At 46.8% G+C, this 256174-nt stretch overlaps 1 protein-coding gene across 1 annotated transcript; it reads right to left on the bottom strand.

Moving 5' to 3' along the window:
* Window positions 1-19673: 19673 nt before the first annotated feature.
* Window positions 19674-176717, bottom strand: mrps9 (mitochondrial ribosomal protein S9). Its single transcript, XM_072476650.1, has 11 exons — window positions 176593-176717; window positions 161541-161720; window positions 128390-128452; window positions 128262-128292; window positions 85638-85717; window positions 58837-58922; window positions 42554-42629; window positions 35799-35967; window positions 29541-29649; window positions 21269-21438; window positions 19674-20394 (listed from the first exon to the last, which is right to left on the bottom strand). Exons 1-11 carry the CDS (start codon window positions 176686-176688, stop codon window positions 20303-20305), a joined length of 1152 nt encoding a protein of 383 aa, XP_072332751.1. The 5' UTR covers window positions 176689-176717; the 3' UTR covers window positions 19674-20302.
* Between the last annotated feature and the right edge of the window lie 79457 nt (window positions 176718-256174).

Here is a 256174-nt window from a genome sequence, read left to right as displayed (position 1 = left end):
GAATTGAACCTGGGTCCCTGGCACTGTGAGGCAGCAGTGCTAACCTCTGTGCCAACATGCTGCCCTGTTTTCAACATGGAGCAGCACTTAATCATCATCAGATTTCCTTGCTTTTGTTTCCTTCCTGATGCTATGAGTCCTCATGGGGTCCTAATGTCATAGAGGACTACCAGGGCAACTCTCTCCCAACAATATAGCACTGTACTACCAGTTCTGGTGATTTGTCCTGCCTGGTCACCCATAGCTAAGGGTGGTGATGGTGATTGGGACAACTGAGTGGCTTGCTAGGCCACGTTACTTTGGTTCCAGGGAAGGATGGCAGATTTCTTTCCCTAAAAGGCATTGTTTAACGATAATTTCAGTCACTATTACTGAGACTAGCTTTTAATTCGAGATTTATTGATTTATTAATAATTCATGTACCACATAGAATTTGAACTGCTGTCCCCAGAGCACTAACCTCGGCCTCTGGATGACCAGTCCAGTGACATTACTGCCTTCTGTGTGGATAGATTGATAAGCTGTGGTTGTTCTCCTTAGAGCAGGTGAGGTTGAGAGGAGATTTGATAGAAGCACTCAAAATCATGAGAAGCCCAGAGTGAATAGGGAGAAATTGTTCTGATTGGTGGAAGGATCAAGAATCAGGGGACACCAATTTAAGGTGACTGGCAAAAAACCAATATCGGCATGAGGAAAATACTTTATTTGTGAGTGATCTGGAACACACTGCTTGAGATTGTGGTGAAAGCAGATTCAATTGTGACTTTCAAAATGAAATTGGATAGTTATCTAGAGAATTTATTTTTTACAGGGCCTATATTGAAAGGCCAGGGAGTGGGACTTGTGTGGCTCTTTCTTTGTTGTAACCATTGCACAATTCTATGACTCTATGATTCAGTATCCCAAACTTAATTTTTGGTCTGTGCTTTGTTAACTGATTACAGCCAGGTCAGCATTATATTGCCTTTATGGTGTCCTAAGCCTCAGGGTGAGAAGTGGGTGAAATTGCTTGTACTGTACCACATCTGTGTTAGTAGTAAATTAGCGGCTTCAGGTCAGCCGCTGGTTATATGCCTGTTATATTAGAGTCAAATGAAAAGAAAATTGGGTGAGGCGTATTACAGTAGATGATCTCAAACGGCAGTTTATTGCCCATGCCAAAGGTGAAAGTGACCATCAATAAGTACTTCTTGACTATACAATACATCTTAAACTGAGACTCAGCTCCACATTTCTGCAAATATGGGGAAAAAAAATTCTCGGAACTGTTTCCACTCCGCCTGCATTAATTCAGTGGAAGTTCGGGTAAAATACCCGTTACTCACATTTAATGGGGTTGCCACTAGACCGCTGACAAAGCAACACTGGTGCAGTGGGAGAACCCCAAAAGAATTTCCCGGCAATTGCTGTGAAGTGCACTAGCTGTAGAAACTCAGCAAAAATGCATTAATTTTAATGATATAAATGCTAATATCACTTAATGTATGGTTAAAAAAGAATTCCAGTGAAAATTTTTACTGTGCAGTGAAAGGTGCAGTGTTACCTGATTTAAGTTGATTTTGCATTCTAATATTGATAAATTTGTCAGATTGGCTCTTGGCCAGTTTTGTTGTCTGCCTTTACAAAAAGAGAAAAGATAATGAGTGACACTGGCGATAGATTGTTGCACCAAGTTAACCATAGAGCTAAGTCAGTTTGTTAACTAGGTTTTCAGCTGTCCTGCCAGAGAAAATGAGCAACTGAGCATTTGCATCCGATCGGAAGCGAAGGAGAAGCAAATAATAGAAATCCCGAGTAATTGAGAGGCAGGATTTTTCAACAGCAGCATATTGCATTCAACAAATAATTGGTATGCAGTGTGCAAAAATATGTTAAACAGGACTTTAAAAAAATGAAAATGCTGATTATAGAAACTGGTTTCATGTCAAGGACACAGCAAAGAAAACTGTTTCTTGAGTAACAATAAACATGGGTCAGAAAGAAATGATGAGCTTCTTTTCCACCTTTAGGCTTGAAGGTGAAATACAGATGTCACCTAATTTAGAAAATAATCTAGTCTCAACCCAAGCCTGGATGATTTCCAACTCCCCTTTTCGAGAGTGGTGGGAATGGAGCTAAATACAATCATTAAACAACCACATTACTCACTTGCTGAAGTTGTGTGGGGCAGGGGTGTTGGCGGGGGGTGGGGGTGGGGGGTTGCGGGAATGGCTGACTGATGTAGCAACTGAAGATAATTGGGCCAAGTACATATCCCTGGGGGATTCCTGTAACGACATCCTGGAGCTACAGTGGTTGATTAGTAATAACTATGATCATCTTCTTCATCCAGCCAAACCTTTGATCCTCAGCCACACACAATCACTGCTGCCTACCAAAACAAATTATACTGTTGGACAGCATCGGGTTGCAGCATTGACACTTGATTGATGACCATTCAAGCCAGGTAGTGGAGGATGCCTGAACATCACAAAAGTCAGACCCCATAAGTCTGTACTTTCAGGAAAAGAAAACTGTTGCGAAAATTGTCAAAGAGGGGAAAAAGATTTGTGAGCGAGCATTATATTGGCCAAGTATGTTTTGTATCTCGGGGGGGAGAGTTGGATATTCTCAAATAGAAAGATAATTGGGGAGGAGTGTAGGACCAGAGAACTATTTCAGGCCTTGAGCTTGTCATTCAGTGAGATCATGGATGATCTGTGACCTAACTCCTGTCTTCGCCCCTTAGCCCTTAAAACCTTTGATTGATTTTTGTTAGCCTATCTCATTTTTAAAATTAACAATTGATCTAGCGTCAATTGCCATTTGAGGAAGAGAGTTCCAAATCTCTCCCATCTTTAGAGGTGTTTCCTAATTTTACTCCTGAAAGGCCTGGCTCTAATGATTAGACTAGCCACCTAGACTTAGGACACTAAGGGAAATTGTTTCTCCCATTACACCTTCACTGTTCGCCTTCATAGAATCCCTACAATGCAAAAGGGGGTCATTCGGCCCATTAAGTCGACACCAACCCTTTGAAAGAGCACCCTACCTAGGCCCAGTTCTCCACCATATCCCCGTAATCCCACCTAGTCGTCACATCCCTGGACACTAAGCGGCCATTTAGCATGGTCAATCCACCTAACCTGCATATCTTTGGACTGTGTGAGAAAACCGGAGCACCCGGAGGAAACCCACGCAGACACAGCAAACCCACGCAGACACGGGGAGAAAGTGCAAATTCCACACAGATAGTCACACAAGGCCGAAATTGAACCCTGGTCTGTGAGGCAGCCGTGCTAACCATTGTGCCATTTTATTTGGGTCTTGAATAATTCGGGCAAACCTTCTAAATTCGGGAACACACAATACTAGCTTGTTTAATCTCTGCTTGCGGCCTAACCCTTAGAATTCATTTATCATCCTGATAAATCTACGCAGTCTCCAAGGCCAATAAAATCTTTCTAAGACGTAATGCCCAGAACTGCTTGGAGTACTCCATATGTTGTCTAATCAAAGCTTTATAAATGTGAAGCATGACTTCTACCCTTACCTCCTTCTCAGTATAAAGGCCAGCAATCCAGGAACTCAACAAGGTTCCTTCGGCAGCACCCTCCAAACATACGACCACTAGCATCTAGAAGGACAAGGGCAGCAGATGCATGGGAACACCACCACGTGGAAGTTGAACCTGATCAATATACACGGGCCCCCATGTCTATTTGGAATTACACTTTTTTTAGCTTTTCATGATTTATAAATATTCAATCTTAACATTTTTATATCAGCACTTTGCGATATATTTTTTATTCTCCATAAAAGTTCAGCTATCTTCCAAAGTAAATTAAAATTCAAAATGGGCCCGTGTGCAATGAAGTCTCAGTAGACAGTCAATTAAACAAGGAAATATACAGTTGGAATACTAGCAAGAGAAGTTTACATTTAAAGTATTAAACATAGATGTAGTGAACCCAAATTATTATTTCGGGGTAACTCAGGCCAGAGCACATGTACTTAAAATGAGTAAAAATTATTGTTCTGATTGAAAAGATTATGGCCTGGTTCTTCTGAGGAAACTTTCCCCTAATTCAATGCTGCTCTGCATTCACGTTGGATCTTCCAAAACCCAGCTTTACCAGAAATGTGGAGCGCAGCGTTCCCTAGAGAGCGGCGTCCCTTGGAGAGATCCGTTGCAGTATGGTTGAGTTGTGGGGGCCGGGCTGCCAAATGGTAAGTTTAAAGGTCCTGTTGAATGTTACTAAATGGGCAGGGTGGTAAGGTGGGTGAGGTTGGAGATGGGGAGGGCGGCAGTTGGATAAGAAGGTATGTCGGTAGATGGGTGAGCTGGCAGTCAGATGTTTGGGGGGGGGGGGGTGCAGATGGATCATTGTGGGAGGTCAAATCAGGAGTTACAATTTCTGCTCAACATTTCCTTGGTAATTGTTAAGGTAACTAAATCGAACTGTCCCAAGTCTCTGAGTTGGAGATATTCGTGGATGGTCCTGGGGAGAAGGGGATTTGCCCATTGGGACTTCCACAGGGTCACAACGTGCATCTTCAGTCATAGGTCTGGTCTCCGACGATATGGAAACTGGAAGATTTGGGCTGATATGTTTTATTTTATCTGGTCAAATTGAATCGTTGGGTGGCAGGGAAGTGGTGGTGCTGGGGTGTGGGGTGTGTGTGTGTGTGTGGCCGGGGTGGGGGGGGGGGGGGAGCTTCAATGATTAGATACTGTTCCTTCCCTGGATTATCATTAATTAGGATACTTTAAAAAATGTTCTGTTATGCTTTTGTTGCTGAAAGGTTATCAGTCATCCAATGCACTTTGTTGAAAGGATATTTGGTTGTATGGGGTGACACCTAGTGGGAAACCTTTAATGTGATAAAAATCCAGAGTTCATTTAAAATACTAAGTTATACTTTTTGATGTTCAGGGGATATGGATACTAGAGAAAGTAAAATATTTCTACTTTTAGGAAAATGTCAAGGAATCCTGGTGACCATAATGCAGAGAATAACTAACTACATAGACAGTAAAGCTCTCAACTAGAGTTTGGTGAGAGATAGATCTTGAAGGATTTTATAGGGAAGTGAAGTTTAATGAATGAACTCCAATGAGCAGGGCCAATTTGCAAAAGTTAAAGATGACTAATTTGCCAACAATGGTGGGGTGAAGTTAGGTGTGGAATAGAGATGACCAGAGGCAGAGGCTCAGAAGACGTGTTCTAGAGAAGTTATAGCTCTGTAGTTCGTTGATTGCACTCCCTCCATAGCAATAACATCCTTCCTCAGATAAGGACAGCAAAACTGCACACAATACTCCCAGGTGTGGCCTCACCAATGCCCTATACAATTGCAGTAAAATATCCCTGTTCCTAAACTCTATTCCTCTTGCTATGAAGGCCAACATACCATTTGCCTTCTTTATTGCCTGCAGTACCTATGCCCTTACTTTCAGCGACTGCTGCACAAGGACACCAAGGTCTCACTGAGTGTTCACCTCTCGCAATTTACACCTATTCAAATAATAATAATCTGTTTTTCTATTTTTGATACCGAAGTGGCTAACCTCACATTCATCCACAATATACTGCATCTGCCATGCTTCTGCCCACACTCAGCCTGTCCAAATCCCGCTGAAGCATATCTGCATCCTCCTCACAGTTCACCCACCCACCTAACTTTGTACCATCTACAGATTTAGAGATAATACATTTAGTTCCTTTGTCCAAATCATTCTTTTTGATTTGATTTGATTTATTATTGTCACATGTATTAGTATACAGTGAAAAGTACTGTTTCTTGCATGCTATGCAGACAACACACACCGGACATAGGGAAGGAACGAGAGACTACAGAATGTAATGTTACAGTCATAGCTAGGGTGTAGAGAAAAGATCAACTGAATACGAGGTAGGTCCATTCAAAAGTCTGATAGCAGCAGGGAAGTAGCTGTTCTTAGTGGGTTCGGACGTGACCTCAAACGTTTGTATCTTTTTTCTGACAGAAGAAGGTGGAAGAGAGTATGCCAGGGTGCGTGGGGTCCTTAATTATGCTGGTTGTCTTTCCGAGGCAGTGGGAATTGTAGACAGAGTCAATGGATGGGAGGCTGGTTTGCATGATGGATTGGGCTACATTCGCGACCTTTTGCAGTTTCCTGCGGTCTTGGGCAGTGCAGGAACCAAACCAAGCTGTGATACAACCAGAAAGAATGCTTTCTATGGTGCATCTGTAAAAGTTGATGAGAGTCTCGTAGCTGTCATGCCAAATTTCCTTAGTCATTAATATATAATTTGAACAGTTGGGGTCCTAGCACAGATCCCTGCAGTGACCCCACTAGTCACTGCCTGCCAATTGGGAAAGAATGAGGCCACAGAGGGAATTAAAGGCAATTTTGAATTTATTGGAGAACCAGAACACAGTTCAGTCTACAAGGATGGCAGTGATGGATCACTGATTTATTGCAAGACAGGCAAGGTTTTGGACAATTTGTTTTTATGGAGGAAAGCAAGGAAAGCATTACATACTTCAGTCTGGAGATAACAAAAACAGGTATAAGGGTTTCCAAGGCAGAAGAACTAAGGCAGGCAATGTTATGATGGAAGAAATTGGCTTTGGTAATAGCAATATAAGCTCAAGGTCAAACAGAATCTAACCATTGCCCCTTAACATTCAATGGCATTACCATCACTGAAATCCTCACAATCAACATCTTGGGAGTGGGAGTTACCATTAATCATAAACTGAACTGGACATGCCATATAAATACTGTGGCTAGAAGAGCATGTCAGAGACTAGGAATCCTGTGCAGAGTAACCCATCTGATTCCCCAAAGCCTGTCCATCTACAAGGCACAAATCAGCAGTGTGATAGAATACTCTCCACTTGCCTGGATCAGTGCAGCTCGAACAACACTCCAAGAACTCCACGCCAACCAGGACAAAGCACCCACTTGATTGGCACCCCATACACAAACATTCACACCCTCTACCACTAACAAACAGTAGCAAGAGTGTGTACTATCTACAAGAAGGAGGAACTCACCAAGGCTTCTTAGGCAGCAACTTTTTTTGGGGGGGAAATCTTTTTATTGGCTTTTCTCATATTTATAAACAGTTGTTGTGTATATACATGACATTTTTCTTGCCCGCACTAATTTGCTTTAATTTAAAGAGAGGTTTGTTTTGTCCTTCATTTAACTAACTGTACGTACATCTTGTTGCCCTCTGGATCGGTCCATGATATCCCCCCTTCCCCCCCTTGTCCCTCATTAGTTTCAGCTACCCTTCCTCTTCTCTGTGGTTTCCCCATTCCCGCATTCCACCACCCCCCTCCCCTCGGGTTGTGCAGTCCTTTGGTTCCTCATCTTTTTTTTTTTCCTGGCTTACTCCTCGTTGCTGGCCTCGAAAAGGTTTTGAAACAGGTCGCCGAACTGCCACCAAGTATCCAGGAAGCCTTCCCCTGACCCTCGGATGGTGTACTTAATCTTTTCCAGGTGGAGAAATTCCGAGAGGTCAGCGAGCCAGTCTGCAGCTGTGGGTGCTGCTGCCGATCACCAGCCGAGCAGGATTCTCCGGCGTGTGATTAGGGAAGCGAAAGCAAGGGCGTTGGCCCCCTTCCCCATGTGTAGCTCTGGCTGCTCCGATACCCCGAAGATTGACACTATTGGGCTTGGCTTCACCCTCACCCCCACAACCTTGGACATTGCCTCGGAGAAGGCTGTCCAGAACCCAGCAAGCTTGGGGCAAGCCCAAAACATGTGGGTGTGGTTGGCCGGGCCCCTCTGGCACCGCTCACATTTGTCCTCCAGCTCCGGGAAGAACCTGCTCATTCGGGTTCTGGTCAGGTGCGCTCTGTGCACCACTTTGAGCTGCATTAGGCTTTGCCTTGCACAGGAGGAGGTGGAGCTCACCCTGCTCAGTGCTTCGCTCCAGAGTCCCCATCCTACTCCTGTCCCCAGTTCGTCCTCCCATTTTGGTCTGGTCCCATCCAGTGGTGTTCAGGCTCTGTCCAGTAGCTGTCCGTATAATTTCCCACATAGCCCCCATTTTTCGCTGCTTGTGCCTATCAGGTCCTCTAGTAGTGTGGTTTCTGGGGCCCCGGGGTACCCCACTGTCTCTTTGCGGAGGAAGTGCTTTATTTGGAGGTGTCTCAATTCCTGTCCTTTTGCTAGTTTCCACTTCCTCGTCAGTTCATCCCGTGTTGCCAGTCTGTGCCCTATGTAGAAGTCCCCGACCGTCAATGTGCCCCCGTCCCACCTCCATCTTTTGAAGGTGGTATCTAGCATGGCTGGGGGGAATCTGTGATTGCCGCAGATGGGGGCCATAAGGGACATTTTGGTTGTCCCGAAGTACTGTCTCAACTGGGTCCACGTTCTCAGCGTGGCCACTACCACTGGGCTCGTTGTGTACCTTGTTGAGGAGGATGGGAGTGCTGCTGTGGCCAGGGCCCAGAGGGTCGTTTCTTTACAGGGTGCCTCCTCCATTTGGACCCAATCTGTGTCGGGTTCTTGTACCCATCCCCTCACTCTTTCTGCCTTGCTGCCCAGTGGTAGTATTGTAGGTTCAGTAGAGCCAGGCTTCCTCTGACTTTCCCTCTTTGCAGTGTCAGTTTGGGAATTCTCGGGTTCTTACCCCCCCCTCACACAAACGGCATGATTAGACTGTCTACGTTTTGGAAAAAGGCCTTGGGGATGAAGATCGGGATGGATCTAAACAGGACGAGGAACCTTGGCAGTACGTTCATCTTGATCGTCTGCACTCTTCCCGCCAGGGAGATGGGAGTGAGCCCCACTGTCTTTTCTTACTGGTCAGATTCCCCTTGTGGATCTGTGTCCAGTCTCTGGCTATCCCCAGGTAACGGATTCTGTTCTGGGCTGTTTTAAACGGGAGCCCCTTCAGCTCTGTCCCTCCCACTTTTGGGTTCACTGGGAATGCCTCGCTTTTGCCCAGGTTAGGTTTGTAGCCCGAGAAGGTTCCAAACTCTTTTAGTATTTGCAGTATTGCCTTCAGTCCCTCCTGTGAAAATGAAAATGAAAATTGCTTATTATCACAAGTAGGCTTCAAATGAAGTTACTGTGAAAAGCCCCTAGTCGCCACATTCCGGCGCCTGTTCGGGGAGACTGTTACGGAAATTGAACCGTGCTGCGAGCCTGCATTGGTCTGCTTTCAAAGCCAGCGATTTAGCCCTGTGCTAAACTGGCGGGACGGGGGCACACTGACGGTCGGGGACTTCTACGTAGGGTGAGACTGACGACACTGGACGAACTGACGAGGAAGTGGAAACTAGCAAAAGGACAGGAATTGAGACACCTCCAAATAAAGCACTTCCTCCGCAAAGAGACAGGAGAGTACCCCGGGGCCCCACTACTACAGGACCTGATGGGCACAAGCAGCAGAGACATAGAGGAGCAGGTCAACTGCATAGAGTGAGACTCTGTGCTCTGTGACTCCTCTCCGGATTCCCTTCCAGCTTTTTGCGTCCCTCAGGGCTATTGCCAGGGGTTCGATGGCTAGCGCGAACAAGAGTGGGGACAGGGGGCAGCCCTGTCTTGTTCCTCTCTGTAGCTGGAAGTATTCAGAGCTGGTGGTGTTAGTTCGGACGCTCGCTTTGGGAGCGTTGTACAGGAGACTCACCCGGGCGGTGAATCCCGCTCCTAGCCCAAACCATTCCAGTACCTCGAGGAGGTATTTCCATTCGACTCTGTCAAAGGCCTTTTCTGCGTCCAGGGAGACGATCACCTCTGGTGTTCTCTCCCCTGGGGGGGTGGGGGTGGGGGGGTCATTATCACATTCAGCAGTCGCCTGATGTTCGCTGTGAGCTGCCTACCCTTGACAAAGCCGGTTTGGTCCTCTGCGACCACCTCTGGTACACAGCCCTCCAGCCTTTTGGCCAGGACTTTTGCGAGTATTTTCGCATCCATGTTCAGCAGTGAAATGGGTCTGTATGATCCGCATTCCATCAGGTCTTTATCTTTTTTGGGTATCAGTGAGATTGTGGCCTGCGCTAGCGTGGGGGGCAGGGTGCCCCCTACTAGTGAGTCCACAAACATGTCTCATAAGTGCGGGGCCAGGACTGGTGCAAATCTTTTTAGAAGTCCGCCGGGAACCCGTCGGGTCCCGTGCCTTCCCCACCTGCATGGAGCTGATGCTCTCCATGATTTCTCCCAGGTCTGTTGGTGCTTCCAGCTCCCCCCCCCCCCCCCCCCCCCCGTCTGTCTTCCCCCACCACTGGTAGTTCCAGTCTGTCTAGGAACTGTTTCATTCTCGCAACCCCGTCGGGGGGCTCGGAGGTGTACAGTCCTCGGTTGAAGGTCTCAAACGCCCAATTGACCTCCTTTGGCTCTGTTACCAGTCTGCCTCTGCTATCGTTACCCTGCACTATTTCCCTTGTGGCTGCCTGCTTTCTCAGCTGGTGAGCCAATAGGTGGCCAGCCTTGTCTCCGTGCCCGTAGAAGGTCCCCCGTGTCTGGCAGAGTTGGTATACTGCTTTCCTAGTGGATAGCAGGTTAAAGTCCATTTGCAGCTTTTTCCTCTCCGCCAGCAGCCCTACGGTCGGGGCCTCGGAGTATTTTCTATCGACTTCCAGAATGGAGTCCACTAGCTGTTGCCTGGCCACCCTCTCTTCCCTATCTCTACTTGCCTTGTAGGCTATGATTTATCCACTGATCATTGTCTTCAGCGCCTCCCAAAACGTGGATGGTGAGACCTCCCCGTTTTGGTTGTTACTGACGTAATCGCCTATGGCCTGCGATATTTTTTGGCAGAAAGCCTTGTCGGCCAGGAGGTCCGTGTCCAGCTTCCACTGGGGTGCTGGGCCCAGCCTGTCTCCAACCTCACATCCATATAATGTGGAGCGTGGTTGGAGATAACGATCGCGGAGTAGTCCGTTTCCGTGATCCCTGGAAGCACCGATTTCCCCACTGCAAAGAAGTCGATACGGGTGTATACCTTGTGCACCTGCGAAAAGAACGAGAACTCCTTTTCTCCCGGGTGCAGGAACCGCCATGTGTTCACCACCCCCATCTGTTCCATGAAGGCCCCTAGCTCCCTAGCCATGCCAGACTGTTTCCCCGTTCTGGGGTTTGATCGGTTGGTCAGTGGGTCCAGGACGCAGTTAAAGTCGCCCCCCATAATCAGTCGGTGTGTGTCAAGGTCAGGAATTTCTGCCATGGTCTTCTTTATGATTTCTGAGTTGTCCCAGTTGGGAGAGTACACATTTACCAGTACGACCGGTGCCCCTTACAGGACACCACTGACCATGACGTACCATACCCCTGGGTCCGTAACTGTCTTGGTTTCCATAAACCTCGTCGTCTTACTAATTAATATTACTACTCCCCTAGCCCTCGTCCCGTAGCATGAGTGGTATGTCTGTCCCACCCAGCACTTCCTTACCAGCAGTCGGTCCTTCTCTCTCAGGTGCGTCTCTTGTAGGTAGATTATGTCTGCTTTTAGGCTTCTTAGGTGGGCGAAGACTCTGGATCTTTTCACTGGGCCGTTGAGTCCCCTTACATTCCAGGTAACAATCCTGGTGGGGGTTTCTGACCCCCGGTCCTGTGGGATCATCCATGCTTACCTGGTGGATGCGCCCCTGCACTCCGGGGATTCCCTTTGCTAGAGGGCTGTCCAAAATGGCCAGGGTCGCCACTCTCACCATGGGGTCGGGCCCCAGCGCTCCGGGGTTTCCCTTTGCCCAGGGGGCACCCAATGTGGCCACCAGCTGTGTGTACGCCAAGTGGGTGTGCCCCTGCACTCTGGGGTCTCCCTCCACCCTGATGCCCTCTCGAGTAGCTGTTTACGGCACCCTCTTGGTTCTTCGCCCTGCTCCATGCCCGCCGAGTCCGATATCTGTACTGCTTCACTATCTCACCCTTCTCTTTTGTCCTGCGCTCTCCCCCAGACTCTTCCTCTGTCCCTTTGTCCCCCCCCCCCCTGCGAACCTCCCCTTCTTCCCCCTCCCCTCCTTGTGCCAGGAGCTCCCTCTCCCGAGAGGCGTGCCGCGGCCCTCCTTCCTTCCTGCCCTCCAGCGTGTCATGTTAAGCACACTGAGATAACACAGGCTGCAACTGACTTCAGCTATAACTGAAATATACTCCAGATGTTGAAGTTAGTTCAATTTGATTTGTCACACAGTTAGCAGAGTTCTCTGTGAGTTCGACTCTCTGCTAACCTAAGTGTGATTACTCTGTCTGACTGAACCACGTGCTGTAGGAGTTATATGATATATACACCAGACTCACACTGTAGATGTCCCCAGTGGAAAGAGGCGGAGTGTGACTGCCTCGTGCCTTTTATAGTGGGAAACCACCCCCAAGAGTTCTGCCTGCTGATTGGTTATGTCCTGTTCTCAGTGTTCATTAGCTGCCTGTCTGTATCTCATTATGTGCTTGTCTGCATATCATGACATCTCCCCTTTTGAAATGTTTTTCTGTAGCATATGTGAAAGTATTTACATGTGTAGGCCAAAAAACTAACTTATTTACATAAAATGGCAGATGGGAACATATGTACATGCGAAAACAGGTGTCTAATGTGCGAAAACAGAACATAGCAAACAAAACAAATGTTTGTAAGTCCAGTCTCTGGGGCTTGCGTCTGATCCTGGTCGACCGGCGGAGAGGTGGTGGCAGGGACAACGGCGCCTTGATGAGCGGTGTTGCAGCCAGACTGGTGGCCTCGTGGTTCGAGATGTCAGGAGGTGGCACAATACCAGATGGAAACAACGAAGAATGTGGTTGCGGGCGGGCAACTGTGCGCAGTGCCCGTCTGTTTCGCCGCACAACAGAGACATCAGCCATACGCATAACATACGATCGAGGAGCAGCCTGTCGAACAACAGCAGCTCGAGCTGATCAGCCTCCATCAGGTAGATTGATCCGAACAGCATCTGCTGGGGATAGCACAGGCAAATCGGTGGCATAAGCGTCATAGCCCTGCTTTTGCAGGTCCCTGTGGTTCTGCACCTTCTGCAGCACCGGGAGGTGATCCAGGTCAGGCAAGTGTATGGTTGGAAGAGTCGTCCGCAGGTCCCTGTTCATCAGGAGTTGAGCAAGTGACATGCCGGTAGACAGAGGGGTTGCCCTGTACGCAAACAGCGCAAGGTTGACGTCAGAAGCAGAATCCATGGCCTTGCAGATGAGCTGCTTCACTATGTGCACCCCTTTCTCAACCTTCCCGTCGGCCTGCGGGTAATGTGGGCTGGAAGAGACGTGATGAAACTGATATAGCTGGGCAAATCCTGACCACTCTTGGCTGCTGAAGCAAGGACTGTTGTCACTCATGACAATGAGTGGATAACCATGCCTGGAGAATGATCCTTACAGGCCTTGATGACCGTCTTGGATGTGAGGTCCGAGAGCTTCACGACTTCTGGGTAGTTGGAAAAATAATCAATGATTAGCACATAATCACGACCATTGGCGTGAAAGAGGTCGATACCCACCTTGGACCACGGGGAGGTCACGATTCTGTGCGCTGAAGCGTCTCCTTGCTCTGTGCGGCTGGAAGCGTTGACAGGTCGGACAGTTGAGGACCATATTTGAGATGTCCTGACTAATCCTAGGCCAGTAGACAGCTTGCCTGGCTCTGCGCCTGCACTTCTCGACACCCAGATGTCCCTTGTGGATTTGCCGGAGCACCAAGCTCTGGAGACTGAATGGAATGACAATACGGTCCAGCTTGAGGAGGCTGGATCTTCTCCATGGTGCCAGGATACATTTGCTGGTCATCACAGAACAGATTGAGGTAAACCACCTCGGGATAGCAGTCTTCTGGTACCATGTCATGTTAAGCACACTGAATAACATGGGCTGCAACTGGATGCAGCTGTAATTGAAATATACTCCAGATGTTGAAGTTAGTTCAATTTGATTTATTGAACCTGTCACACAGTTAGCACAGTTCTCTGTGAGTTCGACTCTTTGCTAACCTAAGTGTGATTACTCTGTCTGACTGAACCAGACTAGCTCTTCGCCACGTGCTGTAGGTGTTATGTGATATATACACCTGACTCACTCTGTAGATGTCCCCAGTGGAAAGAGCCACAGTGTGAGTGTCTCGTGCCTTTTATAGTGGGAAACCACCCCCAAGTGTTCTGCCTGCTGATTGGTTATGTCCTGTTCTCTGTGTTCATTAGCTGCCTGTCTGTATCTCATTATGTGCATGTCTGCATATCATGACACTGTGCTGGCCCTCCTCGCTAGTACGGTGGCCCTCCTTCCAGTATTCGCCCAGTTCTGGCCCTGTTTAACCTTCCTCCTACTGGCCCTTGTCTCGCCCTCCTGTTTGCTTTCCTCACCCTCATTTCCCTCGCTCCACTCCCCCCCCCCCCCCCATTGCATTGAGAGAGGAGACAAGCTCTGAAATGAGGCAGCACAGTCCCACGCAAGACATAAAACACATGTGCACAGTTCATGAACCCATTGTCCTTGTTTGCGGTCTGTCTTCCACTCTTTGTTCTGGTTTTCCCTTCCTTTTCCATCCCCATGTCTTTCATTGCAGTTACGTCTGCTCCTCCCCCAATTGGTTCGTTCTAACAAACTCATCAGCCACTGCTGGGGTGTTAAAATACAGCTCTTTCCCCTGAAATGTTACCCAGAGTTTGGCCGGGAATAACATCCCAAATTTCACCTTGCTTTTGTACAGTGCTGATTTTGCCTTGTTGAATTCAGCCCCAATGTCCTGATACACCCTTATGTTCTTCCCTTCCCACCTGCTCTGTCTCGTTTGTCAGGCCCACTTTAGGGTTTTCTCCCGGTCTTTGAACCGGTGTAGCCTTGCAATAATCGCTCTGGGCTGGTCCCCGGCTTTGGGCTTGGGTCGGAGCGACCTGTGCGCCCTGTCTATTTCTGATGGGTTTGGGAATACCTCTTTTCCCACTAGCTTGCCCATCATTTGTAGCCTGTTGGATCTCTGCCCTCTATCCCCTCTGGCAGTCCCACTATTTTAATGTTCTGCCGTCTGGACCCATTTTCCTGGTTCTCCACTTTCCCTCTTAGACTCCCCTGGGCCATTACTAACTTTTTAACGTCGGCTTCTAGGGTTATCACCCTGTTGCTCTGGTCCGAGGCTACCCTCTCCAACTCCAGAATCGTATTCTTCTGTGCCTTCATTTCCCTTTCCAGGCCTTCGATGGTCTGCTGCATTTTGTGCGTCGTCTCCGCCAGCACCTCCTTCATCATTGCGTGGAGCTCCGACCAGAGCGCCTCCTTGCTGCTGGTCGCTGCGTCCTGCTCCACTGTTTGGTCCGCTATCGTTTTCCCTTTCAGGCTCGCCTGAACCTCCGGCTCGTCTTGTGGGGCCTGCGCATCTGCCGCTCATGCACCTTTCCCTCGCTGCTGCTGCTGCTTGCGTCTCACTGTCCCTTCGCTTTGGTGTTTTTCTTTCCTCCAGCCATCTGTCTGTCTGTCTCTCTTTCCCCGCTGCTGTTCCTTACCCTGAGGTTGCCCCTTAGGCAGCAACTTCCAAACCCATGACTGCTGCCATCTAGGACAAGGGAGGCAGATCCATATTCTTTCTTTCTTTTAATAAATTTAGAGTACCCAATTCTTTTTTTTAATTAAGGGGCAATTTAGCATGGCCAATCTACCTACCCAGTGCATCTTTTGGGTTTGTGGGGGGTGAGACCCACGCAGATACAGGAAGAATAGGGAGGCAGATACAACATGGTAACACTATAACCTGCAAGTCCCTCTCCGAGCTGCTCCTCATCCGGACTTGGAAATATATCACCTTTCCTTCACTGTTGCGGTGTCAAAATCCTGGCACTCCCTCCCTAATAGCACTGTATCTACACCACAGGGTCTGCAGCAGTTCAAGGCAGCAGCTCATAATCACCTTCTCAAGGATAATACTTTCTGGCATAATCAGCAGAGTCCATATCCATAAATGAATTTCTAAAATACCAATATTATAAACAAATTGGTTCAGCCTGCAAATGTGACCACGGAGAGGAATAGTCAGTGGCACATGGAGCAGGGTTTGTGGCAAAAGCTAAAGATGATTCATTTGTTTTTCCCAGTGATAAACTGGGGAAGGTTTTGACTTATTTAAGTCTTAATGTCTGACAGCACAGAAGCAATCGAGGAGTTGAAAGAAATTGTGGAAAGATAGAGCTGAGTATCACCACTATGAGATATATTTGGCCCGACGTGATACCTTTCAGTGTCAGGCTCAGCAGTAGCACTGTTGCCTCAAGTGGATAGATTTTCGTTCACTCCGGAGACTCAAGCACAAAAGTCCTTCACCACCAGGTCATTATGGCGGCAATATGCATCATTAGCATGATGCGTTCCATGCCAAACTTATTTTGATAGCACTGTCTCACTCTACAATCTGTACTATCCAGATCAGCAAGATCATGAGATCACCATTCCTAGATCGCACCCCACCTTGTAAAATACTTTTCTCCATAATCTTGGAATCAAAATTGAGGAATTCCCTGCTGTTATCAACAAGTGACTGAAGTGACAAAAGGTCCACCATCCCCACCAAATGCGAGGCTACCAGAGATGGACAATCAATACGGCCTGCAGCATTACCCACATCGCAATGACATTTAGCTCATCAAACTTTGTTCTCCTTTGACCATGTGCAATTTATTCTATTGTGTAGTCCCTTCACTTCATTTACATCTTGAATAAACAATTCACAGTTACATTCTACTTGAAAAATAAATGAAGCAAAGCTCCTTTAGATCTATTAAACTCTTCACCTTGTATTGTTGCATTATTCTTCAGTTACTGATGGGTTCAAAGTCTGTGATATCCTCTACAAAACTGAAGGCACTTGATCATCTCACCTATAGGTTGACTAGGATGTTGGGAAAGTTATCCTTTGTTTGAAAGAAGGCAAGGTTGGTAAATGCTATAAATTCTAAGTTTTATAGTTCATATAACCTGGGAGTAAAATAATTCCAATGGCTTCCTGTTCTGTTGAGTTCTGACACTTCAAAAAAATTATAATCTTTTGATTAGCGGACTGGGGCTAAAATTATTGGACTTCCAATAGGTGTGACAGGTCACGTGCAATGCAGTAAAAACAAGGAGCCATAAACTCAGGTGAACCAAATAAATTTCCATAGAAGTAAGAATAGTGGTACCGTGATGATTGGGAATTTGGCAACTACCCATCAAGGAACTATGACCAATTGTCCCCAATCATGTTGAGGGACAAAGACACTCCCTTACTTGATGCAGAAGAAAATATTTGTACAAACAGGATGTCACAAGATTGAGCTACAAGTATAGAATAAAGACAGAACAAAGCAATTTGTACTTAGTGCTTTTCAGCATATCCCAAAATGCTTCACAGAAAATTAAGTACTTTTAAAATGTAGTCTCTGTTCTACTATGGGTTAACACAGCAACCACACAAACAATGTAAATGACCAAATAATATGTTAGCGATATAACAAAAAATGCTGCAATTTCACAGCCAGTCTGAAAGTTGCATTCTGAAGATCATAGGCGGGATTTTCCGGTCTCAGATGCCAAAATTGTGTTCGGCAATCGGCTGGAGAATCTACATTGGCGCCAAAATCAAATGTGGCGCCGCTTTTGCGATGCTCCTCCCCCTCCAAAACAGCGTACTCTAGGAATACGCCGCACAATGTTGAGGCGGCTTCAGGATGTTACCTGAGGCCCCCTCCGATGGGCCGAGTTCCCGACGGCATCGGTCACGTGTGGCATTGTTTTTTCGGGAACTCGGCGTGGCGACTGTGAACTAAGTCCAGTGCGGCCACAGCCGGGTTTGGGGGGGGGGGGGGGGGGGGGGGGAGCCAATCCACGGGCAGGGGGGGCTTTTGCAGGGGTTGGGGGCACCGGTGGGGGGGGTGGCCAGCCTGGCCAAAGGGAGTCACTATTTGCCAGACCGGGTCTGTACGCAGTCAGCGCAATTTTGCATGCCGCGGCCACGGACCCGGCAAATTGCCGGGGGCTTTACGCTACGTGCCTGCTAACCCCTCACCAGACGGGAGATTGGTGACCGTTTTTTCGGTCGTAAAACGCCACCGTTCCCACATCGGCGTCAACCCTTAGTCTCAAAATCGGAGAATCCAGCCCCATATATCTGAAACATCAACTCTCTCTCTCTCCACAGGTGTTGCCAGACCTGCTGCACTTCTCCAGCATTTCTGGTTTTATTTCAGATTTCCATTTGATATTTTACTTTTGTAAAATGCTAGTGGCGATAGTGGAGGGATGAATGTTAGACAGAATGTTCGGAAAACTCTTCAGCTCAGCATTATCAAGGGATCTTTAATTCTCTTAAGAGCTGGACTGAAGTGTACATATGGATTAATGCTCAAGACTCTGAAATGGTCTGGAACCATGAACTTCTCATTCAGAAGGGAGTACCTCCATTGAGCCACAGGTGACACCTTGGACTATGACGATTTTTTTCTGTACAAGTTGTTCCTGATAGTTCCTAAATTGTTTCTAGTATGAATATTTCTTCTTCCACCGTATGGTTCTAGACCCAAGATGATCTGGACAAGCTGAAAATCACTATCCCCTTATATGTTGGAAAAAAGGTGGGCTAGCTCACTTGGTAGAGCATGGGACTTTTAATCCCAGGGTTGTGGGTTCGAGCCCCTCGTTGGGTGCTTCAGTTTCTTTAATCTGAGATCTTTAAACTGAACTGTCATGAGTGGCATGGTAGCACAGTGGGTAGCACTGTTGCTTCAGAGCGCCAGCGTCCCAGGTTCGATTCCTGGATTGGGTGACTGTGTGTGTGGAGTCTGCATGTTCTCCCCATGCCTGCGTGGGTTTCCTCTGGGTGCTCCAGTTTCCTCCCACAAGTCCCGAAAGACATGCTGTAGGTGAATTGGACATTCTGAATTCTCCGTGTGTGTACCTGAACAGGCGGTGGAATGTGGCGAGTAGGGGCTTTTCACAGTAACTTCATTACAGTGTTAATGTAAGCCTTCTTGTGACAATAAAGATTATTATAAAAAAGGTGAAGATTGTATTTGTAAGTTTCAGCACTGGCTGAACTGGGAAACTTTTGGGCTGAATTCTCCAATTCTGGGGCTATGTCCCCACGCCAACATGGGAACGGTGGCGTTTTATGACCGGAAAACTGGCACGAAACAGCACCGATTCCCCGTTTTGCTGGGGCTAGCAGGGAGACAGCGTAGAGCAGCCGCTCTAGCTGCCGATACAGCCCAGAGAATTACCGGGTCCGTGGCCGTGCATGCGCACAGCGGCGGCCTGCAGCGGGAACTCGGCCGGTCGGAGGTGGAGCATCGGGGGCTGCCTCAGGCAATGTCCTGAGGCCGTCGAAACGTGACCTTCGAAATGTGGAATGGCGTACTCCTAGAGTATGCTGCTTTAGAGGGCGGAGCATTGCGAAAGCGTCGCCGCCCCCGATTTCAACGGGATTTTGGATTCTCCGGTCGTTCGCCGAACGCGATTTCGGCGTACGGAGGATCCAGCCCCTTATCTTTGCTCTTTTCTTGGGATCATTACCAAAGTTTGCAAAAAGCAGAGCCAACATTTAACAAGACACTGGAAAATGTGTCATTTGTTGGCAGAGGTTAATGTGGAATGATACATCGTTTCATAGTTCTTAACTTTTGTTGCCTAAAACAAATTGTCTTTTAAACACCAGGAAACCATTCATGCCTACTTTAGTCACTTGATACAAATTGCCTTCTTGCAGTGATTATAAATTTAAACAGCAAAGTCTAAATTTGTACAAGTTAAAACTTTTAATACAATGTTGTAGTAGAACAAACAAAAGCAGAAATCACACATGACACCAAATTAAATTCTCTTCTCACACAAATAAAAAAGTGAAAGAAATTATGCAAATAACAGAATTGAAAAAAAACACAATTCCACTTGGCTATTGGATCCACAAAAAAATGATACAATGGGGAACAGTTTGAGAAGTGTTCAACAAGGATCAAATAGTTACAAAGAAGTAGATTTTCGACTGGTCATCTGGTGTAATAATGGCATTGCGGATTGGCTGCTCATTATAGAAACTGGGCAAGTGTGTAGACCAGTAAACAAATATATAATAAAATATACAAGTGGAAATAAGTGTTCTCAGTGCGAACAAATACAGTATTTTTTATAACCCAATAAAGGAATTTTTTAAATAAATGATTAAAAGGCTCATTCCTAGAATTGTTGTGGATAAATAAAACCACAGGTAGACTTTGTTCTCATGTGCAGGAAATTGAGGTCGGAGACAATAATGATCCTGCAAGCCCTCAAAACTGTTTGAGCAGGTGTCCATACTACAGGTCTTGTTGGGAGTTCTGCTTCTGATTTCAAACCACCTCAGGGTTGCTTCACAGGAAAAACCACTGATTAACGTTTCTTCCATGTGAACTTCCTGCGGGCTCCCTCCTGACCAGGCTTCTTCCGCTCTCTCACACGAGGATCAGGAGTCAGCAAGCCAGCTGCAAACAGTTGAAAATAAAGTGAATGCAAAAGGTTAACATTGTAGCTATAAAAAAAAAAAATCCCAAACATATTGATTCTCCATTTTTTTTTACTTCTCTGAATGAAATGATGTAGATGGGGAAAAAAATCTCATGCACATTGGTTTAATCACTACTGTATAGATAGTTGCAAGTTAAAAATCAGTTCTAAATTTGAAATTGTTCAGTGTTGCAGTGGTTTTCTTGATGAACTTCACACAATTATAAACTGATTAATACCCATGCCTGGATAGAAATCACAAAGCATAAAATAAATGTTCTTTCTTTTGTTTAAAGGTGGACATGACACATTGGTCTATAAAGAATCCACTACCTCCAGAGGAGAGGGGGTGGTGGCATCTTTGCCAGAGATCGGTTTCAATACAATTTTTTTGTTTTAAATGCATCTTCCAAGGGCATAGTTTCTTAAGGATCAATGAAAAAAATGTGCCTAAAATGGCAGTTCTACAGTAACTTGTGCTCAAAACCGTTCACCATTATTTTTAATGTTATTTCAACCAGTAATTAAACTGGATGCTACAAATTTTACTTCAACAAAACTAATGGATGACGAAGTTGTGACAATTAATTTTTTGTTACTTATATTTATCTGTCTTTTCCTCACAAACGTTCATTTTACTGAACCAAATACATGTGATTATAACCATTTTAAAATTAGCATCGGAACAGGACAAAAAATACTGTGATAGATTGGGTCTTTTTTTTTTTGAGCTGGATATTTTAAACTTTGTCACGATATAATTGGAAAGGAAAGGTTGCCATGTAGTAATATTTGCAACCAGCAGGTACCAGATGTAAATTATTTTGGAATTTCAACTGAGATTTTAGTTACCTTGTCTCATGGATTCCATCTCTTTTTCAGTGATAAAGCTAAGCAGAGCCCTTGAAGAAGCCAAGCGAATAGCTCCTGTCTGTGCAGACGGCCCACCTGAATAAACAGTACATTCCATGTCATGCATCCCTAGTCGGTCCAGGAATTGGAAAGGGATCATCAATTGTTCTCTGGAAATCACAGGGAAAAAATAAATGTTAAAACAAAAGTATTGTACTTAGACCATAAGACATAGGTGCAGAACTAGGCAATTTGGCCCATCGAGTCTGCTCCGCCATTCAATCATGGCTGATATGTTTCTCATCCGCATTCTCCTGCCTTCTCCCCATGACCCCCAATACCGATATTAATCAAGAACCTATCTTTCTCTGTCTTAAAGTGACTTGGCCTACACAGCGTTCTACAGCAGTGAGTTCCGCAGATTCACCACTCTCTGGCTGAAGAAATTTCACCATCTCGGTGTTAAAAGATGGTCCCTTCAGTTTGAGGCTATGCCCTCAGGTTCTCGTCTCTCCTACTAGTGGAAACATCCTCTCAATGTTCACTTTATCTAGATCTCTCAGTATACTGTAAGTTTCAATGAGACACCCCCCATCCTTCTAAACTCCATCAAATATAGACCCAGGGTCCTCTACCGCTCGTCATATGACAAGTCCTTCATTCTGGCGGTCATTCTTGTGAACCACCTTTGGACCCTCTCCAAGGCCAGCACATACTTCCTTAGATACTGGGCCCAAAACTGCTCACAATACTCCAAATGGGTTCTGACCAAAGCCTGATAAGCCTCAACAGTACACCCTGCTCTTGTACTCTATCCCCCTCGACAAGAATGCCAACATTACATTTGCCTTCCTAACTGCCAACTGAAACTCCATGTTAATCGTAAGAGAATCCTGAACTAGGACTCAAGTCTCTTTGTACTTCTGATTTCTGAAGCCTTTTTAGATTTAGAAAATAGTCCATGCCTCCATTCTTCCTACCAAAGTGCATTGGGGCAGCACAGTAGCACAGTGGGTAGCACTGTTGCTTCACAACTCCAGGGTCCCAGGTTCGATTCCCAGCTTGGATCAGTGTGTGGAGTCTGCACGTTCCCTGTGTCTGCGTAGGTTTCCTCCAGGTGCTCCGGTTTCCTCCCACAAGTCCCGAAAGACGTGCTGTTAGGTAATTTGGACATTCGGAATTTTTCCTCTTATACCCGAACAGGCGCTCGAATGTGGCGACTAGGGGCTTTTCACAGTAACTTCATTGCAGTGTTAATGTAGGCCTATTTGTGACAATAAAGATTATTATTATAACGTCACACTTTTCCACATTGTATTCCATCTGACACTTCTTTGCCCATGCTCCGAGCCTGTCCCAGTCCTTCGGTAGTCTCCCTGCTTCTTCAACACAACCTGTCTCTCTACATATCGTTGGATCATATGCAAACTTAGCAACAATATCCTCAGTTCCTTATTCCAGATGATCAATGTATAACGTGACTAGCTGTGGTCCCAACACTGACACCTGTGGAACACCACTAGTCACTGGCTGCCATTCTGAAAAGGACCCCTTTATACCATCCCCACTCCCCTCCCCTGCCTTCTGCCAGTCAGCCAATCCTCTATCCATGCCAGTACATTGCCACCAACACCACGGGCTCTTATCATATCATAGAATTTACAGTGCAGGAGGCCATTCGGCCCATCGAGTCTGCACTGGCTCTTGGAAAGAGCACCTTACCCAAGGTCAACATCTCCACCCCATCCCCATAACCCAGTAACCCCACCCAACACTAAGGGCAATTTTGGACGCTAAGGGCAATTTAGCATGGCCAATCCACCTAACCTGCACATCTTTGGACTGTGGGAGGAAACCGGAGCACCCGGAGGAAACCCACGCACACACGGGGAGGATGTGCAGACTCCGCACAGACAGTGACCCAAGCCGGAATCGAACCTGGGACCCTGGAGCTGTGAAGCAATATTTAGCAGCCTCCTGTACGGCACCTTGTCAAATAGATCACGTTCACTGTTTCCTCTTTGTCTAACTTCCTCGCTACCCCCTCAAGGATTCTACCAGAGTTGTCAGGCATGACCGCCCCTTGATGAATCAGTACTGACTCAGTTCTATTTTACCATGCACTTCTTTAAAGAAAAATTTTTTTTAAAGTACCCAATTCTTTTTTTTTCCAAATTAAGGGGCAATTTAGCGTGGCCAATTTACCTACCCTGTACATCTTTGGGTTGTGGGGGTAAGACTCACGCCAACACTGGCAGAATGTGCAAACTCCACACACAGTGACCTGGGGCCGGGATCGAAACTGGTCCTCGGCGCTGTGAGGCATCAGTGCTAACCACCGTGCCACCATTGTACTTCTAAGTACTCTGCAATCTCAACCTGAAGAATAACTCTAAAATCTTACTAACAACTGAAGTCAGGCTAACCAGCCGATAATTTCCTGTCTTCTGCCTCCCTCCCTTCTTAAACAGGAGTGTATCATTAGCCATTTTCCAATCCTCTAACATCTTCCCTGCCTCCAGCGATTCCTGAAAGATCACCATCAATGCTTCCACAATCTCCTCAACCATCTCCTTCAGAACACCGAGATGTAGACCATCCAGTCTGGGTGATTTGTCCACCTTCAGACCTTTCAGTTTCCCCAGCACCTTCTCCTTAGTGATGGCCACTGCACTCACCTCTGCCTCCTGACTCTCTTGAAGTTCTGGTATGCCACTGGTGTCTGCCACTGTGAAGATTGATGCAAAGTACCTATTCAGTTCCTCTGCCATTTCTTTGTTCCCCATTACTACTTCTCCAGCCTCATTTTCCAGTTGGTCCAATGTACATTCTTGCCTCTCTTTTACCTTTAATATATCGGAAAAAAACTCTTGCAATCTTCTTTTATATTACTAGTTAGCTTACACTCATATTTCACCTTCTCCCCCCTTATTGCTTTTTTAGATGTCCTCTGCTTGCTTTTAAAAGCTTCCCAATCCTCTGGCATCCCATTAATCCTCGCCACATTGCATGCTTTTTCCTTTGCTTTCATGCTGTCCTTTACTTCCCTTGTCAGCCATGATTGCCTTATTTTGTTATATAATCAATAATCTTTATTATTGTCACAAGTAGGCTTAGATTAACACTGCAATGAAGTTACTGTGAAAATCCCCTCGTCGCCACACTCCGGCACCTGTTTGGGTATACCGAGGGAGAATTCAGAATTCCAATTCACCTAACAGCAAGTCTTTCAGGACTTGTGGGCAGAAACACGGAGCATCTGGATGAAACCCAGGGAGAATGTGCAGACTCCGCACAGACAGTGACCCAAACCAGAAATCGAACCCAGGTCCCTGGCACTGTGAAGCAATAGTGCTAACCACTGTGCTATCTTGTCCTCCCCTCAACAGGTTTTCTCCTCCTTGGGGTGAATTTCTGTTGTGTCTCCCGAATTACCCCCAAAACACCTGCCATTGCTGTTCCACTGTCTTCCCTGCTAGGTTCCCCTTCCAATCAACTCTGGCCAGCTCCTGCCTCATGTCTTTGTAGTTACCTTTATTCAATTGTAATACCTTTACATCTGATTCCACCTTCTCCCTCTCAAACTGCAGGGTGAATTCTATCATATTATGGTCACTATCCCCTAAGGATTCCTTCATCTTAAGTTCCCTAATCAAGTCTGCCTCATTACACATCACCAAATCCAGAATTGCCTGTTCCCTAGTGGGCTCTACCACAAGCTGCTTAAAAAAAAAAATCACGCACGCACGCGCGCGCACACACACAAATTTCACCTTCTCCAGGGCTAAGAACCCCAGCAGATCACCCGCCACACCGAGGCACAGGATGGGGAAGCTGACCACCCCAACAAGAGCTGCCCACGAACAATCAGTGAGGCGAAGGCTAAGTCATCTGCCCCCACACCCACCTGCAACTCTGGTCGGCCCGACACCCTGAAAATGGTTTCCAGGGGGCCGAGCTCCAAATCTACGTGCAAAACCTACGTGCTGAAAACTGCCCTCCAAAACCTTTCCCGCCTCGGGCAGGACCAGAACATATGGACATGATTCACAGGACTCCTCCCACTTCGCTCACAGATATCCTCCACCCCCTCAAACAGCTGACTCATCCTGGACTCTGTCAGGTGTGCCCTGTACACACCTTCAGTTGTATCAGCCCAAGCCTCGCACACAAAGTCGAGGCATCTACCCTCACACCACAATTCCTCATCCATGCCGCTCCCAACTCCTCCTCCCACTTAGCCATAACCCCCTCCATGGACAACTTATCCTCGTCCAAAATCCTCCCATAAATCACCGAGACAACCCCACTCTCCAACACCCTGCTGACAGCAACCCCCCCACCCCACCCAACAGCGAAAAGGCAGGCCACTATCGGGAAGTTCGGGTAGACCTTCCTCGCAGAGCCCCACACCAGTATGTATCAGAAAGTCCGCCCCGCACCAGAAACAAATCCTTCATGTCCCTGATTCTCCTCTTCTCTCATCCCGGAACCTCGCATCCATCCTCCCCGGCTCAAGTCTGTGATTTCCCCTGATCGGCATCCCCCCCTACCCCGCTCCCAATCTAAAATGCTGCCGAAACTGCCTCCAAATATTCAGCATGGCCACCATCACCAGACTCACCGAATATTTCCCTGGGGCCAACAGGAGCGGTGCCGTTGCCAGCGCAATCCCAATCACCTACATGAACCCGCCTCCATTCTTACCCACAAAACACATACCTCCCTTTCCATCCCTGAACTTTCTCTGCATTCACCGCCCAATAATGGTACATCAGATTTGGGAAGCCTAACCCCCCGACTGCTGTCCGCTCTGCAGCACCATCTTCCTTATCCTGGCCACCTTCCCCACCCATACAAACAAAGAGATCAGCCTGTCCACCCCTTTGAAAAACGCCTTAGGCAAAAAGACCGGCAGGCACTGAAACAAAAACAAAAATCGCGGTAGAATGATCATCTACGTTGCCTGTACCCGGCCTGCCAACAAGAGACGAAGATTATCCCTTGCCACCCCACACACAATCTCCTTCTCATCCTCTGGTGGCTGCTACTTATACAAGTGCCGATAAAACTCCTCAAACACTTTGTTAATCCGCTCCGGGGCTACCACCAACTCCCCGGTCCTATCTCCCTCACCGCAGCCTGTCTACAAAGCTGACCTGCCAACATACGACCTGCCTTCTCCCTGTACTCCGACAGCCCCCCTCTCCCTTCTCAGCTGACGCACTGCTTTTCCCGTGGACAGCAGGTCGAACCTTGCCTGCAGCTCCTTCCTCTTTGCTAGGAGGCCCAGATCCGGGTGCCCCACATACGTCCCATCCACGTCCAAAATCTCTTCTATCAAACGTTGGTGTTCCTCCCTCTCCTCTCTATCCACCTTAACCTTAAACAAGATCACCTCTCCCTCACCACTGCCTTCAGGATCTCCAAAACCACCGATGGCAAGACCTCCCCCATACAACTGAACCCCCCCATACTCCTCAATCACCTTCCCTATCTTATCACAGAAACTCAGGTCCAGCTACAGCCCCACATCCATCTTCCACACTGGTTTCTGGGCCACCCCCTTCTCTAGTACTACGTCCATCCAATGTGGAGCGTGATCCAAGATCACAATTACCTAATACTCTCTTAACTCCAGCCAACGGTGCCTTCCCCACGACAGAAAAGTAAATTCTTGAGAACACCTTTGTGCACCGGCGAAAAAAACGAATACTCCCGATCCCTCGGGTGTAAAAATCTCCACGGATCATGCACCCCCCAATCTCCCTCATAAGTCCGGCCAACACCTTTGCCCCCTCGATGGGGTCAGCAAGCGCTGTTGGGACATGTCCACCCACCGCTCCAGCAACCCCCCTCCAAAAATTAACTCATGGGTATCCAAATCGGGGATTGCAGCCAGCAATTTGACGAACCCCACATCATCCCAATTGGGGGCATATACGTTTACCAATGCCATCAACCTCCCCTCCAACCCACCCGTTATGATCATGTACCTGCCGTTCCCCGATCCACCACCACCTTCTCCATCTGGAGCCTCACCCGCTTGCCCACCAAAATAGTCACCCTATTAAACCCCGAATGAAACACCTGGCTCACCCAGCCCTTCCTTAAGCCTCACCTGGTCCTTCACCCTCAAGATGGGTCTCTCGCAGCATCACCACATCGCTTTTTAATTCTTCAAGTGCGCAAAAGCTCGTTGCTCTCTTCACCAGTCCCCCTAACCTCCTCACATTCCACGTCACCATTCTGACCGAGTCTCTCACCACTCCCCCCACCTCTCCTATCCACCATCACCATTTCCTGAGGCCCCACCCCTCTGGCCGGAACCGCCCCATCCTTTTGTTACTGTCTATCCTCAATCCCCTTTGCAAATTCCCTCCATCCACTTCCACTTACTTGCATACAATATCAAACCACTGCCCCCACCATTCACACCTCCCAGGTCCATTGAAACCTGCTCGACCAGGCTCCAACGATCACGGCCCCTCCCCCATCACCCTCCCATTCACTAGCCAACCTTTGTTTGCTAGCACGGTGACCCCTGCCCAGAGCCCCTTCCTCCTCCCCACCACACCCTCAGCAACCTGGCCCCTCATGCCAAGAAACCCTTCAACCCCCACCAAAATCCAACTCCAACTTCCCACCCATATCACCAGAGTGGGGAGACATTCATGGATAATTATATTTTAACAAATTATATACATTAGTATTTTGCTCACTCACTCGAGGTAGATGGATAATTAAACTTGTTTCCATCACATTATAGCTACAAAAATAAATCCAAGCTCATATGTTGAATTAAGTTCAATTAAAATCACTTAAATATAGTTTGAAACATCCTGTTAATATAGTTAGATATATCCTGTTACCTCAGATAAGTTTTTAAAATAAGTTCACATTGATTTCCGAATATTAATAATGGCTTCCATTACCGGATAGAGGAAGGATCAACAGCTTTCAAGAACTGGTAATCTGAATGGCCAGTCTCGCTAAAAATGAATTCTCCCTTGGGTTTACCAAAGAACAATACAGCACAGGAATAGGCCCTTCGACCCTCCAAGCCTGTACCGATATACCACCCTTGGCCAAAACCCTCAGCAGTTCTTTGTGCCGTATCCCTCTATACCCATCCTATTCACGTATTTGTTGAGATGCCTTTTGAACGCCGTTAATGTATCTGCTTCCACAACCTCCCCTGGCACCGCGTTCCAGGCCCTCACCACCCTCTGTGTAAAAAAAGCCTGCCTCACACTTGGATATTACCCACTGCTGCTAAATCACAGGACCCAAGTGCAACCAAAACCCATCCAAGTCTAATCAAAGGAAAATTAAACTCTCAATGACATGATGCTCTTTATACTTTAAAACCTTAAAGGAACACTACTCAAGCTTACTGCAAAATGAGCATTACACAGTACACTATATGCTGCTTGTGACAGGTTGAATGAATCACTGGACACCAAGGTATACTATACCGCAGTATTATCAAGGGGATGGGCATGACCATGCTCAATCACTGGCCAACTAGGTGTCGACACTCCTCAGAAGCGCAGCCCCACTGCAGAGCTTACTCCAACTAAAGGATACCTATAGCGTGGCCTTTGGAACCCTCCCTGGCACACTGCCCCTCTCAGAGCAGAGGCCACACTAGTGACACCCGCTCCTCAGGATCACTAGCCATCTCCTCCAGATGAGGCTGGTGGTGCTGACTGCTTCTGCAAACTCTTCCCAGGCATTGCTCAGGGAGGGTGGGCTTGAGTCTGCGGCCCACTCTGGGGAAGAGGGTGTTTCTCCTCTCCTCATTGGCATCAAGCAGTGGGTCAACTTTAGACTCCCAAAATCAAACTCGGGGGGGGGGAGGGGGGGAAAGAGGAGAGAAAGAGTTGTCAGGCTCTGTAGCGTGAATTCCGGCCCCAGTGGATCTGCCGCCAGCAGGGGTGGGATTTGCTTGAGTTCACACCAGTAGATTGCTGGCCCATTTGCATCTCCTGAACCTTGGCACAAACAGCAGCCCAATGGGAATGTGAATTGCACACTTTACAGTTCCGGTGTGAACACTTAATCTCCCAACGGAGAATTCAGTCTGTAGTAGCCAAAATAAAAAAAATCACATTTGAAAACAAAACACAAAGATATGTTTTGTAATTTTTAACTCCCCGTTCACAAATCTGCCCATTATATACTTGCTCTGAAGCAAGTTCTCATAGATGTTAAAGTAGTGCAGAAGAAAATATTTGTACCATCAAACTAGAAACCATTAGATGATTACCTTTCCTGTAGTGAAGAAAAGTACATCAAATAGTCCACCCCATTCACTGTTATCTTTCCACTTCCATGATCTCGTACAATGACTGTTGCTTTTGCTGTTTTTCGTTGACCTAGATCAGGATCAATTATGATTGTCACAATTCTGCTTCAATTTTTGCTCATTTAAGTACATCTAACAGAAAAAACCCTTTGGCCAAGAGATACTTCTTTCAGAAGCTGCTAAATTAGCTGCTCACTCACTCGTGTCAAGTTCAAACTTTTTACACTTTATTTATCTATTTATTAAAATAGGAATCAATCCATTGTTTTTTCTAGGACAAAGAAACAATTTACCACCAAAGACAGATGAGCTTTCTCATCTCCCGAGGCTAGTATTTCATAACTGAAGTACTTTCAAACTATTTCAAAAAGGTTATTTTTCTGTAATGTTGAAAATTTCTATAAAAGATACTCCCTCATCAAGGCCAAATGCCTTGCCCTGATTCTTTGAGGAGGAGCATGTCCAATCCCAATTATTGCTGCATTGAAATACTTCTGAGATATCAAATAATAGATTCCTGAGGTAAGAAATGCAGATTTGAAGGAGCTTGTAAAGCAGAGAAGCAAAGGAGACTATAGAGCGAGTGTGGGGGAGCAGGCCTTAATCAGACAGCCAGAGATAAGCCAGAACAGCAGAATGACCAGAGCGAGATCAGGATGTAAGGTTTAGACAAAATCTAAAGTGATGTCAGCACAAGGGAAGCTGATTGGAAAGTAATTGGTGAGATTTATTTAAATTGTTTAGATTGTGTTAAGTTTAATTAAGAATTACATAATTAGAGGCATGACAGGGTATCTTATTCCCATTGAACATTCTTCCTGTGCCATGTGAGAACTCCAGGATACTTCCCGTTTCTTGAACAACCACAAGTGCAGGGAATGTAGTCAGCTGGAAGAGCTGGATATCCAAGTTTCAGAGTTTGTACAACAGCTCATGTCACTGCCTTGCATCACAAGGCTCAAATCTTTGTGGATAAAATGTTTCAGGAGGTGACCACCATGCACCACCGGTAGCTCAGCTATATGGGAGTGGGGAGGCAGAAACACAGAGGATGCAGCAGTGATAGGAAATGCAATAATTAGGGGAAACAGTAGGACAATTTTGTGGTTGCAGACATAATTCCAGGATGGTATGTTGCCTTACTGGTGTCCGAGTCCAGAATGTCACTGAGCAGCTGCAGAAACATTCAGAGGGGTGAGTCCCAATACCGACCTCTGGGAAACATCACTTCAAACCTTCCTCCAGCCCAAAACATATTCATTGACTGTTACTCTCTGCTTCCTATCATTTAGCCAACTTTGTATCCACATTGCTACTGTTCCTTTACCAAGAATATGCTGCTGCCTTAGTCATTGTAGAAGAGGAGGCAATTGAGATTCTGGATGGGCCAAAAATTGAAAAAGAGGTGGTACTGGAAAAGCTGACTACCTAAAAACGATAGGTTGCCAGAGTCCAAATCGGATGCACCCAAGGATGCCGAGGGAAGTAAATGTGGAGATTGCCATACTCTTCCTTAGATACATATGGGCCAGAGGACTGGAGAAGAAGATGTTACACCTGGGTTCCAAAAGGATGCAATGATAAACTCAGAAACTACAGGCCAGTCAATTTAACCTGGGTGGTAGGAAAGATTTTGGAAACAATAACCTGAGGCAAAATGAACAGTCCCTTCAGCATGTGTGGATTAAGGAAAGCCAACCTTAAAGGCAAATTATGTTCAACCAATTTGATTGAGTTTCTTAGAGGGGATTGATTTGGGTCATGCAGCTGATGTGGTCCCTTAAGGCCTTCCAGCAGTGATTTGACAAAGTTAAAGCCCAAAAGGGGATAAAAGGGGCAGTGATAGCATAAATATGAAAATGGCTAGGTGACAGGAAACAGTGTAGTGGTGGACGATTGTTTTTCTAAACTGTAGAAGTAGTAATATGGGTCAGTACTATCTACACTACTGCTTGTGATGCATATTTCTGCCGGCAGCACTGTGGATAGCACAATTGCTTCACAGCTCCAGGGTCCCAGGTTCGATTCCGGCCTGGGTCACTGTCTGTGCGGAGTCTGCACATCCTCCCCGTGTGTGCGTGGGTTTCCTCCGGGTGCTCCGGTTTCCTCCCACAGTCCAAAGATGTGGTTAGATGGATTGGCCACGATAAATTGCCCTTAGTGTCCAAAATTGCCCATAGTGTTGGGTGGGGTTACTGGGTTATGGGGATGGGGTGGAGGTGTTGACCTTGAGTAGGGTGCTCTTTCCAAGAGCCGGTGCAGACTCGATGGGCCGAATGGCCTACTTCTGCACTGTAAATTCTATGGTCTATGATATTAATAACTTGGGACTCAAGTGTACAGGATGCCATTTCAATATTTGCTATTGACACACAACGTGAAAGTATTGTGAACTGTGTTGAGGATAGTGATGAACTGAGTAGTGTGAACAATTCTGGGTGAACAATTCTGAGCTTGAGCATGAAGATGTTAGAAAGTGTGCAGAAGAAATTTGTTAGAATGGTTCCAGGGATGAGGGACTTCAGCTACATTAATGGATTGGATTAATGCAGTTGTCATTCTTACAGCAGAGAAGATTGAGAGATTTGATAAATATGTTAAAAATAACAAGGGGTCTAGACAGGCAGTGAGAAACTGTTCCCATTGGCAGAAGGGTCAGGACGCTGGGGACACAGATTAAAGGTGACTGGCAAAGAAGCAACGATGATGAGGATATAATTTGATATGCAGCAAATGACTATGACTTCTTTGAACTGTGTGTGCCAATGTCAATCATGGCTTGTAAAAGGGAATTAAATAAGTATGTGAAAGGAAACATATTGCAGGACTACATGAAAAAGACAAGGGGAAATAGGACTGGCTGGATTGCTCATACATAAGAACTAGGAGCAGGAGTAGGCCATCTGGCCCCTCGAGCCTGCTCCGCCATTCAATGAGATCATGGCTGATCTTTTGTGGACTCAGCTCCGCTTTCCTGCCCGAACACCATAACCCTTTATTCCTTTATTCTTAAAAAAAAACTATCTATCTTAACCTTGAAAACATTTAACGAAGGAGCCTCAACTGCTTCACTGGGCAGGGAATTCCATAGATTCACAACCCTTTGGGTGAAGAAGTTCCTCCTAAGCTCCGTCCTAGAGAGTATGGCCTCTTGACATGCTGTGAAGCATTCTTTGATTATTCTATTCTGAGAACATGATATGACACTCTAAAAATGCAGGTTCTTAGTATAGATACAGTGGCTCCATGATCAAATTATTCTACAAAGAGAGAAAGAATATTTCTCACACTTAGATTTCCTTAAAGTTCTGTAGAGATTATTTTCCAATACCAAGTCTTCTCGTCCCAAATGTTTACAGATTAGATATAATCTAATTGAATGATGAAAACAAGTTTGAGAAGTTGAACAACCAAAGTTACTCTCGAAAATCCTATGAACTTCAGTCTCGAAATATTTGTCCATGAATTACTTTTTGAATGTAGCCACTGTTATGAAGGCAAACATGGCAGTTAATTTGAGGACCCAAAGGTCTGACAAACAGCAAGAAAGATAAATAACTGGCTAATGTTTTTAACAACGTCAAGCCAACTTCAATGGGATGAGAACGGAACTGGGGTGGATCAATTGGAATCAAAGGTTGGCAGGCAAAATGGTATCAGAACAATTGGATACCTTTAGAAAATAATTAATTTGGGCTCACACGAGGCATATTCCCACAAAATGCAACGGTAACACAAACAAATCCAGATATTCCTGGATGACAGAATAGATAGTGATTGGTGATTCAGAAGGAAAGAAAAGTGCACTTATGACAAATGCCAGATGGACAATACAATATAGAAGGTCCAGAGGGGAACTGTAAAACCAAATAAGAGAAGTAAAGCATGAATATGAAAAGAGACTAGCAGCTAATATAAAAGGGAATTCAAGTCTTCTCTAGACATATAAATAGCAAAAAGTTAAAAAAGGGGCCAATTGGGGACCAAAAAGGCAATTTACATATGGAGGCAGGGGACAAGTCAGAGATATAAAATGAATATTTTGCATATGCCTTTACCAAGGAACAAGATATTGCACAGTCGTAATGAATGAGAAGGTAATTCAGACACTTGGAAGGTTTAAAATGGAAACAGAGGTGTTATTGGATGTCTGATAAGGCACCAGGACCAGATGAGATGCATCCAAGAAAACTGAGAGGTCTAAGGGTGAAAATTGTAGAGGCACTGGTCACAATTTTCCAGTAGACTCATAGGTGGTACCAGATGACTGGAGAATTGCAAATGCTACATCATTGTTCAAAAAAAGGGTGTAAAGATAAAAGCGATGAGTTTAAACTCTATGGTGGAGAAGCTTCTAGAAACTAATTCCAGACAAAATGAACACATATTTGTGCAAATGTCGGTTAATTAGTTAAAGCCAGCACAAATTTGATACGGGCAAATCATGTTTATCCAAACAGCTGGAGTTTCTTGATGAAATAACCAGAGGATTGATCAAGGTAATGCTGTTGATGTGGTGTACATGGACTTCCAGAGCACATTTGATAAAAGTATTGCACAACAGACTTTTGGGGAAAAGTTATAGCACAGAATAAAAGGGACAGTAGCAATATGGATACAAAATTGGCTGATACAAATTTGGCTGAGTGACAGGAAACAGTAATAATTAATGGATGTTGTTTGGGAGGTTTGTAATGGTGGAGTTGGGAAGTTTGCTCTTCATGATATATATTAATTATGACTGGCAAAAGATGCAATGGCGACATGAGTAAAAGCTTATTCACAGTGAGTCATTAGGATCTGGAATATATGGCCCGAGAGCATGGTGGAGGCAGTTTGATCGAGGCATTGTTTTCTGAATGTACAAGTAGCAATAGCAAATTGCTCCTAGGAGAACCAGCACGAGACAATGGGCCAAATAGTCTCCTTCTGTGCTTTAACAATTCTGTAGTTCTGTCAGTTAAAGGAAAACAATTTGCCTGATAATAAGGAGAACTCCCCTCCCCAAATAGTTCTATATGATATCTTGTGTTGGACTGGGTTTCAGTTTAATATCACATCCAAGAGGAGTCTTGAAACACTAAAGTAACACACACTTAATACTGTCTGTGACACTGACTGTGCAGATACTGAACATAATGCAGATGCAACAGAGGTGCCCTGGGCCGAGTTTTACAGAGTTATTGGAATTAGAAGCAGCAGCCATACATTTTTGAATACTCTTCAAATTACCATGTTACGCAAAACACAGAATTGTACAAATCTGTGATCTAAATTTTGTATGGGGAAGATTTAATAATCTTTAGTGTTTGAAGTTCACTTCTATGACTCTCCTCAGGTGCTTTGAATTCATTTGGCAAAATAAAAGGCACTTCCTTGAGGATTGGGAGTTTGGGTGTGTCTGCTTCTGACTATCACTGCTGCTATAGCTCATACCAAGTTCAATACTCTATGTGCTGCAAGGATAAAATCTGTTGTGAAGTTCATATTGTACACATCAGCAGTCAGTCACACTCATGCTGACAGCATGCCTTCTAGTAATGCAGCTGTGACCCGCAACCAATAAATGAAGTTATCATTTATTCAGTTTTCATCGCATTGCGAAGTTGAGAAATTTCAAGCAGTCTGGTTTAATTTACATTACTGAGGAGTCCAGAATCTGTGAACCATATGTATAACTGGAATATATAACATGGCAAACTCTATGTCATATAATAAGCTGGAAGTCAGCCAAACTCCTTTCTTGCACAATCCTTCTTCCATTAGTTGCCGTCTGTTAGCTTTAGTTGAATTCCATCCCCAAAGTAATATTAGAAGTCTCACACACACATTTCGAAGTTGGGTTCTGCTTAGCTAAAGAACATGCATAATTCTACTGAGAGTTTCCCAGTGAGATGCCAGTAACTGAATGCCAGAATGGTATTTACAGGCATAGTTCTATATTTTTGTTAGAATAGTTATGTAGAAAACTCCTAAATTTGAAGAATAAAGAGCTTGCAATATATTTCCTCCAAAGCTAGCTTTCTCTTAATGGATAATAGAACAGAGTACATGTGAACTGTGCACAAAAATGAAACAAAGCCAAGGTTGGTCTAAATATATAATAGTCATGGCATATTAATGAGGCTTCAGGTCACAGCACTAAACTAGTTAGAAAAAGAACCTGAACCTCAACTTATACTTTGCTGAATGCTGGATTCTATGTAGATTTTTTCTTACCTTCCCCTTTACTGAAAGCTATTCCATTTTCATCAAACTGTAAAGGTTCAATGATCTGCTTCTTGGACTGATCTTCCATCTTTCTGCGAAATTTCAACACATATTCTTCCTTAATACTGCAGTATGATAAGGATAGCATACGCTCCAGTAACTGAAGAAAGTGCATGTACTGTTTAAAGCATAAAAGAGAAGACTAATGTTACTTAATAGAGGTCAGCTATTTATTAAACAGGACAATTGACAATTAAACACATTATCTTCTGCACAGTCCTACACTTAATATAGCATACTATTAGCTTTGACAGTTCCAAAATTGGGATTGGGTTGTGAATAGACAAGGGTTGGTTTGGGAGAATAGTTTGAACAATTTGCATTAATATACAGTAGAACCAATTTTCTAGCAAGACAATAATGAAATACTCACTAAGCAGGCTTTGATTATTCGCCATGGCTGGCGCAGAAGCTGTATACTAGGTGAAAACTATCTCCTTCCACAGAGAATTGAGACTCTCAAATCAGAGTTGATGGATAGAAATTGTGTGGGATGTGGACAGAGATTGGTAACTTGGCACTGGCTATTATATATCTACAATTCATCTGGGAGGCATGTCAGTACATCTTTGGACTTTAACAATTATAAGGATATTAAGTTAAAATTCTCACTGGATTGTGCACAATATTTATAAAATCTACAAACTACAGAGCTAAAATGATTGTGATTTCTTGTGATTGTAATATTGTCACAATATTTTTTAAAAGGTTACAAACTTAGAAATAAGCAGAAGTCAAAACGGTAAGACACATACTTCAGACAGGCATCGCTTTATAACAAATAAAATTAAATCTCTAGTGTCATTATTAATCTGTAATTAAAAAATGTTGGTTATTTTACATGGTAATAGATTCTGTGACAAAGTTATGCAATAGAAACAAGGAGCATGTACACATGGAAGCATATAATCAACTGCACAGCAGTAAACATTTAATTATTAAAAAGAAACAGCCAGTCCCTCTAGACCAACAATCTACAAGTAATGCCTTGAATGGCTGGAGAAGTGACAGCAAAGGAAGAGAAAAAGACTGTGCTTAATTCTTCATTAGCGTCCTTGTTAAGCTAGTGTAAAAGTGGAATTAACCTAATTACAGGCCAAAGGGCTGTTTAAGTAGCATTGTTCAGCTGTTTGATTAACCAGTTTGCGCACACACCAAGATCTATCTGTAAACATTTCATTCAAGTATTGACACAGGTTAAACACTTTCAAACTATATATTTTTTAAAAATATTTTTATTCTCCTTTTTCACATTTTCTCCCAAATTTACACCCACCAACAATAAACAATAATCAGCAATGAATGCAATGTCAATCCCCATATCAATAACAATCCCATCCTCTCACTAAACCCCACATTCCGCATGTTAACATAAACAAATAACAAAAAGGAATCAAGAATCACCCATAGTCACCATTAAGACATACAGTCCCCCTCCAGCAGGATTTAGATCGTTTGGAGACTTGGGCGGAGAGATGGCAGATGGAGTTTAATCTGGACAAATGTGAGGTAATTCATTTTGGAAGGTCTGATGAAGGTAGGGAATATACACTGAATGGTAGAACCCTCAAGAGTATTGACAGTCAGAGAGATCGAGGTGTACAGGTCCACAGGTCACTGAAAGGGGCAACACAGGTGGAGAAGGTAGTCAAGAAGGCATACGGCATGCTTGCCTTCATTGGCCGGGGCATTGAGTATAAGAATTGGCAAGTCATGTTGCAGCTGTATAGAACCTTAGTTAGGCCACACTTGGAGTATGGTGTTCAATTCTGGTCGCCACACTACCAGAAGGATGTGGAGGCTTTAGAGAGGGTGCAGAAGAGATTTACCAGGATGTTGCCTGGTATGGAGGGCATTAGTTATGAGGAGTGGTTGAATAAACTTGGTTTGTTCTCACTGGAACAACGGAGGTTGAGGGGCGACCTGATAAGAGGTCTACAAAATTATGAGGGGCATAGACAGAGTGGATAGTCAGAGGCTTTTTCCCAGGGTAGAGGGGTCAATTACTAGGGGGCATAGGTTTAAGGTGCGAGGGGCAAAGTTTAGAGGAGATGTATGAGGCAAGTTTTTTTTTTTTTTTTTACTACACAGAGGGTAGTGGGTGCCTGGAACTCGCTGCCGGAGGTGGTGGAAGCAGGGACGATAGTGATATTTAAGGGCATCTTGACAAATACATGAATAGGATGGGAATAGAGGGATACGGATCCAAGAAGTGTAGAAGATTTTAGTTTAGACGGGCAGCATGGTCGGCACAGGCTTGGAGGGCCGAAGGGCCTGTTCCTGTGTTGTACTTTTCTTTGTTCTTTGTTTTGTCCCCCCAAACCGCCCAGCCTCCCCCCCCACCCCCCTAATGTTCGATGTAATCCAATTCTCGAAAGTGCATAATGAATAACGCCCATGAATTGTAGAACCCCTCGGTCCTTCCCCTCAGTTCAAATTTGACCTTCTGAAGAGTCAAGAATTCCAGCAGGTCCCCAAGCCACGGCAGGGCACAGGGTGGAGATGTTGATCACCATCCCAACAGGATCTGCCTTCGGGCGATCAAAGAGGCGAAGGCTACAGCGTCTGCCTCCGTACCCATTTCCAGCCCTGGCTGGTCCGACTGCCGAATATGGCCTCCTGAGGACCAGGGTCCAGTTTCACGTGCACCACCCTAAAAACCCCCTTCCAGTAATCCTCCAGCTTTGGACAGGACCAAAACATATGTACGTAGTTTGCGCACCCCCCCCCCCCACCTCAACGCTCACACACATCTTCTATCCCCTCAAAGAGCCGGCTCATCCTCGCCCTTATGGGGTGCACTCTATATACCACCTTCAGCTGTATCAGCCCCAACCTCGCACACGAGGTGGAGGCGTTCACCCTCCAGAGCACCTCACACCAGAACTCATCCTCCATACCTTCTCCCAACTCTTCCTCCCACTTTGCCTTGATCCCATCCTGCGGTGCCTTCTCCTCTTCCACATTGGCCCCGTAAACCGCCGACACTACCCCCTGTCGTCAGCACCTCCTCCAGCAAAGTGGAGGCCGGCTCTCCCGGCAAGCTCTGTATCTCCTTCCTTGCAAAGTCTTGAACCTGCAAGTATCTAAATATTTTCCCCTGCTCCAGCCCATACTTCGCTCCCAGCTCCTTCAATCCTGCAAACCGACCCCCAAGAAACAAATCTTTTAGTGTCCTAATTCCTTTCTCCTCCTATCTCCGAAAATTTCCATCCCACTGGCTCAAATCTATGGTTCCCTCGAATCGGCATTTCCCGTGACCCTGACCCCAACCCGAAATGCTGGCAAAACTGCCTCAAATTCTCAACAAAGCTATTACTACTGGACTCCCTGAGTATTTCCCCGGGGCAGAGGGCAGTGGCACTGTTGCTAGTGCCTTCAATCCTGACCCCCTACACAGACTCTCCTCCACTGGGAGTCAACCCCTCTGACCCAGCTCTGTATCTTCTCCACATTTGCCATCCAGTAATGATACACCAGGTTCGGAAGACCCAAACCCCCCCTGCCTGCCTTCCTCTAGTAGCACCGTTCTAATTCTGGCCACCTTCCCTCCACATATTAATGAGGTAATCATCCCTTCAATCTCTCTAAAAAAATGCCTTTGGCAGGAAAACTGGCAGGCATTGGAAAATAAACAGAAACCGCGACAACACGTTCATTTTTACCGCCTGTACCCAACCCGCCAGTGACAGAGGGAGACCATTCCACCTTGCCAGATCAGCTTTCACCCTTCCCACCAAACTAGAAATGTTGTACCTACGGAGCCCCCCGCCCCACCCCAATCCCGAGCAACCTGCACCCAAAGTATCTAAAGTGAGTCCATGCCCTAAGGAATGGCAGTCCCCCCCCCCCCCCCCCACCCCCGCCTGAGCCACCACAAAATACTCACTCTTATCTAGATTTAATTTGTACCCCGAGAAAGACCCAAACTCCCGAAGCAGCTCCAGTATTCCCCCTATTGACACACTCGGTTCCGACACATATAACAAGTCACTTTCAAACTATATTAAAGACATATTAATGTAAGTTAATGTTATTTTATAATAGATTATCTTCACGTTTTACATTTGGTTTGTCCCAGATGAAAAGCTGAAAGGTGTCAAAGCCAACAAGAATTTTCTCACAATTACGATTTAGTTGGGATTTCTAAAACATAATGAGGTACAGTTTTGATAGGCAGAAATTAAATGCAGCATTTTTTGAATAACTTCTAACTAAAATGAGAATGTCAGAGTTCATTTGAATTCGATAAATCGAATTGCACATTATTCAATTAAAATAGATGAATTCAACCAAGTGAATATTTTTTTCATGTATTCTCTATGAGTTCTAATTTTATTTTAAATGGTAGTGTATACAGTATTCTCTAGAATGAGTATTCAGTGACCATATCTCTACTCAAAAGGCAATATGAGTTAATAATTTATTTACTATAACTTGAGTGTTATGCACGTGTTTGTGTACTTAAGAGTAACAGTTAAAAGTTTTCCTCCCTGCAACTTGCCCACCTATGATAAGAAATTGTGAATATTCTAAGCAAAGAAACTACAAAATGCCTGCAGTTTTGGCATTAATTGTGCGCTCTTGAATGCTCCCCCAGGTTGAACCATATCACATGCAGGTCTATTCGACCTGGGCCAGAGTTTCAACCTCACTGATTTATTATCTATACTGACTTCTCCAATGTCCTCCAAGCTGACCACCCGATTTCCATTTGCCTACAAATTCTAACAAGCTAGATTCTGCGACCCACATCCCGTCCTGTTCAATCCTCAACCCCATACATTTGGTCATTTGCATTTTTGCTATACATTCAATGGATCCACTGATGATCTGGTTCAGTCTAAGTTGAGCAGCAATAAATTTCATTTTCAGTTCTCATTCTTAGCTGGAGCCAAGTAGCATTAATGAGAAAAAAATACAGGATAAGGCTGAATCTTCTTCCTGCCCTCCATATCACCCTCCCCATTAAGCTGCTTTTAATTTTCCCTTTCTCCCCCCCCCCCCAAAACCATAAAGACACTGGGTGTTGTAGGGTTCCCATTCCTTGGGCAACAGCAACGTTCAGTATCTTGCCAGAATTCTTTTTTTTTTTTAATGCATTAATCTGAACAGCAGTGTCATTAGGTTACTCAGTGACGCATGTCATCACAAATAAATTCACCAAACAGCTACTCGCAAGTATCTTCCACCAAGGACACCAACAGTTAACAAGAGCAAACCATCTGGTATCCACTGGTTCTGAGGGCAATTTTGGCACCCTGACCAAGAACAACTAACTCCAGTAAGGATTAGGTGTTTCTGGTCTGTATAGCTCAATACCACATTCTGTGGCATATTCATCCACTAAGGCATCAAAGCAGCAGTTAAGACTCCCATCAACATCATGATTAGCATGAAGGACCTGAAAGGAATGCTGACCCTTGATCAACAGAACAAGAGGTGCCCACAGGCACTTTAACAGCAAGTTAGCAGACATATGGATTTTCCATCAAGAATGCCAAATATGGTAGGTGGGAAATGGAGAACAGAAATTTACCTTCACAAATAAGAAAATGAAAAATTGTCTTAGCAAAATCAAATGTTTGTGTGGCATGAGAAGGAAGAGTAATTTCAATTCTACATATATGGCTGTCCTTCAAACAAAATAGGAAAAGGACACCACTGTTGAGACTTCTGTTCATAGACGTTTCCTTACTAAATCTAGGTAATCTTTCGATAGTGTCAGTGTAACACTAGACACCTATAAAACTGAATGGAAATTTAAATAATCTCCGTGAGCATCAAATATTTATACATTCAACCAACGGTGTGTTGTAAATTGTTCACTGTAGCACTTTAGGCATCAAATAGTGTCAGAAAATTAATTGTAGGATCACCAACACCTGTCGTTTCCATACAGAGCACCCAAAAATATGGATATTCTGTGTCAACACATTATATAAAAATAACTATGTTACACTAGTTTTCTTTAAAGTTAAGCAAGTGTGCTTCGTGTTCTTTTGTGAAAGATAAGACAATAATGAATGGGCTGAATAAGGACAAATAAAAATATTGTCCAAAATCAATTCAAAGATTTAAATTCAAGACAGGAATATTTTTAGCCGTTAGCCAATGGCAGATTGCTGTTTCAGGCCTGATTCCAATAAGAGTTCAAGTTAATCCTCCAGTAAAGCTCATTGGAAACTACCAGCAAGGTGGCTTTATTCAGCATTACAGAAATCCACTTTGTCATGTAGTTAAATTGTTTTGAAATTAGTCTAAATTAATTAAAGACCCTCATTAAATGTTTATGAATTAGATTATGGTAGGCACACAAGTTTAAAGTACTTCAAGTAAATATTTGAGATACTCTGGATCATTTGATCAGCTGTGGTAATCAAGAGAGAACTCAACATGTATATAAATTCTGTAACCTTAACTTCAGCCTGAATGAAAAGATGGGACAGGATGTTTCCAAAGTTGCCAAAAGTTACATTCCATTAATTTTCTGGAAATTATTTCCCTCTCCAAACTTGCACTAGTTCCTAAAGTTAGCATCCAGTTGGATTTTCACAAGATTAAAATCACTAAAATCACAAATTCTCAACTTTAGAAAGAAACAACCTACAAGAAAATCCAGTGACATTTTTTGCAATTCTGCTTCATACTGCAAAGGCCAAACCTTTTAAGTAACATATAACCCATAAAACACTATTACTCACATCATGGTGAGAAATTTGTTCGACCAGCATTTCTTCCAGTTCTTCCTTTATCAACCATCTACTTCCAACTAAATTTCTATTGGGGAAAAGATGAAAATTCAGTGATTCTACCTAATCCAGTGATAGCCAAAAACCATCTTATTAAAGCTTGTAATTACATTTCTCTATGTGTGAACACATATTATTGGAGTTGTAGCTTGGGCATGGGATCACGATTCAAAATTTTAAAGGGAAGGGATTTTTCCAATTCCTTTGCTAGATAAAAAAATGTTAACCTACTCATTACTAACTACTTAGATACACTGTGGCAAGAAAACTGCGATAATATTTAAAAACCACAAATCAACTGTCATAGAAAATAGTTGTGTGTCTCAGAGACAGGTAGGGAGGATGTTAATTAAAAAAATTCAGTAACTTGATGAGATCATTAGCAATTTTAATTGAAAGAATTTATCAGCGTGAATGAAACACATCAGTAAGATTTTTGATACTAAATGTACAAACTGAACAAAGTGTAATTTAAAATGATACACCAAGGTTGAGTGGGATCTACTGTGACAGAGGAAGTGTTAAGTTTGAGAATGACATACCCCAATCAGAAACCAGAATCCACCTTAAACAAAGCCAACTACATTGGTACGGGGGAGTGCTGGCCAAAGTTAATTTAGTAAATAGACTAAAAGGTCTGGCTGTAAATAAACCATGGAAAATATTTAAAGAAACAAATCAAAATATTCAACAAAATACATTCCGTTGAAAAACAAAAACTAAGCAACAAAGATCCATCCATAGCTGTAGATATTAAGTCACATGTAGGCCAGGCCAGGTAAGGACAGCAGATTTCCTTCCCTAAAGGACATTAGTGAACCAGATGGTTTTTTACGACAATCGACAGTGGTTTCATGGTTATCATTAGACTTTTAATTCCAGATTTTTATTAAATTCAAATTCCACCATCTGCTGTAGTGGGCTTTGAACCTGGGCCTGGGTCTCTAGATTACCAGTCAAAGTGACAATACCACTACGCCATTGCCTTATTTGAGGCTGAGATAGACAGATTTTCGTGTGTCAAGGAATCAAAGGATATGGGAAGGGGGATGGGTGTGAAAGTGGAATTGAAGTCCAAGATCAGCCATTATCAAACATACTGAACGATGGAGCAGGCTCAACAGTCCGTATGGTTCTCCTGTTCCTACTTATCTTCTTAAGTGGTGATGGTGCTGCTGCGATCATTGACTTACAGCCGTCAGCATTTCTTTGGAAGATCTATTGCTATTTGGAACTTGTTGCCAGGCTCCATCTCACTCAGTTTTCCCCTTCATTCAATTCCTCCAATGTTCCTCCAACCTTTCAGCAGCCCTCCCAGGATACCAGCGTCAGATAATTCTGCTCTTTCCTACAACTGTTCTTAATGTCAAAGACTTGGAAATCTTCACAACTTCCAATTTCCTCTGAAACCAATCTACTCACGCAAGCAAAAACTCTGATTTGAAGTGGAATCCAGGTTACCCTCAGATGGCAACAGTGCTCTTGGTAAGTTCTTTTTTTGTATTGCTTTGTTTATTATAATCAATCTCCTTAATATATTTTATTTACAAGTTTAGTTTTCCGACAGTATAGTAATAGCAAATTAGTAAATTAGAGGCATTATTCACTTTTAAAATTGTGTTAGTCTTCATTCCCAGCAAAGCCTCAGAATTCATAGTGTCACGGAGTCAATACAATACAGAAGAAACCCTTCGTAGAACATAGAACATAACAACTCAGTACAGGCCCTTCGGCCCTCGATGTTGCGCCGACCTGTGAAACAACTCGAAAACCCATCTACACTATTTCCTTATCATCCATATGTCTATCCAATGACCATTTGACACCCTGCCAATGACACCCTGTACACACCCCTGTCAGCATCAACGGGGCCGAGGTCGAGATGGTTAGCAGTTTCAAATTCCTAGGGGTGCACATCTCCAAAAATCTGTCCTGGTCCACCCACGTTGACGCTACCACCAAGAAAGCACAACAGCGCCTATACTTCCTCAGGAAACTAAGGAAATACGGCATGCCCACATTAAGCCGTACCAACTTTTTCAGGTGCACCATAGAAACCATCCTATCGGGCTGCATCACAGCCTGGTATGGCAACTGCTCGGCCCAGGACCGCAAGAAACTTCAGAGAGTCGTGAACACCGCCCAGTCCATCACACAAACCTGCCTCCTATCCATCTACACCTCCCGCTGCCTGGGGAAAGCGGGCAGCAGAATCAAAGATCCCTCCCACCTGGCTTACTCACTCTTCCAACTTCTTCCATCGGGCAGGAGATACGAAAGTCTGAGAACACGCACGAACAGACTCAAAAACAGCTTCTTCCGTACTGTCACCAGACTCCTAAATGACCCTCTTATGGACTGACCTCATTAACACTACACCCTGTATGCTTCATCCGATGCCAGTGCTTATGTAGTTACATTGTATATGTTGTGTTGCCCTATTATGTATTTTTTTAAATTCCCTTTTCTTCTCATGTACTTAATGATCTGTTGAGCTGCTTGCAGAAAAATACTTTTCACTGTACCTCTGTACATGTGACAATAAACAAATCCAATCCAATCCAATCCATTTGAATGCCCCCAGTGTTGGCGAGTCCACTACTGTTGCAGGTAGGGCATTCCACACACTTACTACTCTCTGAATAAAGTACCTACCTCTGACATCTGTCCTATATCTATCACCCCTCAATTTAAAGCTATGTCCCTTCGTGCTAGACATCACCATCCGAGGAAAAAGGCTCTCACTGTCCACCCTATCCAATCCTCTGATCATCTTGTATGCCTCAATTAAGTCACCTCTTAACCTTCTTCTCTCCAACGAAAACAGCCTCAAGTCCCTCAGCCTTTCCTCATAAGATCTTCCCTCCATACCAGGCAACATTCTGGTAAATCTCCTCTGCACCCTTTCCAATGCTTCCACATCCTTCCTATAATGCGGCGACCAGAATTGCACGCAATACTCCAAATGCGGCCGCACCAGTTTTGTACAGCTGCGACATGACCTCATGGCTCTGAAACGCAATCCCTCTGCCAATAAAAGCTAACACACCATACGCCTTAACAACCCTCTCAACCTGGGTGGCAACTTTCAGGGATCTATGTACATGGACACCGAGATCTCTCTGCTCATCCACACTGCCAAGAATCTTACCATTAGCCCAGTACTCTGTCTTCCTGTTATTCCTTCCAAAATGAATCACCTCACACTTTTCTGCATTAAACTTCATTTGCCACCCCTCAGCCCAGCGCTGCAGCTTATCTCTGTCCCTCTGTAACTTGTAACATCCTTCCGCACTGTCCCCAACTCCACCGACTTTAGTGTCATCTGCAAATTTACTCACCCATCCTTCTACGCCCTCCTCCAGGTCATTTATAAAAATGACAAACAGCAGTGGCCCCAAAACAGATCCTTGTGGTACACCACTAGTAACTGGACTCCAGTCTGAACATTTCCCATCAACCACCACCCTTTGTCTTCTTCCAGCTAGCCAATTTCTGATCCAAACTGCTAAATCACCCCGAATCCCATGCCTCCGTATTTTCTGCAGTAGCCTACTGTGGGAAACCTTATCAAACACTTTACTGAAATCTATAGACACCACATCAACGGCTTTACCCTCATCCACCTGTTTGGTCACCTTCTCAAAGAGCTCTACAAGGTTCGTGAGGCACGACCTACCCTTCACAAAACCGTGTTGACTGTCTCTAATCAAATTATTCCTTTCCAGATGATTATACATCCTATCTCTTATAAACCTTTCCAAGATTTTGCCCACAACAGAAGTAAGGCTCACTGGTCTATAGTTACCAGGGTTGTCTCTACTTCCCTTCTTGAACAAGGGGACAACATTTGCTATCCTCCAGTCTTCTGGCACTATTCCTGTAGACAAAGATGACTTAAAGATCAAAGCCAAAGGCTCAGCAATCTCCTCTCTAGCTTCCCAGAGAATCCTAGGATAAATCCAATCCGGCCCAGGGTACTTATCCATTTTCACACTTTCCAGAATTGCTAACACCTCCTCCTTATGAACCTCAAGCCCTTCTAGTCTAGTAGCCTGAATCTCAGTATTCTCCTCGACAACATAATTTTTTTCCTGTGTGAATACTGACGAAAAATATTCATTTAGCACCTCTCCTATCTCCTCGGACTCCACGCACAACTTCCCTACTGTCCTTGACTGGCCCTACTCTTACCCTAGTCATTCTTTTATCGAGTTTGCAACGACAAGACTGCACTAAATCTACGAAAATCCCACTTTTCAGAACTTGGCCCATAACCATTCTTTTCGATTGACCTGCTTTAGGTATAATACAAAATGTGACAGAAAGTCCCCATGGCAGAAAAACGTCAGTATTGCTCGGTCTCGTGCTGTAACCTCTGTCTGGCTGTGCCTGGGAAGTGTACAGGGAGATCATTAAAAAAAATTTTTTTTTTTTTTTTTAAATTCTCCTTTTTCTCCCACAGTTATATCCATCAACAATAAACAATAATCAGCAAGATATGTCAGTCCCCATAATAACAACGATCCCATCTACCCACCAACCCCCAAACCGCATGTTTACATAAACAAATGACAAAAAGGAATTAGGGATTACCCGTAGTCACCCTTAATCTTACACAGCTCCCCCCCCCCCCCCCCCCCCAGGTCTCCAGCTCCTCCCGTCCACTGCCTCTTGTAAAACTCCTCCTCCCAACCTCGGTTCCTGCCCCCCAGCTTTCCACCCCGGCTAGACCACTCGGACCCTGTTCTGCCAGACTCCGATGGCCGCAGCCCCTCCCCCCACCTCACTCCCGTTCACTGGCCGGCTTAAACCAGCCAGCGTGGAGGCCCCCGCCCGGATCCCTTTCCCACTTGCCCGGCCCTAGGAAAGCCCTTTTAGCACACAAACCCCGCATATCCACCTACACCCCAAAGAACCCTCATTTCGAGTGAAAGTCCCGTCCCTTCCCTTGTTCAAATATATACCACATTGGCTCCTTTAGTCTCTACACCCACGCGCAGTGATACAAAAAAGATGAAAATACAGTCATGAGGTTACATCGGCACATGGCCATTCCTCAATTTGTCAGTTCTGCCACAGTCCTTCTGCTTTCGCAAACTCCTCCGCTGCTTCCGCCGTTCCAAAATTAAAGTCCCTGAGCTTGTAAGTCACCCTCAGCTTCGCTGGATATACAATGCCGCACCGCACCTTGCTAATGTACAGTGCCCTCTTCACCCGGTTGAAGGCAGCCCGCCTCCTTGCCAGCTCCACCGTAAAGTCCTGGCATACACGTATACCAGCTCCAGCCCACTGCACCACCCGCTTCTGCTTGGCCCAGCTCAGGACCTTCTCCTTCACACTGTACCTACGGAAGCACAGAGTTACTGCCCTTGGCGGCTGTACAGGGAGATCATGACTTACAAACACGGAACCCAGACGTTTACAGAAATGTTCAGTGAAATCCGGTCTTCATCTTAGCAGTTGTGAGTGAATCAGGGAAAGTCCCATTGGCGTACCCCAGTGGTTCAAACAAGGGCATGGGCACCTTAACTGCCCTGCAAGCTCTAGGACTTGGGGTTGAATCCAACATATTTTTTTTAAAAAAAGATTTAAATTCTCCTTTTTCACATTTTCATCCAAATTTATACCCACCAACAATCAATGGTAACAATGTCAAACTCCTGGCCAACAATTGCTCCCTCCCACCAACATTTTAAATACAAACATCAAAGAAAAGGATTCAGAAATCCACCATCCACCCACACATAGTGAATCTCCTCCGCACACCCTCCAGCGCCAGTACATCCTTTCTCAGGCAAGGAGACCAAAACTGAACACAATACTCCAGGTGTAGCCTCACCAACACCTTATACAGTTGCAGCATAACCTCCCTAGTCTTAAACTCCATTCCTCTAGCAATGAAGGACAAAACTCCGTTCAGTCAGCAACCACATACACAGTCCAACCCGCACCCCGCCCCCCCCAACCCATGTTCGATGTCATCCAATTCTTGAAAAGTGCATAACAAACAAAGCACATGAATTGTAGAACCCTTCCATCCTTCCCCTCAACTTAAACTTCACCTTCTAGAGTACGAAAAACTCCAACAGATCCCCCCGCCATGCCAGGGCACAGGGTAGAGAAACTGATCTCCACCCCAACAGGATCCACCTTCGGGTGATTAGCGAGGCGAAGGCTAAAATATCTGTCTCCGCACCCGCTTCCAACCCTGGCCGATCCGATACCCCGAATATGGCCTCCAGAGGACCCGGCTCAAGCCTCACCCAAGAACATAAGAACTAGGAGCAGGAGTAGGCCATCTGGCCCCTCAAGCCTGCTCTGCCATTCAATGACAGCATGGCTGATCTTTTGTGGACTCAGCTCCACTTTCGCTCCCGAATACCATAACCCTTTATTCTTCAAAAAACTATCTTTATCTTGAAAACATTTAATGAAGGAGCCTCAACTGCTTCACTGGGCAGGGAATTCCATAGATTCACAACCCTTTGGGTGAAGAAGTTCCTCCTAAACTCAGTCCTAAATCTACTTCCCCTCATTTTGAGGCTATGGCCCCTAGTTCTGCTTTCACCCGCCAGTGTAAACAACCTGCCCGCATCTATCCTATCTATTCCCTTCATAATTTTATATATTTCGATACGATCCCCCCGCATCCTTCTGAATTCCAATGTGTACAGTCCCAGTCTACTCAACCTCTCCTCGTAATCTAACCCCCTCAACTCTGGGATTAACCTCTGCACACCCTCCAGCGCCAGTATGTCCTTTCTCGGGTAAGGAGACCAAAACTGAACACAATACTCCAGGTGTGGCCTCACTAACACCTTATACAGTTGCAGCATAACCTCCCTAGACTTAAACTCCATTCCTCTAGCAATGAACGACAAAACTCGGTTCGCCTTCTTAATCACCTGTAAACCAACTTTTTGCGACTCATGCACTAGGACACCCAGGTCCCTCTGCACAGCAGCTGTTTTAATATTTGATCAAATATTACCACATGTACCACCCTCAAAATTACCCTGAACACCTCCCTCCAATACCCCTCCAGCTTTGGACAGGACCAAAACATATGAACATGGTTTGCGAGGGGGCCCCCCTTGCATCGATCACAAACATCCTCTACCCCCTCAAAGAGTCGGCTCATCCTCGCCTTTGTGAGGTGTGCCCTATATACCACTTTCAGCTGTATCAGCCCCAACCTCATGCACAAAGTTGAGGTATTTACCCTCTGGGGCACCTCACACCACAAACCCGCCTCCATGCTCTCTCCCAACTCTTCCTCTCACTTTGCCTTAATTCCCTCCAGCGGTGCCTTCTTTTCTCCCAGAATCGGCTCATAAATTGCCGACACCACCCCCTTCTCCATTCCTCCTGCTGTCAGCACCTCCTCCAACAGTGTGGAGGCCTACTCCACTGTAAAGTTGTTCTTGGTAAATCTCGCTGGATTAACAAAGGATTGATTCCTAAAACAGGGGCATATCAAACTCCAAAACAAAAACTGCACCCTGGACAAACAGCAGCAAAAAATAATTTACTCTTGAAATTCTTCTGCAGCAAGCTTTGAGGGGGTGGGGAGAGAGAAGGCAGGAGTGAATTACATCACAAATGCTGGACAGTTTGGAAATTGACCATGTTAGCCGATTGCTATCTACTCCATTCAAAAATTAGGGTCCATAAGGCAAAATATTGCAGTTAAAACTCTTCAAAATATTCTGCTTCAATGCTAAATAATACATATCAATCTTGCATTTAGACTAAGTTAATGAGGAAGAAAGAAAAAAGCAAAACTAAAATATGTCACCCATTTGTCAACTGGATGATTTCTTAAGAGTTATCAGGGAAAATGGTTGGAAAAAAAATGCAACTTTCACTCAGTGTGCCCATCGGCGTAATGTTGACTAAAATAAACCCCATAAAGTAAGGTTACGTATAACCACCATGTGGATTTCAGAATAAAACATTTTTCAGCAACGATTTTCACTTGTTAGTGGAATTAATGCGCTTTAGGGTCTATTTCTACCGATTACTGCAATTAGTCAGATAATCTGCAAATGTGCAATGTTGAGCAGCACTTGGGCCCAATAGATCTCCTTTAAGTCACTTCTGAATTTGGCATCATTCTGACTGCAGTCCCCATCCTAAGAAAACACCAGATGGCATTGTTGTGCAGAACAGGATCAACGCTGCAGCAAATTAAATTACAACGTCAGTGTCAATGATTCATTGCTGGGCACAGCAGGCAACGCATTTGCCTGGGTGAGATGAGCAACGACATAACCTAATGTTCAAGGGAGGAAGAATACTTTGATGCATGGACAGTTTCCAACAAGCATCATGTCACAAAGCACCATTATGGGTGTAGGAACGGGAATATGGATATTTTCAAGCTACCTTGTTTTCGCAAGAAACCCCAGAAACTGCTGAGATGAAGTAACTTAAATGTTTCTGTGGAAAATTAATAGATTTTAAATTGTTGAAATTACAAATTAGTACTCCAAGACAGAAATTACTAACACATGGCATGGCAATTCCTCACAGGGCAAATAAAAGTGTGTCTGAATCAGTATCATTTATCAACATTGTTTAAGTTCCAAGGAGGTATTTGAAAGCTGCCCTGGTGACAAATCACCATTTAAAGAACAAAAACATATGTATAGGCAAGTTCCAACATACCCAAGAAGAAGCCAATTGAAAAGCAATTTCTCTCATCGGGAGCAAACAAATCTATTGGGGTGATAATCTGGTGCTCACAAGTAATTTAAAGACATTTTTTTTATTTTTTTTTATTTTTTTTAAAAAGAGTACCCAATTCATTTTTTCCAATTAAAGGGCAATTTAGCGTGGCCAATCCACCTAGCCTGCACATCTTTGGGTTGTGGGGGTGAAACCCACGCAAACACTGGGAGAATGTGCAAACTCCACATGAGAGTGACCCAGAGCCGGGATCGAACCTGGGACCTCAGCGCCGTGAGGCAGCAGGGCTAACCCACTGTGCTGCCCTCTCTGGTGCTCACAAGGATGCTTTAAAACAAATCACCTCTTCACATGAAGCCACCAAAACACATGTGATGATGGAAGTGGAAAGGCAAAGCTATTGAGGGCTAGAATTTCACAAGATTGCACAATCCAGTTCTTGAGTAAATGATCGGACCTCAAAGCGAGAACTGGCACCTAACAGTAACAGCTAAGAAAACTAGTGGATAATGGGAGGAGATTTTCACTGCCACGGATCATATAACCAACCAAATGGTGCAAACGTGTGGTGGCAATGGGTAAAATTCGAAACATGACGAGCTCCTGCTGTTCCTCATAAAAAAGGGTGGAAAGGATTTATGCATGTATTATAATAATGGATCCATGTAAGGGACCTTTATTGCTTGCAACAGAAAATGAAGCCGCTAAAGCAAACTTTCTCAAATATAAAACTACACCAGAATGGGTTTCCTCTTACTCTTCCTCCAAAATAAAACTAGTTCTTTTAATACAGGCGAATAAAATTCCAAGAAAAATTTGCCAAATTAAAGGGATAATTTGATCTGATAATTAATGGCTGCAACCTAGAATGTCAAAAAACGTTAAATTTTAATAATGTATTTCTAATAATGTCCTGCCAACTTTGCGGGCAGCACGGTAGCACAATGGTCAGCACAGTTGCTTTATAGCTCCATGGTCCCAGGTTCGATTCTCGGCTGGGTCACTGTCTGTGCGGAGTCTGCACGTTCTCCCCGTGTCTGCATGGGTTGCCTCCGAGTGCTCTGCTTTCCACCCACGGTCCAAAGGTGTGTAGGTTAGGTGGACTGGCAATGCTAAATTGCCCTTGGAGTCCAAAGAGGTTAGGTGGCGTTACTGGGTTACAGGAATAGGGTGGAGGTGTGGGCTTAAGTAGAGTGCTATTTCCAAGGGCCGGTGCAGACTCAATGGGCTGAATGGCCTCCTTCTGCACTATAAATTCTATTTTGCACCATAAAAGCACGCAGACACGCAGTAGATGATTAGGCTCTCAAGGAATTGAGTCATTCTTGTAATGGGTCAGTCATTGCTCATTCGGTAGCACTCTTGCTTCTGAGTCAAAAGATTATGGGGTTCAAATCCCACTACAAGAATTAAGTGCAATGCTTGCATGTCAAGCAAAGGAAGCAACATGTGATGGACAGAGACGATCCTACAACCAATGGATCAGATGAAAGCTCTGTAGTTCTGCCACATCCAGTAGTGAATGGTGGTGGACAACTAAACAACAAACCCAAAGAGATGACTCCACAAATATTCCCACCCCCAATGATGGGGAAATCACTGCAAGACAATATACTAGGCCCAACCATCTTCAGCTGCTTCATCAATGATTTTACCTCCATCATTAACTGTCAGAAGTGGGGATGTTCGCTGATGACTGCATGATGTCCATACCATTCACAACTCTCCAGACACTGAAGCAGCCTGTGCTCATATACATCAAGGCCTGGACAACATTAAAGCTTGGACTGATAAGTGATAAATGACATTCAGGCCATACAAGGTAATGACCATCTTCAACAAGATAGAATCTAACCATCTCCCCCCTTGACAATCAATAACATTACCATCACTGAATCCCCCACTATGGGTGGCACGATTGTACAGTGGTTAGCACTGTTGCTTCACAGCGCCAGGGTCACAGGTTCTATTCCCAGCTTGGGTCACTGTCTGTCGGAGTCTGCATGTTCTCCCCATGCCTGCATGGGTTTCCGCCGGGTGCTCCTGTTTCCTCCCATAAGTCTCGAAAGACACACTTGTTAGGTGAATTGGACATTCTCAATTCTCCTTCGGTTTACCCCAACAGGCGCCGTTTCACAGTAACTTCATTGTAGTGTTAATGTAAGCCTACTTGTGACACTAATAAAGATTGCTATAATAACATAGTAACATGGGTGCAGGAGTAGGCCATTCAGCTATTGAGCCTGCTCTGCCATTCAATTAGATCATGGCTGGTCATCCTCCTCAATACCACATTCCTGCACCATAAGAACATAGGAGTAGGAGTAGGCTATTTGGTCCATCGAGTCATTCAACAAGATATGAGAGACTGGGAATTCTGAGGCGAGTAACCCATATCCTGACCATCCAAACTTGTCCACCATCTAGAAGACACCAGTCAGAAACACAATAGAATATTCTCCACTTGCCTGGATGGGTGCAGCTCCAACAACACTCAAGAAGCTCCACCCAATCCAGGACAAAGCAGCCCCCACTTGATTGTCACCCAACTCATTCATTCCCCCACCACCATAGTAAAGTGGCAGTAGTATTTATGTACCGCATACAAGATGCACTGCAGCAATTCACCAAGACTGTTTTGACAGCACCATCTAAACCCATGATCCCTACTTACTAGAAATACAAGGGCAGCTGATACATGGGAACACCATTACCTGCAACTAACAGTCCAAGCCATACACTATGGAAGTATATGACCATTCCTTCACCGTCACTGGGTCAATATCATGGAACTCCCTTCCTAACATTACTTTGGGTGTATATACACCACATGTAATCAGCAGTTCAAGAATTCGGCTAGCACAATTTTCTCTAGGGCAATTATGAATAGGCAACAAATGTTGACATTGCCAGTGATGTCCACAGCGCATGAAATAAAACGTCTGCTGCCCAATGACAACCTATTAATGCAGACACCCACCGCAAGGAAAGTTTACTTTTTATTTTCCAATAATATTAACTAAATAGTACAATTTAGCCAGCACTTGGGTTTATTTCTAGTGGGATAGTAGAGACGTTGTGCTAAACTTTTTCTGAACCCTTATTAAACTACAATTGGAGTATTGTGCACAACTCTGGTTGATAAAAGCATATAGACACACTGGTGAGGGTGTAAAAAGATTTCCAAGACAACACCTGAACTCTGAGGTTATAACTTTCAGGAAAGGATGAACAGGCTGGATCTTTCTTTTGAAAAAAAGACTGAAGAACAAAGTTACACAGCACTTTCAAAGTCTGTAAAGTTTTGTTCGAGTCAACAGAGTGTTTCCTCTTGTGGGTAAGAACAAAAATAGACAGTCAATATAAGACAGCTACCAGAAATTCTAACTGTAAATTTAAATGATACGTCTTTAGCCAGAAAGTGGTGAGAACCTGCTAGTTCTTTTGAACTTGAGTAATTGAGGTGAATATTGTAAATTGCATTTAGGAGGAAGGTAGGCAAGCATGGGGGGAAAAGCACAGTACATTGTACTGATAAGAGTTAGATGGGGAAGGTTGCGAAAAGGCCCACGTAAAGCTTAAACACCAACATGGACTAATGTAATTTATGTAAACCTAGGTAATTTAAAAGGGGGTGCAGGAACAGTTGGATCAAGGGGTGTATGCAGCCAAATCTTTGAAGATAGCAAAGGGAGAAGTTAAAGGGAGATTTGAACACTTTGGATAGTGTAAATAATAAAGGAGAAACTGTTTTCAATGGTAGATGGGTCAGTAATCCGGGCCTCAGATTTAAGATGATAGGCGAAAGAACCAGATGTGATGTGAGGAAAAGAAGTTCTGCAGCAAGTTATGATGATCTGGAATGCACTGGCTGAAAGTGTGGTGGAAGAAGATTTAATAACTTTCAAAAAGAAATTGAATAAATACTTGAAGGATCCAAATTACAGGGATATGGGGAAAACAGTAGGGAAGTGCAACTGAGAGCTCTTCCAAAGAACAGACAAAGGCTTGGTGGGTTGAACGGTCTCCTTTTGCCTAACGTTTCATGATTCTATAATTCAACCATGCTATATACATTACAAAGAAAATGGGCGGGATTTACCGACCATCCTGCAGTGTGTTTTTTGGCGGGGGAAGCAGCCAGCAGGACCTACTGTCTCCTGCTGTTATCAACGGGATTTCCCGCTGACAGCACCTCTCGTCGCCGGGAAACCCGTGTGCCGGCTTGGAACAGGAATTTCCCGCCGGCGTGAACAGGCCGGTAAATCCCGCTCAATGTTTCTGTGAACTACTTAATGATTAATATGCAATGGATAAAATAAGCTTGCAGAATCAACAATTCTGATTTTTTAAACTTAATTCTCAAATCTGATTTTGTTTTGGTTGAACAAGAGATTACAAACTATATTATCACATTTATTGAAAGTACCCAAACTAATGTGCAAAACAAATCTATCAAGTAAAGACCCGTTCATTTCAATTGGTGCTGTACCACCCAAGAGGAAAGGACCAAGATGTGCACTGAAAGAAAAGGAAACAGTAAAACAAGCTTAACAATGACCAGGAATATGGTAATGTTATTGTCCATTAAATTGAGAAACTGTCCTTTTTTTTTGTTGTGGTGAAGAGAATGAAAAGCTACATTGAACTGCATAATATGCCTAATAGTTCAAGGATGGTGTGCAATGGTTCGAATACTGCTCTTTTAATTCTGAGTCAAGATTGCAGAAACTTGACTAAGCTGATATGATGCAAGTATCTGCTTTCTGGTGGCTACGCTGGTCCTCAGCTAAATTAGCCTGCTGAATTACAATCCAGAGCAGAAAAACCTGGTGTAATTTAGCAAGCCATGTATGGTTTCTCTTGGCCATTTTTCCACAGAAAATATTTGACTTGGGAGGAGGGGTTGAAAATTCGGCTGAGCCAACTTTAATCTCAGTTCCTCATAGACTGCAAATAAAAAGCACCTTTTTTAAAACCAGGGAGTCACTGGTCCTGGGGACTTGACAGGAGATCTAGACAGCTGACCTTTCTTTTCAGCCTGTGAAAGATGAAACAAACACACAAGATGCTGCAGAGCAGTAAGGACACAAAGGACAGAATATTTTTCCTTTACTCGCCATGCATTTGCTCTGCTTTTGTGCCTCAACCGGGCTACGTGGCTGTACAATGGTTGGGAGATGGTAGGTGTTGTTACAATGGTCTGGCCATCAAGATGCGGGGAAAAAAAGCAAATTATTGTGGATGCTGGAATCTGAAACAAAAGAGAAAATGCTGGAAAATCTCAGCAGGTCTGGCAGTATCTGTAGGGGGAGAAAAGAGAAAAAGCGAGAGAGGAAGATGTGGGGAAAATCCGATGTACCAACTTATTTTTTCCCTGTTAATACGCATGAAGGTTCTAACAGCATTCATTTGCATAATCGCAAATGTAAAATCTTCAATGAAGGAGAGCAATCAGGCAGCTGGACAATTGTTTCCTTTCTTTCCAATAAAAGCATTCAAGAGTAGTAACCTGATGCAGTTTTATTGATACAACTAAAAAGGGGTTTAATCAACAAAAATCAACATTTTCAATAAGTGCACATTCTCCATCTGTGAGTAACTCAATTTAAAATGACTGCAAAAGAACTTTAACAACCATACTCATTTATGTCCACATTAGTGACTATGCATCTTAGGCACAAAGAAGTTAGATACACAAAAGATATTTTTATTTATCTTGCAAATCCTATCACAAATTGTGCTACTACTCTACTGTAGTCCTGAATAGTTATACCTTGTCCTTCAAGATTATGCCTTACCACACTGTAACTCTGACAGTTTTCAATTCAAAAAGTCATATTTTCATACGAATTAGCATTAGGAATAGGCCACTTGGCCCCGCAAACCTGCTCCGTCATTCAACAAGGTCATGGCTGAACCTTAGCTCCACATTACTGCCCACCCCTGAACACCTCTCACCCCTTACTTATCAAGAATCTAACTCTGCTTTAAAAATATTCAAAGACTCTGCTACCACCACCATTTGAACAAGAGAGTTCCAAAGACATTACTACCCTTACAAAAAAAATCTTATCAGCCTTAAATGGGTGACACCTTATTTTTAAAAGTGATCTCTAGTTCTAGATTCTGCCGTAAGAGGAAACATCCTTTCCACATCTACTCTGTCAAGATCCTTTTATGTTTCAATCAAGTTACCTCCTACTCTTGTAAACTCCAGCGGATACAAGCCTAACCTGTCCAACTTTTCCTTAAAAGACAACCCGCCCATTCCAGGAATTAGTCTCATAAACCTTCTCTGAACTGTTTCCAATGCATTTACATCCTTCCTTAAATAAGGAGATCAATACTGTACACCGCACACAGAAAAGTTCCACTTTTTTCAAACTAAAAATAGCTAACATTTTAACTTGCATATTCAAAAGTCATTTTTACAAACAATAGTCACAGAGGCAGGCATAAATATCAGATAATTAGGTTTAAATGATTCTGATAGACTGAATATTGCAGTTACATTTTTCATGGCAAATTTATTCAAATGACTTAAGTAATTATTGTATATCAACATTAGTTATTGTGATTCACATGACTGTAAATAATTATTTCCACATTTAAAGATACGAAGAATAGAACTAGTAACTGAAACAACCGTTGCTTTAAACAAAGTGGACCCTTTTTCAATTCTTGTTTTTTAATAGATCTATTAAAAATGCTGTCCATGCCCTCCAGTTAGGGAATGCAAATATGCTTGATATATTATCAAGCAAATGGGGCGGCACAGTGGCTAGTACTGCTGCCTCACAGCACCAGGGACCCGGGTTCAATTCTGGCAATGGATGTCTGTGTCGCGTTTGCACTTTCTCCCAGTGTCTGTGCGGGTGCTCCGGTTTCCCCCACAGTCCAAAGATGTGCAGGTTAGGAAGTCCAAAGATGTGCAGGTTAGGTAGATTGGCTAAATTGCCCGAGTGCCCAAGGATGAGACGGCTAGGTGGGGTTATAGGGATAGGGTCGGGGAGTGGGCCTGGGTAGGGTAATCTTTCAGAGGGTCGGTGCAGACTCAATGAGCCATATGGAACAGTAGAATTCTAAGGTTCTATTAATATAGTTAGTTTTAGGATGCCATCAATTGAAATACTCTACCACAGTTGTTGACAACCTGTCAAGAAGAGGTTCCAGGTAAGCACTTTGGCTCATTTTAAAACATTGTTTGAAGGAAAAGAAAGGCTTGCATTTGTACAACGCCTTTCACAATTGTAGGATACCCGAGAGCTGTAAAGCCAATGAAGCACTTTTGAAGAGACATCACTGTTGTAATGGAAGAAAAACAGTAGCAATTTGAGGACAAGGTTCAATAACTACCAATGTGATAACGACCAGGTAATTTCTCCAAGCGTTAGTTGAGGTGTAGTGGCCAGAATAGTTTACCCCTACTTGATTTTACATTTTATCCAAAATACAGCACTCCCTCAGTACAAAGCTGGAGACTAGCATTTTCCCCTCTGTTATCCTGTAGACATTCACTCTTGCAACTAGCAACTTACACTGGCTTGGTGTCCAGAGAAAATAGTCCTTTGGTTCTCAGCTGATCTTCATATATCTGGACGTTTAGAAATTGTTCATAGGTATCCTACAAAAAAAATGAACAGACTTTTGTGATTTTTAATATAAAAAAAGGTAAAATTCTGTTTCATGCTTTATAACAATCAATTATAAACCAACATGTTTATACTGTAGGACAATGTACATTATCTGGGAGAAGCCAGGAATAGAAATGCAAAAGTATTTTAAGAAATTTAAAAGAGCATCTTAGTAATGCCGAATGTAAGCATCGAAAGATGTGAATACTATTTATTCTAGAGTGTGCACATGTGTACAACCAGTCACGTACATACAAGTATGCTCGAGACCCATTCAGTCTAAGATTGAAATACAAACACAAGGGGATTATTGACATTCACTACTTAGCACATCAGACAAAGTTTGCCCCAAACTGCAAGCTGCAGTAATAATGCAACGCTCAGGATCTAAAACTCTAAAGAGGAAAGAGTCCTGAAGGTGGGACTTTGTGAAGTATAAATAGTTCCCAATAATTTCTGTCCGCAACAAGCGTCAAATTAAATGATGACATTTTTAAGGTAGTGCAATGTGAATTTATACTTTATGTTCCACAAAGCTATTCAACGTTTGTTCAAATGAGACATCACATCACAGAGAGCTGGCTAGTTGAGGAATTGCGCAGTGCTACCAACATACCTCCTAGTTATCAAAGAACGTGCCTGGTAACATCAGATTTGTCAAGAATTTTATACAGGTTCACTGTAGTGACCCCCGCCGCAGAAAAGTATACATAGACAGAGGCCAAGACCAGATTCAACTGTGATATTCTGTGAACCAGCCTGCAGACAATCAAGCTACTGAAATACGAATATCGACCATGGTACTATATGCAATAATGGAAAAGAGAAAACTAAAGAAAGGAGTGGCATGGTGGCACAGTGGTTAGCACTGCTGCCTCAGAGCTCCAGGGTCCTGGGTTCAATTCTGGGTGACTGTCTGTGTGGTGTTTGCACTTTCTCCCCATGTCTGCGTGCGCTTCCTCCGGCTGCTCCAGTTTCCTCCCACAGTCCAAAGATGTGCAGACTAGGTGGATTGGCCATGCTAAATTGCCCCTTAGTATCCGAAAGGTTAGCTGGGTTATGGAGATAGGGTGCAGGCAAGGGCTTAGGTGGGGTGCTCTTTCCAAGGGCCGGTGCAGATTTTATGGGCCGAATGGCCTCCTTCGGCACTGTAAATTCTATGAATCTATGATTGAAGGCTGTTTAAAAGAAAAGTTTGTAACTGCAATAAGCGGTATTATGTTTAGGTGTTAATATACAGTAATTTCCCACTAATGCTGTAATTATTTTTCCGCTACTATTTCTCAAACTTTCCAATTAAGTTTATATGTATTAGAAAAAACTCTAATTCATTTTTTCCCCAAAATAAGCTGTTACATAAAAGTCAAAACAAACTAAGGATTGTAAAAACTACATTCCAACTAATACATTAATTATATTCACTTAATTAGGAATTCCTTTTATTTTCAGTCTGATAAAGGATGTACAGTGGGACACTGTGGAATAAATGCCTTATTCCACTATACTCTATTCGGTTTACCCAACTAATGAGCTGAGAAAGTAGCTTTAGAAATCAATTTAATAACTTTGTTTAACTGCTTTGAAAAGATGAGGCTCTTAATACTATCACAGTTAAATCTTTACATCCCTTCTCCTTTCCAGAGTGACTATGAAGGATTCAATGTTTACATCGCTGTCTTTAATGAGTTCAGGCCTGAAATATTGCAATGGCTCTAAAGTTTGATTATCCCACTTCCCCACCCCCCCCCCCAAAAAAAGTCTGGTATGAAATTCTTGTCTTAGGGAAAAAATGTTACACATGGAGGGATTTCCAGTTAATCCTGATTGGCATTAGTGCACGGTGAACAGCACAGACATAAACTACAATTGCTCGTAACTTCCGGCTAGCGGCACGAAGCCACGGGCCACCGATCTGAAAAGAGAAATGTGCGCGCTTACTTGCGCTCCGATGTTGCGACAAAGCTTCCTTTCTCTTCGCCAGCCTGGGGCCTCTAGCGTCCCGGTCTGCGCGGCAGCCCTCCCTTTATGACACAGCCAGCTTGGGCACATCCATGGAGGGCAGGCATTTAAACAGATAGAAGCCAATAGGCAACTATTTTAACAAGTGTTTTAAAGGTTTGTAGACATATATTAACAGGTTTCTTTTGCTCTTTCTTTTAAACAGGCATTACAATTGTTGTTGACTCTTTAAAGTAATTTTGAATTTTATTTTTATGATTAAAGGTAATTATTTATAAGTGAACATAGGTTTAGTTACTTGTTTTAAATCTGTGAAGCTATTGAAGTCTGCATTGTATTATTATATAACTTTACGTATGGCATGCTTAAAAAGCCCCAGGGAGTTTTGCCGTCACTGTCACATTTGATTTTTTAAAATTAGTGTTTATAGAATCACTGCAGTGCAGAAGAAAGCCATTCGGCCCACCAACTCTGCAATGACACTCCAAAAGAGCACCCTATCCAGGTGCACGTCCATGGGGGAAACAGCAGCGGCATGGTGGCACAATGGTGCTGCTGCCTCAGTGTCCACGATCTGGGTTCAATTCTGACCTTGGGTGACTGTGGACTTTGTACATTGTCCCAGCGTATGAGTGGTTTTCTACCACGGTCCAAAGATGTGCAGGTTAAGCGGATTGGCCATGTTAAGTTGCCTCTTAGTGTCCAGTCATGTACAGGTTAGGTTCCAGGGATATAGCGGGGGATGGACCCAGGTAGGGTACTCTTTCAGAGGATTGGTGCAGACCTGATGGGCTGAATGGCCTCCTTCTGCACTGTAGGAGCTATGGTCCAATTCATAGTTCTAGGACACCCATTCCGACAGGAGGAGAATGTATAAACATCATACAGTCACCAAGGTCCGAATTGAACACTGGTCCCTGGAAGCAGCAGTGCTAACTTGTGTTAAATATGCTTCTGCCTTGTTTACTTCAATTAAATGTTGTATTCTGATATTTCAGTAAGACATTTGTACAAGCTTGTAAAGTTTAATGTAAAACATTAACAAAAAGAATTTTATAAATACAAAATTTTGAAACCAGTTAACATTTAATTTTACGTTTAACTTTATCAGCTGAACATTGACATAAAACTTGTACAAATTTCTTGCAATATAATATATTTTTTCACTTAAACACAACGGTTCCATTAAGGGGAGGGAGGGAAGGGGAGGGTTATGACAATTGTTGACTGACAAGCTCAACATCTGAAAGCAGCAGCCACTGACGCACAGTGCGCTGGCACACATCTCCTCTGACATCATTTTGGGATGTCCTTTGGCAGTACACTCTTGGGGGTGGGTGATTGATTCGTTGCAATTCATGTCAGGCATATAGTTCAAATTAGCTTGGAGGACTTACATATATCAACTAAGGTATTAAACTTTGTTAAACCATTTGAAGTAATCACTGAGGCATCTAAGGATGAACATTACATCAGGGAGACTCGTAAACAACTCAGCTTAAAATACATTGCAAAACCCAAATGTACTTTAGCTCTGAATCAACTGGTACGATAGGCATGCTAACATTAGTGTCCTTGAAGGAGTCATTAGCACCAGTATCAAGACCATGATCATCCAAAACCAACTCCGCTGGGCCGCCCAAATGCTTAAGATGTCAAGAGTCCGACTGCCAAAGCAAATCTTCTTCATCCAGCTCAAGGAAGGGTCCCGAACAAGAGGAGGACAAAGGAACCTCTTCAAAGACACCTTGTAGCTTACCTCAAGAAATGGAACATAGACGTTAATGCCTGAGAGACCTTTGGTCAGAAGAGACCTAACTTGGAGGAACCTCCTGATTGAAGGGTCACTATTCTTCGAGAACACTTAATGGCAAGAGGCTCGGAAAAGGAGCCTGAGAAAGGAATACCCGCGTCTTAGCTTCCAAAGACCGATGCCACCTTTTGGAAACTCCTGCCAAGTGAGTGATTGAAGATGCGACTCTAGGATCAGGCTCAATGGCCACACAAGGACCCACAGAACCGGTGAACAGTACCTTAGGTGGACAATCATACTCATTAGCGATTGATTACCACATTCTATCCATTATCGTTCCTTTAATGGAATTAACATCCTCCTGCCAAAGCAAAAGTTTAAAAAAAACATTCTTTCACATTGTGACTCCAAACTCATTTTATGCAGTAAAGTACACTTTTAATGGAATTAATAGCCTCATGGCATCTTTCTTTCACTTTTTTTGCATTTTAAAAGATATTTATAAATGCTAAACACTAAAAATATAAAAGCATTAACCTACCAAAAAAATGTTTCCCGATGTTTCCTGCCTCTGCTAGACGGAGACATTTGTATGCAAATAAAAATGTGTAAAAACTCATCAAAAATCTGGATAAGTGGCTTATCATAGGCGGCTGACGTGGTAGCTGGATTTTTCGTTCAGCCGCGCAGGGCTTCAAGCAGGGGGGAAAAAACGGCCAGGAGTTTAAATGTCACGTGCTTCCAACACACATGTCTGAACGCTCGCACATCCGGGTCATCACGCTAAACATGTGTGGCGCACCAGCAACTAAGTCGCGAATTATGCAGGAAGTTACTGGCTTATGTATCTGTCCCTAAAATTGGCTGGGTTTATTATAAATGCTGCCAGAAATTTGTTAAAAAGGAAAATCTGATCAGGAGTGAAGGGTCTATGAGGGAATAACTATGACAGTGATCCAGCAATTACCTGGAAGAACTGCAATAGGGTGATATCATGTTTTTGCTCAGATCATAGGTAGTTTGAAATTGAACAAATTGAGTCATTCAGAACAAAATGAAACACTAACAATTCCATAGGAAATTCAAACATTGGAATTTAATTCAAGATTTAAATATTTTAATGCATTTATTTAATTGCACGAGTAGCATGCATATCAAATAAAGCAGTTTACAGCATCTGGACCAGTTACCAACATAAATACATTATTTATTTACCCATTATTTTATCTGAAGTATTTAAGAGAAAATTGGTAATGTAAAAAATTCTAAGACAAAATCATATACTCTAGTTAAAAGTAAAAACAAACATTTGGATAATTACTTTTGATATGAGGTGGCCATCTCCAATCAGTTTAAACAAAATTTAATCTCCCTTTTATAGATTTCCCGATTCACCACAGAGTACCTTAAGTTAACTGACATGAGTTATAAAACTGGAAACAATACAGATTAGCAGAAATTTCCCAAATGATGCACGGATTCAACCCAGGACCGGAAAAGGTGCTCACGTGTTGCTCCCTATGCACTAATTCCCAACAGGTTATGCAGCAAACCTTAACAAGGATACTCCCCTGGTAGGTCTGGAGACCACAAGTCATCACTGTGGTACAGAAAATTGCAAAAGTCCTTACCACTTAACAGTATAGAAGCAATTTCAGTTCTAAACGAATTGAAGCTACCATATTTAACAACAATTTGCCTTTGTATAGCTTCTTCAAAGTAGAAAAATAACCCTGGTCACTTCACAGAATAATTAAATGTAAATTGATATTGAGCCAAAGAAGTCAACAGTAGGACAGGTGATGAACAGTTTGGTAAAAGAGGTAGGTTTTAAGGAACATCCTTAAAAAAGCGGGCTACAGAAACGGAGAGGTTTAGGGATGGACTAATGACAACTGAAAGAACAGCTGCAATTGTGCTTGAGGAATACATAAGAGATCAGAGATGGGGGAATAATTGAGGAACAAATAATTGCTAATTTCCTAAGGCTAAAGTTATTTAATCTGCTCGATTAAAGCAGTGTTTTTCAAACTTCTGTTCCCCGGGATCCACTTTTGCCAACCGGCCGACCTTCGGGACCCACGTCGGCCGACCTTGGTGACACATGCCACGTTTAATTACGTTTAATGCAAAAAGGGAGCCTGCTTGGTCCTCATGACCTCACTTCACCAGGTTCAAAGGAGACAGCAATGTGCATGTCGTCAGCCAGATCCTTTGTGCCGTCTTCATCTTTATGAAAATGGAAAATCCAAACTCGCACATGTTGGTCGTTGTGCAGAGCAACAGCAACAAAATCCTTGTTTTACTGAGCACTGGATACTCCTGGGAGATATTAGTCCAAAATTCTGACAGTGTCATGTGTCTGGTGTGTTTGTAACATCAGGTATAGCAGTGTCTGTCGTCTTTTCATTTGGAGTCAGCTACAAGTTAATAACTGACATTGGGGCCTCATAGAATCCCTACTGTGCAGGCCATTCGGCCCACCGAATCAACACCAGCCCTCTGAAAGAGCACCCTCGGCCCAATCCCCCGCCCTCTCCCCGACTCCGCTCAAGTATTACCTTCCTTACTCGCGGGGTATTGCCCGCCCACACGAAGCCAGTGATCACTCTGTTGACCCGCTTTTTAAAAACCGCAGAATAAAGATGGGGAGTCATTGAAAGACAAATAGGAATCTCGGGAGGACCGTCATCTTGACCTTTGGACCCTCCCAGCCAGAGACAACGGAAGCACGTCCCATCTCCGAAAATAGTCCTTTCATTTGGTCCACCAGCTGGGCCAGATTCAATTTATGCAGCCGGTCCCATTCCCGCACCACTTGGATACCTAGGTACCTAAAGCTTCCCTTAACTAACCTAAATGGCAGCTTTCTCAGTCGCGTCTCCTGTCCCCTCGCCTGGACCACAAACATCTCACTCTTTCCCATATTAAGCTTATAGCCCGAAAACCGGCCAAATTCCCCTAGAGTCCTCGTGATTTCTTCCATCCCCTCTGTTGGGTCCGAAACGTACAGAAGCAGGAGGTCATCTGCATAGAGTGAAACGCTGTGCTCCACTCCCCCCTCCTCCCCCCCCCCTTACCCCCCACCCCTACCCCTCCCCACAACAGTCCCACATCCAACCTCCAGTGCGGGCATTGTTACTGTCTTTACTAACCTGCAGGTCAATCCAGTGCGGAGCATGGTCTGAGATTGTAATCGCAGAGTACCCAGTGTCCACAACCCCAGCCAGCAAGACCCTGCTCAAAATAAAGAAATCAATCCGGGAACACACTTCATGCACGTGTGAGTAGAAGGAGAACTCCTTCACCCTCGGCTGCCAAAATCTCCATGGATCCCCATCCCCCGCCATCTGCTCCATGAACCCTCTTAGTTCCTTTGCCATTGCTGCACCCTGTGCCCGTTTAGAGCTTGGCCGGTCCAAGCCAGGGTCCATAACTGTGTTGAAGTCCCCTCCCATGACCAACCTGTGAGAGTCCAGGTCCGGTATCTTCCCCAGCATCCTCTTTATAAACTCCACATCATCCCAATTTGGCGCATACACATTTATTAATACCACCTGCACCCCCTCTAGCTTCCCACTGACCATAATGTACCGACCTCCCACGTCTGAGACTATTCTACCCGCCTCAAACACCACCCGCTTATTGATCAGGATCGCGACCCCTCTAGTCTTTGAATCTAGTCCCGAGTGAAAGAACAAAGAAAATTACAGCACAGGAACAGGCCCTTTGGCCCCTCCCAGCCTGCGCCGATCCAGATCCTTTATCTAAACCTGTCTTCTATTTCCCAAGGATCTACTTCCCTCTGTTCCCTGCCCGTTCATATATCTGTCTAGATGCATCTTAAATTATGCTATCGTGACCGCCTCTACCACCTCCGCTGGCAAAGCGTTCCAGGCACCCACCACCCTCTGTGTAAAAATCTTTCCACGCACATCTCCCTTAAACTTTCCCCCTCTCACCTTGAAATCGTGACCCCTTGTAATTGACACCCCCACTCTTGGAAAAAGCTTGTTGGTATCCACCCTGTCCATAACTCTCAATTTTGTAGACCTCAATCAGGTCCCCCCTCAACCTCCGTCTTTCCAACGAAAACAATCCTAATCTACTCAACCTTTCTTCATAGCTAGCACACTCCATACCAGGCAACATCCTGGTGAATCTCCTCTGCACCCTCTTTAAAGCATCCACATCCTTCTGGTAATGTGGCGACCAGAACTGCACGCAGTATTCCAAATGTGGCCTAACCAAAGTCCTATAAACTGTAACATGACCTGCCGACTCTTGTACTCAAAACCCCGTCCGATGAAGCCAAGCATGCTGTATGCCTTCTTGACCACTCTATCGACCTGCGTTGCCACCTTCAGGGTACAATGGACCTGAACTCCCAGATGGTCGGGGAAAGCAGAACTAAGGAGCAGAGCCTCAAAATAAGGGGAAGTAGATTTAGGACAGAGTGTAGGAGGAACTTCTTCACCCAAAGGGTTGTGAATCTCTGGAATTCCTTGCCCAGTGAAGCAGTTGAGGCTCCTTCTTTAATAGTTTTTAAGAAAAAGATAGATACCTTTCTAAAGAATAAAGGGATTCGGGGATATGGTGTACGGGCTGGAGAGTGGAGCTGAGTCCACAAAGATCAGCCATGATCTCATTAAGTGGCAGAGCAGGCTCGAGGGGCCAGATGGCCTACTCCTGTTCCTAGTTCTTATGTTCTTATCTCTCTGTACATCAATTTTCCCCAGGACTCTTCCATTGACCCTATAGTCCGCTCTTGAATTAGATCTTCCAAAATGCATCACCTCGCATTTGCTTGGATTGAACTCCATCTGCCATTTCTCTGCCCAACTCTCCAATCTATCTATATTTTGCTGTATTTTCGGACAGTCCTCCTCGCTATCTGCTACTCCGCCAATCTTAGTATCATCTGCAAACTTGCTAATCAGACCACCTATACCTTCGTCCAGATAATTTATGTATGTCACAAACAACAGTGGTCCGAGCACGGATCCCTGTGGAACACCACTAGTCACCTTTCTCCATTTTGAGACACTCCCTTCCACCACTTCTCTCTGTCTCCTGTTGCCCAGCCAGTTCTTTATCCATCTAGCTAGTACACCCTGAACCCCATACGACTTCACTTTTTCCATCAACCTGCCATGGGAAACTTTATCAAACGCCTTACTGAAGTCCATGTATATGACACCTACAGCCCTTCCCTCATCAATTAACTTTGTCACATCCTCAAAGAATTCTATTAGGTTTGTAAGACATGACCTTCCCTGCACAAAACCATGCTGCCCATCACTGATAAGTCTATTTTCTTCCAAATGTGAACAGATCCTATCCCTCAGTCTCTTCTCCAACAGTTTGCCTACCACTGACGTCAAGCTCACAGGTCTATAATTCCCTGGATTATCCCTGCTACCCTTCTTAAACAAAGGGACAACATTAGCAATTCTCCAGTCCTCCAGGACCTCACCCGTGCTCAAGGATGCTGCAAAGATATCTGTTAAGGCCCCAGCTATTTCGTCCCTCGCTTCCCTCAGTAACCTGGGATAGATCCCATCCGGACTGGGGACTTGTCCACCTTAATGCCTTTTAGAATACCCAAAACTTCCCCCTTCCTTATGCCGACTTGACCTAGAGTATTTAAACATCCATCCCTAGCCTCAACATCCGTCATGTCTCTCTCCTTGGTGAATACCGATGCAAAGTACTCATTAAGAATCTCACCCATTTCCTCGGACTCCACGCATAAATTCCCTCTTTTGTCTTTGAGTGGGCCAATCCTTTCTCTAGTTACCCTCTTGCTCCTTATATACGAATAAAAGGCTTTGGGATTTTCCTTAACCCCGTTAGCCAAAGATATTTCATGACCCCTTTAAGCCCTCTTTATTGCGCGTTTGAGATTTGTCCTACTTTCCCGAAATTCCTCCAAAGCTTCATCAGTTTTAAGTCGCCTAGATTTTATGTATGCTTTCTTTTTCATCTTAGCTAGTCTCACAATTCCACCAGTCATCCATGGTTCCCTAATCTTGCCATTTCTATCCCTCATTTTCACAGGGACATGTCTGTCCTGCACTCTAATCAACCTGACTGACCCAGCCTTTCCTCAGTCTAACCTGGTCCGTAACTCTAAGGTGCATCTCCTGCAACATTACCACGTCCGCCTTCAATTCCCCAAGATGCATGAACACACGTGCCCTTTTGACTGGCCCATTTAACCCTCGAACATTCCAGGTGATCAGCCTAGTTGGGGGGCTCATTTGCCCCCCCCCACCCCTCCGCCAATCAGACATCCCCTTTTTTAGGCCCGCCTCCAGCCCGTGCTCCGCGCCTCCACCGGTCCATCCCCAGGCAGCCCCCAACCTCCTCTCTGTCCCTCAACCCGAGTCCCTTCCTCGTCAGCAGAACATTCACCTCCCCTCCCCCCAGTAACAACATCCTATAACCCAACCCCTTTACTAAACCAAACATATGCACCCCCCCCACTGCGCTTCCGAGAGCTAGCTCACCCAGCTCGCTTGGTGGCCCCCATCCCCGGCACCAGATAGTCTCCCACCTATTGTTCCCTCCACGCCCGCTCATACAAAAACTCCAACATCAAACAATCCCCACACAATTGCCCAACAGAAAAACACCAAGATCAAAACAAGCACACCTCCATCCCCCAACAGTGCAAATGAAAACCTTAACTAACTCAGCTCTACCGCTGGTTCCAAATCAATGCAAACAGCATCACAAACATTTTCCATGAAACGCAAAATGAGAAACATTTTACAAAAACAGAGAAAGAAAAAGAAAAAACAAAAACATGAATGTTGCAGCCAAGTTCAAAAGTTGTCAATCCATCACCAGCCCTTTCTTTTACGCAAAGTCCAACGCGTTCTCAGGCGACTCAAAGTAGAAGTGCAGTTCCTCATGCGTGACCCAGAGATGGGCTGGGTATAGCAGTCCAAATTTCACCGTTTTCTTAAAAAGGATCGACCTGATCTGGTTGAAGCCTACTCTCCTCCTGGCCACCTCTACACTCAGGTCCCAGTAAACCCACAGGATGCTATTGTCCCATTTACAGCTCAGTGTCTGCTTGGCCCACTGTAGAATCCTTTCCGAGAACCTCTGGAATCTCACCACCATTGCCCTCGGGGGAGGGTCTCCCATTCGCGGCTTCCTCGCGCGTGCTCTGTAAGCCCCATCCACCTCCAAGCGCCGGGAGAATGCCCCATCCTACAGCAGCTTCACAACATGTCTGCGATGTGTGCCCCAGCGTCCGTTCCTTCGGACCCCTACGGGAGCCCTACGATTCTCAAGTTCTGCCGGCGGGACCTATTTTCTAGGTCCTCCACCTTCTCCAGGAGCTTCTTCTGCTGGTCCCTCAGCATCCCCACCTCCAACTCCACCGCAGTCTGATGTTCCTCTTGCTCGGCCAGCGCTTTCTCCACCTTCTGGATCGCCCGATCCTGGGCGTCGAATCAATGCTCTTTTCTGCACAATCGACTCTTTTATCGGGTCCAAGCAGTCCCCTTTCTGCATAGCAAAGCCTTCCTGAATGACTTGCATCAGCTGCTCCATAGACTGCTGGGTCGACAAGCCAGAAGTCCGAACGTCTGCCATGCTGTCTTCTGTTGCAACTATAGCCCAAGCCTTCTCTGTCTTTTTGTTTCTGGCCTTACGAACACGTCTACTCCTTCTCCCCATGCACCGAAGTGGGCATTCAGTAAACAATTGCCACTAACATCCGTTTTACAATTCAAGTTCGGTAGAAAAATGGGGGAAAGGTCCAAAAGTCCGACCAGAGCGGGAGCCACCAAATGTGCGACTTACTCCTTCATAGCCGCCACTGGAAGTCCCCAAAAGGAATCTTTCAACCACCACTTCTCTTTCAGAATCGGAAACTTCTCTTCTCATATGCCAGTACTTTCAGCACGGTAGCATAGTGGTTAGCACAGTTGCTTCACAGCTCCAGGGTCCCAGATTTGATTCCTGGCTTAGGTCACTATCTGTGCAGAGTCTGCACGTTCTCCCCGTGCCTGCGTGGGTTTCCTTTGGGTGCTCCGGTTTCCTCCCACAGTCCAAAGGTGTGCGGGTTAGGTGGATTGGCCATGCTAAATTGCCCTTAGTGTCCAAAAAGTTAAGTAGGGCTTACTAGGTTACAGGGATAGGGTAGAGACATGGGGCTCGAATAGGGTGCTCTTTGTAAGGGCCGGTGCAGACTCGATGGGCCGAATGGCCTTCTTTGGCACTGTAAATTCTATGATTCCCTACATATAACATACAGGGGTTTTGTTCCTTCTTTGCATTGGCACAATTGACAAAACCATACCTCAAGGAATTATCTTTATCCTACTTTGTTCCCAAGTTACATTTCTTCTTTGTAACCTGTTAACCAGAGGCCATGCAGTACAGAGATGACACTAGCATTGTTCTGTCCTCCCCTGACTCTCCAGTGCAGCTCTCTCCAATGGATTCATTTGAGATATCCTAGCCAGTAGGTTCACTGCCTATTTGTGATTATGGCAGTCTCTTACTTGTAAGAAAATTATTCATCATCACAGTTCTCTTGCCTTGCTTACCAGCAGCTAGAAAATAGAAGACGCTCACCTCCGTGATGTGGCACCAAAAGCAGGTACAATGAGATGCTTTTGTTTTCCCGTTTTAAAAAAGAATTTAGTATACCCAATTCTTTTTTCCAATTAAGGGGCAATTTAACGTGGCCAATACAACTACCCTGGACATCTTTCGGTTGTGGGGCTGAGACCCATGCAGACACAGGAAGAATGTGCAAATTCCAAACGGACAGTGATCTGAAGCCAGGATCGAACCCTGGTCCTCGGCCCCGCGAAGCAGCAGTGTTAACCACTGCGCCACCCAGGTAGAATGAGGGTGCTTGACATCAAGTATACGTGCAGGACGCGTGACCTGCTCACTGCTGCCGCTTCCGTCCAGAAGGCTGCACACAACTGCATTTCCTTCTTATTTAAAAAGGCGTCAACAGCTGCCATTCTCAATAGAATTTCGATAGCGGCCTTTGGGGACTTTTCCTGCGATCATGACCACTGCAGGAATGTCGCAATCGATCAATCCACGACCCGCCTGCTACACACCCGCGGATTGTGACCCACACTTTGAAAACTCTTGGATTAAAGGGTGCTCTCATGCAAGGGTGGGGTATGTCAGAAGTGAAGCCTTTCCCCAGCAAAAAAAAAAAAGAGTAAAGTAAAATATGCAATACATCGTGTAATGGCCATTTACATTATGACAATGACTTTGATGCAGGTTTCCAATTCAACTTGACAAGGAAAAATTATAAATACACAAAAGGATTCTATTTTTGGAGTACAAGACAGCACAAAGTTCCGTTCATCCTGGCACGTATCTGGTGGCTTGAAATCCTGCTAGGTATTTGTCACGAGATTAATCTGTTTTTATTACTGTCTTCTTGTAGTGGTCTTAACTCAAAGCCGAATGAATATAACTTGGTAGGATTTACTTGTAGAATGGCATTGTTTCATCTGAAGTAGCAATTTCAAGCCCCAATTTTAACTGACATTTTCCTTCAGCTACCCACCACAACTATGTTTCACTAGTTTTCAGCTGGGTATTAAGGTGGAATGGCTCGAGGCAGCCACAGAGGGAGGAAGGATTTGTCAGGGATGCAAAGCTTTGCTTTTGCTGTCTGCATCAAAATGGTAGTAAATATCCATGGGAAGTCAGTATTTGAGATTATAACATCATCCTGGTTAAATTGAACAGAGAATTGATGTGGAACTAAAATTAAGAGGCTGAATGAAAATAAAGTACTGTGCACCACATACTCTCCATGCATTATCATGGACACTGGCCTATAGTCAGGCAAATATAGTGTTATTACCATTGAAGTCAACTTCAAAGATGCCATAGCAATATGTTAAGTCTATATATATATTAGCTATTTCCTGCCACTGCAGACCTAATGATGGCTATCACGGATGTGATCTGGGACCATGTGGCCAGAAGATAGAGGAGATGGAACCTTTGTCTTTTAATATTTACAAGCTGCCCTGGACTCCACAAAATGTGGCTGAAACCCACCTTCAAGAGGCCGTCCTCTCTCTTGATGAGTCTATTTTTTAAGCCTGCACGTCAGACTCCTGCTCATGTGGACAATGGATACAGGACCAGGTTGCTCATGCACTGAGAAGCTTAGATAAAGGCCACATCCAATGCCTCAATGCAGCTAAGTGCCAGTGCTGCCAATAGTCTTATCACCAGGATATGTTTAAGAACAGCATTGAGAAGCACTAGAAGTTGGCATGTGACTTCACTCTCCACCAACTCCCAAACTGAATTAATGTCTGCTGTAGCACTGAAAATTGTGTCCAGTAGTATATTTATACATTATATGGATTTTAAAAATGTTTGCAAGTACAAAGAATTTGCAAATTGGAAGGATAATTATGTGAAATTCTCAGGCAAGTCAGTATGTGAAGAAGGAGAATCTTAACCCAAGGTTGAGAGTCAAAAGGTTAGGTGAGATTACTGGGTTCGGGGGATAGTGTGAGGACATGGGTCTAGGAAGGGTGCTCTTTTGGAAGGTTGGTGCAGACTCAATGGGCGGAAGGGCCTCCTTCTGCACTGTAATGATTCTATGGTCAAAGACGGAGAAGGATGAGCGATAGCAGTCAGGTTGCGAGTGAAATGTCTAATTGTATGACTTTAATTTTTATTTCAGAAAATTACTTATGTTACAGGATTATCATAGAATTTACAGTGCAGAAGGAGGCCATTCGGCCCATCGAGTCTGCACCGGCTCTTGGAAAGAGCACCCTACCCAAGGTCAACACCTCCACCCTATCCCCACAACCCAGCAACCCCACCCAACACTAAGGGCAATTTTGGACACTAAGGGCAATTTATCACAGCCAATCCACCTAACCTGCACATTTTTGGACTGTGGGAGGAAACCGGAGCACCCGGAGGAAACCCACGCACACACGGGGAGGATGTGCAGACTCCGCACAGACAGTGACCCAAGCCGGAATCGAACCTGGGACCCTGGAGCTGTGAAGCAATTGTGCTATCCACAATGCTACCGTGCTGCCCCCTGATATGTATCAGATTTTCATAACTGCTTGAGAAGTGGGCCGGGGGCGGGGGGCTCTGAAGGTAAAAGATGTAGAACTTCTGCATGGCATCTTATTGAATCATTGCCCCCTTAAGCAGAAAAGTCACCTGAAATATCATTCAGGGAATGCCTAATCATTTTCATCAAAACTAATTTCAGACAAAGTTTATGGACATTCCAAGTTTGAGCTCATCCTCTTGCTGACTAGACAAGCTATGCTGATAAGTTATACCTCTGAAAACAAAAGTAGGCTAGAGCAATCAAAAGTAGATTGTTAGGTGCAATTCTATTGAAAATGGGAGACTTTTTGGGACAGAAATGTTTGTTTTTTATTATATTGTCAATTGCATGCAATATTCTGGGGGTGGGTGCATTTCAGGCAGCAGTCAAATTTATTTGAACTTATTAGAGTGGTGTTAAATCAAATGTACCTGATTTAGCCACCAAATTCCAATTCCCCACACAAATTTCATGGGGGAAAAAAAAACTGGAATTTTTTAGAAACTAAAGATCAAGCTAGCTAATGTTGAAACATATGGGATGGGATTCTCCATTCCACCAGACCCGTTTTCTGGCACGGCGTGTCCCCGCCGGCAGGTGGATCCTACATCATGGCAGCCAGCCAATGAGGTTGCCCATTGTGGCCACCCCCACACTGTCGGGAAATCTGCGGGCGTGAGTCTGCTGCCGGCGATGCGGAGAATCCTGCCCGTTGAGGATGTAATATTTTACTTCATTAAAAAATGAATAGCAAAGTACTTCCTAGATGATTTTTAGTGAGGAGAAAAGTTAGGATTAAGCAAAGATTACCCCCAAGTTTACTACAAATTATTCCATTTTTAATAATTTTTAAAGGAAACAGCATTACCATAAATTGAAGAAATTAATTCACAGTAGTGTCATTCAAAGTAATAAATCAAAATCAAGCATTGGAAACATGATATGGCATAAAATAACTCAAAAGTTGCCATTTCTTTCACAATGCAAAATTATAATCTTCTCGAATCAGTTTTTAAAAAAAATATAGCCTTCTGTAATCTGATGCTATAATGTTTAAGTACATTTTCCAGTTAAAAAGTTAGTGATAGATTAGCAATAGCTTTGTTGTTCCACTCCTAATCAACTCCAATGGAGAAGGAAGGGAATGCAGAGGAATTGATGTCCAGAACTGCCCTGTTAAAATTCACTCAAGTAAATTAACTTTGCAGTTATTTTACAGAGTACTTCAATATAATTTTTTAATAAAAAATAATTAAAAATACATGGAATGCAGATAAAATAGCTAATCTAGCATACCGTTTGAAAGTTTAAGTGATGACTGAATGGAAGGTTATGCATAATTTGAGATTTGCGCTATGTTCTGCCCAACCATGTGAGAAGCTGACAGTGCCACATTTCAGCTACATCACCCTCTCCGACAACTAAAATGTGGTGTTGCATCCTCTTGAAAATTTGTGTCTGCACTATGAAGCGTTGCACATTATTTCTTGCCACTGCAGGGGTTCAAGTCCATATGGGACCTTCACAAATATTACCACAGATCAAACAGGCAGCATTTCAAGGCAGATTTGACATACCTATTTAAATGAACAGCAGGGGGCCTTGAGCTGCCTCAGGCTGTAGAGGAATAAAACTCTGGAGAAGCCTTCGCTACAGTTCCATTACTCAGCAAAGGCACTTTCTTCATTTATCATTCATTTCATTTCAGCTCGGGCAATAAGCTCATTTGCCCAAGGTCAATGAAGAGTGAAAGGGTTTCAAGAAATTAATGCGCCTGACAAGCCGAGATTTTGTCTTGTAGCTCTCCGCAGAAACAACAGAAGACCCAAAGTGAATTCCTACTGTGCCTAAAGGTGCAAAACCTGTGTTTTAATACATTTTACAGACAGTATTCTGTAAGAATTTGAATATTAATGTGTTAAATGGGATTTGACAGTCATCATCCAATGTAACACTGCAGATCATAACCATCAACAAATTTAAACTAATCTCATTAATGTGATCAAGAAGGACCTAAATTATTACTCTTAACCCTCAGAAAAACATTTTGAAATTAAATCTGAGGATGGGTCATAATCATTGATTGCTAACGTAACAAACAAAAATTGACTCTAGTGTGAGAAGCTCAGCATAAAACAGTCCTGATTTAGCAGACGAGTAGCCCATGTTGTAAGAAATAGCACCACACTCAATGGGTCTTGTGCTGGATTTCACCTTTCCAATTCTGGACTGCTTTTACATAGTCTATGTAAGGATATTCATTTGCAAAGAAAATAACTGTACAGTATAGAGCTGGTTAGCAGTTGTTCAGTGTTTTTGTCACTTAATTTTGTGCAAGAATGCTTTGCACCAGAGTTATTCTATACCTTTTTCCTCTACCACACACTGGTCAAGAGCAGTTTAAAAAATCCAAATACGGAGCATTAATGCAGCCCTTGGCCAACTAGTTAACATCTGAAAATGAGAAGCGGTTTGGCAAGAGTAGGTACAATAAAGCTAAATCAATACAATCTGAACACCAACACCCAAATAGCTTAGCTTCATTTTCTAAATAAACCTGTATGCCAAGCAAAATGTTTAGATTGCCAACTTCTTGCCATGCTTTAGAGCTCCCTTATCTTTTTCTAAATTTAATGATTACTTTTGTATCCTATTAGGATGCCTGCATTAACTCAATATAATAAAATACTTATGAGACAGGATATTAGTCTCCAAGGAAGAAAGTATCTCCCGTGGCTTTGAGTTTGTTAAAATATGTAGCATACCAAGTCACCTAGCAGACTTAACATGTTAACATTTCAGCAAGCGTTTAAGCTTTCCAAAATAACTGACTGGAATTGAACTTAGGCACAAGCTCACCAACAGCTTCATATTGAAGAATGCAATTTATGAAGATTTTTGAAAAGTAGTTCTAGCCAATTTTCATTAACCATTGGAAAACATAGAAACATAGAGGCCGCCATTCGGCCCTTTGAACCTTCTCTGCTATTCATGTCCAACTCAATAGCCTAATCCCGCTCCCCACCCCCACCCTCCCCACCCCATATCCTTTGATCTCCTTCACCCCAAGTGCTGTATCTAACTGCTTCTTGAAAACATACAATGCGTTGCTTCAGCTGCTTCCTGTAATAACGAATTTCACAGGCCGACCACTCTGGGTGCAGAAATCTCTCATCACTGTCCTAAATGGTCTACCCAGTATCCTCAGACTGTGACCCCTAGTTCTCTACACCCACCATTAGGAACATCCTTCCTGCATCTACCCTGTCTAATCCTGTTAGAATTTTATAAGTTCTATGAGGTCTCCCTTCATTTTTCTGAACTCCAGCGAATACAATCCTAACCGATTCAATTTCCCCTCATACATCAGTCCTGCCACCCCAGGAATCAGTTTGCAAACCTTTGTTGCACTCTTTCTAGAGCAAAAATGGCTACCTTAGAGGCCAAGTCACATTTTGTGCCACAGCCTTCATACCACCACATTGTTCTTGTAAAATCCGATTTATTTTTGAAATCAAATACGTTAAAAATTTGCATTGCAATCTGGAAGTATTATACAAATCTAGTATTTGAATTAATAAAACATGTAAGGCAATTGCAACCAGTGGGATTAAAACAGTGCAATGGTTGTAAACTATTTATCACATGCATGAGAACAAGTGCAAATATGTGCTGGAATAAATTCAAGGGCTACACAGAATAATATTTTATAACACTATTTTGTACAATATATACCAGCTTCTGTTAGGAGCGTGACAATAAGAAATTATGGATTTGATATTTCAAATGCATAACAAAACTATACGGTAGTAGTGGAATAATTTACAGAAAGGATTGCCATGTTCTGATACCAATATTTGTAAGTGGCATTCGGAAGATGATCTCAAAGTGGAATATAAAAGCATGGTTCAAGTATTCTTTAACATCATTTTTACTCTGGGTTAGCGTCAAATCCTTAACACAACCTTGGATAAACAGATATTTCTTTACTCATTTGCGGTTTATAAATTAAGAAACTAAGTGAAAGAAAATATGCAAGTGAAAGATATTGTAAGGGAGCAGGGGAAAATAAAGAAAAAAGTAAGGAGAGAGAGCAAAAGTGAGGGTGAAGCGAAAGCAATGCAGATGAGAGAGAGAAAATAGAAGAGATCACACATACTCAAACCAAAGTACATCTTACCAAATATTATTGTTGACAATTTAGGTAAAGGAAGTCAGAGAGAATATTGCAGATGTCCTAACTTTAATCATCCAAAGTCCTTTAGGAATCAATGGTTTACACTGCAAAATTCCACATATCTTCCTTAACTAACAGTGATACGAGGAGAAAACCAGAGAATTATAGACCTTAATTATAGAGCTTAACACCTCTTGCTGGGAAAATACTAGGGAAGGATCGAGTGGAAGATTTGCAGTTGATCAACAAATTAGCAAGGATTTGCAATGGGTAGGTCCATCTTAACAAGAGCTGACTAGAGCCAAGAGAGCAAGTCTATTGACTGCCAGAAGATTTTTTTTTAAATTTGTGACATGTGGGAGTTACTGGTTAGGCCAGCATTTATTGCCCATCCCTAGTTGCCCTCGAAAAGATGGTAGTGAGCTGCCTTCTTGAACTACTGCAATCCCTGTAGTGTAGGAACACACAGTGCTGTTATGGAGGGAGCTCCAGTATTTTGACCCAGTGACAGTGAAGAAACACTGATATATTTCCAAGTCAAAATGGTGAGTGACTTGGAGAGGAGCTTCCAGGTGTTGGGGTTTCCAGGTATCTCTTATCCTTGACCTTTTAGATGGCAACAGTCATGGGTTTTGAAGGTGCTGTCAAAGGAGCCTTGGTGAGTTCCTGCATCTTTTTTTAAAAATTAGTTTAGTGTACCCAATTCATTTTTTTTTCCAATTAAGGGGCAATTTAGTGTGGCTAATCAACCTAGCCTGCACATCTTTGGGTTGTGGGGGTGAAACCCACGCAAACACGGGAAGAATGTGCTAACTCCACACGGACAGTGACCCAGAGCCGGGATCGAATCTGGGACTTCGGCGCCGTGAGGCAGCAGGGCTAACCCACGAGTTCCTGCATCTTGTTGATGGTACATATTGCTGCCACTGTGTGGCCATGGTGGAAGAAGTGAATGCTTGGATGGGATGCCAATCAAATAAACTGCCTTGATCTGGTTGATGTCAGCTTCTTGTGTTGTTAAGAGCTGCACTCATCCAGGCAAGTGGAGAGTATTCCATTACACTACTGACTTGTGCCTTGTAGATAGCGGACAGGTTTTGGAGAGTCAGGAGGTGAGCTACTCACTGCAGGATTCCAAGCTTCTGATATGCTCACCCAGCCACAATATTTATATGGCTACTCCAGTTCAGTTTCTTATCAATGGTAACCTCCATGACATTGATAGTGGGTGGATTCAGTGATGGTAATGCCACTGAATATCCAGGGGTGATGGTTAGATTCTCTCTTGTTGGGAGATGGTTATTGCCTGTGTGACGCGAATGTCACATTTCATTTCATTTTCATGCTACAGGCTGCTTGTCAGCCCAAGCCTGGATATTGTCTGGGACGTGCTGCATTTAGAGATGGACTGTACCAGTGTCGGAGGAGCGTATAATGCTGAACATTCTGTAATTGTTAGCTAACATCCCCACTTCTGGCCTTAAGATTGAAGGAATGTCTTGATGAAGTAGCTGAAGCTGGTTGGGCCTAGGACTACCCTGACAAACTCCTGTAGTGATGTCCTGGAATTGAGATGATTGGCCTCCAACTATTACGACCATCTTCCTTTGTGCTGGATATGACTCCAACCAGCAAAGAGATTTCCCCGATTCCCATCGACTCAAGACTCCATGTCCATGTTTGAACCAAGGCTGTCACGAGGTCAGGAGTTGAATGACCTTGACGGATCCCAAACAGAGCCCAGAAAGCAGGTTATTGCTAAACAAGTGCCACTTCATAGCACTGTTGATGACCCTTTTCATCACTTTACTGATGCAGGATAGATTGATGGGGCGATAATTAGCCTGGTTGGATCGGTCCTGGTCTTTGTGTACAGGACACACCTGGGCAATTTTCTACATTGCTGGGTAAATGCCAGTGTTGTAGCTTTATTGAAGGATTTTGGCTTGGGGTGTGGGAGGTTCTGGAGCACAAGTCTTCAGGACAAGTGTCGGAATTGACGGCATGGTGGCACAGTAGCTAGCACTGCTGCCTCTCAGCACCATGGACCCAGGTTCAATACCGGCCTTGGATGACTGTGTGGAGTTTGCACGTTCTCCCCGTATCTGTGTGGGTTTCCTCCGGGTGCTCCAGTTTCCTTCCACAGCCCAAAGATGTGCAGGTTAGATGGATTGGCCATGTTAAATTGTCTCTTAGTGTCCAAAGATGTGTGTTAGGTGGAGTTACAGGGTTAGGGTGGGGGATTGGGACTAGGTAGGGTGCTGTTTCAGAGGGTTGGTGCAGACTTAATGGCCTCATTCTGCACTGTAGGGATCCCATGGATTCAATGACAACATTGTCAGGGCCCATAGCCGTTGCATTATCCAGTCCTTTAAGCTGTTTCTCAATGTCATGTGGATTGAATCAAACAGACTGAACATTAGCATCTGTGATGCTGGGGACCTCTGGAGGAGGTAGAGATGGATCAGCCACTTAGCACCTCTGTCTGAAGATCATTGCAAATGTTTCAACCTCATCTTTTTGCACTAATGTGAAGGACTCCCCCATCATTGAGGGCGGGGATATCTGTGGAGCATCCTCCAGTGAGTTTTTTAATTGTTCATCACCATTAATGGTTGGATGCGGCAGGACTGCAGAGCCAAGATCTGGTCCGTTGGTTGTGGAATCGCTTAGCCCTGTCTATAACTTGCTCCTTATGTTGTTTGGCATGCAAGCCGTCCTGTGTTGTAGCTTCACCAGATTGACACCTCATTTTTAGGTATGCTTGGTGCTGCTCCTGGGATGCTCTCCTGCACTCTTCCTTGAAGCAGGGGGAGCCCCCTGGCTTGAGTGGGGGATATGCTGGACCATGAGGTTACAGATTGTGGTAGAGTACAATTCTGCTGCTGCTTCATGGATGTCCAGTCTTGACCTAAACAGGGGCTGTTTAGCACAGGGCTAAACCACTGGCTTTGAAAGCAGACCAAGGCAGGCCAGCAGCACAGTTCAATTCCCGTAACAGCCTCCCCGAACAGGTGCCGGAATGTGGCGACTAGGGGCTTTTCACAGTAACTTCATTTGAAGCCTACTTGTGACAATAAGCGATTTTCATTTCATTTCATACCTGTTCAAAATCCATCGCATTTAGCACAGTGGTATCATGAAGATGGAGGGTATCTTCAAATGTGAAGATGGGACTTTGTCTCCACAAGAACTGTGCGGTGGCCACTACCGATACTGCCATGGACAGATGCTTCTGCGACAGACAGGTTGGTGAGGAGGAGGTAAAGTATGTTTTCCCCCCTTGTTTATTCCCTCTCCACCTGCCGTAAACCCAGTTTAGCAGCTATGTCCTTTAAGAATCAGCCAGCTCGATCAATGGTGCTACTGAGCCACCCTTGGTGATGGACATTGAAGCATTGAACTCTCCACCCAGAGTACATTCTGTGCCCTTGCCAGCCTAAGTGTTTCCAAATGGTGTTCAACACGGAGGATTACAGATTCATTTACTGAGGGTGGATGGTACTTGGTAATCAGCAGGAGGTTTCCTTGCCCATGTTTGACCTTATGCCATGAGAGTTCATGGGGTCTGCAGTCGATTTTGAGGGCTCCCAGGACAACTCCCTCCCAATTTGGTGCGACAGGCCATAATCAGGGATAGTGATGGTAGTGTCTGGGACATTACTCTATCAGGTATGATTCTGTGAGTATGACTACGTCAGGCTGTTTCCTCTCAATTCTGGCACAAGTCCGCCAGATATTAGTAAGGAGGACTTTGCAGGGGCAACAATGCTGGGTTTGCTTTTGAGATTTCCGGTGCCTCGGTTGATGTCTGTTTCCAATCCTTTTAAGTGAATTTTTAGTGGTTTGATAAAACGGAGTGGCTTGCTAGATCATTAAGAGGGCAAGTAAGAGTCAACCATTGTGGGACTGGCAGCATATCGAAGCCAGACCAGGTAACAATAGTGCACAACTATTATTAGACTTTTAATTCCAGATTTCCATTGAATTCAAATTCTACCATCTATCATGGTGGAATTTAAATTCGGGTCCCCAGAGCTTTATCTTAGGTCTCTGGATTTCTAGTCCAGTGATACTACCACCTCCCCTGTATTTAACAAACTTCCTCAAAAGAGAATGTTAGCGAAAGGTAAAGTTCATCATGGTAAATTATCGATCTGGATACGTAATTGGTTGAGTAAGAATAATGGACAGGTGTTATAATTGGTGGGATAGTGCACAGCAAGCAGCTGTGTTGGGACCTCAATCATCCTCATATTGATTGGATTTCGATGATAGGAATAGAAAGTCACAACCCAAATTTGCTGAAGTCACAAAGACGGGAAGCTTTGTAAGTCATGTAAATGGAAGCTTAAAATTAGAAAAAGCTATCAATAGATTAAGTGAATTGACAAAACTGTAGCAAATGGATATTAATGCAGGCAAATGTGAGGTCATCCACTCTGGACCCAAATAGAACAAAGCAAAGTACTTTCTAAATGATGAAAAGCTAGGAGTAGCAGAGGTCCAAAGAGACTTGGCAGCGAGCCATGTACATATTTCATTAAAATTTCATTAACAGGTACAAAAAATAATCAAAAAGGCTAATGTAATACTGGCCTTGATTTCTAGAGAGCTAGAATGCAAGGAGATAGAAGTCTTATCTCAACTATACAAAGTTCTGGTTAGACCACACCTGAAGTTCTGTGAGCAAACCATAGGAAGGATACACTAGCCCCAGAGGAATGCAGCACTGTTTGACCAAAATGATACCTGGATTCCAAGAGTTAAATTATGAGAGATTGTATAAACCGGGGGAGGCGGTGGCACAGTGGTTTTGTCCCTAGACTAGTAATCCAGAGACCCAAAGTAATGTTCTGGGTTAGAATTCTACCACAGCAGATGGTGGAATTTGAATTCAATAAGAAAGTGTTAAAATATATTACGTTCCTTCATGGTCAAAATCCTGGAGCTACCTCCCTGACAACATTGTGGGTGTACCTACACCAAAGGGACTGCAGCGGTTCATGAAGGCACCACCTCAAGGGCAACTAGGCAATAAATGCCATATTTAATAAATGCCCACATCCCATGAATGTAAAAAAAAAAAAAAAAAAATTGTTTTGAAGTCTTCAAGAGCTGATGAAGAGAATCTTTTCTGCTGGTAGAGGAATCTAGGACATGGGGGCATTGTCTAAAGCAGGTCTTCTGGAGTAGTTTAGAATCACTTTTAAATGCAATAGGTTGAATCTCTCTTCCGCTCGGTGAATTGTTTTATTTTATATTTGAGATTGATAGATCTGATATCAAAGGACATGGGTCGAAACCTTGAAATCCCTCCCTAACAGTGGGTGGTTCAAGTAGGCAGCCGACCATTAACTTCACAAGGGCACTTAGGGATGGGGAATAAATGCCGGCTTAGCCAGCGCGTTCACACCCCATGAATGTAAAGGTGGATTTATGGAGTTAGGTCACAAATCCATGATCTCACTGATGACAGAACAGACTTGATTTGTTAAATGGCCTCCTCCTGTTCCTATGTTCCTAGTTTGGCAGTTAACTGATCACAATTTGTGAAAGTGTATTGGTTGTCAACATATTGTGCCTGAACATAGACATGCCCTTCTTATTAAAGAATTAAGTAATTCATACTAGTGTATTACATTTACCAGATAATTCTCAGTGAATTCTAAAGTGATGGTTTGCTCTCATTTTATAACGCCAGAAATTCCAAAAGCAAACAAACTTCATTTAATGTCTTTAAATTTACTCATGATATTTTCATACTTCTAAAAATCAACATTGATTTTCGTTGCATTTCTGTTTAAAGATAAAAGTAATATCATGTGATATAGGACAAAGTATTATTGATTTTTCGACCGAGGAGCAGAAGATATATTGAATTTGTGACAGGAGACCCATAATATTTCTAGTGTCCTTTTAAAAACAAACTACAAGGTGTAGATTTCCTGCAGACTTGCAGCAGTAAACTCCATTGAACCAGGATACAATATAATTCTGGGTTGGAATTCAAATGCACAAGAGATCAAAAGAGCAATAAGGCATCATATAAATCTGTATTTACTTCATCAATTCTTCAAGGTTTATCATCTATTTACAGGTTACTATAACATGTTTGTTTCATACATATTACATGTGTGAACTATATCTGTGTTCATGTACAAAGTATACACATCAAAATTGGTTGTCTCCATTGCCTCCTTCATATATAAAAAATGGTACAAAATGTGTGTAAGAGAATATTAAAATTTTACTGGGAGAAGGGAGAGACAGAGACAGACAGGGGGTTGTGAAAGGGAGAAATGTACCAGGGCATTGACGAGACTGATTCTCTATCAGTCATTTCAGGTTGAAAATAATGTACAACCCGTTACAAAGTAAAAGCCCCAACTAAAAACACAGAAGCTCAAACACTAATCCTTGTCAACCTGTAAAAGGGAAAGCAGTGGTAAGAAAAACAGCTGGCAACTTGGGTAAAATACTTTCTTACCCCAGCACATCAGCAGGAAATGTACTAAGAAACAAACATACTCAATAGTAAAATACTGCAATCACAAGCAATTTGCAAAACTATTTTTCTCATATCCACCCCATATTTTAAGAAAATCCAGGCTAAAATTTCTATCAAGTTCCCTTTTACCTCATTTATTTAAACCAAAAATCTAAGTTTGCATCAGCAGAATTTGAGCACACACAAATAGTCTACCTTTTAGAGCAGTACTATTTTCACACGGTTTGGAAAGGCACAGGTATTTTACATTCAACTTGTGCAATTCAACTGAACCCAGTGACTCAGAAAGATGGTATGCCAGATATGTCAGCTTGTTGATTGGTTACCATGTGACAGCTTAGTTAATTGGATAACCGTATAACTCAGAAGTCCCTCAATTGAAATTTGGACATAAATAATTTCAGAAACTGCTTCTGTGCCAATATTGGAAGTAGCAACTAAAAAACCACCACAATTTATTTTCAATGTTCAAAGAATGAACTTATCAAGCCGTTCAATCCTGCAGTACACAATGACACTTCCCTCTTCAATAGAATTCACTTTTCAGGGATAGGCAATATTTCAAACTTTTAATGTCCAAAACTATTTGAAATGTGATATATATATTTTAAATACAGTTATACCCCTTTTTGATTTTTTGAAATAAGACTGAAGCTGTGGAAAAACAAATGAAAACTGCAGTTAAAACAATCCAGGCCGTTAATGATTACCTTATTCCAGGACTTTGAATATTCATTTATTCTAACACCACCAAAGAAGAAAGTTGATATGAATAGAAGAGTTAAACTAGCCAAAACGTGACAAAAGAATTACAAAGTTGAGTAGGGCATCACATAAAGCAACATTATAGTGACATAGTAAATTATAATCAGAACACTTTTGTGGACCACACTACACTTGTGTCAGATTTCACTCCAACATTTTATTTGACTGGCATAAATTTCAAATCACAATGAATGGAACTTGGTGAAATAGAGGACACAAGCAAGCAGAATTTGGGTTGAGCTGCAGTTTATGGCAGGAGAGTATTTGAGTAGTCATGTCTGGACTACCTTCGATAATAGGGATGGTTGGTTGTACATACACTGCTCTCAAATTTAATTTAATTTTGAGAAGTCAATTTTAATTTAAAAGATGTGAACACAGCCAGTTAAAGATGTAGTAAGTTATTGCCATTGAACCGGATTTCTTTTTCTACACTCACATGCATAAGTGAATAATAGGACTGCTTTCCGGTGTAAAAAAGGTAACTGAAAGGACGACCATCTTCTCCCCATTGGACAGCTGTAAACATAGAGAAAAAAATTATGTTACAGTTCATCATATTTTAACTTTCGAATGACAATAGTGAAGTAAATTTGTATCTAGCATTGTCGGTGCACCAAAGTATATATTGGGAATAAAGGTGTGTACTCCTGATATGATTTTTAAAAAAAATATTAGAGCTCCAGATTTCCCAATAGCTGAATTCTTAGTGTTATCATTTAAAGACAAGCTTATCAATACCAAATGCAACCATGCCAAATTTGCTGTCAATGCTGAATTAATTGCCCAATTGGCTGTTTGCCAAATAGCTTTACCCCCCCCCCGCCCATTTTTATTAATTTTATAACTTGTAAAAAGAAATATTGAAAGAAAAAAATTTTTCTTTAATATCTTGGTGTTTGTTTTCCCGGATTGCACATTGCAGAGCCCGAGAGATTATTCTTCAATTCCTGGAGACTCCAGGCAATCTGGAGGATTGGCAACCCTAACTACTGCTCTCCCTGACAACCACCAGAGGCCAAACAGGACTCCATGCAACCTTGGTTTCATATCTAACCACGCACGAGATAACTTTCTAACCACATATCCACACAAATTGCCAAAACCACCTATTTCCACCTCCATAACATCACCCAATTCCACTACCACTTCAGCTCATCTGTTGTTACAACTCTGTCTCATGCCTTTGTTACCTTTAGTCTTGACTATTCCAATGCATTCCTAGCTAGCCAACCAGGTACTTTCCTCCATAAACTGGAGGACAGCCAAAACTCAGCTACTCATATTCCATTTTGCACGACTCCCATTCAACCATCACCCTCTGCTTGCTGATCTGCAATTAAGTGTTATTTGAACACGAACCAATGTTAATAAACTCATCCTTGTTTTCAATTCTCTCCATGGTCTCACTCTTTCCCATCTCTCTCTAATCTCCTCCAGACCTGCATCTACAATCCGGTATTTGCCCACCTCCAATTCTGGCTGCGAGTGTTCCCCGATTGGAAGCCAATCTGCCAGTTCCCTAGTGTTACAATTAGGAGGTTTATGTTTTGGAACTGTATTTTGAAGTTTAGGGTCATGTGATAGGTAGCCTGACAGTAAGCCTGGGTAGTTTGACAAAACAATAGAAGGCTTGGATTGTTTTACTGGGAAGAAGGTGCAAGGCATTTATACTTGGAGACGCTGGCATCAGGGTAGACACTGAGTCATAAAAGGTCCCAGAAAGGTGCGGCAGGTGTCAGGTTGTGAACAGTTATGCTGTAAACTGACAATTTACGACTTGGATGAAACTGTGTTTGTGTTTGGGTCAAGAATAGCTAATCAGCATTTCTATCTAGATGCAAGGTAAATGTGTTTTATGTTGTCATGGGACAGAGGAAGCCATTTTTACACACTTCCCTGCAAATCAATGAACAGCTCAGACAGACAGCATGTTTATGTGGCCAGCAGAGAGTTGGGGCTGTTTTGGCTTTGTGAGCTATCATGGCCAGTCATGGGAGGGGGAGGGATGCTCTCTAGTCAGAGAGACACATCCTGCAATCATCTAAAAGGATTCTGGGAGATTTGTCCTGGCATGGTCAGAAGAAAGATCATCAGAATAAGCGTTACTGCTGATGGTACATTTATGAAACCATCTGAAAGCAGTCAATGAAAGTTACTACTTGGCAAAACACGGATGCAGGAACTCACTGGAAGCTCGGTGTAATTGTGGATTGTCTGAAACCGGAGGAAAATGTCTGGAGGCAGTCAATGAAAGTTACTACTTGGGGAAACACGGATGCAGAGACTCACTGAAAGCTCGGTGTAACTGTGGATTGTTTGCTATAAGCAAGATGTGTGATAAGCATAAAGAGAATAGTCCTTTTTGTAGCTTAAAAGTAAAAATTCTCTACAAAAGAAAAATCAATATGTTTTTAGTCATTTGTTCTGGATAAAAATCTTAAAATGAGAATTCTTGTCAGGTCATCCTTTTCATCTATTAACTGGAAGTTCGAATTAAACGTCATCAGTCTCGATGGAGATCATAACACAAAGTACTGAACCTTTAAAACTTACTTCTTTGATCAAGCATTTGCTCACCTGCTGTCATACTGCTTTGTGTGGCTCAGTGCCAAAATGAATTTGATAATGCTCCAGTGAAGCACCTTGGAGCATATTACATGGTGGAAGTGCCAATAATTCAAGTTGTTGTTGTGGTTGCTGACCTCTGCACTCTTCTAATCCTGGCCTTTTGCATATCCACAATTTTTGTTGCACATCCTTGCCGTTACCTGGCAAGTGCTTATGAGCCAGAATTCACTCCGAAATCACTCTATCTTTCCCTTTAATAGTCCCTTAAACCTAACTCTTTGACTAAGCATTTGGTCACTACCCTCTCCCTATACAGCTGGGCTGAGAAAAAACCCCAGAGAAAAATCAGAAAGTGATAATTAATAGAAGTGAAGAGGGGTAGCTGATCCAAAGAAGATGGAGCTAAGCATTTCAATTATTATATAATTATTGCAAATATATTATTTATTTTTAAATAAGTCGTCAAGAAAATATGATAAATTAATACAGTCATTAATAACTACTGCAAACTTAAATTAGGAGCGGGAAGTGACACCAAAACAGAAACTCTGAAAAATTAGATCACGGTTCGCACAGGAAGTAGAGCTCTGAGGGAGATTAACTGGCTGAATAAACAGCTAAATATCTAATGTCTTAACAAAACTATCAGATGAATTATAATTTCATTTTAATTAAATAAAACACGGTTAGAGAGGAATGGTGGTCGGAGGAGATGGTGGCGCAGTAGTATTGCCAATGGACTAGTTATCCAGTCCTCTGGGGTCTTAGGTTCAAATCCCACCACGGCAGGTGGAATTTAAACACAATAATACATCTGGAATCAAAAGTCTGATGGCGACCATGAAACCATTGTTAATTGTTGTACAAACCCAATTGGTTCACTAATGTCCTTCAGGGAAGGAAATCTGCCCTCTTACCTGATCTGGCCCACATGTGACTCCAGATCCTGATACGGACAAACAAGCTACTCAGTTTTATTCAACCGCTACGAAGAAAACAAGAGGAATGAAACTGGACCTGTCACCCACTATCAATCTAGGCACCGGAAACAACAATGGCAATCCCAGTCCGGTAGGCCCTGCAAAGACCTCCTCACTAATATGTGGGAGCTTGTGCCAAAATTGGGAGAGCTATCCCACAGACTAGTCGAGTAACAGCCTGACTAATCACACTTACAGAATCATACCTTACAGATAATGTCTCAGACACCACCGTCGCTAAGCCTGAGTATGTCCTGTCTCACTGGCAGGACAGACCCAGCAGTGGCGGCGGCACAGTGGTTTAGAGTTGGGAGGGAGTTGTCCTGGGAGTCCTCAAAAAATTGACTCTAGACCCCATGAAGCACCAGGTCAAACATGGGAAAGGAAATTTCCTGCTGAGTATCACATACCTTCCCCCCTCAGCCAATGAATCGGTACTCTTCTTATGGAACACCACTTGGAGAAAGCACTGAGGCATGCAGAATGTACTCTGGATGTGGGAGCTCAATGTCCATCACCAAGAGTGGCTTGGTAGTATCACCACAAACCGAGTTGGCACAGTCCTAAAGCACATAGCTGGGACTGCAGCAGGTGATAAGGGAACCAACGAGGGAAAAACATACTTGACCTCATCCTCACCAACCTGCCTGCCGCAGATGCATCAGTCAGTGACAGTATCACTCAAAAGCTGATCACCAGTCCTTGTGGAGACAAAGTCCCATCTTCACACTGAAGATACCCAATCATGTTGTGTGGCACTACCACCGTGCTAAATGGAATAGACTTCAAACTGATCTAGGAACTCCAGGCTGGACATTCATGTTGGCCATGAGCAGCAGCAGAATTGTACTCAACCACAATCTGCAAACTCATAGCCTGGCATATTCCTCACTTTACGATTGCCATCAAGCCAAGGGATCAATCCTGGTTCAATGAAGAATGCAGGAGAGCATGCCAGGAGCAACACCTGGTATACCTAAAAATTAAGCGTCAACCTGGTGAAGCTATAACAGAGAACTACTTGCGTACCAAACAACAGAAATAGCAAGCAATAGACAAAGCTGATTACACAACCAACGGATCAGATCCAAGCTCTGCAATCTTGCCATATCTAGCCATGAATGGTGATGGACAATTAAACAACTCACCCGAGGATGGAGATATTTGTGGAGCCGCCTCCTCCAATGATGTGGAAGTCCAGCACATATGTGCAAAACATCACAATGATATTCAGCCAGATGTTCCAAGTGGATGACCCATCTCGGTCTCCTCTGGAGGTCCCCAACATCACAGATGTCTGTCTTCAGCTAATAAGATTCATTCTACGTGATATCAGCAAACAGCTAAAAGCTTTGGATACTGCAAAAGCTATCGGCCCTAACAATATTCCGACAATAGTACTGAAGACTGGTGCTCCAGAATTGCCTTCTAGCCCAACTGTTACTGTACAGCTACAACACTGTCATCTACTCGGTAATGTGGAAAATTGCCCAGGTATGTACTGTACACAAGAAACCGGACAAATCCAACCCAAGCAATTACCGCCTATCAGTCTACTCTCCATCATCGGCAAAGCGATAGGAGGAGTTATTAACAGTGCTATCAAGCTGCACTTACTCAGCAATAACTTGCTCATGAACATTCAGTCTGGGTTGCGCAAGGTCACTCTCCTGACCCCATTACAGCCTTGGTTCAAACATTGGCAAAAGAGCTGAATTTCTCATGTGAGACGAGAGTGACTGCCCTTGACATCACGGCAGCATTTGATCGAGTATGGCATCAAGGAGCCCTAGTTAAACTGGAATGAATGGGAAACAGGGGGAAGACTCTCCACTGCCTGCAGTCATACCTAACACAAAAGAAGATGGTTGTGGTGGTTGGATGTCAATAATCTCAGCTCCAGGACATCACTGTAGGAGTTCCTCAGGATAGTGTCCCAGGTTCAACAATCTTCAGCTACTTCATCAATGACCTTTCTTCAAGTGGAGATGTTCGCAGATGACTGCACAATTGTTCAGCATCACTCGTGACTCCTCAGGTACTGAAGCTGTTCATGTCCAAATGTAGAAAGACCTCATCATCCCTCGACATTCAATGGCATTGCCATTTGAATTCCCCAATATCAATCTCCTGAGGGTTACCACCGACCTGAAACGGAACTGGACTATCCACATCAATACTATGGCTACCAGAGCAGGTCAAAGGCTAGAAATCCTGCAGCGAGGAACTCCTGACGCCCAAAAGCCTATCCAGAATCTCCAAGGCACAAATCAGGAATGTAATGGAATACACGCCACTTGCCTGAATAGGTGCAGCTCCAAATGCACTCTTGAATCTGGATATCATCCAGGAGAAAGCAGCCCGCTGGATTGCTACCCCTTCCTTATAAGATGCACTGCCAAGGTTCCTTAGGCAGCACCTTCCAAACTGGCAACAATAACCATCTCTAAGTCACTCAACATTCTGACTTGGAAATATATCTCTGTTCCTTCACTGTCGCTGGGTCAAAATCCTGGAATTCCCTCCCTAACAGCACTGTGGGTGTATCTACACTTCCATGAATTGCAGCGGTTCAACGCAGCTCACTGCCACCTTCTGAAGGCAACTAGGGTGGGGCAATAAATGCTAACCAGCGACGCCCACATCCCATAAATGAATAAAATGCAACATTAGCATGTGGGACCCTGGGGAGCAGTCTTGCAATCCTGGATAACTACATCTGTTGCAAATGTCTGCATCTCGAGGAACTTCAGCAGTTATTTGGCTGAATAGGAGTGGGGTATCAGGGAGGAGAGTGAGCTACCTGGCACTTGAATCCAGAGAGTCACATCCCCTAGGTTAAGCAATCATGCAGGCCTGGTTAGTTGTCATGGAGAGGAGGCTGTGGCTGTGTGTCAGGTAGATACGTGCAGTGCTGGAGGAACCTTGGCTTTTGCTCTTATCCAAAAGAGTAAAGATTCTTGCTACCTGTCTCAGGGCAAAGTTTGCAGAGCAAATTGACCATGGTACATAAGCTATTCAAATGAGGGGGGGGGGGGGGGTAGTTACAGGGAATGTGGCAGTGATAAGGGTCTGTATAGTAAGGGAGATAGATACAGTTTTTTGCAACCGTGACAGAGAATTCCAATGGTTGTGTTGCTGCCTGGTGCCAAGGTTAAGGACATCTTGCTGCTATAAAGAACTTGAGAGGGGGGAGGGGGATGATCCATTTGTGGCAGTCCATGTAGGACCGAATGACAAAGATAGAACTCAGAATGATGTTTTTCTGAGAGAATTTGAGGAGCCAAGGTTGAAATGAAAACAGAACGTCAGCGATAGTCTCTGGATTATTGACTGAGCCATATGCAAATTGCCGTCAGGGCAAACCGATTCGGCAAAATGCCTGGTTGAAAGAATGACGTGGGAAGCAGAGATTTCAAATATGGTACCAGTACTGGGAATAGGGAACTATTCGATTTGGTTAGCTTCACTTAAACCATGCTGGGACCAGTGTCTAGGAAAATAGAATAATTAGGTTCGGAGGAGGAGGAGCAGTCTCTGTCACGGAGAGAACCTGAGAACATCTAAGACCCTAAGAAGGTAAGTAAGTGATTTTTACTTTTATACCTTTTTCAAATTGTGTGTGTCGGGGGGGAAACTGAAGTGACATCACAGAAAAGCTGTGACCGGAGTGGCTGGTTGGGAATCTACACTAAATTAAAAAAATTAAGCATTGGTAACTAATTAAACATAATTACTAAATGATAATTTAGAGGGGTATCTAAGCCAGAGATCGGAGAGTACTATATTTAGCTTTCACATTTATATTAGAAATCTAGTGCTAGGAAACAGATAGTTAACAGTAACTTTAAAAAAAAAAAAAATTTAATTTTAATTAATTGACGCAATGTCAGTTAGAGGGGTGCAGTGCTCTGACTGTGAGATGTGGCAGGTCCGGGAGGCTTCCAGCGTCCCGGATGGCTTCATCTGCAGAAGGTACACCCAACTGGAGCTCCTCACAGACCGCATGGTTCGGTTGGAGCAGCAATTGGATGCACTTAGGAGCATGCATGTGCCGGAAAGCGTCATAGATCGCAGTTATATAAATGTGGTCACACCCAAGGTGCAGGCAGAGAAATGGGTCACCACCAGAAAGGGCAGGCAGTCAGTGCAGGATTCCCCTGTGGTTGTCCCCCTCTCGAACAGGCATACCCCTTTGGACACTGTCGGGGGGGGGGATAGCCTATCAGGGGAAAACAGCAGCAGCCAGAGCAGTGGCACCACGGCTGGCTCTGATGTTCAGAAGGGAAGGTCAAAGCGCAGAAGAGCAATAGTAATAGGGGACTCTATAGTCAGGGGCACAGATAGGCGCTTCTGTGGACGTGAAAGAGACTCCAGGATGGTATGTTGCCTCCCTGGTGCCAGGGTCCAGGATGTCTCCGAACGGGTAGAGGGCATCCTGAAGGGGGAGGGCAAACAGGCAGAGGTCGTTGTACATAGTGGTACTAACGACATAGGCAGGAAGGGGCATGAGGTCCTGCAGCAGGAGTTCAGGGAGCTAGGCAGAAAGTTAAAAGACAGGCCCTCTAGGGTTGTAATCTCGGGATTACTCCCTGTGCCACGTGCCAGTGAGGCTAGAAATAGGAAGATAGAGCAGCTAAACACGTGGCTAAACAGCTGGTGTAGGAGGGAGGGTTTCCGTTATCTGGACCACTGGGAGCTCTTCCGGGGCAGGTGTGACCTATATAAGGACGGGTTGCATCTAAACTGGAGAGGTGTGTCACTCGGGAGGGTTTAAAACTAGTATGGCAGGGGGGTGGGCACGGGAGCAATAGGTCAGAAGATGAGAGCCTTGAGGGAGAACTAGGGAATAGGGACAGTGGGGCTCTGAGGCAGAGCAGACAGGGAGAAGTTGCTGAACACAGCGGGTCTGGTGGCCTGAAGTGCATATGTTTTAATGCAAGAAGTATTACGGGTAAGGTAGATGAACTTAGAGCTTGGATTAGTACTTGGAACTATGATGTTGTTGCCATTGCAGAGACCTGGTTGAGGGAAGGGCAGGATTGGCAGCTAAACGTTCCAGGATTTAGATGTTTCAGGCAGGATAGAGGGGGATGTAAAAGGGGTGGCGGAGTTGCGCTACTGGTTAGGGAGAATATCACAGCTGTACTGCGGGAGGACACCTCAGAGGGCAGTGAGGCTATATGGGTAGAGATCAGGAATAAGGGTGCAGTCACAATGTTGGGGGTTTACTACAGGCCTCCCAACAGCCAGCAGGAGATAGAGGAGCAGATAGGTAGACAGATTTTGGAAAAGAGTAAAAACAACAGGGTTGTGGTGATGGGAGACTTCAATTTCCCCAATATTGACTGGGACTCACTTAGTGCCAGGGGCTTTGACGGGGCAGAGCTTGTAAGGAGCATCCAGGAGGGCTTCTTAAAACTATATGTAGACAGTCCAACTAGGAAGGGGCGGTACTGGACCTGGTATTGGGGAATGAGCCCGGCCAGGTTGTAGAAGTTTCAGTAGGGGAGCATTTCGGGAACAGTGACCACAATTCAGTAAGTTTTAAAGTGCTGGTGGACAAGGATAAGAGTGGTCCTAGGATGAATGTGCTAAATTGGGGGAAGGCTAATTATAACAATATTTGGCGGGAACTGAAGAACATAGATTGGGGGCGGATGTTTGAGGGCTTAAAATATATTAAGGTAGATAAGTCCCCAGGGCCTGATGGGATCTACCCCAGAATACTGAAGGAGGCTGGAGAGGAAATTGCTGAGGCCTTGACAGAAATCTTTGGATCCTCACTGTCTTCAGGTGATGTCCCGGAGGACTGGGGAATAGCCAATGTTGTTCCTCTGTACAAGAAGGGTAGCAAGGATAATCCAGGGAACTACAGGCCGGTGAGCCTTACTTCAGTGGTAGGGGAATTACTGGAGAGAATTCTTTGAGACAGGATCTACTCCCATTTGGAAGCAAATGGACGTATTAGAGAGAGGCAGCATGGTTTTGTGAAGGGGAGGTCGTGTCTCACTAACTTGATAGAGTTTTTTGAGGAGGTCACAAAGATGATTGATGTAGGTAGGGCAGTGGATGTTGTCTATATGGACTTCAGTAAGGCCTTTGACAAGGTCCCTCATGGTAGACTAGTACAAAACGTGAAGTCACACGGGATCAGGGGTGAGCTGGCAAGGTGGATACAGAACTGGCTAGGTCATAGAAGGCAGAGAGTAGCAATGGAAGGATGCTTTTCTAATTGGAGGGCTGTGACCAGTGGTGTTCCACAGGGATCAGTGCTGGGACCTTTGCTGTTTGTAGTATGTATAAATGATTTGGAGGAAAATGCAACTGGTCTGATTAGTAAGTTTGCAGACGACACACAGGTTGGTGGAATTGCGGATAGCGATGAGGACTGTCAGAGGATACAGCAGGATTTAGATTGTTTGGAGACTTGGGCGGAGAGATGGCAGATGGAGTTTAATCTGGACAAATGTGAGGTGATGCATTTTGGAAGGTCTAATGCAGGTAGGGAATATACAGTGAATGGTAGAACCCTCAAGAGTATTGAAAGTCAGAGAGATCTAAGAGTACAGGTCCACAGGTCACTGAAAGGGGAAACACAGGTGGAGAAGGTAGTCAAGAAGGCATACGGCATGCTTGCCTTCATTGGCCGGGGCATTGAGTATAAGAATTGGCAAGTCATGTTGCAGCTGTATAGAACCTTAGTTAGGCCACACTTGGAGTAGTGTTCAATTCTGGTCGCCACACTACCAGAAGGATGTGGAGGCTTTAGAGAGGGTGCAGAAGAGATTTACCAGAATGTTGCCTGGTATGGAGGGCATTAGCTATGAGGAGCGGTTGAATAAACTCGGTTTGTTCTCACTGGAACAAAGGAGGTTGAGGGGCGACCTGATAGAGGTCTACAAAATTATGAGGGGCATAGACAGAGTGGATAGTCAGAGGCTTTTCCCCAGGGTAGAGGGGTCAATTACTAGGGGGCATAGGTTTAAGGTGAGAGGGGCAAGGTTTAGAGTAGATGTACGAGGCAAGTTTTTTACACAGAGGGTAGTGGGTGCCTGGAACTCGCTACCGGAGGAGGTGGTGGAAGCAGGGACGATAGTGACATTTAAGGGGCATCTTGACAAATACATGAATAGGATGGGAATAGAGGGATACGGACCCAGGAAGTGTAGAAGATTGTAGTTTAGTCGGGCAGCATGGTCGGCACGGGCTTGGAGGGCCTGTTCCTGTGCTGTACATTTCTTTGTTCTTTGTTTGTTCTAGGATGGTCGATAGCACTTTAAACTAATGGGTGGTGAGGGTGGAGAAAAGGTGGGAAAACGCAGAAAGAAGTAAATTCAAAATTACTAAGTGAAATGTCAAAGCTGGTAAAAATGAGCAGAGTAATTCCAGAAAGGGAAAAGATCTCAGTATTAGGAGAGCATTTACGACCAACATGACAGCAACGAAAACAGCGAGAGGACACCTCAGAGGGCAGTGAGGCTATATGGGTAGAGATCAGGAATAAGAAGGGTGCAGTCACAATGTTGGGGGTATACTACAGGCCTCCCAACAGCCAGCGGGAGACAGAGGAGCAGATAGGTAGACAGATTTTGGAAAAGAGTAAAAACAACAGGGTTGTGGTGATGGGAGACTTCAACTTCCCCAATATTGACTGGGACTCACTTAGTGCCAGGGGCTTAGACGGGGCAGAGTTTGTAAGGAGCATCCAGGAGGGCTTCTTAAAACAATATGTAAACAGTCCAACTAGGGAAGAGGCGGTACTGGACCTGGTATTGGGGAATGAGCCCGGCCAGGTGGTAGATGTTTCAGTAGGGGAGCATTTCGGTAACAGTGACCACAATTCAGTAAGTTTTAAAGTACTGGTGGACAAGGATAAGAGTGGTCCGAGGATGAATGTGCTAAATTGGGGGAAGGCTAATTATAACAATATTAGGCGGGAACTGAAGAACATAGATTGGGGGCGGATGTTTGAGGGCAAATCAACATCTGACATGTGGGAGGCTTTCAAGTGTCAGTTGAAAGGAATACAGGACCGGCATGTTCCTGTGAGGAAGAAAGATAAATACGGCAATTTTCGGGAACCTTGGATGACGAGTGATATTGTAGGCCTCGGCAAAAAAAAAAATGAAGCATTTGTCAGGGCTAAAAGGCTGGGAACAGACGAAGTCTGTGTGGCATATAAGGAAAGTAGGAAGGAACTTAAGCAAGGAATCAGGAGGGCTAGAAGGGGTCACGAAAAGTCATTAGCAAATAGGGTTAAGGAAAATCCCAAGGCTTTTTACACGTACATAAAAAGCAAGAGGGTAGCCAGGGAAAGGGTTGGCCCACTGAAGGATAGGCAAGGGAATCTATGTGTGGAGCCAGAGGAAATGGGCGAGGTACTAAATGAATACTTTGCATCAGTATTCACCAAAGAGAAGGAATTGGTAGATGTTGAGTCTGGAGAAGGGGGTGTAGATAGCCTGGGTCACATTGTGATCCAAAAAGACGAGGTGTTGGGTGTCTTAAAAAATATTAAGGTAGATAAGTCCCCAGGGCCGGATGGGATCTACCCCAGAATACTGAAGGAGGCTGGAGAGGAAATTGCTGAGGCCTTGACAGAAATCTTTGGATCCTCGCTGTCTTCAGGGGATGTCCCGGAGGACTGGAGAATAGCCAATGTTGTTCCTCTGTTTAAGAAGGGTGGCAGGGATAATCCCGGGAACTACAGGCCGGTGAGCCTTACTTCAGTGGTAGGGAAATTACTGGAGAGAATTCTTTGAGACAGGATCTACTCCCATTTGGAAGCAAATGGACGTATTAGTGAGAGGCAGCACGGTTTTGTGAAGGGGAGGTCGTGTCTCACTAACTTGATAGAGTTTTTCGAGGAGGTCACTAGGATGATTGATGCAGGTAGGGCAGTAGATGTTGTCTATATGGACTTCAGTAAGGCCTTTGACAAGGTCCCTCATGGTAGACTAGTACAAAAGGTGAAGTCACACGGGATCAGGGGTGAACTGGCAAGGTGGATACAGAACTGGCTAGGCCATAGAAGGCAGAGGGTAGCAATGGAGGGATGCTTTTCTAATTGGAGGGCTGTGACCAGTGGTGTTCCACAGGGATCAGTGCTGGGACCTTTGCTCTTTGTAGTATATATAAATGATTTGGAGGAAAATGTAACTGGTCTGATTAGTAAGTTTGCAGACGACACAAAGGTTGGTGGAATTGCGGATAGCGATGAGGACTGTCTGAGGATACAGCAGGATTTAGATTGTCTGGAGACTTGGGCGGAGAGATGGCAGATGGAGTTTAACCTGGACACATGTGAGGTAATGCATTTTGGAAGGGCTAATGCAGGTAGGGAATATACAGTGAATGGTAGAACCCTCAAGAGTATTGAAAGTCAAAGAGATCTAGGAGTACAGGTCCACAGATCACTGAAAGGGGCTACACAGGTGGAGAAGGTAGTCAAGAAGGCATACGGCATGCTTGCCTTCATTGGCCGGGGCATTGAGTATAAGAATTGGCAAGTCATGTTGCAGCTGTATAGAACCTTAGTTAGGCCACACTTGGAGTATAGTGTTCAATTCTGGTCGCCACACTACCAGAAGGATGTGGAGGCTTTAGAGAGGGTGCAGAAGAGATTTACCAGAATGTTGCCTGGTATGGAGGGCATAAGCTATGAGGAGCGATTGAATAAACTCGGTTTGTTCTCACTGGAACGAAGGAGGTTGAGGGGCGACCTGATAGAGGTATACAAAATTATGAGGGGCATAGACAGAGTGGATAGTCAGAGGCTTTTCCCCAGGGTAGAGGGGTCAATTACTAGGGGGCATAGGTTTAAGGTGAGAGGGGCAAAGTTTAGAGTAGATGTACGAGGCAAGTTTTTTACGCAGAGGGTAGTGGGTGCCTGGAACTCACTACCGGAGGAGGTAGTGGAGGCAGCGACGATAGGGACATTTAAGGGGCATCTTGACAAATATATGAATAGGATGGGAATAGAAGGATACGGACCCAGGAAGTGTAGAAGATTGTAGTTTAGTCGGGCAGTATGGTCGGCACGGGCTTGGAGGGCCGAAGGGCCTGTTCCTGTGCTGTACATTTCTTTGTTCTTTGTTCTTTGAAAATAGAAAAATCAGTTCAAACTAAAGGTGCTATATCAGAATGTGCAAATGATTCAAAACAAAATAGATAAATTAACAGCATGGATAGAAATAAATGATTTTGATCTCAAAGCAATTACGGAGACATGGTTGGGAATAAAGAATTGACTTTTAGAAGAGATGAGGAAAATAAAAGAGAGAGGTGTCCTGATGATAAACGATGAGATAAAGACAAATATCCTGGCTCAGAAAAATAAAGATGTAACATCAGTTTGCACAAATCAAAGAAAGGACAGGAAGCAGGAGATATTTGTGGGAGTAGTTTATAGGTCCTCTAAAGGTAGTTGCAGTGTCAGCTGGAGTGTAAATTGGAAAATAGGGTTTATGCAGTAAGGGCAATACAGTACAATACAAGTCAACCTGATGTAGAAGACAACCTCATTTGTCTGGCCCCAATTTTTCATCTCACAAATTCAATTTTTCATCTCACAAATACATATTTTCTTATTGGTACCTTATAGCTAGGTGGAAAAAGATCAGGCAGGTGATATGGGCTATGTTTTAAGATAAAGATAAATAATTTTTTGAAGAATAAAGGGATTAAGGGTTATGGTGTTCAGGCCGGAAAGTGGAGCTGAGTCCACAAAAGATCAGCCATGATCTCATTGAATGATGGAGCAGGCTCGAGGGACCAGGTGGCCTACTCCTGCTCCTAGTTCTTATGTTGCACTCCGCATGAGATGATGACAAAAATTTACAGTTAAAAGTATCTTTGCACAGTTAATTTACTCAATAAAGCATGTGTGAGGATCCTCCTATTTAAACCCTGTTTTCTCCTTTTTTTTGCTATTTCAATTTTGACCTGTGGTTGACTTAGGAACATGTGACTCGAGGTAACCTGTATCTTTACCTCGAGACTTTAAGAAAGCAGTTTGTATGCAGTAGCCTTTAATTCAAACAAGCAGATTCCAAAACTATTTGACTGACATCAGTGATGACTCAGATTGATGGATTTGGCTGCCAGCCAATGAACTGGCTTGAAAGTCTGGGCTTTGCTGATGGCCCATGATGTTTGGTTCTGATTTATCTGCATGTCTCTCTTCCCAGTAAGGCTGGGTTGTAGTTTCACTTTCAGTTCAGAAGCTGGAAAAAAGCTTCTCTGATTTTCTCCGTCTGATATGATGAAATTGCTCTGAAAAATCCAGTGCAAGAACTCTTTTCTTTTCCCGGTAAGTCTGGAGGTTATTTTAGTGAAACTGTAAAGGATTGAGATCAAAAACTCTGGCTGGGAGCTTGGTTTGATGGGAGACCAAGTATCTTATAATTGTAGTCTCAAAGGTGATCCTTTGAGGTTGAAGGCCCGGTTTAATAAAGGTTCTCCAGAACAATAAATCCTACTGCCTGTGAGTACTGAATGAATGTTACTGCCAGAAGACCATCAGCAACTGTACACTGTTGGTTTTGATCACTCAGCGTGCTGGGAGGGCAGCCACTGCAAAGAATTCAACATCGAAAGTAAGGACTTGTTCATTTTTACCGTAATCTCTATTATTTTCACTCCTTTCAACCCATTTGTTTGTCTTGTGCGTGTGTGGGTCGAGGGTGGGACAGCTGAAGGGGGAAGTGTAGTAGGTTAGCTTGCCATTATTCCATTGTAATCATTGCATATTTCAGAAACATTATTGTGTTTCAACTGACAATGGTGCCTGTAAATTATTTGTCAGCCACGGGCCAACAATTTTGGAAATTTTATACAAATTATTGGTTAATTCACTTGTGTTGGGACTCTGGGGCCTGTGGAACGGATCTGTTCCCTGTAAAACACTATTCATGATGCCCCTTGCTGCTCTTGCTCATGTATTGCTGGTTTGGCCCTTGTTCCGCACTCTAACCAATCACTATTTGTCGATGTACCATTTGTCAATGTACTCGGTCGATTATTCTTTTGTCTACTATGTACGTACTGTGTATGTTTCCTTGAGGGCAGAAAAATACTTTTCGGTATATGTGACAATAAATATCAATCAATCAGTCATTAGCCCAGGGTGTCGCAACACACGTCACATTAATATGAATGATTGGCGGCACTTTGTCACATTTCAAACCACCCACACTGGTGGCTCACTTTTATACTTGGCATACAAGTCGATCTGTGTGTGTGGAGGAATTGTTTGAGGTTTCAAAGATCGATTTATCGCTGACATCTATGGTGATTATGGGAGACTTCAATGGTCACATTGGGCAATCCAAATTTGCAGGAACTTGATTAATTTAATTTAGTTTATTTCTTTCATGGACGTGGGCATCACTCGCAAGGCCAGCATGTGTTTGCCATCCCTAATTGCCCTTGAACTGAATGGTTTCCCAGACAATTTCAGAGGGAAGTTGTCTGGGAAACCAAAGTGTGAGATGGGCTGGAGTCACACATAGGCCAGACTAGGTAAGGATGGCAGATTTCCTTCGCTAAAGGATATGTAGTGAACTGGATGGGTTTTTACAACAATGGTTGTTGGTCATGATTATGGAGACTGGCTTTCAATGTCAGATTTATTAATTGAATTTAAATTCCACCAGTTGCCATGGTAGGATTTGAACCTTTCATAGAATGCCTACAGTACAGAAAGAGGCGCCCTTCAAAAGACCACCCTACCCAGGCACTATTCCCCACCCTGTAACCTTACCCTTAGGGGCAATTTAGCATGTCCAATCCACCTAACCTGCATATCTTTGGACTGTGGGAGGAAACCGGAGCACCCGGAGGAAACCCACGCAGACACGGGGAGAAAGTGGAAACTCCACACAGATTTCCCAAGGTGGGAATCAAACCCGGGTCCCTGGCGCTGTGAGGCAGCAGTGCTAACCACGGTGCCACTCCTTGTCCCTAGAGCAATAGCCTGAGCCTCTGGATTTCTAGTGGCATTACCGTTAATCCATTATATCCTCCTCAAAAGCTATGACAGTAGATATGCAATGATAAACAATTAAATAATTAGTAATTTACAGCAAATATACATTCCTTTGAAGATGAAAAAAGAAATTCAAATAAGGGGCAATTTAGCGTGGCCAATCCACCTATCCTGCACATCTTTGAATTGTGGAGGCAAGACACACGCAAATACATGGAGAATGTGCAAACTCCACACGGACAGTGACCCAGGGCCGGGAGCGAACCCGGGTCCTCGGCGCTGTGATGCATCAGTGCTAACCACTGTGTCGCCCCATTCCTTTGAAGATATAAAAAGATTGAAAAAGCTTCTATATGTAAAGAGGAAGTGATCAGCCAAAGTAAATGTGGGTCCTTTAGAGACAGAGACAGATGAAATTATAATGGAAATGAGGAATAAACAGAGACATCAAACAATGTTGTTTTATCTGTCTCCATCCTAGAAGACATTAAAAATGGAAATAGTGGGGAAATCAAGGGTATAGCGGGAATGAGGCATTTAGAGAAATTAGTATCAGAAAAGTAATGGTAAGCGAGAAATTAATAGGACTAAAAGTTGACAAATCCACTGGACCTGATAGCCCACATCGTGATGTTTTGAAAGGGGTGGCTGTGGAGATGGTGGTTTGATCTTCCAGGGTTCCTCAGATTTGAGGAATTCAAGAAAGGAGGGAGAAAGACAACAAGGAATGATTGGCAGTTCATCTGACAATTACTTATTATTAGGGACATGGTAATAGGGGACGTAAAGTCATAAACAGTTTTAAGGTTAAAACGAGCAAGGTAGATAAAGGAGAAACCAGTAGGTGTAGTGCATTTGGATTTTCAAACAGCATTAGATAAATGCCACAAAATATGTTAGTGCAAAATTAGGGCTCATGGAACGATGGATAATACATGCACTAAGAATTGGTTAATGCGCAGAAAACAGAAGAATGGGATTGAATTAGTCATTTCCAGTTTGGCTGATATTAATTAGTCAGGTAACACAAGAGTCAGTGCTGAGGCATCAAGTATTTATAATCTAGATCGAGGAGGTGGTTTAGGGATAATGCAGGAGAACAGATTTGTGACCTTACTGAATTCAGAATAGGTGCAAAGTGACTTATACCTTTTAAATGGTGTTAAATTCTGTACGATAAACACTTCTGAAGTGCTTTAGGATGCGTTATTAGGTTGAAACTGATTAAATCCATGTTGCTGATGATAGCCATTTGGGAAAGATACAGTGCTCCACTGGGTACAAAAGCAAGAGCCAACACATTCCAGAGGAGGGACGCTCAACCTTTGTGCCAGGGGCCACATTTCAATATTTTTCTCACTCACTGAGCAAATTTTGAAATATATCAGAAATATATCATGCGATTCAGAACAACAACAAATGTCCATTTTTATGAAGCTACAAACAAGATGACTAATTTATTTATTTCACGCCACAGGACTGAACACTGATTCAGTAAGATAGCTGGCATGGTAGCTGCTTACGCAGTGGGTGATGCCTAAATGACCCGACATGCTAAAACATGCATTGGACAAACTACATGGAAAATCAGAGAACAATATCAACTTCCTGGCTGTTTCTCCTGCCAGCAGCCCACCCTGCACCCCCTCAGCAGGCAGCTGCTCCCTTACAACATCTTCCCTCCACTCCCCCCAGCGCACAGTTTCTCCCTTACCATAAAGCCTCATGAAATAGAAAACAGGAGGCCATTCAGCCCTCTGAGTCTGCTCCACCATTCAATAAGATCATGGCTGTGTGGTAAACCACATTATTTCATTATATGTATGGTGTTGTGTTGTACATGCCTGGGCTTGTCCAGGCTGGATCCGCCTGTGGCTCCTCCCCTCGGGCTTCTGTATAAGGGTGGCAAGTCTCTGCCTCTGACCCAGTTCGGGTCCAGAGGCAGGAGGTTTGCTGTTTAATGTATTAAAGCCTCAGTTATGTTCGTCACTCATTGTGTGTTATTGATGGTGTATCAATTTAATGCACTAAACTCCTGAAGATGAACTCATCACTCAATCCTGATCGGTTGGAGCTGGACCCACAGGCAGCCAAAGCTACAGAAACATTTTAACACTGGCTAAGCTGCTTCGAAGCGTACCTCGCATCCTTCAACAAAGACTTCACAGACCTCCAAAAGAAGCAGGTCCTCCACGCACGGGTGAGCCCAAGAGTCTTTCTCGTCATCAGGGACGCCCCCTCGTACGCGGAGGCAATAACGCTGCTAAAAGGACAATACGTGAAATCCGTTAACCAGGTATATGCTAGGCACCTCCTCGCCACGAGACGGCAACTCCCTGGGGATTCACTCGCAGAATTCCTGTGTGCCTTGCGCATCCTCTGCCGGAACTGTGACTGCCGGGCGATATCTGCTACCCAGCACACGGAGCTGCTGATCAGGGACGCTTATGTCGCGGGCATGAGCTCGAACTATATCCACCAACGATTACTAGAAGGGGGGGGGGACACTCGGCCTCCCAGAGACAGTACAACTCTACAACTCGCTGGAGGAGGTGGCCTGCCAGAACATGGGGGCCTACACCTCCAACTGCGCGGCACCCTCGTAGGCGCAACCATCAACCGACCCAGGTGCGACGCAAACCTGCTCCGCGCAGCAGCACGCCAACGCCAGAGGTGCTACTTCTACGGTCAGGGTACTCACCCCAGACATCGCTGCACGGCACAGAAAGCAACTTGTAACAGCTGTGGGAAAAAGGGCCACTTCGCAAAAGCCTGCCAGGCCCGATCCCCCCCCTAAATCTTCTAGGCCCAGCAGCGCTGCCTGCTGCCTGTTTGGGCCGCCACCAGCTAACGTGCCACCCGCCATGTGCGACCAGTGGGTGCCGCCATCTTTAATTTTGGCAGCCACGTGCGACCCACGGGGGCCATCTTGGGCGCCATCGCCGCCGCCACCCGCAACCCATGGGGCCGCCATCTTGGACGCCATCGCCGATGCCACCTGCCACGCATGACTCATAGGGGCCACCATCATGGGACCACACCGCAGCCTCCCGGGAGCCCAGCTCACCTGACCGTACGCTGGCCGCCGCTACATCCGACTGGCCTACCGACCACCTTCCGACGCTCGCCTCAGTCACACTCGACCAGTCCCGGCCGCACCACCTTGCGAAGTCAACGATGACCATCCGGATCAAGGGGCACGGGACGGCCTGCCTTTTCGACTCCGGGAGCACAGACAGCTTCATACACCCAGATACGGCACGGCGTTGCTTCCTCCCCATCCTACCCGTGACCCGGAAAATCTCCCTGTCTTCCGGATCCCACGCAGTAGAAATCTGGGGGTACTGTGTCGCAACCCTTACTGTATAAGGCGTACAGTACACCAACTTTAAGCTCTCATCCTTCCCCATCTGTGCGCTGCCCTATTACTGGGGCTCGAATGCCAGTGCCATCTCCAGAGCCTGACCTTAAAGTTTGGCGGACCCCTGCCCCCCCCTCACCGTCTGTAGCCTCGCGACCCTCAAGGTCGCCCCACCCACCCTCTTCGCAAACCTCACCCCGGACTGTAATCCCGTCGTTACCAGAAGCAGACGCTACAGTGCCCAGGACAGGGCCTTTATCAGGTCGGAGGTCCAGCGACTCCTGCGAGAGGGGATCATTGAGGCTAGTAAGAGCCCCTGGAAAGCCCACGTGGTGGTCGTCAAGACTGAGGAGGAGCACCGGATGGTCATAGATTACAGCCAGACCATTTACCGGTACACGCAGCTCGATGCGTACCCCCTCCCCTGCATATCTGACATGGTCAATCAGATTGCACAGTATCGAGTCTTCTCCAGTCGACTTGAAGTCCGCATACCAGCTCCCTATCCGCCCGGAGGACCGCCAATACACTGCCTTTGAGGCAGATGGCCGCCTCTACCACTTCCTCAGGGCCCCCTTCGGTGTTACCAACGGGGTCTCGGTCTTCCAAAGAGAAATGGACCGAATGGTTGACCAGTATGGGCTGCGGGCCACGTTCCCGTACCTAGACAATGTCACCATTTGCGGCCATGACCAGCAGGGCCATGACGAGAACCTCCGGCGCTTCCTCCACACCGCAAAACTCCTGAACCAAACCAAGAATAGCGAAAAATGAGTCTTGCGCACAACCCGCCTAGCCATCCTCGGCTCTGTCGTGGAACACGGAGTCCTAGGGCCCGACCCCAACCGCATGCGCCCCCTCCTGGAACTCCCCCTCCCTCACTGCCCCAAGACCCTGAAGAGATGCCTGGGGCTCTTCTCATACTATGCCCAGTGGGTCCCCAACTATGCGGCCAAGGCCCGTCCACTGGTCAAATCCACCATTTTTCCCCTGACGGCTGAGGCCCGACTGGCCTTCAATCGCATCAAGGCAGATATTGCCAAAGCCGCGATGCACGCTGTGGACGAGTCCATCCCATTCCAAGTGGAGAGCGATGCGTCGGACTTTGCTCTGGCCGCTACACTCAACCAGGCGGGCAGGCCTGTGGCTTTCTTCTCCCGTACCCTCCACGCCTCTGAAATTCAACATTCCTCCATTGAAAAGGAAACCCAAGCCATTATAGAAGCTGTGAGAAGCTGTTTTTTCCACTTTGTCAAGGCTCGCAACCTGCCTTACTCCATCAAGGAGGTCAGATCCGTGACCAGGAACTGCCAGGTCTGGGCGGAGTGCAAACCGCACTTCTATTGGCCAGACAGAGCACATCTGGATAAAGGCCTCCCGCCCCTTTGAACGCCTCAGCATAGACTTCAAAGGGGCTCCTCCCCTCCACTGACCGTAACGTGTACTTCCTCAACATCGTTGACGAGTACTCAAGATTCCCCTTCACCATCCCCTGCTCTAACATGACCTCTGCCTCCGTTATCAAGGCCCTATACAGTCTTTTCACCCTGTTCGGGTTCCCCGCCTACAGCCACAGTGACAGGGGCTCCTCCCTTATGAGCGACGAGTTGCGTCAGTTCCTGCTCAGCAAAGGCATCGCCTCCAGCAGGACGACTAGCTATAACCCCCGGGGAAACGGACAGATGGAGGGGGAGAACGCGACGGTCTGGAAGGCCGTCCTTCTGGTCCTACGGTCGAGAAGTCTCCCAGTCACGCGCTGGCAGGAGGTACTCCCCGACACGCTCCACTCCATCCGGTCACTCCTATGTACAGCCACGAACGAGACTCCTCATGAACGTATGTTTGCCATTCCCCAAGAAATCCACCTCCGGGGTCTCGGTTCCATCCTGGCAGATCCCAGGGCCCGTCCTTCTCCAGAAGCATGCAAGGAGCCATAAAACCGACCCCCTCGTCGAGAAGGCCCTGCTCCTCCATGCAAACCCCCAATATGCCTACGTGGTACACCGGGACGGGCGGCAGGACACAGTCTCCCTTCGGGATTTGGCGCCTGCAGGTTCCCCGGCGACCATCATCACCAACCCCCATCCTACAGCGTCCCCCCCCCTACCCCTGCCCACCTCCCTCACGAACTGACACCGGCAGGCCCACCGCCGACAAGCACCACCACCTATCCCTTACAGCCAGTCCCCCACTCGCCCCACTGGCAGCCTTTCCCTTATAGCCTGTCCCCCCTCGCCCCACAGGCAGCCTTTCCCTTACAGCCAGTCCCCCACTCGCCCCACTGGCAGCCTTTCCCTTATAGCCTGTCCCCCCTCGCCCCACAGCCAGTCTTTCCCTTACAGCCAGTCCCCCACTCGCCCCACAGGCAGCCTTTCCCTTACAGCCAGTCTCCCACTTGCCCCACAGGCAGCCTTTCCCTTACAGCCTCTCCCCCACTGGCAGCCTTTCCCTTACAGCCTCTCACCCACTCGCCCCACAGGCAGCCTTTCCCTTACAGCCAGTCTCCCACTTGCCCCACAGGCAGCCTTTCCCTTACAGCCAGTCTCCCACTTGCCCCACAGGCAGCCTTTCCCTTACAGCCAGTCTCCCACTTGCCCCACAGGCAGCCTTTCCCTTACAGCCTGTCCCCCACTCGCCCCACAGGCAGCCTTTCCCTTACAGCCTCTCCCCCACTTGCCCCACAGGCAGCCTTTCCCTTACAGCCTTTCCCCCACTCGCCCCACTGGCAGCCTTTCCCTTACAGCCTGTCCCCCATTTGCCCCACAGGCAGCCTTTCCCTTACAGCCCGCTCCCCACTCGCCCTAGACAGCCTTTCCCTTACAGCCTGCTACAGGGCTAAATCGCTGGCTTTGAAAGCAGACCATGGCAGGCCAGCAGCACGGTTCGATTCCCGTAACAGCCTCCCCGAACAGGCACCGGAATGTGGTGACTAGGGGCTTTTCACAGTAACTTCATTTGAAGACTACTTGTGACAATAAGCGATTTTCATTTCATTTCATACAGCCTGCCCCCCACTCGCCCCACAGGCAGCCTTTCCCTTACAGCCTCTCCCCCACTTGCCCCACAGGCAGCCTTTCCCTTACACCCTCTCCCCCACTCACCACCACGCAACTTTTCCCTTACAGCCTCTCCCCCACTCGTCACATAGGCAGCCTTTCCCTTACAGTCTGTCCCCCACTCGCCCCATAGGCAGCCTTTCCCTTACAGCCTGTGCCCCACTCACCCCACAGGCAGCCTTTCCCTTACAGCCTCTCCCCCACTCGTCCTACAGGCAGCCTTTCCCTTACAGCCTGTGCCCCACAGGCAACCTTTCCTTACAGCCTCTCCCCCACTTGCCCCACAGGCAGCCATTCCCTTACAGCCTCTCCCCTACTTGCCCCACAGGCAGCCTTTCCTTTACAGCCTGTCCCCCACTCGTCCCACAGGCAGCCTTTCCCTTACAACCTCTCCCTTACTCACCCCACAGGCAGCCTTTCCCTGACAGCCTGCCCCCCCCCCACAGGCAGCCTTTCCCTTACAGCCTCTCACCCACTCGCCCCCACAGGCAGCCTTTCCCTTATAGCCTCTCACCCACTCGCCCCCACAGGCAGCCTTTCCCTTATAGCCTCTCCCCTACAATCCCCACAGGCAGCTTCTTATTGGACACACAGCAGGCAGGCAGCTCAAATAATCCAGTTGTAGGTCACAATAGATTTGCAGTGTATCCAATTCCACAAACACACCTTGCACATCTGCTTCATCTTCTAATACTAGTACAGCTAAGATCCAGACAATCATAGAATGACGGAGATTAAACCTGCATCTTGGTCGTTGTGATGCTACTCAAATGCTGGATTTGACCAGTTTTTGTGAAGTGGGGAATTTTTCCCATCTAAATAATAATTGGGCAAGTGACATTCATAAACACCATTAAATTCTCCACCATCAATATCCTGCCTGTCACTGTTAACCAGACACTGGTTAACCAGCCACATAAATGTAATGGCTACTAAGTCAGTGTATTCTGTGGCAAGTGGCTCACCTCTAGATGTCCCAAAATGCCTCCATCACCTGTAAGGCTGCAATGTGATAGAATATTCTCTATGGGTACAGCTGAAAGGCTGCTTGTGAAGCCCAACACCACCCAGAAAGAAGCAATCCTGGAGCATTTCACTTTCTCACTTAAACATCCTCTCCTCTCCCTCCACGACTGGTGTTATGTGGCAGTAGCACATACCATTTACAGATCTACAGCAGTAATTCACAGAGGTTTCTTTGGCATGAACTTGGAAATCTGCAACTTCTACCAGCCAGCAGGACAAGGACTGCAGGCTATTGAGAACACCATCACCTGAAAGTTCCTCTCTTCAGTCACACACCATCCTTAGTTGGGCACGCATCAGCATTCCTACATTGTTGCTAAATCAAAATCCTGACATTTCCAAACTGACAGCACATAGAGGCAGTTCGAGGAGGCTGAGCACCACTTTTCAGAGCAGCTATGGTTGAGCAATAAAAGTTGGCCTTGCTAGCAACATTTATACCCCAAGAATGAAAAAAGCTCCCGTCTCTCAAAGTTAACCCTAAAATATAATAAAGGTGGCTGAATTTTATACTGTTTAGCTTTCCATATTTTTTCTGTACTTCAGTGCATATCCTGCTCAAGGGAGGAGTACTTGTGAATGGAGCATTAAAAAAAGTGCGTCAACTCGGCAAAACAACAAATAGCATCTTTAAATGTAAAGAAAAATCTAGAAGGTGCTTCATAGGAGTATTATAAAACTGCCAAACCACACAAGGAGTCATTAGGTAGATGGCCAAAGCTTCAAAGAGGTTATTTTTAAGACATGTCTAAAAGAAGGAAAGCGAGGTAGAAAGGCGTAGGGAGGGCACTCTAGAACTTGGGGCAAAGGCAGATGAAGACACAGCCACTAACGGTAAAGCAATTAAAACTGGGGTGCACTAAAGGCCAGAATTAGAGGAGCGCAAATATCTTGGGGAGGGCTGTGGGGAAAGAGGAAATTACAGAGATAGGGAGTGGCAAGGTCACAGAGGGATTTGAAAATAAGTATCAAAATTTTAAAATCAACGTGTTACATGACCAGAGCCCAAAATAATAAGTAAGCACAGGGATGATAGCAAAATGTAAACTTGCTGCGAGTTAAGACACAGGCAGAGATTTGGATGTCCTCAAGTTTATGGAGGGAAGAATGTGGGAGGCCAGCTAGAGGTGCAGTGAATAGTCAAACTTAAGAGGTAATAATGGCATGAATGAAGATTTCAGCAGCAAATTAGCTGAGGCAGGAATGATGTTGGGTGATGTTACGGAGGTAGAAATAGGTGGTTTTAGGATGACATGAAAGGGAGGTCAGAAGATCATCTCAGGATCAGATGTGACACTAAGGTGGCAAACAGACTGGCTTAATCTCAAAACATTAACTCGGTTTTCTCTCCTTACAGATGCTGCTAGACCTGCTGCATTTTTCCAGCATCCTCTGTTCTTGTTGGCTTAATTTTGCACTGTTTCCAGGGAGAGGGATATAGAGTTTGTAGCTAAGGAGCAGGGAACAAAATTGCTGAAAATGTCTGCTGCTCCAGTACTGGATGTCAGGTAACCAGTCTGATAATCTAGTAACAGTGGAGGAGTCCAGAGGTGGTGGGGATGGAGAGCTGGATATAATCAGCATACATGTGAAAACTAATGCTGTACATTTGGATGATGTTGCAGAGGAACAGCAGGGAGATGGGAAATGTTAGGATCATTGTGGAGACACCGGAGGTGACAGGGAGCTGTAAGAAATGCTACTAAGTGAAGATGTATGTTACTGGACTAGTAATCCAGAAGCCTAGTCTGATGCTCAGAGGACGTAGGTTCAAATTCCACCACAGCAGCTGGTGGAACCAGAGTTCAATTAATAAAACTGCAATTGAAAGCTGGTCTTAGTAGTGATAAACATGAGACTATCAGTGATTGTTGGTTTACTAATGCGCTTTAGGGTAGGAAATCCTACCTGGTCTGGCTACATATGACTCCAGACCCACAACAATGTAGTGGTCTCTTAAATGCCCCCTGGGATGCTCTGTCAAGCTACTCAATTCAAGGGCAACTAGGGGTGGGGAATGAATGCTGGCCTTGCCAATGACATCCACATCCCATGAAAGAATAAAAGAATGATTGGAGCACATCTGGGTGATGGTGGAGGCATTGGAGGAGAATGGTGCGGTCAGCTATGACAAAAGCGACAGACAGATCAAGACGGATGAGGGAAAACATACCTTTGCCACAGTCACATAGGATGCACGTCATAGGTTAGAGACTCATGCAGACATGGGGAGAATGTGCAAACTCCATACGGACAGTGACCCAGGTCTAACCACTGCACCACCATGCCGCCCTATAGGTTACTTTTATAAAAGCTGTTTCAGTACTCTGATGTTGGGGTGAAACTGGGGTAAAAACCTGATTCAATGGATTCAAACACACAGCACTGGGAAAGATAAGAATGGACTTGGACATCAACAGTATGTGACATTACTTTGGAGAGGGAAGGGGAGCCAGAGGTGGGGAGAGTTAGGTGATCAGAAGCTCAATGGAAATAGGATCAAGGGAAGAAGAGGTGGGTCTCTTAGACAAGCTCAGAGAGGGCATGGGAGAGATAGAGAAATTAATGAAATATACGAGTTCAGGGCTTAGGTGGGGGAGGGGAGCATTCAAGGAAGTTCGGCTAGGTGGACCAATGGAAAGGAAGGATGTCGCAGAGGCAGCTATTCAGATTGCCTTGATCAAGTAACAAAGAAGTCCAGGAGTTCCTTAAATTTTTTGGAAGTGAGGTTTAAGTCAAGAAGACAGTCTTCATAGAGGACAAAGAAAAGAAACCAGGAACATCACAGAATTGTTGCAGTGCAGAAGGAGGCCATTCCACCCATCATATCTATACCGGTCTCCGAATAAGCAATTCACCTAATTTATGTTAAAGACCCCCATATCTCTCAAAAACTTCAGCAGTTTTTTTTTTCCATATTCAGGACCAGCTTCCATAACTGCAATTAATAATAAGAGTAATCTTTATTAGTGTCACAAGTAGCCACTGCAATGAAGTTACTGTGAAATCTCCTAGTTGCCACACTAAGGCGCCTGTTCGAGTACACTGAAGGGGAATTCAGAATGTCCAATTCACCTAACAAGCACGTCTTTCAGGATTTGTGGGAAGAAACGTGAATGTCCGGAGGACACCCACGCAGAACAGGGAGAACTTACCAACTGGCACAAACATGAGACAGTTTGGTGGTTGACAAACAACTATGTTTTTTATCTGCTCATATATAGGATCTTTCACATTAGGATCTGACAGCCAAGAATGGTAGGTCACCTTTTCCACCAGACTTGGGTAGATTTAAACTCCAGAATCAGATATTAAGGGGCAACAGTGGACGCAGACTGTTCTTCAAAAGGGCAGCACGGTAGCATTGTGGATAGCACAATTGCTTCACAGCTCCAGGGTCCCAGGTTCGATTCCGGCTTGGGTCGCTGTCTGTGCGGAGTCTGCACATCCTCCCCGTGTGTGCGTGGGTTTCCTCCGGGTGCTCCGGTTTCCTCCCACAGTCCAAAGATGTGCAGGTTAGGTGGATTGGCCATGATAAATTGCCCTTTAGTATCCAAAATTGCCCTTAGTGTTGGGTGGGGTTACTGGGTTATGGGGATAGGGTGGAGGTGTGGACCTTGGGTAGGGTGCTCTTTCCAAGAGCCGGTGCAGACCCGATGGGCCGAATGGCCTCCTTCTGCACTGTAAATTCTATGAAATCTATGAAAAGGCTTAATCTAAGTTTGCTTCTTTTATATAAAAATTTCAGGGGAAAAATGTGTTCAATGTACAGAAGTAGATGTGGATTGTTTTTTCCAATGTATTCCTAATATGCCATTTCAAGAACAGGTGAATAAGCCGTAATTGAACCATGCAAATGACAGATGGTTACTTGATCTATTCCTTCCCCCATTTATAACACAACATCTACTAGCAGTAACACAAATTCCAAAATCTCAGCATGAGACTGTCAACAGTTTTTCTCATGGAAGAGCACAAGAAATTATTCCTGGAGAGACTTTGCAGTCAGTCATTCATTGCAAATCTTACTCCAGACAGTTGATGGCTAAGCTAGTGACTTGTGTAAAAAATGACACTCTATTCCTTCCATTTTATATTCTGCTATAGGAGCTGAAAGCAGAGGAATTCCTAATTACAGACAAAAAACAATGTAAACAAGACAATGTTACAAGACCCATCAGTATAGCCGAGTGTAAGGTCTCATGCTCCAGAATTACTTGCATAAATCCACCCTCGCTTCATTCAAACACACTCTTTAACCAATTGAATGTCACTTCTTTTGTCTACCTCTTCACAAACCTACTTCTTTGGCTCAGCATCCATAAATTTCATATTCTGCCTCTGAAGCAACCTGGGATGCTTCTCCCATCAAAAGATTAAAGTTCCAGTTGATACTTTCACCGACCATTACCCTTAAATGGCAAGTTGTGCCAGAGAACTGGCGAGCTGTAATACCTCCATTTAAAAAGGGAGAAATCAGCTAAAGATGCACTAGGTGGGCTAACATGGGAAGCTTCTGGAGGACATATTGGAAAAAAATTATCATTCACCTAAACAGGAAGAGACAAATAAAAAGATACCTGCAGAATTTGTAAAATGCAAGTCATACCGTACAACTTTAATGGAATGTTTTGAAGAAACAGTCTGCATTGATTAAAGAAACACTAAGGATGCTCTATATGCATTTTTAAAAGACTGATAAAATGCCACACTGAAGGTTATTTAATAAAATGAAGGCTTATTTTAAAAGTGAGTGGGGCAGGATTGACATGTAGTTGGCTAAAAGTGCTTGACCCTAGCAGGGCTAGCACTGATCAGCTCTTGCCAGCTCCCAGGCTGTTCAAAAGAACCATCACAGGTTCTCTCGCCACCTTGGACAAGGGTTTACAGATCCTAGCCACTGAATTGACAGGGAGGGATGCCCATAAAATTCTCAGGTGGCCTTCTCGCCATTGTTTCCCCCAGCCTGCCCACAATGTTACAGGAGGTCGGCAAGGCCTAGGTCCCACCTGCCCGTACCTAAATGGAGGCTCTTTACATGGCCAACTAATGATCTCCCATCCTGCCCCAACATTTACTGGTTCTTACCTCTATCTTGGCTCCGGGACCAACTCGTGGGACTACTAGCATTCCCAGCAGTGACACTCGCTCCCGATGGCGCTGCTGGAACTACAGAGCTGCCACCAATCAGATTGGCATCTCTGAGGTGGAGCTTCCTCCAGAGTAAGGGCAGAAGGTGGCTGAGGGGTAGCCAGCATCAACAGGGATGCATACTCCGTTGATTTTTCAGATGACAGGCTACGAACCCAGGTCACCTGTTAAATTCTGCCCCAAGAAACTGATATCCCATTTCTATTCCAGCGACTTCTCTCTTTCTCCTACCTAGGACCTTGACATCCTTCCTAAAATGTGTGGCACCTAAAATTGGATGCAACACACCAGTAGCAGTCTAAGCAGTGATTTTTGAAGATTTAGCATAATGTTAGTGCTGAGGACCCAGGTTCAATCCTGTCCCTGGGTCACTGTCCGTGTAGAGTTTGCACATTCTCCCCGTATCTGCATGGGTCTCACTCCCACAACCCAAAGATGTGCAGGGTAGGTGAATTGGCCACGCTAAATTGCCCCTTAATTGGAAAAAAAGAATTGGGTACACTAAATTAAAAAAATATTGAACATAATGTCCTGGCTTCTTTATTCTGTACCTCTATTTATAAAGACCATAAGGCAGAGGAGCAGAATTAGGCCACTTGGCCCATCGAGTCTGCACCGTCATTCAATCATGGCTGATATTTTTCTTGGCCCCATTCTCCTGCCTTCTCCACATAACCCCTGATCCCTTTATTATTCAAGAACCTATCTATCTCTGTCTTAAAGACACTCAGTGATTTGGCCTCCACAGCCTTCTGCGGCAAAGCGTTCCACAGATTCATCACCTTCTGGCTGAAGAAATTCCTCCTCATCTCGGTTTTAAAGGATTGTCCCTTTAGTCTGAGATTGTGACCTCTGGTTCTAGTTTTTCCTACAAGTACAAACATCCTTTTCATGTTCACTCTATCCAGGTTGTTCTGCATCCTACAAGTTTCAATAAAATCCCCCTCATCCTTCTAAACTCCAATGAGTACAGACCCAGAGTCCTCAACCGTTCCTCATATGACAAGCTCTTCATTCCAGGGATCATTCTTGTGAACCTCCTCTGGACCCTCTCCAAGGCCAGCACATCCTTCCTTAGATACGGGGCCCAAAATTGCTCAAAACGCTCCAAATAGGGTTTGACCAGAGCCTTATGCAGCTTCAATGTTTCAATCCAAGATGACGCCGGGGCATGGCGGCTCTCTGCGAGCTCTCTCAACCAGACCCCTTTCTTTTCTCTCCTATCACCAAACTACTAAAACTCTTTTCCACTTCATATAAAATTACGCCCTGTGCTGCTCTTGTTTGGCCTTGTTCCGCACTGTAACCAATCACTATTTGTTGATGCACCACGGTCAATGTACTCTGTCGATTATTCTTTTGTCTACGTACGTAGACAAATACTTTTAGTATTTAGTAGCCGCAGAAAAATACTTTTCACTGTACTTCGGTACATGTGACAATAAATATCAATCATTCTCAGAAGTACATCCCTGCTCTTTTATTGTAGCCCTCTCGACATGAATGCTAACATTGCCTTCCTCTTCACCTTCCTAACTGCCCACTGAGCCTGCAAGTTAACCTTAAGAAAATCGTGAACAATCACTCCCAAGTCCTTTTGTGCTTCTGGTTTCCTAAGCATTTCCCCATTTAGATCCATAAAGCCATGGATCCTGTAAGTTTGTGTACAGGCCTCAACTTGCCCTGCCACCTTCATAAGATTTGCGTACTTACACCACCAAGTTCCTGCAGCCCATTGGAAATTTACCATTTAATTGCTTCCCTTTATTCGTCTTGTAAACCACATAATTTTCAGCCTTAAATTGCACCTGCAATGTCTACCCATTTTGCCTGTCCGTCCATGTCCTCCTGGAGTCTTTTGGTTTTCCCACTGTTCACCACATTTTGGAGTTTCTGTTCGTCTGCAAATTTAGAGATTATATCGTATACTGTATACCAACTTCAAGCCATTCATATATAATTGAAAGAACGCAGTGGTCCCAAAACCAACCCGAGGACACAAACTTCAACTAAAGCAAAATACTATAGATGCTGGAAATCTGCAATAAAGTCAGAAAATGTTGTAAATACTCAAGCATCTGTGAAAAAATCCAATTACCGTTGTAGGTTGATGACCTGAGCTCTGATGCAAGATTACTGATCTGAAACGTTAACAGTTTCCCTCTTCATAGATACTGCCTAGTTTCATTTCAGCATTTTCTGTGTATGTTACTTTATACTTCATAATCTTTATTAGTCTCACAAGTAGGCTTATATTAACACTGCAATGGAGTTACTGTGAAAAGCCCCTAGTCACCACACTCCGGCGCCTGTTCGGGTATACCAATAAGAATTCAGAATGTCCAATTCACCTAACAAGCACATCTTTCGGGACTTGTGGGAGGAAACCGGAGCATCCGAAGGAAACCCATGCAGATGGGGGGGGGGGGGGGGGGGGGGGGGGGGGAGAGAAGAGAAGAGATCGAGATCCGTGGAGGTTTGGAAGGTCGAGGGCAAAGGAATTCTCTTACTGCCCCCATGTGCATAGGGTGTATTCTAGGATTCATTTTTTCATGGTTGTCAAGACGCTGCTGGCGGGCGCTGTCGACTCGAGGTACTCGGCGGACGTGGTTTCAGACCACACGCCACACTGGGTGGAATTGCAAGTGGACCGAACCCCAGCGCCTGCAGTGGAGATTGGACGTAGGGTTGTTAGCGGATGCGGTGTGCGCAAGTGGGTGAGGGACGCCATTCGGTGATACGTGGAACTGAACAATACGGGTGAGGTCTCGGCTGCTATGGGAGGCACTCAAGGCAGTGATTGGGGGGGGGGGTTCATATCAATCCCTATCGATAGGGATAAGGTGAACGAGCAGAAATGACAAGGTTGGTGGATGAGATTCTGTGGGTGGGCAGGAGGTATTCGGAGGTCCAGGAGGCGGGGTTGTTGAAGGAGAGATAGAAGTTCCAGATGGAGTTCTGGTTGGTGTCCACGGGGAAGGCAGTAGGGCAGTTGCGGAGGACCAGAGGGGCAGTGTATAACTTTGAAAAGAAGGAGAGTAGGATGCTGGCCCACCAACTCAAGAAGTAGGAGGCAACGAGGGAGGGTGAAGGACGGGAGGGGAAGAGTGGTATTGGACCTGGTGGGGGTGAATGGGGTATTTGAGTTCTACAGGAGGCTTTATGAATCGGAGACCCCAGCCAGGTGAGAGGGAATGCTGCGGTTCCTGGATGGGTTGGGAGTTCCCCAAGGTGGAGGAGGACCTGTTGGAGGGGCTGGGGGCCCCCATTGAACTGGTAGAGGAAACGGAGGACATGGGGATGATGAACACAGGGAAAGCCCCGAGCCCAGATTGGTTTCCTGTAGAATTTTATAAGACGTTTGGGGAGTGGGGGGGACCGGAGGCCCCTGCTGGCGAGGGCATATAATGAGGCGAGGGAAAAGGGGGAGCTCCCCCCTACATTATCGCAGGTGTCCATATTCCTAATACCAAAGAAGGATAAAGATCCCGAGCAGTGTGGGTTCTATCGTCTGATATCGTAACTAAATGTGGATGCCAAATTGCTGGCAAAGATCCTGGCCTCACGAATTGAGGACTGTGTACCTGGGATGATAGGGGAAGATCAGACGGGGTTTGTAAAGGGGAGGCAACTGTTGGCGAATGTTAGGAGATTACTAAATGTGATAATGATCCCCTGGAGGAACTGGACCCTGAGGTGACAGCAGCAATGGATGCAGAGAAGGCTTCTGTTCGGGTGGAATGGGAGTACTTGTGGGAAGTGTTAAAACGGTTTGGGTTCGGGTAGGGATTTGTAGACTGGATCAGTTTGTTGTACAGGGTGGCGGTAGCGAGCATGCAGATGAACAGCGGTTGCTTGGAGTACTTGGCTGCACCGTGGGGCAAGGCAGGGGTGCCCACTTTCCCCGTGCTTTTTGCCTTGGCAATAGAACCATTGACAATGGCGCTTAGAGCATCGAGGAGCTGGAAAGGAAATGCATGAAAGGGGAGGGGAGGTCGAGCAGAGTCTCGTTATATGCAGACCACCTGTGGATTTATATTTCAGACCCAGTGGGAAGCATTGAGGGAATTCGGAGTATTTTGGAGGAGTTCGGCCAGTTTTCCAGATATAAGCTAAACATGGGGAAGAATGAGGTCTTCCCGACTGAGGCCAGTGCGCAGGAGAGGAGGTTGGTTGAGCTGCTGTTCAAGGTGGTCGGGGCGAACTTCAGATATTTGGGTATCAAGGTGGCGCAGGGATGGGATCAGCTGCACAAGTTGAATCTGGAGGGATTGATGTAACAGATGAGGAGGGATTTTAAGAGGTAGGATGTGCTGCCATTATAATAATAATCTTTATCGTCACAAATAGGCTTACATTAACACTGCAATGATGTTACTCTGAAAAGCCCCTAACTGCACGTCTTTGGACTGAGGGAGGAAACCGGAGCACCCGGAGGAAACCCACGCAGACACTGGGAGAAAGTGCAAACTTCACAGTCACCGGAGGCCGGAATTGAACCCAGGATCCTGGTATTGAGTCAGCAGTGCTAACCACTGTGCCACCATGCCGCTCCAATAGGGCTCTGTCCTGATGTGTTTGGGAGGACAGACAGGCTGCAGCTGCCCCTGTTACGGGTCTCCGTAATATTCAAAGAGGGCTTGAAGGCCTCACACAGCAAAACCCCTCAACCTCCCGGCCCAGGGGCGACCCCTGGTCTAGAACGCTTCATCCTCCAAAATCACTGGGCCAGCAGCTCCAGTGCCCTTGTGCTACATGCCGGAAAATGGAAATAGCTACTCACCTCCTCATTTCCCCTCGATTGTCATTGTGCCAGCTACCCGTTTTTTGGGTTTTTAAAAAAAAAAGATTACCAAACACCCACGTGATGTCTCGCTAGGGAGTCAGTTAATTCACGGGAGGCCGTTGCATTCGATTTCAATCGCGCTAATGAGATTGAAATGAGGGCTATGATATTCTCATCATGCTTGGACGGGATGCAGAACTTGAAATCGGAAGCCGGCAAGGTAAATTGCCAATTGGTTCGGTTTTGGCCTTACCTGCTATTTACCCGGTGTACCCAGATCTGCAGTGGGCATAACACGGTGGTTAAATCTTGCCCTAAGATGCTGAGGAATCCTGAATTAGGCACATGTGTCACTGAGGATCGTAGGAGATTACACTGATAGGGAGCATGTAGGGATTTGAAAACAGGTGAGATTTTAAAAATTAAGGTACTCTTTAGTTGGCAACCAATGCAGGTCAGCGAGCACAGGGGTCACAGTTGAAGCTGGAACGAAGTGCAAGTTACCTCACAAGCAATTTGGATAACCACTTTTAAGAAGGGACAAATGTAAGGAGGCCTGTAAGGAGTGGCTGAATTATCAAGCTTAGAGCTATTAGCTGCACAGTTGAAGGTTTCAGCAGCAGATGAGATGAGGCAAATGCAGAGGCAAAATTGTGGAGGTGGAAATGGTGGTCTTAATGATGTTAGAAGTTCGCCATGGGGTCAATTAGAACAGCCTAGTTCAGGCTCAATTTTAGGGGGAGATCAGTTTTACCCATTTAGTCCTGGATGTCAGAAAAGCAATGACAATTCGGAGGGGAATTGGTGTTGGAGATGATGCAGTCATTTGAAAGGAGGTCATAAGTGATTTACAGCACAGAAAGGGCCCTTCAGTCCATTGCGTCTGCAACGGTTAAAAACAACCACCTAACTATTCTAATCCCATTTTCTAGTACTTGGCCTATATTATCACAAGTGCACATCTAAACACTTATTAAATGTTATGATGGTCTCTGCCTCCACCACTCCACCATCCTGTCAGGCAGTGAATCCCAGGCTCCCTCCACCCTCTGGGTAAAAAGGTTTTTCCTCACATCTCCTCTAGACCTCCTGCCCTCCACCAAGGAGAAAAGCTTCTCCCTGTCTACTCTATCTATGCCCTTATACATCCGAATCATGTACTGCCCCCATCTCTGTTCCAAGGAAAACAACCCCAGTCTAACCAATCTCTCTTCACAGCTAAAACTCTCCAGCCCAGGCAACGTCCTGGTAAATCTCCTCTGCACCCTTTCCAATGCTATCACATTCCTCCTATAATGTGGATTCCAGGGGCGTCATTCTCCGACCCCCTGCCGGGTTGGAGAATCGCCGGGGGCTGCCGTGAATCCCGCCCTCGCCGGTTGCCGAAGTCTCCGGTACCGGATATTCGGCGGGGGCGGGAATCGGGCCGCGCCGGTTGGCGGGTCCCCCCGCTCGATTCTCCTGCCCGGATGGGCCGAAGTCCCGCTGATAAATTGCCTGTCCCGCCGGCGTGGATTAAACCACCTTTTGAACGGCGGGACAAGGCGGCGTGGGTGGGCTCCGGGGTCCTGGGAGGGGCGCGGGGCGATCTGGCCCCGGGGGGTGCCTCCACGGTGGCCTGGCCCGCGATCGGGGCCCACCGATCCGCGGGCGGGCCTGTGCCGTGGGGGCACTCTTTCCCTTCCGCCCCTGCCACGGTCTCCACCATGGCGGAGGCGGAAGAGATTCCCTCCACTGCGCATGCGTGGGAAGCGGTCAGCGGCCGCTGACACTCCCGCGCATGCGCCGCCTGGAGATGTCATTTTCGCGCCAGCTGGCGGGGCAACAAAGGCCATTTCCTCCAGCTGATGGGGCGGAAATTCTTCCGGCGTCGGCCGAGCCCCTCAATGTTGGGGCTCGGCCCCCAAAGATGCGGAGCATTCTGCACCTTTGGGGCGGCGCGATGCCCGTCTGATTGGCGCCGTTTTGGGCGCCAGTCGGCGGACATCGCGCCGTTTCGGGAGAATTTCGCCCCAGAACTGCACACAATACTCTAGCTGTGGCCTAACCAACGTTTTATACAGTTCCAGCATAACCTACTTGCTCTTAAAACTCTATGCCTTGGCTAATAGAGACCATATGCCTTCTTAACCACTGTATCCATCTGCCCTGCTACTTTAAGGGACCGGTGTACATGCACACCAAGGTCTCTCTGATCCTTGGTGCTCCAAGGGTACTGTCATTCATTATGTATTCCCTTGCCTCGTCTGCCTGTCCAAGTGCATCAACACAATATTTCTCCGGATTGTAATCCATTTGCCACTGATCTACCCGTCTATTATCCTCCTGCAATCTAAGGCCATCATCCTCAGTATTTACCACCTCATCAATTTTCATATCATCTGCAAACATATTGATCAACCCTCCTACATTCCTATCTAAATCATTGATGTAAACCACAAACAGCAAGAGCCCCAACACTGATCCCTGCGGGACCCCATTGGATATAGGCTTCCAGTCAGAAAAACACCCCTCGACCATTACCCTCTGCTTCCTGCCACTCAGCCAATTTTGGATCCATTTGCCAAATTTCATTGGATCCCATGGGCTCTTAACCTTTGCCATCAGTCTCCTATGTGGGACATTATCAAAAGCCTTGCCGAAGTCCAAGTAGACAATGTCAAATGCGTTGGCCTCATGTTCACACCTGGTCACTTCTTTGAAACATTCAATCAAGTTGGTCAGACATGATATCCCCTTAACAAAACCATGCTGGGACTTCCGGGTGCGGCGATGACCAGCTAAGTCGCACGTTTCGGCAGCTCCCGGTGGAACGGACTTTTGGGCTCTTGATAGGAGCCCCAACGGCAATTTTAACGGCTAAAAACACCGTGCGGTAAACCAGAAGGGAATTCCCCCTGGACACGGATGGAAAAAGGAGAGGAAAGTGGCCGGATTGCAGCGGATCCTTTGGAACAGCGGCAAGGAAGGCAAGCAAAAACCAAGATGGCGTCTGAAGGTGGCAGTTTCACATGGGGCCCTGAACAACAAGAGTTCTTGAAATGCTGCGTGGAAGAGATAAAAAAGGAAATGAAGAAAGAGCTGTTGGCCCCGATACTACAGGCGATCGAAGGGCTAAAGGAGGAACAAAAGACCCAGGAGCGGGAGCTTCGGGTCGTGAAGGCAAAGGCAGCCGAGAATGAGGACGATATACAGGGCCTGGTGGTGAAGACGGAGATACAGGAGGCACATCAGAAAAGATGTGTGGGGAGGTTGGAGGCACTGGAAAACAACGCAAGGAGGAACAACCTGAGGATTCTTGGTCTTCCTGAAGGTGTGGAGGGAGCGGACGTCGGGGCATATGTGAGCACGATGCTGCACTCGTTAATGGGAGCGGAGGCCCCGGCGGGTCCGTTGGAAGTGGAGGGAGCATACCGAGTTATGGCGCGAGGACCGAGAGCAGGAGAAACTCCCAGAGCCATAGTGGTGAGATTCCTCCGTTTTAAGGATAGAGAAATGGTCCTTAGATGGGCGAAGAAAACTCGGAGCAGTAAATGGGAGAACGCGGTGATCCGCGTTTATCAAGACTGGAGTGCGGAGGTGGCGAGAAGGAGGGCAAGCTTTAATCGGGCCAAGGCGGTGCTTCATAAAAGGAAGATAAAATTTGGAATGCTGCAACCGGCAAGACTGTGGGTCACATATCAAGGGAGGCACCACATCTTTGAGACGGCGGATGAAGCGTGGACTTTTATTGTAGAAGAAAAACTGGAATGAGTGGATTATTAAAAAGAACGTTTGGACAAAGTGGTGGGGCGAAGAGGGGTTTTATGTTCTAATCCTGCGGTGTGGTAACTTTTCTCTCTCCCACAGGGGGTGATGGGGGGAGGTGGGGAGGGAGAGGAGATGGGGCGTTGGCCAGGGGGGGCGGGGCCAAGGGAGAAGCGCGGGCTTGGCTCCCGCGCTATGATAATTATGGCGGGAATAGAGAAGCAGGAAGGAGGGGGCGTCGCACGGTGCGAGCCGTGGTCACGGGGGGAAGCCGAGGTCAGCCAGAGTTTGCTGACTTCTGGAAGCAACATGGGGGGAGTAATTACGCTAGCGGGGGGGGGGGTGGGAGGGGGGGGAATTACTGGGTTGCTGCTGCTGGGGAAAGGGGGGGAGCGGGTACGGGAGAGGATGGGCGGGGGGGCACCGCCTGGGGGAGATACAGCTGCGTGGGAACTGGGTGAGAAGCTGGAAAAAGATGATGGCTAATCGGCAAGGGGGGGGGGGGGGGGGGGGTGGGAAGCCCCCCAACTCGGCTGATCACGTGGAACGTGAGAGGGCTCAACGGGCCGATAAAGAGGGCACGGGTACTCGCACACCTTAAGAAACTTAAAGCAGATGTGGTTATGTTACAGGAAACGCACCTGAAACTGATAGACCAGGTAAGGCTGCGCAAAGGATGGGTGGGGCAGGTGTTCCATTCGGGGCTAGATGCGAAAAACAGGGGGTTGGCTATATTAGTGGGGAAGCGGGTAATGTTCGAGGCAAAGACTATAGTGGCGGATAACGGGGGCAGATACGTGATGGTGAGTGGCAAACTACAGGGAGAGACGGTGGTTTTGGTAAACGTGTATGCCCCGAATTGGGATGATGCCAATTTTATGAGGCGGATGCTAGGACGCATTCCGGACCTAGAGACGGGAAAGCTGATAATGGGGAGAGACTTTAACACGGTGTTGGAACCAGGGCTGGATAGGTCAAAGTCCAGGACTGGAAGGAGGCCGGCAGCAGCCAAGGTGCTTAAAGATTTTATGGAGCAGATGGGAGGTGTGGACCCGTGGAGATTCAGTAGACCTAGGAGTAAGGAGTTCTCGTTTTTCTCCTATGTCCATAAAGTCTATTCGCGCATAGACTTTTTTGTGCTGGGTAGGGCATTGATCCCGAAGGTGAGGGGAACGGAGTATACGGCTATAGCCATTTCGGATCATGCCCCACACTGGGTGGACTTGGAGATAGGGGAGGAAACAGGAGGGCGCCCACCCTGGAGAATGGACATGGGACTAATTGCAGATGAGGGTGTGTCTCTAAGGGTGAGGGGGTGCATTGAAAAGTACTTGGAACTCAATGATAATGGGGAGGTCCAGGTGGGAGTGGTCTGGGAGGCGTTGAAGGCGGTGGTTAGGGGGGAGCTGATATCAATAAGGGCACATAAAGGGAAGCAGGAGAGTAAGGAACGGGAGCGGTTGCTGCAAGAACTTTTGAGGGTGGACAGACAATATGCGGAAGCACCGGAGGAGGGATTGTACAGGGAAAGGCAAAGGCTGCATGTGGAATTTGACTTGCTGACTACAAGCACTGCAGAGGCACAATGGAGGAAGGCACAGGGTGTACAGTATGAATATGGGGAGAAGGCGAGCAGATTGCTGGCACACCAATTGAGGAAAAGGGGGGCAGCGAGGGAAATAGGGGGAGTGAGGGACGAGGAAGGAGAAATGGAGCGGGGAGCGGAGAGAGTGAATGAAGTGTTCAAGACATTTTATAAAAAATTATATGAAGCTCAACCCCCAGATGGGAGGGAGAGAATGATGGACTTTTTGGATCGGCTGGAAATTCCCAAGGTGAAAGAGCAGGAAAGGGTGGGACTGGGAGCACAGATCGAGGTAGAAGAAGTGGTGAAAGGAATTAGGAGCATGCAGACGGGAAAGGCCCCGGGACCGGACGGATTCCCAGTCGAATTCTATAGAAAATATTTGGACTTGCTCGCCCCGGTACTGACGAGGACCTTTAATGAGGCAAAGGAAAGGGGACAACTGCCCCCGACTATGTCTGAAGCAACGATATCGCTTCTCTTAAAGAAGGAAAAGGACCGGCTACAATGCGGGTCCTACAGACCAATTTCCCTCCTAAATGTGGATGCCAAGGTCCTGGCCAAGGTAATGGCAATGAGAATAGAGGAATGTGTCCCGGGGGTGGTTCACGAGGACCAAACTGGGTTTGTGAAGGGGAGACAGCTGAACACGAATATACGGAGGCTGTTAGGGGTAATGATGATGGCCCCACCAGAGGGTGAAACAGAGATAGTAGTGGCGATGGATGCCGAGAAAGCATTTGATAGAGTGGAATGGGATTATTTGTGACAGGTGTTGAGGAGATTTGGTTTTGGAGAGGGGTATGTTAGATGGGTACAGCTACTGTATAGGGCCCCAGTGGCGAGTGTGGTCACGAATGGACGGGGATCGGCATATTTTCGGCTCCATAGAGGGACAAGGCAGGGATGCCCTCTGTCCCCATTACTGTTTGCACTGGCGATTGAGCCCCTGGCGATAGCGCTGAGGGGTTCCAAGAAGTGGAGGGGAGTACTTAGGGGAGGAGAAGAACACCGGGTATCTTTGTATGCGGACGATTTGCTACTATATGTGGCGGATCCGGCGGAGGGGATGCCAGAAATAATGCGGATACTTGGGGAGTTTGGGGATTTTTCAGGGTATAAATTGAACATGGGGAAGAGTGAGCTGTTTGTGGTGCATCCAGGGGAGCAGAGTAGAGAAATAGAGGACCTACCGTTGAGGATGATAACAAGAGACTTTCGTTACCTGGGGATCCAGATAGCTAAGAATTGGGGCACATTGCACAGGTTAAATTTAACGCGGTTGGTGGAACAGATGGAGGAAGATTTCAAGAGATGGGATATGGTAGCCCTGTCAATGGCAGGGAGGGTGCAGGCGGTTAAGATGGTGGTCCTCCCGAGATTCCTCTTTGTGTTTCAGTGCCTCCCGGTGGTGATCACGAAGGCTTTTTTTAAAAGGATTGAAAAGAGCATCATGGGTTTTGTTTGGGCCGGGAAGACCCCGAGAGTGAGGAAGGGATTCTTACAGCGTAGTAGGGATAGGGGGGGGGCTGGCACTACCGAGCCTAAGTGAGTACTATTGGGCCGCTAATATTTCAATGGTGAGTAAATGGATGGGAGAGGAGGAGGGAGCGGCGTGGAAGAGATTAGAGAGGGCGTCCTGTAGGGGGACTAGCCTGCAGGCTATGGTGACAGCCCCATTGCCGTTCTCACCGAGGAACTACACCACAAGCCCGGTGGTGGTAGCTACACTGAAGATTTGGGGACAGTGGAGACGGCACAGGGGAAAGACTGGAGCCTTGGGGGGGTCCCCGATAAGAAACAACCACAGGTTTGCCCCGGGGGGAATGGATGGGGGATATGGAATGTGGCAAAGAGCAGGAATATCGCAACTGAAAGATCTATTTGTGGATGGGAAGTTCGCGAGTCTGGGAGCGCTGACCGAGAAATATGGGTTGCCCCAAGGGAATGCATTCAGGTATATGCAACTGAGGGCTTTTGCGAGGCAACAGGTGAGGGAATTTCCGCAGCTCCCGACACAAGAGGTGCAGGACAGAGTGATCTCAAAGACATGGGTGGGGGATGGTAAGGTGTCAGATATATATAGGGAAATGAGGGACGAAGGGGAGACTATGGTAGATGAACTAAAAGGGAAATGGGAAGAAGAGCTGGGGGAAGAGATCGAGGAGGGGCTGTGGGCGGATGCCCTAAGTATGGTAAACTCGTCGTCCTCGTGTGCCAGGCTAAGCCTGATTCAGTTTAAGGTATTACACAGGGCGCATATGACTGGAGCGCGGCTCAGTAAATTTTTTGGGGTGGAGGATAGGTGTGCGAGGTGCTCGAGAAGCCCAGCGAATCATACCCATATGTTTTGGTCATGCCCGGCACTACGGGGGTTTTGGATGGGGGTGACAAAGGTGCTTTCAAAAGTAGTGGGGGTCCGGGTCGAACCAAGCTGGGGGTTGGCTATATTTGGGGTTGCACAAGAGCCGGGAGTGCAGGAGGCGAGAGAGGCCGATGTTTTGGCCTTTGCGTCCCTAGTAGCCCGGCGCAGGATATTGCTAATGTGGAAAGAAGCCAAGCCCCCGGGGGTGGAGACCTGGATAAATGACATGGCAGGGTTTATAAAGCTAGAGCGGATTAAGTTCGTCCTAAGGGGGTCGGCTCAAGGGTTCACCAGGCGGTGGCAACCGTTCGTCGAATACCTTGCGGATAGATAGATGGAAAGGGAAAAAGAAGGCAGCAGCAGCAGCCCAGGATTTGGGGGGGGGTGTAACTTGTGACAAGGCAGTTGCCAATTAGGGCTAGTTTTCATTTTTGTTATTTAATATTTATTCATTTTTTGTTTTTTGTTTATATAAAATAGGTCATTGTTATTTGTGCTGTTATAATATTGTGTAAAGGATGCACAATGTACTGTGTTGGTTGACCAAAAATTTTCAATAAAATATTTATTAAAAAAAAAAACCATGCTGACTGTTCTTGATTAATCCCTGCCTCTCCAAATGTAGATTAATTCGGTCTTTCAGAATTGCTTCCAATAGAAAGAGTCCATAAGTCTCTCGAATTTGTTGTTGGAGGTGATGACAGGAGAAATAGAAGATAACAATTTGCAATATGAAAAAGCTAGGGTTAACTTACATTCCAGGAAGATTCTGGAATATTGAGCTACCCTTACAGATCAGAGCTGTACCTGACATTGCTTTGTTCTACTCAAGCTTCTCCTCATAAATGCAAACAACTATGGCATTGAGAGGGTTGCCTTAAATGCCATTGGAAACATTACAACATCTTCCTATAATTGTAACAAAATTCAAGGAATACACCAAAGCACTTTACTAAAATTTCAATTAAATCCCCCAAGGCAATGAATCTATATACCCACAGTATTTTGCGCCAAACCACTCATTCATTACCTTCATAATAAAAAGGGAAATATATTTTACTGTATGGTCACAGTTCAAAAATGTTACTTCAGGTGTTGTCATATGCGTACATTAAAGTAAAAGTCATTTGGGAGTCATGTTCATGTTGGAGTCTGAAGTTTGCTAAAACCAAGTGGTGTGATGCTCCCTTCAGGTAGATTTCTCACATCAGTTTGTACAGAATTACAAAATAAATTTTGTGTAAAAGATTGTAGGTAAGCAGACAACACAGAAGAATATAGTAATGAACAGATGGTAATTGCGCAATCTAAAATGAATAACTGACTTTAGGATATATGTTACATGTTTATGGTAATCTACATTCAGATGTTGCAAAGAATGACTGACACCCCTCTCTCTCTCTCTCTCTTCGCACCACTGTTTAGAAAAAGAAAAAAGACTTGCCCTTCTGCTTTGGGAAGACCTCCAAAGGGTGCTGCAATTAATCAGACACATTAGAATTAGCAAATGTAAGTAAGTAGATAATCAATGAATCAAAGTAGATTCTTGGAGACGCAAAACATTTTCATCACCTTCATGAGTGGCCTAGCCTTCTTGTCAAACAAACCAGATGGGAAAAGGTACTGGATAGCTCTCTGGAAAAAAAAGAAAAATAAAGTAATGCCCACAGATTATAAAGAAAATCTTTGTGCAAGTACATTCGTATCAGTTTTGCATAAACAGATGGCAATAGTTGTTTTTTTTAAGCACTGTTCACCTCAAGTTAGAGATTCACATGGAAGTAAATCTTAAAATGTGCTTTTTAAAAATCCCAACAATATATGAGGATGTTTACACACCAAAAATAATTAATTTTGAAACCAGGCCACTGGGGCTAGGCACCACAGGGACTTTTGACACTATATCCCAAAATGTCTCACCTTTCAGGAGAGGAACAGTTAGGAGATGAGGATGAGAGCAAATATTGCTTATAATCACACAAACAATGGGAGTCGGCCACCAATTATTAAAACCACAGAGAATTTGCAGCAGATTGACTAGGATGTGGCAAGAAACTAGACGGAGGAAAGACTGGAAGCATTGGGATTATTTCCAATGAAGGAGAGAAAATTAAGTGGAGATTTAACAGAAGTTTTTAAAATGAATGAGCATTTTGATCATGTGGATGGAAGAAGCATGATTTCCTCTGGAAATCTGTAACAACAGATCAGCAATTTTTTTAGTCAAGAGAACGGATACAAACAGAGTTCTTTGAGCTTGGAATGTTTTTCCACAGGCAGAGACCATAAGGGAAATCCAGATAAACATTTGAAGGGTGATGGTGTGCTATGAGGTGAGAACAGGGCAGTGGGATTAGTTTTGAATTGCTCGCGGAAAGTTAATGGGCCAAATAACCACCTTCTGTGCACCATACATCCAAATTTACAACAATGTACACACACACAGCTACAAATGAAATGGAAAAATATAGTATATGTGTATAATAATTTATACAAGGTGACTTTAGAAACAAAATGTGGCAGAATTGGCACAATGCATCCTGTTTCGATTGATTAAAGTGATACTATTTTCTGTTTCATTTGCAACTATGCTTAATATTGGCACAATTTAAACTGTTTCTGTTGACTACTTTCTAGAAGAGAACTGTGAAGATGCAAATATCAAAAGAGATTGAATAGGCTGGAGTTCATTTTGGAGAAAAACGGTTCAATAGAGCAGATAGAAAGAAGCCATTCAACCCATCGTGTCTGTGCCAGCCGAAATTTTTTTAAAAACAAGCGTTCATTCTAATCCCATTTTCCACCATCTGATCCAGGTTACAGCACTTCAGGTGCAGATCCAGATACCTTCTCAAATGAGTCCTGGGTTTCTACCTCCACCATCAAACCAGGCAGGGAATTCCAGGTACCTATTCACCCGAAATATGTGCCCCCTGGTAATTGACCCCTCAACTAGGGGAACAGGTTTTTCTGGTTATCTAGACCCCTTATAATCTTGTACATCTCAATTACTTCACCCTTCAACTGCCTCTGTTTGAATGAAAATAACTCGAGCCAATGCAATATTTGCTCCTAGCTACAATTTTCAAGCCCTGGCAACATTCTTGTTAATCTTCTCTGCTCTCTCCAGAGCAATTATGTCCTTCCTGTAATGTGGTGACCAGAATGGTACAAAAAATTCCAGTTGTGGCCTAAACACCATTTTATATAGTTCCAGCATTACATCCATGCTTTTGTATTCAATACCTCTTCCAATGAAGGAAAGCTTGCTTCACCATCTTATACAGCCACCTTCAGAGACCTGTGGATATGGTCTCTCACTTCCATTATCCCTCTTAATATCCTCCTGTCTATTCTTTGCCCTCCTCAAATGCAGTAGCTCACACTTCTCAGAATTGAATAGGGACAGCACGGTAGCATAGTGGTTAGCACAATTGCTTCACAGCTCCAGGGTCCCAGGTTCGATTCCCGGCTTGGGTCACTGTCTGTGCGGAGTCGGCACTTTCTTCCCGCGTCTGCGTGGGTTTCTTCCGGGTGCTCCGGTTTCCTCCCACAGGGGCTGTTTAGCACAGGGCTAAATCGCTGGCTTTGAAAGCAGATCAAGGCAGGCCAGCAGCACGGTTCAATTCCCGTAACAGCCTCCCCAAACAGGCGCCGGAATGTGGCGACTAGGGGCTTTTCACAGTAACTTCATTGAAGCCTACTTGTGACAATAAGCGATTTTCATTTCATTACAGTCCAAAGATGTGCAGGTTAGGTGGATTGGCCATGCTAAATTGCCCTTAGGTGTCCAGAATTGCCCTTAGTGTTGGGTGGGGTTACTGAGTTATGGGATGGTGTGGGGTTGGGTAGGGTGCTCTTTCCAAGAGCGGGTGCAGACTTGATGGGCCGAATGGCCTCCTTCGGCACTGTCAATTCTATGAATTCCATTTGCCACTTATCCGCTCACTCAACCAAATCATTGATACAACTCTGGAGTCAATAGCTATCCTCTTCACTATCAACAGCATAACCAATTTGTGTGTCATCTGCAAATTTCCCATTCATGACTCCCATATTAAAGCGCAAATCATTAATATACACAACGAACAGCAAGGAACCCAACAATTGAGCCCTGTGAATGTCACTGAAAACCACTTTCCATTCTCACAAAAACATCCATCGACCATTACCATTGTTTCCTGCGGCTGAGCCAATTTTGGATCCAACTAGCCACATTCCCATTCATCCCATAGGCTTTCACATTTTTAACCAGTATGCCATGTGGAACCCTGTCAAATGCTTTACTAAAATCCATGTCGACAACATTCACTGCACTACCCTCACAAATCCTCCGCATTACCTCCTCAAAAGATTTGATTAAATTAGTAAGAAGAACACACCTTCTCCGAACAAAACCATGCTGACTATCCCCAATTCATCAGTTTCTTTCTAAGTGACAGTTTATCTTGTCTTTCAGAATTGATTCTGATAATACGTCAACCACTGAAGTCAGACTAATAATTACAGGCATAATTATTTTGGCCTATCCCTCGCACCCTTTTTAAATAATAGTACAACATTTTCAGACCTCCAATCCTCTGGTACCTTGCCTGTATCAAGTGAGGATTGGAAAATGATCCTCAGATCACCCCCCAATTCCTCCCTGGCTTCAGCATGGGATACAATCCATGCAGCCTGGTGACTTATTCATGTTCAAGGATGACAGTCCCTTCAGTACATATTTCATTCTGTTAAGTAGAATGCATTGTCCCTCTCCTCTGTAAAGAAAGAGACAAAGTACCCAATAAGGACTCTGCCCACATCTTCTATATCCATTCATAAGTTACTTTGTACATCTCTGATATGCCCTAGCCTTTCATCAGTTATCCTCTTGTTCTTAATGTACTGACAAAACATTTTGGGGTTTTACTTGTCAATATTTTTCCATACCCTCTCCTTGCTTTCCTAATTTCCTTTTTGACTTCACCCCTGTACTTTCTATGCTCATCTAGGCTTTCTTCAGCATCAAGTTTTTTGTGACTGTAATGAGCTTTTTTTTCTCTGATTTATCTTACCTTGTATGCTTCTGGATGACCGGGCTCTCTAGATTTTGCAGCATCACCCATTTTCTTTTTTGGGGACATGTCCCAGTAAAATATCGCTTCTGGGTGCTTCCAAACTGGTTTTCTTTCAAGTAGTTTTATCTAATGCACATTCGCTAGATCACTTCTCAGCTTCCTCAAATTTGTCTTCTTCCAATTTAAAACTTCTATTCCCATTCTTTGTCCTTTTCCTTACTGGTGCTAAATCTAACTGTATTCTGGGCACTATCTCCAAAATAGTCACCCACTGCTTCTTCATCCACTTGCCCTGCTTCATTTCCCCAAACTAAATCTAAAATTACAACCCATCTCATTGAGCTTGTTACATACTGGCTAAAAAAGCTCTCTTGAATGGAAAGGATTTTGTGCCCTCTGGGCTTTTCACATTGTTCATATCAATTTCTGAGTTCAACCCATATGGCCTCTTTTGAGGATTCGTTCGGGTCATCCCTCCTCACAAGTGTAATGGATTCCTTACCCAATAATGCTACAACCCCACATTTTTTATCCCCCGGTCTATCCTTCCTGAACACGCTATATGCATGGATGTGGAGCTACATTTACACCCTCTTCATAGAATTTACAGTGCAGAAAGAGGCCATTCGGCCCATCGAGTCTGCACCGGCCCTTGGAAAGAGCACCCTATCCAAGCCCACAACTCCACCCTATCCCCGTAACCCCAACTAACCTTTTTTGGCCACTAAGGGCAATTTAGCATAGTCAATCCACCTAAACCTGCACATCTTTGGACTGTGGGAGGAAACCGGAAACCCACAGAGACATGGGGAGAATGTACACACTTCGCACAGACAGTGACCCAAGCCAGGAATCGATCCTGGGAGCCTGGAGCTAAGAAACAAATGTGCTAACCACTGTGCTACCATGCTGCCCACTTGAGCCAAGCAATGACATAATGTTGTCATGTGTCTATCAGTGCCCTCTGCTCATCCATTTTATTCACTGTACTTCTTGCACTCACACACACAAATCCATTTTTCTACCTATATTGTTAGTGCTGATATGGACCACAATCCCTGGCTGTGCAACCTCACCTCCAGAATACTGTGTAGCCATTATGATATCCATTACCTTAGCAGCAGGAAGCCAACATTCCATCCTGGAATCATATCTGCGACCACAGAAGGCCGGTCTGTTCCACAAACTAACAAATCCCTTATCACAATGGTTCTCCCCTCCACCCTCCTGTACAGCTGAGCCACCCGTGGCGTCACGAACGTGGCTTTGACTGTACTCCTCGAAGGAAGCTTAAATCAGCAGTTTGGATGCTTTGAAGGGTCAACTAAATAGGAATGAAAGGCAAAAATGGATATATCGATAGGGGTGGGATACAGTACAATGGGACAAGGCTCGTGGGGATCAAAACACCAGCATGATCCATTCTGTGCTGTAAATCCCATGTAAAGTCATTTTATGCTAAATGCAAATAGTCTTTATACCATCGATACCTAAATTGTCCACAATTGAAATTAGACCAACTAACCTACACAGATACCCGCTTTACTATTTCTTTCCTAGTTGAATACAGGAGTTATCTTTGTTCCCTTCAGTCCTACAAAACAATTGGCAAATTGCGATCAGAGGTCGTAGTCCCTCCTTTCTTTTTTCAATAAGCTACTGACATGTCTCATATGAGAAATTTGTAGGTGTCATCCCTGCCTTACTCACATTGTTTGATGGCTGTCAAAGGATTTCTTAATTCAATTCATATTGATTCTGTCTTAAGTGAACTCCCTCAGACATTCCTATACTCCAGTGTGGTGCATCTTGCATCTAGTTCACTGGCATCATTTATTAGATCATTTATACACCCGCCCCCCTCCCTCCCACCTCTTCCCCTCTCCCCCCCCCCCCCCCCCCCCCCCCAATCTTTGTTGCCATCACTGCTAAGTTTCTTTCCTAGTTTTACTCCCCTGATATTTTCTCTCTACTGGTTTCAGTTAACCTTCCAACTTCTGGTCTAACCAATTTATTCATGTAGAAATCTGTTCCACAATGTATACTTTCCCATTCCACACAAATCTAGTTTAAATCGGTTCCCATAGCTCTATTTAACCTCCATGAAAGGATGCTGGCATTGTTTTAATTCTAATGACGACCTTTCATTGTTCAGAACATGCTCCAATACCACAAGAATGTGACCCTTTCCCTACACCAACTCAACAACTACATCAATGTTTATAATTGACTTCTTATTAAAGGAGTACATCCAAACATCAATCCAGCAATTGCTCTTTTTCCAGATCTGATCAATCGTGTTTAATTCGTTAAACTTCCTGTGCAAGTCTTTATTTCTGTCATCATCCTCTCCATTATTTCTATGGCCTCAAATGATCGAGCACTGTGGTGACTATATTCTGGCAGTACCATCAAGAAATCCTTCATTCGCTCTGCTGGGTGTGGCTAATTGTTTCTCAAGCACTTCCCGTGTAAGTCTTTATCTCTGTCATCATCCTCTCCATTATTTCTATGGCCTCAAATGATCTAGCATTGTGCTGACTATACTCTGGCAGTACCATTGAGAAATCCTTCATTCGCTCTGCTGGGTGTGGCTAATTGTTTCTCATGCACAACAATCCGGTCCTCCAGGGTTAATTTTTCAATACTAGCAAGAACCAAACTGCATCATTCACTTTACACAATTATAGAAAATAAATCCTGTTCTGCTGCATTTCAAGTTTGAACTCCTTATTCTTCTGCCCTTTCACACTCCACCAGCTCTTACAGCATAAATACTTCAGTAAATTCTCTTGTGCACAGAGATTATTCTACCGTAACTTCCAGTATATGCCAGGAAGATTAAAATCCCACAATTACAACTAAACTCTTAACAAGTGCCCCACAGCAGAATAACCACCTCTATTCAGGAGTGGCCTTTCCATATTCTCACTATTAACTGTGTCTTTTTTCTATCTCTCATATACAACTGAAGATATTCAATTGCCAATCCGGTCTCTTAGCAACATATAAACCTTCCCTGGCAAATTGTGCCACTGCAACCTCTTATTTTCCTTTTCTCTTCTTCCTGAAGCACATATATATTTGTGCAGATTTGTTCCTCACTAATCCTCCTTTTTCTGAGGTTTCAGTGAATTTATTACCTATTATATTTTCTAATTGAATTCCTTCCCAATGGTTTTGCTTATCCCTAGCAGTGAATGCAATTTGGTTTAGCTGGAGGCTCTCTCATCCTGTAGTAGTCGTCATCATCTTATGATATGGTAGGACATGCGCTCTGCCTGAAGGTAGGTCCTTGGCTCAATGTCAGCTGATGTTTCATTCTGAGCCTTTGGCAGTTTTTTTTGTCAGGTGTAGTTTGCCATCGCCTTCCACTCTCAGGGGCAGGGCGAGAATGCAGGTCCCAAGAAGCTGGAATAGGAATCAAACCCACAGTTTGGTGTTATTCTGAACCACACGCTAACCATCAGCTAATTGAGCTAACCAGCTCCAGTGGGCAGTTGTTGATCCAGCATTGACCTGTCAAATTGCTCACTCTCAAACCATTAACAGCAGAGCTGCCAACCTTTCCCAACAGAAATCAGTATTCCAGATACCAAAAATCAGTATTTTGGCAGTAAAATCCAGATTTTCATTTCAAAGGAAAAATGCCCACCAATCTGAAGTATAGCTTTACACCTTTATTGCGCAAATCTAAAACACAAATGGAAAATGCAAATCCAATACTTCATACATGTACATCCTCATGAGCGGTTGTTTTCAAATTAAATTTCAAACATTCAGTAAGTCTAAGAATGAAAAATATGAACAAAACATTTGCTTTTTACATGAAGTTCAAAATTGTCCTCAATGCTTAATTAACTTAATTGAATTCTGGGCAGCACAATGGTTAGCACTGCTGACTCACGACGCCAAGGTCCCAGGTTCGATCCTGGCCTGGGTCACTGTCCATGTGGAGTTTGCACATTCTCCCCCGTGTTTGCGTGGGTCTCACCCCCACAACTCAAAGATGTGCAGGGTAGATGGATTGACCACGCTAAATTGCCCCTTAATTGGAAAAATTGAATTGGGTACTCTAAAAAACAGTTGAATTCTTACAAGAACCTGTATATAGACAAAAGAAATCCAGAGCATTTCTTTCTTTCAAAAACAGATTTAATGTTCAAATTAGGTTTATGACAGTGTTATGGGCCAGGGTTTAGAGGACCCCAAAGTGTATCATTGCGTTCTCCTGACCCACGACTTTTACTAGATTGTGGTATGGGGAGCACACGGCCCACTCTACAGGTGTGGTGCAGCACAAATTTAAAAGTAATTTTTAAAGCAAAACAATGATTATTCTATGAACTCAGTTAACCTTTTTAAAACATAGTGAACATCTTATCAACCATCAATTCAAATAGACCCCCAAAGAATACAACACTTTAAGTAATCCTTAAACTTTCCTTTTAACATCCATAAGACAAAAATCCTTTTTACAGAAGCACATCAGGTTTAAATTCTCTACTGAGAGCAGTTATCACTCTAAATTCACCAAATGATCTAGAGATAGTCTTTAGATGGTAGAGAGATTAAAATTCCACCTTCTTTGGCTGGCTGTAGCTCCAACACCAAAACAAAACTAAAAAGCACAGACACATCCAAGCTTTTGCTCAAAGCGAAACTAAAAAGCAGAGCCAGAGCTCAGCTCCACCCACACTCTGACATCACTGCAGCTACTTGAGCAGACAAACATTTCTTAAAGTGACATTCCCATGACACCTCCCCCCAAGAAAATAAAATAAACCATCAACTTCAAGATGGTCACATTTTTCACCTTTTCACTTTCCTTTAAGAAATGCAATCAGTAAAAGTACTTTTTCGTTTAAAAAAAGCAACACCCGCAAATAGGCGTAATAACGTAGTCCATTTCAGTTCTTCTGCCTGTAACTTGTCACATTCTTGACAAAGCATCGGCTATCACATTTTCTCATCCTGCCACATGTATTATTTTTAAATGAAATAGCTGTAACAATAAACTCCATTGAAACAGTCTGATATTGTTATTCCGGAATTGCGCCAAAAACGTCAGTGGATTATGATCAGTATAGATAATTGTGTCAGACGGATTGCTGGTCACATAAATTTGAAAATGTTGCAAAGCCAGCACCAAGCTCAAAGTCTCCTTCTCAATCGTGGAATACTTCTTCTGGTGAGAATTACATTTTTTTGAAAAATAACTAATAGGCTGCTCTAGCCCTTCGTCATCATCTTGCAGAATCACCGCACCTACGTCCACATCACTCGCATCAACAGCCACTTTGAATGGTTTTACGTAATTTGGGATGGCTAACACAGCAGCAGTGGTTAAAACAACTTTCAGGCCGTCAAATGCCTGCTGACACTCCGCTGTCCACTGGAATTTGTTACGCTTCTTCAGCAAGTCCATTTGTGGAGCGACCACACTGCTAAAATTCGGTACAAATTTCCGGTAAAATCCACTCATACCCAGAAATCGCATTATTTCCCGTCGTGTCGAGGGTATCGGAAACTCCCCAATAACTTTTGTTTTTACATCCCGTCGGACCATTCAACCCTGTCCGATTGTATGGCCAAGGAAAGTGACCTGGGCTTTTCCAAATTCACTTTTGGCTAGGTTTATCACCAAACCCGCCTCCTGAAGTCGATCAAACAACTCCATCAAATGCTTCAAATGTTCTGTCCATGTCTGGCTAAAAATTACAAGATCGTCGATGTATACCGCACAATTGGGTAATCCTGAAACAACTTTGTTAGTTAACCGTTGAAATGTGGCTGGGGCGTTTTTCATGCCAAATGGCATAACTTTGAATTGGTATATACCATCTGGAGACACAAAAGCTGAAATCTCCTTCGCCCTGTCGGATAAAGGTACATGCCAGTAACCCTTAAGTAAATCCAATTTGGAAATAAAAGCGGATTGTCCCACCTTTTCAATACAATCCTCCAAGCCTGGGATAGGATAAGAGTCCGTTCTGGTAACTGCATTAACCTTTCTGTAGTCCACACACAAACGTTGGGTACCATCCGGTTTGGGTACCATCACGATGGACGAGCTCCATTGGCAGCAACCCACTTCAATTATGCCATTTTTAAGCATACTTTCAATTTCTTTGTTAACCTGTGCCAATTTTAAAGGGTTAAGTCCATATGGATGTTATTTGATAGGAACAGCATTTCCTACATCTACATCATGTATAGCCATTTTAGTACTCCCCAACTTATCTCCACAAACTTGTCCCATGTGATATCAATAACTCTTTCAGGTCAGTCAATTTTTCCTCTGGAAGGTAACTCAACAATTTATCCCAATTTTGAAGAACATCCTCGTTTTCCAATTTAATTTGAGGTATGTCAAATTCACAGTCATCTGGATTTGCTTCGTCACTTTGAGCTAGAATCATTACAACCTCCTCTTTTTTCTCTCCTTCCCTTTTAAAGTACTTATTAAGCATATTCACATGACACACTCGGTGAGTTTTCCTTCTATCTGGCGTTATTACCACATAATTCACATCACTAAATTTCCTTTCAACCTGATAAGGTCCACAAAACTTGCTATTAAAGGTTCACCTACCACTGGTAACAAGACTAAACAGGCAAAACTACGAACTTTGGATTTCTTGTCCGCTACCCGTTTCATCACATGTTGTGCAACTTTTAAATGTTGTCTAGCCAATTCCCCTGCTCTATTTAATCGTTCCCTAAAATTTGAAACGTAATCCAATAATATAAGTTCTGATTTCTCACTCACCAATTTTTCCTTAATAAATTTAAGTGGTCCTCTTACCGCATGACCCAAAATTAGTTCAAAAGGACTGAATTTGGTTGACTCATTAGGTGCATCCCTAATTGCAAACAGTCCGAATGGAATGCCTTTATCTCAATCCTCTGGATAATCGTGATAATAAGCCCTCAACATAGTCATTAATGACTGATGCCACCTTTCTAACGCTCCCTGCGATTCTGGATGGTATGCAGTTGATTTAAATGGTTTTATTCCTAAGCTATCCATGACTTCTTTGAATAACCTTTGTGGTAAAATTTGATCCTTGATCCGATTGTATTTCTGTGGGTAGTCCATATCTAGTAAAGAATTTAAGTAACACCTCCAGAATCTTTTTAGCTGTAATATTGTGTACTCAAATGGCCTCTGGAAACCTAGTAGACATATTCATTACAGTCAAAAGATATTGATTCCCACTTTTCGTTTTAGGAAGCTGTCCTACGCAATCAATTAAGACCTTTGTAAAAAGGTTCCTCAAATGCTGGAATGCTGCAGGTTTTATCACTGCTTGAGGTTTCCCTATCACATGACATGTGTGACATGATCGACAAAACTTAACTGTATGTAGTCCAGGCCAATAATTTTTTTTTTTGTATTTTAGCTTGAGTTTTCCGTACTCCCAAATGACCTCCCACTGTACCCCATGTGCAAATCGCAACACCTCCTTTCTATACACTATCGGCAATACTACTTGATGAACTTCTGCCCACTTTTCATCAGCCTGCATATGTAAAGGTCTCCATTTTCTCATCAAGACATCACTTTTACGGTAATAACACTCTGATGTACACTCAGATTCTTCAGCGTATGCTTTCTGATACATCCGTTCTATTTCTACATCTTTCTGTTGTAACTCCGCTAATTTTCCTGAACTAAAAATATCCACCTCATCCTCCACCTGTACTTGTACTTTTTCAACCATCCGATCAAAAATTGTTTCTGATAATTGCACTTGTACTTCATCTTCACTCTTTGATTTCTCCTCGTCTTAATCTGTGACTTTGCGACCTTGTTACTACACAATCCGGAAAAATCCCAGGATATTCATCCTTCAACACTTCAGTTGTCTGATTTTCCACTGGCTTATCAACCACAGTAGGCATCACTCCCACCTGCGATCCAGCTATATCATTACCCAAGGTAAACTGTATTCCTGGACAAGATAGTTTCTCTATTATTCCTACTACCACTTCACCACTCTTCAGTGGACTTTCCAACCTTATCTTATATAATGGAACACTGCTCCTCTCACCCAGAATACCACATATTACCACCTTTTCTGGCAATATTCTTCCCAAACTACATAACTCCTCATCTCTTACCATCAAAGATTGACAAGCTCCCATATCTCTTAAAATTGTGACTTCTTTACCTGCTCCGCCTGATACACGAGTAAACTTTACCCACACAAGTAAATTCATTAGAGATCTGGCACCTTCTTATCAATCACCTCTTGATCAGGCTGTACCATCCTTTGCACCTCCTTCGCTTCACTTGGGCTTTCCTCTACCACTTTAACAAACCCCACGGTCTTATCCTGTTTTACCATATCAGCCTTCCCAGTGCTTTTCTTCAACCACCACTGTGACTTTACATGGCCTATTCAAATTACATCAATTCAAATACACCCCCCAAAGAATACAACATTCTAAATAATCCTTAAACTTTCCTTTTAACATCCAGAAGACAAAAATCCTTTTTACAGAAGCACAGCAGGTTTAAATTCTCTATTGAGAGCAGTTATCACTCGGAATTCACCAAATGATGTAGAGATAGTCTTTAGATGGTAGAGAGATTAAAATTACACCTTCTTTGGCTGGCTGTAGCTCCAACACTAAAACAAAACTAAAAAACACAGACACACCCAAACTTTTCTTCAAAGCGAAACTAAAAAGCAGAGCCGGAGCTCAGCTCCACCCACACTCTGGCATCACTGCAGCAACTGGAGCAGACAAATATTCCTTAAAAGTAGCATTCCCATGACAATAGTAACGGTAAAGGAACAGTAAAGAATGGCCACAAAAAGTAGAAAGCATAAGGTATGGTTAAATAGATGCATGATGATTCAAGTTTACTTTTTCAGCATTTTTGTTTCATGCTCACAGCAAAAAGTGCAGTTTCCACAAGTAAAACAAGAATTTCTGAACTGAATCCTGCTGAAACGTAATAATGTGCAATGTATTATCAGCTACACTCCATCAGTATACAAAGAGGGAAGTAGAGTTAAAATTTCATACCAATAGCCTTTCAACAATTCTGAAATGTTAACTCTGCCTCTCTCCCCATTGATGCTGCCTGACCTGCGTATTTCCAGCACTTCTTTTTCTTTAAATACACAGCAGTGCTCTACAAAGATCAATGATAAAGCTAGTGTTGAGTCTACTAATTGTAGTCTACTCTCCCCAGACAATTTTTGTATTCCAATAAAATCCAGGTACCTCTATGCCTCAGAGACCGCACGAAGGTCAGGACCATCACGCGGTCTCGCATGGGGCATCGAGGTGCATATCGGTTTCCTTGGCAGACACGCATGTGCTGTGTGCGGGGTGGAGAGGATAGGGGGCAGGGCCTCTGCATGGGACCCTGTCGCCAAGGAAACCAAATAACGTGTTTCGGGAGGCGGCTTGCAAATCAGCTGTCTCCTTTTGCGTATTTCAATGAGAAAAAGCGTATTTCCATATTCAAAAGGATTCCCCGTTCAGGCAGGCAGCACGGTTGCACAGTGGTTAGCACTGTTGCTTCACATCGCTAGGGACCGCAGTTCAATTCTCGGCTTGGGTCACTGTCTGGAATCTGCACGTTCTCCCTGTGTCTGCAGGAGTTTCCTCTGGGTACTCCGGTTTCCTCCCACAAGTTCCGAAAGACTGCTTGTTAGGTGAATTGGACATTCTGAATTCTCCCTCAGTGTATCCGAACAGGTGCCGGAGTGTGGCGACTAGGAGATTTTCACAATAACTTAACTGGAGTGTTAATGTAAGCCTACTTGTGACACTAAAAAAGATTATTGTAAAATAGTTGATTATTTTTGAAACAATGGCAAGTAACACCCGAATCAAGGACTGTGTTGATTCATGTGCAGATGTATTTTTTGCTTTTGCAAAACTTTCCATCTTATAATGAACTCAAATTAGTAATTCTAGCCCAAACTGGGATCAGGAATAAACAGTAACATACTTGCTATAAACCAATATTAAAAGGGGTAACTTACCTGCTGCAAAATTTGCTGTGTATTTCAACATGTAACTTAATACTTTGGTTAATTTCTTGAATTAATCTTTGGGACGTCAATATTGTTGGCAAGGCCGGTATATATTGTCCATCCCCAAATGCCCTCGAGAAGATAGTGGTGAACCGATCCTTGAGCCACTTCAGTACATGTGGCGCAGGTTCTCCCACAGTACCGTTAGGGCTGGAGTTCCAGAATTTGGACCCAGCAAAGGATACATTTTCAAAACGAGATGGTGTGGAACTTGGAAAAGATGTTGCAGGTGATGGAAGCTTTCATGTGTTTGCTGGCCTCGTTTATATAGCTGGTAGTAATTGCAGGTTTGGAAGGGGTTGTCAAAAGAGCCTTGGTGAGTTGCTGCAGTGCCTATTGTAGATGGTACACACTCCGATCATCGCCCGCCAGTTTCGGAGCAAGTGAATATTTAAAGTGCCGTGTGAGATGCCGAGCAAGCAGGCTTCTTTGTTCGATGATGTTGAGTTTGAGTGTTGTTGGGATTGCACTCATCCAAGCATACGGAGTGTTCCATGACACTCCTGACTGATGCCATGTAGATGGCAGACAGGCTTTCGGAAGTCAGGCCATGAGCAAAGTACCAAAACAGTCTCAGTCTCTACCTTGTTCCTGTAGCCTCTGTATTTATATGGCTGGTCTAGTTCGGTTTTTGTTCAATGGTAAACTTCCCAGGATACTGATGATAGGGGATTCAGCAATGGTAATGCCATTGAATGTCAAGAGGAGATGGTTAAGATCCTCTCTCGTTATCCTGGCACTTATTTGCGAGCAAGTCACTTGCCCAGCCTGAACGTTATCCAGGTCTTACCGTGTACGGAAACAGATGGCTTCAGTATCCAAGGAATTGTGAACATTGTGCTATCAAGCATCATCTCCACATCTGCTGCTACTTTAGACTGAAGGTGACTGGCGAAGCAGCTGAAGATGGTTGGGCCTGGACACTACTGCAGCAACGTCCTTGGGCCGAGATGAGTGGTCTTTTGTTTTAGAAAATATTTTATTGAAGCATTTGTAATATTTACAGTTTAACAATTTAACATTTCTTAAACTACCGAGCGGACTGACACACGCAACAACATTAAAATGACATACCCTACTACCCCCCACCCGCCCCATCTCCTGATTACCTGTATATTAAGTTCCGTTCTTGTCTTACACTACCATGCCTCCCATTTCCTTCGCCCCTTTTCCCCTCTCTTCACCCCCCCCCCTTACTGCTGACGTTTAATTTTCCTTAAAGAAGTCGATGAACAGCTGCCATCTCCAGGCAAACCCCTGGGTTGAACCTCTCAAGGCGAACATAATTGTTTCCAGACTGAGAAACCCTGCCATGTCGCTAACCCATACGCCCGACTTTGGAGGCTCAGAGTTCCTCCACCCCAGCAAAATCCGCCACCAGGGAGGAGAACGGCAGGACATCAGCCTCCCTCCCCACCCCCGGGCCTCCAGATCTTCCGATACCCCAAATATTGTCATTTCCGGACTCGGAGTCACCCTCCCTTCCAGGACCTCGGACATGACGTCTGCAAATCCCTGCCAGAATCCTCTCAACTTCGGACATGCCCGGAACATATGCACATGATTCGCCGGACTTCCCCTACGGCGTCCGCACCTATCCTCCACATCCTCAAAATGTATACTCACCCAGGCCACAGTCATATGAGCCCTATGAACCACCTTGAACTGGATCAGGCTAAGCCTGGCACATGACGAGGGTGAATTAACCCTCCTCTAGGCCTTTACCCATAATCCGACTTCCAACACCCCTCCCAACTCTTCCTCCCCATCTCCCCGATTGGGACCCCTTCCCACTCCGTCAATTCCTTGTATATCCCCGAGACCCTCCCTCTTCCCACCCCCCCCCCCCCAACTCCCGTTTTTGACAACACCTTATCCTGTAGTTCCCTCCGGGGAGGAGAGGAAAGCTCCGAACAAAGTCCCATACCTGCAGGAACCGAAATCCTTTCCCACCCTGCAACTCAAACTCCTCCTCTAATGCCTCCAGGCTCGGGAAACCTTCCTCAATGAAGAGATCCCCAAATCTCTCAATCCCTGCCCGCTGCCACCTCCTAAAGCCCCCATCTAGCCCCTAGAACAAAACGGTGATTATCACAAATCGGTGACCACACTGACCAATCCCATGTGCTGTCTCCATTGCCCCTATACCCTTAGGGCTGCTGCCACCACCACCGGGCTTGTGGAGTACCGAGACAGCAAGGAACGGCAGGGGTGCTCAGAGCTCGTGCCCTTACAAGATGCCGCCTCTACTCACTCACAAACCAACCCCTCCACCACTATCCACTTCCTGACCATCGATATGTTGGCCGCCAAGTAATAGATAATAAAACTCGGGAGGGCCAAGCCCCTCTCCCTGCGACCCCGTTCCCTGCGACCCCGTTCCTGGAGTGCTTTCTTCACCCTCGGGGTTTTACCAGCCCACACAAAACCCAAGATCATCGCATTCATTTCCCTGAAAAAGGCCTTCAGGACAAAAATCGGGAGACATTGAAAAAAGGGGAGACTCCTCGGGAGGACTGTCATCTTCACAGTCTGCACCCTCCCCGCCAGTGTCAGCGGGAGCATGTCCCACCTGCGGAAATCCCATTTCACCTGATCGACCGCTCTACCCAAATTTAACTTGTGAAGCTGCCCCCAATCCTTAGCCACCTGAATCCCCAGATACCGGAAACTCCTCCCCACCACATTAGAAGGTAACTCCCTCAATTTCCTTACCTACCCTCGTGCCCAAATCGCAAACACCTCGCTCTTTCCCATATTTACCTTGTAGCCTGAAAACCGCCCAAATTCTTCCAGTGCCTCCATAATTCCAGCCATCCCCCCAACGGGTCTGCGATATAAAGGCGTAGAGCGAGACCTTATGCTCCACCTCCACCCCCCCTCCCCTCACTATCCCCCGCCAGACATTCGATGACCTAAGGGCCACTGCCAAGGGTTCTATAGCCAGGGCAAACAGCAGTGGGGAGGGCGGACATCCGAGTCTTGTCCCCCAGCAAAGACTAAATTATTCTGACCGAACCCGGTTGGATCTTACATTCCCCACCGGAGCCTGATATAGCAACCGGACCCAATCCACAAATCCCTGCCCGAACCCAAACCTGCCTAAAATATCCCATAGGTATTTCCACTCCACCCGGTCAAAGGCCTTTTCTGCATCCATTGCAACCTCACGCCACTCCGCTGGCATCACTATAACATTTAAGAGCCGTCTAATGTTGGACATCGGGTGCCTACCCATCACAGATCCCGTCTGATCCTCCCAGATTACCTCCGGGACACAGTCCTCTATACGTCTGGCCAAGATCTTGCCAGAAGTTTACCATCTACGTTCAAAAGGGCAGCACGGTAGCACAAGTGGATAGCACTGTGGCTTCACAGCGCCAGGACCCCAGGTTCGATTCCCCGCTGGGTCACTGTGTGGCGTCTGCACATTCTCCCCGTGTCTGTGTGGGGACCTTAGTGACCAAAAAGGTTAGGAGGGGTTATTAGGTTACTCGGATAGGGTGGAAGTGAGGGCTTAAGTGGGTCGGTGCAGACTCGATGGGCCGAATGGCCTCCTTCTGCACTGTATGTTCTATGTTCTATGTTCTATATAAAAGGGAGATCGGCCTGCATGATCCACAGCTCCCTGGGTCCTTATCCCACTTCAAAAGGAGAGAGATTGATGCTGGTGATAACGTTGGGGGGAGCACTCCCAACTCTTGACTCATTAAAAGCTTTAACCAGGAGCGGCCCCAGTAACCCAGAAAACGTTTTGTAGAACTCCATTGGGTATCCATCAGGTCCTGGGACCTTACCCGATTGCATCGCCCCCAATCCATCTATCACCTCCCAGAGCCCTATTGGTTCCCCCAGGCTTTCCACCAGCTCCTCCTTATAAAGTAGACTTTAGAATTCACGAAACACATCATTTACCGCCCCCGGGTCCACCACCACCTTCCCCCTCATATCCTTTACCTTCCCAATTTCCCTCGCTGCCTCCTGTTGTCTCAGCTGATGTGCTAACATCCTACTAGCTTTCTCCCCATATTCGTACACCGCCCCATTTACCCTCCTCAGCTGCCCCTCTGCCTTACCTGTGGACAGGAGCCCAAATTCCATTTAAAGTCTCTGACCTCCTTCAGGAGCTCCTCATCCGGAGACTTCGCATATCTCCTGTCCACCTGTAAAATTTCTTCTACCAGCCTGTCCAACTCCACCCATTCAGTCTTCTCCCTGTGGGCCCGACTCAAGATGAATTCCACTCTGATAACCGCCTTCAGTGCTTCGCAACCCACTCCTGCCGCAGTCTCACCCGTGTCGTTGCTCTTCATGTACCCCTGGATGGCCTCCCTCACCCGCTCACCGATCTCATCCTCCACTAGCAGCCCTACATCTAACGTCCATTGCGGACGCTGGGTCTTTCCTGTGCTCACTCGTAGATCTATCCAGTCTGGGGCGTGATCCGACACCACGATTGCTGAATATTCAGTGCCTGCCACCCCACCAAACTGTTTTTTTCAGTACGGAAAAGTCTACCCTGGAATACACCTTGTGCACATGGGAGTAAAATGAATACTCCTTGCTCCTTGGCCTCACGAATCTCCACGGATCCACCCCTCCAATGTTCTCCATGAACCCCCGCAGCTCTTTCGCCGTTGCTGATACCTTTCCCGACCTGGAACTCGACCGGTCTAATCTCGGATCTAGAACCGTGTTAAAATCTCCCCCCATAATCAGCCGGTGCGAGTCCAGGTCCGGAATCTTCCCCAGCACCCTCCTGACAAACACAACATCATCCCAGTTTGGCATATATATTCACCAACACCACAGCCATTCCCTCCAGCTTCCCACTAACCATAATAAATCTACCCCCTGGGTCTGCCTCTATGTTTCCCACCTCGAATGCCACCTTCTTGTTAACCAGAATTGCCCCCCCCCTTGTTTTAAAGTCCAATCCCGAATGAAACACCTGCCCAATCCATCCCTTCTTCAATCAAACTTGGTCTCCCAGCTTCAAATGTGTCGCTTGCAACATGATCACGTCCGCCTTCAGCTGCCTCAAAAGTGCGCGAACATACGGGCCCTTTTGACCGGCCCATTCAGCCCACGTACGTTCCAAGTGACCAACCTGGTCAGGGGGCACCCTACCCCCCTCCCCTGTCGATCAGAAATGACCTTTCCTAGGCCAGCCATTGGCCTATGCCCCGCACCTCATCTGGTTCTCCGTCCGGCAGCTACCGTCATCCACTCTCCTCCTCCAACACCTTTAAAGTCCCCTCCTTGTCAGCAGTCTACACACCCCATCCCCCCCACCCCCCTCCCCCTACATTGATGTTCAGCTCGCCCCCCACTTTGCTTCCGTGGAATAGCCCTCCCAGTTGGCCTGGCACCACCCGTTCCTGGCGCCTAGCATCCTACCACCAGCGGTTCCCCTCCCCCCCCAACTCTTAGTATAAGTTCCCAGAGCAATGGCAAAGAGCAAAAAAAACAAACAAACAGTCCCTCACAAGGTCTGAGCACAAAGGTCCACCCCTCCTCCCTTAAAAAAATCTTATCTAGTCAAACACCTTCAAACAGAACCAAACGAAAAAGACCAGAAAAAAGAAAAAGAATTATACATGCAGAATCTCAAACATCTTTATGAACATCACAAATTAAAATAAAAGTTAAAAGTCTAAGGTTTTGAGATGATTGGTCTTTGACAATCACAACCATCTTCCTTTGTGCTAGGTACGACACCAACCAGTGGAAGGTATGCCAGCCCCCAAACTTCCTAAATCCATGTGTGGTCTCAGGAGGAGATCTGTCAGAGGCAAATATTTGAAGGTGGAGGAAATCCAAGGTTTTTTTTTTCATGGTACAGAAGCTCTACATTAATGTTCAATATGATTAATATACCATGTACCTAAGCTACGATGAGGAGGTCCTATGGCGCAGTGGGCTAGCAATCTTGCCACTAAAGTCAGAATCTTTGGGTTTGAGTCCCACTCCAGGACCTGATGGTCCAGATGTGTTCATAATACAGCGGAAAAGGTTGATCATCAACCTACAAATCCTTCCAAAACATGCCGGCATGGTGGCAATGCTGCCTCACACTGCCAGCGATCCAGGTTTGATTCTGGCCTTGGGTGGCTATGTGGAGTTTGCACATTCTCCCAATGTCTGCGTGGATTTCCTCCGGATGCTCCAGTTTCCTCCCACAGTCCATAGATGTGGTCATGCTAAATTGCACCTTAGTGACCAAAGATGTGCTTTTTTGGAGGATCGGTGCAGACTTGTTGGGCCGAATGGCCTCCTTCTGCACTGTAGGATTCTATGGAAACTATGCCAATTGCAGACAGTAAGAGTGGAGAGATTCCTGGTCAGCCATATCATGAAAATAAAGTTGGAGTCTCTACAATCACAATCCGTAGATCCAGGCTACAAATCGCCACATGTGAAAGTGATGTTTCTACAACAACTAACTCAGTGATCTGCAACATGCACCAAAGCTACGACATGTGAACCAGTCCTTTGCATTAAAGTATTTTCGACTAATGGAGCATTTATAATATTTTCCATGCTGATGGTGCATTTACACTGCAAGTTTGGTATTTGCACGAAGCAACTTCAGCTTTGCATTGACTCTACACTTGGGTAGTTTAAACCAGGTGGCAAGTCCAAAACTGACTCCAAAACAAAGACTTAAACTCCATGCTCCAGAAAGTCTCAATTCAGGTTATACAAGAGCTTGCATTCAGGCTTCACTTGAATTGTAACCAGCAGAGTAGGTGCAAAGATAGGTATAGTGAAAATAAAAGTTAATGAGAAACTTAATTTATATATTTCCCAACTTTACAAAATAACCATTATCCTTGCACATTAAAGCCGCAAGTTATCACAAGTAGACTAAAATTTATAAATGCCTCTCCTCATGAACCATGCAGATTTTTTTTGTACCAAAACTCCTTTGGAAATGCTGCCCATATTTAGTGATGACGTTACTATTGCATTCAAATACAATAATGGACAGATTGTACTTCATTGAATAAAAAGTAATTTGATACCAGAAACTCCTTTACAAAGACCCACTTACAAAATTTTGCATTAAGCTTCAGAAATGTGATTTATAAATTAGCTAGCAGAATCCAGGCCAAGTGCCAAGTTGACAGCAACTACATAGGCATCATTTCATCTGTCCTAGTGAGAGAGAATTTCTAAAACAGATTTTAAAAGATTAATTTAGCCACCAAAATCCAGGCCAAGTGCCAGGTTGACAATGCCTAAATAGGCATCATTTCACCTGTTCTAGCAATGGAGAATTGAATGTGACTGTATCATTGACTTGAGAAAAGCAGCAGGTCACGTTGGCCATCTCTATTAATTAGTTATTCTGCCTGGGTAGTGAAAATGCAGCTATTTACTTAATCAATGACTCAACCAAATGTCATTTCTACTGATTCGCTTATAAATTAATAGCAAGACCAGCTAATGTGCAGGTGCTAATTTATTTAAACTGTTCTCAGCAGATTCTAGGAATTCCATAATCAACATCTGGCACTTAATGTTAGTTGTCAATTTCACTTAGACACACTTGTCTTAACAACTTTATTTATTATAAATGAGTAGAAATCATAATATATCATGAATAATTGTATAATGGATGAAATAGGCAAAGTAAATCAATTAGAAAAAAAAAAGCATACCACTATATTTAAAGACAAGTTCAATAGAGTTGTTCTGATTAACATCTCCATATTCTGCTCTCATTTTGAAAATACTTGTTAAAATATCTTCTACTGCAACGTAGAACACCTACTTGCATTGAAGCATCAAATTTGAAAGCAAACTCCTTAATCTATAGCCAAGTAATAAAAATTATAGAGATAACTGTTACTGGTAGAAGTAGGAATTGTATTTGTTCCAAGAAGCTGTCCCATCAGTCACTTCCATGATGACATTTGAGTTGCTGTAATGATTTAGTGTGGTAGCACACTAAAGTTGCGGAAAATGAAGCTGGAGGCCATTGCAGCAGAGTGCATTAAACTTGCAGGTGGGAGCTCTTTTCACACAAAGTACTTCACCAAATGCCCTTTACTTCCCCTTAAAATCTGTTTCTTGCAGTAACAGAAGTATTCTGTAAACCTCAGTCCACAGGGTTCACCTATGGTCAATGTTGACTTGGTAAGAAAATAATGATAAACTGCAGTCCCACCAATTACTTCAAAAATAAAATAACCAATTCTACCGTTGGATGTGTTTGACACGCACAATAACACATTATATCCCAGCACTGATCCATTTTTTGTTAATTTGAAAAGTTAAGTTTAGCTTAGTTCATCAGATATGCTTGCTTTACAACAAAGGAAAACATGCAAGATGAGAAACTACTGTATTTCCCAACTGTCCTCCTGGCATGGGGTGAACTCTGTCCATCAGTGGGCTCAGCTCATTCTACCAGGCAAAAAGAGCTAAATCCACTCAACAATCATCGAAGCACATAGACCACTTGTCACAAGTAGGCTTCAATGAAGTCACTGTGAAAAGCCCCGAGTCGCCACATTCCGGCGCCTGTTCGGCGAGGCCGGTATGGGAATTGAATCCGCGTTCTGCATTACAAGCCATCGGTTTAGCCCACTGTGCTAAACCAGCCCCAATTCATAGAATCATAGAATCCCTGCATCGCAGAGAGAGACTATTCGGCCCATCGAGTCTGCACCGACACCTTGAAACAGCGCCTGACCTAGATCCTATCCTCGTAAACCCATCCAACCTTTGGACAATTTATCATACTCAATCCACCTAACCTGCACATCTTTGGACTGAGGGAGGAAACTGGAGCGCCCGGAAGAAACCCACGCAGACACGGGGAGAAGCTGCAAACGCCACACAGTCACCCAAAGTTGGAATCGAACCCGGGTCCTTGAGCTGTGAGGCAGTAGTGCCATCCACTGTGCCACCGTGCGGAGACAAAAAAAAGATAATACGGATCCAGGGAATCAAACAAAAACAGAAAATGCTGGAAAGTTACAGTACAGCTACTGTGGAGAGAAAAGACAAGTGAACATGCCAGGCATAACTTGATCATAGAAGGACCCAATTTGATGAGCATTTCCAGCATTTTCTACAATCGGCAAGTATAATTCCAGAAAGAACCTTTCTTACAATCACAATCATACATTTCCTGTTTACAGCAAGCATAATTATCAGAATATCTGCAATATCTTTACTGTCCCACTTACAATGGTTTGCTTTTATAATAACATACAGGATGACTTCCTGCCCACTTTAATTCCCCAAGAGAACATACTACATTGATTCACTTAACAATACTGTTAGAAAATTCAGTGATCTGTGCTCCTGTGGAGATTGTGACATCCAAGGGAAATAATACAATGCCGATTGTGGTTTCTGCAAAGTAACAAGAACGACAGAGCGTTTTGATTAGTCCTGCAGGTCAGTTCAAGGGCATGAGCAGGTGAAGAAGGTGGTGACTAGCTCCATACAGCTAAAGTCTACTTTGGGGGCCATTGGTAACTCTGTAGATGAGACTCAGACCCTTGTTTGTTCTGTGCAGCTACTGAGGGAGCTCAGTTAAGGAGAAATTTTGGAAGCTATTGTTAGCTCGGTGTAGCCAAGGGTTGGGGCTCAAGGAATCTTGTGTGACTGAGCGTGTGTTCAGAAGCGGGAGAAGAGGCTCCAGGAGACAGGTGTTGTGGTGAGCAGTCACCGGGGCAGTCAGGGCTCAGAAAACCTGAGGATCAAACCCTGAAAGGGAGCAGTGATTAAGGCAGTCTGAATCGGAGTGATTTTTGGAGGGAATTCAGAGGCTAGAACTTTGAAGTTGAAGACTGGAAAGTCTTCAAAAGGGAGACAGAGCTTTTAGAGATGGTGTAACTCAGTGAATACTAACATCTGGGTTTACTACATCTGCCATTTGATGTGCACTGTAGGGTACTCAACTACATTTTGTCTGTTAATTCATGTGTGCTTCATATTAATTCTGAATGTTAATTCATGTGTGCCCCATGTTAATTCTGAATGTTAGCGATAAGAAATATATTACATGGACTTCCGGGTGCGGCGATGACCAGCTGAGTCGCACGTTTCGGCAGCTCCCGGTGAAACGGACTTTTGGGCTCTTGATAGGAGCCCCAACGGCAATTTTGACGGCTAAAAACACTGTGTGGTAAACCAGAAGGGAATCCCCCCTGGATACGGATGGAAAAAGTGGCCGGATTGCAGTGGATCCTTTAGAACAGCAGCAAGGAAGGCAAGCAAAAACCAAGATGGCGTCGGAAGGTGGCAGTTTAACATGGGGCCCTGAACAACAAGAGTTCTTGAAATGCTGTGTGGAAGAGATCAAAAAGGAAATGAAGAAAGAGCTGTTGGCCCCGATACTACAGGCGATCGAAGGGCGAAAGGAGGAACAAAAGACCCAGGAGCGGGAGCTTCGGGTCGTGAAGGCAAAGGCAGCCGAGAATGAGGACGACATACAGGGCCTGGTGGTGAAGACGGAGACGCAGGAGGCACATCAGAAACGATGTGTGGAAAGGTTGGAGGCACTGGAAAACAAGGCAAGGAGGAGCAACCTGAGGATTCTTGGTCTTCCTGAAGGTGTGGAGGGAGCGGACGTCGGGGCATACGTGAGCACGATGCTGCACTCGTTAATGGGAGCGGAGGCCCCGGCGGGTCCGTTGGAGGTGGAGGGAGCATACCGAGTGATGGCGCGAGGACTGAGAGCAGGAGAAATTCCCAGAGCCATAGTGGTGAGATTCCTCCGTTTTAAGGATAGAGAAATGGTCCTTAGATGGGCGAAGAAAACTCGGAGCAGTAAATGGGAGAACGCGGTGATCCGCGTTTATCAAGACTGGAGTGCGGAGGTGGCGAGAAGGAGGGCGAGCTTTAATCGGGCCAAGGCGGTGCTTCATAAAAAGATAAAATTTGGAATGCTGCAACCGGCAAGACTGTGGGTCACATATCGAGGGAGGCACCACGACTTTGAGACGGCGGATGAAGCGTGGACTTTTATTGTGGAAGAAAAACTGGAATGAGTGGGGTATTAAAAAGAACGTTTGAACAAAGTGGTGGGGCGAATGTGGGGGGCAAAGAGGGAGGTTAAAAAGGGGGGGAAAGAGGAGTTTTATGTACTAATCCTGCGATGTGGTAACTTTTCTCTCTCCCACAGGTGGTGATGGGAGGAGGAGGGGAGGTGGAGGAGATGGGTCTTTGGCCATTGGGGGCGGGGCCAAGGGAGTAGCGCGGGAACCATGATAATCATGGCGGGAATAGAGAAGCAGGAAGGAGGGGGCGTCGCACGGTGTGAGCCGAGGTCACGGGGGAAGCCGAGGTCGGCCAGAGTTTGCTGACTTCTGGGAGCAACATGGGGGGAGTAATTACGCTAGCGGGGGATCTAGCGGGGGGGTGGGAGGGGGGAATTACTGGGTTGCTGCTGCTGGGAGAGGGGGGAGCTGGTATGGGGGAGGATGGGCGGGGGGGCACCGCCTGGGGGAGATACAGCTGCGTGGGAACCGGGTGAGGAGCTGGAAAAAGGTGATGGCTAATCGACAAGGGGGGGGGGGGGGGTAGGAAGCCCCCCAACTCGGCTGATCACGTGGAACGTGAGAGGGCTGAACGGGCCGATAAAGAGGGCACGGGTACTCGCACACCTTAAGAAACTTAAGGCAGATGTGGTTATGTTACAGGAAACGCACCTGAAACTGATAGACCAGGTTAGGCTACGCAAAGGATGGGTGGGGCAGGTGTTCCATTCGGGGCTAGATGCGAAAAACAGGGGGGTGGCTATATTAGTGGGGAAGCGGGTAATGTTCGAGGCAAAGACTATAGTGGCGGATAACGGGGGCAGGTACGTGATGGTGAGTGGCAAACTACAGGGGGAGACGGTGGTTTGGGTAAACGTATATGCCCCGAACTGGGATGATGCCAATTTTATGAGGCGGATGCTAGGACGCATTCCGGACCTAGAGATGGGAAAGCTGATAATGGGGGGAGATTTTAATACGGTGTTGGAACCAGGGCTGGATAGGTCGAAGTCCAGGACTGGAAGGAGGCCGGCAGCAGCCAAGGTACTTAAAGATTTTATGGAGCAGATGGGAGGTGTAGACCCGTGGAGATTTAGCAGACCTAGGAGTAAGGAGTTCTCGTTTTTCTCCTATGTCCATAAAGTCTACTCGCGAATAGACTTTTTTGTGCTGGGTAGGGCATTGATCCCGAAGGTGAGGGGAACGGAGTATACGGCTATAGCCATTTCGGATCACGCTCCACACTGGGTGGACTTGGAGATAGGGGAGGAAACAGGAGGGTGCCCACCCTGGAGAATGGACATGGGACTAATGGCAGATGAGGGGGTGTGTCTAAGGGTGAGCGGGTGCATTGAAAAGTACTTGGAACTCAATGATAATGGGGAGGTCCAGGTGGGAGTGGTCTGGGAGGCGTTGAAGGCGGTGGTTAGAGGGGAGCTGATATCAATAAGGGCACATAAAGGGAAGCAGGAGAGTAAGGAACGGGAGCGGTTGCTGCAAGAACTTTTGAGGGTGGACAGACAATATGCGGAAGCACCGGAGGAGGGACTGTACAGGGAAAGGCAAAGGCTACATGTAGAATTTGACTTGCTGACTACGGGCACTGCAGAGGCACAATGGAGGAAGGCACAGGGTGTACAGTACGAATATGGGGAGAAGGCGAGCAGGTTGCTGGCACACCAATTGAGGAAAAGGGGAGCAGCGAGGGAAATAGGGGGAGTGAGGGATGAGGAAGGAGAGATGGAGCGGGGGGCGGAGAGAGTGAATGGAGTGTTCAAGACATTTTATAAAAAATTATATGAAGCTCAACCCCCGGATGGGAGGGAGAGAATGATGGGCTTCTTGGATCGGCTGGAATTTCCCAAGGTGGAAGAGCAGGAAAGGGTGGGACTGGGAGCACAGATCGAGGTAGAAGAAGTGGTGAAAGGAATTAGGAGCATGCAGGCGGGAAAGGCCCCGGGACCGGATGGATTCCCAGTCGAATTCTATAGAAAATATGTGGACTTGCTCGCCCCGGTACTGACGAGGACCTTTAATGAGGCAAAGGAAAGGGGACAACTGCCCCCGACTATGTCTGAAGCAACGATATCGCTTCTCTTAAAGAAGGAAAAGGACCCGCTACAATGCGGGTCCTATAGACCTATTTCCCTCCTAAATGTAGATGCCAAGGTCCTGGCCAAGGTAATGGCAATGAGAATAGAGGAATGTGTCCCGGTGGTGGTCCACGAGGACCAAACTGGGTTTGTGAAGGGGAGACAGCTGAACACGAATATACGGAGGTTGTTAGGGGTAATGATGATGGCCCCACCAGAGGGAGAAACGGAGATAGTAGTGGCGATGGATGCCGAGAAAGCATTTGATAGAGTGGAGTGGGATTATTTGTGGGAGGTGTTGAGGAGATTTGGTTTTGGAGAGGGGTATGTTAGATGGGTGCAGCTGTTGTATAGGGCCCCAGTGGCGAGCGTGGTCACGAATGGACGGGGATCTGCATATTTTCGGCTCCATAGAGGGACAAGGCAGGGATGCCCTCTGTCCCCATTATTGTTTGCACTGGCGATTGAGCCCCTGGCGATAGCGTTGAGGGGTTCCAAGAAGTGGAGGGGAGTACTAAGGGGAGGAGAAGAACACCGGGTATCTTTGTATGCGGACGATTTGCTACTATACGTGGCAGACCCGGCGGAGGGGATGCCAGAGGTAATGCGGATACTTGGGGAGTTTGGGGATTTTTCAGGGTATAAATTGAACATGGAGAAAAGTGAGTTGTTTGTGGTGCATCCAGGGGAGCAGAGTAGAGAAATAGAGGACCTACCGTTGAGGAAGGTAACAAGGGACTTTCGTTACCTGGGGATCCAGATAGCTAAGAATTGGGGCACATTGCATAGGTTAAATTTAACGCGGTTGGTGGAACAGATGGAGGAGGATTTCAAGAGATGGGATATGGTATCCCTGTCACTGGCAGGGAGGGTGCAGGCGGTTAAGATGGTGGTCCTCCCGAGATTCCTCTTTGTGTTTCAGTGCCTCCCGGTGGTGATCACGAAGGCTTTTTTTAAAAAGGATTGAAAAGAGCATCATGGGTTTTGTGTGGGCCGGGAAGACCCCGAGAGTGAGGAAGGGATTCTTACAGCGTAGCAGGGATAGGGGGGGGCTGGCACTACCGAGCCTAAGTGAGTATTATTGGGCCGCTAATATTTCAATGGTAAGTGGATGGGAGAGGAGGAGGGAGCGGCGTGGAAGAGATTAGAGAGGGCGTCCTGTAGGGGGACTAGCCTACAGGCTATGGTGACAGCCCCATTGCCGTTCTCACCGAGGAACTACACCACAAGCCCGGTGGTGGTGGCGACACTGAAGATTTGGGGACAGTGGAGACGGCATAGGGGAAAGACTGGAGCCTTGGGGGGTCCCCGATAAGAAACAATCATAGGTTTGCCCCGGGGGGAATGGATGGGGGATATGGAATGTGGCAAAGAGCAGGAATAACGCAACTGAAAGATCTGTTTGTGGATGGGAAGTTCGCGAGTCTGGGAGCGCTGACCAAGAAATATGGGTTGCCCCAAGGGAATGCATTCAGGTATATGCAACTGAGGGCTTTTGCGAGGCAACAGGTGAGGGAATTCCCGCAGCTCCCGACACAAGAGGTGCAGGACAGAGTGATCTCAAAGACATGGGTGGGGGATGGTAAGGTGTCAGATATATATAGGGAAATGAGGGACGAAGGGGAGACTATGGTAGATGAACTAAAAGGGAAATGGGAAGAAGAGCTGGGGGAGGAGATCGAGGAGGGGCTGTGGGCTGATGCACTAAGCAGGGTAAACTCGTCGTCCTCGTGTGCCAGGCTAAGCCTGATTCAGTTTAAGGTATTACACAGGGCACATATGACTGGAGCACGGCTCGGTAAATTTTTTGGGGTGGAGGATAGGTGTGCGAGGTGCTCGAGAAGCCCAGCGAATCATACCCATATGTTTTGGTCATGCCCGGCACTACAGGGGTTTTGGATGGGGGTGACAAAGGTGCTTTCAAAAGTAGTAGGAGTCCGGGTCGAACCAAGCTGGGGGTTGGCTATATTTGGGGTTGCACAAGAGCCGGGAGTGCAGGAGGCGAGAGAGGCCGATGTTTTGGCCTTTGCGTCCCTAGTAGCCCGGCGCAGGATATTGCTAATGTGGAAAGAAGCCAAGCCCCCGGGGGTGGAGACCTGGATAAATGACATGGCGGGGTTTATAAAGCTAGAGCGGATTAAGTTCGTCCTAAGGGGGTCGGCTCAAGGGTTCACCAGGCGGTGGCAACCGTTCGTCGAATACCTCGCAGAAAGATAGACGGAATGGAAAAAAGAAGGCAGCAGCAGCAGCCCAGGATCGGGGGGGGCGGGGAGGAACCAGAAGGACTCTCAGGGTTGTTAATATATACTGTATAGTATGTATAGGTCGTTGCTACAGATAATTATATATTGGACTGTTAAATTATATTTTTGGAGAGTGTTATTTGTGACAAGGCAGTTGCCAATTAGGGCTAGTTTTCATTTTTGTTATTTATTATTTATTCATTTTTTGTTTATAAAATAGGTCATTGTTATTTGTGTTGTTATAATATTGTGTAAAGGATGCACAATGTACTGTGTTGGTTGACCAAAAATTTTCAATAAAATATTTAATAAAAAAAAAGAAATATATTACATGAGTAAATTTATTAGTAGATTGTTTTATTTTTTTAAATAATCTTTATTGTCACAAATAGGCTTACATTAACACCACAATGAAGTTACTGTGAAAATCCCCTAGTCGCCACATTTCGGTGCCTGTTCGGGAACACAGAGGGAGAATTCAGAATGTCCAAATTGCCCAACAGCACGTATTTCGGGACTTGTGGGAGGAAACCGGAGTACCCGGAGGAAACTCACGCAGACATGGGGAGAACACACACTCGACACAGACAGTGACCCAAGCTGGGAATCGAACCTGGGACCCTGGATCTGTGAAGCAACAGTGCTACCCACTGAGCTACCGTGCTGCCCTTTGTTAAGTAAAATTTGTTCAAAACCCATGAAATCTTGTGTCTTTATTCCAAAGGCAGTTGTCATTAATTTCAACTTTTAACTAGGTTAAACAAAACATTACTGGCCCTGAACTGTACATCCCCCCACGTCCCATAGTCGAGCCAAGGATCGTAACAACATACTGATCGTTCCACACAATTTGGAAGCTACAGGTCAACATCAATCGGGAAGGAACTGAAAATTTAACAATGAGTTGTCACCAGCATGTGCTGGAAAAAAAAATTCCAACAGATTGCTGCAGGTCCCAATTACTGAACAAATGTTACCTAAATATATGCTGGACAAGACACTAGTGGACCTCAGCTGAAACATATGTGCATAGTTCTGGGATCCACACTACAGGAAGGATGTGAACGAATTGGAGAGAGATTTACAAGAATGGCTTCAGGCATGAGAAACTTCAGTGAGGAGGATAGATTGACAAGGTTGGGACTGTTCTCCTTGGAGAGAAGGCTAAGGAGACTTGACAGAGAAGTTCAAAGTCATGAGGGGGCTGGAGAGAGTACATGGGGAGAAATCATTCCCACTCATAAAAGGATCAAGAACAAGAGAACACAAATTTAAAAGGATCAAGAACAAGAGAACACAAATTTAAAAGGATCAAGAACAAGAGAACACAAATTTAAAATGACTTGCAAAAGAAGCAAATGTGATGGGAGAGAAAAGAAACCTTTTCGCACAAGGAGTGGTTTGGGTCTGGAATGCACTGCCTGAACGTATGGCAGGAGCAGATTCAATAGAGGCATTCTGGAGCGTGTTATATGATTACTTGAATAGAAACAATGGGCAGAGGTACAGGAAAAGTGGCAGAGGAATGGACTAAGTCATAATGATAATTTGGAGAGTCAGTGCAGACATGATGGACCAAATGTCCTCCGCCTGCTGTCATGGGAATGTCATTTTAAGAAATGTTTGTCTTCTCAAGTGGCTGCAGTGATGACAGTGTGTGGGTGGAGCTGGGCTCTGGCTATGCTTTTTACTTTCGTTTTGAGCTGGAAGCTGTTTTTGGCTCCAAGTTTTCGTTTTGTTTTTCTGTTGGAGAGCTATAAACGGTCTTTGATTTATGGATGTTGTTAGGAAAGTTATTAAGGGTGTACCTATAGAGCATCTTTGGGGGGAGTATCAGTGTTGGTTGTTGATAATATGTATACTGTGTGTTTATAAAATGTTAACTCGATTCATAGAATAAACATTGTTTTGTTAAAAAAAAAAACTTTAGATCTCTGTTGCATCACACCTGTAAAGTGGGCCCTTGTGCTCCCCATAACCAAAATCTATTAAAAGTTGTGGGTCAGGTGAACTCCATGATATACTTTGATGTTCTCTAAACGCTGGTCCATAATACTGCGCCGTAACAATTCTGTGATTCAATATATATATATATATATATATATAAAAAATATACAATAAGAGGAAACAATCGTAACATTTTATTTTACACACAATTATAGAATCTACAGCATACAAATGAAATCATCTGACCCATTGTCTGTGTTGCTGCGAGTTCTTCAAATGAGTCATACCCACCACACAGGTATGAAATGCATAGAATCCCCACTGTGCAGAAGGATGCCATTCGGCCTATAGATACTGCACTGAGCCTCCGAAAAAGCATTCCACTTAGGCCCTCTCAGAGTAACCCCATGGAATCATGGGCAATCTACCTAACCGGCTCATCTTTAGACTGTGGAAGGAAACTGGAGCACCCGGAGGAAACCCACAGACAGGGGAAAAACTTGAAAACTCTGCACAGGCCGGATTTGTACCAGGGTCCCGAGCATTGAAGCAGTAGTATGGACCACTGTGCCACCATACCATCCTTTGCCTCCTTCTGCATCGAGTGACACTTTATCCTCATTAATTTTAATCTCCAGTTCGGATTCCTTTGCCCTCTGAATTCACTGCCCTTCTGTGCTCTATAACTTTCTTCCTCTATATAAAATTGCCTCCTATCAATAGCCAACCGTTTGATTATGTCATAGTATTCCACACCCTCAAATCAGTTGACTGTGCCATATTCCATGGCCTCAATCAGTGACAAGGCCAGCTCCAATCATCAACCTTCTTCCAACTCCAGTTTCTTCTGCATCTACCCCAGGAAAATATACTTTCCCAAATAAATTACATTTCCCAGCTCTTAATTGGCTCGCCCATGGCCCTTTATTCAACACAATACTTGTACTGAAGCTTTCCATTCCCTTCACCCTTTGATGCCTTTGTACCCCAAGAAAGGTTGCCCTCTCTCATTCCCTATTTCCCTAGTATGTGCCCCAACTTCGCTCACCAAGGTCAAAGGGGCCCAGACATGAGGGTGACCTATGTACAGCTGGTTTAGTCTTCTATCACAACAACCAGCTGGGCTAAATCAAGTGCCATTACACCCCTTAATTGCCAAAATAATCCTGAAGTATTTTGGGGAACCAACATGACCACCTGTGCCATTACATCATATTCTTAAAACCCACTTTTCTGCCCCTTTCACTCTCAGCTACATCAAGTAGTACATCAAGTCCCTTTACTACATCAAGTAGTACATTCAGCCCCTTTCACCCTCAGCTACATCACATAGTACATCAAGGGTCCCCGGTTCGATTCCCCGCTGGGTCACTGTCTGTGCGGAATCTGCACGTTCTCCCAGTGTTTGCGTGGGTTTCCTCCGGGTGCTCCGGTTTCCTCCCAAAAGACGTGCAGGTTAGGTGGATTGGCCATGTTAAATTGCCCTTAGTGTCCAAAAAGGTTAGGAGGGGTTATTGGGTTACGGGGATAGGGTGGAAGTGAGGGCTTAAGTGGGCCGGTGCAGACTCGATGGGCCGAATGGCCTACTTCTGTACTGCATGTTCAATGTTCTAAGTACAGGGAGTTCATGGGCCTCTTTGGCACAAAGATAGAGACCATTCATTCAGCTGTCAACCAAGCTAGATCTTCCTCCATTGCCCAAACCACAAGCTTCCCTCAGAGTCACACACCACCCTGATCTGGAACTGTATAATCATTCCTACACTGTTCCTGGGTCAAGAGCCTGGAACCCCTTCTTAATGGCACAGTGTGCATCCCTACATTTCATGGCCTGCAGCTCACCACCATCTCCTCAAGGGCAATTAGGGGCAACAAATGTTGATTTGTCAACAATGCTCATATTCCACAAATAAACCAAATAAATCTGGTGAACCAAATGTCCTGTTTTGGAGCTCTAAAATTCCATGTGTTAAATTATCTTCTTTAAAATTCTTACAACACCAGGTTAAAGTCCAACAGGTTTGATTCGAATCACTAGCTTTCGGAGCATCAGGTGAATGAGGAAGGAGCTGTGCTCCAAAAGCTAGTGATTCCAAACAAACCTGTTGGACTTTAAAATGGTGGTGTAAGACTTCTTTAAAATGTTTCTGGTACAGCCTTGCCTTCATGCAGTTTCAGTACAAATGCATCTCACAATCACACTAAGCATCTCACAACAACTTGATCACTTGTTGAAAGTGTAGAGTTAAATAGAGGGTGGGAAAATAGTGACAATGCACAATTTGTGGATAACAGAAAAAGAGACCAACTTACATCAATATCCTCCTGGTTAATTGTTTCTGGATCCTCACCCATCATGTTAGCCAGGTGCCTTTTCCCAATATTGAACTCTTCAATCTGCTGTTTTATGAATTCTTCAGTGTATTTTGCATGGAATGTAGCAGCCATACTCTTCTTATGTAAAGAGGAGCTGCTGCAGATTGATCTCATTAGCTAGAATAAAACAAAACAGCATTATCTTTTAGCTTATGATCTAGTAGTGGATTGCCTTTACATACTAAGAATCTAGATTTCCAACTAAAAGCATTTATTCCACTCAAATAGAGCAAGATTGCCTTTCTAACTTCCCCCTCATAATGCATTGACAAAGTGCTAAAAAGAAATGAGCTTGAACATCCTCAACCCAATCATGGATCACAACATTTTCTACAGTTCAGTAAATCTAAAACTTTAGTCTTGAAGCCGCAAGATGTGGATATGGGAACTTGAAATCACATTCAAGTAGTAGGACATGATCTTTTGGATTAACACTAATGAAGGAGTAATCAGAAGGAACTTTACTCCGTAGATGGTTGGGTTGATAACCGATGCCCAAATGAAAAACAAATGTTCTATTCACTCCACAGACATGATGAGCATAAACATTCATCAATAATAAAACCACCAGGAAGGTGCACTGGCAAAGTAGGGATACACTGTACTCATTCAAGATGTCAGTGGTTTAAAAGAAGTTCAACACAAACTCTAATAATAATCTTTATTAGTGTCACAAGTAGGCTTACATTAACACTGCAATGAAGTTACTGTGAAAAGCCCCTAGTCACCACACTCCGGCACCTGTTCGGGTACACCGAGGGAGAATTCAGAACGTCCAATTCACCTAACAAACACGTCTTTCAGGACTTGTGAGAAGAAACCGGAGCACCCGTAGGAAACCCACGTAGACACAGGGAGAATGTGCAAACTCCGCACAGTGACCCAAGCCGGAATTGAACCTGGGACCTTGGCGCTGTGAAGCAACAGTGCTTACCACTGTGCTACCGTGTCGTCTACAAGAGTACGACAGTCGAATAAAGGGAAACACCCATCAGACAGCATTGAGACTTTTGGGATTAAGTCAGTGCCATCTACCATTTACTGTAAGCCAAATATCCAGTATTTATCGGAACAGAAAATTCTTAATCCTACTGCCACTCTCTCAAGAAATTCTGTATACAGACCACATGATTTACAACTGACCAACTCACATTGTTTTATTACATAATAAAAGCCTATGTAATGAAGAGCCTAAGATTACACTGATTTTTAAAAATGTATGTATTTTGAATCACATTTGAAATCTTCAAGTTTATGTATTTCCTATAGAAGAGATTGCTTTTCTGTTAGGTATCCAGCCATGACTCTTGTGATAACACTCCTGCATCTGTGTCATCAATTCAGGCCAATATGCACGGATGGGAAGTGATGCCTTTTGGATGAGATGTTAAACCAAAGTCCGCTTTGACATCGCAGGTAGTAGGGCAGTTCTCCCAGTGTTCTAGTCAATATTTACCCCTCAAGCAACATGGTTAAAACAAAGGAACTGCTCATTAATCTTGTGCTTGGATCGCAAGAAGGCATTTGACGAGGTGCCAAATCTAAGGTCACAACATAAAGAGCTCATGGTGTAGAGGAAACATAACCATGGGTAGAGGATTGGGTAGCTATCAGGAAACATAAGCATAAATGGGTTGGAAAAATGTAACAAGTGGAATATCACAGAGATCTGTGCTTGGACCACAACAGTTTACAAACAGTATTAATGACTTAATGAAGGGGCATCCAGATCCACCTGTACCACAGAATTCTGTAATCTCTCACCATTGGATAACATGCTGCTTTTCTATTCTTCCTGCCAAAGGGATACAAGTTTGCATTTTCCAACATCATACTCCGCTTGCCAAAATGTTTGCACACTCACTTAACTTATCTTTATCCCTTTGCAGCCTCCTTGTGTTCTCTCCACAACTTACTTTCTCATCTTTGGGTCATTAGCAACCATACATTTGGGCCTTTATTCTCTGGAGTTTAGGAAAAAAGGGAGGTGATCTCAATGAAACATGCAAGATTTTGAAGGGGCTTGGACAGGGTAGACATTGAAGTTGCTTCCCTTGAAAGTGGAATCTAGAACACAGTGGAATAATCTCAGGATAAGGGGTTGATCGTTTAAGACAGATGAGGAGAAATTAATAATAAGAATCATTTTTAATGTCACTGCAATGAAGTTACTGTGAAAATCCTCTCATCGCCACGCTCCGGTGCCTGTTCGGGTACACGGAGGGAGAATTCACCAAATAGCACGTCTTTCGGGAGTTGTGGGAGGAAACTGGAGCACCCAGAGGAAACCCTGCAGACTCCGCACAGACAGTGACCCAATCTGGGAATCAAACCTAGGACCCTGGCACTGTGAAGAACAGTGCTTACCACTGTGCTACCATGCCACCCTTAATAGGAACATAGGAATTAGGAACAGAAGTAGGCAATTCAGCCCTTGGAGCCATTCAATCAGATCATGGCTGATCTCTTTCTGGTCTCAAATCCACCTCCAACATGTTGCCATATCCCTTTAACCCATTTATCAAAAATATATCGATCTCTTTCTTGAAAACATTTAATGACTCCGATTCCACCGCACTATGGGGCAGTGAGTTCCACAAATTCACAACCCTCTGAGAAGCAGTTCCTTCTCATCTCAGTTCTAAATCTACCTCTCAACCTATATCTGTGACCTCTCATTCTAGATTTCCCTACAAAGGGGGAAAATTTGGCCTATGTTTACTTTTTCAATCCTATTTAGTAGTTTATACAGCTCAATCAGGTCTCCTCTCATCCTTCCAAACTCCAGCATGTATAAGCCCAAACTGTTTAATCTTTCCTCATACTTCACGCAAAGGGTTGTGGGTGCGTCATCATTAAATATATTTGAGTTGGAGGTAGACAGATCTTTGGTCCTTAGTGAATCGAGGCATATGAGGAGTGGACACTAAAATGGAGTTGAGGCAGAAGATTAGCCACTATCATATTGAATGAGAGCAATAGGGTCCATCCCTGCTCCGGTTTCACTTGCAATGCTCAAAAGAACAGAAATTTCCATCACATAGACACATTTAAAAGGTCTACAAAAAGAGTAGACAACTGTCAGAGCAGGGCATTCTCTTTCTTTCAGTCACAAAGTTATCGTTCAAGCCTAAATCTCAAGTCAATAATCTAGAGAGACACTCCTTTGCAGTCATGAAGAAAGCCTGCACAATCACAGAAGTCTATCTAAATAGATAATACTTCATATCTCTGGTCCGGTGGAATTTAATGATTCTTATGTACTATCAAAAGAGGAGCTCTGGTATCTCCTGAAAAAAATGGGAACTAGCCATTCATCTCACTGCTCTTTGTCCGATCTTGCTGTGTGCAAAAAAGCTGTCCAAAAGATAATGTAATATTTTTTCAGATATCTACCCACTTTTCTCAGTAAAGCCATGGATTATGTTCTATACATAGGGCATTCTTAACCAGCTGCGTTTGTTCTTTTGGTGATGATCTTAATTTACACAACAATTTAACAAATATTTTTTAAACAATTTCTTCTCCTCATTTTCTGTCCCCTCTGGGTCAAATCTCCACCTCTCCTCAAAAAAAATATTCTTGATCCTTTTGGCCTTGGAAAAACTACTGTGCTATTATTCAAAAAAGTCTTTGAATGTTCTTTCACTTTCTAAATATGTGCCCATTTTGCAGGCAACACCATGATCGAACATCATCAATTGTGTTTCCACTCTGGCCCCAGCTGGAACCACCCTTTTTGAAGTGACAAATAAATATCCTCCATGCCGATGACAGTCGCCCTCCTGAACCAGTCTTCAGCCTTTGCACCATCCTCCAATGTCTCTTTTCATTCAGCTGGGTGGGACTGCCCTTGCTCGGTTTCATTCCTCTTTATCCAATGGCAGCCAGACAATCACCTCTAATTCCATCTTCTGTGCTCGTAGCATTGTCTCGAGAGTCCCTAAGAATCTATCCTTGCTCCTCTCCCAATTCACTGTCAAATGCTGCCCCTACGACATTATTCGCTAACACATCACAATCCACATGCATGCGGATGACGGCCTATTCTACCTCCCCCAACTACTCTCAACCCCAGCAGAGCCTCTGATTTGATCCGGTGCTTGTCTCACACAGTACTGGACAAGTAGAAATTTCCTTCAATTAAGTATTAGTCAGACCAAAGCCATCGTTTCTAATCCCTACTACAAACGCTGTGCAAGCTACTAGCTGCATCCCACTTCCTGGCCGCTACTGCAGTTGAATAAGTGTTCACAACTTCGGTGTCTTATTTTGACCCTAAGCTTCCAATCCCACACCCAATGCATTACCAAGTCCGCCACTTCCACTTCTATAACATCATCCATAACCTCAATACATCTGCTGCTGACACCCTGATCCATGTCTGCATCACTAATTCCAATTTTCCCCAGTTACCAATCACCCCATTCCCCCCCCTCCCCCAACAATCTTGTGCCCTCCATAAATTTGAGGTCATCTAGAGTTTAGCTGCTGTCCATATTCATACTCACAACAAGCCAATCACTAATCACCCATGTACTCATACATTAGTTTTACAATCCGGCAACAATTCAATATCTCATCCTCGTTTTCAAATCCGTTCATGTTCTCACCCTTTGTCTCAGTAGCCTTCTGCAGGCCTACAACCATGAGATTTTAATACATCTCCACTTTTGGCCTCTTGCACATCCCCAATTTTCATTGCAGTTTTTAGGAGAGGCAGTGGCGAAGCATTGTTGACCAAACTTTAGATCACCTATCCTAATACTTCCTGTGGCTGGTGTCAAATTTTGTCTGATATAATAAAACATCCCAGGTGCATAATAGTATTTTGTTTAAACTCATTCATGGCATCTGATCCTAGCAAGACCAGCATTTACTAATTGTTCTAGGTGGTGAGTCCACGTGGTGTAGGTACATCTGTAAAGGAGCTCAAGGATTGAGACCCATCGAAGGAATAGCAATATACTTGCAAGTCAAGGCAATGCAAGACTTGCAGGGGAATTTCCAGGTGGTGGTCTTCCTATGCATTTGCTATCCTTATCCTTATTCTTATAGGTAATAGAAGTCATTGGTGTGAAAGGTGCTGTTAAGAGCCCTGGAAAGTTGCCGCACTGCATCTTGTAGATGGTACACACTGCAGCTGTGTGCTTGTGGAGGGAGTTAATATTTAAACTGACGGTTGGGGCTGATCCCGCAGGCTGACATGGCTTCATGATCAGTGGTGCCACACTCATACATGTAAATGTAGAGTATATAAACAGCTTCCTTTGAGTGACAGGGATTTTGCATATTTGACCTTGGTCTATAAATGGCTTTAGCAGCTTCAAAAAAAAAACTTCACATCATGATGGTTCAGCATATTGTTGGACCTCTTGGGCTTTCTGTTCCCGCCACTTGTCCTTTCACTTACAGATTTGACTTTGGGCATCATCAGCTGTTGGGAATGCAGTCTTCTAGTCGTGCAACCTTGGGCTGTTCTAACAGGCAATGAAGGTTGCTTTTTTCTCTAGGTGGTTACATATTTCAGTGTCAGTTTTCCTGAACCAGTCTTGGTTACAACGATGCTTGTGCTCAATGGTCTGGGAACAGAAGTAGAGTACAGCTGACTTTATTTGATCCCACTGTTTTTGAAATGGAGGTTGGATGTGTGAAGATTTTCCTGAATGGTCATAAGTTGCACTTGGAATTCCTCTTTGGTCAGGTTGCTTTAGAGCTGACAGATCGATGATCTTCCTCCTAGACCTTGCCATATCTTAGCCATATTGCTGGATGAGTGTTCAACACTGATCGAACAAGTCAATGATGTGTCCAGCAAGCATCAGTGTCCCGCAAGGATCGAATGATACAGACATCACTTGGATCTTTGAACCTAACAATGGCATAATCCAGGAGGTGCCAATGCTTCGATCTAGGACATCTCAATGTACTTTTGTATTTGTCCTTCCGTTTGTTACAATCAGGCCACACTGAACATGCTTTGTCAGGAGGAGGCCATTTGCATTGGCTGTTGGCATAATACTTTTCCCATTAGTTCTACTCCAAACATCAAAGTCAACCCGGAGGTTAAAATCCACAAGATGCATTTTGTTTTGGGATGGCAGCCGGGTCTTCATCAAGGCCAGAAGAGAATTCCTCGCTTAACATCTTCATAGTCATGGGTGGAACTTGAGCACTGACGACATTGACATATTGGTTACGGCTGAGCTTTAGGTGAAGTGTCATAATTTTTGTATTTATACAACTGGGGAATTGTGGCAGTACATTAAAACCAACGCTGTGGACAGGAGAGTCACTATCAACCTTTCCTTCAGTTGAAATCCCACTAGTTGTTCCTTCAGCTAGGGTGGAGGGTCTCACTGAACATGATGCCAATTTGGAGTCTTGAAAGCTCAGCTGAAAGGACTGGTCTTTTCTTTACAGTTGTTCACTTACGATTAACCACAAATTAAAGGACATGGCTAGATTCCCTCGTGTTGGAGATGGTCACTGCCTGGCACTTGTGCCGCACATATGTTACTTGCCAAACAGCCCAAGCCTGAATGTTGTCCAGGTCTTGCTGCATGATGGTACGGACCATTCCATTACAGCAGCTGTAAATGTTACTGAACAGCTGCAATCAGCAGTGAACACTCTCACTTCTGACCTTGAAGCTTGTGATGAAGCAGCTGAAGAGGGTTAAGCCCAAGAATACTACTCTGAGGAGCTACAACAGTGAAGCCCAGAGGCTGGGTGATTGGCCTCCAACAACCATAACCATCTTTGTTTGTGCTGGACATGACTCCAACCATTGGAGCATTTTCCCCGATTTCCATCAGCTTCAAATATTAAGAAGACTCCTTGATGCCACACTCTATCAAATGATGCCTTGATCCCAAGGACAGTCAGATACACCACCTTCATGAATTCAGCTCTTTTGCCCATGTTTGAATGTTATACACCAGATACATCGATGACATTTTTTTCCTTTGGACCCACGACGAAGAATCACTGAAACAACTACACGATGACATTAATAAGTTCCATCCAACCATCAGACTCACCATGGACTACTCTCCCAAATCGGTCGCATTCTTGGACACACTCGTCTCCATCAAGGACGGTCACCTCAGCACTTTGCTTTACCGCAAACCCACAGATAACCTCATGATGCTCCACTTCTCCAGCTTCCACCCTAAACACATTAAAGAAGCCATCCCCTATGGACAAGCGCTCCGTATACACAGGATCTGCTCAGACGAGGAGGAGCGTAACAGACATCTACAGACGTTGAAAGATGCCCTCGTACGAACAGGATATGGCACTCGACTCATCGAGCGACAGTTCCAACGCGCCACAGCGAAAAACCGCACCGACCTCCTCAGAAGACAAACATGGGACACAACCGACAGAATACCCTTCGTCGTCCAGTACTTCCCCGGAGCGGAGAAACTACGTCATCTTCTTCACAGCCTTCAACACGTCATTGATGACGATGAACATCTTGCCAAGGTCATCCCCACACCCCCACTACTTGCCTTCAAACAACCGCGCAACCTCAAACGAACCATTGTTTGCAGCAAACTACCCAGTCTTCAGAACAGTGACCACGACACCACACAACGCTGTCATGGCAATCTCTGCAAGACGTGCCAGATCATCGACATGGATACCACTATTACACGTGAGAACACCATCCACCAGGTACGCGGTACATACTCGTGCGACTCGGCCAACGTTGTCTACCTCATACGCTGCAGGAAAGGATGTCCCGAAGCGTGGTACATTGGCGAGACCATGCAGACGCTGCGACAACGAATGAACGGACATCGCGCAACAATCACCAGGCAGGAATGTTCCCTTCCAGTCGGGGAACACTTCAGCAGTCAAGGGCATTCAGCCTCTGATCTCCGGGTAAGCGTTCTCCAAGGCAGCCTTCAGGACCCGCGACAACGCAGAATCGCCGAGCAGAAACTTATAGCCAAGTTCCGCACACATGAGTGCGGCCTCAACCGGGACCTGGGATTCATGTCGCATTACATTCATCCCCCACCATCTGGCCTGCGAAATCCTACCAACTGTCCTGGCTTGATACAATTCACACCTCTTTAACCTGGGGTTACCCCATCTCTGGATCTGTAAGGATTTAATCACCTGCTAATGGTCGCATTCCTAGCATTGTTTGGCATCTTTGAAATTGTCTATATATGTGTTTCTGGAACAGACCTCTTCATTCACCTGAGGAAGGAGCAACGCTCCGAAAGCTAGTGACATCGAAACAAACCTGTTGGACTTTAACCTGGTGTTGTAAGACTTCGTACTGTGCTCACCCCAGTCCAACGCCGGCATCTCCACATCATGTTTGAATGAATTTTGAAGTGAGGAGCCAAGACCCCTAAAGGCCCAATCCAAACATCAGTGAGCAGGTTATTGGTGAATAAATGCCATTCAATAGCACTGTCAATGATTGAGAAGTGCCTGATGGAGAATTGAGCAGATTGGATTTGTCCTGTTTTTGTACAGCAATTTTCCACATTGTTGGATAGATGCCAGTGTTGAAGCTGTACAGGAATAACTTGGCTAGGGGTTCAGCCAGTTCTGGTACACAAGATGTCAAAACAGTCATGCTCACCCCACAATTACACATGGTTTACCTCCTTTTTCAGCTTGAAAATAAGCAGATTCATATAAATTTTAAAGTTTCTATTCATCACAGTTTACTGGACCTCCTTCGTTTTTGGTTTTCTTTTCTTGTTCCCATATTTTATGTTCATCCATTCCTTACTTTGAACGGGCGAGGTGAGGAACAGGGAGAGAGTGCAGATAAACACGTGGCTGCAGGGATGGTGTAGGAGGGAGGGTTTCAGTTACGTGGATAGTTGGAGCACATTCTGGGGAAGGTGTGGCCTGTACAGACGGGACGGTTTGCACCTGAACCAGAGGGGCACCAATATCTTGGGAGGGAAATTTGCTACAGCTCTTCGGGGGAATTTAAAATAATTTGTCAGTGGGATGGCAAAACGAGCTGTAGTCCAGAAGCCAGTGTTGAGAGTAGTGAGGTACAGAGGAGGGTATCAAGGTCGCAGGAGTGTACCGACCGGCAGGCAGAAAGGTGGGTTGAAATGTGTCTACATCAATGCAAGGAGCATCCGGAATAAGGTAGGTGAACTTGGCGCGTGGATTGGTACTTGGGACTACGATGTTGTGGCCATTACAGAGACATGGTTAGAACAGGGACAGGAATGGTTGTTGGAAGTTCCAGGGTATAGATGTTTCAGTAAGAGTAGGGAAGGTGGTAAAAGAGATGGAGGAGTAGCAGTGTTAATCAAGGATAGTTTAACGGCTGCAGAAAGGCAGTTCGAAGGGGATCTGCCTACTGAGATAATATGGGCCGAAGTTAGAAATAGGAAAGGAGCGGTCACGTTGTTAGGAGTTTTCTATAGGCCCCCAAATAGTCATAGAGATGTGGAGGAAGAAATTGCAAAACAGATTATGGATAGGTGTGGAGGTCTCAGGGTAGTTGTCATGGGTGACTTTAACTTTCCAAATATTGATGGAACCTCTATAGGTCGAACAGTTTGGATGGGGCAGTTTTTGTACAGTGTGTGCAGGAGGGTTTCCTGACACAATATGTGGATAGGCCGACAAGACGGGGGGCCACATTGGATTTGGTACTGGGTAATGAACCGGGCCAAGTGTTAGATTTGTTTGTGGGAGAGCACTTTGGAGTTGGTGACCACAATTCGGTGTCTTTCACTATTGCAATGGAGAGGGATAGGGCCATATGGTAGGGCAAGGTTTATAATTGGGGGAGGGGTAATTATGATGTGTTTAGGCAAGAATTAGGGAGCATAAGATGGGAACAGAAACTATCAGGGAAAGGCGCAAATGAAAAATGGAGCTTGTTCGAGGAACAAATACTGCGTGTCCTTGATAGGCATGTCCCTGTCAGGCAGGCAGGGAGGAAATGACCGGGTGAGGAAACCATGGTTCACAAAAGAGGTTGAATGTCTTGACAAGAGGAAAAAGGAAGCGTATGTAAGGATGAGAAAACAAGGTTCAGTTGGGTCGCTTGAGGGTTACAAGGTAGCAAGGAATGAGCTAAAAAAAAAAAAAAGGGCTTAGGAGAGCTAGGAGGAGGCATGAGAAGTCCTTGGCGGGTCGGATCAAGGAAAACTCCAAGGCTTTTTACTCTTATGTGAGAAATAAAAGAATGACCAGGGTGAGGTTAGGGCCGGTCAAGGACAGTAGTGGAAACTTGTGCATGGAGTCAGAAGAAATAGGAGAGGCGTTGAATGAATACTTTTCTTCAATGTTCACCAAGGAGAGGGGCCATGTTTTTGAGGATGAGTGTGTGATACAGGTGGGTAGGCTGGAGGAGGTAGATGTTCTGAGGAAGGATGTATTAGCAATTTTGAAAAACCTTAGGTCGACAAGTCCCCTGGGCCAGATGGGATATATCCAAGGATTCTTTGGGAGGCAAGGGACGATATTGCAGAACCTTTGGCTTTGATCTTTGGGTCCTCACTGTCCATGGGGATAGTGCCAGAGGACTGGAGAGTGGCGAATGTTGTTCCTCTGTTCAAGAAAGGGAATAGGAATGACCCTGGTAATTATAGGCCGGTTAGTCTTACTTCGGTGGTCGGTAAGTTAATGGAAAAGGTCCTGAAGGATAGGATTTATGACCATTTGGAAAGATGAGCTTAATCCGGGATAGTCAACACGGATTTGTGAAGGGTAAGTCTTGCCTCACAAATTTGATTGAATTCTTTGAGGAGGTAACTAAGTGTGTAGATGAAGGTAGAGCAGTTGATGTCATATACATGGATTTTAGCAAGGCATTTGATAAGGTTTCCCATGGTCGGCTTATGAAGAAAGTAAGGAGGTGTGGGATAGAGGGAATTTTCATCAATTGGATAAGTAACTGGCTATCACATAGAAGACAGAGGGTGGTGGTGGATGGAAAATTTTCAGACTGGAGACCAGTTACCAGCGGTGTACCACAGGGATCAGTGCTGGGTCCTCTGCTTTTTGTGATTTTTATCAATGATTTGGAGGAGGGGGCTGAAGGGTGGGTCAGTAAATTTGCTGATGACACCAAGATTGGTGGAGTAGTGGATGAGGTGGAGGGCTGTTGTAGGCTGCAAAGAGACATTGATAGGATGCAGAGCTGGGCCGAAAAATGGCAGATGGAGTTTAACCCTGATAAGTGCGAGGTGATTCATTTTGGTAGAAAAAATTTGAATGCGGATTACAGGGTCAACGGCAGAGTTCTGAGGAATGTGGAGGAACAGAGAGATCTTGGGGTTCATGTCCACAGATCTCTGAAGGTTGCCACTCAAGTGGATGGAGCCGTGAAGAAGGCCTATAGTATGTTAGCGTTTATTAACAGGGGGTTTGAGTTTAAGAGCCGCGGGGTTATGCTGCAACTGCACATGACCTGGTGAGACCACATTTGGAGTATTGTGCGCAGTTCTGGTCACCTCACGATAGGAAGGATGTGGAAGCATTGGAAAGGGTGCAAAGGAGATTTACCAAGATGCTGCCTGGTTTGCAGGATAGGTCTTATGAGGAAAGGTTGAGGGAGCTAGGGCTTTTCTCTTTGGAACGGAGGAGGTTGAGAGGTGACTTAAAAGAGGTTTATAAGATGATGAGGGGGATAGATAGAGTGGACGTTCAGAGACTATTTCCTTGGGTGGATGTAGCTGTTACAAGGGGGCATAACTATAAGGTTCAGGGTGGGAGATATGAGGGATGTCCGAGGTAGGTTCTTTACTCAGAGTGGTTAGGGTGTGGAATGGACTGCCTGCTGCGATAGTGGAGTCAGACACTTTAGGAACTTTCATGCGGTTATTGGATAGGCACATGGAGCACACCAGAATGACAGGGAGTGGGATAGCTTGATCTTGGTTTCGGACAACGCTCGGCACAACATCGAGGGCTGAAGGGCCTGTTCTGTTCTATGTTGAATTCCATTCAGATCTCAATTTTAGTCCTACTATCTGGCAGGGCACCAACTAAGGACGGCAATAAATAAAGGTAAAATCGCCATTGTCCTAGATGATCATAGGTCCATTCCCCCTTTGAGGGGAGAGCTGACTGGTGGTGGTTTAACCGGAGGATCACTACACCTCAGCCAAGGGACAAAGTTGAGAAGGCGGGACCTTCATGAATAACCTCAGCCGATACATGATGTTGGCCTTGCTCTGTATCACAAACCAGCTGTATAGCCAACTGAGCGAAACCAGCCCCCAATAAGTATTGCCTTGCCAAGACCACTCATATCCCTTCATTATAGGAGAGCAGAAGGAAGACATTGTTACCAGTAAGGAGCCTGCGCAAAGATATTGTACACAAATATTAATGAGAGGGGAAACAGAAATCGGAGCTAAGAGAAAGAATAAGGTCTGTTTACACAGATGGAAGATCCCCATTTGCTGATATCACTACGATATAGCATTCAAATCCGATAAAATCGATCCTTGGGGAATACAGGGTGAAGTGCAGAGGTGCTGAAGTTGCAACGGCTGGTTTGGCACTGAAAAGAGTGGAGGCACCTAAATTTATAACCCCTTTTTGGTATTTTAAGGTATTCTAAACTATTTCGCAACCAATGAAGTATATACTTTTTTTTAAATGTGTAGTGTAGCGAAACAACAGCCAATTTGTACATAGGACCCCACAAATAACAATTAAATTACCATTAAGTTAACAAATATATGTATTAGGAGCAGGACACTGAGCCCTGAGCTTGCTCCACCATTCACGGAGATCATGGCTGACTTGACTGTAACCTCAATACCACATTCCTACCGCTGATAACACCCTATTGTTCATCAATAGTCTATCTAGCTGTGCCTTAAAAATATTCAAAGACTCTGCTTCAACTGCCTTTTGATTGAGTCATCTGTCTGAAATGAGAATTATTTTTAAACAATGACTCTCTAGTTCTAGATTCCCTCATAAGAGGAAACCTCCTCTCCATGTCTACTATGTTGCGACTCCCTCAGGATCTTTGATCAAGTCACTTCTTAACTCTTCTAAATTCCAATGGATAAAAGCTTAAGCTGTCCAATCTTTCTTCATAAGGCAACCTGCCCATTCCTGGTATTAGTCTAGTAAACCTTCTCTGAACTGCTTCGAATGAGTTTATATCTTACTGCACACAATACTCCAGATGTCAGTGCCCTGCATGACTGAAGTATAATCTCCCTACTTTTGTAATCAATTCCCCTCACAATAAATGATAGCATTGCATTAGCTTTCCTAATTACTTGCTGTACCTGTGTTAGGATCCCAGACGAGAACCAAACAATTTGTAAAACTGTGAAGAAAGGATACTTTGCCACAGATGTGATAACAATGACCAATAGGTATCTTTTATGTTAAAACAAACTTTAATTTAGGAGCCAGTTGAGGACCTATCCTGTCAGATTAAAATGCCTGTGGCAAACTAAATTTACAGCCACACCTAGCTCTGCCCCTTAATTACACCATAAAGGATTCTTCAATCTCCTCCCACTGAAATGTCTCATGACCTGTTAATCCAGGCCTAAACAGCATCCTATGTAAATTACCTACACCCCAGGGATCCTTCAAAATCGAAACAAATTTTCCATTATCCATTAAAATGAATGATCATCCCACTTTTACGACCCCTTAATCACAGCTTTAGCTGACATACTGCCGACATGTATCTCAAACCAGGGTTTTTAAATAACATTACTGCTACTAATATCAAATGTAATATATAACAATTTCTTACATTCATCACACCTGTATGGTAGCCTTTAGTGATTCATGCACTAGGTCACCCAGATCCACAAGTCTCAGGCCTCTGCAATCTCTCATCATTTAGATCAGGTTTTTTACTCTTCCTGCCAAAATGGAAAATTTCACATTTGCCCACATTATACTCCATTTGCTAAATCTTTGCCCATTCACTTAACCAATGTCCTTTTGAAGCCCCCTTCATCCTCTTCACAATTTACTTTACAGCCTATATATGTCATAAGCAAATTTAATAACCATACCTTCAGTCCCTTCATCAAAATTATTTATATAAATTGTAAAACATTGAGGCCCCAGCACTGATCCCTGTGGCACACACTCGTTACAACAGAGACCCATTGGTGCCAACTCCATTTCCTGTTAGCTAGCCAATCTTCTATCCATGCCAATGTATTACTCCTACACTATGACCTTTTAGTTAGTTTAACAACGTTGATGAGGACACCAGGACAATTTGAAATAAAAACAGTGTACTGGAAGAACCCAGGAGGTCTGGAAGCATCTGTGGGGGAAGAAATAAAGTAATAATGAGGGGCATTGATAAGGTAGATAGTCAACATCTTTTACAAAAGGTAGAGGAGTATAAAATTAGAGGGCATAGGTTTAAGGTGAGAGGGGAGAGATACAAAAGGGTCCAGAGGGGCACTTCTTTCTCAGAGGGTGGTGGTGTCTGGAAGGAGCTGCCAGAGGCAGTAGTGGAAGCACATACGTCTTTTAAAAAGCATTCAGTTATATGGCAAGATGGGTCTAGAGGGATATGGGTCAAATGCAGGCAATTGGGACTAGCTTAGTGGTAAAAACTGGGCAGCAGGGACAAGTTGGGCCAAAGGTCCTGTTTCCATGCTGTAAACATCTATGACTCCATAAACGTTTCAAATCCATGTGACTTCTTCAGAAAATTTCCCTGGTATTCTCTTTTACAACAAAGACAGGTGGGGCCTTGATTTGACATCTCACCCTGGAAGATCGCACATTCTACAGTGCAGCATTCCCTCAGTACTTGTGCTCAAATCGCTGGATTGAGATCTGCACCCGCGAACTCCCAATTTAGAGGTGAAAGAACTGCAACAGAGGCAGGGTTGTGAAAGCATTAGAGGTTACTGGAGCTGGTGAATAACCAGATGGGAATGAAGGGATCAAGCTCCACTTTGAACCGTTTCCTTTCCGTGAGAACGAACAATGTCTGATTGCGAGCTACGGACTAAAACTCAACACTCACTGTAGACATCCTGCCATAAGTAGGAGCATTCATCGCCATCGCGCAACCGCAACAGCTCCGCAAAAACCCAACGAGTCTCCCACTGCAAGCCGCCATTTCTGCACTCAGTGGAGAACATCAGTGCGCATGCGGAACAAGTAACCTTTCAACTCCCAAACTTGCTGTGTGAAAAAATAAATTGCAGTACACCACGACTATATAAATAATCATATCTAACCATATACCCAGAGTGTGTGTGCGTTTTGTTTTAGAAAATTGGTCGTTACTGTTTCAGTTTACCGAAAGAGCGGGAGCATGCGCATTGAATAACTAACAGCCTTGGCAACGGGCGGCGTTGCTGGAGCCGATGCGCATGCGTATTACGCAGCGGCGAGAGATGAACTCGCATGCGCGTCCGGCGAGGTTCATAACCCTGTCGTGGGATAATGAGCACGATGGTAATAACATTGCCAGCAGACTTTGTAACATCATTTGTAGTGCTGTGTTTATTTTTAATAGTGTCAAAATTTGGCAAATCAAGAGTTGGAATCCATTTTCCTCCGACGTGAAGAGATTGAGGATGTCACTGTTTCTACGCGTGAGGAACACAGGAATAAACCAAACGTAAAATTCCTCAGATGTTGAAAAGCTGAAATAAAAGCAGACTATGCTGGGCAGACTCAGCAGGTCAGGCAGGACTTGGGATGAGGGCAATAGGTCAATGAGCTTTCTTCAGAACTCTTTATAGGAATATGAAATGCTGGATAAACTCAGCAGGTCTGGCAGCATCTGTGAAGTGAGATCCTCTCTCTGTATCTGTAAAGACTTAATTACCTGCAAATGCTCGCATCCAAAGTATCGTCTTGCATCTTTGTCTACATATATGTTGCTGGAACCTACCTCTTCATTCACCCGAGGAAGGAGCAGTGCTCCGAAAGCTAGTGATTCAAAACAAACCTGTTGGACTTTAACCTGGTGATGTAAGACTTCTTACTGTGAAGAGAGAATGGGCTGGCCATTCTCACTGGTGGGATCTTCCAGCCCCGCTGACAGCAAACCCCTGCCTCAGGGGTGCATAGAAGGGGAAACCCAATTGACAGCGACAGAATCAAAAGATCCCACCACTAATCAATGGAGGGCCGCCTCTGCCAAATATGGCATGGGAGCGGTGTGGAAAATCCCACCCAATGTTTTGGGTTCAAACAATCCTACAAAACTCTGTCGAAGATAATTTGGATCTGAAATGTTAACTCTGTTTCTCCCTACAGATGCTGCCAGACCTGCTGAGTTTATCTAGCATTTTCTGTTTTTATTTCAGATTTCCAGCATCCACTGTATTTTGATTTAATTCTTCATAGAAATAGTTCATTTAGCTGCTGCCTGCCTGCTTTCCCATCCATGGATCATCTGTGCCCCAGGTCCAACTCCAGAACCTTGAGAAGAAAAATATACAAGCCACTTACCGTGGATGCTGGAAATCTCAAGTAAAAACTGAAAATATTGAAGTACTCATTATAATCTGATTATTCATTATAATGACTTCAAGGATAATGGGGATAGTGGGACAAAATGGCCTAGAGGGAGATGATCATATGTTTGAATGATGGAGCAGGTGTAACGTACCAAACGGCCTACTCCTGCTCCTATTTCCTATGAGCGCGCAACACTGCAGAGAAAGAAACAGTTAACATTTCAGGTTGATGAACTTTTTTCAGAGCTGTTTCCTTTTTCCTCAGCTGAGGATTTACTTTCATCATGGTTGACTGGGTCCTCGTCCTTGCCCATTGGGCGGCACGGTAGCACAGTTATTGGCACTGTTGATTCACAGCGCCAGGGACCTGGGCTTGATTACCGGCTTGGGCCGTGCCTGCGTGGGTTTCCTCCGGGTGCTCCAGTTTCCTCGCACAAGTACCGAAAGACGTGCTTGCTAGGTAAATTGGACATTCTGAATTCTTCCACAGTGTACCCGAACAGGCGCCGGAGTGTGGCAACTAGCAGATTTACACAGTAACTTCATTGCAGTATTAATGTAAGACTGCTTGTGACACTAATAAAGATTATTATTATTTCATTTCCTCACACTATTCCCTCTATCCCAAAATCACAATAGGGTTCACCATGTCCTCATCTTACACCCTAGCAGCTACAACATTCAACTGAGTTGGGCAGATTTCTTTTTCATCCACAAGGGAGTCATGGATTATTGTGGGAAGGCAAGAAATTGGAGTTAAGGCCACAATCGGAGGAGCCATGATTTTATTGAATGGCGGGCTTGAGGGGCCGAATCCAGGGTCTCAGGTTCGATTTCCAGCTTGGGTCACTGTCTGTGTGGAGTCTGCAAGTTCTCCCCGTGTCTGCGTGGGTTTCCTCCGGGTGCTCCAGTTTCCTCCCACAATTCCCGAAAGATGTATTGTTAGGTAATTTGGACACTCTGAATTCTCCCTCAGTGTACCCGAATAGGCGCCGGAATGTGACGACTAGGGGCATTTCACAGTAACTTTATTGCAGTGTTAATGTAAGCCTACTTGTGACAATAAAGATTATTATAAGATAATAAGAATGATTGACTCCTGTTCCTATTTTTTATGACCTTATGATCATCTTCTTTCAATTCATCACCAGATACATCATCCTCTCCCCTACCAATTCAGCATTCAGTCGGGTTTATTTCTTCTATGACACGCTAGTCCTCTGCGCAGTTCCCACTCACTTTCCAGAGCAGCTTTCCTTCCAAGCGCAAGAAATTAAACTTCTGTCCTTTACCTCCTTCCACCCTTCTCACCAGGTCCAGGATTCCACATGCTCCTTTCTGGTGAATCGATAATTTACTTGAACTTATAATTTAGTATTCTGTGTTCATGGGGTTACAAACACAGATTGCGAGATTATTTTGCAGAATACCTCCATTTAGTCCATAACTATACAAACATATGAATTACCAGTAGGCCATTTGGCCCCTCAAGCCTGCTCCACCAATTGGTAAGATCATGGCTGACCTGGCTGTGGCTTCAACTGAATTTCCCTGTCCACACCCTATACCCTTTGTCTCCTTTGTCAATAACGAATCTATCTAACTCAGTCTTAAAAATATTCAATGACCCTATCTCCATTGCTCTCTGGGGAGCAATTCCACCAACACATCTCCTGTCCCACCAGGGGTGCCAACAATCGACCACTGCTACAGAAAAGGGCATTTAAAAGTTTATTGGATAAACATATGGATGATAATGGCGACTTCCGGGTGCGGCGATGACCAGCTGAGTCGCACGTTTCGGCAGCTCCCTGTGAAACGGACTTTTGGGCTCTTGATAGGAGCCCCAACGGCAATTTTGACGGCTAAAAACACTGTGCGGTAAACCAGAAGGGAATCCCCCCTGGATACGGATGGAAAAAGGAGGAGAAAGTGGCCAGATTGCAGTGGATCCTTTAGAACAGCGGCAAGGAAGGCAAGCAAAAACCAAGATGGCGTCGGAAGGTGGCAGTTTAACATGGGGCCCTGAACAACAAGAGTTCTTGAAATGCTGTGTGGAAGAGATCAAAAAGGAAATGAAGAAAGAGCTGTTGGCCCCGATACTACAGGCGATCGAAGGGCTAAAGGAGGAACAAAAGACCCAGGAGCGGGAGCTTCGGGTCGTGAAGGCAAAGGCAGCCGAGAATGAGGACGACATACAGGGCCTGGTGGTGAAGACGGAGACGCAGGAGGCACATCAGAAACGATGTGTGGAAAGGTTGGAGGCACTGGAAAACAACGCAAGGAGGAACAACCTGAGGATTCTTGGTCTTCCTGAAGGTGTGGAGGGAGCGGACGTCGGGGCATATGTGAGCACGATGCTGCACTCGTTAATGGGAGCGGAGGCCCCGGCGGGTCCGTTGGAGGTGGAGGGAGCATACCGAGTGATGGCGCGAGGACCGACAGCAGGAGAAATTCCCAGAGCCATAGTGGTGAGATTCCTCCGTTTTAAGGATAGAGAAATGGTCCTTAGATGGGCGAAGAAAACTCGGAGCAGTAAATGGGAGAACGCGGTGATCCGCGTTTATCAAGACTGGAGTGCGGAGGTGGCGAGAAGGAGGGCGAGCTTTAATCGGGCCAAGGCGGTGCTTCATAAAAAGAAGATAAAATTTGGAATGCTGCAACCAGCAAGACTGTGGGTCACATATCGAGGGAGGCACCACTACTTTGAGACGGCGGATGAAGCGTGGACTTTTATTGTGGAAGAAAAACTGGAATGAGCGGGTTATTAAAAAGAACGTTCGAACAAAGTGGTGGGGCGAATGTGGGGGGCAAAGAGGGGTTTTATGTACTAATCCTGCGATGTGGTAACTTTTCTCTCTCCCACAGGTGGTGATGGGGGGAGGAGGGGAGGTGGAGGAGATGGGGCGTTGGCCATTGGGGGCGGGGCCAAGGGAGAAGCGCGGGCTTGGTTCCCGCGCTATGATAATCACGGCGGGAATAGAGAAGCAGGAAGGAGGGGGCGTCGCACGGTGCGAGCCGAGGTCACGGGGGGAAGCCGAGGTCAGCCAGAGTTTGCTGACTTCTGGGAGCAACATGGGAGTAATTACGCTAGCGGGGGATCTAGCGGGGGGGGGTGGGAGGGGGGAATTACTGGGTTGCTGCTGCTGGGGAGAGGGGGGAGCTGGTATGGGAGAGGATGGGCGGGGGGGCACCGCCTGGGGGAGATACAGCTGCGTGGGAACCGGGTGAGGAGCTGGAAAAAGGTGATGGCTAATCGACAAGGGGGTGGGGTAGGAAGCCCCCCAACTCGGCTGATCACGTGGAACGTGAGAGGGCTGAACGGGCCGATAAAGAGGGCACGGGTACTCGCACACCTTAAGAAACTTAAGGCAGATGTGCTTATGTTACAGGAAACGCACCTGAAACTGATAGACCAGGTTAGGCTACGCAAAGGATGGGTGGGGCAGGTGTTCCATTCGGGGCTAGATGCGAAAAACAGGGGGGTGGCTATATTAGTGGGGAAGCGGGTAATGTTCGAGGCAAAGACTATAGTGGCGGATAACGGGGGCAGGTACGTGATGGTGAGTGGCAAACTACAGGGGGAGACGGTGGTTTTGGTAAACGTATATGCCCCAAACTGGGATGATGCCAATTTTATGAGGCGGATGCTAGGACGCATTCCGGACCTAGAGATGGGAAAGCTGATAATGGGGGGAGATTTTAATACGGTGTTGGAACCAGGGCTGGATAGGTCGAAGTCCAGGACTGGAAGGAGGCCGGCAGCAGCCAAGGTACTTAAAGATTTTATGGAGCAGATGGGAGGTGTAGACCCATGGAGATTTAGCAGACCTAGGAGTAAGGAGTTCTCGTTTTTCTCCTATGTCCATAAAGTCTACTCGCGAATAGACTTTTTTGTGCTGGGTAGGGCATTGATCCCGAAGGTGAGGGGAACGGAGTATACGGCTATAGCTATTTCGGATCACGCTCCACACTGGGTGGACTTGGAGATAAGGGAGGAAACAGGAGGGCGCCCATCCTGGAGAATGGACATGGGACTAATGGCAGATGAGGGGGTGTGCCTAAGGGTGAGGGGGTGCATTGAAAAGTACTTGGAACTCAATGATAATGGGGAGGTCCAGGTGGGAGTGGTCTGGGAGGCGTTGAAGGCGGTGGTTAGAGGGGAGCTGATATTAATAAGGGCACATAAAGGGAAGCAGGAGAGTAAGGAACGGGAGCGGTTGCTGCAAGAACTTTTGAGGGTGGACAGACAATATGCGGAAGCACCGGAGGAGGGACTGTACAGGGAAAGGCAAAGGCTACATGTAGAATTTGACTTGCTGACTACGGGCACTGCAGAGGCACAATGGAGGAAGGCACAGGGTGTACAGTACGAATATGGGGAGAAGGCGAGCAGGTTGCTGGCACACCAATTGAGGAAAAGGGGAGCAGCGAGGGAAATAGGGGGAGTGAGGGATGAGGAAGGAGAGATGGAGCGGGGGGCGGAGAGAGTGAATGGAGTGTTCAAGACATTTTATAAAAAATTATATGAAGCTCAACCCCCGGTTGGGAGGGAGAGAATGATGGGCTTCTTGGATCGGCTGGAATTTCCCAAGGTGGAAGAGCAGGAAAGGGTGGGACTGGGAGCACAGATCGAGGTAGAAGAAGTGGTGAAAGGAATTAGGAGCATGCAGGCGGGAAAGGCCCCGGGACCGGATGGATTCCCAGTCGAATTCTATAGAAAATATGTGGACTTGCTCGCCCCGGTACTGACGAGGACCTTTAATGAGGCAAAGGAAAGGGGACAACTGCCCCCGACTATGTCTGAAGCAACGATATCGCTTCTCTTAAAGAAGAAAAAGGACCCGCTACAATGCGGGTCCTATAGACCTATTTCCCTCCTAAATGTAGATGCCAAGGTCCTGGCCAAGGTAATGGCAATGAGAATAGAGGAATGTGTCCCGGTGGTGGTCCACGAGGACCAAACTGGGTTTGTGAACGGGAGACAGCTGAACACGAATATACGGAGGTTGTTAGGGGTAATGATGATGGCCCCACCAGAGGGAGAAACGGAGATAGTAGTGGCGATGGATGCCGAGAAAGCATTTGATAGAGTGGAGTGGGATTATTTGTGGGAGGTGTTGAGGAGATTTGGTTTTGGAGAGGGGTATGTTAGATGGGTGCAGCTGTTGTATAGGGCCCCAGTGGCGAGCGTGGTCACGAATGGACGGGGATCTGCATATTTTCGGCTCCATAGAGGGACAAGGCAGGGATGCCCTCTGTCCCCATTATTGTTTGCACTGGCGATTGAGCCCCTGGCGATAGCGTTGAGGGGTTCCAAGAAGTGGAGGGGAGTACTTAGGTGAGGAGAAGAACACCGGGTATCTTTGTATGCGGACGATTTGCTACTATACGTGGCAGACCCGGCGGAGGGGATGCCAGAGATAATGCGGATACTTGGGGAGTTTGGGGATTTTTCAGGGTATAAATTGAACATGGGGAAAAGTGAGTTGTTTGTGGTGCATCCAGGGGAGCAGAGTAGAGAAATAGAGGACCTACCGTTGAGGAAGGTAACAAGGGACTTTCGTTACCTGGGGATCCAGATAGCTAAGAATTGGGGCACATTGCATAGGTTAAATTTAACGCGGTTGGTGGAACAAATGGAGGAGGATTTCAAGAGATGGGATATGGTATCCCTGTCACTGGCAGGGAGGGTGCAGGCGGTTAAGATGGTGGTCCTCCCGAGATTCCTCTTTGTGTTTCAGTGCCTCCCGGTGGTGATCACGAAGGCTTTTTTTAAAAGGATTGAAAAGAGCATCATGGGTTTTGTGTGGGCCGGGAAGACCCCGAGAGTGAGGAAGGGATTCTTACAGCGTAGCAGGGATAGGGGGGGGCTGGCACTACCGAGCCTAAGTGAGTATTATTGGGCCGCTAATATTTCAATGGTGAGTAAGTGGATGGGAGAGGAGGAGGGAGCGGCGTGGAAGAGATTAGAGAGGGCGTCCTGTAGGGGGACTAGCCTACAGGCTATGGTGACAGCCCCATTGCCGTTCTCACCGAGGAACTACACCACAAGCCCGGTGGTGGTGGCTACACTGAAGATTTGGGGACAGTGGAGACGGCATAGGGGAAAGACTGGAGCCTTGGGGGGTCCCCGATAAGAAACAATCATAGGTTTGCCCCGGGGGGAATGGATGGGGGATATGGAATGTGGCAAAGAGCAGGAATAACGCAACTGAAAGATCTGTTTGTGGATGGGAAGTTCGCGAGTCTGGGAGCGCTGACCGAGAAATATGGGTTGCCCCAAGGGAATGCATTCAGGTATATGCAACTGAGGGCTTTTGCGAGGCAACAGGTGAGGGAATTCCCGCAGCTCCCGACACAAGAGGTGCAGGACAGAGTGATCTCAAAGACATGGGTGGGGGATGGTAAGGTGTCAGATATATATAGGGAAATGAGGGACGAAGGGGAGACTATGGTAGATGAACTAAAAGGGAAGTGGGAAGAAGAGCTGGGGGAGGAGATCGAGGAGGGGCTGTGGGCAGATGCCCTAAGCAGGGTAAACTCGTCGTCCTCGTGTGCCAGGCTAAGCCTGATTCAGTTTAAGGTATTACACAGGGCACATATGACTGGAGCACGGCTCAGTAAATTTTTTGGGGTGGAGGATAGGTGTGCGAGGTGCTCGAGAAGCCCAGCGAATCATACCCATATGTTTTGGTCATGCCCGGCACTACAGGGGTTTTGGATTGGGGTGACAAAGGTGCTTTCAAAAGTAGTAGGAGTCCGGGTCGAACCAAGCTGGGGGTTGGCTATATTTGGGGTTGCACAAGAGCCGGGAGTGCAGGAGGCGAGAGAGGCCGATGTTTTGGCCTTTGCGTCCCTAGTAGCCCGGCGCAGGATATTGCTAATGTGGAAAGAAGCCAAGCCCCCAGGGGTGGAGACCTGGATAAATGACATGGCGGGGTTTATAAAGCTAGAGCGGATTAAGTTCGTCCTAAGGGGGTCGGCTCAAGGGTTCACCAGGCGGTGGCAACCGTTCGTCGAATACCTCGCAGAAAGATAGACGGAATGGGAAAAAGAAGGCAGCAGCAGCAGCCCAGGATCGGCGGGTGGGGGGGGGGGGGGGGGGGGGGAGGGGGGGGGGAGGAGGAACCAGAAGGACTCTCAGGGTTGTTAATATATACTGTATAGTATGTATAGGTCGTTGCTACAGATAATTATATATTGGACTGTTAAATTATATTTTTGGAGAGTGTTACTTGTGACAAGGCAGTTGCCAATTAGGGCTAGTTTTCATTTTTGTTATTTATTATTTATTCATTTTTTGTTTATAAAATAGGTCATTGTTATTTGTGTTGTTATAATATTGTGTAAAGGATGCACAATGTACTGTTGACCAAAAATTTTCAATAAAATATTTAATTTTTAAAAAATGGATGATAATGGCATAGTGTAGGTTAGATGGCTTTTGTTTCGGTGCAACATCGTGGGCCGAAGGGCCTGTACTGCGCTGTATTGTTCTATGTTCTATGTTCTAAAAATCAAGAGCGCCTACTGATCCTTCTCCCGACCGCACTTCGGAAAATCAGACCATAAGACAGTGCTCCTTCTCCCGGCATGCAAGCAGAAACTTAAACAGGAGAATCCGGTTAAGAAGGTCGTGCAGTGCTGGTCCAAGGCAACAAGAGCTCCTCCGTGACTGCTTGGAGACAGTGGACTGGTCCAAATTTAAGAACTCAGTGACCAACCTAAACGAGTATGCCACCACCATCACAGGCTTCATCAGCAAATGTGTAGAAGACTGCATGCCAAAGAAAGTAGTCTGTATGTTTCTCAACCGGAAACCATGGCTTAATCGGGAGATTGACTCGCTACTGAAGGTGAGGTGTGAGGCGTCCAAGTCAGGCGACCCTGACCTATACAAGAAATCCAGGTACTACCTCCGCAAAATCATCAGGGATGCCAAGAGACAGTATTAGACCAAGCTAGAGTTACAGACTAATGTCACAGACCCTCATCGGTTGTGGCAAGGCTTAAACAACATAACGGGCGACAAAGCAAAGCCAAACTGAATCTCCGGCAGCAGCGCACCCCTCCCCGATGAACTCAAGGCATTTTATGCTCGATTCGAGCAGAAAACCAATAAACCACTGTCGAATGCCCCAGCAGATCCGGACACACCCATACCCAACATCAGTTTCCAAAGTCAGATTGACCTTCTTGAAGTGAACCCTCGGAAGGCGACGGGTTCTGACGGGGTCACTGCTCATGCACTCAGATCCTGCGAGGACCAGCTGGCAGATGTGTTCGCGGACATCTTCAGCCTCTCCCTACTCCATTCCAAGGTCCCCAATTGCTTCAAGAAGACCACCATCATACCGGTGCCAAAGAAGAACCAGGCAACGTGCCTCAACGACAATCATCCAATGGCCTTGACATTGATCGTAATGATGTGCTTTGAGAGGTTAGTCATGAGGCACATCAACTCCATACTCCCAGGGTGCCTAGATCCACTGCAATTCACATACCCGTCCACATCAGACGCCATCACCCTGGCCCTACACTCATCCCTGAAGCATCTCGACAACAAGGACTCCTACATCAGACTCCTATTTATTGACTACAGCTCCGCCTTCAACACCATAATGCCAGCCAAGCTCATATCAAAGCTTCAAAAGTTTGGACTTGGCTCCTCACTCTGCAACTGGATCCTCGATTTTCGACCCAGAGACCTCACCAGTAAGGATAAACAACAACACCTCCTCCACGATAGTCCTCAATACCATGGTCCCACAAGGCTGCGTACTTAGCCCCCTACTATACTCCCCATACACACACGACTGCATGGCAAAATGTGGCTCCAACTCCACCTACAAGCTTGCTGATGACACGACCGTAGTGGGTCGGATCTCACACAATGATGAGTCAGAATACAGGAGGTGGATGGAGGACCTAGTGGAGTGGTGTAACAACAACAATCTCTCCCTCAACGTCGGCAAAACTAAAGAGCTGGTCATTGACTTCAGGAAGCAAAGTATCTTACACACCCCTGTCTGCATCAACAGGGCTGAGGTGGAGGTAGTTCACAGCTTCAAATTCCTTGGTGCGCACATCACCAACAATCTGTCCTGGTCCACCCACATTGACGCTACGACCAAGAAAGCACAACAGCACCTATACTTTCTCAGGAAAGTAAGGAAATTCGGCATGTCCACATTAACTATTGTGGTGAATGTATTATACCAATAATCCACCATTGTATCAGTACCATGCTTTGCCTTTGTATTTGCATCTATGCTATGCTGTTGCCCTTGAGGGCTCCAGCTATGGGCCATTGTATGGCATCATCCATAGGGGAACATGTTGGGACACGTATGGGCTCCGCCCATGGCTCTTCCCCTTGAGGGGGGTATAAACAGCTGTCGACCTGTGGCGGCGCACAGTATTGTATCAGTCGCAGGCAGGCACTGTTCTAAGTTGATTAAAGCCACGGTTTACGTTTACTCTTGTCTCGAGTGAATTGATGGTCGCATCAACTTAATCAATTTAAACGCAACTATGGAATCGGCCCTCAAACCTGACCGACTGGAACTCGACCGCAGGCCGCGGAGGCGAAAGAAATTTTTTCGCACTGGCTTTGATGCTTCAAAGCTTATCTCGCAGCCTCCTCCACACCTTCCGTCACCGACGAACAGAAGCTGAGCCTCCTCCACGCACGGGTGAACCATCGAAGCTCTGTTCAACTCGACGAGGCCTCCTCCTACGCAGACGCCCTCGCGATGCTCGAATGCCTCTATGTACGGCCCGTGAACGAGGTCTATGTGCGATAAATCCTCACCACTCGCCACCAACGTCCCGGACAGTCGCTAGATGACTACCTACGCGACCTCAAAGCCCTCGCACGCAACTGCAATTACCAGGCCGTTACGGCCACTCAGCATATGGAACTCGCCATCTGAGACGTCTACGTGGCGGGAGTCCGGTCTAATTACATGAGACAGCCTTTACTCGAAAAGGGGGCCCTGACCTGGATGAGACGGTAAAGTTAGCCTCCTCTCTGGGAGTAGCGTTCCAGAGCCTTACCGCGTTCCCGGCTGACCACGTGACCCCCTCTTGGACCCCCGACCACAGACTACCCCAGGCCTGTGCCGCGAGGCCACCCGCCCATCATGGAGGGGCTACACTGGTACTTCTGCGGCCAGTCCCAACACCCCCGGCAGCACTGCCCGGACCGCAACACGAACTGCTGCAGCTGCGGGAGAAAATGACATTTCGCCAAAGTCTGCCTGGCCAGGTCTAAGAACTCTAACTCGCAGGCCCGATCCTCAGACTCACAGGCCCGCAGACCCCGCAGCGTGGCAGCGTGGCTGCAGACTCTGCCGCCCTCATCAGCCTCGTGCGATCCATGGGTGCTGCCATCTTGGACGCCATCTTCCTCGCCGCTTGCCACGCTCGACCAACGGGCATCTTGGCTGCCATCTGCTACGCCGCTCGACGCATACGATCAACATGGGCAGCCATCGCGGAGCCGTCCCAGCACCTCCGACCATGCCGGCTACCAGCAACTAAGCGCGGTCACCCTGGACCAGTCGCGACCCAAGCACCTCCGGAGCTCCATGATGACCGTCCAGGTTAACGGGCACGAGCCGCCTTGCCTCTTCGACTCTGGGAGCACAGAGAGCTTCATTCACCCGGACATGGTAAGACGCAGCTCGCTCCCAATTTTCCCGGTGCACCAAATCATCTCCCTCGCCTCTGGGTCGCACTCTGTGCAAAACCAAGGGTGCACTACCGCAACCCTAACAATACAGGCCGCCGAGTACGCAAACTTTAAATTATATGTGCTCCCAGACCTCTGCGCTGCTCTCCTATTGGGACTCGATTTCCAATGCAACCTCAGGAGCCTAACCCTGAAGTTCGGGGGGCCCCTGCCCCCACTCACCATATGCAGCCTCGCGACCCTAAAAGTCGACCCTCCCTCAGTCTTCACAAACCTCACCGCCGACTGCAAACCAGTCGCCACCAGAAGCAGGCGGTATAGCATACAGAAGAGGACTTTTATTAGGTCCAAGGTCCAGCGTCTCTTGCGGGAGGGAGTCATCGAGGCCAGCAATAGCCGTTGGAGAGCTCAGGTGGTGGTCGTCAAGTCCTTGGAAAAGTTCTGGATGGTTGTTGATTACAGCCAAACCATAAACCGGTACACGCAACTCGATGCGTACCCCCTTCCCCGGATTGCAGACACGGTAAACCAGATCGCACACTACCGCGTGTTCTCCACGGTGCATCTGAAGTCTGCATACCAGCAGCTCCCAATCCGCCCGGAGGACCGCCACTACACGGCTTTTGAGGCAGACGGCCGCCTTTTCCACTTCCTCCGGGTCCCCTTTGGCATCACATAAGAACATAAGAGCATAAGAACATAAGAACTAGGAACAGGAGTAGGCCATCTGGCCCCTCGAGCCTGCTCCACCATTTAATGAGATCATGGCTGATCTTTGTGGACTCAGCTCCACTCTCCGGCCCGTACACCATATCCCCGAATCCCTTTATTCTTTAGAAAGGTATCTATCTTTTTCTTAAAAACGTTTAAAGAAGGAGCCTCAACTGCTTCACTGGGCAAGGAATTCCAGAGATTCACAACCCTTTGGGTGAAGAAGTTCCTCTTAAACTCGGTCCTAGATCTACTTCCCCTTATTTTGAGGCTATGCCCACTAGTTCTGCTTTCCCCGACCAGTGGAAACAACCTGCCCGCATCTATCCTATCTATTCCCTTCATAATTTTATATGTTTCAATAAGATCCCCCCTCATCCTTCTAAACTCCAATGACTACAGTCCCAGTCTACTCAACCTCTCGTCATAATCTAATCACCTCAACTCTGGGATCAACCTAGATCACGAACGGGCTTCGGCGTTCCAAAGAACAATGGACCGAATGGTGGACCAGTACTGCGGGCTGCGGGTCACATTTCCGTACTTGGACAATGTCACCATCTGCGGCCATGATCAGCAGGACCACGACGCCAACCTCCACCGATTTCTCCAAACCGCACAAACCCTCAATCTCACCTACAACAAGGAGAAATGCGTTTTCCGCACGACCAGACTAGCCATCCTCGGCTACGTCGTGGCGAACGGGGTCCTATGGCCCGACCCTGACCATATGCGCCTCCTCCTGCAACTCCCTCTCCGCCCCAAGGCCCTGAAGAGGTGCCTCGGGTTCTTTTCGTATTATGCCCAGTGGGTCCCCAACTATGCGGACAAAGCCCGCCCACTAATCAAGGCCACCATCTTTCCACTGGCAACTGTTTGACAATACGCAGCGGGGCAAAATCGAGAACGATAAGAACTTGAGGTGGAGGATCGAACTCTCCACCTATAACTACGATATAGTATATCGTCCTGGGAAGCTCAACGAGACCCCAGATGCCCTGTCCCGCGGCACATGTGCCAGCGCACAAGATGACCGACTATGGGCTATCCACGATGACCTCTGCCACCCGGGGGTCACCCGGCTTATCCACTATATCAAGGTCCACAACTTGCCCTACTCCACCGAGGAGGTCAGAGCCATGACCAGGGACTGCCAGATCTGTGCGGAGTGTAAACCTCACTTCTATCGACCAGATAAGGCCCACCTGGTAAAGGCATCCCAGTCCTTTGAGTGCCTCAGTATCGATTTCAAAGGGCCCCTCCACTCCAATAATCGCAATACATATTTCCTCAATATTATTGATGAGTTCTCCCACTTCCCCTTTGCAATCCCTTGCCCCGATATGACCACGTCCATCATCATTAAAGCCCTACATAGTGTCTTCACTCTGTTTGGTTTCCCCAATTATGTCCACAGTGACCGGGGCTCGTCGTTCATGAGCGACGAACTGCGTCAGTACCTGCTCAGTAAATGCATTGCCTCGAGCAGGACTACCAGTTATAACCCCAGGGGAAACGGGCAGGTGGATAGGGAGAACGCGACGGTCTGGAAGACCGTCCTACTGACCCTGCGGTCCAGGAATCTCCCAATTTCTCACTGGCAGGAGGTCCTCCCCGATGCGCTCCACTCTATTAGGTCCCTACTTTGCACGGCCACAAGCGAGACCCCTCATGACCATCTATTCGTTTTCCCGAGGAAATCCACCTCAGGGGCCTCGCTTCCATCCTGGCTGAAGACACCGGGGCCAGTCCTACTCAGAAAACACTTCAGGAGCCACAAGGCCGATCCTCTGGTAGAGAGGGTCCGGCTCCTATACTCCAACCCCCAGTACGCTTATATCGAACATCACGATGGCCGACAAGATATGGCCTCCCTCCGGGACCTGGCGCCTGCCGGTTCCACCACCACCACCACCGCCCCTCCACTATATCCCGCCCAACCTACCATGATCAGCGCCCCCGCCCCTTTGTGGCTCCCGCCCGCCATACCCCCTTCACCGGTCCACAGGAATGAAGCTCCAGAAGAGACGCTCCCGGAGTCCACGTCTGTACCCGCACCGGCGACCCCACTACCGATGCCAGCACGGATGAGCTCGACATCCGGGCCAGCACCGACGCCAGAGCTTCAGCGATCACAGCGCACAATCCGTGCGCCGGACTGGCTGAACTTATGAACCCGTCACCCCCGCCGGACTTCATTTTTTTAACAGTGGGTGAATGTGGTGAATGTATTATACCAATAATCCACCATTGTATCAGTACCATGCTTTGCCTTTGTATTTGCATCTATGCTATTGCCCTTGTGGGTTCCACCTATGGGCCATTGTATAGCATCATCCATAGGAGAACATGTTGGGACACGTATGGGCTCCGCCCATGGCTCCTCCCCTTGAGGGGGGTATAAACAGCTGTCGACCTGTAGGCGGCGCACAGTATTGTATCAGTCGCAGGCAGGCACTGTTGTAAGTTGATTAAAGCCACGGTTTACTTTTACTCTTTTCTCGAGTGAATTGATGGTCGCATCAACGATTACCAACTTTTACAGATGCACCATAGAATGCATCCTATCCGGCTGCATCACAGCCTGGTATGGCAACTGCTTTGTCCAAGACCGTAAGAAACTACAGAGAGTCGTGAACACCGCCCAGTCCATCACACGAATCCGCCTCCCATCCATTGAACCTGTCTAGACCTACCACTGCCTTGGGAAAGCAGGCAGCATAATCAAAGACCCCCTCCCACCCGGCTTATTCACTTTTCCAACTTCTTCCATCGGGCAAGAGATACGAAAGTCTGAGAACAGGCACTGACAGATTCAGAAACAGTTTCTACCCCGCTGTTACCAGACTCCTGAATGACCCTTTTATGGACTGATCTGATCTCTTCACACATCATCTCTACTGATTAGTACTGCACTCCTGAGTCTATGTATTTATATTGTATATTCTATGTCTGCCCTGTTATGTATTTCCTTTTCATACATTTCTTTTCACGAATGATCTGTCTGAACCGTATGCAGAACAATACTTTTCACTGTACTCTGTACACGTGACAATAAACCAATCCAATCCAATCCAATGGGGAAGAGAATTTGACAGACTAATTACCCTCTTGAGAGAAACAAAACTCTCCTCATCTCCATCTTAATTGGGAGATAGCCTATTTTTAAACTGTCCCCTAGTTCCTGTAATGATATTGTTGTGCTATCTATATATATATGTAACACAAATGAGATACATTGATTCTGTTTGCTTGAGGTCTCTGATGGGATTTATTTACAGCTAAATCAGTCCAAGCAGTGGAGCAATCTCTAAACACATTGGGAGCGATTCGCCCCAAACATTTCTAGTTAATTTGTGGCTGATTTTTCAGTGAGTTTCCCTCCGGCTCTGCTGGCGAATTCCCCATCGCTAGTCAATGACACTTAGTCACTTTTTTGGTCTTTGGGGAATTTCTCACTGGTTTAGCCCACACTTAAGGCGCGATCTTCCAGCCTCCTTACATGCGTACCCAAGCGTAATGAGGCCGGTGAATAGTGGGAGATGCCAAAAACCACGGCAGCCGCCAAACAGTTTGCGATGCAACTGGCCTTCTCCCGTAGGCAAATTCGGAATCTCGCCATAGTGTGGTGAGAAACCAATTATCACCACTTAAGCCCTATTTCCATACAATTAATGCGAGCCACCTGTCATGCAACGGCCTCCTGTTATTTACCGGCCTCCCCAGCAAGTACTCATGCTTGCGCTGATTAATAGTCCTTTTTAAAAACGTGAACCTGACGGAAGGGCTTCTGTGGGGAGCCGGTGAGGTGAGTAGCAATCTTTTCTCACAGGCAAAGAAACTGGGGGCGCTGGCCCTGCCACCTCATTGCTCGGCGGGGGGGTGGGGGACCCTCCTAAGGGGCAGGCCACCGTGGGAGGATGGGGGGGTGGTGCTGGGGGGGGCAATCGCTTGTACCACCACCGAGCCAACCCTTGGATCCCAACCCCATTCCAGGGGCAACCCCTGTCCCTGCCCGTCTGCCCCACCGATCACCCATAACCCCCACCGGCTGCTGAGGCCTCTGGCTGCATGGCTGAATGCAATCGCTAATTGGGAATTGGCAATCGTGGTTAAGTGAACACTTGATACATGCCAAGTGGGTTCCCGTGGGTAGGCGGGCCATGTAGCATGTGGGGCTCTGCGGCCGGAGGACCCCGGCTCACTTGTCGACGGCACGTGCCGCCCTGTTCTGTGTGCTGACCCCGAGACAGGGTGGAACTCAGGAGTGTTGGTGGCCACCGTCGTCGCCCCATGGGACGGGTCTGGGTTGGTGCTCAGCACCCCCTCATCCTGGTCGGTGCCGTGGGACGGAGGAGCAGCTGGTTCGGGTCCTGGCTGCCCCTGCATCATTTGGCTCTGCCAGCCCTGATGGTTCCCCATGGTCTGCACCATCGTTGCGACACCCTCGGCAATGCTTCTCAGTGACTGAGACACATCCCCCAGTGTCTGTGCTCTGCAGTGCCTTTGGCATGTCCACCTGCGACTGGGACAAGCTCAACAGCATCTCAGCCATTCCCAGAAGCCTGACCACTAACATTTTCTACTGAGGTTGTTGCGTTATGCTGCTTCGGATAACACAGGCTGCTACTTGATGCAGTCTTAATTAAAGGATGTTCCAGACTCTGAAATGAGTTCAACGTGTTTATTGAACTATTAACACAGTTCTCAAATGAGTTTGACTCTTTGCTAATCTAACTGTAGTAATCAGTCTAATTGTACCAGCTTGCTCTAAGCCACATGCTGGGGTGTGATGCTGCTGATCAACCCTGTCTAACTCTATAGATGTCTGTCTGTGGAAAGAGGCAGGGTGTGAGTGCCTCATCCCTTTTATAGTGTTTATGTCATGCCCCCTTATGGTGATGCCACCTCTGAATGTCCTGACTGCCCATTGGTTGTGTCCTATTCTGAGCATTCATTGGTTGCATGTTTGCAATCATGATATGTCCCCCCTTTTTTTTTAGATGTGTATACATGTGAATGTGTCTGTCTAAAGTGACTGACTGAGGAATACAGAACAGAACAAACAAAACAAATGCTCATAAGTCCAGTCTCTGAGGCTTGCGTCTGAGCTCGTCAACCGCCGGAGCGGTGGTGGAGGGGATGACGGTGCCTTGACAGGCGAGTGGGAGGCATGACTGGTGGCTTCGTGGTTTGAGGTGTCTGGAGGTGGCAATTCGACATGTGGAAATGGAGGGGAAAATGGTTGTGGGCAAGCAACTTTTTGCAGTGCCCTTCGATTCCTTCGCACAATGGAGCCATCAGCCATACGTATGACATAGGATCTGGGCGTGGCCTGTCAAACAACGACAGCCGGAGCAGACCACCCACCATCAGGTATCTTCATCTTGACCATGTCTGCCGGGGACAGCATGTCCAGATCGGTGGCATGTGCGTCATAGCCCTGCTTCTGGCTGCCGCGAAGCTGCTGCATCTTCTGCAGCACCGAGAGGTGATCAAGGTTGGGCAGGTATATGGCTGGAAGCGTCGTCTGCAGGTCCCTGTTCATCAGCAGTTGAGCTGGCAACATGCCAGTGGACAAGGGAGTCGCTCGGTACAAAAGTAGTGCAAGGTGTACGTCGGAAGCGGAATCCGAGGCCTTGCGGATGAGCTGATTAACAATGTGCACCATTTTTTCGACTTTGCCATTGGACTGCGGATAGTGCGGACTGGAGGTGACATGCCTGAAATTGTAGCTCTTGGCAAACGTGGACCATTCTCGACTGTCGAAGCACGGGCCATTGTCGCTCATGACGGTGTTCGGGATGCCATGCCGTGAGAATGTCTCTTTACACGCTTTGATGACGGTCCGTGAGGTGAGGTTTGGCAGCTTCAGCACCTCAGGATAGTTCAAAAAGTAATCGATGATTAAGTTATAGTCGTGACCATTCGCCATAGGCCAATGCCAACCTTGGACCACGGAGAGGTCTCTAGGTCATGTGGTTGGAGCGTCTCCTTGCTTTGCGCTGATTGGAAGCTCTGACAGGTTTCGCAGTTCAGGACCATGTCCATGATGTCCTGGTTGATGCCGGGCCAGTAGACAGCTTGCCGGGCCCTGTGTCTGCACCTTTCTACGCCCAGGTGTCCCTCATGAATCTGCCGCAGCACCATGCTCTGGAGACATAGCGGGATGAATATCCTGTCCAGCTGGAGCAGGATGCCGTCGATCAGCGTCAGGTTGTCCTTGACGTTGTAGAATTGAGGGCATTGCCCTTTCTGCCAGCCATTGCTGAGGTTGTGGATGACTCGCTGCAACAGGGGGTCTTTGGCCGTCTCTTCTCGGATGAGAACGATCTTCTCATCTGTTGCCGGGAGAGTGCTTGCACACAGAAGTACCTGCAATTCAGTGTGCTGGATGATTTCCAGTGGTTCACTGGGTGAGTTGACGGAACGGGACAATGCATCGGCGATGATGAGCTCCTTGCCAGGTGTGTATGTCAAATTGAAATCATTCCTCCGGAGATTGAGCAGAATTCTCTGCAAACGAGGCGTCTTGTCATTCGGGTCCTTTTGGATGATGTGGACCAGAGGCCTATGATCCGTCTCAACAGTAAATGTTGGCAAGCCGTAGACATAATATTGAAATTTGAGGATGCCGGTGAGAAGACCTAAACACGCCTTCTCAATCTGCGCATATCTGGTTTCAGTGGGCGTCACTGCCCGTAACGCGTAAGCTACTGGAACCCAGGATGACGTGTCGTCTCTTTGAAGCAACACCGCCCCAATGCCATCCTGACTCCATCTGTCAATATCTTGGTCTCTCAGTCTGTGTAAAAGAATGCAAGGACGGGTGCAGTGGTGAGCTTGGCTTTCAGCTCCAGTCACTCTGTTCGGTTCTCCGCCTTCCACTCAAAGGCGGTTGATTTTTTTCACCAGGTTGCGTAGAGCCGTGGCGTGTGTGGCTAAATTCGGGATGAACTTGCCAAGGAAATTGACCATTCCCAGAAAGCGCAGTACTGCCTTCTTGTCCTCGGGGACTTTCATTGCCTCGATGGCTTTAATTTTGTCTGTGTCCAGACGCACACCCTGTTGAGAAATCTGAATGTGGTAAACCACTGTATTGCGTTGTGTTGTGTTGCGTTGTACATGCCTGGGCTTGTCCCGGCTGGCTCTACCTGTGGCTCCTCCCCGCAGGCTCATGTATCAAGATGGCTAGTCTCCTCCTCTGATCCGGTTCGGGACCAGAGGCCAGAAGGCTTGCTGTTTAGTGTATTAAAGCCTCAGTTACGTTCATCACTCGTCATGTGTTTATTGATGGCATATCAATTTAATGCACTAAACTTCCAAGATGAACTCATCACTCAAGCCTGATCGCCTGCAGCTGGACCCACAGGCAGCCGACGCCACGGAAACATTTGAGCACTGGCTAAGCTGCTTCGAAGCGTACCTTGGATCCTTCACCGAAGACTTCACAGACCTCCAGAAGAAGCAGATCCTCCATGCACGGGTGAGCCCACGAGTCTTTCTTCTCATCAAGGACGCCCCCTCGTACGCGGAGGCAATAATGCTGCTGAAGGGACAATATGTGAAGTCCGTTAACGAGGTGTATGCTATGCACCTCCTTGCCACGAGACGGCAACGTCCTGGGGAATCACTTGCAGAATTCCTGCATGCTTCGCGTGTTCTCTACCGGAACTGTGATTGCCGGGCAATATCGGCTACCCAGCACGTGGAGCTGCTGATCAGGGACGCTTATGTCGCAGGCATGAAATCAAACTATATCCGCCAGCGATTACTAGAAGGGGGTACATTCGGCCTCCTAGAGACACTGCAACTCTCCAACTCACTGAAGGTGGCCTCCCAGAACATGGAGGCCAACATCTCCGACCGTGCGGACCTTCATGGACCTCGTGGGCGCAACCATCAACCGCCCACAGCTGCCGCGCCACCCGCCATGTGTGATCCGTGGGAGCCGCCATCTTCACGTCATCTTCAATTTCGGTCGCCATGTGCGACCCATGGGGGCCGCCATCTTTAACGCATTCTCCAACCGCCAAGCGCGACCCACGGGGGCCGCCATTGCCGCTGCCACCCACCACGCGCGACCCATGGGGGCCGCCATCTTGGACACTATTGCCGATGGCACCCGCCACGTGTGACTCATGGGGGCCGCCATCTTGGGATCACTCCACAGCCTCCCAGGAGCCTGGCTCACCCAACCGTACGCTGGCCGCTGCTACATCCGACCGGCCTACCAACCGCCTTCCGAAGCTCGCCTCCATCACGCTCGACCAGTCCTGACCGCACCACCTCGCGAAGTCTACGATGACCGTCCGGATCAACGGGCCTGTCTTTTCGACTCCGGGAGCACAGACAGCCTCATTCACCCAGATATGGTAAGGTGCTGCTCCCTTCCAATCTTACCTGCGACCCAGAAAATCCCCCTGGCTTACGGATCCCGTGCAGTAGAAATCCAGGGTACTGTGTCGCGACCCTTACTGTACAAGGCGTAGAGTACGCCAACTTCAAACTCTACGTCCTTCCCCATCTCTGTGCTGCCCTATTACTGGGGCTCGACTTCCAGTGCCACCTCCAAAGCCTTACTTTAAAGTTCGGTGGACCCCTGCCCCCCCTCACCGTCTGTAGCCTCGCGACCTTTAAGGTCGCCCCACCCTCACTCTTCGCAAATCTCACCCCAGACTGTAAGCCCGTCGCTACCAGGAGCAGACGATACAGTGCCCGGGACAGGGCCTTTTCAGGTCGGAGGTCCAGCGACTCCTGCGAGAGGGGATCATTGAGGCTAGTACCAGCCCCTGGAGAGCCCAAGTGGTGGTCGTCAAGACTGGGGAGAAGCACCGGATAGTCATCGACTACAGTCAGACCATCAACTGGTACGCGCAGCTCGATGCGCACCTCCTCCCCAACATATCTGACATGGTCAACCAGATTGCGCAGTATCGAGTCTTCTCCACGGTTGACTTGAAGTCCGCGTACCACCAGCTCCCTATCCGCCCGGAAGACCGCCAATACACTGCCTTTGAGGCAGATGGCCACCTCTACCACTTCTTCAGGGTCCCCTTCGGCGTCACCAATGGGGTCTCGGTCTTCCAAAGAGAAATGGACCGAATGGTTGACCAGTATGGGCTGCGGGCCACGTTCCCGTCCTTAGACAATGTCACCATCTGCGGCCATGACCAACAGAACCATGACGAGAACATCCGGCACTTCCTACACACCGCTAAACTCCTGAACCTCACCTATAACAAAGAAAAATGCGTTTTCCGCACAACCCGCCTAGCCATCCTCGGCTACGTCGTGGGATACGGAGTCCTAGGGCCCGACTCCGACCGCATGCGCCCCCTCCTGGAACTCCCCTTCCCCCACACCCCCTAGGCCCCGAAGAGATGCCTGGGGCTCTTCTCGTACTATGCCCAGTGGGTCCCCAATTATGCGGCCAAGGCCCGTCCACTTATCAAATCCACCATTTTTACCCTGACGGCTGAGGCCCGACTGGCCTTCAATCGCAACAAGGCAGATATTGCCAAATCTGCGATGCACGCTGTGGACGAGTCCATCCCATTCCAGGTGGAGAGCGATGCGTCTGACTTTGCTCTGGCCGCTACCCTCAACCAGGCGGGCAGGCCGGTGGCTTTCTTCTCCCGTACCCTCCATGCCTCCGAAATACGACATTCCTCCGTCGAAAAGGAAGCCCAAGCCATCGTAGAAGCTGTGCGACATTGGAGGCATTACCTGGCCGGCATTCACTGACCAATTATCAGTTGCCTTCATGTTCAATAACACACAGCGGGGCAAGATCAAGGATGACAAGATTCTGAGGTGGAGGATCGAGCTCTCCACCTCCAACTACGATCTCTTGTATCGACCTGGGAAGCTCAATGAGCCCCCAGATGCCCTATCCCTCGGTACATGTGTGATGCACGATCAATGACCACTAAAGCGAGGTTGTAGTCCAACTGAAGGCTTTAATAAGCTAGATGTTTCCCCCAGCAGCAATGTACAGAATGAAGGCTGTTGGGGCGGCACAGGCTCTTATACCCCGCCTTGCAGGGCGGAGCTACCATACAGCTTGACCAATAGGAAGCATACAATATCTACCAATGGTGTTCCAGCATTACCAGGTACCGTAATACCTCTACACAGACTACCACATTCACCCCTGTTAAAAAAAGAGTCCGGCGGGGGTGGTGGCCTGATATTACAACATGGTAACGTGGTAGAAATTATAGGTATGGAGGTACTGTAATACCTCCGTACTGCATTTTGTAACTATTTACAATTCTATTTACTATTTACAATTTATGATTCATAATTAACTATACACTTTAAAATGAAGCAATCAGTCGATCGGGGACCCTGGTCATCCTCTGTGATCGTCGAAGCTTCGGTGGTGACTCCGGTGGAGGCTCGGGCGTCTGTGACTCCGGGGGCGTGGCCTCGATCACTGTGGCACCCCTAGACGGCACTGGTGGGGAAAATGGTTGACCTGGGAAGGGAGCGTCTGCGGGGTGCGTCGGTGGGTGGGGGGGCCTAGACGGGGCCGGCGAAAGGACCGATCCTCCTGTATGATGCACTGGTGAGAGGGAGAGTGGGACTGGTGGCTGGGTTGTGCGTGGGGCTCCGGCGAGCGGCAGGTCTCGTAGGGAGACCGTATCTTGTCGGCCGTCGGGGTACGCCACGTAGGCGTACTGGGGGTTAGCGTGGAGAAGATGGACCCTCTCAACCAACGGGTCCGACTTGTGTGCCCGCACGTGTTTTCGGAGCAGGATGGGTCCGGGAGCTGCCAGCCAGGTCGGGAGCGAGGTCCCAGAGGAGGACTTCCTGGGGAAGACAAGGAGACGTTCGTGAGGTATTTGGTTGGTTGTGGTACAAAGCAGTGACCGGATGGAGTGGAGGGCATCCGGGAGGACCTTCTGCCAGCGGGAGACTGGGAGGTTCCTGGACCCTAGGGCCAGTAGGATGGTCTTCCAGACCGTTCCGTTCTCCCTCTCCACTTGTCCGTTACCCCGGGGGTTGTAACTGGTCGTCCTGCTCGAGGCGATGCCCTTGCTGAGCAGGAATTGACGCAGTTCATCGCTCATAAAGGAGGACCCCCTATCACTATGTATGTAAGCGGGGAACCCGAACAGTGCAAAGATGCTATGGAGGGCCTTGATGATGGTGGTTGCGGTCATGTCGGGGCAGGGGATGGCGAATAGGAACCGGGAATCAATCAGGTTCAGGAAGTACGTGTTGCGGTCGGTAGAGGGGAGGGGGCCTTTGAAGTCCATGCTGAGGCGTTCAAAGGGACAGGAAGCCTTTATCAGGTGCACTTTTTCTGGCCGGTAGAAGTGCGGTTTGCACTCCGCTCAGATTTGGCAGTCCCTGGTGGCTGTCCTGACCTCCTCGATGGAGTAGGGCAGGTTGCGGGTCTTGATAAAGTGGAAAAAGCGAGTGACCCCCGGGTGGCAGAGGTCCTCGTGAAGAGCTCGGAGGCGGTCCACTTGTGCGTTGGCACATGTGCCGTGGGACAGGGCATCAGGAGGCTCGTTTAGCTTCCCGGGACGATACAAGATCTCATAGTTGTCGGTGGAGAGTTCGATCCTCCACCGCAAGATCTTATTGTTTTTTATCTTGCCCCGCTGTGCATTATCGAACATGAAAGCAACCGACCGTTGGTCAGTGAGGAGAGTGAATCTCCTGCCGGCCAGGTAATGGCTCCAATGCCACACAGCTTCCACTATGGCCTGGGCCTCCTTTTCGACTGAGGAGTGGCGGATTTCGGAAGCATGGAGGGTACGTGAGAAGAAGGCCATGGGTCTGCCCGCTTGGTTGAGGGTGGCCACCAGAGTTACGTCAGATGCGTCGCTCTCGACCTGGAAGGGGAGAGACTCGTCGATGGCGTGCATCGTGGCCTTTGCAATGTCTGCTTTGATGCGGCTGAAGGCCTGGCGGGCCTCTATCGACAGGGGAAAAGCTGTGGATTGGATCAGGTGACGGGCCTTGTCCACATAGTTGAGGACCCACTGGGCATAGTAAGAGAAAAACCCTAGGCAGCGCTTCAGGGCCTTGGAGCAGTGAGGGAGGGGGAACTCCATAAGGGGGCGTATGCATTCAGGGTCGGGGCCTATAACTCCATTTCGCACTACGTAGCCGAGGATGGTGAGGCGATCGGTGCTAAACACACATTTATCCTTGTTAGATGTAAGGTTAAGGATCTTTGCAGTCTGGAGGAATTTTCGGAGGTTGGTGTCGTGGTCCTGCTGGCCGTGGCCGCAGATGGTGACATTATCGAGATACGGGAATGTTGCCCATAAACCGCATCTGTCAACCATTCAGTCCATCTTGCGCTGGAAGACCGAGACCCCGTTGGTGACACCGAAGGGAAGCATTAAGAAGTGATAGAGCCACCCATCTGCCTCGAAGGCAGTGTATTTGCGGTCACTAGTGCGGATGGGGAGCTGATGTTAGGTGGACTTAAGATCAACTGTGGAGAAGACCTTGTAATGCGCGATCCTGTTTACCAGGTCGAATATGCGGGGGAGAGGGTACGCGTCCAGCTGCGTGAACCTGTTGATGGTCTGACTGTAGTCGATGACCATCCTATGCTTCTCCCCGGTCTTTACCACCACTACTTGAGCTCTCCAGGGGCTGTTGCTAGCTTCAATAACTCCTTCCCTCAGTAGCCTTTGGACCTCTGACCTAATAAAGATCCGATCCTGGGCACTGTACTGTCTGCTCCTGGTGGAGACCGGTTTCCAATCCGGGGTGAGCTTCGCAAACAGGGAAGGCGGGTCGACCTTAAGGGTCGCGAGGCCGCAGACAGTGAGCCGGATTTGAAAGTTAAACTTTGGAGATTACACTGGAAGTTAAACCTAGGAGTGTGGCCGCGCAGAGGTGGGGAAGGACGTACAGCCGATCATTTTTAAACTCCCTTCCCTGGACTGTGAGGTTTGCTACACAAAACCCCTTTATGTCTACTGAGTGGGAACCGGAGGCCAGGGAGATTTTTTGATTAACTGGGTGGACGAGGAAAGAACAGCGCCTTACCGTGTCGGGGTGTATGAAGCTCTCCGTGCTCCCAGAGTCGATTAAGCAGGATGTCTCGTGCCCGTTGATTAGTACTGTTGTTGTAGCAGTTGAGAGTGTTCGAGGCCGGGACTGATCCAGGGTCACTGCGGCTAATCTCAGCAGTTGAATGTTCTCTTCGGACGGTGTGCGGTCAGCCGAGCTGAGGTCCTGGGAGTCCATCCAAGATGGTGGCTCCCATTGGTCGCACATGGCTGGGGGTGCACAAAATGACGGCACCCATCCATCTAACGTGGCGTCGCGGGACAAGATGGCGGCGCCTGGGGGCCGCACGTGGCCCTGGAGTAGGAAGATGGTGGTGCCCGCTGGCCGCAAGGGGACCGTGGAGAGGTTTGTGGTGGTGGTCCGCATTCGCCGCCGGAGACCGCGGAGACTGCACAGGCCTGGCATACCACCACGAAGTGGCCCTTTTTACCGCATCCCTTGCAGGTGGATGCGCAAGCCGGGCAGCGCTTCCGGGGGTGCTTGCCTGCCCGCAAAAGTAGCAGCGGGGCCCCACGGGGTTGCCAGGCTGCCTTGCAGCACAAGCTTGTGGGGGGAAGTCTCGGGGTCGGCTGTGGAGGGGTTCCACGCTGCCCAGGAGGCTGCCGCGCGGTTGGGAATGTAAGCGCTGGCGTTTCTGGAGGCCACATCCAGGGAGCCTGCAAGGGCCCGTGGCTCCTTGAGGCCTAGGGTGTCTTTTTCCAGCAATCGCCGGCGGATTTGGAAGGACAGCATACCTGCCACGAAAGAGTCCCGGATCAAGAGTTCTGTGTGGTCGCTCGCCGAAACTTGCGGGCAGCTGCAGTTTCTCCCCAATACCAGGAGTGCACCGTAGAATTCTTCCAGCGATTCCCCAGGGATTTGTCGCCTTGTTGCTAGCAGATGTCGGGCGTAGACCTGGTTTACCGGGCGAATATAATGTCCTTTTAGCAACTCTATTGCTGCATCGAAGTCTTCCGCGTCCTCGATGAGGGTGTAAATTTCCGGGCTCACCCTCGAGTGCAGGGCTTCGTTTTCTGTTCTCCCATGGGTGTGTTTTCGGCCGTTCCAAGATATCCTTTAAAACACGCCAGCCAGTGCTTGAAGATTGCCGCTGAGTTTGCCGCATTGGGGCTGAGTTGCAGACACTCCGGCTTGATTCGGAGCTCCATCCTTTTAAATCTAGCTTATTAAATTGATGCACGATCAATGACCATTAAAGTGAGGTTGTAGTCCAACTGAAGGTTTTAATAAGCTAGATGTTTTCCCCAGCAGCTCAGGTACAGAATGAAGGCAGCTGGGGCGGCACGGGCTCTTATACCCCGCCTTGCAGGGCGGAGCTACCATATAGCTTGACTGATAGGAAACATACAATATCTCCCAGTGTTCCAGCATTACCAGGTACCGTAATACCTCTACACAGACTACCACAAGTAGACCGACTCCGGGCCCTCCACAATGACCTCTGTCACCCGGGGGTCACCCGTTTTTTCGCTTCATCAACGCTTGCAACCTGCCTTACTCCATCGAGGAGGTCAGGACCGTGACCAGGGACTGCCAGGTCTGCGCGGAGTGCAAACCGCACTTCTATTGGCCAGACAGAGCACACCTGGTAAAGGCCCCTCGCCACTTTCAGCGCCTCAGCATCGACTTCAAAGGGCCCCTCCCCTCCACTGACCGTAACGTGTACTTCCTCAATATTGTCAAGATTCCCCTTCACCATCCCGTGCCCTGACATGACATCTGCCACCGTCATCAAAGCCCTGCACAGTCTTTTCACCCTGTTCGGGTTCCCCGCCTACATCCATAGGGATCGGAGATCCTCCTTCATGAGCGGCGAGTTGCGTCAGTTCCTGCTCAGCAAGGGCATCGCCTCCAGCAGGACGACCAACTACAACCCCCGGGGAAACGGACAGGTGGAGAGGGAGAATGCAACGGTCTGGAAGGATGTCCTCCTGGCCCTACGGCCTAGAAGTCTCCCAGTCTCGCACTGGCAGGAGGTCCTCTCCGAGGCACTCCTCTCCATCCGGTCGCTCCTGTGTACGGCCACCAACGAGACTCCTCACGAGCGCATGTTTGCTTTCCCCAGGAAATCCACCTCCGGTGTCTTGCTCCTGTCCTGGCTGGCAGTCCCAGGGCCCATTCTCCTCCGGAAGCATGCGAGGAGCCATAAATCCGACCCCCTCGTCGAGAAGGTCCTGCTCCTCCATGCAAATCCACAATATGCCTATGTGGCACATCAGGACAGGCAACAGGACACAATCTTCCTTCGGGATTTGGCACCTGCAGGTTCCCCAGCGACCATCACCACCACCCCTGACCCTACTCCATCTTCCTCCACTCCTGCCTACCTACCTCACGAACTAGCACCCGCAGGCCCACCGGCGACAATCACCACCACCTCCGCCCATACACCGCCCCCCTTCACCGACTCAACAACAGGGTAAAGAAGAGGACAACATGCTCCAGGACGCGCAGGTCTCAACACCGGTGTCCACACCACAGCAGGGACTGAGGCGATCATGGTGGAAGATCAAAGCCCCCAACAGACTTGACCTTTACAACCACTTCACCCTCGCCGGACTCCTTTTTTAAAACAGGGAGTGAATGTGGTAAACCACCGTATTGCATTGTGTTGTGTTTTGTTGTGTTCTTACATGCCTGGGCTTGTCCCGGCTGGCTCCGCCTGTGGCTCCTCCCCTTGGGCTCATGTATAAAGGTGGCTGGTCTCCGCCTCCGACCCAGTTCAGGACCAGAGGCCAGGAGGCTTGCTGTTTAGTGTGTTAAAGCCTCAGTTACGTTCATCACTCGTCGTGTGTTTATTGATGGCATATCACTGATCGCCGAGGAACTTCAGCGTGGGTGTCCCAAAACAGCACTTGGACCTGTTTAGCTTGAGGCCATGTTCATGTATGCGTCGGAATATTTTCTTGAGTCGCGACACATGTTCCTCTGGGGTTGTAGACCAGATTATGATATCGTCAACGTAGACACAAACCCCTTCTATTCCCTCCGTCATCTGTTCCATGATGCGATGGAAAATCTCTGATGCCGCTCTGATGCCAAATGGCATTCGGTTGTAGCAGAATCTGCCAAAAGGCGTGTTGAAGGTGCAGAGCCTTCTGTTGGATTCTTCAAGTTGGATTTGCCCAAATCCTTGGGATTCGTCCAATTTTGTGAAGAAGCGCATATTTGCCATCTCACTCGTGATTTCTTCCCTCTTCGGGATGGAGTAATGTTCCCACATAATGTTTTTGCTTAGATCCTTGGGGTCAATGCAGATGCGTAGGTCCTCCGAAGGCTTCTTTACGCACACCTTCGAGCTGACCCAGTCGGTTGGTTCAGTGACCTTGGAGATGATGTCTTTTTGTTGAAGACTCGAGAGCTCTGCCTTCAGGCGCTCTCTCAGTGGAGCAGGGACACGTCGCGGTGCGTGGACCACTGGCTTGGCATCAGGCCACAGTAGAATCTTGTACTCGTACGGCAACGTGCCCATCCCGCTAATTACATCTGGGTGCTGGGTTAAGGATGTCGTCGATGCTGGCCTGAAGATCCGAATGGGACGGCGTTGTGGTGTAGACCCTTTGAATGAGGTTCAGTTGCTTGCAGGCGTGCGCACCTAGCAGGGACGCCCTGTCTGGTTTAACAATCTCGATGCGTAAACTTGCTTATGTGTGTCGGCTGGACACCAGTGCCTTGATTGCGTTTCCATTGTAGTCCAGGAGTTTGCAGGCAGCTGGAAGGATTGTGGGGGGGCTTCTTGATTCTCTTGAAGTCCACCTGCGAAATCAGGTTGGCGGAGGCACCTGAGTCCAGTTTGAACTGGATGGGGCAGTGTTTGACCTTCGTCACTGCATGCCATTTGTCCTCGGAATCCACGACCAGGATTGATTGGACTCGCGATGTGTCCGGTGAGGCGTATACGCACTTCATAATAATGCCCACTCGGTAAGTGTTGTCCAGGTATTCATCATCTGGATCCGCCGCACTGCCTGGATCAGAGTCATGCATTCGGTGTTGCACACTTCTGATGCGTCGCTGTCAAAATTGGGAGCGCTGGCTCCTGACTGGTGGTGCAGATCTGCACAGGGCTGCATAGTGGTTTGGTTTCTAACAGTTTAAACAGTATTTGCCTCTTGCAGGGCAGTTTTTTAAAAATGGGCGGTGCCGCAGTTCGCACACGTCATGATGTCAGCGCCATGACGCTCAGTGCGTCATTGCGCAGGCGCGGTGCGGTTCTCGGACGTCTGCACCTGCGCAGTGCGTTTTTCGGCTGCTTCATGTTCCCGATTGCATTGCGCATGCACGGGCCCCGGGAAGAGCGTGCAAAATGGCCGCTTTCGGCAATGTGGAGGCGCTGCATCCGGGAGATGGCCTGAACACTCTCCACCTCATGGGAGGCTTGTTTTCACTTTCTACCATTTTGTACTGTAAACAGCAATTTTTAGAGTGCTCATGCACAGTACACATTTCAGTCGCGACTGGCAGGGTCATGTGCTTGATTTTCAACAATTGCTCTCGCAGAGGATCAGAGTGGACTCCAAAAACGATTTGGTCTCTAATCATGGAGTCAGTGATATCACCGAAGTTGCAGGATTGCCCTAGCAGTCTAAGGTTAGTTCGATAGGAGTTGAAGGATTCGTCTTTACCTTGCATCCTCTGCTTGAAGATGTAGCGCTCGAAGATTTTGTTGGTGTCCACCTCGCAGTGGCTGTCGAATTTGTCCAGGATGGTTTGGTACTTCGTTTAGTCCTGCCCTTCGGAAAAGTGAAAGGAGTTGAAGATCTCTATCGCATGGTCACCCGCAGTGGTGAGTAGAAGATCTATCTTCCGAGCATCGGTCGCGCCATTGAGGTTGGATGCTTCCACGTATAGTTGAAATTTCTGCTTGAATGATCGCCAGTTGGCACTAAGATTGTCGGTGGCCCTGAGCTGATGTGGAGCCTGAATTTTGTCCATTGTGCCTGTATTCAGTAGCTGGTTGTCACGGATCTTGCTGAGTTGAACAAAATAGATTGAACAGTCACTCCTGGTATCATGTTGTGTTATGCTGCTTTGGATAACACAGGCTGCTACTTGATGCAGTCTTAACTAAAGGATGCTCCAGACTCTGAAATGAGTTCAATGTGTTTATTGAACTAGTAACACAGTTCTTAAATTAGTCTCTGCCCTCGAAGCCACGTGCTGGGGTGTGATGCTGCTGAACAACCCTGTCTAACTCTCTAGATGTCTGTCTGTGGAAAGAGACAGGGTGTGAGCGCCTCATCCCTTTTATAGTGTTTATGGCATGCCCCCTTGTGGTGATGCCACCTCTGAGTGTCCTGACTGCCCATTGGTTGTGTCCTATTCTGAGTGTTCATTGGTTGCATGTTTGCATATCATGACAGAGGTGTGTGTATCTGCACTGATGGAGGGTGTGGATGACAGCTATGCCGCGACTGTAACAGTTACATCCATGGAGCTCTCCTCTGAGGTGTTTTCTCCGGAGTCAGGGGAGGGGGAAGCCCGGGATGGGCCAACGCCATTGGCTGCTGGACCTGTGAGAGAATGGACATGTGGTCAGTGGGAGGGATGGGTCAGTCAGTAAGGCAATCACTACTCACGTTTGACAGGTCCTCCGAGTAGAACCTGGTAGTCCCTGACCTCTGCAGCCAGCCTCCACAATGGTGACCCCCTGTCCTCGGCCACATCAGTCACCGCCAGGGCCCGTTCCTCGAAGGAGGTGAGGATTCTCATATCCAGGACTCCACCATCAGTCTGGGCCCTGTCCCGCCAGGGTAGCAGTGCCAAGGTTCCAACTGGGCAGTGCCAAGGTGCCTGCGTTCCAATATCATCGGTGATGCATATGCAACCAGGCATACTTTCAGTGATTCTGTCCATGTGCTGCTGGAACAGATCTTGACTGACAGATAAGCTGAAAGAAAGTCTCAAGAAACAATGGGTGGGATTCTCTGGTGTCCATAGCAGAGAGTCAAACTCATTTAAGAACTGTGTTAATAGTTCAATAAACACGTTGAACTCATTTCAGACTCTGGAGCATCCTTTAGTTAAGACTGCATCAAGTAGCAGCCTGTGTTATCCAAAGCAGCATAACACAACATGATACCAGGAGTGACTGTTCAATCTATTTTGTTCAACTCAGCAAGATCCGTGACAAAATCGCATTCAGCGATCGACCGGAGAATCCCAGTAACGCCGAAATCGGGGTCGGCGTGCTTTTGCGATGCTCAGACCCCTCGAAATCAGCATACCCGCAGAGTGTGCTGCACGCCGTATGGGCGGCCTCAGGGCGTCACCTGAGGCCCTCCCCCGATGCTCTGTCCCTGATGGGCCGAGTTCCTGATGGCGTGGAACACTTGTCCTATTTATTTTCATGAACCTGGCGTGCAGGCTGTGGTCTGAAACCAGCGCCGCCACAGTCGGGTGGGAGCCAGTCCACGGGCAGGGGGGCTTTGGCTGGGCTGGGGCAATGGTGGGGGGTGGTCTGGGGGTGGCAAGCCTGGTCAAAGGGGGACTTTTTATGGCAGGCCAGGTCCATGCTCGACCGGCGCCATGTCGTACGTCGTGGCAGCTGCAGGCCGCTGCCATGCCCATGCACGACCACGGACCCGGCAATTCTCCGGCCGTATCCGCAGGTAAAGACGGGCACTTTACACTGCGTGCCCGCTAGCCCCCCAGCAGACAGAGCATTGGTGCAGCTTTTGCGTCGTTTTTTCAGGCTTAAAACACCACTGTTCCCACGCCGCATCAGCAGTTAGTCCTCAAATCAGAGAATCCAGCCCAATATTTTCTATATGGTATTCTGAAGGTGATTACTTCTTGAAATTCCTTGGCTAAGTGAACTAACCAATACCCATGTATGACATCCAGTTTGGAGAAGAATTTAGCTCCTGTGAACCTGGGATTCAGTTCTTACGGTGTTGGCATCTTGGGTGGGCATCTCTTCAGGGAGAGGTTTAGACACCTCGGAACTAAACATGCCCTGATTGCAGTAGATTTTAAAATGAACGGAATTCTACTACACCAGTCTGTTGTGCGGAGATACACATGGCGGATGATGCCATTACTTGCATGTAATCCAGCTTGAACTTAAGCTTTTCTTGTATGTGAACGCAATGCTATCTGGGAGGATAGATTGTCGGAATTGTGTCTTCTCTGATGTGCAATAAAGCATCACCTTTGAAATCTGCTATGGTGTTGAACTTGTCTGGGTACAATATTCCAGTGAAGCCCAACGCAAACTGGAGGAGCAGCATCTCATCTTCTAATTGGACACATTGTAGCCCTCGGGACTCAATATTGAGTTCAACAACTTTAGACTGTGACCTTTCTCCTCTATCTTGACCCCATTTTTATCGATAACATTTTTTGTCCCAACACAAACACCCCCTCCCCCACTGGACCAGCTGTCATTTGTTCTTAAGCTTTGCTTTCACTGATGTTATAACCTGCCTACTTACCATTGGCTGGGGACTAATGACTATCCCACAATCCAGTGGGAGTATGAGCTTCCCCAATGAGGGGGCGCGGAGAAACCACTAGTAAACTCCTAGTATAAATAAGCTGGCCAGTTCAGGAACCAGCAGGAAGGAGTATGTAGCAAGGGAAGTTACTGCTACTGTTATGTATATATGGTATAGTAAATAAATGTTATTACTTTGTATCCTTAAAACTCGTGCTGGATTCTTCGTGCCCCTTACAAAACTGGCGACGAAGGTTAAAGTGAATAGCTGTCTACACTGCTGAAGCCACCTCCCTGGATTTTTGTTGGATACAGGTTGGAAGTTGTTTTCTATTATACCATGCCTCTGTCCGGACATTTGGATGTTTTTGATGCTGCGCTGGAAAGCTGGAACCAGTACACATAACAGATGCGTTACTATTTCCGGGCAAACAATATCACCGAAAACGAGCGCCAGGTGGTCATATTGCTCACCGCCTGCGGCCTGCATATGTTTGGGGTGATTAGGAGCATTACGTACCCAGCTGCGCCGGACACCAAAACGTTTGATGAACTTGTGAATATAGTGGGGCAACATTTTAACTCAACCCCGTCCACGATAGTCCAGCGTTACCGGTTTAATACCGCTGAGAGGACCCCTGGAGAATCCCTTGCCGATTTTCTATCCAGGCTACGCAGGATTGCGGAGTACTGTGACTATGGTGAGACCTTGTCAGAAATGTTACGCGACCGTTTGGTTTGCGGTATTAACAATGCGGCCACCCAGAGAAAGTTGTTAGCTGAGCCAACATTGACTTTTCAACAGGCCATTCAAATAGTATTGTCCCGAGAGAGCGCAGAACGAGGAGTGCAGGAGCTACAGGGAATGGAAGTGCATGCCTTGGGGCGCAACCCCTTCCATCCGAAAACGTCCCCCCGCACTCCTGCGGTACCTTGGGCGAGGCAACATCCGGACCGACGCCAGTGGCCGTCGGACATTCCTCCCCGAAGGGAGCCTTCTCCAGAACCAATGGATGAGGAGCCATGTCCGTGTCAGACTTGTAGGCGCCGACCCCGTCGCGGACGGCGGTCCTGGCACCGTCGTTCCGACCGAAACTGGGACCAGCCCAGGGGCCGTAACTGGGACCAGCCCAGAGGCCGTACCTTCCATGTGGATGAACCTGCGGCGACTACTCCTGAGGACGTGGAGACGGAGGACAACTGCCTGCAGCTGCATTGTGTGGCAGCTCCCCGTGTGGCCCCCATTAAGGTGACAGTACGGGTCAATGGCCACCCGCTTGAGATGGAGTTGGATACTGGCGCAGCGGTCTCCGTGATCGCCCAGAGGACATTCGACTGCATCAAGCAGGGTATACAGACCCTTACATTAACCGACTCACAGGCCAGGTTGGCCACCTACACGGGGGAACCACTGGACATTGCAGGAACTACAATGACCCCTGTTGTCTATGGACGCCAGGAGGGGCGTTTCCCACTTATCGTGGTGCGCGGCCATGGGCGCAGCCTGTTGGGTCGGGACTGGTTGCGCCATTTGCGGTTGCAATGGCAGCACATCCTCCAAACAGTTTCTGAAGGGTTGACTGAGGTGCTAGGACGATACCCAGATGTATTCCAGCCTGGTTTGGGGAAAATAAAAGGGGCCGTAGCCCGTATCCAAGTTGAACCAGGAGCCACGCCGCGCTATTTCCGGGCGCGCCCAGTGCCTTACGCTTTGCTTGAGAAGGTAGAAGGGGAGCTCACTCGTTTGGAGAGTTTGGGTATTATCAGGCCCGTCCGTTTTGCTGACTGGGCAGCACCAATTGTACCTGTAATGAAGCCAGATGCCACAGTTCGCTTGTGTGGCGACTATAAACTTACAGTGAATACGGTTTCCCGACTCGACCGATATCCAATGCCTCGCATAGAGGATCTCTACGCGAAACTTGCAGGTGGACTCTCGTTCACAAAATTAGATATGAGTCACGCCTATCTGCAGTCGGAGCTGGACCCTGCCTCCCGACCATATGTAATGATTAATACACACCGGGGCCTGTATGAATAGTATCCTCTGCCTGCGCAATTTTTCAACGTGTTATGGAGGGCATTTTGAGAGGTTTACCACGTGTGGCTGTCTACCTAGATGACGTGTTGATTACAGGGACGTCGGAGCAGGAACATTTGGAAAATCTGGAGGCTGTCCTTAGACGCCTTTCGGAGGCTGGAGTCCGTATACGTCGTACAAAGTACGTATTTCAGGCAAAGGAAGTAGTCTACCTAGGTTATCGGGTGGACCGCGAAGGTCTGCACCCCGTCGCAGAGAAGGTGCGTGCAATTCAACATGCCCCCGCCCCGACTGACACTTCGCATCTTCGTTCTTTTCTCGGTCTCGTAAACTATTACGGGAAGTTCCTCCCCAATCTGGCAACTACGCTGGCCCCGTTGCACCTTCTGCTAAAGAAAAATCACACCTGGGTTTGGGGTCAGCCGCAAGAAACCGCTTTCCGGCGGGTAAAGCAACAATTGTCGTCGTCTGGGTTACTAACCCACTATGATCCTGGAAAGCCTTTGCTCGTCACATGTGATGCATCCTCGTATGGTATTGGGGCCGTCCTGTCCCACAAGTTGGAGAACGGGGTCGAACGACCGATAGCTTTCGCCTCCCGCACATTGACTGCAGCGGAGAAAAAGTACGCGCAAAATCGAGAAGGAGTGCCTGGCAGTGGTTTTTGCGGTGAAACGCTTCCACCAGTACGTGTACGGCCGCCATTTCACTATCGTGACTGATCATAAGCCCCTGCTGGGACTTTTCAGAGAGGATAAGCCAATACCGCCCATTGCTTCTGCACGGATCCAGCGCTGGGCTTTGTTGCTTGCTGCATACGAGTATTCTCTGGAGCACAAACCAGGTACGCAGATAGCAAATGCCGACGCACTGAGCCGATTGCCTTTATCGACCGGCCCCATGTCGATCCCCACGACCAGTGAGGTGGTTGCAACCCTAAATTTTATGGACACCTTGCCTGTCACGGCATCACAGATCCGTGATTGGACCCAGACGGAGCCAGTCCTGTCAAAGGTTCGGCACATAGTCCTGTATGGTGGGCAGCATAGACAGCTCTCAGGCGAGTTGCGGGCATTTTCCTCCAAGCTGTCAGAATTCAGCGTGGAAGACGGCATCCTCTTGTGGGGGACGCGTGTGATTGTCCCGGAAAAAGGCCAGGAGCTGATACTATCAGACTTGCACAATGGGCATCCAGGCGTGACCAAAATGAAATGTTGGCCCGGAGTTATGTCTGGTGGCCAGGCCTGGACACCGACATTGAGAAGGTGGCCCAAAACTGCTCCATTTGCCAGGAGCACCAGAAGCTTCCGCCGGTCGTGCCCCTACATCACTGGGAATGGCCAGGGCGGCCTTGGGCACGCTTGCATGCAGATTTTGCAGGCCCTTTTCAAGGATCCATGTTCCTTCTACTAATTGACGCCCAGTCCAAATGGCTAGAGGTGCATAAGATGCAGGGGACAACGTCCTGCGCAACAATTGAAAAGATGCGTTTATCGTTTAGTACGCATGGCCTCCCCGAGGTGCTGGTCACAGATAATGGCACTCCATTCACGAGTGAGGAGTTTGCGAGGCTCACGAAGATAAACGGCATCCGCCATATCCGCACTGCCCCTTACCACCCGGCTTCAAATGGGTTGGCAGAGCGCACAGTGCAGACATTCAAAAGAGGCCTAAAGAAGCAGTCTTCCGGATCAATGGACATGAGACTAGCTCACTTTTTGTTTACGTACAGGACCACCCCCCATGCAGTGACTGGGGTAGCTCACGCAGAACTCCTAATGGGCCGGAGACTTCGCACCCGCCTTAGTATGGTTTTCCCGGACATTGGCGCAAAAGTACGCCGCACACAAGAACGGCAGGGACAGGGATTTTCTCGGCATCGGCCGATTCGGCAGTTTGCGCCCGGTGACCCAGTGTTCGTTCGGAATTTTGCTGGCGGTGCCCAATGGGTTCCTGGTGTAATCTTTCGCCAAACGGGCCCTATATCTTACCAAGTGCAAGCCCAGGGTCGTCTCCAGCGAAAACATGTAGACCACGTTCGGTCCAGAAGACCATCCCCTCAAAAGATTCCCCGCCCCCAGAGCTCATTTCAACAGCCGCAGAGACCAGAGACAAGGGAAGGTAGTCCTCACAATCTTCCACTGGTGCCTCACTCGAAGCCTGCGCAGGTTGTTACGGGACCAAATGGAGATAGAGACGCTGACATGACGGAGGCAGCAGACTCTGACTCCGAGATGGAGACACAGGATGCATCAGAGGGGGAATCCTCGGGTCTACGGGCCGTGGATGTACAACCGCGCCGTTCATTGCGGAAGCGCCGGTCTCCGTCTCGTTACACGCCGCCTGATCCAGCGCCGCGTGCAAATGGTGTCCGGCCTGCGGCCAAACGAGTCCGACGCCCTCCTTCGCCAGGGTCTTCGGTTGATTCCTTGGACTTTGGGGGGGAGGGATGTTATAACCTGCCTACTTACCATTGGCTGGGGACTAATGACTATCCCACAATCCTGTGGGAGTATGAGCTTCCCCAATGAGGGGGGCGGAGAAACCACTAGTAAACTCCTAGTATAAATAAAGCTGGCCAGTTCAGGAACCAGCAGGAAGGAGTATGTAGCAAGGGAAGTTACTGCTACTGTTATGTATATATGTTATAGTAAATAAATGTTATTACTTTGTATCCTTAAAACTCGTGCTGGATTCTTTGTGGAGGACTGACCTTTATTCTCCGAGTAACACATTTTGCTGTCTTATCTTTAAACCACTATTGTCATTAATGCTTCATCTTATGCCCTACACATCTTTGTTGCAATCTCTCCTAGCTCCCACCAATCACTGATCGTCTACTCTGCTTCAGCTCCTCCCTGTCTTCATACAATATATAATCCATCACATTTCTCCCTCTCTTTAGCTTTGAAGAAGAGTCACATGGACTTAAAACGTTGACTCTGTTTCTCTCTCCAGATGCTGCCAGTCCTGCTAGGAATTTTCAGCATTTTCTGTTTTTATACTGAACATGTCTTAATGTGCACTTTTAAACTGTATACTTCAAAATTTCACTTGCACAGAGTGGCCACCCGTCCAGTTTTCAGATGGATTACCGACAATCAGCGTTTAATGCTAGTCATTTTACCAAGAGGCTCCTACCATGCAGCAATATCATAAAGGTACATCCATAGTATCCATGCTTTGCTAAAAGTAAATCTAGTGCATGTCCATTTCTGATGCCAAATTCCTACCATTAGCTTGACTCTTAAAATTGTCCCTAAATGTCTGGTTTTCCAGTAGAAAGACAACAATTGTGCTGCACATGCATGGAGTGAAAGAATTTAAATTGTTTAAGTGTGTGATTTTGTGGAAGACAGCACAGTGACAGCACTCAGCAGTGCTATTTTCTGATGTCCTGAAAGAGTGATCTGATTGACAGGTGAACTATTTAAATATTCTCCATGGATGCATTAACAGGTTGGCCTGTGGCTCTGTGCCCAGTGCTTTCAGCCTGCCCAGTTTTGAACTGAGCAGAAGGTGGCAGCTGTTTCCTTCCTCTGCCTCCATCTCCTTTATTTCTCTTTCTTTCTTCACAGCCCATCTGGCTGTGTGATTTGCAAGTGTTTCGTTTTGCAACTGAGAGAATGCAAGAGAGAGGAACGGAGGCAGGCTAATCCCAGTATTCTGTCAGGCTGGAATACAAATTGAATTTAGGAACCAATGAAGCATGCAAAATTAAGAAGTTAATCACTGGTTACTGATTACTAAAGTTTTCTAACCGTGAAAACCCTATTAAATTTAATGCAGAAACCCAAGGCCAAAATCCAGATACTGTAACACATTGTTTTGGCGGCCGAAGGCAATTCTCTTCTTCTATAAAAAGCTAAGATCCCCTCTTCGTAGCAATTGTCTCTCGAATTTGGCAGAATGTTTTCCATTCTTTTTTCATCTTCCCCATCCCTCCACAAACGTGTGTTTTTCCAGACTCAAAAAAATTGGTGTCTGAGGTTTATCTCACAAAAGTACAAATCAGGATGGTCATTTGGTCCATATTATTTCCTTAAAGAGCAATGGCAACATGAGGAAAAACATTTTTGCACTGTGAATGCTCACAATCTGGAATGCACTGCTTCAGAGGGTGGTGAAGGCAGATCCCATTGTGACTTCCAAAAGGGAATCAGATAAGCACCTTGCGGAAAGAAGGACGGAAATACGGGCTACAGCAATAGGATGGGGAAGTGGGACGAGCTGATTGTTCTTGCAGCGAGTCAGGACAGACTTGATGGGTGGAATGGCCTCCTGTGCTATTACCATTCAATGATTCTGTCCAGAAAAGTCCTTAGGGGTATCCAATTGTTTCTTAAAAGATTCTCAGATTCTTGTCTCTACGTGGAAATCTATTTCATGTGTCAATTTGTGTGAAGTTGTGGAGAAGCACTTCATTGCAATCCTAGTTGTTTACTAGTTTTAACCTATGTACTCTATCCTGCTCGGGCAATTTAGTTTGATGTAATTTTTGAGATCTGCCCTTGAGTCATTTCACTGTCTTAAATAAGGTCAGCTTTCAGTCATGTCGTTTCGATTTTGAAAATCCCAAGTTTCTCCTCATATCTCAGATCTGTGACATGTGACCGGTTGCATGGCTCTTCTTTAATCTGCCTCCAATAATTTAATGCCTCCCATCTGTTTCAGTGAGAACAATCTATATTATCAACCTTGATTCAGTTGGCAGCACAATCGCTTTAGAGTCAGAAGGTTGTGATTGAAGTTCCACACGAGCAAAGAAAATTGAAGTTGCCACTTCAGTGCAGTACTGAGGGAGTGCTGCAGTGTCAAAGGTGCCATCTTTTAAATGAGATGTTAACCCAAGGTTTGGTGTGCCCTCTCAGATGCATGCAAAAAATCCCATGACACTATTTTGAAGAAAAGCATGAGAGTTTTCCCTGATTTCATGCCTCCTGGTTGAGCTAATTTCCATTGAATTTCTGAATTCAAGTCATTATTATAAATTACAAAAATAGTGGCCTATACTGATTCTTGCGTATCCCCTAACATAAATACCCTGATGTAATTCCTCTAAACTGTATCTACTGTTTTCAAATCTTCAGTCAATTTCTTACTTTTTCAGAGCTTACCTTGAATTTTCACTCAGCAGTCTGGAAGTTACTGCGCAGACCTTCAATGATAAATAATGTGTGCGCAGATGTGCAAAAAAATGTAAATAATCTGTGCACTAAAAAAAGGGGTCACTTACAATGACTAAATTTAAAAGTGAACATTGCTAATACCTGTTTGTGTGGACATGTATTTTTTTAAAAGTCTAGGTGCACCATATTGTACAGCTTTACATACAGTAAACTGAGAATGTAACTTGCTAAAAAAAGGTGAAGGGGTTTTGCAGGCAAATATACTCAAGTTTACTGTGTAGACCTATTGTTACAACCCCTGATGCACTATCAATTACAACGAGAAGAGAGTAGCGTAATCGAGGCTTTATTAAGCTGAGATGTGTTGCCTCCTGCAGCTGGTGTCGAAATGGCTGCAGCTCGGTGAGCACACACATTTATATTGCGCCTACTGGGCGGAGCCAGCAGGCAGGGATCGACCCCCGTACCTGTAGTACAGGAGTCGTACCGTATTACTTCTCATATACGTAATATATACAAACAGTGGTGACTACCATATTCACCCCTGTTAAAAAGAGTCCAGCGGGGGTGGTGGAAAACTATTTACATGTATGTGAGCATTTTTAAAGTATACAGTTTGGGGAAAGTTCACTAATTTAGCCGGTCGGGTGTCTTGATCCTCCGTTGTGAGCGCCGCAGTCCCGGTGGCGATGCAGGCGCCGGCTTGGTCGCCGGTGACTCTGGGAGCGTGTAGTCCTCATCTTCATCCCTGGGTGGGACCAAGGGGAGGACAGATCGTCCTGGAGCGGGGGCTGTGGTGAGGTGCACTGGGGGGAGGATGGGTGGCGCCGGGGCAATTGGGAGGAGGGGGGCAACTGGTGCCTGAGGGAGACTGTGTCCTGGCGGCCGTCAGAGTACGTCACGTAGGCGTACTGTGGGTTTCCATGGAGTAGCTGTACCCTCTCGACCAACGGGTCTGCCTTGTGGAGCCGCACATACTTGCGGAGGATAATGGGTCCTGGAGCTGCCAGCCACGTTGGGAGCGAAACCCCGGAACTTCCTAGGGAAGGCAAGGAGACGTTCATGGGGGGGTTGCATTAGTCGCAGTGCAAAGTAGCGATCGGATGGAATGGAGGGCGTCGGGGAGGACCTCCTGCCAGCAGGAGACCGGGAGACCGTAGAGTCAGCAGGACAGCCTTCCAGACCGTCCTGTTCTCCCTCTCCACCTGCCCGTTTTCCTGGGGGTTGTAGCTGGTCGTCCTGCTCGAGGCAATGCCCTTGCTTAGCAGCAATTGACGCTGCTCATCACTCATAAAGGAGGATCCCCGGTCGCTGTGGACATAAGCGGGGAAACCGAACAGAGTGAAGATGCTATTGAGGGCTTTGATGACTGTGGCTGACATCATATCGGGGCATGGGATGGCGAAGGGGAATCTGGAGTATTCATTGACCATGTTAAGGAAGTACGTGTTTCGGTCGGAGGAGGGGAGGGGCCATTTGAAATCCATGCAGAGGCGTTCAAAGGGACGGGAGGCCTTCACCAGGTGCGCTCGGTCTGACCGATAGAAGTGCGGTTTGCACTCTGCGCAGACCTGGCAGTCTTTGGTGACCGCCCTGACTTCCGCAATGGAGTAGGGTAGGTTGCGGGCCTTTATGAAGTGAAAGAACCGGGTGACCCCTGGGTGACAGAGACCATCGTGTAGGGCCCTGAGTGGGTCCACTTGTGCGCTGGCACATGTACTTCGTGATAGGGCATCGGGGGGCTCATTGAGCTGACCGGGGCGATACAAGATATCGTAGTTGTAGGTGGAGAGCTCGATCCTCCACCTCAAGATTTTATCATTTTTGATCTTGCCCCGCTGTGTATTATTGAACATGAAGGCAACCGACCGTTGGTCAGTGAGGAGAGTGAATCTCCTGCCGGCCAGGAAATGCCTCCAATGCCGCACAGCTTCTACGATGGCTTCGGCCTCCTTTTCGACGGAGGAGTGTCGAACTTCGGAGGTGAAGGAGGGTGCGGGAAAAGAATGCCATGGATTTGCCTGCCTGGTTGAGGGTGGTGGCCAGAGCGCCGTCTGATGCATCGCTCTCGACTTGAAAGGGGAGAGTCCCATTGACCGCGTGCATCACGGCCTTGGTGATGTCGGCCTTGATACGGTTGAAGGCCTGGTGAGCCTCGGCAGTCAAGGGGAAAACTGTGGAGTGAATGAGTGGGCGGGCCTTTTCCGCATAGTTAGGGACCCACTGGGCATAGTATGAGAAGAACCCCAGGCATCGTATGAGGACCTTGGGGCAGTGGGGGAGGGGGAGTTCCATGAGGGGGCGCATACGGTTGGGGTCGTGCCTTAGAACTCCATTTTGCACCACATATCCAAGGATGGCAAATGTGGTGCAAAATGGGACCAAGGGGAGGACGGTTGGTGCTGAAAACGCACTTCTCTTTGTTATACGTAAGGTTCAGGAGTTTGGCGGTGTGGAGAAATTTAAAAAGGTTAGCATCGTGGTCCTGCTGCTCGTGGCCGCAGATGGTGACGTTATCCAGGTACGGGAAGGTGGCCCGCAGTCCACACCGGTCAACCATTTGGTCCAGCTCCAGTTGGAAGACCGAGACCCCATTAATGACGCCGAAGGGAACCCTAAGGAAGTGGTAAAGGCGGCCGTCTGCTTCGAACGCAGTGTATGGGCGGTCCGCCTTGCGGATGGGGAGCTGGTGGTAGGCAGATTTCAGGTCCACTGTAGAGAAGACCCGATACTGTGCAATCTGATTGACCATATCAGATATGCGTGGGAGGGGGTACGCGTCGAGCTGCGTGTACCGATTGGTGGTCTGACTGTAGTCAATGACCATCCTGTGTTTCTCCCCAGTCTTTACAACTACCACTTGGGCTCTCCAGGGGCTGTTGCTGGCCTCGATGATGCCTTCCCGCAGTAGCTGCTGGACCTCCGACCTGATGAAGGTCCTGTCCTGGGCACTGTGCACTATACCGTCTGCTCCTGGTGGCGACAGGTTTGCAATCCGGGGTGAGGTTTTCAGACAGGGAAGGTGGGTCGACCTTAAGGGTTTCCAGAGTTTCCTGGTTGCCGCGAGGTCGAGCGTACCCCCTTCTAAGAGGCGCTGGCGGATGTACGCCGACCCTCTGCCCGTAACAAAAGCGTCCCTGATTAGGAGTTCGGTATGTTCAACGGCCGAAACTGCCTGGCAATCGCAGTTCCTTGCCAGGGCGTGCGGGGCACGCCAGAAATCTTCCAATGACTCACCCGGGAGTTGTTCCCGTGTGGACAGGAGGTGCCTGGCGTAGAGTTTGTTGATCGGCTGGGTGTAGTTCTCTTTCAGAGTTGGGCATGTCCCTGATAAGGAGAAAAATATCGGAGCTCAACCGTGTGTACAGGATCTGGTGTTTCTGTGCTTCTGAGGGTTGTTCTGTCGCTGATCCGATGTAGGCTTCAAAGCAAGCTAGCCAGGGGTCGAAGGCCGACCTGGCGTTGTCTGCTTGAGGGTGCAGCTGCAGGCGATCTGGCTTGATGCGTAGGTCCATCGCTGTAAAATCTCTGCTTAATAAATTGATGCACTATCAATTACGACGAGACGAGAGTAGAGAGTAATCGAGGCTTTATTAAGCAGAGATGTGTTGCCTCCTGCAGCTGCTACCGAAATGGCTGCAGCTCGGTGAGCACACACATTTATACTCCGCCTACTGGGTGGAGCCAGCAGGCAAGGATCTACCCCCGTACCTGTAGTACAGGGGCCTTACTGTATTACTTCTCATATACGTAATATATATAAACAATGGTGACTACCACAACCCCGAAAGGGGTTTGAACCTGCATTATATTAAATTCCCCTGCGACAGCTTGGAATACGACCTCCCCAGGTGATTCGGGGGCGGAACTTCCTCCCAATTGGAGAATTCCCCACAGGATATTAAGCCCAGCCTGGGAGCAGATCGGGAAGGAGGACCTTGAGGGGGAGTGGAGAATGAGAGCTTATTGTATTGAGGAGTAGTAGAATAAACATAGTTCTATCCTGTCTGTCTGGCTCACGTGGAGTCTTTACCTTCGGCCACAACACCTATATAATCACAGGATATAGGATAGAAGAAGACAATTTGTGCCCATGGCAGCTCCTTGCTAGAGTAAAATCACCTGCAGTCTCATGGTCTTGTCTCTTCCTCTGCTTCAAATAAAGATGATGTGGAGATGCCGGTGATGGACTGGGGTGAGCACAGTGTGGTGATACACAACTGTACTTCCCTACCATTGTACATAGTATATAATAGTTGTGCGTAAAGTGGCCCTGTAATACTGTGTATTGTACTGTAGCTCTGCAGAGGTTCGGTCACTGGTAGGTAACCCGACCTGGCCACGGAGAGCTCCGCCTTAGCCACTCCCCCGGGAGTTAGTATAAGAACCCTCTTCTGGGACCGGCCCCATTCTGTCTGGGGTCATCTGTGTCGGGTAAGCCTCCCATGTAGTATATTAAAGCCTGAGTTAAAGTCTCACATGTCTTTGTGGTTCTTGACGCTTAGCGCATCACACAGTAAGAAGTCTTACAACACCAGCTTAAAGTCCGACAGATTTGTTTCAAATCACTAGCTTTCAGAGCGCAGCTCCTTCATCAGGCTTCATTCACCTGAGGAAGGAACTGTGCTCCGAAAGCTAGTGATTTGAAACAAACCTGTTGGACTTTAACCTGGTGTTGTAAGACTTCTTATTCAAATAAAGATCCAGTTGTCTTTTTCTTAACTACTCCTGAGAATATGGATCAAGCTACTGGATGTCAAATCGAGTTTTAGTTTGGATCTAGAATCAAGCTTGATGGGAAAATGAAATGTCAAAAAGAACTTTTTGGTCTAACGGAATTTATGTTATCTCTTCTGTTTTTGTGCTAGACAGTTGCAGTAACAACACACGGCCTTGGGAATCGTTTCTATTTCTACAAATAACTTCATTTTAGCTGAGAGCCACAGAATGCTGTATTTCTCAGACCTCTTCTAAAGGGGCTGTCCTTGGGAAGGAAACATTGTCATTTTATTATATAAGTAATTATCTGCTGTATTAACTTCGACTTGCATCTGTAGACACTTTGATGTACAGTGCTCAAGTCCCGGCCGTGAATAAACGTACGTTGGGTAGCTTGGTGTTCGATTGATCATTTCATCCGGACTGAACGGACACTATTTCATATTTGGTAGCAGAGAATGGTTCTCACGGAGCCTTGCCAGGAGCAGACGGTGTAACTGACTGATCGTGTCGGGAGGCGGAGGAGGAATTGGGCCCCCAAATGTGAGTACCCTTGTTACCACTTTGGTTTCCCCCTCCGCTGTACCGAGCGCGACCTGGTCCTACCGTCTGTTTCTGGAGATACTCACTCCTATGAGATCAGGTCAGTCCGGCGAACCCGTTACAGTCCGGGTTAGAGGCCCGGGAAGGGGTGGAGTCCCGTAGGAGCTTAGAGTTCTCCTCAAATTCTGGATTGGAGTTCCATAGGAGCGTAGAGTTCTCCTCAAATTCTGGGTTGGAGTCCCGTAGGAGCTTAGAGTTCTCCTCAAATTCTGGGTTGGAGTCCCGTAGGAGCTTAGAGTTCTCCTCAAATTCTGGGTTGGAGTCCCGTAAGAGGTTAGAGTCCTCTTCGAATTCTAAAGGTGCTTGGCTGTTGATGATCGTTCTGGTTGCTTGATACCTTCGTGATAAAAGATTGCCCTTAAAACAAGGGATTGTCTCAACCAGTGTCTCGACTTGTTCGACACTCCGGGTTGACTATTGGCTACAGCGGAGAACGGATAACTCCGTCTAAATTTTCATATTTCTCACCAGGTGCGGATGACGCCTTAAACTCCACAATAAACAGGGTTTCACCGTTGCGCACCCTGTCGGAACACTCAAACAATTTCTTAAATCTGTTAGTTCTGTCTTTGATTCCCTGAGTCTGTCAGTTGGTTTTAATCAGTCCTCTCTCTCTCTTCATGTTTCATTTCCAGACTTTGACCTTCTAAAAATCACTTTCGAACAATTGCCTAAGCCTCCTGATTGGGTAACGGGGCAGGATAAACCCGTTTAAATTCTTGATTGAATAGGCGATTTCGGATCGCTACCAAAATTACATAGGTAACCACAAAGATCATCCAAGGCTAGGAGACAATGGGTAATACTCTGGATAGCACCTCTGATAGTGGAAGCGCACTTCAGATTCTTTGTGAACAGTATCCGGAACATTCTCAGCAGCTGCGGCAGTTATCGGGAGAATTGCATAAGAAATTGGGAAAGGGGAAATGGCCCCTGGGAGGATCAAAAGATTTGCCTACGGTTATAGAGGCACAGCAGATTATTTGGCAACATAACCGTAGCTCCACGGCTAAGAAATTGATTGAGTTATGGCGGGAGTACTGCCAAAAATTAAAAGATACATCTTTATTGGCTAGTTGGCAGGCTAATGCTTTAAAATTGGGTATTGAATTAACAGAAGGGGGAATTGTTAAGACTGCGGAGGTTTTAAAAAAGGAATGTGCCCACTATAGAAAAAGACCTAAGTCTGTAAAAACCCCCATTTCTAAATCAGGACCGTACGGTCAAATGGCCACCCTTGCCTTGACCGAGGGAGATGATGAGGATGACCCTGAAAATTGGCAATATATGGGACGACCGACCGTTACACCGGCACTACGACTGCCTCCGCCTTACATTCAAGCCCTTTATCCACCGCTCCCAACTCCACTATCACCACCCGTCGCAAAGACGTCCGGCGACTCGCACTCGTTCTAAAACCCGTGCTAATCAATTCCACAGATGACTCAAGAGTTAGTCCCGGGAAAAAAGGGGGCACCAGAGGTGGATTTCCCTGATTACCCAGACAATTATCAACCGCAGTGTCAGTTCCCCGTCCGGCAAGTTCCCAATATAGCATACACCCCTGCCAACCACAGGGGCCCAACAACCAGGCATTTCAAAATAATTATTATAATTAATAAATTTATCAAATTTGATACTACTGATTCAGTATTAATAAATTATACAATATGTTAATAATACAGTCAAACAGTTGATTGATCAGTAACATTTCAATAATAATATTTCAGCTCAAATTCATCGATTGGGGGTACAGTTGGGTTACATAAGAACATAAGAACTAGGAACAGGAGTAGGCCATCTGGCCCCTCGAGCCTGCTCCGCCATTTAATGAGATCATGGCTGATCTTTGTGGACTCAGCTCCACTCTCCGGCCCGTACACCATATCCCCGAATCCCTTTATTCTTTAGAAAGGCATCTATCTTTTTCTTAAAAACGTTTAAAGAAGGAGCCTCAACTGCTTCACTGGGCAAGGAATTCCAGAGATTCACAACCCTTTGGGTGAAGAAGTTCCTCCTACACTCCGTCCTAAATCTACCTCCCCTTATTTTGAGGCTATGCCCCCTAGTTCTGCTTTCCCCGACCAGTGGAAACAACCTGCCCGCATCTATCCTATCTATTCCCTTCATAATTTTATATGTCTCAATAAGATCCCCCCGCATCCTTCTAAACTCCAATGAGTACAGTCCCAGTCTACTCAACCTCTCGTCATAATCTAATCCCCTCAACTCTGGGATCAACCTAGTGAATCTCCTCTGCACTCCCTCCAGTGCCAATATGTCCTTTCTCAGGTAAGGAGACCAAAACTGAACACAATACTCCAGATGCGGCCTCACCAACACCCTATACAATTGCAGCATAACCTCACTAGTCTTGAATTCCATCCCTCTAGCAATGAAAGACAAAACTCGATTAGCCTTCTTAATCACCTGTTGCACCTGCACACCAACTTTTTGCGACTCGTGCACCAGCACACCCAGGTCCCTCTGCACAGCAGCATGTTTTAACATCTTACCGTTTAAATAATAATCCATTCTGCTGTTAGTTTGAATCATTCTAATAGTTGGTCCCCTGCGTTTAGCGAATAGTTTTTGTGCACTTAGCACATTGGTATGTTATGTAAATAATGAATACAGCTACACAGGAGAATAAGATTATTCTTATTGTGGACATTCCAGTGTGTCCAAGCCACCCACAAATTTTATCCCAGAGAGAGATAAATTGGGGTGGATCAAGTTTTTTGATTTCTTTTTGGATATGTAATGCCAAATCCTTAACTTCTTTAGAGTTATTGGGAATGAAAGTGCAACATTCTGCACTTTGACACCTTCTGGATTGTACACAAAAGCTTGTTGAAAGGGTTAATTTTCTTGCAGAGACAAAAAGAGGCGTATAGCTTGGAATGATGCCATTCGCATCTCCAAACTTAAAAAAATATATTTGTCACTCAAATGGACTGGGAGTAAAAGTTGGATTGCTGCCAAATTCCCGTTATCAAATGTCTTTGAACGATCTGTTCTTTTTAATCTGAGTTGTTTTGTTTTTTTAAAACCAGCTTCCACATTGTTTGAAGTTTTAATTCCCAGGCTAATTCTAAACATTTATTTCAAAATATCAAACACAATAACTTATTAAACATATAGGTTTTCTGTAGATTAATTCGTTGATTCTATTAAAGAAAGCACAACTAACAAGATATGTTAATTTCTTAAAATTAATAAAGCAATATTCAGAATAATGACAGTTCTCTTAAATTGACAGTTGTTGACTATCCCGCCTGCACACAGATCCTTGCTTCTATTTACAACAGCCTCCAGTCGGCGGCTAACCTTACCCTCCAGCAGGACATTGTGGTTTACAGTTCCCACTCTGTCACGGCCCTGCTCGGACAGCCCCAAACCCAATATTTAACCATGGCTCGGCAGAACAAATACGAGATTTATCTCCTGAATAATCCCAAGCTCCAATTTCGCCACTGCACCACTATCAATCCAGCAAGTTTTCTCTCCGAACCACCCTCGGAATGCTCACAGCCGGGCCACGATTGCCTGACGCTCCTCAGAGAGGAAGCCTCCGTGCGCGATGATCTCACTGACACTCCCCTGCCCGATGTAGACTTAACTGTTTTCACCGAGGGCAGTGCTTCCGTCGGCGAAAGGGGGGATAGATTATCAGGGTACGCTATAGTTAATCAGCAGGGAGAAACCCTGGAAGCAGCAGCATTTGAAATGCCGTTCTCCGCCCAACAAGCCGAGCTATTTACACTTATCCGAGCGTGCGTGTTAGGAGAGAATAAAAAAATAAACATTTACACAGACTCCAGATACGCATTTGGAGTCACACACGACTTCGGTCAATTATGGAAGAACAGGGGATTTCTTACATCTACAGGCACTCAGATATCCCACAAACAGTTAGTTACACAATGACTATAGGCTTTAATGCTCCCTAAACAAATAGCCGTAATAAAGTGCGCTGCCCATACGACAGGCAAAACACTGGTGGATGCGGGTTATCGGCAAGCGGACCACCAAGCCAAAGAGGTTTCTCGCTTAAAAGACATGGTGGTACCAAAAATGATGAGCCAGACTAAAAGCTCTAAGGGTCAGTCTCCCTCTGAAAAGCCAATGCCGACCATCACTGACGTCATTCAGTTACAGGAGGACACTCCTGCCTGTGTAAAAAGACTATGGGAAGAATTGGGATGTTGTTATGATCCTGTAAACAAATTGTGGGTCACCCCGGCAGGGCAGACTTGTATGCCCGATGCATTAGCAGCCTGGGTCACCGAATGTGTTCACTTTGCAACTCATTGTGGTGCGCGAGCTACGGGTGATGTATTGCTCAAGACTTGGTGGCATCCAAGACTGCAGGACATAGCGCAAAACATTAGCAGGTGTTGCCTAGTATGTCAGCAGTATAATCCTGGTAAAGCAATACCCTGTGAAATGGGTAAAACACGCTACCGGAAGGTCCCTTTGAGACACTCCAGATGGATTACATTGAGTTGGAAAGATGCCAATGTTATAAACATGTATTGGTTATTGTTGATGTATTTAGTAAATGGATAGAAGCTTGCCCCACTGTAGATAACAAAGCTTCCACGGTAGTAAAAGTTTTAATGCGAGAAATTGTTCCTAGATTTGGGATTCCATATCGATTAAGCTCTGATAATGGACCTCATTTTGTGGGACAGATCAATGAGGAATTTTGTACTCAGCTGGGAATAAAACAACAATTACATTGTGCATACCGACCCCAAGCAGCGGGATTGGTAGAAAGGGCTAATCAGACATTAAAAACAAAACTGGCAAAACTACAGGCAGAGACTGGAGCCACTTGGCTCAAATTATTGCCTATTGCCCTCTTCCAAATACGTGCAACCCCAGCTGGAAAGACACGACTGAGTCCCGCTGAAATTTTATACGGAAGACCCTTGCGTACTCCTTGGGATCAAGGGAAACATAAGGAAGTACAGTTTCACCACATGACCACTGAAATGGCCAACTATGTGATAGCCTTGACTAAAGTACTAAAAGGCCTCCATTCACGGGTACGAGCTGCTTATGAGGAGATACCTCCCTTGTCCAGTTCTGTCACTATTAATCCGGGGGAGTATGTTCTGATTCGTAATTGGGTTAGGAAAGGATTAGAACCCCGATGGGAAGGACCACACCAGGTCCTACTCACTACTCCCACTGCTGTAAAAGTGGAAGGCAGAAATGCCTGGATCCACATCCACCATTGTAAGGTTGTGAAAATGCAATAGAGAATAACCCTCTGTTTCGAGCCCTAGGTAGTAACTTCGACATCACTTCTAAGATGAGGGCCACACTTATTATCGTAACCCTCCTGGGACTTTTGGAAACTGGAGGAGAGGCAAAGCGAAGAACCTGTGGCCCCAAGGGAAGACGGACTCATCACCTCTGTCGAGGAGACACCTTACAATGCACCAGTCAAGGCCCAGGAGAAGGACCTTGGAACGCGACCCCTGCAAACGGATGTTCGGCCTACATACAACGATGCAATCGGACCATACTCATCAGTGGAGTGACTACGGGCAACCTACCCTGTCATTAGGTCAGCTGTAAATGGGACAATAGCTGCAGAAACAAAAATAAAAAGGACTTTACCCTTGGGATGCTTTGGACAAGGGAGGGTAAGGCTGCGGAAAAAAAGAGAGAAGGGAATTACATGTAAACACGTATCTGTATATGTCATATATGTACGCAATGGACATGAATGTTTCTGGTTGCTGGGTATGTACACATATCCCGACCCATGCTAAGGGAGGTATCCCCCTCAGACCTGTTCCGCTTAACCTGTCAGAAACAGTAGAATGGTATACTCGTCAATCCCCCAGGACTATAAGAATTGCATCTATGGTAAGACACCCAGACGGTGGGGCAGCTTCTAGTTTATCGTTTCTCCCCATATCCCCAAGACCTTGGAAAGAGGGGGGCTATCCAATGTTCATCTTTGAGATGTGGTACCAACCAAGTTATAACAAATCCCACCAGCCTCCGTTTCTTACCCTCACTAATACCACCAACATAGGAAGACCACTGGGAATAATATGTTTAGTAAGGAATGTGGTTAAAGGGATATTTGTAGGTGCAAGTCAATGCGAGCACAGATTTGTGGTGGCCAACATATCCGAGGTCTATCCCGTATATACGTCTCCTCAGTTTTATGGGTGTACACTGGACGTCCCATACGCAAATGGGACAGGTACCTTCAAGTACTCCTTGATGGCTGAAGGGTTTGATGTGGACAAACTCACTTCGTACAATGGGACGTATTTTATTTGTGGCCACAAGGCATATCCCTGGCTGCCAGAGAATTGGACGGGATCCTGTTATCTGGGGTATGTAGTCCCCTTTATACACCACCTCGCCAATTTAGGCGACCATTACCAAATGATGAAGCGACAAAAGAGAGAAATAACCAAAACGCAATGATACTTTGGGATCCTGCTTCCCCTATCGGGGTAGCTCTTGCAATGAAGGAAATAAGGAAGATAGCAAAAATCCTGGAGGAGGTAGCAAATGACACCACTGAAGCATTGACTGAAATAAATAATGAAATGGTGGCAATAAGAACCATAGCCCTACAAAACCGAATGGCCCTCGATTACCTCCTTGCAAACAAAGGTGGGACTTGTGCCATGATCGGTTCGGAATGTTGCACCTACATCCCCGATAGTTCGGAGAACATCACTCACTTCGTGGATCATATCCACAAAGAGGTTAAGAAACTGCATGAAACATCAAGGGATGGGTGGTTAGATTGGTTATTTGTCGGATCATGGGGGTCTTACCTGGTGCATGGATTGATAATCCTGGTAGTTGTAATACTTGTAATAATTATGTTTAGCTTCCTAATGAAATGCTTGTGTAAAAGTGTCAGTACAGCAGTAATTTCTCAACAGTTAATGCAGCAACACGAAGTGCGCCTTGAAGAGTTAATGGATGTGAAAGAAAGTGCTGAGGAAAGTAAGAAAATGATAGAAGTACAGATAGAATGGGAGAGACTGAGACGATTGGCTATGGATTAGAAGTTATCATGAAATGATAAAAGGGGGGGAATGAGAATATGGATCAAGCTCCTGGATGTCAAATCGAGTTTTAGTTTGGATCTAGAATCAAGCTTGATGGGAAAATTAAATGTCAAAAAGAACTTTTTGGTCTAACGGAATTTATGCTATCTCTTCTGTTTTTGTGCTAGACAGTTGCAGTAACAAAACACGGCCTTGGGAATCGTTTCTATTTCTACAGATAACTTCATTTTAGCTGAGAGCCACAGAATGCTGTATTTCTCAGACCTCTTCTAAAGGGGCTGTCCTTGGGAAGGAAACATTGTCATTTTATTATATAAGTAATTATCTGCTGTATTAACTTCGACTTGCATCTGTAGACACTTTGATGTACAGTGCTCAAGTCCCGGCCGTGAATAAACTCACATTGGGTAGCTTGGTGTTCGATTGGTCATTTCATCCGGACTGAAGGGAAACTAATTCACACTCCCTGCTCCAGGGTCCCAGGTTCGATTCCCGGCTTGGGTCACTGTCTGTGCAGAGTCTGCACATCCTCCCCGTGTGTGCGTGGGTTTCCTCCGGGTGCTCCGTTTCCTCCCACAGTCCAAAGATGTGCAGGTTAGGTGGATTGGCCAAGCTAAATTGCCCTTAGTGTCCAAAATTGCCCTTAGTGTTGGGTGGGGTTACTGGGTTATGGGGATCGGGTGGAGGTGTTGACCTTGGGTGGGGTGCTCTTTCCAAGAGCCGGTGCAGTCTCGATGGGCCGAATGGCCTTCTTTTGCACTGTAAATTCTATGTTAATCTATGTATGTTAAAGTATTGCATGCTTCAACAGCCCTCAGTGTAAAGAAATTTCCCCTAACCTCGTTCTTCGTGTTTATTTTAAATGGATGATACCTTGTCACTGACTCTCCCAAACAGAAAAAAATGTATTGTATCATGTATAATTCTCACCATTTTAAAAACTTCGTAAAGTTTTATTTTAGCCTTCTCAGGTTTAATGGAAATAGCCTCAATATCTCAAACATATCATAAGTAGAAATTTCCCAGTGTCATTCAGATGAACATGCTCTCTATGGCTTTAATGTCCTTCCTATATTGGTTTCACCAAATTGCAGACAGTACTTTAACTGTTAGTCAGACTTCTATGGGAACTAAAGGGTGCTTGTGACCAACAATCAGCGCCCACCTTCATTCGCCCTGAGACCAGCAATCAACCCAATGAGTGAGTGACCTTCACCCTGAAACCAGAGAGCGCCCCCAACAGCCTGTGGCCACCCCCCAAGAGCCTGCGACCACAACTGGGAACCTGAGACCACCCCCATGAACCTATGACACTGCCAAGAGCCAGGGACCATCTTCAAGAATGAGAGACCACCCTCAAGAACTCATGACCACTCCAAGAGTCAGGGACTATCCCCAAGCATCAGGATCCACCTCAAGAACCCATGACAACCCCATGAGTCAGGGACCATTCCTAAGCACCTGTCACCACATCCAAGAGTCAATGATTTCTCCCAGGAGCCTGCAAACAGCTCAACACAGCAAATCCACATTAGAGACCTGCTTGTGAGCATGGAGAGGTAACATCCTGGGGAGCCCCACTGTTCAGTAACAACTTCCTTCATATTCTCCTCCAGGCTTCTCAGAAAGGCAGGCGATCATCTTTCACAGGAACAGAGGAAGGAGACATCCCTGTTTAACTAAATAATTCCTACAGAGGTCACAGAGGAGATCAGCAGCACTGGCACCGTCCGGAGAACCTAGCTAAAGTGTTGCAAACGGGTCAGCGACTTTTACCAATCTGTCAGGATGAGTGCGTAACCTCAGTTCACTTTGGGGAGCAGCAAACAGGTAAGTGTGAGGGTGGGGTAGGAGAGACTGCTATATTGGTAGCAATGGGGTGAGGCAGCCACATCTCCTTGGAATGGAATGGCTGCAGCTATCCGGGGACACATGCTTGACAGTGGCGACCTGGACAAGGTCACTCTAGAGTGGCCCAATGCCACATGCATTCCATTGGCCACAGATGCTGCAACAATATGCTAGGTGATTAGGCATTGTGTTTGCCCCAGTGCAGCGACTAACATTATTCTCCTGATTTCCGGGGGAGTAAAGGTCCGAGTATGCTAAGGAGAGGACACAGGCCACTGGCAGCATCCTAATCATTGTCATCCTGACTTCAATGGAAGAGGAACTCTGTTAGCAGGTTACCAGGGAAGACAGTGAGGCTGGAGTTCAATCAGAGGAAGGTGAGTTGCCTAAGGCATGACAGAAGTCTCAGGTGAGCAAGAGGGATGGTTGTGTACTCCAATGTGCAGATATTGAAGTGAGCTGCAGCCAACCCTTTGGTCTTTTGTGTGGAAGGAAGGGAAGCATCCTTCTGTTCTCTTTCGCTGGTCAACTGCAGACACAAAGAGCTGCCGTCTCCTGGGGACACTTGTTCACCTCTGAGGAGGAGGAAGGGACCTTAGAGGGTGCAGTGTCACATCATTCCCCGTCATCCTACACCAAAAATACTTACACCCCAGTGGGTATGTATGAATAGATTTGGGGTCACAACCTGGTACAAGCACTGTGCATGTCTGACCAGCTGTCAGAGGCTGTGACACTGGGGGGGGACTGTGAGAGTCCAAGTCAATGCTGAGCCCAGATGAAGCACCTCTGAAGTCGTCCATGAGGTAGCAAATTCTGGAAGTACAGCATGAGATGTGTGAAGATCTGGCGCTTCCAGAGGATACCCATGACCTAGTTTAGACAGTGGAAGCATCCATTCAGTTACTGATTGCCGCAATCTTCCTCTCATCTGTGCATGTGGTCTCATCCATCGAAAGATTGGTGACTCTCATGGAGAGTCCATGGATTACTGGCAGAAAGGACAAAGAGTTGACTCATCCGGCTGGACCAGTTCTGGTCTGGGTTCCCTGCCTTTAAGCTGGTCCATGTGCTTTCGTATCATCCCGTCCTTGGTTTTCACCGCATAAGAGACTGGGCCAATCTTCTCCACTACGGTCCTTGGTACCACCTGGCACCATCTCTGAAATTTCAGACATACGCCATGTCTCCTGACCCAAACCCTCTGTCCTGCTTCCATTGGCTGTGGTATTTTTTCTGGAGAGGCTGTTTTCACTCGATCTTCCCACCAATATTAGGAAACATGAGGCAAAGGCGCGTCCTCAGTCTTCGACCCATCAGCAATTCTGTCAGTGCTACCCCAGTTATTATATGTGGTGTGGTCCGATAGCTAAACAGGAACCTTGCCAATTTTGTCTACATGGACCCTGTGGCTTGTTTCTTTTTTGTTACATTTTTATTGAAGAAATTTTCATTATAACAAAATAAAGCCGCACTAAACAACAAATAACACAATCAATAATTACCAACCTTACTACACCCAACCCTTCAACATATAACTAAAAACTAAAGCACTTCCCTAACAGCTCGCTGAAAAAGAAAATGAATGGCTGCCATCTCGAGTAGACCCTTCCCCTTCTACCAACCCTTCTACCAAAATTGGTGTATTTGACCTTCTCCACGTATAAAAACTCCATTAAGCCACTCAACCAGGCCAAGGCACTGGGCAAAGTAGGAGATCTCCACCACAGCAGATATCGCCTCCAGGCTATCAGTGAGGGAAAGGTCAGGATATCCACCTTTACCCCCGCCTACACATGTATTCGTGAACCTGGAAATACCTGAATGAATTAGACACCGGGAGTTGGAATTTGTCCAACAGCTCCTCGAGAAGCCTGCCTACCACAAACAGGTCCCCAAACCTCTCCAGCTGCTTCTTTCTTCATGACCTGAACTTTGAGTCTAAACCTGCTGGCACAAGAGATGGTTCCTACAAATAGGGGCTAACAATGACATGAAGCTGTGCTTAAAATGTCGTCTAAATTGCCTCCAGGTCTTCAGCATGGACATCACTACTGGACCCGAGGTAGATTTTGCAGGGGAAAATGGAAGCGAGGCAGTTACAAAGGCCCCCAAGCTAGAACCACTACAAGAGCCCGCCTCCATCTGTCACCACATGGAATTCGGATCCTTGAGCCACCCCAGTATTTTTTAATATTAGCTGCCTAATAATAAAATAACAAATGTGGTAATCCACCCGACTGTCTGGCTTTCTGAAGAAATGCACTATGAATCCTTGGGGTCTTGCCCGCCCAAATGAAGGAAGCTATCACCTTCTTGACTCTAGCAAAGAATGATTTGGGGAGACAAATGCAGAGACACTGAAAAATAAGTATAAACCTTGGGAGGACATTCATTTTAACAGTCTGAACCTTGCCCACCAAGGACATGGGGAACATCTCTCCATCTCTCACTAATCCCGCCTACCCTAAACACAAAGTAGCCTAACTCCCCCCTACCCACCCCCCTCTTTACTGCCTCTGCTGACAATTTAGCTTTTCCCGAAGAAGTCGATAAACGGTTGTCCCGCCGGATGAACCCCAACATTGACCCTCTCAGGGCGAACTTAATTTTCACAAGTCTGAGAAACCCAGCCATGTCACTCACCCACACCTCTGATTCTGTGGGCTTCAAGTCCCTCCACGCTAACAATATCCGCCTCCGGGCTACCAAGGAGGCAAAGGCCAAAACGCCAGCCTCTCTCGCCCCCAGATCTCCCGACACTCCAAAGATTGCCACCTCTGGACTCGGCGCCACCCTTGTTTTAAGTACCGTGGACATGACATCCGCAAATCCCTGCCAGTATCCCCTAAGCTTCGGGCATATCCAAAACACATTGACATGGTTTGCTGGCCCTCCTGCACACCTCACACACAATGTCCTCTATCCCGAAAAACATGCTCATCCGGGCCACCGTCATGTGCGCCCGGTGAACCACCTTGAATTGTATCAGGCTGAGCCTGGCACATGATGAGGACGTGTTGACTCTGCTCAAAGCATCACCCACAGACCAGCCTCTACCTTCCCCCCTCAGCTCATCTTCCCATTTACCCTTTAGCTCATCTATCTGGGTTTCCTCCCACGCCATAAGCTCTTTGTAGATATCCGAAACATTCTCCTCCCCTACCCCCATTCTAAAAACTATCCTGTCCTGTATCCCCTGTGACGGTAGGAGCGGAAAGGTTAAAACCTGCCATTGCACAAAATCCCTTCTCTGCAGATTCGAAACCCATTCCCTCCCGGCAATTCAAACTTCTCCTCCAAATCCTCCAAACAGGGAAATCTCCCATCAATAAATAGATCTCCCATCCTCTCAATCTCTGCTCTCTGCCACCTTAGAATAAAAGGGAGTCACTTTAGAACAGAGATGAGGAGAAATTTCTTTAGCCAGTGAGTGGTGGGTCTGTGGAATTCATTGCCACAGAGGGCGGTGGAGGCCGGGACGTTGAGTGTGTTTAAGACAGAAGTTGATAAATTCTTTATTTCTCGAGGAATTAAGGGCTATGGTGAGAGAGCGGGTAAATGGAGTTGAAATCAGCCATGATTGAATGGTGGAGTGGACTCGATGGGCCGAATGGCCTTACTTCCGCTCCTATGTCTTATGGTCTTATGGTCTCCGAAACCCCCCATCCAGCCTCCCCAGAACAAACCGGTGATTATCACAAATTGGTGCACACACCGATGCTCCCTCCACTCTTATATGCTTCCTCCACTGCCCCCAGACTCTCAGGGCCGCCACTACCACTGGGCTTATGCAATACCGGGCCGGCGAGAATGGCAGAGGAGCCGTTACCAATGCCCCCAAATTTGTGCCCACACACGATACCGCCTCTGCTCGCTCCCACACCGACCCCCACCCCACCCCCACCCCCACTACCCACTTCCTGATCATGGCTATATTTGCCACCCAGGAGTAGTTTAACTAAAGTTCGGCAGTGCCAGCCCACCTACCCCTCGACTCCGCTCCAGCAGCACTACCCCTCGCCTTCCTCAGCTGCTCCACCGCCCACACAAAACCAGAGGTCATCCTATTCACCTATTTAAAAAAGGCCTTTGGTATAAAAATAGGGATGCACTGGGAAACAAACAAAAATCTCGGGAAGACCGTCATTTTCACAGTCTGTACCCTCCCCCCCAGTGACAGCGGGAGCATTTCCCACCTCCGGATGTCCTCCTTCATTTGTTCAACTAGCCAGGTCAAATTTAACTTATGTAGCTGCTCCCATCCCCGTGCTACCTGAATTCCCAAATAACGGAAACTCACTCCCACCACTCTCAATGGCAGCTCCCCCAATCTCCTATCCTGTCCCCTTGTCTGGATCGCAAACACCTCACTTTTCCCCATATTCAATTTGCACCCCGAAAACCAGCCGAACTCCCCTAAGATCCACATAATCTCCCCATCTCCTCTAACGGGGCGGGAATATATAGGAGCAGGTCATCTGCGTATAGCGAGACCCTATGTTCCACCCTCCCCCCGGAATATCCCCTTTCCATTCCTTTGATGCTCTTAGCGTCATCGCCAGTGGCTCTATGGCCAAAGCAAAACAGTGGGGAGAGAAGGCATCCTTGCCTTGTCCCCTGGTGCAGTTTTAAGTAGTCTGACTCAGCTGAATTGTCCGTACGCTCGCCACCGGTGCCTGGTACAGCAACCGAACCCAGTCAATAAAACCCTGCCCAAACCCGAACTGTCCCAACACCTACCACAAACAATTCCACTCCACCCGGTCGAAGTCGTTTTCCGCGTCAATAGTGACCACTACCTCCATCTCCCTCCCATCGGACGGTATCATGATCACATTTAAGAGCCTTTTAACGTTCGCCTTTAGCTGCCTGCCTTTAACAAACGCCGTCTGGTCTTCCCCTATCACCTCCGGGACACAATCTTCTATCCTTGAGGTCAAGATTTTAGCCAGCAATTTGGCATCGACATTCAGTAGGGAGATTGGCCTGTATGACCCACATTGCTCTGGGTTCTTCTCCCGCTTCAGGATCAATGAGATCGAAGCCTGCGACATTGTTGGGGGAATTAATTGCCTCGTTAAATGCCCTCACCAGCAGCGGGCCCAGCATCCCAGAAAACTTCTTATAAAATTCCACAGGATATCCGTCCGCTCCCGGGGCCTTGCCCGACTGCATGGCCTCCAATCCCTCTACTACTTCTGCAATCCCGATCGGGGTTCCCAACCCCGCCACCAACCCTTTCTCCACCTTTGGAAACTCCAAACCCTCCAAGAATTGCCTCATCCCTTCCACCCCAGCTGGGGGTTGCGACTCATACAGCCGACTATAAAACTCCATAAACACCCCGTTCACCCATACTGGGTCCAAAACGGTATTCCCTCCTCCGTCCTTCACTCTTCCTATCTCCCTGGCCGCCTCCCTTTTCCTTAGCTGATGTGCAAGCATCCTGCTGGCCTTCTTCCCATACTCATATATGGCCTCCCTAGCCTTCCTCAGCTGCTCCACCGCCTTCCCTGTGGTTAACAGACCAAACTCCATCTGCAGCTTCTGCCGCTCCTTCAATAACCCTGCCTCTGTGGCCTCCGAATATCTCCTGTCCACCTGGAGTATTTCCCTAACCGGCCTATCTATCTCTGCTCGCTCCACGTTCTCCTTATGGCCCCATATCGAAATTAGTTCCCCCCTAAACACTGCCTTCAGCGCTTCCCACACCATTGCTGCCAAGACTTCCCACGTATCGTTTATTTCCAAATTGTTCTGGATGACCTCCCTCACATGCCCGCACACCCCCTCACCCGCTAACTGTCCTATATCCAATCTCCATTGCGGGCGCTGACCACCCTCCTTGTTTACCCATAGATCCACCCAATGTGGGGCATGGTCCAACATAGCAATTGCCAAATACTCAGTATCCACCACCCCCGCCAGTAGAGCGCTGTTCAGAATGAAAAAAATAGATCCGGGAGTATACTTTGTGCACGTGGGAGAAAAAAAGAAAACTCCTTCGCTCTTGCCCGTCCAAAGCTCCATGGGTCTGCCGCCCCCCACCCCGGCATCTGCTCCATAAACCTCTCTAGTTCCTTTGCTATGGCTGGCACCCTCCCTGTCAATGACCATATTGACGTCCCTCCCCGTGATCAGCTTATGCGAGTCCAGGTCCGGAATCTTCCCCAACACCAGCCTCATAAACTCCGCGTCGTCCCAATTCGGTGCGTAAATATTTACTAACACCACCGGCATCCACTCCAACTTCCCGCTCACCATGATATACCTACTCCCCGAGTCCGCAACTATATTCCCTGTCTCAAATGACACCCGCTTATTGATCAGGATCACAAGCCCCCTAGTCTTAGAGTCTAGCCCCAAATGAAATACTTGCCCAACTCACCCCTTCCTCAGACTAATCTGATCCGCAACCCACAGGTGTATCTCTTGTAGCATTGCCACGTCCGCCTTCAACCTCCTCAAATGTGCGAACACGCAAGCTCTCTTGACCGGCCCATTCAGCCCTCTAATGTTCCATGTGATCAGCCAGGTCGGGGGGCGCCTCCCCCTCTCCTGTCCATCAGTTTGCCAGCCTCCAGTTTGCGTCCTGTGCCTCCTCAGGCCCGCCCTTGGGCACCCACCGTCCTCGGGCGCCCACCGCCCTCGATCTCCAATTTGTCTCGCAACAACAGTCCCTCCCCTGTCAGCAGAGAAATCCCCCCTTCCCATCCCCCGCCCCCCATTAACAAAACAACAATCCCAACCTCCTTAGCAAACTTATCACCTGATTGCCCCCCACTGCGCTTCCGTGAGCTAGCCCGCCCAGCTAGTCTGGCAGCCCCCACCCATGGCGCCGAACATCCTACCCCCTATTGTTCTCCCTCCCCTCCCCACTCGAACATACATATTCAAAACATCACAATCCCCAACACCACAAAGAAGAAAATGCACCCCACCATCTCCCACAAGAACAAAGTTAACTGACATACAAAACTGAGCAAGGGCCCAAAGATTGATACATAAAGCACACCATGTACAGCCCAAAACGAAAATAACTGAGCAACGGCCCAAATATTGATACAAAAAGCACTCCATGTACAGCCCAAAACAAAAATGAATTTAACAGCACAGGCACGGCATTATTCGTCCCCCAAATTCAATGTCCCCAATCAACTGCCAGTCTTTAGTCCTTAACAAAGTCCATTGCCTCGTCCGGCGATCCAAAGTAATGATCTTGACCATTGTAGGTGACCCACAAACGACCGGATACAACAGACCGAACTTTACCTCCTTCTTGAAGAGGGCCGATTTTACCCTATTAAAGCTCGCTCTTCTTTTGGCCAGTTCAGGACCCAAGTCCTGATAGCTGCGCAGCTCATTGTTATCCCATTTGCAACTCCATGTCTGCTTGGCCCACCATAAAATCTGTTCCCTATCCAGAAACCGGTGCATTCGCACCACCATCGCCCTTGGCGGCTCATTCAGGCGCGGCTTCCTCGCAAGCGCTCTATGCGCCCTGTCTACTTCCGAGGGTCGAACAAAGGCCCCATCGTCCAGCAGCTTTTCAAACATGTGCGCCACGTATGCCCCAGTGTCCGATTCCTCGATGCCCTCTGGGAGCCAACGATCCTCAGGTTCTGCCTGCGGGACCTGTTCTCCAGATCCTCCACCTTCTCCTGCAGCCTTTTCTGGTGGTCCCTCATCAACCCCGTCACCGCCTCCATCGCGGTTAGCTGGTCCTCATGCTCAGCTACTTTCTTTTCCACTTTCTGGATCGCCAGTCCCTGGGCTTCTAGTCGTTGTTCCAACCGATCAATCCCTGTCTTAATCAGGTCTAAACATTCCTGCTTTTGCTTGGCGAAACTCTCCTGTATAAATTTCACCAGCTGCTCCATTGACCACTGGGCCACCAATCCCAGCTCTTGTAGCTCCGCTATGTTCTCCTGTGCAGTAGGTTGCACACCATTCTTTTTTGCCTGGCAATTTCTTCTTTTCAGACCACTTCTGGTCCACGTCTCCATAAACTGGTGGGGGATTCCTCTTCCCTGCTTCACCCGCCTCCAATTTGACCGATCAAATCCCACAAAAGTCGTGAGAAAAGGTCCCAAAAGTCCACCACGAGCGGGAGCTACCAAATATTCTAGTCATCATCCTCTGCTCCTTTCCTTTTGCTTTAATGCATGTTTTTACTTTCCCAATTCCAGCATTTATCTCTAATCTTTCATATAGGGGCTGGTTTAGCACACTGGGCTAATTAGCTGGGTTGTAATGCAGAACAAGGCCAGCAGCGCAGGTTCAATTCCCGTACCAACCTCCATGTGGCGACTAGGGGCTTTTCACAGTAACTTCATGAGGCCTACTTGTGACAATAAGTGATTATTATTAGGGGCTGGTTTAGCACAGGGCTAAATAGCTGGCTTTTATGGCAGGCCAGCAGCACGGTTCAATTCCTGTACCAGCCTCCCCGAACAGGCGCCGGAATGTGGCGACTAGGGGCTTTTCACAGTGACTTCATTTGAAGCCTGCTTGTGACAATAAGCGATTTTCATTTTCATTTCATTTCAAAGAAACGATCTCCTACTCCAGGTGGCATAATTTAATATATGAAGCAAGACCTAATCGTGGGCCACCCGGATTCCCAGATAACAAAAGCTAAATATGGCAAGGCAAAAAGGCAACATCCCCAGATTGGCTCCCCTCCCTGGGGGATTCATTGGATACTCTTATCCAAATTTAACATATACCCAAGAAGGAGCCGAAATCCTAAGTAGCTTCATTACCTCACCCATGGTGGACACTGGATCCGTAATAAAAAGAAGCAAATCATCTACGTACAAGGACACCCTATGCTCCCTTGCTCCCCATTTATCCCCTCCACTCAGAGAAGATCTTAACGCGATCGCCAGTGGTTCGATTGGAAAAGCAAACAGAAGCAGAAACAATGGAAAACCCTGCCTCGTACCTCTATTCAACTGAAAGTAGCCTAATGTGTTTGTGTGAACACTTGTGGTGGGAGCCCTATATAAAAGACAAATCTAAGATATAGGTTGGGATTCTCTGTTTCTGAGACTAAGTGTTGACGCCAATGCAGAATTTGTGGACTTTCACAACAGAAAAACTGGCGCCAAACCTGGACCGACTCCGCTACTATTTTTAAAAATTATGGTATGGAAGGTATGGAAGGCTTCGAGTGTGTTCATGAACACCGTATGCTCCCTTTCCGGGGACACCTGGCCGTGAATGAAACTGTGGAAGAGGGGCAGACAGTCGGGCTGGACGACCCCCTTGATTGCCCGCGTACTTGGACCTGTTAATTGCAAGTTTTGCCAGGAGCAGGTTCACGAGAAGGTCCTCGTCCTTTGCCTCCCCTCTCTGCACCGGGTATGCCCTTGCTTTGAACTCTTTTGAATTTAACCATTTAAACTAAAGCAGAAACTGAGGGGCAAAGCAAAAGCGACCGTTCCTAATAGGGGCACTGCCCAAACAAAAACAAAGATCAAGTGCAACTTAAGAACATCAAATCAAAATGTGATTAAAGGTGGCGATAAAATACCCCATTCCCTGTGGTGTCCAATGTAAATGGAAGGCCTCGATAGTCCCAGTGGACACCGCATGCTCCTTCTCCAGGGACATCCGGCTGCGAATGAAGCTGTGGAAGAGGGGCAGACAGTTGGGCTGGACGACCCCCTCAATCGCCCGCTGCTTGGACCTGTTAAAGGAAAGTTTCTCCAGGCCCGCGAGCAGGTTCACAACGCGGTCCTCCTCCTTCCCCGTCCCTCTCCGCACCAGGTGTGTCTTGACTTTGAGACCATGGGCAGCTGACATTGCTAAGGGTTAACTCTTTTTTTTTTAAAATATGTTTTATTGAAATTTTTTTCCCCAAACAACAATTTTTCCCCTCTTACAAAGCAAACGCAACAATAACAATACAGAAATTTTTAACAATACACAAGTAACAAAACCCCTTTATCTTTGACCTAAACTAAACTAAACCCCCCCCTCCCCCCCCCCCCCTTCCCCCTGGGTTGCTGCTGGTCATCTGTCTTCCCTCTAACGTTCCCCTAGGTAGTCGAGAAATGGCTGCCACCGCCTGGTGAACCCTTGAGCCGATCCTCTCAGGGCAAACTTTATCTGCTCCAGTTTAATGAACCCCGCCATATCATTTACCCAGGCCTCCAGTCCGGGGGGTTTCGCCTCCTTCCACATGAGTAGGATCCTGCGCCGGGCTACTAGGGACGCAAAGGCCACAACGTCGGCCTCTTTCACCTCCTGCACTCCCGGCTCTTCCGCAACTCCAAATAGAGCTAACCCCCAGCCTGGTTTGACCCGGGCCTTCACCACCCGCGAAATCACTCCCTTCACTCCCTTCCAATACCCTTCCAGTGCCGGGCACGCCCAAAACATATGTGCGTGGTTTGCCGGGCTCCCGCCACACCTCCCACATTTGTCCTCCACTCCAAAGAACCTGCTCAATCTTGCTCCCGTTATGTGTGCTCTATGTAGCACCTTAAATTGAATCAAGCTAAGCCTGGCGCATGAGGAAGAGGAATTTACCCTGCTTAGGGCATCAGCCCACATACCCTCCTCTATCTCCTCCCCTAGTTCTTCTTCCCACTTTTCTTTTAGTTCGCCCACCGACTCCTCCCCCTCTTCCCTCATCTCTCGGTAAATCTCTGACACCTTGCCCTCTCCGACCCACACCCCTGAAAGCACCCTGTCCTGTATCCCCTGTGTCGGGAGCAACGGAAATTCCCTCACCTGTTGTCTAGTAAACGCCCTCACCTGCATATATCTCAAGAAATTTCCCCGGGGCAACTTATACTTTTCCTCCAATGCTCCCAAGCTCGCAAAAGTCCCATCTATAAATAAATCTCCCACCCTCCTAATTCCCAACTGGTACCAGCTCTGAAATCCTCCATCCATTCTTCCTGGGGCGAACCTATGGTTGTTCCTGATTGGGGACCCCACCAGGGCTCCCCGCACCCCTCTCTGTCGCCTCCACTGTCCCCAGATATTCAATGTTGCCGCCACCACCGGGTTCGTGGTAAACTTTTTAGGTGAGATCGGTAGCGGCGCCGTCACCAGCGCCTCTAATCTCGTCCCTTTACAGGACTTTCTCTCCAGTCTTTCCCACACCGCTCCCTCACCCTCCATCATCCATTTACGTATCATTGCCACATTGGCTGCCCAATAGTAATCGCCCAAGTTCGGTAGTGCCAATCCCCCTCTGTCCCTACTACGCTGAAGGAACCCCCTCCTTACTCTCGGAACCCTCCCTGCCCACACGAAGCTCGCGATGCTCCTGTCTATTTTATTAAAAAAGGTCTTGGTGATTAGTGTAGGGAGACATTGAAATACAAATAAGAACCTCGGGAGGACCATCATCTTAATTGCTTGCACCCTGCCCGCCAGCGATAGAGGCTGCACGTCCCACCTCTTGAAGTCCTCCTCCATTTGTTCTACCAACCGTGTCAGATTAAGTCTGTGCAAGGCTCCCAGCTCCTAGCGATCTGAATCCCCAGGTATCGGAAGTTTCTTTCCACTTTCCTTAGAGGCAAGCCTTCTATCTCTCTACTCTGGTCCCCTGGTTGTATCACAAATAATTCACTCTTCCCCATGTTTAGCCTATACCCCGAGAAATCCCCGAACCCCCTCAAAATTCGCATAACCTCTATCATCCCCCCCGCTGGGTCCGACACATATAACAATAGGTCATCCGCGTATAACGAGACTCTGTGTTCTTCTCCCCTGTGGTGTTGGGTGCTCTGGTGCACAGATGAGCCAACACAGTTGTATGTGGTACAACTCTATTTTATTATAACTCTTATAATACAGTTCGTTCTGGATACTCTGCACGTGCTGTCTCCCTGAGTGTGTTTGGCAATAGATGTGTCCTGGTTCTCCTCTGCAGCTCTTACTGACCACCAGGGGTCGTGTCTGTGCTTTTATATCTTTCTGTCATTGGTTGTGGTGTTGTGTGTTCTGATTTGTCTGTTGGTGTGTCTATCATGATGTGTGTGTTTGAATATCATGACATCCCCCCTTTTTACAAAGACAAGTGCCTACGTGGTTATAAATATAATTGTGTCGTGAGTGCATCTAAGAGTGTGCGTTTGTGTTGTGTACAGCGTGTGTTTATGATGTAACTATTTACATGGGGCGATGTCGGGTGCGTCACACTAACAAGGTTGTACCATAACAAAACTTGGATGCGAGAGAAAAAAAAAACTTGAACATTGGTCCGGTCAGACGATATCTGGAACAATAAACAACAACAGGTTATAATACAGAAGTGTTTGACTTTTTGAACGTATTAACAGCGTTATAAGTCCAGTCTACTGGGTGACCGCCTCAAGAATGGGCTGGTCCTCAAGCCGGTTCAGCTGTGGAGATTTGGGGTCACTTCTGGTTCATGCGAGGACTGCACTCTGGAGTCTTGCATGTCTTCTTTCATAGAGTCGGGAACGTTGAGCGGGACGTGGACCACGCTCTGTGTGGCAGCAGGGCACTCTCCGTGTGCTTGCACCGCTCCCTGTCTGTTAATGTCAGGCTGCAGCATCATCCGGTACTGATAAGTTGGAACGTCATATCTGCTGGATTGAAGATCCTCAAATCCGAAAAATGAATCCGCATCTGCGTCGGATTCAATGTGGGGGCCGCCAATGTGCAACACGAAAGGTTCGTCCGAGTCATAGTCATATAGGACCACGGAGCTATCATTGGGCTCGCGAGGTCCGGAAACACTGTAAAAATCGTCATCGAAGTATTCAAGGTCGGAATCATCGGCTTGTGCGTAGGTAACTGCTTGTCGGAGGGTTCTTCGGAGGTTAAATTCATCTCCTGGGTCAATTTGCGGCACTGTGCTGTCATTCCAGGTGAAGGAAGGTTGTTTTACAGCTTTAACAGATTTTTGTTTTTTTGATTTGGGACGTTTCCCTTTTAAATTGGATTTGGGACATTTCCCTTTTAAATTGGTGCAGTCTGGGGCCTCTGACATCCTGACGCTCGGTATGTAGCACGTAGGAAGCGACTGCGCATGCTCAGATCGCTGTTCCTTTACCGATGGCCGTTTTCTTGACTGCGCATGCGCAGCATCTCGCGCATGCGCAAACGAAACTTCCGGTTCTGCGCACTTCTCGCGCAACTGTGCTAGCGTTATACCTTTAGCAAGATGGCCACCGACCTCGACCCAGCCTTTTCTCAGGCCCGGGATTTCGGGCTCCGGGATCCCAGCCACGAGGTGAGTACTGCAGCTTTTCTTACCTTTAAGTCCCCATTGGATTGCGTATTCTTCACAGTACTCGGCGAATTTGCCCATGACTGCCTGGTAATCGTGTCTTTGCTGCCTCCTGAAGAACCTGAACCTTCTGAACATTGCTCTTGCCCTTGCACCGGCGACGGTGAGGAGAAATTCAATTTTTTCCTTATCATCCAGGTCCTTGAGTTCAGCTGCCGCCAGGAACAACTCGAACATTTGCCGGAATCGCCGCCAGTTTTCGTGGAGGTCGCCGTCGCACTGGAGCGCCTGCGGAACCGGGAGCTCGTACATCATGCCTGGGCACTGCTGGTTGTCTCTGTACACTGAGGTATGCCGGCAGGTATCGATCCACTCCTGTACCATGTGGTGTTGGGTGCTCTGGTGCACAGATGAGCCAACACAGTTGTATGTGGTACAACTCTATTTTATTATAACTCTTATAATACAGTTCGTTCTGGATACTCTGCACGTGCTGTCTCCCTGAGTGTGTTTGGCAATAGATGTGTCCTGGTTCTCCTCTGCAGCTCTTACTGACCACCAGGGGTCGTGTCTGTGCTTTTATATCTTTCTGTCATTGGTTGTGGTGTTGTGTGTTCTGATTTGTCTGTTGGTGTGTCTATCATGATGTGTGTGTTTGAATATCATGACATCCCCCTCCAATCACCCCTCTCTCAACGCCATGGCCAGAGGTTCAAATGCCAACGCGAACAACAATGGAGACAGCGGGCATCCCTGTCTTGTTCCCCTATATAGTCGGAAATACCCCGATCTATGTCGACCTGTAACTACGCTTGCCGTTGGAGCCCCATAAAGAAGTCTAACCCAGCTAATACACCCGTTCCCAAACCCAAACCTCCTCAACACTTCCCATAAATACTCCCACTCCACCCTATCAAATGCCTTCTCTGCGTCCATTGCCGCCACTATCTCTGCCTCCCCCTCCACTGGGGGCATCATTATCACCCCTAATAGTCGTTGCACGTTAACATTCAGTTGTCTCCCTTTTACGAACCCTGTCTGGTCTTCGTGCACCACCCCCGGGACACAGTCCTCTATCCTCGATGCCAGTACCTTTGCCAACAATTTGGCGTCCACGTTCAATAATGAAATGGGTCTATAGGACCCGCACTGCAACGGATCTTTATCCCTCTTCAAAATTAACGATATCGTCGCCTCCGACATCGTCGGGGGTAGAGTCCCCCCTTTCCTGGCCTCATTGAACGTCCTCACCATCAACGGGGCCAACAAGTTCACATATTTTCTGTAATACTCCACCGGGAACCTGTCTGGTCCTGGGGCCTTCCCTGCTTGCATACTTCCCAGTCCCTTAATAACCTTGTCCACCCCAATCGGTGCCCCCAGGCCTACCACCCCCCGCTCCTCCACTTTCGGGAACCTCAATTGGTCCAGGAACTGCCGCATCCCCTCCTCTCCCTCTGGGGGTTGAGACCTATACAGTTCTTCATAGAAGGTCTTGAACACCTCATTTATCTTTCCTGCCCTTCGCACCATGTCTCCCCTTTCGTCTCTAATTCCTCCTATCTCCATCGCTGCTGCCCTCTTTCGCAATTGATGAGCCAACAGGCGACTAGCCTTTTCCCCATATTCATACCTCCTCCCCTGTGCCTTTCTCCACAGTACCTCCGCCTTTCTGGTGGTCAGAAGGTCAAATTCCGTCTGGAGTCGTCTCCTCTCCCTGTACAATTCCTCCTCCGGGGTCTCTGCAAATTCCCTATCCACACTTAAAATCTCCCCCAGTAATCTTTCCCTTTCCTTGGCCTCTGTTTTCCTTTTGTGGGCCCCAATGGAGATCAGCTCTCCTCTGACCACCGCTTTTAGTGCTTCCCATACCACTCCCACAGGGACCTCGCCGTCGTCATTGACCTCCAGGTATCTCTCAATACACCCCCGCACTCTTGCACACACTCCCTCATCCGCCATCAGTCCCACATCTAATCGCCAGAGTGTTCTCTGCTCCCTTTCCTCTCCTAATTCCAGGTCCACCCAATGTGGGGCATGATCCGAAACCGCTATGGCTGAGTACTCAGCTTCTTCCACCCTAGAGATCAACGACCTTCCCAAAACAAAAAAATCTATCCGGGAGTACACTTTATGGACATGGGAGAAGAAGGAAAACTCCCTAGCCCTCGGTCTAAGAAATCGCCATGGATCCACTCCCCCCATTTGGTCCATAAACCCCTTAAGTACCTTGGCCGCTGCTGGCTTTCTTCCGGTCCTTGAGCTGGATCTATCTAGCCCCGGGTCCAGCACCGTATTAAAGTCCCTTCCTAAAATCAAGTTTCCTACCTCCAGGTCCGGTATACGCCCCAGCATCCGTCTCATAAATCCCGCATCGTCCCAGTTTGGGGCATACACATTAACCAACACGACCTCCATTCCCTCCAGCCTGCCACTCACCATTACATATCTACCTCCGCTATCTGCTACGATGTTCTTTGCTTCAAATGCTACCCGTTTCCCCACCAAAATGGCCACCCCTCTATTCTTTGCGTCCAGTCCTGAGTGGAACACCTGTCCCACCCATCCTTTCCTTAGCCTAACTTGGTCCTCCACCTTTAGGTGCGTCTCTTGGAGCATAACCACGTCTGCCCTTAGTCCTTTCAAATGCGCGAGCACTCGGGCCTTTTTTATCGGTCCGTTCAGGCCTCTCACGTTCCACGTGATCAGCCTCACTAGGGGGCTACCTGCCCCCCTCCCGTGTCGACTAGCCATTACCTTCTCTAGGCCAGTCCCATATCCCGCCTCCGCGCTCCCGCTCGCTCCCCCAGCGTCGCACACCATCCCCGCCCACCCACTCTTTAGCCATTTCCTTTGGATTTCCGCAGCAGCAACCCAGTTGTCCCCCCCCCCCCCCTCCCTCCCCCCCCTCCCCGCTAGATCTCTTTCTAGCATGATTGCTCCCCCCATATTACTTCCGTAAGTCAGCTGACTTCAACTGACCCTGGCTACTCCTGCTCACTCCTCGACCTCCCCGTGTGGGGAACTCCCATCCGCCTTGCGCCTGTCTTTCCGCCTTATTCTTTCTGGCGTGGGAACATCCCTTTACCTGACCCGCCTCTTATGGCGTAGCTCCCTTTCCCCTCCCCCTCCCCTTCCCCATTCTCCAACTATGTCCCGTCTTTCCCCCCTCACCGGCGCCCACATTTCCCCAATGTCTCCCCCCTTCCCAATTTACTTCTCAATTAACTTCAACCATAACATTAACAATAACATTTCCTGCAGCATCAGTACCTCAGTTCCGATCCAATTTCTCTTCTTTGATGAAGGTCATTGCTTCGAAATAATGGTGTCTCTCCTGATACGTTACCCATAGTCTTGCCGGCTGCAGCATCCCGAACTTCACCTTCCTTTTATGCAACACCTCTTTGGCTCGGTTGAAGCTCTCCCTCCTTCTCGCCACCTCCGCACTCCAATCCTGGTATACCCGTACCACTGCATTCTCCCATCTGCTACTCCGCACCTTTTTAGCCCATCTCAGGACCTCTTCTCTATCCTTAAGGCGGTAAAATCGCACGATTATCGCCCTGGGTGGTTCTCCTGCTTTTGGTCTTCTCGCTGGAATCCGATTTGCCCACTCCACCTCCAAGGGGCCCGTAAGGGCCTCAGCACCCATCAGTGAGCTCAGCATCGTACTTGCGTACGCTCCACAGTCCACTCCTTCCACACCCTCAGGGAGACCCAGTATCCGAAGGTTCTTCCTTCGCGCTCCATTTTCTAGGGCTTCGATCCTTTCAGTACATTTTTTATGAAGTGCCTCGTGCGTCTGTGTCTTAACCGCCAGGCCCAGGATCTCGTCCTCAATATCTGTCACCTTCTGCTCCACCACGCGGAGCTCTGTCTCCTGGGTCTTTAATGTCTCCTTGAGCCCCTCAATTGCCTGTAGCAACGGGGTCAGCACCTCCCTCTTCAGCAGCTCCACGCACCCTCTCACAATTTCATCCTGCTCAGCCCCCCATGTCGCCTGCGCTTTCTCCGCCGCCATCTTGTACTTCTCTCTTTCTGACCCTTTGGTCGACGATTCCTCGCGCTGCAGCCGCCGCCGCCGGTTTTTTCCTCCTTCGTTTGGGGGGGACTCCCTTCTCACACACCCCACACCGGGTTGCGTCGTCGAAAAATTCCCCGTTGGGGCTCTTAAAAGAGCCCGGCTAAGGGTTAACTCTTGATGGTCAACTAATTTGATGAGCATGAGTCTCAGGAATGTTAGAGAGCACAATTGGTTTCTGCTTCAGGGACAGACAAAGCTAATAGGCACCCTTCTGACTCAGACTGCATCATTCCGAGATCTCACTGCTGTCAAGCATCGACATTTAAGATTCCTGGACAGCGAGTCCACAGTTTTTGCCACCTTCCCCCCTCCAGGCTGGGCACCAGTTTGCCTTTTCTTACGAGGTCGCATTTGGCCGGCTCCATGTCTCATCGCACCACATCCCCCACCCCATGTGACCCGCAGCTCTCCATACCACAGACATCAGACTAACACAACCCTCTAAGAATTTTTAAACAACATAGGCAGCAGACCAGGACCACCCGCACCAGCTGCGACCCCCATCCCGGAAACCACTGACCCCCTCCGGACACACCTGAGCCCACCCACCCCTTTTGGAGCTGGCCAGCGAGCTCTGCCCCCTGGTGCTAGGTGGTGGCAGTGGTGCTTACCTCCTTCCTCCCTCTCACAGCTTATTGCACCTAGTTCCCATTTTTAAAAAGCAGTAGTAATTTGCGCCGGTGTGACATCACGCCTGGTGGTTGGAAAGATTTAATGAGGGCTTAACCACACTAAGTATATTATAATGGATTCAAATACATGCAAATCAAATTTGCACCCTTCCTGGGATTGCACCTGATTGCATCATCAGGGAGGGCCCAGGTAGTTCGCGTTCCGAAATCTCACTGGGGCAAATCTCGCGTTTGTCCTCTCATGAGATTTAGCGGCCATTCTGAGATTTGCGCCTGCGGCTATTGCGGCCGCTAAGTCCAGCCCTAAGTCTCAAGATTCCAGGACCAGGTAATCTTTGGGTCTCAGGGTGAGTAGGGGAAGTGATGCCTAGGAAGATGTCAGAGGTGGATGGGACTTTGGTGAAGAGTCAAGGAGGTGAGGGTGGTGCAGGGAGGACCTTGAAGGCTCAGTCCTTTTGTGGGAAGGTGGGGGGGGGGGTATGGACACGCAATTATAAAAGAAGGTTCGGTTGGAGGTGCCACACCATCCCTCTCCCCACCAAAGGCCTGAACAGGATCCTTTTCTGGGCTTCCCCCCAACAACCTCTGATTACATCCAGCCAGCTTGAAAATTGAGGCTGGTTGGGAAATGGCCCTTCAGTGGTAAATAATTGGCTTCAATTGTGGCAAGGGTAGATGGGCCAGCCAAGGCTTCACCTTTACCAGAGTAAAATTGCAGAAAGGTCAGGACGGGCAGGAGGCCAGTGGGAAAGTCATCTATGGAATTTTACGACCACCACAATGTCCTCAAACCTGCTGGCAGGGTAATGTAATATTCTCCCCCATTTTTTACTGGTCTGCAATAAGAGAAATAACATAAATGAACAAATACCGAAAAATTTTGAAATCCATGGCCAATTTCAAATATGTGAAGCTCAATGACAGACAATCCAAAATCCAATGACCTCAGATCATTGTAGGGTCTACTTGTGAACTTCTATGATCTAGAATCCCAGCTAGTAAACCTGTGTTACAAGATAGACATAAGACCATAAGATGTAGGAGTAGAAGTAGGCCATTCGGCCCATCAAGTCTGCTCCACCATCCAATGAGACCATGGCGGATCTGAAATGACAACCCTGAACTCCACTTTCCCATCTCATCCCCATAACTCTTGATTCCCTTACTGATTAAAAATCTGTCTACTTCAGCTTTGAACATATTTAACGATGTGTTGTGTGCGATGTGTACTAAACTCGTATTGCAAGATAGATCTGGTCAGTCAGTCTCCCCTTATGTTACTCTGGTATATGTTTGCAACCAAAGTTGCATCAAGTCCTATTTCTCAGGTTGTGCATAAAATAAGCCCAATATCCTAAACTATTTGCATCAAAGATGTATTTCAGGAAATCACGATTTTGCAGCAGTTGCAATGTTTATAATAGACAATACTCTTTGGTGCCACACTCATTGCAGTTCAACATATTTGAGTGTAAATCTTGATGAACATAAGGATTTCATTAGAGACAGGCAACAGCAGAATATCACCGACTGTTCTCATACAGATCGCCAGTACCACACTGGAAATTTTAATTAATTAGCACCAGATTTCAGAAAAGTGGTCTCTCAGGAGCAGGCAGGAGAGTGGAGTTGATACCTAAGATCAGTCATCAAAGACAGACCAGGCTCTGCTCCTCCTATTTCTTGGGTTCTTGTACATTTATGGATCTTCTATATGGTGCTTTCTGTTGTCTTTCATGTTAGCTTTCTCATATCTCTTACTTTAAAACTTAATGCCATGATGGTGCTGCATGTTAAAGCTCCAAACCACAGCACAACAAAGGAGTAGGGCATGGGTTAGGTCCACAAGCCCAACATACTGAATTGTAAATCACAGCCAGATGCTATGTGAACAGCTGTTGATCCCTTATGAGGAAAGAAAAAAATCAGTGGACCACTCTTTGGCAACTAGTTATAGACTTATAATGGCAGTGGCCTGGTACAAATTGCCTTGTCAGTCCAGTTTATGGGAAATGGTGCATAAACTAGATAGAGAATAACAATGAGTCCTCGTGGCTGAACAAGTTAAAGTGCAGAGTAGCAGGGACGTACAGTTAGGAAGGTCCCAGGTTTTGTACTCTTGTGTGTGCCAAATTGCCTGAACTCAACAGGGTATCAGGATGGTTGTTTTAATTGGATCACTGCTACTGCGTTAAAGTGGGTAAAGATTTACTCAAGTTCAATCTCATTACCGTTTTCCATTGATCTATTTTTGAAAACGACTTCCTCAAAATACAGGGTAAGGGATGGGTCGGATTTTATAAATGCATTTGATGGGAGGAGAGACATTAATTAACAATTCAATCCAACCAATTTGTGGACTTTCAGTGTGGAGAGAATTGGTTTCTGTTGTGATGCTTCATGATGAAGCTCCCTGCCTTGACCCACACAAGAGTTGTGGCTCTTTAGATGAGGTAGTGGAGGGTATTTGATACATGGGCAACCATGTACCATTCCCGCAGTTATTGCCTCCAGGAAAAGAAAAGGCAAGAAAGAGGAGCGAAAATGATGAACATAGAGAAAAGGTATTTTGAAAAAGTGGACTAAAAAACGTACTTAAAAAAAAGGAATGAAACCCTTGCCAGAACATTGGGCACAATTCTCCAATCGGGAGACTAAGTCCTGACGCCGGAGTGAAAACTGGAGTGTTTCACTCCGGCGTCGGAGGCCGTTCCCAGCCCCCTATTCTCCTGCCCCCGGGGGGCTAGGAGCAGCGCCGCGTCATTTACGCACGCCGGGCCTTGGCGCCATGTAAAAGTGGCGGCGCGTAAATGACGCGACCGGCGCGTGTAAATGACGTCACCCGCACATGCCTGGGTTGGACGGCGCAGTTGCCGTCCTCCCTGCGGCTGCCCCGCAAGAAGATGTCCGATGGATCTTGCGGGGCAGCGGAGGAAAGGAGGTCCTCCTTCAGAGAGGCCGGCCCGCCGATTGGTGGGCACTGATCGCAGGCCAGACCCCTTTTGAGCCCCCCCCCAGTGCAGGAACCCCCCTCGCCTCCTCTACAGGCCACCCCCCCCCCAGCGTTCCCGCGCTGTTCCCGCCGGCAGCGAGCAGGGGCGTCATTCTCCGACCCCCTGCGGGTCGGAGAATGGCCGTTGGCCGCCGTGAATCCCGCCCCCACCGGTTGCCGAAGTCTCCGGTACTGGATATTCGGCGGGGGCGGGAATCGGGCCGCGCCGGTTGGCGGGCCCCCCCGGTATATTCTCCGGCCTGGATGGGTCGAAGTCCCGCCGATAAATTGCCTGTCCCGCCGGCGTAAATTAAAGCACCTATTTACCGGCGGGACAAGGCGGCGTGGGCGGGCTCCGGGGTCCTGGGGGGGGCGCGGGGCGATCTGACCCCGGGGGGTGCCCCCACGGTGGCCTGGCCCGCGATCGGGGCCCACCGATCCGCGGGCGGGCCTGTGCCGTGGGGGCACTCTTTCCCTTCCGCCTCCGCAACGGTCTCCACCATGGCGGAGGTGGAAGAGACACTCCCCACTGCGCATGCGTGGGAAACTGTCAGCGGCCGCTGACGCTCCCGCGCATGCGCCGTCTCGACATGTCATTTCCGCGCCAGCTGGCGGGGCAACAAAGGCCGTTTCCGCCAGCTGGCGGGGCGGAAATCCCTCTGGCGTCGGCCTAGCCCCTCAATGTTGGGGCTCGGCCCCCAAAGATGCGGAGCATTCCGCACCTTTGGGGCGGCGCGATGCCCGTCTGATTGGCACCGTTTTGGGCGCCAGTCGGCGGACATCGCGCCATTTGGGGAGAATTTCGCCCCAGGTGTGGATTGTGCCGGTGGGAACCTGTCGTGTTGGGCAGGCCACTCGGCCTATCCGGGCCGGAGAATCGCCGCTCGCCCATTACCAGCGGCAAGCGGCAATTCTCCCAGCGGCCAGCCGTGATTCGCGCCGCGCCGGTTTGGGGGGGGGGGTGGGAGAATCGCGTGCGGGCGACGTGGTGGGACACGCGCGGCGCCCGGGCGATTCTCCCACCCGGCATGGGGGGGGAAAGAATTCCGCCCATTATCTTCTGGAAAATGTGCTAAAATCAAAGCAAATTGGTTGCTCGCATGAAATGTTCTAATGACAGTGTGGTGATATTAAGGAATGACGGATATATTAAGGACGTAATAGCAGTACATTTGGAAAATCATAACCTAAGCAAGCAGATTCAGCATGGTTTCATTAAAGGGACTGACTAATTTATTAGCGTTTTTCGAGGAAGTCTCAACCAGAATGGATAGAGAGGAACCAGTAGATGTGTTGTCTTTGGACTTTCAGAAGGCGTTCAATAAGGCACCTCACAAAAGGTTGCGTCATAAGATAAGAGCCCATCGTGTTGGAGGTAGTATATTGGCATGGATAGAGAATTGGCTATGGGCAGGAAACAGCGAGTGGGGATAAGGATTTATTTTTCAGATTGGCAACCTGTAGCCAGTGGGGTTCCACAGGGATCGGTTCTGGGACCACAACTGTTTACAATATATATTAATGACTTGGGGGAAGGAAGCAAATGTACTTGTTATAACCTGCCTACTTACCATTGGCTGGGGACTAATGACAATCCCACAATCCTGTGGGAGTATGAGCTTCCCCAATGAGGGGGGCGGAGAAACCATTAGTAAACTCCGAGTATAAATAAAGCTGGCCAGTTCAGGAACCAGCAGGAAGGAGTGTGCAGCAAGGGAAGTTGCTGCTGCTGTATATATATATATATATATATATATATATATGTATGTATATATATGTTTATGTTATTGTAAATAAATGTTATTACTTTGTATCCTTAAAACTCGTGCTGGATTCTTTGTGGCCCTCACAAAACTGGCGACGAAGGTTAAAGTGAATAGCTGTCTACACTGCTGAAGCCACCTCCCTGGATTTTTGTTGGATACAGGTTGGAAGTTGTTTTCTATTATACCATGCCTCTGTACGGACGTTTGGATGTTTTTGATGCTGCGCTGGAAAGCTGGAACCAGTACACACAACGGATGCGTTACTATTTCCAGGCAAACAATATCACTGAAAATGAGCGGCAGGTGGTCATATTGCTCACCGCCTGCGGGCCGCATACGTTTGGGGTGATTATGTACCCAGCTGCGCCGGACACCAAAACGTTTGATGAACTTGTGAATATAGTGGGGCAACATTTTAACCCAACCCCGTCCACGATAGTCCAACGTTACCGGTTTAATACCACTGAGAGGACCCCTGGAGAATCCCGTGCCGATTTTCTATCCAGGCTACGCAGGATTGCGGAGTACTGTGACTATGGTGAGACCTTGTCAGAAATGTTACGCGACCGTTTGGTTTGCGGTATTAACAATGCGGCCTCCCAGAGAAAGTTGTTAGCTGAGCCAACATTGACTTTTCAACAGGCCATTCAAATAGTATTGACCCGAGAGAGCGCAGAACGAGGAGTGCAGGAGCTACAGGGAATGGAAGTGCATGCCTTGGGGCGCAACCCCTTCCGTCCGAAAACGTCCCCCCGCACTCCTGCGGTACCTTGGGCGAGGCAACGTCCGGACCGACGCCAGTGGCCGTCGGACATTCCTCCCCGAAGGGAGCCTTCTCCAGAACCAATGGATGAGGAGCCATGTCCGTGTCAGACTTGTAGGCGCCGACCCCGTCGCGGACGGCGGTCCTGGGGGCACGTCGTTCCGACCAAAACTGGGGCCAGCTCAGGGGCCGTAACTGGGACCAGCCCAAGGGCCGTACCTTCCATGTGGATGAACCTGCGGCGACTACTCCTGAGGACGTGGAGACGGAGGACGACTGCCTGCAGCTGCATTGTGTGGCAGCTCCCCGTGTGGCCCCCATTAAGGTGACAGTACGGATCAATGGCCAAACGCTTGAGATGGAGTTGGACACTGGCGCCCAAAACGGCGCAAATCAGACGGGCATCGCGCCGCCCCAAAGGTGCGGAATCCTCCTCATCTTTGGGGAAGAGCCCCAACCTTGAGGGGCTAGGTCGGCGCCTGACGAATTTCCGTCCCGCCAGCTGGTGGGAAAGGCCTTTGGTGCCCCGCCAGCTGGTGCGGAAATGACATCTCCGGGCGGCGCATGCGCGGGAGTGTCACCGGCTGCTGACGGCATTCCCGCGCATGCGCATTGGAGGGAGTCTCTTCTGCCTCCGCCATGGTGGAGACCGTGGCGGAGGCGGAAGGGAAAGAGTGCCCCCACGGCACAGGCTCGCCCGCGGATCGGTGGGCCCCGATCGTGGGCAAGGCCACCGTGGGGGCACCCCCCCGGGGCCAGATCGCCCCGCGCCCCCTCCAGGACCCCGGAGCCCGCCCGCGCCACCTTGTCTCGCCGGTAAGGTAGGTGGTTTAAATTACGCCGGCGGGAGAGGCATTTTAGCGGTGGGACTTCGGCCCATTCGGGCCGGAGAATCGAGCGGGGGGGCCCGCCAACCGGTGCGCCGCGATTCCTGCCCCGCCGAATATCGGGTGCCGGAGACTTCGGCAACCAGCGGGGGCGGGATTCACGCCAGCCCCTGGCGATTCTCCGACCCGGCGGGGGGTCGGAGAATCTCGCCCCGGAGCATTTCACGCCGGCGTCAATGGGCCCCTTGGCCCACGATTCACTTACCTGAAGGGGGCCAGCAGGGCGCTGAAGTGCTCTCCGCAGCTCCAGCTGCCGATACGGGTTCTGCACCTCCGGCGGTGGGTCCGCACATGCGCGCGGCGGCCGCCTGTGACGGCGGCCCTGTGCAACATGGCGGATCCATACAGGAAGCCGGCCCCAACAATATAGGCACCCCCCAGATCGCGTGCCCCGATCGGAACCTTGGCTGTTCTGGAGGACCCCTCCCGGTGATGGATCCCCCCGTCCCCCAACAGGTCGGCTGCGGCAGCCGCTACT

This window comes from Scyliorhinus torazame, chromosome 15, assembly GCF_047496885.1.
Source record: "Scyliorhinus torazame isolate Kashiwa2021f chromosome 15, sScyTor2.1, whole genome shotgun sequence".
NCBI lineage: Eukaryota > Metazoa > Chordata > Chondrichthyes > Carcharhiniformes > Scyliorhinidae > Scyliorhinus > Scyliorhinus torazame.
Note: the sequence above shows the minus strand (reverse complement) of the source record. Positions and strands in the feature narration are given on the sequence as shown.

Bases quoted from the DNA above. Each gene is read 5' to 3' on its own strand.
- mrps9 (XM_072476650.1), bottom strand. From the start codon at position 176,688: ATGGCGGCTTGCAGTGGGAGACTCGTTGGGTTTTTGCGGAGCTGTTGC. The intron at 42,630-58,836 runs GTAAGTTGCTAG...TTTCCCCAATAG, and splicing joins TCTCTGGACACCAAGCCAGT to AAATTTAGTTGGAAGTAGAT. The intron at 20,395-21,268 runs GTAACTAAAATC...AACTGTTTGCAG, and splicing joins GATGGAATCCATGAGACAAG to CTGGCTTGCTGACTCCTGAT.